This window comes from Thermobia domestica, chromosome 2, assembly GCF_964235325.1.
Source record: "Thermobia domestica chromosome 2, izTheDome1.hap1.1, whole genome shotgun sequence".
Classification (NCBI taxonomy): Eukaryota; Metazoa; Arthropoda; class Insecta; order Zygentoma; family Lepismatidae; genus Thermobia; species Thermobia domestica.
This window is the reverse complement of record NC_137455.1, coordinates 364,665,494-364,953,851: the sequence shown is the minus strand read 5'-3', so window position 1 is coordinate 364,953,851 and position 288,358 is coordinate 364,665,494. Positions and strand designations below refer to the sequence as shown.

General features: G+C 36.3%; 2 protein-coding genes across 3 annotated transcripts; both read right to left on the bottom strand.

The window, feature by feature from the left end:
• Nucleotides 1–21,874: 21,874 nt before the first annotated feature.
• LOC145678829 (salivary peroxidase/catechol oxidase-like) lies at nucleotides 21,875–57,527 on the bottom strand. The gene is made up of 14 exons (XM_081749375.1): nucleotides 57,489–57,527; nucleotides 54,661–54,826; nucleotides 43,790–44,003; nucleotides 41,877–42,088; nucleotides 39,872–40,045; nucleotides 37,564–37,739; nucleotides 36,803–36,998; nucleotides 33,182–33,379; nucleotides 30,148–30,292; nucleotides 29,293–29,443; nucleotides 27,570–27,740; nucleotides 26,504–26,702; nucleotides 24,675–24,780; nucleotides 21,875–22,532 (listed from the first exon to the last, which is right to left on the bottom strand). Exons 2-14 carry the CDS (start codon nucleotides 54,815–54,817, stop codon nucleotides 22,466–22,468), a joined length of 2,166 nt encoding a protein of 721 aa, XP_081605501.1. The 5' UTR covers nucleotides 54,818–54,826; nucleotides 57,489–57,527; the 3' UTR covers nucleotides 21,875–22,465.
• Nucleotides 57,528–124,664: 67,137 nt separating this feature from the next.
• LOC145678827 (peroxidase-like) lies at nucleotides 124,665–280,838 on the bottom strand. 2 transcript variants are annotated; one of them, XM_081749373.1, is made up of 14 exons: nucleotides 280,687–280,838; nucleotides 238,235–238,366; nucleotides 229,186–229,480; nucleotides 224,728–224,936; nucleotides 221,352–221,525; nucleotides 219,297–219,493; nucleotides 216,312–216,507; nucleotides 212,426–212,623; nucleotides 212,121–212,268; nucleotides 205,658–205,817; nucleotides 197,577–197,747; nucleotides 196,159–196,357; nucleotides 138,831–138,936; nucleotides 124,665–129,662 (listed from the first exon to the last, which is right to left on the bottom strand). In XM_081749373.1, exons 1-14 carry the CDS (start codon nucleotides 280,805–280,807, stop codon nucleotides 129,578–129,580), a joined length of 2,391 nt encoding a protein of 796 aa, XP_081605499.1. In that variant the 5' UTR covers nucleotides 280,808–280,838; the 3' UTR covers nucleotides 124,665–129,577. The 2 variants fall into 2 exon arrangements, with proteins under 2 accessions (XP_081605499.1, XP_081605500.1); XM_081749374.1 differs by lacking the exon at nucleotides 280,687–280,838 and adding an exon at nucleotides 266,862–267,402.
• Between the last annotated feature and the right edge of the window lie 7,520 nt (nucleotides 280,839–288,358).

The window sequence follows — 288,358 nt, the reverse complement described above, 5'->3', positions numbered from 1 at the left end:
GGAAAAAAAGTGTAAAATTTTCCATATAATTATGCGTACAATCCAAACTTAAAATTTCCGTGTAATTAAGCTTACAGTACAAATTTTATGCCTATTTTAGTCACAAGTTTTTGGGTTGATTGCCCTGTGCTGTAGCGCTTCATATAATAAACATAAGCTTCAGCAATTATTATAGTAGAAAGCAATGGATATATGAAGCCAAGCACTGTAAATTTTTGTTTCTGATTTTTTTTTTCTTAAATAACAACGATCGTTTTCGATCAGTTTTACAAACCAACTCACTACCAATTTTCCATATATAGAAAGTCCCGCCCGCCATAAAGGAGAATTTTTAAAAAATGCTAGGACAGATTCTGTTTATTTTCAATAAAGAGTTAATACACTGAATTTCAGCTCCGTAAGTTTAACGACGTGCGAGATACTCATTTTTTCTCAAAAATTCGAATTCTCTCAACCTCCTTAGGATATTATGCATTATAATAAAAGCAATATAATATCCCAGTTTGGATTATGGCCTAACTATATACCAAAAGTAATTTCATTTGACTTTGCAATTTGACCATGATGATCAGGCACACATAGTTACATTCAATTTTTCATATAATAATTTATATATTACAGTGATTCAAAAATTATTTTTTCCAGTAGATAGCTCCTCTAAAAACTCACAAATCTCGAAAGCCAAGTAGTAGTATAAGTCCTATTGCTATTGTTACAATTAAAAATTTCAATATCCAAAAGTGCCTGAAGTTCTTTTTCCACTTGGTTAGATATATTCACCTCAGATAAGTAGGCAGAAACAAGTGGAAAAGGAAGGGAAATGAAGGTCTTGAAAGTAAAACGGAGACAAATTTACCAGTCTTCAGAAGATACTATCTACAATGCAGTGAAAAGAGTGGGTCGGTAGACCATACTGAGTCGGTGGGTCGCAGTGGGTCATGGTGGGTGGTGAGTCGCAGTGGGTCACGGTGGTTGGTGGGTCACAGTGGGTCATGGTGGGTGGTGGGTCGCAGTGGGTCACGGTGGATGGTGGGTCACAGTGGGTCACATGCTGTTGACCACGACCCACTGACCCACTCAGAAAACTTGATCCACTGACCCACTGACCCACTCCATCTCTGGAGGCTATACGAGACGTGAACCTACAGCTTAACTTCGGATTCGATCCACATCAGCTCCCACCGGAAATCGAACAGAATTGTTTTGTATTTATGATTATTAGTATTTGACGACTTCCATTAAAAACCTGGAACAAGATTAATTAGAAAAAGAAAAGTTAGCTATCTACTTCCTTGAAGCAACAGTTGAACTATGTTAGTCTTCAGAAGAATTCAAGTCTTGTCGAATTTGTAGTATCTACAAAGTTTTCAAATGAAGTTTGCTCCACTGGTTTCAGGAAATGAGGAAAGAATCTTTAGTATCTACAAAGATCTTTTATAACCAAACTGAAACCCGATACGTATATATTTATTTATATACCCATTATAGAAAAGAATGATAATAAGGAAGTGAAAAGAAGCAGATTGGATAAAGAAGGTAGGAAGAGATAAACTGATGAACTGGACAGGGGGGGGGGGCTTACTTATTAATGAATTATGGCAAAGAAGTTTGGGTAGCATGGACAAGAAGAAAATAAAAAGGGTCCTTATAAAAACCAAAAATGGCGGAACGTGATAGGTTGGAAAGTGAACAAGGAGACTTAAGGGATTGGCTGAAGGCCTCAGCAAATAGAAATTAAACTTTTTTTTATAACAATGACTATATGTATGTCTGTTAAAAGAATTTAAACTTTTTCATAACAAATGACTATATATACGTATATGTCAGTTAAAAGAATTTAAAAAAATTGTTCATAACCAAGGATGTTATAAATAGAGGATCTGCCCATATGTATCTTCATCCTATTAAATTGATGAAGCCAAAAAACAACCGAGCATCGGCATGTCTGATTGGCTACTCTCGTTTCTGCCATCGTCTGATTGGCTACTTTCGTTTCCGCCATGATTGTTGGCTCAAAACATTGCGGTCCTATTGGGCGGAGTGGGCAGAGTAGGGGTGGCGAAACTGAGACGTATGGCTTCAAGATTTTGTAGTAAGGGCAGATCCCCTATTTATAAGATCCTTGTTCATAACAATGACTATATATGTCTGTATTTTCATTTATGTTCTATAGTGTCTGAAGATGGATATATTAGATATCCGAAACCGTTACATATTATAGTTTAAAATATTGTGGGTTTGAAGCTTTGGTCACTGTTTCTTTTGTTAAGGTAATCAATCCAAAGCCATGGATAGTCTTGCTATTTTAGAAAGTAACGTAGTTTATATTATGTTCTTTTCATTTAGATTGAAGGTCAATTGTCAAGATAGCTGTCGAAAATAGCACCTTTCTTGACCTCTTTTTCGCCTTATTTAACACCTGCCATTTTTCCTATGACAACCTTCTCTAAAAATCTTAACCCTATCGGTAACATTACATCAATTTAAAAATAACATATTATAAATCAGTTCAGTGAGGTCTACATACATCTATAACTTTACATTAAGAAAATACAGATATTCTCAAAATGTTGTTCCTGATTTTTTTTACTTACTATATATTTTTATCATGTTTATCTGTAATACTATTTGTAATACTATTTGTTTTCAAAATTATTCGTACTATGAAATTTAACTTATGTAATAATAATAACTAACCTATTAAAACAAATTAGATTAATTTTGCAGAAGTTTGTGGTATGATTATGTTTCAATACACTTCTCTTCAGATTCAAACATTACCGTGTTATGTGTTAGTACAGGAAAATTAGATAACTACAACTACATTATTTGCAGTCCTTTGTAGAATATGATCGTGTACTATAAAAAATTAGGTTAGCAGAGGGCCAAAAGAAGAGCACCATTCCGGAAAACGCCACCAGATACATCATTTCCATCAACAGAATCCATGGCAAACTACAAAGAAATATTTCAAATGGTTCGAGAACTGCAGCTACACAGACTATTTCCGGCCATTCAGAAACGTTACCAAGAACTCAAGTCAGCTCCCGACTTATTTAGCAAGCTTGTCATCATCTGTGAAATCATGGAAGACCTCCAGGCCTAGCCGCACTGTCTGCACTATACAGGACCACACCCTTATGAGGGCCAGCTCAGAACATACTATAGGATGAACAGCCAACCAATCCTCACTCACGAAGACCATCAACCAGCCAATCCCCTTCTCTCACAAATTTCAACCTACATCCTCTCCATCCATCATCTTTTCAAGAGGGATTGCGTCAGTTGCGTCCCTAGCCGCACAAACAATTGCCTCACATTCAACTACTTTTGCAATCAATTAAGAGGTAAGGGCTCTAACTCTGAGCCCTGTACTCAGTAACAAACACCACCAAGACAAGCACTCGCGGACTATGTTTACATAGTCAGCGAGTAGTAGTTTATATTTATAACTTACTCGTGACCTACTGTGGTAGTTTAACTTCAAACCATAACTCTAGCTCCCTATTAATATTACAACAGTACATGCGGTATTGATTAATATTTTGTATTAGAAAGTATGTCTGTTTCATTAACCTCTTGCATACCAGCGGCATCCATGTGGATATTGTAAAATACTTCATTGTAAAATATCACTGGCATCTATGGGGATATCATGAAAACGTATCTTTTATTAAGGGTCCTATTAATCGTGGAGATGATGATTTTTTTAAATAGATTCAAGGCACGATTTACTTCTACTATTTCTCCTTAGGTGACAGCACATTACTGACAGAAAAGAAAAAAAAGTTTTGTCCCTGTAGAGTCAGGCCTATGGAAGCATTCATTTACGACACACATGCATTTGCTTTTACTATAAACAATTAGCAAATTCGAGATCGGGAAAAAGAAGAAAAGGAAAAGACTTTGTCTTTCATCTCCGGCAGTGTTGCCAATCTGAAGCAGCATAAAATCCCTTCAGAACATCAAAATTTCCCTTTTTCAGTCAAAATGTTCCACATGCAAATATTTTAGTTATTATTAATATGAATGCTCTCCTAGCGCGTTCACATAACTATGCCCTATATAACGGTCTAGACGATCTTTTAACAGTAAATGAAAACCTAGTATTACAGCAGGCACCTAGGAAAATGACACCTGGAATTTAAGGGGTTAATCCTGTAGTGATTGATTGATTTTGTACTCTTAAGCAAGATCAATTCTTCAGAGGAAAACCCATGGTGACACACATTTTGATGGGAAAGCCACGACATTCACTAAAAGAAATTACCACAGAGAGGACACAAAAATTATAAAATCTAAAAAAAGTAAAACAGAATAATTTAGATTTGATAGACATTTGTGAAATTTGTTTGGAAGATAATTAGAAATTGCAAAACATAGGATGGATTTTTGATGTTTTACGCAGCTAATAAGAAAGGCAATTGTAATTGTGTATGAGCAATTCTGGATAAGCAAGTGATAGTGAAGATCATCATTATCTTAGGTATTCTGCCATTATTGGCAGGTCACTTGCTGCAACTGAGAAGCGGCTTCCATGCTCCACGGTCTTCTGCTAACCTCTTCGTCTTCACGTACGATTTCTCCGTTTTGATATCGTCCATTAATTGTAGTCTCCTTTTTTTCCTCCCTCTCTTTCCTGCCACCATACTGTGAAGATATGTGTATTTGGACACATGGCAAAGTATCTTATTTTGAACAATGGGACATTTTATTTTAAAAGAACATTACAGTGAAAAGAATAACCATTCATTTCAAGTTAAATCATTTTTCGACTTTTTTTTTTTCTAAGTTCATTTGCCTTTGCTGTCTGTCATTTACTTCTTACGTTTGTAATTTTTCAATTAAGAAAATAACAGATTGCTTCCCCGTCCGCATTCCTATCATCACCTTACCTTGGTTAATCTACAAGCATGCACTTTTTTCATCGAGACGCAAAACAGAGTGAATAACCGAGGATAAGAACCCGGAAGGAACGCCATACAAAATCGATTGAGAGACTTTTGGAAGGGACGGTCGACATGGAGCGAGGGACGAGTTAGAATGTAGACCGCGAGCTTCATTTTGAAATTTACGATTGATAGCCTTGCTCTGTCTTATAGAGCACCTTTGTTTCGGCTAACGCCAGATAGCCATCTACGACGATGTATTGCTTTTTGAGAAGAAGTTTTAAGTTTAACTAAAGTTGCGGTTTTCGTAAAGTTGGTTTCTCAGTCCGGGTTTTGCCGACTCTTAACCTTGGTTACTTGAACGACCAGTCAGCCAAACAGAGGGATGGACGGACGTCGGCCCGATGGAGGAATCGTCAAAAGGGCAACGATCAGACCTGCAAGTAAGTGCGAGTAGATTAACCTATCCTGAAAGTTACTCCCTTCTTACCCCTTTTCATCCCCTTTAACATCACAGTCTGTTTCTTTTGTACGTGTTGGATTTTATTTAAATGCAACCCAGGTTAGATCCCGTACCTCACGTCTTGTTAAGTCCTATGTTTGCAAATCCTGGGCGCAACTTGTCGGTTCTGTCATCCCCAATCACGTCATTTATAAGTACATTATCTGAGCTCTCAGACCGACACGGGGCGACTGCACAATACCCTCTATAACGTCCCTCACGATACAGTTCCTTCTTAGCCAATATCCCAATTAGTTTCTCTTCTTGGAATAATATGTAAAATTCTTCCTTTCTCACCTACTATTTCTAACACCACCCTCTCATTCGTTTTCCACTTGACCCAGCCGATTTTCTCCATTATTCTCCATATCAACATTTCGAAAGCTTCCAGTTATTTTTCATCATTTTTGCGTAATGTCCAAGTTTCTGCCCAATACAGTACAATACTCCACACGGAGCATTTTATGAGTCTTTTTCTTAACTCTTTATTCAAGGTCCCACAAAATAGCATTTTCTTCCTCCTAAATGCTTCTTTCGCCATTCCTATCCTTGCTTCTATTTCAAGGTTCACACTTCATTTCATCGTTAATAATACTAGCCAGGTATCAAAAACTAGTCACCTGTTCTATTTTCTCCCCTCCTACTTCTATATTTGTGGTCTCGTCCTTCCCACCCTTTTCCTTGCTCCCTTTCTTCTTTCCAATTATTGCAAATAAAGGCTGATGAAAAAGGCTAAAGAAAAATAAAATGCGATGATGATAGCCCGTTTCGGTTAATATCTTCAGATGCCGAAACTGAAGAGGCGGATCTGAGCATTAAAAAAAATTAAAAAAGTGATATTAATATTTTAAATCCATTTTTCTAAAAGAAAAATTAATACTCAAATATAAGTATAGGTATATTTAGTACTTAAAATTTTACATATACTATCAATTACATTGTGTTTTTATTATTATTATTTACTAGCTGAATATACCCATTCTTCGCATGGAGGCAGTATTTGAAATTCAACTATTAGTGGAAGTATTACAATTCATTTCGGCTACCGCGAAAACTATGGATTTGACACTAATATCGGTCATTTTGGATTACTTTTACATTTCTCAATATTTAACCCCTCCCCTGCGCTAACTCCCGGCCCTTATATAATTGTAGCTGAATTTACAAATCATCGCTAATGGAAGTGTCAGCATTGATCTCAGCGACCGCGAAAACTATGGATTTGACACTAATATCGATCATTTTGGATTACTTTTACATGTTCGGTATCTCACTCCCCCCCCCCCCCCCGGTGACTCCCGGTCCGGAGCCGAATAGGGTGAATTTGGAAGTTAATGCGATCGGAGTTTCACCATTGATTTTAGTGACCGCGAAAACTATGAATTCGACACTAATATCGGTCATTTTCTACTACTTTTACATGTCCCGGTAAACGCCCCCCTGAAACCCCTTGGTTCGAATTTTGATTTTAAAAAAAGTTTAGCTCTGGTCTGGAGCCTGGACCAAGGTATTCGTGACTAAAATTTGGTAACTCTCGGTCAATATGTCCGGTTCTCAAGCCGGTTCCGATAAACGCTCACCCCTGAGATTCCCTGGTTCGAAATTTGAATAAAGGGCTTCGTCTTGATTTGGGGCTTGGGCCAAGGTACCCCTGACCAAAATTTGGTAACTCTCGTCCACTCGTCTGGTCCCCTGCCCGCACACAGAAAGACAGACAAACACACAAACAAACTCTTTATTTTATTTATATTGGAAGATGTACTGATATGTATAAACAAAAATTATATCGAACAACATTTATTAAGTACTACTAATGGTGACATGATTACTGCTACATTGTAAATTGTTTTGTTATATCAATAACATCAGTGGTCATTCCATCGCATTATATCCGACTGTGTAACAATCTATTCTAATAACGTGAAATACCAAAAAATACATTTCACGTATGTTGGACGTGTTTTACGCACTGCAAAATGTTGTTGCATAGTGATATATGCGATTTCAAACACTGTTGAAATGAATGATTTGGTAAGAACTGTACATGGCAAAACAATAACACCTCGTAGACACTACTTTCAACAAAGGCCAACCCCAACAGTTCGACGCGGCGGTGTCGTTTCTAAGAAATTAAAAGTAAGTGCTGTATATACTGTTTCCCCTCCACTACAACTTTAAAAGAGTAACATATATAAAATCCAATAACATTTATTGCCTGGAAAAAGTTCACAAAGAACATGGCCCGATATAAACAATATAAACTCCCCTGTCTTTCTCCTACATACCATGTCTCCACTTGTCGATGCCCCCTAGTACTATGAAACTTTCTTACATGGTAGAATGAAAAAAAATGACGCTACTTTACAAGAACATAAACCATAAAAAGTTAGTAGAAAACATCATAAAATTTACTTTTTGAAGCTCGTTTCGGCGCCCGCTAACTGTGGTGCCCGGGCAGTTGCCCTAGTTGCCCTGCTCTTGGTCCGCCCCTGGCGTTTACGAGGGGAAAAAAAATAATAAAAGAGGAGAGGATCAACTTTTGCAGACAGAATTTGCTGATGATAAGAATCACGTGTTTTAACCAATACAAGAGAGGAAGATATCTATCTAGACTTCTCAATTGATGAACAAAAATGTCAAATACTTGTAGGTTACGTAATTATACAGTAAATTAGGTTTTGAAATAATTTAAAGTACGTAAAGATTTAACCTTGATTGTTATCATTTTATAATCTAAATTTTATATTGTCTGAAGTGGAAATCCAGCTCAAAGATGTAACTCGGAAAACGTTAGAAAGCATAAAGTAAGATATTTTGAATTTTGAAAATAGAGAAATAAGAAATGAATCAGAAATGTCATAAACAAGAACTAATAAACTAAAATTAAAGTTTAAGAATAAATAATAATTTTGACCTACGTCTCACTAACACTGTGTACTAACTAGGGATGGCCAGAACCGGTTCCTGGTGGAACCGGTTTTCGGGTCTGTACGGATCCGGTTCTAGAAGATCCGGTTCCGGGACCGGTTCTTCGGATCCAAGTCTGGAACCGGTTCTCCGGATCCAGGTCTAGAACCGGTTCTTCGGATCCAGGTCTAGAACCGGTTCTTCGGATCCAGGTCTGGAACCGGTTCTTCGGATCCAGGTCTGGAACCGGTTCTTCGGATCCAGGTCTGGAACCGGTTCTGAAAACAGAACCGGTTCCTCGTGGAACCTGTTCCGCCGGAACCAAAACTTTGTGACCATCCCTGCGCTAAACCCGAGCTGCTGGCAAGCTGTTAACAGTATGCTAGATAAAATGGTGGAAGCGACAGGCAGGCGACCAGGCGGCGGCAGCTTGTCTCATTTGGCTAAAGAAACTGGGTAACTGGCAGACTCATTGGCTAAACAGGCAAACTGGCCAACTCATTTGGCTAAACACCCACTGGTAGACCAAATTTTTTTTTCTGGGGGCACAAGCGGGTCTGGGCGGGGAAGGCACAAGCGCATGGTCCTCTTTGCATTATTTTTGAAGGTGAACTTAGTGCCTCCTTTACGGGTCTTTGGGGGCTTTCGGATCCAGGTCTGGAACCAGTTCCTAAGATCCGGTTCTGGAACCGGGTTTTCAGATCTAGATCTGGAACCGGTTCCTAGGATCCGGTTCTGGAACCGGGTTTTCAGATCCAGATCTGGAACCGGTTCCTAAGATCCGGTTCTGGAACCGGGTTTTCGGATCCGGATCTGGAACCGGTTCCTGAGATCCGGTTCTGGAACCGGGTTTTCGGATCCAGGTCCGGAACCGGTTCCAGAACCGGTTCTGAAAACCGGATCTCCGAGAACTGCCGGAACCGGAACTTTGTGGCAATCCCTAGTACTAACATCCCTGCTAGCGCCATACTGAAAAGCTTGATCAGTTTATGCATCAGTATCAATTTTATTTTAGTAGATAGCTTAGTTGTTGTGCTGCATTAACTTCTAGATTTACTAATAATTTGTTTCTGTCGATTCTTCTCTGAAACCAGGCTCGAACTGGCTAGGGCAGGAGGGCAGGAATTCCTGCCGGGGCCCTCTCTATCTATTTTATATTATAATATAAAATAATGAATATTGAATAACATGGAAAGTAAGATAGAATATGTCTGCTGTGTTGGAATTAGCGAGTTACTCGTCGTGAGTTTGTTCCGTTCCCAGAGTTTGGTGGCTCCCAGCATTGAATGTAGTCTTGTGATCCCATTATTGGAATGAAACTAACAGTGTTATGAAGTCATGTTTGGGGCCCTTTGTTAGTAGCGTAGTAAGAATATATTTCAACAATATGAAGAATGGGGTCCTAGCATCATATTGTCTAAGTGTATATTGGGGCCCCATGAATGTCGAAATGAGACTGACTTTTATAAAGTCCTACTGGGACCCTCTGTTAGTCGTTTGACCTGTTATTGCAATATCATAAAGAAACAGAACAGGTCTTCAGCCTAGGGCCCCATTACCATACTTAAAAGAAGCTGACAGCTTTAAGAAGAAAAGCCCCCCACCACCAACACAAAGGTTTCACAAGACTGTTAAACTTGTACAAATAATAATAAAAATAATAATAATAATAATAATAATAATAATAATAATAATAATAATAATAATAATAATAATAATAATAATAATAATAATAATGTTTCAGTTAGTGTCAGTGTTGCCACAGCACTAGCTCTGAAGTGGGCTGAAAAATAGTACCAAATTGAAACAAAAAGGGCTGAATTCATTATTTTATACCAGTATAATACATGGATCTATAACACGAAGCTAAAAGAGGTAAAGTTCTAGAACACTCTCCCCCTCTTCCAAGAGTCCAAATCAAGAAAGTACTCTTTTTAAAAATTACTTTTTAAAATATCCAAATAGATGGACGCCGAACAACCGTGGAAGTAGATGAAATTTTTCTCGCGCGTAGGAAGTATAACAGAGGCCGCAAATCGAAAGGAAAAAACAGTTATCATCTTCGGTATGTATTGTAAGAAAATCAAACCTTGTATGTATTGTAAGGAAACTTGTCATCAAATGTGACAAGTATTTGTTAAATGGTGCTGAATTGGGTAAAATTGTACCAACTTTTTCACAAAAGGAGCTGAAAATGCCAGCGTGGTACCAACAGGCCGATGAATGACAAAAAGGGCTGAATTTGGTACAATTGTATCAAGTATGGCAACACTGGTTAGTATTTTATCAAACCTCGTTGGAAATAGGGTGTCATTACAATGAGCAGAATAAAAAAAATAAGATTAAACTTAGTATTTTCTGTAAGGCTCCTACATACCTCATGGGAAGGGATGATGGGGCCCTCTAAGTAAGCCTTCTGCCGGGGGCTTATACTCTCCAGTCCGAAACTGTCTGAAATTATACATTAGAACTTTCATTCACCAACAGTATTTTGTTCTCCTCAAAGATCTATCGATCGATAAATGTCCTATATTTGGATATTTTTTTGTGTGAAACGCTAGTAAAAAAGATTTGTAGAATTAATATATTCCACCTAAAAACAGCAAAAGTAGTGATTATTTTAATATTTTTTATGTTTTCCTATAACATGATTCGAGAGACTTAAGAAACAAAAATCAATATTATAATCGGAAAATAAAAATCAGACAGATTTTTGCTTACTATTGTTTTTAATTTCATTGGACTTTATATAGTTTTACTCTTGTAATTCTTGAAAACTTTTAAATATGTTAAAATTTCCTGCTATATGAAAGCTATATGAGCTTTTATATAGCTCATTTTAGGAACTAGTTTGTATCTTAAAGAACTTTCAAATTGTTTTGATTTAATATTCCTCTTACGACTTTCGACTTTATTGTAGAATTTTCTAATTATTTTCTTTTTTGTTCGTTTTGCTTTTCTTAGAGTATGTTTGTTTTAGCTTGGCACACTTCCCGCCAGTACACTAGGTTGGCTTTTAAAGTATTTTCTGCTAGCACTCACACGAACGTTTTAATTCAATAGACGTTTGTCGTATAGGTAACGTTAGTTGTCAGCCAGCCCATCAAAATGAGGTCATTGCTATATGGCGGGAATTCGAAGTGCTTAGTTGCCGCACACGAACAAATGTGTTACAGTGATTTGTGAGTAATGTGGCGTTTTGCTGTGCTTCCTAGCATATTGCAACTCACAACTTACCCGTGGCATGGCAAGAACGCGTTGCAGACAGATCCATCTTTTAGGCGGGAAGCGTGCCAAGATAAAACAAACGTACTCTGAGTAACGACTGGAAGCTTTCGAAATGTGGGTGTAGTGAAGAATTGAGAGAAATAGCTGAATGGAGCGGGAAACAAATGAGAGGGTGTTAAAAATGTGGGGAAGAAAAGAACAATTTTAGATATTATTAAGAAGAGGAAGAGAAACTGCTGGGAACATTGGCTAAGAAGAGACTGTATCATAAGGGACGTGTTGGAGAGCATGGTGGCAGGAAAAAGAGGGAGGGGTCGAATGAGACTACAATTAATGGAAGATATCAAAACAGACAAATCGTACTTGAAGACAAAGATGTTAGCGGAAGACCGTGGAGCATAGAAGCTTCTCAGTTGTGGCAAGTGACCTGCCAATAATCACAGAATACCTATGATGATGATAATTCATAAATATGTTTCTATATCTTAAATATAAACATAAATGTGATGTTCAATTCCCAATCTTCCATAATACAATTAACCTGAGTAATTTCTTGCTCTAGTTTTTCAAATCTGAATATTGCTTCCTTTTACCTAACATTTGTTTTTTCGGAAATGCAACCACAAACTAATATGGAGGACCAGGACCATCTGAGTAGAGTAAGAGAAAAATCGAATTCTCTGAAAACTAGAGCAATAGATGATTTAACTCGTGACGTTAAAGTATTAAGAAGTTATAATATATTATAAAACTAAAGTCCAACTATAAAATTGATAGTAAACAAACTATTAAAGTAAAAAGAGCAAAAAATAAAACTAGCAACAAACAAATAAATAAATAAATAAATAAATAACCTGGAATATTTGGATTTCTTAAGCCTGTATTGGATTAATTGCTGTTAAACCTCATACTAACTTACCGAATAAATATTAACTAAGAACAAACATTTTAGAGAAGGGCTTCAAAATAAATTTAACCTTTTCTTTAAGTTTTATTTGAGTTTATAATTTCTTATCAATTAGGTTTTCTTCGTATATAAACAGCAGACTTTATGAGATCTTATTTTCTGGTAATAAAAATGAATAACTAATTAACTTTATGGCCTATGGAACCCGAAAGTTTAATGCCGCGAAAAGGTCTCCATTGACTTCTATCCTTAGCCAACTAGATCCAGTTTCTACTTTGTATTTCTATTTCTGCGAGATCCATCTTAATATTGTCCTCCTATTTGCGTCTAGAGCTTTCTAATGGTCGCTTTCCGATTGGACTACCACTTAAAACTTTGAATGCGTTGGAAATAAAAATGAATAAAAGTCAAAAGTTACAAAATACATTTAGAAGACAGAAAATCTCCTAAGATATTTTTAGGTGAAACGTGACAGCAATTCAATTTAGATTCTAAAATAACTTTCAAGAAAAAGTCTTTAAATTGAGGGGAACATAGAGTTAGTTTAAGAACCCAATAATTTTATGTGAATTGGAGATAACTCTTAAATTTATAATTTTCTTTGCAGTAGAAAGTTAAATCCACAATTCTACTAAAGCAACGAACCAGAAGAGTTTTAAAATACTCACTTCGCAGGCATAGATATAGACACCAATGATCTTCTTCCGTAAGGTCTTATACATTGATACCCTTCTTTGCATGCTTCACAGAAAATTGAATCACTTTTCCTAGCAGATTCTTGAGAGTAATATTTCAACTGTTGTAGTCTATATGGTACAATTTTACCAATTCATTTTCATCACAAACATAATGGAAATCCACCAGGCTATTATTGGTTAACATAGAACCCATACTGTTTTCTTTTCCTCGTAAGTTCTCTATGTCTTCGAGATTGTCTTCATCTGATGATAACCTTTATTTTGTATGACACTGATGATCATTACCTAGAGAAATAACCTCTACAGTCCCGATTTTTTTTCAAAGAATGAAAAATTATTTTTGCTACTTATTCATGTGTTCTGGGTTCAGGCGTCACTTCTCCCTTGCGTTGCCAACCACTGAAAAAAATAACTTGGGAAACGATACAACAAATATTTCGAAGTAAAGATCAAAAATCATGATGTACCTGTATTTATGAAATAGAACTAATAAAAAATGAAATATGTACTGAGTACTCAATTGAGCACACGGGGATTGAAGAGGATAAGGAATTGCGTAGTTTCTTTATTCTTGGATATACATTTGGCATTCTTCGTATGAATAGAAACAATTTCAGAAAACAGCAAAGTAGACCAAGATGATGTTGATGGTGCAGTTTGTTACCTAAGTTTTTCAGATGCTGAAATTGAAGTAGGTAATGGACTACTCCGTTATAGTTTATTGTACTTGGAGCCCCCCTTATAGATCGAGTTCTTCTCTGGGTTCTTTTTAAAATTTAATCTTTAGCCTTTTCCAACACCGAACCTAGAGGCTACATGAAACGTGGACTTAGTTTAAAGTTTAATTCAAAACATTATAATGCGTCCAAATGTCAAGTCTCTCCGACTGGGAATCAAATCAGGACCCAGTGCATCAAAGGCACACGCGACTCTAGGTCAGACACAAGGGCTAGGTAGCTGCTGTTTCAACCTACCAAGTAACTTGAAACTTACGCATTGCATCTACTTGTAAGGCGCGATAGGAGTATGTTCTTAAATATTAAATATATTTGAATACTTTTGATGTCTCTAGGGTCCTGGAAGTGATTTATTAATCAAGATACACAGCCTCTATCTCAAGTGTCTTTTTAAAGTAAATTTGTTCTATTTGCTTATACAGGGTGTTTGAAAACAACACCGACAACATTTGGGAGGTGATTCCTGCCACCAAGATAAGACAAAAAGTGTAGACCAACCTAGGTGTACAAATGCTTCATTTCGGAGTTATAGGCTGCCGAAAACATGAAAAAAATTAAATTTAAAAGTCCATAGTTCCAAAACTATAGGACCTACCGTAGTCAGGTCAAGATTTCACTTAGGAACTAATATGTGCGTTATCTAAAAATACATGGCTAAGGATTCACGCAACATTGTTTATAGAGGGAGTTTGGCTACGGGTATATAATTTGAAGTACTCACCAATTACCTCTATAAAAATTGTTGCAGAAGTACCGCAGGATTCTGAAAGTTGGATATTTGAATAGGGCACATACTAGTTCCTAAGTGAAGTCTTGATCCGACTACGGTAGGTCCCATAGTTTTGGAGTTATGGATCTCTGAAGTACCGGTACACTTTTCCATGTTTTCGGTAGCCTATAACTCCGAAAAGAAGCATTTGTGCACTCAGGTTTGTCCATACGTTTTATCTTATCTTGGTGTCAGGAATCACCTCTCAAACGTTGTCGATGTTGTTTTGAAACATTCTGTATATAGTAAGTTGAGACTCGTGTGAATAATAGATAAAATTCAGTGTTACTGTTATTATAAATCTTCTATTCAATATTGATCAACAATTTTTTTCTTCTTTCTTTTAATGGAAGTTCAACAAAATCTCTAACTAGCAAATTCAAGAACAACTATTATAGGTTATACATATATTAAACAATCAAAAGTTTCCATTAATTATAAATTAAGGTTTCTAGATGTTAAAAGCATTCACACACAGGGCAATTTAGTAATTTTCTTGGTTGAATAAAGTATAAAATTACACGGTCCGAAACGGGGATTTCGTGGTAAGCAAACTGCAGTAGTTAGGAATATATTTTAAGGATCCCCACATCACGACAAAAGCACATGTCAACACAACACGTGCTATTGATTGTAAAAGCCCAGCAGACAAGAAGCCGACACGGAAGACACCGAGGAACGCCGAAAGAAGACGGACCTCAAGGAAGGACCCGAAGAGGACAGATAAAAGCCCAACCATCGCGGGATCCAGCATCAGTCGACCAACTGATCAAATCACCTACACCTGCCCTGAGGTCGCACTGGACTAGTGGTACACCTATCCTTACCCGAGGTCGCATTGGACTAGGGATCCTTACTACAACCAAGCCTCGCGAAGCTGCCTTGGGCTGAAGGGGCTGTCTTTCAAGACTCACCAGAACCAGCAGGTGCCTTGGAGACTGCCTTGAGAGAAGGGGCACCGTGCAAAACACTTATTTCCTCTCATCTGTTCAATAACAAAATAGACACTATTTTACTCTTTGTAATCAAAGACATTGTATTAACAAATTTTATAATAAATTGGTGTAAGGGGATAAATCTCGGTCCGTTATTTACTCTACCAAAATCATTACAATATTGTTTTGAACATATGATCAACAAGTTGTATTCTTAAATGCTTTTATCTTTTAATACTAATTTAATTTGTAAAATTTGTGAAAATTAAGTATTGAAACATATCATATAGACATTAGAATGAAACTCACCATCAAAATTTATAGTATTATTTGCAATCCAGCAGATGATGGTGGAAGGTGATTTCATTTCGTCAACACAAATACGTGATTATATTTATATAAAAAAAAGTCTTTGACAGTATCGAGCAATATTTTCAAGGATGCAAGGGCTGAAAAGAATGAAAACAAACTCTGTAGAGTGTCTACTTATATGAATAAAAATAATAGTGCTCTAAAGACATCGCTTCTTGTGTCCAGAGTATCAAAGTGAGACGAACATAAAGATAAGTGCATTATATAACACAGTATTACATAACACAACATCACAGCGGAGATTCCGAAAGTTCCTTTCGAGGAATTACAACCCCGAAAATGGAGAACAGGGAAGGCTACCCTTATATGTGAGAGACAAGCATCTGAAAACGATTGTCAACAAAAAAACACGTTTAGCAAACCGGGACATAGTTCCAGGCTAGGTACTTGACCGAACATTTGTTGATAACCGTTTCAAAACTGGGACCACATGAACTTATACAAACACAGAAATAGTTCATCTAGAGGTATTCCTTCTCCTTATGGAACGCTTCAACTCTATTTCTCGAATTCATAGTGTCAGGTAACAAAACGAAACTCGTATGATAATTCGTGGTGGTAAGCACAGAGGGTTGGTACCAAAGTACTTAATAGAAAAATATCTAAATTTCCCCTACTCCCAGACTAGAATGCTATAGCTTTTTGGTAGACTATGAGAGGTGTCGTTCACTATAGCTATAGGTCACCTTAACTCAACATCACAGCAGATTCACACGTCATGAAATTAACATCATGCACGAGAAACTTGCAAAAACAGCAATCATCATTAGTGATCAGAAAGAGACCAATCGTGCTTCACGACAACACTCATCTATATGTGTTTAGAGTGACCGCCAAAAAGCCAAACCAACTAGGATGCAAGATTTCCTCCATTCACTATATACCCAGATCTAAACTAATGGATTATTAATTTTTCCGTGGTATGGCAGTCCATTTATCAGAGAAATTCTTCTCAACCGAAACTACGTAATTACAACAAATAACCTTACACACTTCAGATAATTTACTTCTTAATAGTTACTTTGGTGATAGCTTATGATCATTTATAATGTTAAACAGCCTTAGCCGTTAACGCACCAAGCCTAAATCGTCAACGTTGTTTGCCAAGCTGGGGCCTTCTAGTTACCCCAAATATTATTTTAATTTCTGAACTTTTTTTTGCACTTTTTTTAACGAACGTATCATTGATCTAATTATGTAGCAGATATCCTAAAAAGATGCAGGGCACATATATAAATCGAGAATAAATTGGTTCTTATAGGTGCAGTAGTATCATCAAATATAGAGGACCCTCCCTAGAGGACCCTACTTGGTGTGTTAAGGGTTAGCTGAAGCTCGTCCTTCTTCTTAAAGAGGTTTGAATTTCAATCTGAAATACATATTAAGTAAAATATAGATATTTCCGTAATTCAAGACTGTAATTTAACCTTCAGAACTGTACTTCCTGCTTTTATCCCTGCTGTTGAGTAAAAGAATCACAATTATTCATACTTGCATAAGTTACTAATTTCTATTTAAACATACAAAGATGCGATAACTTGCATAATCTTGAGTTTTGCAGCGTAATGTATTAATTTTAGAAAACTTCCGCTAATCTAGATGGGAAATGTTCGTTACACAAGTTTGTGGGCAAATTTTTGGATCTAATGACTCTATAAAATACAATATTATGTTCCTTGTTTGTTGCGTGAACAACGAACCAATCTAGCTTCATATATGTCATTTTTCAGCGATTCAGCAATATTTTACCCTTATGTGAAAGCCTTGAGTTATAATGAGTCATTATACAGACAGAGCCTGTTTTCACATAACAATCAAACTGCGACGGTCAAATGGAGATCAATCAAGCAACTATACGTATACCCTTAAGATAATATAGGAAGAGAGAAATGAAGCTACAAAAATGCAAAGGAAATCTGTATTGTGAAAGGGGAGGAGGTGTGAATTTTCGGACAACCCAAAATGGTTTTCGTAACTTAGATTAGGCACCATGGGCGCTGAAGAGAAATCTCGGACTGGGAGACAAGTTCTCAGGAACAGTGACGTCCTGGAGCAAACTGTAAGACAGATACACGCACAAGTACACGTCAAAGGACAAAGCACACATAGGATCAACCTGTGTCACCCGGAGTTTGATCACTGTTGTGAATTGTTAATATTTAGATAGTGAAGTGTGTCGTTATCTTCGTCAAATAGTTTTTCCTCTGTAGACGACTTCTCCTATTGGCGTGAAAAGATGACTCACTCTTTGTCAACAATTGCTATAGAACACTCAATGATATAATTTGGCATCGGATCGTCACAGTTGATACAAAATGGGTCGTTGAGCAATATTCTATCGGTGGTCATCAGGGCAAGAAGCACTGAAACTGTCCAAAGCGATAGGTTTGAAATAAAGGTTGTGTCGTGCATATGTAGAATATCTATGGACTTGTGTCCTGGGATCTTGTTCCAGGCGATCGTGCTGTGGATGTTAACATTTGCGTGAACAATGACATTGGATTCTTGATGTTATGCGATAGAAATAGTCTACTTTGATCAACAAGAAGAGGGTTCTGCTGCAGGTCGATAATCCTTGTGCCATCGGTAACAGATAGTATCGAGTATCCAAAAATTTTTAGTATTCTAATTAACACAACACCCTACATACAGCCCAAATGTTGCCTAGTGAGACTATTCTTGTTTTGCTCTCTCATGCATTTCCTACAACAGTTGGCGAAGTGAAAAACAAGAAAAACAGTTTTGAACAATTTTTGGCTTCCAGGCCTGTCAAATAGTATACTTAATTATCCTTTGGTTTATAGCTTCGTAGTGCTGCCAGTCAACACAGTAGAGTTCACTTTGCAGAATAAGGTAAGCTTCCACGCCAATATCAATGCTTCATACCAAAGACCAAGAGAAATTATGACTCTTCCTGGTGCATTGTGCTTCTGCAGTGTACAGCTTCCACATGCAATATTTGGTAAGTCATTTCTTTAACTCTTCGCTTAACGATCCACAATGCTCGGTTTTATTTCCCGTTCACATCCTAGATTTTTGCTAATGATGCTACAGTATCCTAAAACTAGTTAACTGTACTACCTTCTCCCTTCCGATTTCTATACTTAATACAAATCTCTTCGTCATCATTGCTTTTATCTTAGTAGTTGTAAAGTTAATTTTAAAGAGTTTCAGAGTGGAATTGTTGTTCCTATTCTTAGTACATATTACTAAGAATCTTACTATTAGTTGGTAGAGAATAATATAAATATTTGGCAATGACTTACCATTGAATATGTCACAACTTCAAAATCCCAAACGGTTTAGATAGGGCTATTCATTGGCAGCTGATAAAATTTTACTTCACATATCTTGACACCAAAGCACCACTTTATATCACCAATACTGTGCAGATGAAAAATGTAGATTCACACTTAAAATTCCATATTGCAAATTATAAAAAAAATAAGATAATTTTAAACAGTTAAGAAGGATGATTTAACAACATACAATTCTCAGTGTGAAACTATATTCTTCTTATATGCAGTACCAGTGATAGTGCAAAATCGGATTTTGGCGTCAGGAGATATGAAAAAGTTTGCAGTATGAATTTCTAAGTCAATGAGCACTACAAAAAGCCTTGTCAAAACTGTGTGGCATTTTCAAATTGAGAGATATTAGTATTTATTGGTAAATAATTACTAAATATTAAGTACAGTACAGCCCACTTATAACGAATTTCAATAAACCAACACAATGAGCTCTTTATATCCGAACTTCGTTATAAACAAACTCATGTATTTTTCCTTATTATGGAAAAAGCAAAGGATTAGATAACAAGCAGATATGTTTAAAAAAGAATATACAGCAGTATAGCATTACAGATAATTTTATTAATTGGGTTGGAAAGCTCTTCAACCCTATCGTACATATTGCTGTTCTTCCTACCTGTTCAAGCACACTTGAAGAAGTCTGCAATTATTTTCTGAACCATGTCTGCTGCCGCTGTTCGTAGCATCGTCGCTTCCACTTCCTCGAATGCCCGAAATGCATTGTCCGCTACCATGTTACTATACTCGGAAAGATAGCGTTGCAAGTTTTCCAAACTTTGAATCGCTTCTTTGGAACTCACGGGTTATTTCACATTTTCCACTTCTCCCTCATCATAGGAATCTGCTTCATCTTCCTTCGTAGCCTCCCTCACGCTTTGCACAATTGAATTATCACATCGGGATCCTCAGTTACAAGCGCATCATCTGCAGCGACGAACTCGACAAACGTAATTCCCTGTGTCACTGCTTCCTGAGATTCACTCCAACAGGCACGTAGCCAAGGGAGGGGGGGTACGGACCCCTCCTCTTCGAGACCAGAAATGAAAAAATTTAAGGAAGGATGAAACAAAATGAAATGAGAAAAAGAAGTATCAGCGTTAAAAATAAACTACAGGAAGCTTTTGGTTACTCTTTCTTATGAGGAAATTTGTATTACTTGTACTACATGGTTGCGAGGTGAGCTATATATTCTGGAAGAGTCAGGGAATTTGAAATTTCTACAAAAGTTACGGAATTCTCAGAATTTCTGCTACTAGTCAGGGGGATTTCAAGCTTCCAAAAGCATAGTGCCGTTGTGTAACAGCGTGGACATCTTTTATCATAAATTTTCGTCATCGCATCCTTGCAATATCAAACACGTTATTTCAAAAACACTTTTCTACTGCTCCTTTAACCTGTCATTTGAAACAGACAGTAGTTGACGGAATAATAAAAGCAAAAATATATATGGAAAGAAAGTTCTATTAACATTTGATTCAACAGAAAAAGGAACGCAGATATTGTAAAAATATTTTACAAGACATTATTGAGTATGTATTTTTTATAATAGTTGAGGTCATAATGAAAGGAAAATTGTTATATTTGAATAAACAGAGGAAGAATGTAAATATTGTATAATCTTTCTGAATACTTTTTTTTATTATTTTACTCGAGATTTCTTCATAGTTTATTAAAATAATTACCAACATATCCTCACAAACCAATATATGTTGATAGTAAAGTAGTTTAGATTGATCGAGCTCCTGGGCCTTCAGAATTTCATGTCACTCCCCCCCCCTCCCGTTACGAAATCCTGGCTAAACGAAACAATAGTTTTTCCAGTAAAATTGTTTAGAATGATCGAGTCCCTGGTGTGATGACCACAGTATTTCATGTCACGGGACCCCCCACCCCGTCTTCACAAAATCCTGGCTACGTGACTGACTCCAAGTTTAAGGATCAACAGCCTCTTCCGTCGCATTTGTAGCAATGACATCAGCCATGTCTATCTTGCACAGTGACAACAGCTATGAAACCCAGTTTTGCCGTACCTGAGTTATCCACGAGCAGAAGAAAAGAAAACACGATCCCGTTCTAAAAACTTCGCTATAAGCGGTCTTTACGGAAAATATTGTTCGTAATATACGGTCATTTCTTCCATGTTTTAAATAGGCGTTGTAACGGGGATTTCATTTATGTTTGTAATATCCAATAATTTGCTATTTCCGAGTTCGTTACAAGTGGGCTGCACTGTATTAAAACGGGTCAATTTATTTCATTAAGAAATGGTTAGAAGAAACACACCGTGTTTCTTCGAGACTATAAATATACCACATTGACTTGACACCTAGTCTTTCGTTCCAAGCGCTGCTATCGGCTGAAGGAATTCCACTCCATTTCGTCATCCGCTCTCTCGCTTAGCAGACCTGAGCTCTTATTGGCTCAACGTGTGGGTGTGTCGACGTTGTGAGCTTTAGTTCACATTTTTGCCACGGATCAAGACATTTTGGCAGTACTATAGTATGAGACATTTTATAGGAACAAGAGAAACTTATTCAAGAGAGAATTTCAGTATTCAATGAAAGAAAGGCATTAAAGTAGGTTTATTAATGCAGAAAGGAAAATCCCTCTTTGTATTTATTTACAAAACAAATTTATTCTTTCGTACTTAAATAAGAAAATACAAAATATTACAATCAACATTGAACACAAATACTAGGCTTCTATATATACACCTCTATACTCTTCAGTGTTTAAACTGTTACATTTTCCAATGAATTTCGATTATTTATATTCCATTAATTTTACAAAATTTTATTTGTAATAGTAATTAAATAAAAAAAAAAGATTTTTTCAACATTTGACAGAATACCAAACACAGTTTAAGGAACTGAATGATTTAACGTAATGTAAAATTCAAACGGTAAAAATTATCCATTTATAAATAACAAAATCTGTCAGTTTGTTAACCAATTCATTTGCAATAATACGACACATGTTGCATTTAAAAACAAAAATAATAAATTAACATTGTCAAGAAACATATAACACTAAAAACAATATGTTTTCTATCTACACAAGTATCTATGTATTACTATAAGCTTGTTGCAAGCTTTGTTTTAGTCTTTCCCATAGGAATGAACGCGATGAATATTCTACAATGAATTATTATTGTTGATGAATTGATGACTGAATAGTGATAATCTACGTTATGAATACTGAAGTAATACACTATTGTTCTTCTTTCCATGGCGTTAGGTCAATAGATGGTATCTCTTCACAAGGAACAAGTGGGTTTCTGAAAGAATAAAAGTAGGGCAAACAATCAGAAAAAAGTTAACAAAATAGTTTGTAAGAATCTGTTTTTACATACAAACAATTAGTAAAAACGTATATTAGTATAAACGCAATAATTATAGACAAGCAGAAAATCCGTACTTCGCACGGGGAAATACGTTTCATTTTGTATATAAAGCGGTGAATTTGGATTTAAACAGCATCGAAACTATCACTCGTCATCTCAGTGACCCAGTGAACTATGGATTCGACACTAATATCGGCCATTTTCGATTATATATATATATATATCTATATTTCCCCTTCCGTCTCATAAATTGAGGGGTGAATTCGGATTTAAATGGCATCGGAAGTGTCAGAGTCCATCTCAGCGACCCCGTAAACTATGGATTCGACACTAATATCGGTCAATTTCGGTCATTTATATATATATATCTTCAACCTTCCCCTCCCCTAAGTTGCACCGTCAAAGTGATATGATAAAAGCTATCCCAGGTCCAAACCTCATTCATCTACGTTGAAAGTTGATCGAGATCGGTCGGGTGGTTCAAGGGTTATTAAGTCACAAACATAATCATTGCATATATATATATATATATATATATATATATATATATATATATATATATTGCAATCACGTAAGAATCAAAATGATTGATCCAATCGCATTAAAGAAAAGCTACTCTATGCTAAAATTTTACTTTTGACATAATTTAATATATTTTGCAGTTTAAGTAAAAATAAAAATAAAAAAATCGAACCTAAGTAAAGAACTTCTATTAATATGTTGACTTATAGTTTCGGTAATATATCATTTCTTTCATCAAACAGGCAATGATGCGTTACAGGAACTGTAACAGAGGTTAATTAATAAAATGTTTTATAATTGTTAGATTTTAGTTCCAAAGCCAGAAAGAAGAATATACAAATCTTGTGTTATATCCGGTGGCGTATTTAGTGGGGGGGGGGGCTTCTGGGCTTAACCTAACCCTCCGAAATCTTACTTACTATAGTAAAGTATATGAAATATCTTGCAGAATTTTCACATTCTCAGGCAAAGCACCCAACGCAAGTTAGCAAAGCCCCCCGAAACAAAATCGTAAATACGGCACTGGTTATATCTAATACAGTTATCATTTATAGTACACGCATTTTAATAAAATAATAATAAACTAATATGTGATTAGTTTATTATTAAAACATTCAATATTATAACGTTTTTTGTTGCTTCTGAAAAAAATAATCAGGTAGACCTGGGACACTTTCAATTTAGATCTTCAATTGAATATTCAGAGAAACTATAGTGTTGTTACTAGATTCTTTCTTTCCAATTTTACCAATAATCTATATATATAAAAGAGAACGTACAAAATCCTTTGTCCGCTCATCACGCTAATACGGCTGAACCAATTTCTTTCATTTTTGGGGGGTTATTAGGATTTGGACCCTAGATGGTTTTTATCATATCACTTTAATTTTTAATTACCAGTGTCTTGAGATAATTGACCATTCAAGTGTCCATAACGTACAAATCCTTTGTTATTAGTTCATCATAGGTAAAAATAAACGTATTTATATGCAACCCGCATGACCGTGTCACTCGGCGGGTTAACATAAATGACAGGCGATATACAGCGGAAAATAGCTTGAATCTTCTGTTTAAAATTTTTTAATTGATTTGCTTATTTTTACAGACACTTTTACAATATGCCAGCACCGGGATGACCGCAGCGAAGCGGGGCGGGTTAACATAAATGACAGGCGATATAATGTTAAGATTTACTGCAATCTTCTATGGTTTTTATCATATCACTTGAAAGCGAAAAAGTAAAAATTATCTAAGTAACAAAGTTTATTGCGTTCCGGGGTGACCGCAGCGAAGCGGGGTGAACGCTGCTAGTTATACATATATATGGAAATATCCTAAAAACAGTAGCGGCTCTTGAAACAAGCTAAGAGAAGAAAGCTTTACCTAATGTATTAATTAATTTATGCAGCTTTATGAAACTTTCTTTAAAAAGTTTGTAACGATAAAATTTAAAATTTTATTGATGTGACTTGCCTCAAGAGACGCCACTCATCCTTGATTCTAAACAATATAAAATAAAACGAGATTCCATTTTGTTCATAGTAATATACTTACGCTTGGTCATGTTTGAGGAAAGCGTTCCTTGGCATGATCTTGATGTTGGTGCCGTGGTCACAGAAGAGACGGGCCAAGTTTGCTTTGTATATTTGCACTAGTTGATCTACAAATAATCGTAGAATGTTATTATTAGTGTCAAATAAAAGAGTAATAAAATCAGAATAAAGTAGTAGAGAAACATTAGTATACCAACTCAGAGGTTTGAGTTTTTTTTTTAAGTTTTTAAGCATTCTGAAAATGAACATTCCCCCTTCCTTTCATACAAAAAACAAAATGTAATAAATCCTCTGTCATATTATAGTCATTTTTAATTTAAAAAGTTGTTTAATTTAAAAAGTTCCGTTATCTTTCTGATGTATTGCGTAGGTTCTACTTCTTACTAGATCACAATGATTCAATTAACATATTTATTTCTAAAGTAACAATCTATTCGTTGTTCTCGAGAAGCTTTCTTGTGACTTCGTTAACTCAATAATTAAAGCAAGAACAACAATCTACCCATTTCATCTTATACCAATTCTTATAATTTAACTAATTAATTCGGTTATTAAAGAAAATATAATAAGCAATTTTCTTTCCTAAGCTTCCCAGTGGTTTAATTGATGCAGACGTTATTAGCATAACAGTTATTTTTAGGCACAACAGTGGGCGCCCGCAGCAAGGGCAAGATGTTTATTTTTAGTTTATTTTGAGTTTAACGTCCCATTCAGCAACAAGGCTATATGAGACGTGGACCTACTGATTAACGTGGAATCCGAACCACATGAGCTCCCACCGGGAATCGAACCCGGGTCTCTCACGCCAAAGGCGCGTGCGCTAACCGCTTAGCCACGAAGGAGCTCCAAGGGCAAGATGGCATAATTTTTTATTTATTTTTTGCTCCACCCAGGGTTTTCTAATCCTCTTACTGCGAGGCATGGGCGGAGCTATGGGGCCATTCTCCCCCCAACTTTTTGACAACTTCACCATCTTTATTCCTGAAATGAAAGGTCCGAGACCTACCAAAAATCTTCCCCCCAGCAGACAATTCCCAACTCCGCTTATGCTGAGAGGTAATTTTCTTTCAAAATATGTAAACAGATACTTTGCATTCATTTATACGATATATACGCCATTGAGTCTGGCAACGACTGCACTAGTTTAGTTGAGTTAAAGCTTTGGTGCGTGAAGTATTGAGTTCTATCCACGCATTCTTGCGCTCTGCGTATTTTAAGTTACGTTATCGTATCTCAACTTCATTTTTTTTTCTTTTCAAATTCCTGAATTAGTAATTATGAGGATCTAGCATAATCTGACCAAATCTAGCATAATTTCGATCAGGTTTTGGAATAATTCCAAGCTGTGAGTCTGGCAACGCTGTTCTTCAGTGATGTCTTCATCTGACTACGATCGATCCTATAGTAGTGGAGCTATGAACTTTTCAAGTTCACTTGTTTCACGTTTCCCTATAACTCCGAAACTATCCACTTTTGAGCACAGATCCATACGAACTTTTTTTTTTTTTTCTTATTGAATCTGTTCCCAAAATATTGTGATACATTTTTTAATACCCTGTATTTACTGTAGTTAATAAAGTTATGCAACGTGCATCAATAATAATTGTTTTACATGAAATGTTATGTGTATTAAGGTAAATATATTCGCGGGTTCACTTCTATATCATCCTTTCTCCCTCCTCCCCCCCCCCCATCCAGAAAATTAAATTCTGTGGCTGTTCCACGGCACAGCTGAGTTTGCATTATTGTGTAAGTTTGGACATTTAATATGATCTGTTCTGTTTTGCATACATTCACAATTTTATCATTGTTATTCTAACTACAACGTACCTAGAGTAAATGAACTAGGTTGTCCTCCAACATCGTAGAAAAACCTGTCACCAAATTTCGTCCTGGCCATTTGCTCCATAAATATGCAATGAAGAGTCGGTCCCATCAGGGCATTTCTCATACGAATTTCTAGTGTTACACCAATGAAGAAGTCAACATCTTTATAGCTGGCATAAAGGGACTTCAACTTCTCAATGTTCTAAAACAAAGTAATGAAAATTGGTTAATAATGATCGAAACAATGTAAATATTTCATATTCAAAAGATTTTCTAGTGATTTCAAATAACCAACTCATATTTATTAACTTAGCATACTTATAGATATTGATGAAAGAGGAAACAACCGACTTTTTAACATACCATATTCTCGATAGTTGTGAATTCAATAATGTGAGAAAGTGACTGGCTGGACCGAGATTCGAACTGGGATCTCCCGCATACTGTGCCGATGCGTTAACCACTATGCCACCCAGTCCACTTCCCAGAACAGCCAAACACTCTCTCACTCTCATGGTCCGAGTGGTAAGAGAGTAAGGGGCTGTTCTGGGAAGCAGACTGGGTGGTGTAGTGGTTAACGCATCGGCACGGTATGCAGTAAGTTCCTGGTTCGAGTTGTGATCCGAGGTCTGGTTCGAGTTCGAGTTCTGTACGTTATTATTGTGCTGCCAAAATGTCTTGAGCTGTGGCAAAAATGCGAACTAAAGCTCACACACCCACGCGTTGTGCCAATAAGGGTTCAGCTGTTGCTAAGCGAGAGAAAGCGAGTGGAATTCCTTCAGCCGATAGCAGCGCTTGCAACGGAAGACTAGGGATCAAGTCAATGTGGCATATCTTTAGCATGCTTAGTTGATGCTTTTTATTACTCAAATAATTAAAGTAATCTGAGTCAATTTAAGGTGTAAGAATCGGTTTTGAGGTGAATTTTCCCTTTGAGGCCGAAAAAGTTGCATATTATCAGAAATTTCTATAGGAATTGGCCGAAAATAATATCCGGCTAGGGTAGACAAAAGATAACATCAGAACTGGAGAACAAATACAGTGTATATATTATAGTAAACAAATTTACCTCATTGGATATGAGAGGTGCAAAGTCTTCAAAACTGTTTGCTTCTGGCAGTCCACATAAAGATCTGTATTTGTAGTAAGGTTGAAGTCCGTGGTCCCTTCCTCGTTGAATATCAATGGATTCAAGATCATTACCAAATGGCTTCTTACCTTTGAATAGAAGTTGTGTAATCTACGAAATAAATAAATTACATATTAAAAATAATGAAATGAATAGAATTATAGTAATTATTACGGTTTTTGTATAGAAATTAAATGTGGAAATTATACTATTTTAATTCAAGCATAAGTGCAGTTTACAATCTTTCATAGGTGAACGATTTATGTTATCTCTTCGTAAAGGTCGCTGAGTCATATCCCGAGGCTAGGCATTTCTTTTTCTAAATCCAATCACGCGGATGACGGCATAGTATTATCATTTAATTATTTACTTATTTATTTTGTGTTCTATAAACCACAAGATTCTACGTGTTGAATTATATTACAGAAAATTTTAACGTGTGATTCATGTGTGGATAACGTGTATAGAACATATTTTTGAATTGAGAAAAAAGTTTAGCTCTAAGTCACTGGCGGTTATTGAGGCATGTCACATCGGTAAAATTTAAATTTTATGGCTACAAACTAATGAAAGAAAACTTATCTAATGTTCTAATTCTTATATATGTAAGAATTAGTACAGTCAGTAACAAAAGTTCTTTCCATTTGGTAAAATTTATTTTTGGGATAACGGTGGTATAGGTGAAACGCACAGAAAATTACGTTCTTTTTAATTTACTGAGAACTGTACTTAAACTGTCCTTCCATTCTGAAGTTATTTATTAGTTTTGATGAAACTAATTTCGTCAAATTAAAAAAAAAAAAACTTTTGTCACTGACTATACGTTAGGTAAGTTCTGTTCACAAAGAAGAGTGAAAATAAGCACATGAAATTAACAATTAAATGCTAATAGTAAAAGTAACATACATTATATACGTTCTATATGTTAGTATACATACAAGTCCGTACATCATGCTCTCATTTAGGAAGTTCATGCGTGTTGATTAATTTGAATATTTATTATTATAAATTAATCTACGGGCCAGAGTAATTAATATAAAATATTCCAACAGGTACTTCTTTGATTTTTCTATATATATAAAAAAAAACTTTATTCGTACTCTTTTTCTTACTTCATTAGTGGCAAGTTAGAAATTTTTACTTCAGATTGCTATTATAAAAATTGTTAGCATGTTGTCAGTTCCATGTTCTCCTGTTTTTAACTAAAACCAAACCAACTTTTAAAGATGATAAGTTTTGTTTTTAATGCTTATCTTTAAAAATATGTTCTCTCCGCATTCTACTTGCAATCCTTTCTCAAATAATAGTTGGGCCGCAGTGGCTCAGTGGTAGAGCGTTCACCTCTGGTGCTTGGGGTCCCGGGTTTGATCCCAGCCCCCGCTAAGTGAACTTTGTGGTGGACAAACACCGTATGCATGGGTTTTCTCGGGGTTCTCCCGTTTCCCACTTTTTTCATTCCATCATTTCATCCATTACTCACTATCACCGTCTCCTTTAGCCTAACCGGCATAACCGTGGGACGTAAAGCTCACAGATTTCATTTTCAAATAATAGTAACTTGCCTTAAATCAGATTAGTGGAGACATATTGTATTAAAATAAGTAATTAGGCCTAATTTAAGATACAATTAGGACTCCGACGAAAAGATCAGAAATATTCGTACCTCTGTAGTAAAATATGGATCAGCACCTTCTGCTTTTTCAAGGGACAGACCTTCAATCATGTAATCCATCATACCAGGATCTGCTATAATTCCTGGACGATTCAAATAATCACTAAATTTCAGGATTGGGCATCCAGAACCACTTCCTAGTCTGAAAATGATAGTAATAAAAATATATAATTAGCGCAAACAGGTACATATGAGATTATTATTTTTCAACTAGAATTCCTTTTGAACCGACAAATGATACATTCATTTGGTTGTTATGATGTGTGTATCATAACTACACATAATAATAATAATAATAATAATAATAATAATAATAATAATAATAATAATAATAATAATAATAATAATAATAGCTATTTAGATAAAATTGTAAATTGTACCATTATCCTGGTAGAAGTTGGACAAGATAAGCTCACGTGCATCTTGACTTTTTTCATACTTTCTGCGTGATTTCACACTAGTAACAGAGAAGTTCCTTAAACACATTATTTCTATTGTTCGTTATGGTACTCACTAAGGGCGCCCATGTCGTTTCCAAGGGGGCAAGTATAAGCGATATTTCAAATATAGTTTCAAATTTTGCTGTAACTAATCTAAAAATTCTATTGGATTTTCGGTATTCCCAAATACAATTTCCTATTGGGGGGGGGGCAGCGTCCCACCTTTCCCCCTGATGGGCGACCTTGGTACTCACTTTTCATTCGTGTTTATTTTGAATATTAAAATTACTTTGATACCAATTTCCCCCAAGAAAGGAGCCAAACACAGGGATAATAATCTTTTAAAAACTCTTTCTTCATAATTTTTTACCTTCATTCTTTATTTTATTTCATTGATTACACTTACCCTATTGTTCCTCCTATTAACGTGTGAAAGTAACGGAAAACGCTGGTAGTGAAATCATTTAATGTGGATGGGTTTATTGCAGCATTGTATTCACTGTATTTTGCTGTTTCTGACCATAATCCTGAAGATTTAGCAAAGTCGTGACCTGTAATAGATTTAAAAATACAAAAAAAAAAAAAAAAGTTATTCATCAAGTTGATACATACTCGTAAATGTAGAAGAGACAACAAATAGAATTTTCAAGTGATCTGAAAAAATTCTTAAAATAATTAAAATTAATAAATAAAAAGTGTCGGTTATTAAAATAATTAAAATTAATAAATAAAAAATGTGTAAAAGGTATACGGTTTACCCAACATTGTTAGGGTCATCAAGTCTAGGAGGCGTAGGTGGGCAGGTCACGTAGCTAGAATGGAAGAAAGTAGAACTGCTTTCAAAGTCTTGACTGAAAGACCAAACGGAAAACGACCATTAGGAAGACCTAGGCGCAGATGGGAGGACAATATTAAGATGGATCTCGCAGAGATAGAAATACAAAGTAGAAACTGGATCCAATGGGCTAAGGATAGAAGTCAGTGGAGAACTTTTTTGAACGCGGCGTGGAACCTCCGGGTTCCATAGGCCACAGGGTTAGTTAGTTAAATAAAAAGTGTCGAAAGTTCCATTTCATTATTTCCAGAAATTAGCACTGCTAGCTAACTAAAATCTGTATCAAGCTTTGTTATACGACGCCCGTTCAAAACTTCTGTTAGAAGTATTTCAGTTAATATATAATTTAAAGAAGATATTTCTAAGACGAAATCATTATCATCATCATAAGTATTCTGCCATTATTGGCAGGTCACTTGCCGCAACTGAGAAGTTTATATGCTCCACGGTCTTCCGCTGACCTCTTTGTCTACAAGTACGATTTCTCTGTTTCGATATCGTCCATTAATTGTAGTCTTCTTCATCCTCTCTCTCTCTCTCTTTCCTGTCACCATACTCTCTAGCACGTCCTTCATGACACAGTTACTTCTTACCCAATGTCCCAAACAGTTTCTTTTCCTCTTCTTAATAATATGTAAAATTCTTTTCCTCCCCGAACCATTTCTAACACCCTCTCATTCGTTTTCCACTCGACCAGCTGATTCTCTCAATTCATCTCCACACCCACATTTCGAAAGCTTCAAGGCGTTTTTCATCCTTTTTGCGTAATGTTCATGTTTCTGCCCTATACAGTACAATACTCCACACGAAGCATTTTATGAGTCTTTTTCTCAACTCTTTATTCAAGGGGGCCGCGGTGGCTCAGTGGTAGAGCGTTCACCTCTGGTGCTTGGGGTCCCGGGTTCGATCCCAGCCCAGCCAAGTTAACTTTGTGGTGGACAAACACCGTGTGCGTGGATTTTCTCGGGGTTCTCCCGTTTCCTCCCACTTACTTCATTCCACCATTTCATTCATCATCACCGTCTCCTTTAGCCTAACCGGCATAACTGTGGGACGTAAAACTCAAAGATTTCATTTCATTTTTCTTTATTCAAGATCCCACAATATAGTCTTTTCTTCCTCCTAAAGGCATCTTTCGCCATTCCTATTTTTGCTTGTATTTCACGTTCACGTTTCATATCATTACTAATAATACTACCCAGGTATCGAAAATTAGTCACCTGTTATATTTTCTCCCCTCCTACTGCTATATTTGTCAGTCTTAAGACGAAAAGACTTGTATAAACATTAGGACATTGTATATACACATAGTGTATTCTTTCCAAACTGACGGTCAAAGTTTGAAAATTGTCACTATAATCCTATTTGATATTTAGGGTATAAAGGTTGTGTAGAATCCTATGGGGGAAACAATTGAATATAATTTTTCTCTAATTACAATGATACTTTAATATCTTACAATTCTTAAGCTTTATTTCTTACACTTAGCGAAAAAAAAAAAAAAATAAGTAACACAAAAGAATTACTAGTATATTTTATAAAAATAATTCCATGCAGTCAAATTAGCAACAGTATATGTAGATTTGCGTCAATAAGGTAATTATTATAAATATATACGATTTCTCTAAGCACACACACACAATATATCTATCTAGCTATATCTATCTATATCTATATATCTATATATATCTATATATCTATCTCTATATCTATCTATCTATCTATCTACCTACCTATCTATCTATATATATATATATATGTATGTATGTATGTATACGGTGAAGCTGAAAGATGTGCACATACTTCGGCAGGTGATTCGTAACATCAAAAGAAAACAAAAAGTTCTCTTGCATGTTGTCGAATTCTGCGTCGAGTACACTGTGTGCACATCTTTCTATTCCATTCCAATTGACATGATTTGAGTTTCGATTCCAACTTGGCACCCTGTCACTCGTACACGTATTAGTATATTGTAAGGATGCCCTCATCACAACATGAGCACATGTTTATGAACAACACATGCTAACGTTTATACGCAAGCAGACGATACACAAAACAGGAAGACACGAAGGGAACCGAAAGAAGACCACGAGGCTGCTAGAAATGCACTGCTTTCCTAGGAACATAACCTAGAGTCACTACAAGACACTCCAGGGGCTGCCATGAGGGAAGCGGTTCTCGTATGAAACGTCATTCCCTTCATCCTTGGTCATATAGGAGTTTCTGAAGTATTGACTTTGTAAAACACAAAGACTATTTTGTATTTTTATAAATAATAAATAGTTGAAGGGCTAGATTCCTGGTCCATTATTGACTCTACCTATACAAAACATTTCAATATATACACTAATTAAAAAAAGAGGTAGTCAAAATTTGCCTTTTCTTGATTTGGATTCGGTATACCAAATTAATTGTTCAATTGAAGCTAATGTTATTTGTCAAAACATTCTTTTTTGTTTTCCTTCGTTACGAAGTCTTTCGCAATTTATATAATTATAACTGAATCGGAACACAGTGTGTTAGCTCAAAGTTCTTAGAAAATTTACACAGTATCATTTTACGAGTGAAAATATCAAATAATATGTTTTTTTTTTTTTTAACTTACCTATCATTAGAGGAAGCCATTCGTGATATGTAATATGCTCTATCTCAGCAATAACAATACGACGAGCTTCTTGAAAGAGTTTCTCTTCATCCCAAGACGGATTCAACTGAGCGAGTTCATTAGCAAGTCTATTATGTTCTCTGAGCATCACAGTATGCATAGCTGCTAATGGAGGATTCTGATTCACTCTTGTGTCACCTAAAATAGAATATCGAAATTAGAAACAATTTAAAGATTGCATCATAGAATTACATCGTTAATTTTATTTTATATTTTTAATTTTCTATATAATTTTTGTCTCATTTTTCTATGTTTCCAATATTTCCTATAATTTATTGATGTAAAAGTTAAATTGGAATTGACCCAATTAGCTTCACTAGTTTATGAGAGGTACAATAGTTGAATTAATAGTGCATTTCTAATTGTTAGTGCTTATATTTAAAGTTTACATAATATTCTTCTGAAGGAAGATTATTTTTAAAAAGATACTTTTGAAGTAGCTTCAGTTAAACAAGAATTTTTATTTTCTCATTTAACTGAAGAATCTTTTAAAAATATGTTGGGTCAAATTGAAAATATGATCCAACATATTTTTAAATAGTACTTAAATTCGATAACTATACGCTATAAGCATTAAAGCTTATTTCAATAACTAAAAGGAATCATATTTTGAAGATACTAACGCCATTAAAAAACCCAATTAATCTTTCACATAAGATCAGATTAAAAGAATCGTATTAAAAACGTTCCTGATATACTTTCATTTTATTATTTATTGAATGTATATTTTAACTGTTTCAAATCTGATTTTCCTGTAATCGTTTAAAAATATTTCTACATTTGAAGAATTTAAAACGGATGTAAATAACACAAGTCAAGATATCCTATTGACAGCATCATCTGGCTAAATTTCAACTTTAAGTTGATAACTTGTGTAAGAATTTCGGCAGTTCATCATTGTCTTCATTAGGCTATAGTTCAGATGAAGGCAATGATAGATTGTTGAAACTGTATGTAACACAAGTTACCTCACTTCAATTTTCGATTCCTAAAAATTATTTACACTTCCAAACTTTTGGCTCTGTTCTTGAACTTTGATAATGGAAATAAAGGAGTAAAAGATATAATGGAAATAAAGGAGTAAAACAAATAATGGAAATAAAGGAGTAACAGAAACAATGGAAATAAAGGAGTAAAAGAAATAATAGAAACAGGGAAGTAAAAGAAATAATAAAATTAAAGGAATAAAAGAAATAATAGAAATAAAGGAGTAAAAGAAATAGTAGAAATAAAGGGATAAAAGAAATAATAGAAATAAAGGAGTAAAAGAAATAATAGAAATAAAGGAGTAAAAGAAATAGTAGAAATAAAGGAATAAAAGAAATGATAGAAATAAAGGAGTAAAAGAAACAGTAGAAATAAAGGAGTAAAAGAAATAATACAAATAAAGGAGTAAAAGAAATAGTAGAAATAAAGGAGTAAAAGAAATAATAGAAATAAAGGAGTAAAAGAAATAATAGAAATAAAGGAGTAAAAGAAATAGTAGAAATAAAGGAGTAAAAGAAATAATACAAATAAAGGAGTAAAAGAAATAATGGAAATAAAGGAATAAAAGAAAGAACGGAAATAAAAGTAAAAAATAAACATATTAAAGAAATATAAAGGAATTGACTCACCAAGGAGAGTAACAAAAACACATCTTGTCAGTTATTTTCTTGACGTTTTTATTATTTCGTTTACTACTTTTTCTATCTTCTGTGAACAAGATTCCAGAGGTGAGCTGAGATCTTGAATGTGTAAAGAATTTTCAGGAATTAGAATTGGAAGTGAGATGATTGTTAAAGTTCCTGAGCGTGTTAGCAAATGTGCAAATGTAGCACTAAAATTGTTATTAATATATTACACAAGTTACTATTACTATAAGAATATAGTGTGTTCAGATTTTGTTATTCACTCTCAATTCTTTTGTGTTATTAGCTTGCCTTGTACCTGTCATGTCCATGGAAATTTTCTTCACCAATGTATGTTTCAAGTACCTTTTTATTCATGTATCATAATAAATTGTATATGGAATGGAAGTTCTAGTTTAGAGATTTAATGTTGTCTACAATTTGAATGTAACTACACTGAAATATACGTATACTAATGAAAGGAATAAACAACTGTTTTTTTTATTTTACACACCAAATCCTTTATAGATGCGAATTCTAACGCGAAGAGTAAAAAAGTGACTGACTGGACCAGGACTCGAATCCAGGACCTCCGACACACCATGCCGATGTGTGTCGGCACCCAGTCACACACACACTACGTCACCCAGTCCACTTCCCAGACCAGCCACTCACTCTCGAGGTTGGTGTTCTTCTCATCTCGGATCATGTGGATTGTACAACAGCCCCCTACTGTGATTGAACAATCCTGTACTGTGCCCGTTTTCCAGACGGTTGTGATTTCATATATACTAAGACATTCCTCATTTTGAGATTAAAAAAAACTAAAAGTATATAGTAAACAGATCACCTCCAAGTATCAAAGACAATATAGGAGAGTGAAATCATTTTAAAATAGAAGTGACAACATGTTTTGTTTGTGAACGCGGAAGGTTTTAGGAGAGTGAAGTCGAAAATCATGTCATAAACAATGCTAGTTTCAACTTTCAGTTCCGCGAATAGTAAAAATGAAAGTGCAAGGAAACTAATATATAAACCTTAGACAATTTAGTTAAATCATTCAAATATCTATCATCCATACGCCTCTTAGTGACTACTCGCGCTTACTTGAGACGGAGGTCAGGATTTCGGCCAGTGCTGTGCAGATTCTGTTTGCAATGGATACCATAATATTGTAAGTACGCTCACAAGAACTCTGTTGATAACCATAGTGAAATTCACACAGGAGGGTCTTAACATGAAAGCGAGAACGTGAACCTCATCAAAATCATGATACTATTATTCATTTCATAGGCACCTTGGTGATGGTTAAAATTTATATTCATTTTGTTATGCATAACTCCAATAAATTAGTTTTCTTTATATCAAGCCTTTAATGCCTAGTTACTAGCTCTATACTACCTGCCCCTGCTCAATCAATCATATTTTTTTATTATTTCTTAATACTAATGAAAGGGGAAAACAACTTTTTTTTTTTTAATTTTAGACACTAAATCCTCTATAGGTGCGAATTCTAACGTAAAGAGTGAAAAAGTGATTCACTAACCGGAGAAAAATCGGTTTTTTCCTACTTTCATTAGTATATGTATATAAAATCACAACCGTCATAAGGTGCTAAATATATGGACACAGGATTGTCCAATCACGGCAGGAATCTGTGGTACAATCCTTGTGGTCCAAGATGAGAGCACCGACCTCGAGAGTGAGAGTGAATGGCTGCTTTGAGAAGCAGACTGGGTGGCGTAGTGGTTAACGCATCAGCACAGTATTCCGGAGGTCCTGGGTTGGAGTCTCGGTCCAGTCAATCACTTTGCATTACACCGAAATAGTTTTAAGTTACTAAACTTTAGAGAGGTTGAAAAGTTCCAATTTCACCGATTTCAGAATTAACGATAAGTTGTAAGATTTAAACAGTAAGATAAAGGTATAAATAAAGAGATATTACACTTACCCGCTACAAAGCATGGATCTGAGTCAGAATCTACTTCACACGTTTTAGTGGGTTGTTCAGCTTGAGGAGGCAACTCATATCCATTTCTCTCCTGAGATCTTAACTTTCCACCAACGAATGATCTTAATGATTTCGTTTGTTCTTCACTACTGCCATAAACCATTGAACCATCCAGAAAATGAGTCACCACACATTTCTGTAAAATGCAAGTGAGATGCATATTTTACAAACGTTTTTAAAAATATGATATATTTAAATCACTGTATATTGTAAGTTGTCAGTAAGAATTTGCTGAGAAAGCCCTGTAGTCAGTTTCTATCCGCAGAAAAGGCATAACCATCAAGGAACATCTGATCTACATAGAGCAAAACAATATGGGATAATGAGAAGGATTTTTTGGGGGAGGAGGGGAATTGATGTATTGTTGTAAGAATAGGTGCCATCTTCTCTCTTAATCTTCTATTGAAACCAGAAGCAGAATAGAAGAACCACTTCCTTTTCCAAATGTTGATCACTACAGAGTAACAATAGCAATCGACAGCGAGAAGCGGTTTTAAGTAATCAATTAAATTACGAATTCCATCTCCATCTCCACTTGAATGTTAATTACAAAATACATGACATACAAACCAAACTCTTTAACGTGGTACACGTGATACTGTCACTTGCTGTTCTTCCTAAGTGCTTCCCTTGTCATTCCTATCCTGTCCTTTATTTATCATTCACATGAAGAAAAGAGAATAAAAAAAATAAAAAAATACCTGTTCAGCTGGTCCAAGGCTGCAGTCTTCGTGAGGTGCAACAACCGTTCTCACCATATTCATACACGTCACGTTGAATTTTGAGTAGAATGGATCATTCACGGGTACCTCAATTGGCAAACATTCTTCAGGCAATTCTTCCAAAGGTTTTCCATCAGGAGTGCAGCATGCTGGAGCTGGAATATAAAATAAACAAAACCCTCCTTTAAACAAAATAATAATTATGTACAGTGCAATCTGTAAAATTCTTTCTTGTTGTAATAATGCTTGATGCAGAGGGTTATAAGAAATACTTCAAAGGCGAAGAAATACCTCTTTAATTATTATATTTCTGTTTAAAAGCAGTAATTAGTTTTGTCCTCTTTTTCATACTTTCAAACTATAATATGCATAAAAATAAGAAGTTTTATACAAGGATCGGGGCAAAAGTCATTGCAATTAGTTTTTTGCTTGCAGATATGAAAGCGGATCATAAACTGCTATATGTCGCGTGGAAGCCATTAGGCATGCAGGCATAGTGGGTATTCACAACAACAGATAACTCTGTGATTGCTGATAGTAGCACAGAGAGCGCTGTGAAATCAGTTATGTGGCGAACGTCATCTGAGATAGAAGTAACCCGTGTTGAGCAACGTGCGTACATCGAGATAGCCGTTCTCCGAGGGAGAAATGCGACAGAATGTTACAGTGAATTGCTGGAAGCCCTTGGGAATCATGTCCTCCCATACCGTACAGTAGCATGATGGGTAGGAAAGTTTCAGCAAGAACGTACACAGCTATAACTAGTAGTACAACTATGGCCATCCATTCATCTCTGACTGTCTGTTGCTTGATGTTAGAACATAAACAAGAGGTATCGACTTTCTGGTACAGATTTAGTCGTAAGAATAAGTTTCCTCTTTGTTCCTGTTCCGCTATTTCAATTGAAAGTGTTAGAAATCTATAATTTCCAGTTTCATATTTAATTGCATCAAACATGACCTACTTTCTCTACTACTCCCGATAAATTTTTTCTCGATGGTTTCAAAGAAGAATTGTACATCTACATATAGAATTCATAGGACTACTATAAATGATTCATTCGTTTCCAAAATATTATATTTTCAAAAGTATTACACTTACAAACAACGGAGATATATGAAAATAACCGCAAACTCAACAATTTTGTATTGTGTATTCCAGGGGACAGCACAAGTTTAGTACCTGTTTAAAATGGAGGTAAAGCAAGAAAAGAGTTTTTGTGTCTCAGAATATGCGAGATGGGCGCAAGGTGCTTTCAGAAGAGAGTACTAAAAAGAACCGCCATGTAAACAAAGCTGAAAATTTAATGAGTTTGCGGTTATTTTCGTATATCTTTCATGTTTGTACGTGTAATGCTTTTAAAAATATAACCTTTTGAAAGCTAATGAATCTCTTATAGTAGCCCTGTATTATGTTTTGTGTTGCTCTACAAACATTACTATGGAAAACAAAGTGTTGTTCTTTGTTTTTCTCCTTTTCTTTTTCTTTCTTTTTAATTTCTGAAAAGAATACATATATTAAAGTTACAGAAGATAGGAAAATGTTTGGAACCAAAAATGCAGCTTTTGAAGCCTTGCATTATCGTTCAGGAAGTGACTAGAAGTGATACTATCATGTTACAAGTTATTCTATAAAGTTTACGATGAAAAAGAAAGTGTTTTATTTTCTTTAATCTACAAAAGGAAAATACTAATTTAAGATATGGAACTTAAGAAAACGTATTGCGGGTCCTTTTACTTAATAACCATTTTGTTTGGAATTTAAAAAATGCAGTATTTTAGAACCTAACATTTTCATTTTTATATATTCCCTCCTCCCCTAAGTTACACCGTCAAAGTGAAATGATAGGAACCGTCTCAGGCCCGGACCACATCTATGTTGAAAATTTGATCGAGTGATTCAAGAGTTATTAATTCACAAACATAGGCACTTTCATTTTTATAGAGTCTTGACAGCCATCAATTTTACAATATATATATATATATATATATATATATATATATATATATATATATATATATATATATATATATATATATATGTGTGTGTGTGTGTGTGTGTGTGTGTGTGTGTGTGTGTGTATGTATGTATGTATGTATAAATACACTGCTGTATGCCCAAAATATTAAAAAAAATTATAAATATGCTTTCAAATGGAAAAAGAGTAGGGTGGCACCAATAAAAGTGATCTCTACGTGAAAAAAATTTGAGACACACTGCTCTTTGCTTTGTTCTCTAGAACAGGACATATTTATAAATGATTGTAATATAGGTTTTTCGTCCTTACCTGAATCTGGGCTTCCGGACAATGCATTGTCATGAGATATAAACTGACCCCATTGCATCAGGGCTACCAGACTAACATTATCTGGATTGGTGATGTCAGGAAATAGAGTGCTGCTCAGCAATCTGGCGCTTGGCAACGACTTATTATCACTTCCATGTACAGGCTCACTAATGCCTTAAAAAAGAATTAACTTTGTTAAAGATAAAAACGAGGATTAATAAAATGATTGATTACAGTAAACAATTAAAAGTACCAAATGTTGTCCAGAAATAAAAAAATGTCGAAAAAAAATTCTGAAAAGTCTACCGTTTCTTACTTACAATTATGACAAGTCAACGATGAGGATTATATTTCTAATTCTAAATATCCTACAGTACTTCTTTACGGAATTGTAGTTCTAATTATCCTACGATTTCTTCCGTACAGCTACCTAAAAGTATGCCAAACCAACAATATGGATTACAATTCTAATTTTAAATATCCTACAGTACTTCTTTACAGAATTGTAGTTTTAATTATCCTACGATTTCTTCCGTACAGTTACCTAAAAATACGCCAAACCAACAATATGGATTACAATTCTAATTCTAAATATCCTACAGTACTTCTTTACGGAATTGTAGTTTTAATTACCCTACGATTTCTTCTGTACAGTTACCTAAAATTATGGCAAACCAACAATATGGATTACAATTTTAATTCTAAATAGCCTACTGTACGTCCCTCCGGAATTTTAACTCTAATTAGCCAACGGCCTCTTCTTTACAGTTAGCTCTAAGTATGGCAAGCCAACAGTGTGAGTTATTACAGCGACAGACATACATACAAATATGCTTTCAGCGTTATATTTAAGATAAAATTACATGAAATTTTAAATATATTAAAGACGCCTGTACGCCATACACCAAATTAAGTAATTATAGAATTTGTTGAACGACAAAGTGATAGACAACGAGGAACTATTGAAACTGTTATCTTTCCCAACTTTGAATGACATTAAATTTAATCTACCTTGTGATTTTCGTTTCACAGAAACATATTATATAAATCAAACTTAGTTCAACCAGGAGTAGGCCTATCTTTTATCCCGATGAACATGTTTCGTTTGCGAAGCCATCTAATTAATTATTTCCGATTTTTTAAAAAAAGGTATATTCGAGATTTATTAACAAAGGTATATTTTAAAAATATATATATTACTTGAGGAAATTTGTGAACACATTCATAATTTCATGGATATAAATTTTACTCTATCCCTCAACATTGAATGTTCACGGCATGGTTTAGAGAATAGCAGAAGAATCTTATGAGCGTACTATTTGAGACATGCACCTACGTAGTTATTAGCCCGTGTACAAAACGCAAACATTTAGTTTTCGTGTTATATTGCTAGATTTAACTATTGTGTTGTTAAGCTTAGACTAAAAATATTGTGGATACATAATATTTGTAAAATTTCGTATTATGAAGAGTTGAACACAAACAAAAATTATTTAAGTTAATCAATTGTTAGTTTAGATTGTCATTTTGTGTTATCGGCATTGGCAACAATAGAAAGCTTCTATATAGAAATTTAAAATCAGTATATTTGAAGGGGATTGGCTGATGCCAGAAGCCAATCAGAAGCATGATGTCTCAGCGGTTGTTTGTATACAAGATTGTACATTACTCCTGTATATCATAGTGTCTGATGAAGCCAAAAAATTAGTTGACGAAACTGTCACAAGTATTTAGTTATTTTTAAAAGTAAATATATTGTTTTGCTCAACTAATAATAAGTTTGTATTTAATTATATACAAAGCAAAGTTTCTTTTCATGGGAAATATTGCACTGTCACGAGTATCAAGAAACCCAAGCGTTGACAATATTCTAATATCCTGTATATATTTAATTACCAAATACATATAATTTTTTGTAATATAGAATTTTTAAAAAATATTGATCAAGAAAAGAAAACCAAATATCTGTAAAACTGTGAATTGAAGAAAATGGACTTAAACTTACCATCATAGTAATTAGAAGGCAATAATCTCTGAAAAGGTGTATCCTTCATACCCCAAGTAGGATGCTGCAAATTGTTGCAAGATCCATCTGCAGGTCTGTATTTAGCATTCGGATCACATGTAACTTGAGGTACACAAGAATCTTGTATTTCCGGCGAGGTGAAGTTGAGAAATTGCAGAATTGTCGCTGCTGCAGGGAGTCCAATGCTGTATCTATTCAGAAATAATATTTTGAGTCACTTTTATGCTCTATTATGTAAGGAAAGTACAACATGTCATACATGGAAATAGCAATTCGCTGATAATATAATGACAATTTAGTATTTATGCAAGCAAACTGTACGGGTTTGGTTTCAGTCTACAATGTTTGGAAGACCGGATTAAGAGTGAAAATTTTGAAAATAAATTACGAAGTTTCTCGAATTGTTTGTAGATACTTTTTAGGTACAGTGTTACATAGTATATATTTGGTAAGCCTATCTATTTTCTTTTAAAACGATATATCTTCGCAATCACGTATAAGATGATCATGCAGTAATTTAGTTTGGAAAAATGATCGTAAAATAACAAAGAAAATCATATTTACTTACATAATTTCCACTTTTGATCAAGAGAACAGGTTTAAAAGTAAAAAATAGGCAAGGAATACATCAAAATTTACACTTAAAAGACACCCGACCCCAATTTTCTGGTGTGTCTTTAATGCACGTGATCTTGAGTTCGATTCCAAGTGGGAGAGCATAGAAAATTTAATGTCACAATCATTCAGTTTCATTAATCATCCATCTTCTTCAGCCAAGGTTATGATGGACACGCACCTAAAATTGTTATAGTCCAGCGTACAGTAATCTCAGATTTACGCAAGGACGAACGTATATGGGAGTTGATATATGCTATTCTTTTTAAAACGGTCTAGCGTATAAACACCAACATTTCTAGGGGACGTTAAACTCGAGAAAAAAATTTAAAGTTAGAAGTTTCTTTTAAAATTCTGTCTATTACTGGTTCAACTGTATATCACATGATTTGGTCCAAGTTAAAGAAACGATCAAAGATAGTTTATCACATGACTTGGTCCAAGCTAGACAAAATCAAAGATAGTTCATCACATGATTCGGTCCAAGTTAGATAAAAGATCAAAGATAGTTCATCACATGATTTGGTCCAAGCTAGTGAAAGGATCAAAGATAGTTTATCACATGACTCTTGGTCCAAGCTAGACAAAGGATCAAAGATAGTTTATCACATGACTTGGTCCAAGCTGGAGAAAAGATCAAAGGTAGTTCAGGCTAAGTTCAGTTTTTAAATTCATGGACTGAAGAGGAAAGGGCTAGAGTTAAAAGCAACGGATACCAAATTAAGTAAAAATTGCAGACGTGTTAGACATGAATTTGAACTACTTTCAGCATTGAACAAGTTACTCTACCTTGAATTTATGCAGATCGTTTAGTACTCATTCACTTTACTTAACTGAATCTTTCTCAAAACTAAATAAAAATTTATCTTAAAAAATAATGTTTCTCTCAGAATATATAACATTTAGTCAGAGAAAGCACTAGAACAATTGGATATTACAATATTAATAAGCAATTTTTAAATGCCACGTGTCACTATCTTAAGTATGAAAAACAATTAACGGAACTCATTTTTGCGGTATCACTTTACGGCGATAGACGTAGAAACAATATTGTCAGATGTATCTTTACAATGTATTGCGTATGTAGGCAACCCAATATCTGTACTGATAAGATATTGAGTACATTGTATAAAAAAAAGCACGTATAAGTGAGTGTTATTTGAAATGTTGCTTATTTCTGATAGAATTTCGATCTCATATCATCAAAGATGAGAATAAATGGATGTTATAATACTTTGATGTCACGTGTCATAATGTCAAATATAAATGAAACTCACCTTTCTGCTATCAGTTGCGAAATAGCGGTAGCCGTGGAAATAATGTTCCTAGATGTGTCTTTATTTTGTATTACTTGTGAAGATGACTCAACACTTGTGCTAATAAGATTCGCATGTGCATTTACACGCTGGGTTTTACTTAAAATATCGCTTACTTCTGGTAAAATATCGTTTCTGACATCATCAAGGTTGGAAAACAATTCCCTTTCTTGTTCTGTAAACAAAAATAACATTTTTAAAGTTAGTACCTGAAAGTATTTTAATCAATTTTAAAGTTTACTCAAATATATATACATATACAGGGTGTCCCAGGAGGGATATTTGGGAATCAGTGTTGCCATCCAATTTCTTTAAATAACCTTAACTCCCAAATTTCCCTCAATAGCTTTCCTTCCAAAGAAACCTCTGTCACATATTGCATACCGTTGGAAAGACCATTCCATCACCTTTAAAATCCGCTATGTCTCACCTCTGTAGAATAATTACAGGATGAAGAATACGCATCGTAAAGTCAAAAATGGTTCACAACCTGTAGCTCTCAAACCGTCTAGATTAGGACCATGTTCATTTGAATCTTTTTGCTTAGAATGCCTCTTCCTCCTAAGACACCATATATATATTTAGGGGATCAAGAGATAGTACTGAATTCAGACTTAGTTTAAAAGATAATTTTCACCTTCTTTCACTTGATGCTCTTTTTTTTCCCCCCGTTCTGCCTAAGGAAACTTGACACTATACTAACGGAGTTCAATCATTCCTCCATCTTATTTAATTGATGTCAAGAAAGCCGAAATTCAAGGTGATTATTACGTTAAATATAAGAGTAACTCTTTCAATAAACTTTCATTTTGTTAATTGATAGAAAAATTAAATTAAACTTAACATCAAACTCAGTAACTCTACATTGTTGTAAGATTGTAAGAAAGATGACACAAGATTATACGGAAGATGTGTTTTACGAGAAGTGAAGGAACAATTGATAGCTTTAATCAGAATGAGAGTTAATGTGATTAAAGTCTTAATTAACAATAGATGAGTGCATACTTTGCTGTTCAACAGAACGAAATATTCACATTAAGACAAATTTAAGATATGGAGATTGAAGTTTTGTCGAGAAAGATGTATCGAATCAATTATCAGAGAATTGTCTGTATATTTCTTTGATATCCTATTCAGTCAAACGCAACAGATCAATAATAAAACTTTGTCCAAAGACGCACTTAACTAATTATCATAGAAGAGTCCGTGCAGTTTTTAATAGTTGCGTTTCATTCGTTGTTAAGACAACCTTATCAACGTTTTTGCTTCCAATAATTAAGTCTCTATGAAAAATAAACGAAAGTTATATCGAAAGATCTACGGATGTCATTACTAATTCATGCTGGAAATGCACATTCAGGGATCCTTATAAAATTTCCTGCTATAGTAAAACCTGTCTGTATTGGCCACCATCGGTTCCATTGAAAAGTGGCCAACTTAGACAGGTACTAGGATTTATAATAGGATTGTAATATTACTTGTTTGTAAAATTTTACTAAGCAATGGCAAGACATGTAAAGTATTAATAAGCTACTTTACATAATGTTGGTTTATTTTAGACGTATTTCTTTTATTCTTTTTGGTGCATATGCACATTTTAATTTTGTAGTTAACTACCTCTTGTTAATGAGCTATAAGTATTTCCCTCAGAGGAAAAGATGTTTTGAGAAAATCTTAATGGAATTCATATCTTAATACGTCCGCTACCTTTCGACAAGCCGTCAAGTGCCAATAGTTGATAATTGAGATGGTTAACTTTAACCTTGAGAATTTTCTAGAATTACTAAAGCTCCCACTGATGAAAGGAGCCGATATAGCTAATGGTTTTGCCAAAACAGACAGCGTAAACAAATACGTACAACCATTTCGTGAATTCCTGTACATGCTTTTTTTTATTCACATCTTGGTTTACCACTCCTTTATCAGAGTAGTGTTCTAGCCATTCACCTTCAAGAACAAATTATGGGAATCCATGCTTCTTTGTCTCCAGTCACAAATACAGAACAACTGCTTCTCATATGGGAATACCAAAGGTTAAGAAAAATAACAAAATGGAATTTTGCGTGGCCAAGATACACAGGTAAATTTATCATTATCATCATAGGGTAAATATTGCTTCAATGCGTCCAACTTTCAAGATAGACAGGTTGCCAACTTAAGAGTAATAAGTAACGAATGTCTTATGGGAAAATGATCAGGTGGCCAAGATGATCAGTTGACCAACTTAGAGAGGTGGCCAAGCGAAAGCGCAATCTTTTAAAGCCTGCCCATGTTTGAAGCGATAGTATTTTTTAGAAATATCTTTTAAGCCGATGAGTGGAATATTTAAAAAAAAAAAAAAAATACATAGATTATCGTAGATATAATTTTGTGAGAAACTAAGTTTAGTGAATTTTAGTTAACTCTTAGTTTAAGTTGACAATTATTTCTAGAAATATCGAACAATATATATATATATATATAAGTACCAAAAGGAAGAATTATCATCACCACTTACGGTTTTTGTTATTACAGAGATAAGATTCTGTATTATAGACAGAGATATTTCTTTCGTTTTCCAATTTTTTACCGTTGCTAAATTGCAAAATTGAAAGTGCAGAATCATTGTATTTAAGATAGTGCAAAAATTGTTCAAATTAAATAATGTTATCACAGAAAGGTTTACAAATTTGAAAGACAATACCAGTCAATAATTGACAAGTTAAAATTCTTTTATAGGGAAACTATAATTTAATATTTACATTTTGTTTTTTCAATACAATATTTTTTGTTTTTGTTCTAGTAAGATAAGCACGCATGTGGAACGTGGAAGTTTGTTTCTTAAGTGGTTTTTGTTCTCATCATTACATTAAATAAACACTTAAGTATTGAGTATATAAACACTTCAGTATTTTTTCTTATTTTATTTAATTTAAGTATTCTTTGTTGTTTCTATAAAGATATTACGATTTATAAAGATATTAAAAACAGTTCTATTCAATATTTCAAATAAAGACGCAAAGGTGTAAGGAGAGCGCATATTATTTTTAGAAAAGGTATTCTTTTAAATTTCATAGAAAAAAACGTTATTCCAATGCAAAAGACGATCTTTTTTATTTATTTTTTTTTTCATCTTAAACTGCTTGGGATTGTCTCCCTTTAATATTTTAAACGTGTCTGAAGAAATAAAAATTTTGAAGTTAAGATAAAATTCCAGAGATTTCTTTAAATGTCTTTCCGGAACCATTAGTAAGCTTTCAAACTACATTGGCCTTACTGTAGCGTTAAAAATAACACTCCCATACACACACATATATACACACAAAATTAAAGTTCTATGTACCGGATACCAGAGTATGGATTCGATGAATTTTGTTGCACAAAATCCAAATTTCGAAGCCCCAGGACGAGTGATTGTGTCCATTTTTTATGGGCGAAAAATTTGAGCGATTTTGGATAGGGAGGACACACGTTTTTGGACCATAAAACAAAATTGACCAAATCCATGGTCCTAGGGTTTCGAAATTTGGAGTTTTTGTAACAAAATATATCGAATTCATACCCTGTAATCACTACACAGGATTTTTTTTTTTTTTTTGTATGGCTGTGTTACATGTATTCTCTCTATCCAAAATAGCTCCAAGTTTTTGGCCCATGAAAAGAAATTGACATGATCAATCGTCCTGGGGTTTTCAAATTTGGATTTTGTGTAACAAAATACATAGAATCCATCCCATGGTGTCCGCTGCACATGATTTATATATATATATAGCTGTGTTACATGTATCCTCCTTAACCAAAATCGGTATCGCCCATAACAAAAAATTGACACGATCGATCTTACTGGGGTTTCGAAATTTGGATTTTGTACAACAAAATACATGTAATCCATACCCTGAAGTCCGGCGCACGAAACTTTTTGTTGCTGTTGTGTATTTAAATCGCAATTTTACTTTCCTGAGATCATAAATATAAAATTCTTAATTTCGCTTATCATTTATCGGTGTTGCAATATTAACTTCAAGCTTTTAATCATATTGATCTCACTACAATCTTTAAGATAAGTTATAAGTTATAATTGACTTTTCAGAAGAAAGGAACAAGAATTGTAGGAATGATTAAAAAAAACAAACAAACAAAAAAAAAAAAATCATAAGATTGTGATCTTGGCGAATAATTAGTTTTTGGATCATTGGCCACAAAATTTTTGAATGCTCCCTAAATCAAGTTTTCGTATCTTTTACGGAATAAGCACATCACACTAAGTTAAGGAATAGTTAGTATGAACCACTATATGTAGTTCTCCAGGTATAAGAGGTACAAGAAAAGTTTTGATTGAAATATGTTGAATCTTAGATCAGGGGTCGCAAAATTTTTGAACGGGCCCTAAATCAAATTTTCGTTTTCTTTTATATATATATATATATATACGGAATAAGCACATCATACTGAGTTAAGGAATACTTTGGGTTTGGCTACACTATTGCAGTTCTCCAGATGTATAACGTGTACAAGAAAATTTTTGTTTGAGATATATCGGATCTTTTGATCCAAAAATATAAGATATTTAAAATCATAGATTTCTCTAAAATCTTTATTGTAAACCTTTAAACCGCATTATTAACTTATAACTTAATTATTTTAATTACTTTATTATAAGATTTTAATCCCACTCACACCGCTACAATCATTATCAGAAAGTATCAATTATCTGATTTTATTATAAGCTTTTCAATCACAATGTATGTATTTGAAATCTTTGATGTAAGACTTTTTATCTCACTTTTATCTACAGGCTACAATATTTTGAAAGATTAGTGAGCCACAGATGTAATAATATTAAAACTGTGATTATAATTCAAAATTATTATCAAACTAATCCGAGAAAGGACGTCAATTTATTTTTATTTATCCAAAAGCGAAAGTTACAAGACAATTAGCATATTCATAAGATAAATTTATAGATTTTTTACGATGTACTATTAAGCAGTGAATATTAAATACTATTAAAAACAGGAAAAATGATCGTTTAACAATTTAACTAACTAACTAACTCTGTGGCCTATGGAACCCGGAGGTTCAGTGCCGCGTTCACAAAAGCTCTCCACTGACTTCTATCCTTAGCTAATTGGATCCAGTTTCTACTTTGTATTCCTATCTCTGCGAGATCCATCTTAATATTATCCTCCCATCTGCGCCTAGGTCTTCCTAATGGTCGTTTTCCTATGGGTCTACCAGTCAAGACTTTGAAAGCGTTTCTACTTTCTTCCATTCTAGCTACATGACCTGCCCACCTAAGCCTCCTAGACTTGACGACCCTAACAATGTTGGGTAAACCGTATAAGCTATGTAGTTCCTCGTTATGAAGCTTCCGCCATTCCCCATTCTCGTTCCTCTTGGGTCCGAATATTCTTCTCAGGATCCTGTTCTCAAATACTTTCAGTCTATGTTCTTCCCTCAGAGTAAGCGACCATGTTTCGCAACCATACCGAACAACAGGCATGATTATCGTTTTATATATTTTAAGCTTCAAATTCCTCGACAGAATTCGCGACGACAAGAGATTTTGAACCGAATAGTAACACGAATACCCTGCTTTTAGTCGACATTTAATTTCTTCGTGAATATGATTTTCGTCTGTTAATATTGATCCTAAATATTTGAAAGTATCCACTTTATCAAAAGTATTATTTAATATTTTAACGCATCCACAATTTGCCGTATTACGGTCCCGACGCACTTCCATGTATTTAGTTTTCTCTGCATTTACTTGTAAACCCATGTCCCTGCAAGCGTTTAATAATATCTCTGCATTTATTTCTACTGTTCTCCTATCATCCCCTATTAAATTTACATCATCAGCATATGCCATAACCTGGTGAATGCCGTTCAACTCTAGGCCCTGGTTGCTATCTTTCGTTTAACAATTTATAACATTTAAAATAAAATGTATACAGGGTGTTTGAAAAATGTGTCACAGTATTTTGGGAACATTTTCCTCATATCAAAATAAGAAAAAAGTTCATATGGACTTGTGCTCAAAAGTGGATAGTTTCGGAGTTATAGGGTGCCGAAAACGTGAAATGAGTGAATTTTAAAAGTTCATACCTCCACTACTATGGGATCTATCATAGTCTGGTCAAGACATCACTGACGAACTGGTATGTAAACTATCCAAATAGCCATATTTAAGAATACTCCAGTATTTGCTCATCAATTTTAGAGAAGCAGGTGGAGACTGATCAAGTACTCCAAACAGCCTCTCTACAAATGATTGTGCAAGTACCTGAGATTCTGAAAGATGAATATTTGGATAGTTCACATGCTAGTTCCTCAGTGATATTTTGACCCGACTACGATTGGTCCTATATTAGTAGATCTTTACAGTTCATTTTTTCACGTTTTCGGCACCCTATAAGTACCGGTACGAAACTGTGCACTTCCGACCACAGGTCGATATGAGCCTTTTTTCTTATTGTGATGTGAGAAATCTATTCGCAAAATATTGTGACAAATTTTTTGTAACACACTGTATAATTTAAAATGTTCTTTATATTTGAAATTTATCTTATGAAAAAAATAAATAAGGAAATAACTGATATTTGAAATTTATCTTATGAAAAAAATAAATAAGGAAATAACTGAAACTAAATTATATTGACTGCAAACTATTTATTGAACACAGGACCCACGTAGAAATGTTTCTAGGAGTGAAATTCCCAGAATTCTCACGTAGTAGGAGTTAATATCATTAAAGTGTAGTAGAAATATTTTAAGAAGTCAAATACTCACTTATATAATAGGAGTTAACACCATTAAAACATAATAGAAATATTTTAATATTTTAAGCAGTGAAATGCCCAGAATCCTCATGTAGTAAGAGTTAATATCATTAAAAAGATAGTATAAATGTTGCTAGCACTAAAATTCCCAGAATCCTTACGTAGTATAAGTTAATATCATTAAGAAATCGTAGAAATGTTTCTAGCAGTGAAATTCCCAGATTCCTTACATAGTAGGATTTACTATTATTTAAAAAAAAAAATAGAAATGTTTCTAGCAGTAAAATTCCCAGAATCCTTGCGTAGTAGGAGTTAATATCATTAAAAAATAGTAGGAACGTTGCTAGCAGTGAAATTTCCAGAATCCCTACGTAGTAAGTGCTATCATCATTAAAATACAGTAGAAATGTTTCTAGTTGTGAAACACCTAGAAACCTCACGCAATAAGAGTAAACGTCATTAAAATATGATAGTTTTTCTTTTAACAAGTGAAATATCCAGTGTCCTCACGCAGTAGGAGATAACTTTATTAAAATATATTAAGTATATACCCGCAGTAGAAAATTTCGGATGTAGTTCCAACTATAACGTTCTTCTTAATTAACAAAAAATTGGCTACTTGTCAATGAATCCTCCCTTGGAAAGCCTAAATATTTTTTAAATGTTTCGGAACTCAAAGATAGCTTCGTCTTCAGTGGCAAGGTGAAAAGAGTTAAAACGGATATGAGATAAAAGGTGTAAAACAAAGAATAAGATATACCACTAAATGAATAAATGTAACGTAAAAAGTAGATCCTGAAATGTGACGAGCAGAGCGAAGTGTAAAAGGAATGAACTGAATCGAAGATAGCGCGGTGTCTAGCTTACGTCAGTATTGCCAGACTCAAAATAAGCATCATAGGTAGGTAACCAAATTCTACCTACCTTTTATCTACTACCCGTTTTAATTCTTTTCACCTTGCCACTGAGGACGGAAGTAGCTTTGAGTTTCGAAACGTTTGAAAAATATGTAGGCTTTCCAAGGAAGGATTCGTTGGTAAGTAGCCACTTTTTTGTTAATTTGAATCATCGTCTCATGCACCCATATAATTATAACTTCTTCATTCATTAACATAGTCTCGACTAAACAATTTTTTTTCCACACGATATATTTTTATTCTGTTAGATTTTCTGACATTTTCTCGAGATTTTATGAGTTGGCTATTAACGTACATTCAACTATTAACAGTATTGTGACGGAGACATATGGTTCCTATGTTGACGTCCCCATTAAATCAACCAATCGACTATTGTTTCTTAACTTTAAAAATAATTGAGAATGTCATAAAAATATAAAGATGGTTTTCTTAACTTAAATGATCATGTCAATATTCAAAAGGGATGATTTCTTTAGTTTTGAATACAGTTACTCTTGAGAAAGATATTCCATAAGATATTATATGGTTACTTAGAATATCTAAACAATAGAAATATAGGATGTTTGGAAACTCGCTAGTAAATTGAAAGAATAAGTTAGATGCATTTATCTATTTATATTCCTAACTATATTTGAAACTACATGAACTAACATAAAATAAAGGGACGTGGAAAGTTAAAAAATTTGGCATGATTGTAGCTTTCCGGTACTACAGAAAAATTACCAAAATGAATATTTTTCATTTTTAGGGGGTTTAAAGGGCGATGAAATTTTCCATGTTATTTAAATGGGTTTTTCTTTATATCTGTAATTTCATATTTTAGGTACTTGGAATTGGAATAAAATTTTGAAATTCGGTATGCTTGTACATTTTCGTTAGCATTACCTAAGTTAATCACCAAAAATTAAAATTTTAAACTTTAGAGTGGCTTTATAGGAAACTGAAAAATCTTCCCCATGTTATTTATATGGGACATCTTCTACACTCCAAAATGTTTGGTCACTTCCGACAGGATCAGATCGACGAAATTTGGCATGATTGTAGCCTTCTGGTACTAACCCATAAGAAAATTGCCAAAAATGAATATTTTTAGTTTTTAAGGGGATAAAGAAATTCCATGTTATTTAAATGGTCGTTTTCTTGGGATACAAAAATCTTATCTTTTAGATGGTTGATGGGAAAATAAACTTAAAATTCTGTAGAAATGTGGGTTTAAGAGCTACGAAGCCGTAAGTCGAGCAAGCGTTGGGGTCTGGAGGCGGAGATCCCCAGCTTGCAGAAGGCTAGTTTTATTGATATCCAGCTACATTGAATTAAACTAAATCATTGATACATACAGAATTTGATTTAATGTGTTTAAAAAAGCCGTATAAGAGGAAGACCTCCATGCACATGAACTTCTGGTATGTTATCTTTTTACATAACTGATAATCTAAGGTTTCTACTTATAGAATAAAAGAGAAATTAGGTATAATGCTGGCCATGATGATGACTTGATAAATTAGCCAGTCTACAAATTTGACGATACAGACAATAATGTCACTACTAATCAATCTGTCGCTTCTGACCATTTGTTTATTTTGTGGTCAGTTTGTATATCTTTCAGTTTTGGTCTTTCACCAAGACTATATTTCGATTCTACCATTTTCACTTCTCTGATTTCACTTCCTTGAAAGTCAATTTGCTTGTTTTGTGGAAATTAAGTCTTTTGCTTTATTTACAATAACAAAAAATAAATAAATAAATAAATAAAATAAAAATAAAAAAATAAAATTAAAAAAAATGGTGTATGGTGTATTATTTTTTGAAGTACTATATTACACTATTAGCGATCTTGAATTCGTACGTCGTCTTTATTTTTTAATTTTTTTAGTTCATTGATTTCTATGGGGAATTATCTTTTCTGCTTTCTTTGAAACCTAGTTAAATGTCATTTGCGTTTTCAACATCCATTTGCATTTTATAGAAATATGATATCCTGAAATTAAATTTGTATGTTAAAAATATTAAAATTATATGTAACGAATTGAACGGCGGAACACTTGGATCTCTTTTTTTCGGGGGGGGGGGGCGAGGAAGGTTTCGGAGTGATATAATAGGGTAACGTAACCAGAAAAAAGATTTCGGATAGCATCACGTCTACTTGAGGATGATTCCAGCAAGCATCGAAATATTGTTAGAATAATGACAGTTGGTAGAGTACAAGGTGAGATTTTGAGTTATATGTAACAAAATTGAATTTTCATAAAGTAAGGGAAATTGAGATATATATATTGAAAGGAGAAGTCAATAAAATCAAAATATTAAAATCCCAATTGCTTTGAAAGAAAATGGAAAAGTAATTTCCTATATATAAGTGTTAGATTTTTAAAAGACTTCTTGCAGTTTATTGCAGTTAGGCATAAAATTGTTATTACTGTTATTAGGCTTAATTCTAAAGGCAACCAACAAATGTATCTTCTGAAAACATTTTAATTAATTATTTTGTTATAGCCATCTCAACTAAAAAATCACTTTTTAAGTATACGAAATGTAAATAGTACCAAAATTCAAGTCCCTGCAATATAATATCTAAACAATAAATAGTGATTAAGTACGTATTCGAGTCTATTGAACAACGTACGTTACCTATAATAATTGTTAGTAGTATTTATTTAACAACTTCTTCCAATCTTATCATTATTTATTGGCACGATCAATTCACAATTTTCCTGCTAATAAATTAAATTATCATTTTATATTCCCACCAATAAACCAATGAGCTAAGAAAATAAAGATGGGACGCATAACGTCACTATTGCAGAAATGAAATGTTTAATTCGCGACTGGTAAAAATCGCGAATTTTTACGATTAATTACCTAATATTATAACTTCTTTAGTGATTTAGTTCAGATTACCTAAGACTGTTGACTCCGATTTTTTTTTAGTTGAGTTGATTTTGAGTTTAACGTCCCTTTCAGCAGCGAGGCTATATGAGACGTGGACTTACTGATTAACATGGAATCCGAACCATATGAACTCCCGCCGGGAATCGAACCCGGGTCTACCACGTCAAAGGCGCGTACGCTAACTACTTAGCCATGAAGGAGCTCGCCGTTTCGTACATATATAACGCCGTAAAGCCGTAAAGCCGTAAAGCAAGTGCAATGTTACCTGTAAATTCTGAAAGATCCAAGCACTTTTGTCCAGTTGCGTACTGATGTGTTACGAAGGTAGACGCATACGGCTGAAGACATGGAACGTTGTTGGCTTGAGGAACGATATGGCAGTTTACTGCTACTAAACAACAAGTAACCAACAGCCACTTCATCTTTTACACCTAGAGTATGAAACATAAAACATACATGATTAAGTAATTGCAACATTTGAGCATATTAATATTTTAAATACAAACTTTTTTTCCTTACAAATATTATCAATCTAGTAGAAAGTGCAAGTGTCTTTCTGGAAAGGAAAATTTTGACACATCTGTCAGTACATTAAAAATAAGTATTTTAAGTGCCACAATAGTAAACTAAAGAAAATGCTGCGTACTCAACGGAATGATTGTTGAAACCAAGGTATGTTTTTGAGGATCACGGTTAGTTTCTTTATAAAGAATTAGCTCGTTCGATCTAAAATTACATACTGCATTAACATATATGTTGATTCTTATTATTTTCATCTTAATGCTCTGTGACAATTCTTTGAGGATCGAAAATTTCAGTACATTCGTTAACATGTTTATGTACGTGAAATTACGCTTTTTCACTTATTCAAAATAATTGAAAATTGGTGAAAAAAGTAACTGAGATCATTTGTTCAATAAAATGGACGCCTTATAATACTTCCTATACTAAAATGATGTCGAATTTTAACAATGTCAAATTTTGCAATTTTCGTAGGTTTCAAGTTCGATTTCGTGTGTATATATATAGGAATATTAACCAAACTTTTTTTTTTTTTTTTTTTTTTTTTTAATTTTAGACTTCCACAAACGTTATTACTCGTTATTTCACAGCACGTTCAAGTATATTCATTTGCTAATAATGCTGAAAATTATAACAATCCCAACACTATTCAATTGTTTTTTTAAAAATAAGTATTTCTCTATAGATAACTATGGTATATTGTAACTCGTTCTTTTCATGGTGTAAATGTATTGGGTACTTACCTTTAATTAGTAATTGGTATAACTTTGAGCTCTCTTTTTGCTACGATTGGATGGAACAAGCTTGACATATTTCCGTCAGTATCTTCGGCATGATTTATCTCCGGTGGGTTCTAAAGAAATGTGATATATATACAGCAGGGATACAAATAACCACTCGCCCACTCGCCCGGAGCGAGTGGTTCATCGGTGCGGGCGAGTATTTAATATAATACCGAAGATAACTAAATGATTTCTATTGTGGGATGTGTGCTAGTAGCTTTTTTTCTTGGGCTAGTAAAATTTTGTTGCTTATTTGCATCCCTGATATAGAGGTTACAATGGATGGGTCAAGCATTAGATACTTCTGTTAGTACTTCCAGCATATATATTTTTTTTTCCGTGGGTTCCAAAGAAATGTACTACATATGGAACTTATAATGGTCTTGATTTGAGTCGACTAATAACTATTACAATGAAAGAGGGAATTGTAATTTTGTTTAAATTTCCGAAAGAAGGAATTTTAAGAAGCAAATGAATCAAAGATATGAAAGTTAGCGAAACGTTCTTGTTCATGAAAATAAAATGAAGTATGCACCGGCGTATGCCTTCTTTACTTAGCAGACGTGTTGTTTGGAACCAAAAATGTTATTAACGAAATTACTTTACTCATCCATTAAGTACAAGGAAAACTCAATTCAACCTGCGTGTTTAACGCTTAGTGCACATTAACCTTCTAAGCTGTAGATTAAAATACTTATCACAATACTTACTAGATGGTAGCACAAGCACTTTTCCTTAGACTAATACACATTTGTTTTTCCTTAGTAAACCTATGGTACTTTTATGATTATTTTCTGACTGAGTCTTGTCTTAACAAACCTTATATAAGAAAACATAAAAGCGCCAAAATTTGCTCTTTTACTGGTATACAGGTACTGGTATACTGGTACACTGGTTATTTTGTAGTAAACTAGAGCACATATCTGGTTATTTTCTGATTAAGTCTTGTCTTGCACCAAAATTTGCTCTTTTACTGGTATACTGGTACTGGTATACTGGTATTACTGGTTATTTTGTAGTAAATCTAGAGCACATATCTGGTTATTTTCTGATTAAGTCATGTCTTGCACCAAAATTTGCTCTTTTACTGATATACTGGTACTGCTATACTGGTATACTGGTTATTTTGTAGTAAATTTAGAGCACATATCTGGTTATTTTCTGATTAAGTCTTGTCTTACGAAAATCGATATAAGAAAACGTAAACGCGTTAAATTTTTGCTCTTTGTAAACTTGCATCCGTTAGATAAAGTATGTATCCGAAAGATCTAAATTTTTTACTGGAAACTAAGATAGCTTAGCGTTTAAAAAGAAAAGTGATCCACGATTTAATCTCTTAATTAAGATTTACTTGTTATAACAGGAAGATCAAAATGAATGTACGATATCATTTCGAATTTCATATAATTTAAGCACTCCTTTTCGATTATGTAGAATCGACGACGTAACTACGCTAGTTCTCGCCCGGTACAAGAACTCGTCACAACGCCCCCCTGACTAAGCAAACCAAAACGCACCCCCAAATATTGAACCAATTTTGCGCCCTCCCAATCCGGCGCCTGGGGCCCAAGCCCCGTTTGATCCCCCTAGTTACGTCACTGTGTAGAATTTCACTTGCACTCCTCTGTATATTATTAAAATAAGTGTACGAATCTATTAAACAATATGCAGAAACTTGAAATATTCAGAAATACATTCAATTCACAAAAAAAGAAAAAAAAAAACTTTATAAACTATAATATGCACTTCGAAAACTTATATGTTAAATATGTACGAGCGATTTGTATACCTTATATGATAAACGAACTACACTGAATCTCAACTGAATGTAAACTAACAAATTTAGGGGGGTCGTCGCTTAATAAATATCAGATGAGTTAGAGATAAGAATCGATTACGTTATGTAAAATTCTTTTTTACGTGTTATATTTTGACGTTTCGGTTGATAATTATCCTGTTTTCTTTTCATTGTTTTCAATCTCAGCCGCGAAATAAAAAATCAGAAAATAAAAATCAGACTGATTGATAAATAGCAATTAACAATCTTATCTTATCTTCAAGTGATTGATTTCCACATTTGAATTGTGGGAATAGGCGGTTAATTATTTTCTTATCTTCGATTGATATATATCTTGACAGAAATTTTGGGCAGATTATGTAAAGACGTCACTTTTCATTGCAAAAAGGAAACGGGTTAAATAAAACAAACAGATTGAGGGTGAAAAACAAAGATAATTGATGAGTTAGTAACAGTAATAAATATTGTTGATGTCTGTCTTTCTTTTTAACAATTCATTAAGACCAAAGGTTTGTGCAACAATTGAGGACTATTTTACATTATTATTATTACGATATTTCTCTGAAATGTTTATGAGAACAAATACATGAAAGCATCAGTCACGTGTAGTATTGGTTTGACGTATGCTTTTAACTTTTGTACCTGTTTGTGAAACGTAACGTCAGACATGTTCGTTGCTGATAACCGGAAGCAAAAGACCTAGGACAACGGTATACACACGGAAAATTACTATTCTTTCAATATTCGGTTGCTATACACTGTGGATTATGATGCTACTATTTAACACCATTTTTTAAAACAAACAAAAACATATATATAAACGGTTATGCTTTGTACAGTATAGTGGTTTCAAGTTCTAATTTCTAGATTTTTAGATTTTTAATAGTGAATACTCTGTGAAGAATGTTAGAGTATGGTGAATAGTCTGTGAAAAGTGGAATAGTAAAATCTGTGGCGTTTGGCTGGTGAATAGTCTGTGAAGAATGTTATACTTTAGTGAATAGTCTGTGAAGAGTGTAATAGGACAATAGTCTGTAGTGTATGGTATGAGTCGACAGTTTGTGAACAGAAGTTGGCGGAATACAAGTGTGCATGTTAAAAGAATTGCGGAAAGGCAGGGACGATAATATTTCTCAGCATGAAGATAACAACTAGTATAAATGAAGTAATTTGCAGTGTTGTGTGCATGTATTTGTACCAGTAAATAAACAGTAGTCTAGTTTGGGGAAAGTAGTTATTTAATTAGTAAATGTTATAGCAGTGACGACGAGGATGGGATTACTGCTTTCCTCAGACGCCACAGACTATTGTTCTCTTACACTCTTGACAGAACATTCACCAGCCAAACGCCACAGATTAGTGTCCTCTTACACTCTTCATAGACTATTCACAAGCCAAACGCCACAGATTATTGTCCTCTTACACTCTCCATAGACTATTCACAAGCCAAACGCCACAGATTATTGTCCTCTTACACTCTCTATAGACTATTCACCAGCCAAACGCCACAGATTATTGTCCTCTTACACTCTTCATAGACTATTCACAAGCCAAACGCCACAGATTATTGTCCTCTTACACTCTCCATAGACTATTCACCAGCCAAACGCCACAGATTATTGTCCTCTTATACTCTCCATAGAGTATTCACCAGCCAAACGCCACAGATTATTGTCCTCTTACACTCTTCATAGACTATTCACCAGCCAAACGCCACAGATTATTGTCCTCTTTCACTCTTCATAGACTATTCCCAGCCAAACGCCACATACTATTTACTATTCCACTTGTTACAGGCTATTCACCATACTATAACATTCTTCACAGACTATTCACTATTACAAGATTAAAAACTAAAACTAATGATTCTCGTTGAAAGCAATATACCTAATAGTTTTAATAACACGCTAATGAGTCTTGTAAGATTGTAGTCTTTGTTCATGTGTCTGCCCGTTACTCAACACAATAATTCTTGAACAGAGGCGAAATCTTTAATTTCATTTTCTCCAACAGATGACCAGAGCGATTATCTCGTTCAAGTTTGCTGATAATGGTGGCTATCCGTATCCCATACATGGAAATATGAGCTGAACTTAGATATTTTTTAAGAGTAAACATAGTGCTTTTTATTCAGTCTCGACAATTTCGGCGGGGAAGGAATCTAAACCTCAAGTATTAGATCATATTCATCACCATTTTCAGCTATGCTACAGGAGTTATAAAATAAATTCAGCGGATCTAAATCTCTAGTAGGAGATCATATTCATCACCGTTTTCAGCTATGCTTCAGGAGCTATAAAATAAATTCAGCGGATCTAAATCTCTAGTACGAGATCATATTCATCACCGTTTTCAGCTATGCTACAGGAGTTATAAAATAAATTCAGCGGATCTAAATCTCTAATAGGAGATCATATTCATCACCGTTTCCAGCTATGCTACAGGAGTTATAAAATAAATTCAGCGGATTTAAATCTCTAGTAGGAGATCATATTCATCACCGTTTTCAGCTATGCTTCAGGAGCTATAAAATAAATTCAGCGGATCTAAATCTCTAGTAGGAGATCATATCCATCACCGTTTTCAGCTATGCTACAGGAGTTATAAAATAAATTCAGCGGATCTAAATCTCTAGTAGGAGATCATATTCATAACCGTTTTCAGCTATGCTACAGGAGTTATAAAATAAATTCAGCGGATCTAAATCTCTAATAGGAGATCATATTCATCACCGTTTTCAGCTATGCTACAGGAGTTATAAAATAAATTCAGCGGATCTAAATCTCTAGTAGGAGATCATATTCATCACCGTTTTCAGCTATGCTACAGAAGTTATAAAATAAATTCAGCGGATCTAAATCTTTAGTAGGAGATCATATTCATCACCGTTTTCAGCTATGCTACAGGAGTTATAAAATAAATTTAGCGGATCTAAATCTTTAGTAGGAGATCATATTCATCACCGTTTTCAGCTATGCTACAGCAGTTATAAAATAAATTCAGCGGATCTAAATCTCTAATAGGAGATAATATTCATCACCGTTTCCAGTTATGCTACAGGAGTTATAAAATAAATTCAGCGGATCTAAATCTCTAGTAGGATATCATATTCATCACCGTTTTCAGCTATGCTACAGGAGTTATAAAATAAATTCAGCAGATCTAAATCTCTAGTAGGAGATCATATTCATCACCGTTTTCAGCTATGCTACAGGAGTTATAAAATAAATTAAGCGGATCTAAATCTCTAGTAGATCATATTCATCACCGTTTTCAGCTATGCTACAGGAGTTATAAAATAAATTCAGCGGATCTAAATTTCTAATAGGAGATCATATTCATCACCGTTTTCAGCTATGCTACAGGAGTTATAAAATAAATTCAGCGGATCTAAATCTCTAGTAGGAGATCATATTCATAACCGTTTTCAGCTATGCTACAGGAGTTATAAAATAAATTTAGCGGATCTAAATCTTTAGTAGGAGATCATATTCATCACAGTTTTCAGCTATGCTACAGGAGTTATAAAATAAATTCAGCGGATCTAAATCTCTAGTAGGAGATCATATTCATAACCGTTTTCAGCTATGCTACAGGAGTTATAAAATAAATTCAGCGGATCTAAATCTCTAGTAGGAGATCATATTCATCACCATTTTCAGCTATGCTACAGGAGTTATAAAATAAATTCAGCAGATCTAAATCTCTAGTAGGAGATCATATTCATCACCGTTTTCAGCTATGCTACAGCAGTTATAAAATAAATTCAGTACCTTTGAAGGGAATTCTACAACTTTGGATAAAAAAAAAAAAAACATGCCTAAAATGCCCTAACATGCCTAGATGAAACCCTATTGAAAGGTAAAATGTTGTTTGAGGTTAAAAGGTTATTTGGAAATGAAATGAAATCTTTGAGTTTTACATTCCACGTTTCTGTCGGCTAGGCTAAAGAAGACGGTGATGATGAGAAATGAATGAAATTGTGGAATGAATAAAGTGGGAGAAAACGGGAGGACTCCGAGGAAATCCACGCACACGGTGTTTGTCCACCACAAAGTTCACTTGGCGTGAGCTGGGATCGAACTACGGACCCCATGCACCAGAGGTGAACGCTCTACCACTGAGCCACCGCAGCTCCTCAAAAGCTTGTTTGGCTAAATATCAAGGAAATATTGGTGAGGTTAAACCCCATATATTTGGGGTTTGAAAAGATATATAAAGCCTTGACTATTGTTTTTGTGTAAAATGATGTCAAACATAGGTTATTTTTTTTTTTTATTAAAGCTCAAAAATATTGGTGAGATTAACATCTCATATACTTGAGAATGAGAGGGTATATACTTAACATACCTGGGGTATGAGAGAGTATGGATGTTCTTGTTGTTTAGTTAGTTTAACCTGACTTGCGCATGATCTTCTTTACTGCCAGAGTTTATTAAAATTGTGCTTACTCCAAAGCACCCACATTATATAAGTAATTCAACTGCAAACATTTCGGCAAAACTTACTGTCATTCTCAGCGACGATCGTATCAGGAGATTAATGTATAATATTACATCCTCTTGATTACCTTCTTCTGTATATGATAACTCATGTAGTATTTCAACGAAATTTCCCTTTGCGTATTCATATATACGGTGTTTCAAAACAACACCGACAACGTTTGGGAGGTGATTCCTGACACCAAGATAAGACAAAAGGTATGGACCGACCTGGGTACACAAATGCTTCCTTTCGGAGTTATAGGCTGCCTAAAACATGAAAAAATGAAATTTAAAGATCCATAGCTCCAATACTATGGGACCTACCGGAGTCGGGTCAAGACTTAACTTAGGAACTAGTATATGCCCTATTCAAATATCCATGTTTCAGAATCCTGCGGTACTTTCGCAACAATTTTTATGGAGGGAGTTTAGCTACGGGCATATATGTTGAAGAACTCACTAACTACCTCTATAAAAATATATATAATGAATATTGAATAACACGGAAAGTAAGATAAAACATAACTGTGGTGTTGGGGCATAGTTACTCGTTGTAGTTTGTCCCGTTCCCAGAGTTCGGTGGCCCCAGCATTGAATGTAGTATTGGGGTCCCATTATTGAAATGAAACAGTATTATAAAGTCCTGTTTAGGGCCCTTTCTTTGTAGCCTAGTAAGAATAAATTTCAACAACATGAAGAATGAGGCCCCAGCACCATATTGTCTAAATGTGTATTGGGGCCCCAGAAATGCCGAAATGAGACTGACTTTTATAAAGTCCTGCTGGGGCCCTTTGTTTGTCGTTTGACAAGTTATTGAAACACCATAAAGTGGGTTATTCGCTATGTAATGAATGGAAAAATATTTGAACGTCTTCTGAGTCTTGTTTTGGTTCATGATACGACCGGATTCGGTATATATTAGCTGGTGAAAGACGTGCTCCATAAGTATGACGTGTCTATAGCAAATGTAGTGGGCTGTTCGTTTGATGGGGTGTCAAATATGAAGGGTTGCTATGAAGGTGTCCAGAGTTATTTGAAACAGGACAATCCTGAAAATGTGTACACACATTGTATGGCTCATGTCCTTAATGCGGTAATGAGGATTCCATAGAGCAAGATGAAGCAGCAGTAAATTATTTGTTCTCATTCAGACGAGCGCAGTGTTTCTGTCTGAATCACACATAAGCATGGATGTGTGGACGGAACAAGTAAAATAAAATTATACTGGAAGTGACAAGCTTCGAAGATTTAAAAAAAATTGGAGCTATTCGTTGGTGGAGTAAACACAGAGTTTTAAGCCCACATTTATCAAGGGAAAGAAGATGCAACAGACTTTCAAAGCAAAATATTTCTGACTTTTCTACCGTTTCTGAACGACGTTACAACCAGCAGACAGTTCGATGAAAATGAAGTTTTAAGCCAGGAACTTGTTGTATACATGGTGTAAATTTCAAACCATTGTGATGTGTACTGGGTACGAAGATTCATTCGTGTTAACAACCCCAATCTCAAAATATTTACAGTGGCAAGCTCTGAATTACACTACTGCTTGGAATTTAGTCGCAAAATTACGTGAACAGCTACGCGAGAAACTTCAACACCAAGATGAAGAATTTGCAAAAGTATATCACAAAGCTAGAGACTACAAAGCAACAAATCTGCAATTAAAGGAATATTTTACTGGCGTTGAGATTGAAGAAGAAAAGAATGGTTGATGAAAAGTCATCTGATGAGAGAGGCGAAAACTTAAGCCCATTAGAATTAAAGTGGAACATTATTATGAGATTTTGAATTTAGCAGTAAACAGTGTGGAAGAAAGGTTTGAACCTCCTTCTGAACTACTTAAGGATTTGTGGTCGCTAGATCCTAAATGTTTCAACGAAATAAAAGAACAGCTGCCAGAAAAACTTATTTGCAGCAGTTGCAACAAAGTTAAAGCTCGATAAGGCTCAATTATCGAAAAAAAACTTGTACATTCGCTTTATCTATTGTTGTAATCTTCAAAAAAATTGAATAAACTACGACCAAACAGAGATGCATCGAAAGAGTGTCAATGATGAAGGCTTCGAAGAAAAAGAAGGGCAGAAGTGTGAAAACTGATAGAGCTTCTGGCACATGCTTGTCTTATGCACCAGCTATTCTTTTTGACTTTATACAACAGACGAGTTCATTAAATACACTCTATGTCGCCTTATAAATATGCCTTAACTTTACCATGTAGGCCTACACAAGTGTTCTGCGGACGAGTATTCTCAAAACTGAAATTAATTAAGGTGGCAGACTACTAAATATTTTTCAAAAACTAACAATTTTTCTTTTGCCAGCTTTACGTAAATGAAAATAGATAATGAAATGTAACTTACCTCAATAATAGATAATGTTATTTTACATCAGCAAATACGAATCGGAAGAATTTTCAGTGTTGCCATCCATAGAAATGACAGTGTGACCAGAACATGAATTATCCAAAAATCTAGGTTATGGCAGCGACTAGAAAAAATGAACTTAACGGCAATTGATGACTTATCATGCTGCCTGTGTTCCTTGTTAACTACTTTTTAAATGATGTTTGTATTTTAATTCTACTGTTTATTAAAAATTATTTATTTTGTACTCTTTATTACAAAATAAATACAAAGATTATTTTAAAAGAGTTAACGAGGGACACAGACAGCATGGTAAGTCATCAATTGCCGTTGAGTTCATTTTTCTAGTCGCTGCCATAACCTAGATTTTTGGGTAAATCAAATTCTGGTCACACTGTAATTTCTGTGGATGGCTACATTGAAAATTCTTCCGATTCGTATTTTCGCATGTAGAATAACATTATCTATTATTGAGGTAAGTTACATTTCATTATCTCTTTCCATTTATGAAAAACTGGCAAAAGGAACATTATTAGCTTTTGAAAAATATTTAGTAGTCTGCCCCCTTAAAACAAAATTACACTCTCTCCTATCTCAGGACATATTGGAAACCTTTATGTTAATCAGGATGGAATACAACGTCTCTAGTATTATCGATGTTGAAAAGGTGTTAGAAGAGCTCTGTGAATCTTCCGTAGACCTAGAGAGGTTGTTGCGCTGTTAGTTTAGAGAGTGGTTAGCTTCTTATGTTTCCCTTGGGTCAGCAGTGTCATAATATGATTCAGTAATATGCCATATACTTTAATATTTATAATATACTATATGTTTGTGTGTTTAATAATAGCTGTTGGTTTCCTAGAGACATACTGTATATACACTATAAATATAATTTGGTACACATATGCATATTGTGCGTCTACTGAAACAACACTCGTAAAGCAATCACTTCCTCTTTGTGTTATAACTAGGCTTCGGATTTTTGCATATTTGCATGTTTTTTTTCCTTATGTGATATTGATATGCTCTTTAAACAGAAATTCGTTTCAGGTGTTTTGGGGTAAAATAACAGAGTTTTATAGTGCATATATTTGCATATTTCGGAGGTTAGTGCATGTTTATGTCGTTACTGCATATAAATGCATATCTAAAGGAACAACCAAATTGATAATTTTTAACGTCCAACCACTTTCCTCATAAATGGAATTTCAAGTTTCTAATATAAATTAGACTCAAGAACTTAAAATGGTTGATTGTTGTCGGTTTAGAATATCTTCCAAGGTCATGTGAAAGAATAACAAAAGGGTGAGTGATTTATCCTCCCGGCAATGATGCGTGACTGTCACCTTTTTGAAAGAAGATATAAATAACGGTGTCAAATCACCCACAATAAAATTTCCAAGTCATCCATCTCGAAGTTAAAGTTGTTACTGTTGTGTGTGTGTGTGTGTGGATTTGAAATTGTGTGGTCTTGTGGCAGTATAAGAATGCCAAAAGAAAAATCTGGGTCCATTTAGTTGTAGTGCGACATCTTCAAATTTGAATTTTAACTAGCTCAGAATTTTGTCCAATTTTTGTCCACCCAAGAAAGAAATTTGTACCATTCAAATAAACGAGGGAGGACCATTTAAAAATTTCGGCCACTTCAATCACCTGTAGTGCGACATCTTAAAATTCGAATTTTAATTAGCTCAGAATTGTGTCGAATTTTTAAACATTTTAGTACCACCAAGAATAAATTCTGTACCATTGGAATAAACCATGGACGGTCATTTAAAATTTGGCCACTGAAATTATCTGTAGTGAGACATTTTCAAATCTGTAGTTAGAATTCGAATTTAAAGATGTCACATTACTGGTGATTGAAATGGCCCTCTTTTGTTAATTTGAATGGTACAATTTTTTATGGTACAAAAATGTAAGGAAATTGGGCAAAATTCTGACCTAATTAAAATTCAAATTTGAAAATGTCGCATTACAAGTGATCGAAGTGGCCGAAAATTTAAATGGTCCTCCCTCGTTTATTTGAATGGTACATTTTTTTCTTGGGTGAACATAAATGGACAAAATTCTGAGCCAGTTAAAATTCGAATTTGAAAATGTCGGACTACATGTGATCGAAGTAATAAAAGTATACAAGTATAACAATATACACTTCTCCCTCATACCTATTCTGTCTATCAATACAAAACTTGGTACACACATTTCTTATCCCCTATAGTATTTTTCGAGATACATTTAGATTGTCTACTTTCACCCGAGGCCACTCCAGATGGGTCCAAAGTTGATGGGAAGGATTTTTGGAGGGAATTTTCCCAACATTTTCTCACCTGTTCAAATGCATTATGGGTCCCAATACATAGCACCTCTGGAAAGCTTGTTTCATGCTGAAGAGAATGAACTATAAACCATGATTTTCCAATGAACAGTGTTGATGCAATAGCTATTTCACTGCGATTTTCTTTATATCAACGGAGTTAATGGACCACAGGGACTTATTCCGTTGTCCATGGTACCTAATTTTTTGTGAATGAACATATCTTTACCGAAAAGACTAGGTTTGATTCGGATGTGCGGGTGGCACGTTCATGTCCGTTCCTTGTTAGCTAGTTAAAATTCAATTATGAAGATGTCTCACTACAGGTGATCGAAGTGGTCGAAACTTTTAAATGACCTTTTTTTGTTAATTTAAATGGTACAATTGTTTTCTTCGTTGGACAAAATTCCTGAGCTAGTTAAATTCAAATTTGATGATGTCGCACTACAAGTGATCGAAGTAGTCGAAATTTGTAAAAGGCCCTCTTTAATAATTTGAATGGTATAATTTTTTTTTCTGGGGTGGACAAAAATTAGACAAAGGTATCGCACTACAACTAAATGGGCTCGAAAAATCTTCTAGAAGTTATCTTCTGAAGCAATAGATTGAGGCTGAGAAACGTTAACAATTCAACATGAAAATATATTTTGCAAAGTGTATGCTAAACAAGTAATACTTTCAAAGTAAGTAAGCTTGTTTTCAGAAAAGGACATTTCTATTTTGTTCGACAGCAAAAGCTCAAACTTCAGCAACTTTTTTTTTCTTTCTTTCTTCTTATATTTTCATAGCAGTTTCAAGTCTGGTAAAAAGTATACGCAACTATGAAACAGCCTAGATGTAGCTTTCTTTTTGCATACTTGACAGAGTTCATCCCAAAGAAACCGTTGAAAAATGTATTTCGGGAAGAAATGAACAACCTTTTCAAAAATGAGCTCTAAATATGAGAGTATTTAAATATAAGCTTGTGTGGCTTTCATACACACCTCTGTCTCCAAACGTAAATTCCCTACTAAGTCTTCAGCTATGTTTTCGATAACTTTCCCTTCTTCCCATTTATTCCTTGCTCAAATCACTTTATTCCATCTAAAGTATCAATATTATAGTCTAAATTGTAAATTATTGCCGTTTGAGAGGACAATGTTACGGCAGCAGAAAATTGGATATAAAAAGTAATTTCAAGTGGATTTATTTTCTTTTAAACAAGAACATAAGGGTTTTTAATATAGACTTTTATTACAGTAAAAATTGCCTTCAACAGACCCTTTATTAAACGAAAATTTATTTTAAACGGAAATATTTCACGATCCCATGCATTTAAAGGTAAAACAAAATGTGTTAAATTCTCTTGATTAGGCGGAACCTGTGTTGCGAACAACGGATATTAAAATACACTTTTTAACAGAAATTTTCAAGTTCCGTAATACAGTGTTTAAATTTTTTTTAGACATTCTGTGAGAGGTTAGGTATATGAACTGCGTTGTCTGTAAATGTGTTATTTTACTTGTTACCCTACACATTTACTCTTTAGTCCACCACGATGTAAGGCCCTAGATACTGTGCGAATTTTTGAACGAAGTGCAATTTACATAGTTATCTGCAAATACCAATAACGCGTTCTCTAGCTGCTCTAGAGACAGGAACAAGGAGCATAGTATACACAATAGATCAAAAGAGAGCCAAAAGTAGAGGGAGGAGCGCTGAAAAGGGCATACAGGGTGTCTACTAAAATTCCAAAATGAAATTTCGTGACTTTTTTGTGACCTTTCCTTTATCAAACCATAAAATTTCGTAACATTCTCAAGAGCGAAGTTGGATGCGAATTGGGCCGAATTTTCATGCGTGCGATTTGGTAACGATTTTGTAGCGTCTAAAGCCGACCATAGACATCTTTGGTTGTGAATTTTGATGTTTTGTAGAACAAAATTTTCCAGTCTGTACGTATATTTGTACAGATTAAAAAAATCGTGACCCAAAAGCTAAATTTCTTGACTTTCGTGACCGTTTTCTTATTTCGGGACTTTCGTGGCTTTCGTGATCGATAGACACCCTGGCATAGAATCTACTTCTTGTCTTGGCCTTTGAAACCATATGTAGGCTTTTTTTTTTTTGTTTACTGTAAGTTTTATGTGTATTAATTCGTAGCATAAATAAATACTATAATTGAATACGTTAGGCCTATATACAACATTTTATTTTATCTCACTATGTCCATTATATGTATGTACCTTATTTATTTTTCTAAGCATAGAGCTATCTTGGTTAACTTTGAAACCTTTAACGGAAATATTGGCGAGTCCTGTTCAATTTCGCTAGGCAGGTTTTATTAGTGCTTATGCCAAAATGTTTATTTACTTCTCTTAGTATTCTTTATTCACAGATACTTGGCGCATTATTTGTAAAACAATGACGGAGCCTGGATATGATCAAGTGAGGGGCTTGAAATACATTTTATCCAGTTTATACCTAAGCGTCAAGGGGGACCCGTCTATATATATATATATATATATATATATATATATATATATATATATATATATATATATATATATATATATATATATATATATATATATATATAAAAGTAGATGTATTTTAATTTCACATACTGACTGTGAACTGTTTGAACCCAAAGAAACCAAATTTATTTAAGAAGCCTTGGACGCTTGCGGAGCTGAAAACATTAAAAGCGACCTTCCGTTTATCAATACTCATTTCAGTTCATAACGAGATTAGAAGAGCGATGATTAGGACTTTGCAGTGCATTTGAGCTGTTTGATTCAATAACGAAGCAGACGCCCCCAAGACCAATCGGAGAAGCGCACATTCAATAAACGCGAAAAATTCTGGCATAAAATTCTTGTCTAATGTGAATAAAGTGTTCCTGGGAACAACGACGCACGGATTTCAGATTTATCGGGAAGTAACATTGTTTCTTTGAAATACTGTCCTTTACCGACCCGTGACACGGAAGGAACATTTTCCATGTACAGTAATGTTTTAACAAATAAATGAAAGTTTTAGCAAGAAAACACCGAAAACTACATAGTTGTATATTGTAGCATGAATGCATCATTGTTATACACAAATATATACAGCTTTTTTATATACAGCCTTTACAGTTTAAGTAATACAGCCTTTTTCTCTAAAGACTAAAAAAAAAATCCTCATTTAACTTTAGCTTTTGATTGGTGCATATTTACAATTTTTAGTGCATATTTGCATATTTTAGTGCATATTTTCGTGATTTTTAGCGCATATTTGCATGCATATTTTGCCGTTTTTTAGTGCATATCGATCCGAAGTCTAGTTATAACTATTTATAATACTCGATTTGTGACTATTAACACTAATTTCAGGTTGTATTGATAATCGTTCAGTTAGCATTTATATCAAACCTCATTGGAAATGGAGTGTCATTACAATAAGCAGAATAAAAAAATTAAGAAGATGGAAATTAGTATACAGACGTGTTCAAATTATTAGACTCACGCTCGAAAAATGCGAAGTTGATGTTGCAGTCCTAATTTCGGAGTTCTAGAACATGTAATTTAATGGTTAAACCACCAACATAGGGTCCTTCATTTGTTTAGTGTACAGTTGAAGTGGTGGTATCACCGTTAAACAGTAGATAGCATTAGTAGAGGGAAGGGAGTTTTGAAAGTGGTATTTCAGTTGCAGACAGCTATTGTGGCTTCTGTCAACAAGTAATAATCTGAAGTATTATGGTTGTGTCGTAATCAATTACGACATTCATAGCGTTCAACAGTTCGAATGGGCCAGTTTAAAGTGATAGTGACGTGTCTTGTGTATTAATATTCTATTTTGTGAAGTCCTGTAATCGCGGTATAATGGGAAAAGCCAAAGACCTTTCTCTGCGTAAAGAGGAAGTTGTCAAAACACTTTTGGCGGAAGGAAGATATACACAACGACAAATTGCTAGTAGAGTTGGGGTAGGGCAAAAATCTGTGAGTAAAATCTCCGTTGCGATGAGCAAAAAGCAAATGTATCAGCAAAATATGGTTGTGAAGTGTGGGCGAAAACCAAAGCTATTGCTAAGAGGTATCAGAAAACTAAAAAGATTGGCTCTGGGAAACAGAAACGCAACTTCTAGACACTTAAGCATAAAAATGGCTTTTGCAGTATGGTGCAGACATTTCGCCTGAAAATGTTCGAAGGCTTCTTTGTGGTGAGGGAATAAAAGCACTCAGGCCAAGAAAGAAAGCAAAAATTACTCCAATCATGCAAAGAAGAACCTTGAATGGACACGAGACCTAGAACATTGGACTGCTGATGATTGGAGAATAGGTGTCTCAGTGATGAATCATATGTCTTCGTGTCTGATGAATGTTCACATCGAATGTGCGGCATCGACCTGGGTAGGAATTAAAGTTGGAATGCCTCCAACAAACGGTGAAGCATCCTACTTCAGTCATAGTCTCGTGTGTGATGTCTGTCTTCGGTCCTGGGAAACTGTATATAAAAGAGGAAACATTGAAACACGACCAATAAGTACAAGTTCTTCAAGAAGAACTGGTTCCCCAGACTGCAGTTTGTTTGACGACGCAACTTCATCTTTATACAGGATGCAGCACCATGCCACCGGGACAAAACTGTGACAAAATTCTTAGGGAACAACGAAATTAGTGTTCTTTCGTGACCGGGCAATAGACCTGATATGAACCCGTTTGAAAACCGTTGGAGCTTCATGAAGGAAAAGCTAAAGAAGAAGCATATTACAACCAAACATCAATTGATCGAGGAGCTCAAATATTTGTCATGTCACGATGCTGAATTGAAGACAAAATGTGTTAAACTCGTATATAGCATGCCACAAACGATAAAAAACTTAATAAAGAATAACAAATTTCATACGAAATATTAATCTTTGTATAAGAGATCATTTTCTTGTAAGTATTCCATTTCATTTTTTGTTTCCAATTTAGATATATACACTGTATAGTATTTATATTTGAATGTCACGCACGCATTCGTTTTATTGATATTGAAAAGTATGTACCATGATCACAAGAAATTAGAACAGAGTTACAGAACAGTAATTTGGACTAAGTTTAAACGCGTTTTCTGATGTAATATTGTAAGAACAGTAAAATATTCAGAAACTGAATGTTGAGTCTAATAATTTGATCACGTCTGTAATTTGTGAGGCTCTCAGTGCTACATGGGAAGGGAAGATGGGGTCTTCCAAGTGAGGCTCCTGCCGGGATCCTATTCTCCCCAGTCCGAATCTGTGTGCAGCAGCCGTGATGCACATTATGTACCTAAACACATTGCACTCATATTAATCCACATGTACTGTGCATATGGACCCGGTTTTTGTACATAATATGGACACATTCTCTATACGTACGTATGTGTTAACATAAGGCGCATAATACTCGCTTACAATGTAATTAAGTTTCTGCACCCACATGTTAATATCAGTGGAATAGAAGCATCTTATTCCGACTACATGTTGATTGAATTATTTTAAAAGAGTTAAACTTCCGTATAGATCAGATGTATTTTTCAAAATAGAGACTTAGCTATATTGCGTGGACAGACGGACAAAGATTTATGCAGACAGTTTGGTGACCTTGACTATCAGTAGTCACGTAGAAATGGTCAATGCTCGTGCATGCAGTGTATGTTTCCCAGGTCACATAAATTCTCGTTTTTGTTAACATTCACTGACCGGTGTCATCTCCCGACCTAAATGCCCTAGACCTCTTCCTTTGGGGATACTTGAAGGATAAAGTATTTGCAAGCAGAGTGGGGAATGTATAAGAGCTGAAGGAACGAATTAAGAAGATAACATAACTTCTTATCTTCTTGACCTGTCGTGCAAAGTGTCCCTAATTATCTTATGCAATACATTGAAAACTGAGGTGGATATTTGCCAGACATAATGTTTCACAAACAACTATGCCAAATGCACAGAAAGCATATAAATGGATAAGTATAGAGTAAAATATAAAATATTAGGAACCGCATTACATGTAAAGCCTAGTATATTATTTTCAAAATGGGAATCGAAAATGGTTCACCCTGTACTATAAATTTTCATACGGTGTCTGGGTTTCTTAGTCTAGAGCAGCGTTTCTCAAACTTTTTCATTCATGGAACCCTTTAAACAAACCCTGTCCCTGTCCACAAAATAAAATGACAGAGCCCACGAAAACAGTATTAAATTATTCTACAACTCATAATAGTAATGCCAATCTTTCGACGATAATACTAAGCGACTTATCTAATTCTAACCCACTTCTAGATGAGATAGAGACTTCTGTTTTTTATATTCGCTTTCTTGATATTGGTTTGTACATAGCAAAGAGAACAAAAAGTTGAAATTTCCCACTCGAAAAAGAGGCAAAGTCCTCTCAGAAAATTTTTAGTTTTTTCGAATTTCGAATTTTTTTGTTACGGTTCGAAAGAAGTCTCGGAAAGGAGCTTTCCTCATTTTCGATTTTTTTCAAAATTCATACATTTTTTAAAATTATTCCGGTTCAAACTTCCAGAAACAAATTCCGAAGAACCCAAAATTCAAACAAACTTTTAGATAAGATAGAGACTTCCGAACTTTAATTGCTTCCTCGAGGTCGGTTTATCTGAAACCCCCTGGGAACTCTTTGCGGAACCCCTGGGTTCCGCGGAAGACACTTTGAGAAACGCTGGTCTAGAGATATGGAAGCCTTACATACGATATTGTCTCTTTCATTGATTTCTAAATTTTTCATTCATTTTTTTAAAAAAGAAATGTCAAAGGAAGGACGCGATTACTAGAGACCATTGAAGTTCCAGATTCCGGCAAGTGACTTGTCAGTGATGATAAAATACTTACAATAATAATGATGATAGGCTTTCAGAATATCCCGTCCCTGGGAAATTCGCAAATAAAACACTACTTATGTTATCGTATAGCGGAAACCGCCAAAAACAGCTTTAGTTATGATATAATCAATATATACAAAGTCCATTGTGAATGGTTTGTTTACGTCGCGCTGTTTAAAAGGCCTTATTTTGTAAAGCTTATCATGTGTAACTAGACAATAATGAATTACGAAATATTTGTGTCTAAAATGATTCGCTATTTATTGAAAGTGATACACAACACCTGAAAATACATGTGACACAGACTGAATAAATATTGTTTCGAGTTTGTATTTCGCAACTTACTTCAAGTACTCACATTGTTATTAAGCGATGTGAAGTGGCATAGGAATTCCAGTTCACGTATCTAAGTTGATTTGATCTGATTTTTTGAGTTTAGCGTCCTTTTTAGCAGCGAGATTATATGAGACGTGGACAGGGGCGTACGCAGGGTGTGGGTCCTGGGAGTCCGGACCCCCCACCGAAATCCCGACTTTTTTTTGTCTATGTAGTCTACTTTTAGGGGCAATTTTAGAAATTTTCATATAATTTAGCCTCAAATTGTATTTGGACCCCCCCCAAAAAAACGCTTTAGACCCCTCCCGCCTGGAATCAAGGACAGGTCTCCCGCTCCAAAAGCGCGTACACTAACGGCTTATCAACGAGGGAGATTACACGTAAATACACATACATTTGAATTAGTTCTACCCGTTAAACCTAGGCTCTAAAAAGACGTAAGTCCACAAAAAAAAAAAAAAAGTCATCACACAAAGTACCGGTACGTCATTGAAGGCACGGTAGCTCAGTGGCAGAGCGTTTACCTTTTGTTCTTGGGGTCTTAGGTTCGATCCCGGCCAACTAAATTGGTGGTGGACAGCATCGTGTCCGTGAATTTTCTATGGGTATTCTCGTTTCCTCCTACATCCTCATTCCACCAAATCTTCCATCATCATTCACTTGCCTTATCCATCCGTCTCCCTTAGCCTAAAGGACATAATCGTGGGACGTTAAACTGAAAGACTTCATTTCATTTTTCCATTTCTTTGAAACATTACGGGGGAGAGAAATGGGTCATTTGCAGTGGCGTATGCAGAAGTTCGTCAAGGAGAGTTCAAACTCCCCAGTTCAAATTTCAGGTGTTTCTATATAGCTATATCGTAATTTTTTTGTACTTATCATTTTGTTCAAAGGGGAGGGGGTTAAAGCCCAGAATTCACCTGCTTCCGTACACCACTGGGCATTTAAATTGAATTTATGTTTACGCGTTCTCCCTCAATAATAAGGTCATAACAATCGGGACTTAAATATGATGAATTTGGCAGGTGCATAGGCAAACATACAAGATCAGTCCTTACAGTATAGGCCGTTCCTCAGTAAACTATCTCGCCTCCTAGATGGATTACGCGGTCCTGGTAAATAGGAAACTTTTTAAATATTGTTATTATTTAATTTTAATAACTGTATGTTAAAACTATTTTGTTTATTACAAACTAAATCCAACTCTTATTTAAAAAGTAGTTCACAGCAAACCAAAACAACATGATATGTAACCCAATGCAATTGAGCTCGTTCCTCTATTCGCTGTCTTAACTTAAATTTTTAGGGGAATTGCTATTCTGGCAACACTGTAATTTCTATGGATGGCAACACTGAAAATTCTTCAGGGTCATATTTTCTGTTGTAGAATAACATTATCTACGATTGTGGTAAGTCGCATTTTATTATCTCCTTTCACTTATGAATAAACAGAAAGAAGAAAAATGGTAAATTTTGTTTTATTTTTAGTAAGGCAAGCTCTTAAGACTTTCAATATGTGCCACTTGTGGTTTTAGTTAGATCGGAGTGTAGCGTCCCTGTCAGCATCGAGGCTGTATGAGACGTGGACCTACAGTTTTACGTGATATCCGAACCACATGAGCTTCCATCAGGAATCGAACCCAGGCCTCCCTTGCCCAGGACGCGAGCGCTTACTGTAGTCTTATAAGAACGAGCAAGGCATCTATTCTTTATCTGTTGAAGCCATACAAAAAAAAAAAAAAAAAAAAAGAGACGTTTCTGACAATTTGGTACCATTTCTGCTTTATGTGGATCAAGATTCAAATCGGAAGTAGTTATGTCTCCAGTTTCTAGTTTCAGTAGAAACACATGGGCGAAGATGAAATTTATATTTAAAAAGAATGCACCTGTAGTAATCTATAACCGTATTTACTTTATGGGGATCCCATATTGAAAAATTCGTTATGGTAAGAGATAAAGCAAAAAGAAACCCAGCACGGAATTTCTGAGGAAATTTCAGATGAGAACAAGGTATGCAAACATGTGATTTCCATTTAAGAAAATGAAAGAGAATTAAAAAAAAAGAAATTTTCAAGATGGCTGCCATCAAATCACGCGTCTTACAAATTTTCCCTCCACTTGTACTACTAATCTGAAGTGTTACTCTTGCCACTCTTTTAAAATTCAGCAGTATTACAACGGTAATAAATAGCGATTTTATACAATCATTTACGCATCCCAAGAATACATTACATCTCCACTCTAATCTCACTATTTAAAGCGGAATTGGTAAAAAAATCTCTCACTTCCGGTTTCAATATCAATTGAGAAAATATTACGCCATAAAGTACAAACCAAAATCCTTCACGTGGTGTACATGTCACATTACTACTTGTTTAACCTATAGAAGTTGGAGGGAAATAAAAAATGAAGTGAGATGAAATCTGTAAGCTTTACGTCCCTCGATTATGCCGGCTAGGCTAAAGGAGAAGGTGATGATGCGAAATGAAGGATATGGTGGAATGAAAAAGCAGGAGGAAATGGGAAAACCCCGAGAAAATCCACGCACACGGTGTTTGTTCACAAAGTTCACTTGGGGTAAGCTGGGATCGAACCAAGGACGTCATGCATCAGAAGTGAACGCACTACCACTGAGCCTGTGGGAAAATAACTGGCTATCTCATATTACACTATATCTTATCAGACTCTTAAGGTGGATCACTAGGTGTTTCCAGTGCTATGCTACACGCTGCTTGAATAGTGTGGCATTGCCACATAGAGCCGAGTATTTACTGATGCCAGATAATAAAGATAGTAATCATTGAATTCTGCTTGGATACTTACTAGAGAAATTAGTTTTCGACCCTTACCGCAATTCCGCTTCTCGAACTGGAACGCTAGAATCCAGGAATTTTCTTATTTGTGACTATTACAGTAAACGTACAAATTTGGCAACAACGCATTATGGCGTTCTGCGCAAGTTTCGTCTCAAAGTCAGTTTCCTTAAACGTAAATTAATATTTAAATAAAATGTGAAATATAACACGAAAAACGGTCAAACAATATATATATTTCGTAATAAGATCGTTACTTGAAAATACTTTACACATACAAATAAACATTTCATAAAACGGAGCACTTTTAGTAAGATCTAACAGCAAGTGCCATCTTGTGTGCTCATTGTAAAACGAATCAAATATTTTCTTTTATTTGTTACATTTTTCGATATCAGGAGACAAAACTAAATGAATCAGTGTCTTGTGCTGTAGCTGAAACATTACTCTATCTTATAGCACAATATTTATAATATGTAACGTTTCATTGCGCAGTAGTTAAAACAATGAGCTAAAATATGTGACGTCCAGGTGGTGAATCACCTTAAGCAAAATGTATACTGCAGTTTTGAGTGATAGCGAAGATATTTCTTAAGCTACATAATTCAGAAATTAATCGTACTATAATAACGTGTATATTGCAGTAACTTCTCGTGAGAACGTTCCGCTGTTTAGTACAGTAGTTGCTTTACATAGTAATACAATTACTACTAATATCCGTGCGAATAGATTCGGATAAATTTACATACACCACGGAGTAAATACTATCGATTATAATAAATTGTAGATATAAGTAACGATAATTTATTATAGTCTACTCAAGAGCCATCTTTTGAAGTTCGAGGGTGCAATTCAAAATTGTTTACATACTAATAAATACATAAAAGATGAAATAGTAATACTTAGACTATTAGAATAATTCCAGATTATCTAATTTGAACCCGGACTGAAATTGAAAGATTTATTCTATTAGGGCATAGGGTGGTTGTGCCAGTCTTCGACCACCCCCTAGTTGCCGACCACTTTTCACTTTAAAACCATATATTAGGCTTATTTTCCGATAAAAAAGCATGCTTTTCCGTTATAATTGAATTGCAGCTTATTCTGAACCAATCACAAAGATACTGTCAAAATATGTTGCACATGCATTCGGTAGTAGCCAATCAAATGTATGCCTACGGAAGACGCGCTGAGTTTTCGACAACTTTAATCTGTTGCAAATGGGAACGACAGCGCCCTGTTTTTCGTGCTTTTCCATAGTTTTATCTCACCAGGTAAGAAATGCACATATTATTCTGTTACATGGAACTGTAGAGCACATTTTAGTAATTAAATTTTAGTGATAACTGTAAGGTAAGAAGAATAAATCAATAAAATGTAGTGGTCGGACAATGACTTATGAAATATTCTTTGTTAACTAGTGTTCGACCACAGGGTGGTCGTGCACTGAAAAATTGTAGAAATATCAATAACGACTAACTTTCGATTCATCTGCATGAAATTAGTACCTAGTTACCAATTCTGAAGTTATAATGGAATACGAAAACATTTACTAGTGTTCGACCACTACTTTTCGTAATACATTTGTACTGGTCGAAGATTAGCTGTTTCTTTCTCAGTGTCCGACCATGCTTTGCGTTTATGCTTTCTCGCAGAATTTCTTGATTAAAACACTAATTCAGTGATCAATTTACATTTGTATAATCATCTGCTGAGTCTTACCGTTAATACATGAATATTCACCGAATGGCCGTGGCTCAGTGATAATGGTGAAGAGGCAATCCACTGAGGATTCGAATTCCTCTCAAGAGGAAGGGTATTTGTAATTGTCCTCGATATTTCTGTGTTCGTGTCCCTGTCAGGATTGGATTACCTCCAATTGGCTCGAGGAGCATTCAGGCTTAATGTCTCGGCTGAGACGAACTTTGAAAGAAATAGTAAAGCGTTGGCGTAGCATTCGGAAGGTCCTCGGTTCGATCCCAGCGGTCGACCATCCTGATTTGAGTTCTTTCGAGTTTTTTCTCAGTCACACCAAGCAAATGCTGGGATGGTATCATCAAAATAGGCCCTGGCCGTCTAACTTCCAACATCCTCTCCCCCAACCTAACCGTAGATGCCTAAAGGCCATAAAATAAATTCAAATTCAAGTAACTGAATATTCATGTAGTTTCCCAACATTTTCATGGAAAATTAACGGCACTGTTAGGGTATGACATTTAATTTGAATAATAAATTTATTATATTTGGTCTAATTCGTTTAATACTGAACCCTAAATTATTCTCGCTTCGTCGTGGAACGCATTCAAATATTGTTAGCGGAATAGCTACTATGAGCTTACACCTGGAATACATTTGTTTTCCTTGCATGTCCTTAAGAAGTTTTGTTTCTTTCAGAGATAATGAGTGAGTAGGCCTAAGCTTAAACTGCCACCTTATTCAAACGAGGATCTACAAAAAGCTCTGGAGGCTTGTCGAAAAAAAAAAAAAAATCCTCGGGTAACGCTGATTGATAAATTTCATGGTCATAGTCCCAAAAAGCGAAAAATAGATTCAGAACCATACCTAACACAGAAAGAAGAAGAGGAATTAGCAAACTGGCTCCTTAATGTGAGCATAAGAGCTTTCTGCAGAAGAAATACGATCTTCTGAACAGTGTTAAAAAATTGTCGATTCAGAAAAACGCAAAACGCCGTTCAAAGACAATCGAGCTGGTGAAACCTGGTACTACACTTACTTGAGGAGACACCCACAAATCGTGTCCCTAAACTTTGAACAAGGCGCGATACGCTGTAACCGAGGGAAACATTCGCTTGTGGTTTGAGGACCTTGAGAAATACTTGAAACAAACGGGACAATCTGATATTCTAAATGATTCTGAGCGAATATTTAATGCTGATGAATCCAGCTTTCAACTGTGTCACAAATCAGGAAAGGCGTTGGGGTCCAAAGCGTGGAAAAATATGTACGAGGTGAAGGGCAACGAGAAAGAAACATTAACACTGCTTTGCACTTTTTCCGCAACAGGAGAAATTGTATCCCCGATGGTCGTACATCTGTATGTAAGACATCTTCCAAAGGACGTCATCAGTGCAGTTTCTTCAGAGATTTTCATAGGCAGGTCAGGTCAGATAGCGGCTGGATGCGAAGTGAAACACTATGAATGGATAGCAAACGGCTTCCTAAAATGAGTGAATGATCCCTCTATTAGGAAACCGGTCCTTCTGCTAATCGACGGCCACAAGACTCACTTGGCAATGGAAGTCAGCGAATTTTGTTCCAGCCATGCTATAGTACTCTACTGCCTTCCATCAAACAGCACGCATATTCTTCAACCCTGCGACGTATCAGTGTTCAAATCGTTTTCGAGAGTTCTGCGTGGAAACTGAGTAAAATGTTACACGCAGTGACGTATTTACGATTTTGTTTCGGGAGGGGCTTTGTTAACTTTCGAGAGGGGCTTTGCCTGAAAATGTGAAAATTCTGCAAGATATTTAATATACTTTACTATAGTAAAGAAGATTTCGGGGGGGGGCTTAAGCCCGGAAGCCCCTCAAATACGCCACTGGTTACACGTGTTATTTCTGCACCACTAATTAAAAGAGTGATATCCAAGGTAGCAACACAATTAGTAATTAAAAACGAATTTACAAAATGGGGTATATACCCCTTCAACCCAGAGAAGACGAAGCATGTTTGGTGCTGCATTCCACAGAACCTTAAATGAATTTGGTGGTCTCTTTCTTGACAAAACTATCACAAAATTACTTAATCTCAGCGACTATTGTGCGAAACTGCGAAGTGATACTGAAAAACTAATTATGTAACATCTACAGATGCTATTAGTTTGGTAAAGATGCTTTAGCCTTCATACTGTAATTAAAAGCACATTAACCGAGTAGTGGTCGATGACTAAACAATAGGCGGTCGAACATTAACGAAAAATGGTCGAACACTAAAAGAAATCAGTTACTGGTGTTTCTCCGACTAATATTACATAAATGGTATAAGTTATCTCAGTTTTGGATAAAGTATAGATAAAATATAGTTTTAGGAACACACGTGAGCTACTTGCATTCTCCTAAGTTGTTCCATTGAGTGAAAAACGATTAAGAACGATAAGAAAATGAGTTAGGTGGTCGAGGACTGGCACATTTACCCTATCTGACTTAGTAACAATTGATTTTTCAGTTTTCTTGTCTTGCTTATAAAGAAAATTCTGGAAATTTGTTGCATTCGTATCCAGGTAAAAAGTACCATCTATATAAACGATTTTTTTTTTTTATTTTCAGATTGAGCTTTTACTGCCTAGCAAAAATACTGGCAACCAAGAGAGCCGATCCTGGGGAAGCTGGGGGACGGGGCTCCCCAAAGCTCATGTGGGCCCCCATTGTATTTATGAATATACAATATTTGGCATAATTTGAATTGAATTTTTCTGAATGCCCCTCCCCCCAAATTTACAGAGAAATCGGCGCCCTTGCTGGTAACACCCTATTGATATTTGCTTCGTTACTATCGCAACAATTAAGATGAACAAATATATTCCATCTTCGTGGCCCGTTAGAAACCACAAGTGTTTTCTGTGAGCCTGGTCTCAGGTTCGATTCCCATAAAGTAAAAAATGGCTGTGTTAATTCAACACAATGGTCTGGTTAAATTTCGATACAAGCTTTGTGCTACATCACACTTTGAAGTAAAATGTTAAAATTGTGGTCGTTTAATCAACCACCTGACATGATGAGTCATTTTAGGTGAGACAACAATTTTTGCTGTTTCAATTCGAGAGCTCATCCGTGGATAAGCGGTTAGCGTACGCGCCTTTGACGTGGGAGACCCGGGTTCAATTGTCGGGAGGAGGTCATGTGGTTCACATTCCACGATAATCAGTAGGTCCACGTCTCATATAACCTCGATACTGAAAGGGACGTTAAACTCAAAATCACCTCATATACAATTCTTTCGAATCGACTATATTTTTCAAAAACTTCTTTTTTCTTGTTAAACGGGCGTGGCTGTTATGAGAGGTAATAAAGTGTGGCATAAATTGATAAATGATTACGGAAACGAAAATTTGTGACAAAGAGGGGATTTAGATTTCTGTACTTTCGGCATCTAAGGCCATTTAGCTGGTCACGTTTGAGGGATGACGTCCATGGCGAGTACCCTATCTGGGAAAAGGGAAGGAAGAAAGGATTGGGTAAGGAAGGAAGCGGCCTGTGACTTATAAGTTAGATACCACCCTGGCATTTGCCTGGTGTGAATGGGGAAAACCCAGGAAAACCTCATTCAAGGTGGCTGGCTTGAAAAAGCGTGTTACACTTTTTCGACCGAGTGACCCCACCGGAAATCGAACCCGGGACCGCTCGCATCGAAGGCGAGAGCGTTAGCGACTACGCTATGCGGGGGCACTTGCGACAAAGAGGAACATACGATGTGAACAACAAAATGCATGCATGCTTACAAGACTATTATCGTCAAAGATTAAAAGAAACAAAATACGTTGTTTGTTACTTGGTACGAACGTCAAATATATTGCGTAAAAGTTTGCTCGTAGCACAAAATAAAAACTCATACTGCGAGAAGCGTCCGGAAAGTAAGTATCGTTTCGAAAAAAACATACTAAAATAAGTTTGTTCAAGCCAAATTTATTTTACATGAAAGAGCACATCTTAAACTATTTTTCAACATAATTTCCACCAATGTTCAAACGCTTGTCAGAGCGGGGGACAAATTTGTCTAAATCTTCCTCATTGAAACATCCCGTCAGTGAAGACTACCATAACTCCACAGCGTTTGTTGCGTCGTCGTAACTTTCAAAGCGCTTACCGCTGAGCTCACACTTCAGGAGCAGTAACAAGTGATATTCAGATGGTGCTAAGTTGGGGATGTACGGCGGGTGGTCAAACTGCATTCCAATCGAACTGTCGGATTAACGTTTGAGTGGCACCAGCAAATGGGGACGAGCATTGTCATGGAACAACAAAACTCTTTTACTGAGCATTCCTCTCCTTTTTTGTTTTGGATTGCACGCTGAAGTTTTCGAGCGGTGGCGTTCAAACGAAAGCGGTGCGTACTTGCCGGACACTAGCGGTATGTTTCGTTGAGGAAGGTTTGAACAAATTGGACGTGCTCTGACAAGTGTTTGAATATTGGTGGAAACTATGTCGAAAAATATTTTAAGGTGTGCTCTTTCATGAAAAAAAAAAAAAAAAATTGGCTTGTACAAAACTGTTTTAGTATATTTTTCAAAACGGTACTTACTTCTCGGATGCGCCTCGTAATTCTCAATGTCTGTTACTAGATATGTATAATATTCTTGGAAGGCAATGTAACAGTTACAGTATAGATATATATATTTGTTAGACAGGATTTTGAGGTGACCTGATGCTTTTCATAAGTCATTATTTTAAGATTATTCACTGACTGTTGACAATTATTAATAATAGTGTCTGAATGACCACCGGATACACCATGCTAGCTAGAGTGTCAGTAACAATACATGGTATATACAGAAATACGACAGGGACACTGTTTGTATTCCCGTGTTTCTTTCTGCACTCACCTAGTTCTGTAACACAGCCGAAATGTTATTTTCACATCGTCCATGGCAAATCGGTAATACTAGCCCTGTGTTAACCGCAACATCAGTGAAATAAAATGCTAAAGTGGTGGTCATTTGCGATGTTGTTGAAATTGGCTTGTTTTAAAACCATTATTTATTGCTGTGCAGTGGATTACTTGCCTCGGATAAAAATACGAGCAGTGGGTGTAATTACCTCGGATACAAATCCGACCAGTGCTTCAGATCCCACTATTAAACAATAGATCCTGTTACATATAGCCACAAAGTTCAAAAGGGAAGTAAAACCTTTCATCAACCATATAAAAAAACATTTTATATGGTTTTTCCATTCATCTCTTTGTTAGTGCAATAAATATATCACATTTTGTTACTGTCGTCGATGAGTAATATTAACTACCATTCTCTGTTTTTCTCTTTCGTCAAGTCTCTCTTTACATCCATTCCCAACATAATCTTTCTTTTTCCCTCTTTTTTAAAAATTATCTCAAAATATTTTTATATCCTTGATGTTTTCTAATATATCCTATTTATATAAATGCTTCAGTCACCTAATTTTTCACACTAATTTTTCCCATTCTCACATTCCACATTTTTCTAACATTTCTTTTCTCAAATATTTGTTCAGTACAATCCAGGAAAGTCTATTTTTTCGTCCTAAATGTTATTTCTGTCATTTCTTCTCTGTTTCAGCGGTTACGCCTCATATATTCACTGTTATTATTGCGTGAGAAACTACGTATTCTATTTCCACACTAATCTCTCTAGTGAAACCGGAAGTGACAGAAAATCAATATCTTCCGAGAGAGAGAGAGAGAGAGAGAGAGAGAGAGAGAGAGAGAGAGAGAGAGAGAAGTTGTTAACTGCTATGAATTAAACATCCCAAGGATGTATATCGAGAGTATACAATGGCGCCCCCATATATATGATATGAGTGAGGCCGACAGACCAGCCACGAAGTGCCACCATGCTTGGCGCGAATCGTAAGATATTTTTCAAAAATTAACCCTGCTTTTCCCTGATTTTGAGCCTTTTTTTATTACTTTTCTTCTTTTGTTCTTTTTCTTTTCTTTTTTCCTCCCGAATTTTGCACCCCTTACTTCGGCACCCGGGGCCGTCGTCCCGCTCTTCCTCCCCAAGGCACGGTACTGCAGTTTAACGCTGTTGGGCTTTTCTTTAGGTTTTTGAAGTCTAGATTTTTTTTTAATCCTCCACTACCCCTGCCTTTGCCAAATATTTTGATCTTATCGGCAGACGCAACTGCCCGTTCTGAATAATCTCTCTCCTATTTTCCAGATCTCTCTCTCTTACTATATTATCCTTCCCTATTTAGGTATGGGGTGTTTTTTTTTTTTTTTTTTTTTTTTGGACCTGAGTTCTGGCTAACTACCTCGGGTCTATTTTCTTCTTTTTTTCTATTATCGACCATTACTGAAAGAAATAAAATTAATTATTACATGATTCACAATCACACAAACATAATACATAACATACATGCATAAAGACAACATTCACAAAATCACATGTCAACTACTAAAAAAAAGTATTATAAGAAAGAGTTTTTTGTTTGCATTTAAGACCAAATTTTTCAGTTTCACCTGTGTTTTGGTTTATTTATTTAAATATGTTTGGTTTTCCTCCTGTGTTGAAGCATTGACGATTAATATTTATTTTTATACTTTTTTTTTTTTTACTTATAAAACTTATTTAGTTTCTCTCCCGTTTTAGATTAATCGACAAACTTTTTGTTACTTATGGGACCTATTTGGTTTCCCCTGTATTATGTAGTTTGTAAGTCAATGACTTAATAATTACTTTCTTGTCGGTTCTCCGTACCGTTTCTGTTTAATATAGTTTGATGTGTTAAATTTGGACTTCCGATCCTGTTGCTAGGGTTTATGTCAACAAGCCTACTACTATAGTGCTGCCAAAATGTCTTGATCCGTGGCAAAAATGCGAACTAAAACTCAATCCTCGACACACCCACGCGTTGAGCCAATAAGGGTTCAGCTGTTGCTAAGCGAGAGAAAGGGAGTGGAATTCTTTCAGCCGATAACAGCGCTTGGAGCGGAAGACAAGGTGTCAAGTCAATGTGATATATCTTTACCCACGTCTTGAAGGAGGAAATTGAGAGCTCTAGAAACGAAATTTATCCACATTTTTGCAAAACGGTCATGAAAAATTTCAATAAAAGATTGCGTATTTGCCAGCAAAACCGTGGAGTTCATTTACCCGATATGCTATTCCATACATAACCTTATATTGCATATTTTTATGAATCAATAAAAAATTTACAATTTGTATCAAAGTTACTTCTTGGTGAATTTTGGAACACCCATTATATCGGAAATAAATAGCGAGAAACGGTTTTCTGTAATCATTTAAGCGTTCCAAGAATGAATCTCACTGTTTAAACCGGAAGTGATATACATTTGCACTATCACTTCCGGTTTCAATATAAATTGTGACAATATCACACCATACAAAACAAACCAAAATCCTTCAAGTGGTGTAGACTTGACAAGCTATTTGTGTAGTGTAAGTGTACTGGCACATCGTTTGAAAGCTATTGTAAAATGAAAGAAAATGGAGCAAGTCTCAACTCTCTACGATAACCCTGTGCAAAATGTCGGCGGGTCAAAATCTAAACAAAAACTTATTTGAAAAGTCCATGGCCACCCCTATAAATCGGAAACGGCGAAACAAATGTGAAAACAGGGAAGGAAGTGTGGCATTATTTTCAAAGTACAACGATTTAAGTCAAAACGTCTTGTCCCAGGGCCCCCACAGGGTCCCTGGGGTAAAACTAAAATGTTTCAAGTGGCAAGAGGGATTAAGTAGCACATCGTTTGAAAGCTCTTGTTAAATGAAAGAAGATGGAGCATGTCTCGACTTTCTACGACAACCCTGTGCAAAATTGCGGTGTGTCAAAATGTAAACGAAAGCTTAATTGAAAATCTATGGCCACCTTGAATTCAAGATGGTCGCTTAAAACCTATGTCGAAAGGATAGGCATACCAAATTGCTGAAGCTAGTAAAGCCAAATTTTTGTATTAATGTTGATTAGAAGTTGACGAAAATATGCGAAACGTTCAAAAACGTTCAAAATGCCTCACTGTGTATCGAACGCATGTCCAGCTCAAACCACTGTTGTTGGAGAAGCGAAATGTGGTATTTACGTTTATGGTTAATAGTAGATATAAACAAAATTTCATCTGTAATCCAATATGACTGCCAGCGTGAAAAATGAGTTTGTATATAATATGCTATTTGTCGTAATATTGTGACCAAAAACCAAAGTTTGACGCAGCTCGATGTACTGAAACGACATACACGTAGTTTGGTACAGTTCATCAATCTTGTAAATGAACTTTTTCTTATGCATATTTGGTATTGCTTGAAATATTGCGATCAAACCAACGAATAGCATACAAATGTAACCATCACGAATACGTTACAGTAGAGCCCCTAACCTGATTGGGCAGCAAGTCCTTTATGTATGAACTACGTTTGACAAAATTAGAAAAATATCCGAAGATATTAATTTTTGTTTATGAATAGAAGTCACAGTTGTGTGTTCGTCGCATATTCGTTATATTCACGTAAAAGATATCGAGAGAACCGTGACGAACGTGCATTAGGAACAAAACATATATATTTATTGTTACGGAATGAAATAATAGTTGAAGTGATTCGAAATTCAATTGTTCTTTAGTCTTCCTATTGTTTGTAAATACATAATAGAGAAAAGTAGAGAATTAGATTTGTAGTGTTATCAATGACATAGGCTTTAAGCGGCCATCTTGGATTCAAGGTGGCCATAGATTTTCAATTAAACCTTTGTTTACACTTTGACCCGCCGCAATTTTGCACAGGGTTGTCATAGAGAATCGAGATTTGCTCCATTTTCTTTCATTTTACAACAGCTTTCGAATGATGTGCTACTTAACCCCCCTTGCCATTTGAAAATTTTGAGTTGGGCCCCATCTGAGACCCTTCGGGAGACTCTGGGGCAAACGTTTTTACCCCAAAAAATTTTTCCTTGAAGATGATGGTATACGTGTTGGCCGAGCTTTCCATTTACCCAACCGTTTCCGAACAAATGACTCGGTTCAAATTATTGTGCCAGTTTTTGTAGCTTTTACATTACAAAATATGTTGTAACTCACGATATTCCCCCCGGTGGCACGTATAACTTTGGGATTCGTCTAGTTATAACATACCAAATGCAAACACAATTGTTTCGTTCGGATCTCAGCGAAACCACTGCGTGACCCTTCGTTGTAAGTAAACTGACAAGAGCAACGCAAGTAGGTACTATAGTGCGTCCAGTAAGAGGACGTCTCTGACAGCTCGCAGTAACATTGCCACTACTCGCGTGTCAAGGTTTTTTTCGGTGCAACTGTAGTGGCAATTTAATTAATAGTATAAGGCAGAGTGATCGTGGTTGGTAACACGGGTATCAAAGTAGGAGCTGCAATGTCCCACCGCATGTGGTAAGAAACTTCAGAGACCATCTCTTGTTGGCCGTGCTATAGCCCTTTGTATTCTTAAACAACAAAGAAGTAGGAAGAGATTTCATTCCTTGCTCATGAATATCTTAAAATTCTGTCTGGAAAATTATGTAATCAGATTATTTAATAACAAATTTGCAAAACAGATAAATAGAAATTATAATATTAATCATAGTAATGAATAATGAGGCTTGTTTTGCAAAAGTTATATTAAAACTGGGAATTAATGAACAACTTATATTTTTAATTCCACATATGCTACTAAATGTTTCTTATTACTCTCAGAAAATGAATGACAGTAAATACTATAAGCATATGCTACCACACTTAAAGAAATACGCAATTCCTGTAGCTTTCTTAACTCCCCGGGAAGACAAATAACCAATACGTACTCACGTAACGACAAATATTATATGGCACCATTTTTTTTTCTCAATGAACTAGTAGTACATACAAAAACTTTACTTTCCAAATGAAACTATATACATCAAGGGGCCACATCAAAAAAGTGGGGAGCAACTGTTCCCTCTTGCCCACTAATCGCTGCCCGTAATTGGAAGTTAATATTATTCATTGGTGACAGTAACAAAATGAGATATCTTTCTTGTACTAATGAAGAAATCAATGGAAAATCCTTATAAAATGCAGTTTAATTGTTGATTGGTTGATAAAGGGTTCTACTTCCCTTCTAAGCTTCGTGGCTGTATGTGATGATGAGCAAATGCAAGACCAAGACCAAGACCCGTGTGGTCTTGGTCTTGCACTGGAACCTTTGGTCTTGGTCTTGGACACCCAGTCTTGGCCTTGGTCTTGGTCTTGCTACAAGAGTCTTGCAAGTTTTGCATTTAAGAAATCTTATGATTTACATAGGTAAATTTTACTCTGGATATAAGAGATAATAAATTTTACAATGAGCCAATAGTAACAGAAATACAGTGTATGTTTCTAAATGTAATATAGTTTACCTTCGTGTAAGTATGATGTAGAACATAGGCGATAACCTTTATTTTTTTCAATGAGTCCCCACGCTTCACTACTTATAAGACAAATTACAACGTTTCGTAATCTTTTTATATATTTTTTAACAGATTCAATACTCCACTGGTTCCCAAGTTGGAGAGGCTACTCCTGAGACGCATGAAAGAAAATCAAGACGGCACAGATTACTAAAATCCATGATTGCTAAATTAACACTCTAAAGGCGTCAGATATATATATATATTTTTTTCAACCAAGATGAGCTAATCTTTGTATTGAACAAACTCCCAATTAAATATTGAGATTTTGTTTTACTGATTCCAACATGTACTCTATGGAACAGAAACATGGACATTACGCAAAAGCGATGGAAAAAAATATATTGGAGGCTTTCTAAAAAGGGAGAGAATTAGCTGGGTTGAACTGAAAACGAATGAGAAGGTGTAGCAGTAGGGGAGAAACGAAGAATTTTACATGTAGTTAAGGGGAGGAAAAGGAACTGGTTGGGACATTGGCTGAGGAGGAACTTTATTATGAGGGACGTGCTAGAGAATATGGTGGAAGGAAATAGAGGGAAGGGACAAAGGAGACTGTAGTTGAAGGAAGGTATTAAAAGAGAAAATTCCTACGTCAAGACGAAGAGACTAACTGAGGACCACCGTACTTCGAAGCTTCTGAGTTGCAACAAATGACCAGACAATAATGGCAGAATAGCTATTATGATGATGATATGCTAGCAATAGTAACCAAAAAAAGAGAGAAAAATCAAAATAATAACGATTATAATTAAATCTCTTAATATTTTAGAATAATTTGAGTGAAAACTGAAAACGACTTAACTATCCATGTCTCTTGTGTAAATTCAATTTATACAAGCACTTTTGACCTATATTAGAAATACAAAACACAACATCAAACTCCAAGTTATTTGAAATAATTGTACAAAATCACTCTCACTTGTGAATATGGATTATTTATTGTTGTATAATGTTATGTTGTAGCCGCCCCTTCACATCGCCAAGTCACTCCTACGAACATCATCAAGGCAACACAAGACGGTTCCAAATAGATTAAAATTTTATGTTGGCCTGGATATCGAAAGGTACGCTGCCAAGTCCCCCGGTCGTGGTGCGCAGCAATGTGGAAGTGATTGGTACTCTTCGGATGGTCTTCTGAAATACTGATGACTATTAGATGTAGCTGGAATGGCAGTTAACAGTTGATCAATATCGCAGAAAAGAACATTAGGATGATGGACGGGAATGAAGTGTGTATGACTATAGCGCCTCATAATACATGTCTCAATCAGGTTTTACAATTAATTATTTGCCACAGACGTGAAGTCTTCAGAGAGCAATACGCTACAGACCCAATAGACAGGGCTCCATAGGCACCATGTGGCTAAATATTGCAGCGTTGCCTCAAATATTTAGTTTCACCGTGACTATTATAGTATCCTGATTAAAATGCCTTTGCGACTAGCGTTAGACTATGCTATACGGCCGCATCCACCATCAGTACCCTTCACCACTATAGACTAGATATGCTATCATCTGCCAAGAACAGCTACGGTACCTATTTTCACCTACGACAGAGAAGTACGACGTATTCAGGTGATAAGATATTGTTAGGGATCCTAACTGTTTACTCGTACATGCTTCTCATATTTATAGGACTTCAGGAAAGAAAAAAACAAATTGAATATTAGATAATAGAAATCCACAATAAATAAATAATTGATTGCTTAATTATTATTCTATGCACCAAATTAACTAACACTATCCTTGTAAACAATATGGTGTATTTGGTGAAGAAATAATTCAAACTTTTCAATCACAAAGCATAAGTAATATTTTGTGACAGGAACTTCACACATCAATCTTCTTTTTTTTTAGTACATTCTGTATCTACTACTTTTCTTCTTCTTCTTACAGAACATTTTATAAAGGCTTTATTTTTCATCAAAATTACACGTTTTGTATATTAAATTGACTATAGATAAAATATTAAAATGTATAATTATTTTATATAATTTCAATCAATATTTAAATAGACAATTCAAATTTTATTACATAGTTCATTGTTCCGAATCTAAAAGCTTACTAACATATTACACATCTAGACATAAATAATCTTTGACAGAATGATAAAATGATAAAATCAATTAAATAAACAAACTATTCAAGCTTTCTTTGGCTTTCATATAAACAGATAACACGGGAGTTGACAAATTTAATTTTTTATTACAGCATAAAATATACTGTTAGGACCATGTGTCAAAATGGTCCGTTACAATGTCACTCAATCCTCGTGTGCCATATACGTTGAATGATTGTTTAAGAATATAACTTTTAGCTGAGTGTGAGGAGGCTAAAAGTTATATTGATAAACAATTATTCAACGTATAAGTACCCGCCCATGAAATCAAACCTGCGGTCACATATACTAAGTTTTTGTTAATGCCATGAAAATGTTATTTCGATATTATTTTTTTGAACACACATTAAAAATTTCTAACGGATCCTTGATCTTGGAGCAAAGGCCATACTCATATAGTCGGCATCTATGGTGTAGGGGATTACCGATGTTCAATACGACATTTCTCTTTAGTTTTAGAAGAAGAACATCACTAATATGTTTTGAAGTGATGTAATATCTAGTTTTACGTGCCACGTTTATGCACCGAGGCTAAGGGAGATGGTGATGATGAGAAATGAATTAAATGGTGAAATGGAGAAAGTAGAAGTAAACGGGGAAAATCCCGAGGAAAGCTACGCACACAGTCTATATCCATCAAAAAAGCTCACATGGCGCAAGCTGGGATCGCACCAGAGACCCCAGCACCAGAAGTGAATGCTCTATCACTGAACCGGTACTTGTGCAAGACTTGCGCAAGAGTCTTGGTCTTGGTCTTGCAGGTATGGTCTTGGTCTTGCATGGGGATTCCTGCTCTTGGTCTTGCATCGGGATTCCTAGTTTTGGTCTTGCATGCAAGATTCTTGCAAAAACTGCAAGACCAAAACTCTTGCGCTCATCACTAGCTGTATGAAACAGGCCCACTGCTTAATAGAGAAAAAATGAAATCTTTAAGTTTTACGTCCCATGCTTATGCCGGTTAGGCTAAAGGAGACGGTGATGATGAGAAATGAATGAAACGGTGGAATGAAGAAAGTGGGAGGAAACGCGAGAACCCCGAGAAAACCCACGAGTGCTTAATAGTGAAATCCGAACTACTGCTCGAAGGGCCACGGTGGCTCAGTGATAGAGTGTTTACCTCTGGTTTGATCCTAGCTCCCTCCAAGTGAGCTTTGTGGTGGACAAATGCCGTGTGGTGGTTTTTCTCGGGGTTCTCCAGTTGCCTCCAACTTTCTTCATCCCACCATTTCATTCACTTCTCATTATCACCGTCTCATTTAGCCTAGCCGATATAACTGAGACGTAACACTTAAAGATTTCATTTTCATTTCATTTTCGAACCGCTGCTCGGATTTATATCCGAGGCAAGTACGCGCAGTATGACCACCACCTTAGCACATACTTCAAAACAAATGGACTGATGTTGCGCTTAACACAGGCCTAGTATTACCGATTTGAAACGAAGATAGGTGTTGAGCGATATGAAAACAACATTGTGGTGGTGTTACAGGACTAGGTGAATGAACGAAGGAATACGAAAATACGAACGGTGTCACAATGAAATTTCTGTATATACCGTGTGTTGTTAGTAACATGGTGAACGTTGGTCACAGATCAACTAATATTAATAGTTGTACTCTTCGTCACTAGTTAGCGAATAAGCTAAGAACAATGACTTGGCAAATGCATCAGAGCCACCTCAAAATCCTGTCTAACAGATGGATACACTTATACTGTAACTATAACAATGCTTTCCAATAATATCATAAATCCAGTTAGTGACCTTCAGAATTTGTAGTAGCTTTTATTTTGTGCTACGAGCAAACCTGCGGCATGTTTGACTTTTATACCGAGTAACAAACAACATATTTTGTTTTCTCCACGAAAATAGTTTTGTAAGCGTATATCAATTTTGTTATTCGCATGAGTAAAAGTGCTGCCATCTGTTGTTCCTATGTTCTTCTTTGTTGGCAAATATACTTCGTTTTGGTAAACGTTTATAAATAATTTATGTCACATTTTATTATCTCTCATAAACGCCATGTTTGTTTAACGAGAAAGAAAATGTTCGTGAAATAATGTAGTTGGTTGGAAAAAAAACTGTATACGAAACAGCAAAGAAATGGTGTATTCCTAAAATGCCTCATTATGTCAGGTAGTTGATTTATCGAACACCATTTAAACACTTTATTTCAAGCGGTAGAAGTAACACAAAGATTGTGTCAAAAATTTAACTCAGACCATTATGTTGAATTGACACAGTCATTTATTTAGCCTGTGGGAATCGAAATCAAGACCATGTTCACTGAAAGCACTTGCGTTAGTTACCCGGCCACAAAGGGGCAGTATAATTGCTAATCTTAATTGTTACTATAGCAACAAAAGCGAACATCAATATTCTTCGCTAGGCAATAACAAGATCAATCTTAAAAGATGTACTTATATAGATAGGACCTTTTACCTGCGTATAAAATCAACAAATTTCCAGGATTTTCTTCATAAGCAAGATAAGAAAGAACATTGAAAAATCAATTGTTACTAAGCCAGATAATAGAATAAATCATTTCAATTTCAGTTCAAGTTCAAATTAGATAATCTGAAATTATTATGATTTATATATTTATTACCATGTAAACAATTCTGAACTGTACCGTCCTAGAAGATAAGAGATGAGGATTTATGTCCAATAAACTTCAAGAGATGACTCTCGACTAGACTACAATAATTTATCGTTACTTTGACCATAACTTATTATAATTAATGGTATTTCCTGGTAGATATAGGACAATTTATCTGATACTATTTGCATGATTACTTTCAGTAATTGTATTGTGATGGAAAGCAACTACTCTACCAAACAGCAGAACTTTTCCACGGAAGGTTCTAACAATAAACGGATTGTTATAGTATGATTAACTTCTAAGTTCGTATAACGTAAAGAAATTTTATTTGTTTGATGCATTAAATATTTTGCTTTCCAAACTTGAGAACATATGCGCTAATACAGTAAAGGATACAATTGTTTAAGGAGTTAGGTTTATCCTAGTTTCTTTATATATTTACCTTGTCTGTCTGTTTGTCCGTCCGGAATACAAAAATATCTTTCCGTGTGCCAGTCCGTCGGGGAGACAAAAATATCTTTCCTTGTGCCACTTTGTCCGGGGGACAAATCTATCTTCCCATGTGCCTGTCTGACCTTGAGACAAAAATACCTTTCCGTGTGCCAGTCCGTCCGGGAGACAAAAATAACTTTCCGCGTGGCAATCCGTCCGGAAGACAAAAGTGTCATTCCACGTACCTGTCCGTCCGGAAGACAAAAATATATTTCAGTGTACACTCATGTCCAAAATTATTGTCACGTGTCTATAAATATGTTGTTGTAGGAATATAACTTGATAACGAATTTGCCCGGTATTTCTTATAATGTTAATATGTGTTGTGTATAATCGGGAAAGGTGTGTATGTGGAAAATTTCATGTCAAAAGAGCAGTAAATAAGAACAATAAAATGAAAATAAAACTTTCTTGTTCATTTAGCAACATTTCGTTTTACTCATTCTAATTTTCGAATTTATAATTATTTTCCTATGAAATTTACCTCAAATATACATTTCCCGATTATATACATAGTGTCAGTATTAAAATTACTCTGCAAAATCATTATCAAATTATATTCTTACAAGAAGACAGTTATAAGTATGCGACAATCATTTTGGACATGAGTGTACCAATTCATCCGGGAAGACAAAAATATTATTTCCTTGTATCTGTCCGTCCGGGAGATAAAAATATCTTATCGTGTGCCTGTTCATCCGGGAGACAAAAATATCTTTCCGTGTGCCTGTCCCGCCGGAAGACAAGAATATCTTTCTATGTGTCTGTCCGACCGGGATACAAAATATCCATCAGTATGCCTGTCCGAACGGGAAACAAAAATATCTTTCCGTGTGACAGTCAGTCCGGGAGACAAAAATATCTTTCCGTGTACCTATTCGTCAGGGAGACAAAAATATTCTTTCCGTGTGCCTGTCCGTCTGGCGGGAGATAAAAATATCGTGTGCCATTTCGTTCGGGAGACAAAAAATATTTTTCCGTGTGACCGTCAGTCCTAGAGACAAAACTATAATTCCGTGTGCCTGTCCGACCGGGAGACAAAACTTCTTTCTATGTGCCTATCCGTCCGGGAGACAAAATACCTATCCGTATGCCTGTTCGAACGGGAAACAAAAATATCTTTCCGTATGCCAGTCAGTCCGGGAGACAAAAATAACTTTCTGCGTGGCAAGCTGTCCGGAAGATAAAAGTGTCTTTCCATGTACCTCTCCCTCCGGAAGACAAAAATATATTTCCGTGTACCTATTCGTCCGGGAGACAAAAGTATTCTTTCTGTGTGCCTGTCCCACTGAAAGACAACAATATCTTTTCACGTGCCTGTCCGTCCGGGAGAGAAAATATCTATCCGCATGCCTGTCCCACCGGGAAACAAAAATATTTTTCCTTATGCCCGTCAGTCCGGGAGACAAAACTATTATTCCGTTTGCCTATTCGACCGGGAGACAAAACTTCTTTCTATGTGCCTGTCCATCCGGGAGAGAAAATATCTATCCGTAAGCCTGTCCGACTGGGAAACGAAAATATTTTTCCGTGTACCAGTCAGTCCGGGAGACAAAACCATCTTTCCGTGTGCCTGTCCATCCGGGAGACACAAAATCTTAAGAGCCACTTAATGGATGGCCATCAATTTTGAATGTAAAGGGTCAAAGTTAAGAATACCTAGGTAGAATTCGTTCAAGGAGGTGGTATTCAAACCGGACATTGTAGAAATCAACCATTTCCGGTTTTGAAGTTCAACCCTATAGAGAAAAATATGATAATGAAAAGAAGTTTAATACAGACGATAAAGCGTCCCAAGAATGTATTTCAACTTCATTCGTAACTCCCTACTAGAACCAGTGTTATACAGGGTGTCCAATATACAATGCAACTCGGAGTTTGGGATAGTAGAACTTTTGAACCTGAAGTGATACGTGAATAATGGTTATACCAAAATGAAGCCTTATTCATGCATATATTTTTAAACTAAGAACCAACGATTGAAGTACACTAGAAACCACACAGTGTTGCCGGATGTAACCGGAGGTGTAAATCATTTTTTTAAAGCAAAACATATAAATTGACTCATAACTCATAAGTATGAATGTTCTGTAGTTAATTTTCAGTTTGTTTAGTTGGAGTAGCTTGGAAACTATGAAGCAGAAAAAATATTTTTTCATTTCCACCGATAACTAATCGGATGAGTCCTCTGTAAGAGGGAACTAGGGAAATCATAGTTTTCATAAATTAACACTCTGAATTGACAACTTTGCTGATGTTTCAGTGCATCAAAAGGTGTGTTAAAGGTCTGTCTACTTTATGCAATTTCTGAAAACAATGAAAAACAAACTTTGAAATTATCATGATAAAACGTTTACTTACATGCACCCGGCAAGCCTGCTACTCTCAGAAATGAGTTACCAGCTCTATAACGGATGCTGGGAGTGTCACTGTTTTGATTCAAACACTGCTTCACACGTTTCGCCAGATTGGAAGCAACTTTACGAAGATTAGAAGTGTTAATGTTCTCAGTGGCACTGCGAATGTTCGTTTCCAGGTCTTGAATAGTCCGAGAATTGTTCTTGTATACCTCTTGCTTTAAATAGCCCCATAGAAATGAATAGCAGTGTTCTAGGCTTCACAAAAGGAACCTTCTGGCATCTAGATCGACATTTGCCCAGTACACACAGAGAAAGACAATTTTGACCCTATTGCTTAATAAGTTACGTTTTCCGCTACTTTCCAGTAGCTAGAGACTGTTTATTGATTCTAACAAAACAAGTTTAAAATGTGTCCTTTTACACAATGAAAATAAGTACCCATCTTTTACCTATTGGATTTCAATGAAAGAAACAATGGAATTAATTCTAAAGAAAAATTAAATATCAAGAACATGGATGGAAGCGTGTGATGATTTCAAAATTTTGGATATGTTACTAGGACAGCAATCTGGATATACGAAGATGCCATGTTGCATTTGCGAGTGGAATAGTAGAGCAAGAAGTGAACATTGGGTAAGAAGGGGATGGCCATTATGGGTACTTTGGAATCCTGAATCTATAAATATTGCACATAAACGTTTAGTTCGTTAGGACAAAATATTACTTCCACATCTTGACATTAAGTTGGGACTCATTAAACTATTCGTGAAAGCAATGACAAACATGGACAATGTTTCAAGTTTATATATAATACATTTCCATCCTCGTCCTATGGTGAAGTGAAAGAAGGCATATTTATTGACCCCGATATACGAAACCTTATGAAAAACAGAGATTTTAAAACAACAATGAATCCAGGTGAGAGAGATGCCTGGGTGGCATTCAAAAGTGTAACAAAATTTTCTCGGTAACTACAAAAGTCCAAATTATAAGAACATTGTAGAAACTATGTTGTTGAAATTTCATGAACTTTCATGAGTATTAAGACACATGTCTTGCATTAACACCTGGATTACATTCCAGAAAATCTTGTTCAAATAAGTGAGAAGCAAGATGGGAGATTTTACTAGAGATATGAGAGATATCTCCACATGAGAGATATGGAGCATAGATACCAGGGTATGGGGAGTGTTAGCATGATGGCTGACTATTGCTGGAGCATAAACAGACAAACGGCGGAAAAAAGCATCAGAAACTCACCAAAGCTTACAAAAAAAAGCGTTTGAAAAACAACTGAAAAGTATTTGTTTGTCTTGGGTTGTATATATATATATATATATATATATATATATATATATATATATATATATATATATATATATATATATGTGTGTGTGTGTGTGTGTGTGTGTGTGTGTATGTGTGTGTATACAGAGAGAGATATATATTTAAGAATGAAAATATTTTTGTAGGTGAATGTATTTATATTCATTCAGATTTACATTTCAGTACAGACATCTGTATAGTTCCTTCGTATTTCTGTTCCCATATGTAATTATGCATGTACAACTTTTGTAGTATTGGGTTGGATTTTCAAAGTCAATTTGCGAGAAAACCTAGGGTGATGAGAAAAAACGGACTTTATTTTTGGAATCAGCGAGTCAAGAACTATTAACTTCACCTATCAAAACAAAAACAACTTTCAGATGGTTTTCATTTGCAGCCCTGTGTAATGGAAGAACTAATGGAATGAGAATGTGGAAGCAAAGGGAGTTTCCGAGAAAACTCACGGACACGACGTTGCCTTCCATAAACTTACTTTGCCGGGGATCGAACTTGGGACTCCACGTATCAGAGGTAAGCGCTCTACTAGTGAGCTATCGTGTACTCCGGAATGAAGAAAGTAGGAAACAGGAAAGCATATGAAAAAAACACACACGTGGTGTCTGTCCACCACAAAGCTTACTTTGCCCACCGCAGACTTCTTGTCTAGTTCTTGTTATATATGTTTTTTTTTAAAAATGAACATACGTAAATTATGGTTTCTACTACAAAGGAATTGTTTAAGATTTATTTACTGTGAGAATATTATTCTTCACATGCTCAATCTAGAACATTGGTTTCACTTTGCGAAAAAGTGAAATGAAATCTTTGAGTTTTACGTCCCACGATTATGTCGCTTAAGCTAAAGGCACAGTGATCATGAGAAATGAATGAAATGGTGGAATGAAGAAAGTGGGAGAACCTCGAGAAAACCTACGCACACGGTGTTTGTCCACCACAAGGTTCACTTGGCGGGGGTGGGATCGAACCCGGGACCCCAAGCACCAGAGGTGAACGCTCTACCACTGAGCCACCGCGGCCCCTCAACTTTGCGACACTCGCGGACCGACAAGAAATGAAGATATTGGGAACTGATAAAGTAGCGAAATACTGTACTCCCAGTGACGCTAAGCAAAAATGATTTCGCGGACTGGCGGTTGAAAAATAACTGATGTAGAACGTGTTCACGTTCCTGCAAGAGAAAATATCTAATCGTTTTAAAATCCAGTTCACATTGTTTACAACATTTAATTTTGAAAACTCAAAAAGTTCTGTACAATTATCATGTTGAGAACAAGAACAACGAAAAGTTAAATTTTGGAAGTAATAAAAAAAAAGTAGGCTATCACAATTAGAGATGGCAGCTTAAATTTCCAAAAAGAAATTATATTAAATTCTTCATTTTTTGTTCCTTGTGACAGAGAAAAAAGAAGAAAATTATATTCATTCACATATTGTTGACATAATTGACCCTACAAATGAGCATTTGTTCTTAAATAAAAGAAAATATCATTATAAAATTCATCTGAACCAGTGAAACTACAGCAAAATGGTCTGTGATATAACTTATAATATGTCTATGCGTAGAAGTGTAGAATAGTAGTTAATGGTATTAAGTCAATTGGAATATCCAACCCATTGCTAAGTTATTCGTATAGTATGAAAGTGTCTTGAAGAGTAAAAGTGACTCAGTCATTTATGCTCAGGCCATGCTACTGTAGCTAGTAATGTAAAATTTGGAAAGAAACTCCTTTGATCATGGAAAGAATGGATAAGAAAGTACTTTTGAAATACGCATCCTGAGCCTCGGTTCACACGGACTGGCAGAATGGTTAAACAGTACGGAACGTTTTAAGCACTTTTCCGCAATGCAATGAGGAGATAAACTGACACTCAACTGAAAAAGTTTAAAGGTAGCTTTCAAGTCAATATTCATCATCGTCACCGAACTAAAGAAACACAGGGAAAACGTAAAATATTGAATATAGACAATTTAATTATTCAAAAAATAAGAATAAAATACTGCATTTTAAGGATAAATTTTGAATCCTTCTATTCCTTAGGATACTCCCTTTAATGATATGTTCCAAAATTCGTTGTAAACGGTTTCTCCATTTCCTTATCATACGATCACTAAAACAGACAATGTGTATTTCAAGTTGAAGAAAATATATAGAGAATTTATCATTGCCTCTTAAAATGAAAACTTTCAAAAAAGTTGGGCCATGTGTCCTCTTATTTTTGATTAGGATTTTATATACCAAGTTCCCCTTTTCTAACTTGGTGAGCTCGTGAGTCACTGTATTTTTGGGCCATAAATTTTGAATCCCTTCCACCCTCTATGAATATGTTCTTTAAATAAAAATTTAACACAATAAAAAGATGTAGATCAAAGTAGTTGCTATGTTCCAGGCGAGATCCTTCATGACTATACACTCAGTGTACGTGTTTTCGGCGTGGAAGACCCTGGTTCGATTCCCAGAGGGCATCCCGCGTTAAATTGTAGGCCCACGTCTCGTGTAGCCTCAGTGCTAATATGGATGCTAAACACCATCCCAACCACCAATCGACAAACAACAGGTAACTTTGCTTTCAATTTGAAGAAAGAAATTATAGATAGTGGCTGTTCCAAATAAGAATTTTCAAAAATGCTCTCACATGAGCAAGGGCGCCCATGTTATGGTTTCCAAGGGGGGGCAAGTATAAGCGACGTTTCAAATATAGTTTCAAATCTTGCTGTAACTAATGTAAAAATTCTATTGGGTTTTCGATGTTCCTAAGTACAATTTCCTCTTAGGGAGGGCAAGCGCCCCACCTTGCCCCCTTGATGGGCGCCTTTGCACATGAGTCCGTTTACTTTTAATGACAAGCTCAAAAACCAAGTTTCATCTACCTAACTTGACAAGAGCGTGAGATACAATTTGTCACATAAATCCACCAGTGCTCCTCCCCTTAGGATACATATTTTAATCAAAGTAACATGACGAAAAATCTGTTCGAAGTAGGTAACAACTACTTTCAAAAATTATTTTCAGATGGTTCAATAGTTTTCCTGTGATTCAATCACACACAAAATCAGTTTCATTTTTATATATTAAATTTGCATTTTGCGCGAAAAAGAAATATGATGCTTCTCATACGTACACTCATGTCCAAACGGATTATCGCATATCTATAACTGTCTTCTTGTAAGGAAATAATTTGATAATGATTTTGCAGGGTACTTTTAATACTGATATTATGTGTATAATCAGGAAATGTATACTTGTGGTAAATTTCATAGGAAAAGAATTATAAATACGAAAATTAGAATGAGTAAAACAAAATGTTGCTAAATGGACAAGAAAGTTTTATTTTCGTTTTATTGTTCTTATTTACTGCTCTTTTGACATGAAATTTGCCACATACATGTCTTTGACGATTATACACATAATAACATTATAAGAAGTACCCGGAGAATTCGTTATCAAATTATATTCCTACAACAACGTATTTATAGACATGCGACAATAATTTTGGACAAGAGTGTACATACAAACTATTTGAATTTGGGAGTTGAAACTTCCTTTAACGAACTTCTGCGTGCGCCAGTGCTTCTGTATCAATTTTGTTCAGATCTAACGCTAATAGTATTCCAGACTTTTAATATTTTTACTCAACCCTTCAAGGCTAAGTCTATAGGCTTGCACAATCTTGCATTTACACCCCCTGTAGACCCAACTAAAGCTATAGCAAGCTTGCTAGTTCTTCAATTGCAAACTTGCTTCAGGCTTGTAAATGATTCATAATATAAGGCTAGGTTAGAGAATTCCTTTAAATTGAGACACCAATGAAGCATTACGTAAAATTTACACTTGGCAAAGCCATACACAGAGAGAATCTTTAATGTTAAGTCTATCAAGCGATATTAAAAACAAACTTAGAAATACGTAGACGCAATTGTTTAGGCCTGCTATACACTACGAGATAAATCCTAGGAAATATCTTAGGCTTTTTATCTATGGAAAAATGTTACCACATATCTCGTAGGAAATCCTACTCTTTTGTGCCATACACATGAAAATTTTTCCTGTTTTACCTGATTACGTGCTTGAGAAGTTCAACATGAATTTCTCATGAAATATTAAACTCACATGAGCAGCGCCGACATATTTGGATTTCTTGTAAAGTGTTGTTTCAAAATTATATTTCACTTGACACATTTGCGAGATCTAAAGTAGCATAGCACAAGGATAACTACGCCCATGTTTGTCAATTATTAAATTGCACACCTCTAAAAGAAGCATATTTTCTCTCACCTCATGTCGCTTAAATCGAAATCTTACGAATTTTCTTTCCGAAATAGAGCATGTTTTAAAGAAGAGAAATATGATTGGATTGTTCAGAACATAAGAAATTACATGCGATCTGATATTATACAAGTTGAGATTTTGATTCTAGAAAAAATCGTAAGAGATTTCCTACGATCTATTCTCTAGTGTATAGCTGACCTTACTGGGAGAATGTATCTTCACATGTGCAAACAATTTTTACAACAAACGTAGCGTTAGAACTTGGGAAAACGTGTTGCGAAACAAAGCTCAAAGGCGACAGTTGATCATTCAATCTAGCAGACGAGGACTAACTTAGGAGAGTAATGCTCCCGGAAGTAGGAACGAAAAAAAAAATGTTCTGATTGGTTGGCGTTATCCATTTCTTGCAACGTTGCATTCAAATAGCAGAAATGAAACGATTGTTGAAGACGGTCTTCGTGGCCGAGTGGGCTAGCGTTATATACTAGTAATGTAAATCTCATTTGGCGTGAGTTCAAACCCGGTCCGACGAAAGTTGAATGCGATTTTCAAGTCCGCAGGGCTCGTTTTGTTCCCCTTGTACTCAAAGATATAGGATCGTTTTGTTTCCCTTGTACTCCATGATATAGAGTTCGTTTTGTTCCCCTTGTACTCCATGATATAAATTTTGTGACCAACTTAAAACAACTGACTAGGATAGCGCGTAAAACAGCTGGCTAGAGTAGCGCGCGAAAAAACGTACTTGTGGGAGCATTACTCTCCCGAGTGGGTCGTAGCAGACGTTCCGCTTGCGTGAACGATGCAATTCGATGCAATAGCAATAGCAGTCAGATATCCACTGTAGCTTGGTGGTGTTGGCTATGGTCGATGTTTACGGAATGCTTACGACTTCATCCGCACGCTAGTCAGTCCGTCGGGGCGAACCCATGTCTTACTTCAGCCATAGTAATCAATGCAGAAAGAGAACTGAAACATTCTGCACTCTATAAATATTCTGTCAGTTTGTGTAAACCAGGGCTAAGGGTATATACGGAAGTTTAATTTATTATTATTATTATTATTATTATTATTATTATTATTATTATTATTATTATTATTATTATTATTATTATTATTATCAGTGGCGTATTTACGATTTTGTTTCGGGGGGCTTTGCCTGAAAATGTGAAAATTCTGCAAGATATTTCATATACTTTACTATAGTAAGTAAGATTTTGGGTTGATTAAGCCCGGAAGCCCCCGCTAAATACACCACTTATTATTATTATTATTATTATTATTATTATTATTATTATTATTATTATTATTATTATTATTATTATTATTATTATTATTATTATTATTTGCTAAGAATACGGTATCTCACGAAGCCCTGAAGCTAGAGAAAGATGAAACTGGAAATTACAAACTTCTCACTAAAAATAATTGGAAACTTTTTTTTTTTTTTTTTGCATTTTCAAAAATTCCTTTCTTGAAGGGGGATATGGTCATTTAGTATCCTACTTTATTTATTTTTTTAAAAGAAAACAGAAAATGTTGAGTGCCATACTTCACTTTCGGTGGAGGTGTGAAATTGAATATATTCAATCTTAATTAAAAATAAAGGAACGCGTGTATGAGTGTATTAAAAAAAAAATCCTAACGAGAGAATAGAAGAGTGGAGATAACTTTTAGAATGTCCATTTTTTTTTTCGATTCTTTATTCAGAACATGCCTGCTGTAATGATTCGTACTACTGTGTGCGCAAGGAAAGGTGGCTTCTGACAGTTGGATAGAGCACGTGGAGTACTGGAGGCGCCGTTACCAGAGGCTCCGCAACAGAGACAGCAGCTCTGGCGACAAACTTAAGATATTTAACAAGTCTTCTCAACCACCGGCAACAGCGCGTTCACCGACCTTCGTTGTCGAGCAAAAGCGTGAAAGAATACTGCTGTGATTGGCGAACAATCCTCCCTCTCGTTTTGTTTACAACAGGGAGGGCGTCTCTCAGAGTCCACTTTTCAGTAACTCGATAATAAACGTATTTCCAAGGTTTTCAAAAATTTCACTCCTATAGAGGGAAAAAGAAACAACTTCTATAGTACTCTATTTTTTGATTTTATATTCATAAAATACCAAAAATTCAGAATTCGAAATCTTCATTAAAAATGAGCGATATCGTATTTTAGCGTTATCGAAAAATCTTCATTCTAAAGGGAGAAGGGACACAATTTCTATAATACAACGTTGTATGCTAATTTCTGATTTTATATTAAGAAAACATCCATTGTGAGGATTTTCTTAAGTATGAAACTTAGTATATAATATCTTTAGTAGGTAAACTGTTCATTTAAAAGATAAATAAATAAGCGAAAACGTGTTTTTATCGTTTTTCAAAATTTCGTTCCTAGAGGTGATAAAAAGGAGGAATTTCTATCATGTTCTGATTTCGGATTTAATATTAATAAAGTGTCAAATGTGAGAATTCGCTGAAGTCGGTGATGGGACATTAAGAATACAAACTTAGTATTAAAATTATTGAACGTGAGTTTCACCATTTTCGAAGATCCCACTAATAAAGTGGAGATCGAGGGCTCGAAAACAGGTGCCAAAGTTACTGTGTCAAAACTTCTGGTGGCAAAAGAGCGTATTCGGTTGCAATGATGTGAACAGACTTTGGGGAAGATGGCCCAAAATTCAGATCAAATGTAAATGAGACTATGTAGATTTTATATTCCAAAAGCAAATTGTGTTAAAATGGGTTGAACATAGTCAGAAAACCACGAAATATTAACCTTAAAAACAATAGAAAATCAATGAAAAATAAATAATGTGTCCACGTATCTTAAAAAACAAAAGGGTCTGAAATTCAGCTTAAATATATAACAGACTATGTAGATTCCACATTCAAAAAAGAAATTGTCCTAAAACGGATGGAATATAGTTAAAAAGTACGAAACATGTCAATGGAAAATCAATGAGAAACAATTAATTCCTCCACTTATCTCAAAAACCAACAGAGAAAGATGTCTGAAATTCAGCTTAAATATAGAACAGACTATGTAGATTCCACATTCAAAAAAGAAATTGTTCTAAAACGGATGGAACATAGGTATAAAGCACGAAACATGTCAATAGAAAATCAATGAAAAACAATTAATTCCTCCACTTATCTCAAAAACCAACAGAGAAAGATGTCTGAAATTCAGCTTAAATATATAACAGACTATGTAGATTCCACATTCAAAAAAGAAATTGTCCTAAAACGGATGGAATATAGTTAAAAAGTACGAAACATGTCAATGGAAAATCAATGAGAAACAATTAATTCCTCCACTTATCTCAAAAACCAACAGAGAAATATGTCTGAAATTCAACTTAAATATAGAACAGACTATGTAGATTCCACATTCAAAAAAGAAATTGTCCTAAAACGGATGGAACATAGTTAAAAAGCACGAAACATGTCAATGAAAAATCAATGTGAAACAATTAATTTCTCCACTTATCTCAAAAACCAACATAGAAAGATGTCTGAAATTCAACTTAAATATAGAACAGGCTATGTAGATTCCACATTCGAAAAAGAAATTGTCCTAAAACTGATGGAACATAGTTAAAAAGCACGAAACATGTCAATGAAAAATCAATGAAAAACAATTAATTCCTCCACTTATCTCAAAAACCAACAGAGAAAGATGTCTGAAATTCAACTTAAATATAGAACAGGCTATGTAGATTCCACATTCAAAAAAAAAATTGTTCTAAAACGGATGGAATATAGTTAAAAAGCACGAAACATGATTCCACATTCAAAAAAGAAATTATCCTAAAACGGATGGAACATAGTTAAAAAGCACGAAACATGTCAATGGAAAATTAATGAGAAACAATTAATTCCTTCACTTATCTCAAAAACCAACAGAGAAAGAGGTCTGAAATTCAGCTGAAATATAGAACAGACTATGTAGATTCCACATTAAAAAGAAGAAAGAAAGAAAGAAAGAAAAAAGAAATTGTCCTAAAATGGATAAAACATTGTAAAATATCACAAAACATGAACATTAAACTCAATGGCAAATCAGTGAAAAAAGGGAAGTCGTCAACATATCTGAAAACCTATAATAAGGAGATGACTAATTGTAAGCTTATTGCAAACACACAATGAAGAGCTTAAAAACGATATATAGCACGTAAGGCAAATATGGATAGAACATTGTCAAAGGTCACGTTGTTTGAGTAAACCCAATAATAATGATACCCGGGTTCGATTCCCGGCGGGAGCTCATGTGGTTCGGATTCCACGTTAATCAGTAGATCCACGTCTCATATAGCCTCGCTGCTGAACAGGACGTTAAACTCAAAATGAACTCAACTCAACCAATAATAATGATAATGTGAATGCATTTTCTTAGAATTACCCAGGGCGCCCCACGTAGAGGTTACGTGCTTGAAATATCTTTCACCTGGATTTGGAATCTCCAGACTCGATTTAGCACACAACGTGACTTTTGACCTGATCACGTGACCCAGTCTGGTCCTTATGGCAGACCGGATAGGCCGTTTCCGCTTTCATTAACTTCAAAAGCACCACTAGGTGCGTGAAATTGTTGGTACAGGAGGTGTGTGTGTGTGTGTGTTCGTATCTCGAAATATTATTTGAAAACCGGAGGAGAAATTGTTGACAAAAGTTATCTGTAAACTGGCAGTCCCACTGTATACGGGAGTTGGTTTTCGGAAGTATTGTAGATCACTTTGAGGACAAAATTTTCAGAAAGATATTCATAACAAAACAACAAGCAATGGTAAAATTTCACTACTATCTCACGTGAAAAATCAAATGCTTTTTTTATATTTTTTTTCTATGATGTATCGATTCTCTTCTCATAAAGACAAAGAACTTACATAAAAAAATGTTTAAACGCCTACAGCCTGACACAGATAGAAGTGAAAAGTCAACACAAATCTTGAAGCCTCTGTTCTTTCGATACAATGTCTCAAGTAGCTAATACTTGAGTGAACAAATAAAGATAAAACGTAAGTAAATATTTGAAAGAATATTCCGGAAAGAAATATTATAATACGAGATAAGTCAATATTTGCTTTATCAACTGTATACTATATAAAGATAAAGCACAGTTCATATATTTTAACTTTTAGTACAACAATACATAACATCTTGACCTTTTACGGTTGCTCACATATTTACGAATATTACATTATTCGGTACTATGAAAATACTATCATTTCAAAGATAATACAATTTAGTTGAAATAATGAATATATACGTATGTTACTATGAAGGTAACCAAAAAAGTTCTGTCGCTTTCTCACCCACCACCTTCGTACATTGATATGTCCCCTAAGACGTACCTGGAAGATTAAAGATAGTCCCCATCAGCACCGACGACCTTCTCCCAACATTCTGGAAAGCAATGAATTCCATCGCGGTAGAACTTGGTGGGCTTTGAAGTGAAGGAGCTATCAAGTGCATGTTGCACCTCTACAGGGGTTGGCATCCTCTAAGGAGATTGTTTAAGGAATGAGAACAGATGATAATCGGACAATGTAATGTCTGGGGAGTATGGCGAATGCAATAGTATTTCTTATCCAAGGCGTAGAATAGCGTTCCGGGTAATCATAGCCACGTGCGGCTTAGTGTTGTCCTGTAACAGGAAGACCCCTTTGCGATTCAGTGTGCTGGACCCAGAGGTTTGATTTTTTCTTGAACACGGCTTAACTGCTGACAGTACACAGCTGCATTGATGCTCTGACCAGCTGGTAGCAGTTCCCGATGCAGGATGCCGCGAGGAGTCCACCAAACACACAGGAAGACTTTCTTCTGGTGCAGTGCTAGTTTCTGCTGTTTTGGAACCGGTTCATGGGTTACTAACCAATGATGACGGCGCCGTGGAACTTCGTACACGACCCACCTCTCATCACAAGTCAACATCCTGTCCAGAAATGTCTCCACCCTCAGACGAGACAGTAAAGAAACACAGGTGTCTCTTCGCGTTACCTTCTTGCCCGGAGTCAAATCATGTGGGACTCATTGACCCAACCTGCAGTGGTTCCCAAGTTAATTGCAGGTACTTCCGCTTGATTTCTCCACTCACACTGAACTGTAGTCCCAGTTCCTTACATATCTGGCCATTGTTTGCCTCAATTGCTGACTGAAGATCTTTATTTTGTACATGTATTGATCTTCCGGCACGTGGTACGTCTTCGAGTATTTCATCTCCGTTCTTAAACTTGTTAAATCACCGCTAAACTCTCCGCATAGTCACGACATTCTCACGAAAGGCCTGGCATATATTTCGCTCCGCTGCAATGGTGTTTGACCCCAGTTTGAACTCATAGAGAATACACGCCGTTATGATGCTTTGTGGAGTTCAGAGATGGAGTGGGTAAGTGAGTCAAGTTTTCTTGGTGCGTCAGTGAGTCGTGTGTCAACAGCATGTGACCCACCGTGACCCACTGCGACCCACTGATTCAGTCTGACCTACCGACTCATTCTGCTCACTGTATTGTAGACAGTATCTTCTGAAGACTGGTAAATTTGTCTGCGTTTTGCTTTCAAGACCTTCATTTCCCTTCCTTTTCCATTTGTTTCTGTCTACTTACTTGAAGTGAGTATATCTATCCAAGCGAAAAAAAAAAAAAAACTTCAGGCACTTTTTGATATTGACATTTGTAATTGTAATAATAGCAATAGGACTTATACTACTATACTTGGCTTTCGAGACCTGTGAGTTTTTAGAGGAGATAATTACTGGAAAAATACATTTTTGAATTACTGTAATATATAAATTATTATATAAAAAATTGAATGTAATTATGTGCCTGATCATCACGGCCAAATTGCAAAGTCAATTGAAATTATTTTTGGCCTTAATCTAAACTGGGATGTTATATTGCTTTCATTATAATACATATCCTAAGGAGGTAGCGAGGATCCAAATTTTTGCGAAAAAAAAAAATGAGTATCTCGCAAGCCGTTAGACTTATGGAGCTGAAATTCAGTGTAATAACTCTTTATTGAAAATAAACAGAATATGTAATAGCATTTTCAAAATTCTCCTTTATGGGGGGGGGGGGGGAAGAATTCTATATATGAAAAATTGGTAGTGGGTTGGTTTATAAAAATGATCAAAAAAGATCGATATTATGGTAGTTAAGAGAAAAAATTCAGAAACAAAATATACAGTGCTTGGCTTCATATATCCATTGCTTTCTACTATAATAATTGCTGAAGCTTATGTTTATTACATGGAGCGCTTACAGCACAGGGCAATCAACTCATAAAGTTGTGAGAAAAATAGACATAAAATTTGTACTGTAAGCTTAATTACACGGAAATTTTAAGTTTTGAATGTATACATAATTATATGGAAAAGTTTACTTTTTTCCTTTACGTTGGTCTACTTACCTTCATTTAGGACTTTTTCAAATCCCTTTTCCCACTAAAAAGTATCGATAATTCAACAAGGAAATAATTATAGTATGATAATTTAATTGAAATTCATCGTAATTTGGCCCTTGGCAAACAGCAGTGTGGTAATTGAATGGGAAGAAAGGGAGAAATTCCCATTCACCTCTGAACACTTCCCTGGAACCTCGTTCACTTTTGCCTTCTAGGGGGGAGGGAACTTGGTAATGACATCAAACCTTCATGTGTAATTACAAAAATTAAATTATAAACAAAGAAGAAATCATCAGTTTATCAGGCTTTAATTGATAAGTTATGCACAAGATTTCCTATCGAAGGTGTGGTAGATGAAGTTTTTGTTCTCCATGAGTCGACATTGCCAACTGACATGGTCGATATGGAAAAGATGTATGGTGGTAGAGAGATGATACTTCTTGCTGAGTATTTCAAAACTGACTGAAAAAAAATCGTTATCAGATGTAAGTCTATCAAGCAGATTTTCGATGAGGAAATGCAGAAATTTCTACGTCGGGTAAAAGTATTATCAATTTCCACGACAGAGTGCGAACGGAGATTTCTCTTTATGAATTCACAGATGACTGATATTAGAAATAAACTAAGTGCTCAAACATTGTCTAACTTGTTGTTCATCAATGTTAATGGCCCACCGCTAGACAAGCTCAAAGTAGACGAACTAGTTATTTCTTGGCTGAAGGATGGACATCATTCCGCTGCGGATGATTTACCACGAAAAAGTCCTGAAGGCCAACAGGAAATAAATCCGATTTCAGATATGTTTTAAGGTGGCAAATTACGAGTTATGGAAAATGTATACTTGTATTACTAATGGCTTATTTGTATTTTTCAACTTTGTACTGAATTTTTAATAAGTCTCTTCCTTCCTTTTTATAAACTAAAAGGTAAACTACTTTGAATAAATATTCATAATAATTGCAATTATGCATATTTGTAACTTAAATTTAATTAGTGATTACACAAATTACAATTACTGTATGTGCATACTTTATGGAGATGCTCTCACAGAGGTTACCCGAGCACCTTTATACACTATGAAAAACTCATTTTTGAAGTCTTTTGTGAGAAAAATACTGTGAACTGAGAAATCATAACCTTTTCCATATTGTACAGGGGTATTTTCCTACGAGTAGAACTATCTTTTGGAATGCGTTGAGAAATTAACACTTGCAAGAATACTCTCTTAGTACAAGTATATTTTAGGCATGCACTAATTTCCCTCCACGTCGAAGTGCTTCAATTTCATCATTGACACTTTCCCATTTTATATTGTAAAGGTCACTGACCCACCACCCACCGTGACCCACTCTGACCCACCACCCACCGTGACCCACCATGACTCACCACCCACCGTAACCCACCATGACTCACCACTCACCGTGACCCACTCTGACCCACCACCCACCATGAACCACTCTCATCCACTGTGACCTACTCTGACTCACCAGAATCCATCGTCATCAACTCTGAACACGATCCACGGCCTCTTCTGAACTGACTAAAGAGTTTACACTTGTAATAAAACAAGACTGTGAAATTGTCACTAATCGGAGTTTGAATTTCTAGTCAATCGCTTAAGCAACACTCTGTTACAAAAACAGTGGATCTAACCTTTACGATATGAAATGGTAAAGTGTTTTTCAGTGAGGAAATTGAAACAGTTGGAAGTGGGGGGAAATTAGTGTGGGCCTAAAATATACTTGTACTAAGAGAGTATTCTTGCAAGTGTTAATTTCTGAACGCATTCCACAAGAAACTTCTATTCGCAGGAAAATACCCCTGTACAATATGGAAAAGGTTATGGTTTCTCATTTCACAGTATTTTTCTCACAAAAGACTTCAAAAATGAGTTTTTCATAGTGTATAAAGGTGCTCGGGTACCCTGTGTGAGAGCATCTCCATAAAGTATGCACATACAGTAATTGTAATTTGTGTAATCACTAAAATACCACGTTAAATTTAAGTTACAAATATGCATAATTGCAATTATTATGAATATTTATTCAAAGTAGTTTACCTAAAGCAAAGAAGAGACTTACTAAAAATTAGATACAAAGTTGAATAACACAAATATGCCATTAGTAATACAAGTATACATTTTCAATAACTCGTAATTTTCCATCTTAAAACAAACCTGAAATCGGATTTATTTCCTGTTGGTAACTTTTTCGCGGTAAATCATCCGCAGCGAAATGATGTCCATCCTTCAGCCAAGAAATAACTAGTTCGTCTATTTTGTGCTTGTCTAGCGGTGTGCCATTAACATTGATGAACAACAAGTTAGACAATGTTTGAGCACTTAGTTTATTTCTAATATCAGTCATCTGTGGTTTCATAAGGAGAAATCCTCGTTCGCACTCTGTCGTGGAAATTGATAATACTTTTACCCGACGTAGAAATTTCTGCATTTCCTCATCGAAAATCTGCTTGATAGACTTACATCTGATAACGATTTTTTTTTTAGTCAGTTTTGAAATACTCAGCAAGAAGTATCATCTCTCTACCACCATACAACATCTTTTCCATATCGACCATGTCAGTTGGCAATGTCGACTCATGGAGAACAAAAACTTCATCTACCACACCTTCGATAGGAAATCTTGTGCATAACTTATCAATTAAAGCCTGATAAACTGATGATTTCTTCTTTGTTTATAATTTAATTTTTGTAATTACACATGAAGGTTTGATGTCATTACCAAGTTCCCTCCCCCCTAGAAGGCAAAAGAGAACGAGGTTCCTGAAAAGTATTCAGAGGTGCCTGGAAATTTCCCCCTTTCTTCCCATTCAATTACCACACTGCTGTTTGCCAAGGGCCAAATTACGATGAATTTCAATTAAATTATCATAGTATAATTATTTCCTTGTAGAATTATCAATACTTTTCAGTGTAAAAAAGGATGAAATTTGAAAGTTCCAAATCAAGGTAAGTAGATCAACGTAAAGGGAAAAAAGTGTAAAATTTTCCATATAATTATGCATACAATCCAAACTTAAAATTTCCATGTAATTAAGCTTACAGTACAAATTTTGTCTATTTTTCTCACTACTTTATGGATTGATTGCCCTATGCTGTAAGCGCTCCACATAATAAACATAAGCTTCAGCAATTATTATAGTAGAAAGCAACGGATATATGAAGCCAAGCACTGTATTTTTTGTTTCTGATTTTTTTTTCTTAAATAACATCGATCATTTTTACAAACCAACTCACTACCAATTTTCCATATATAGAAAGTCCCCCCCCCACATAAAGGAGAATTTTTAAAAAAATGCTAGAACACATTATGTTTATTTTCAATAGAGTTAATACACTGAATTTCAGCTCCGTAAGTTTAACGGCTTGCGAGATACTATTTTTTTCGCAAAAATTCGGATCCTCGCTACCTCCTTATGATATTATGCATTATAATAAAAGCAATATAACATCCCAGTTTAGATTAAGGCCTAACTATATACCAAAAATAATTTCATTTGACTTTGCAATTTGACCGTGATGATCAGGCACACATAGTTACTTTCAATTTTATTATATAATAATTTATATATTACATTGATTCAGAAATGTATTTTTTTCAGTAGTTAGCTCCTCTAAAAACTCACAGGTCTCGAAAGCCAAGTAGTAGTGTAAGTCCTATTGCTATTATTACAATAAAATTATCAATATCCAACAGTGCCTGAAGTTCTTTTTTCACTTGGTTAGATATACTCACCTCAGGTAAGTAGACAGAAACAAGTGGAAAAGTAAGGGAAATGAAGGTCTTGAAAGTAAAACGAAAACAAATTTACCAGTCTTCAGAAGATACTGTCTACAATGCAATGAGCAGAGAGGGTCGGTAGATCATACTGAGTCGGTGGGTGGTGGGTTACGGTGAGTGGTGGGTCACAGTGGGTCATGGTGAGTGGTGGGTCGGAGTGGGTCACAGTGGGTCATGGTGAGTTGTGGGTCGGAGTGGGTCACAGTGGGTGGTGGGTCATGGTGGATGGTGTATCATGATGGGTCGTGGGTCAAGTTTTTACTGACCCACGCCAACTCTGGGAGTTTCCGTGTTCATTTTGTCCTTATGTAAGTTCACGGTGTAACTGAACCGCCACAACTAGGTATTATGTTGGATATACCCACACCAGCAACTGACCTTCGCCTTATCCCCATTCGCATTCAAATCACGGTGTGTGGGCCAATTGAACACAGACCTCCACAAATGAGACAGAACTTTCTTGGTTACCTTTATAGAAATACTAAATAACGGTGAATACTTTGGTCAAATGATTAATAATCTTGTCGTTACTGCAGAAAACCAAGATTCGATATAGCTTAAAAAGTCTGAACGCCAGGTCAGCATGGCGACTGGAAATAAAGTTTGTTGCCTACATAACTTAAGTGCAAAACGAGTAGACATACAGTGTGTTTTAAACTAACTCCCTAATTTTAATGTGTTCTAGAATCTGTAGAAAGTGGCATACACTTAGGGGCGAATCCAGGACCGACTTCTGGGGGGGGGTTGTCATATTGCTACTTTCAAGGGTTTTAAACTTTGGGATGGTTTTTTTTATATATATAAAATAAGAAAATTTCCTCTTCTGGGGGGGGGGGGGCGATCACCCCGATCGCCCCCCTGGATCCGCCCCTGCATACACTATTCTAGTTTGTGGTGTATGAATCATCAACTCTCCAAGTTTGGCTCCCCTGCAGTTGGCAGGTCTGCTTGAACTTGAGATGGCACCAGTGCTGTTTTTTTCCTCTGTTTCCTCAGTTCAGTCCAGACAGGCGTGCAGTGCAGAGTAACTCAGCAACAATGTGTACTCCGCAACAGTAAGCGCAGCGTGTTATTTGGCTTTTGAAAACTGAGTCAGTTATAACAGTGCAACATAATTTTTGACGTCAGTATGGTGGTGAACCACCTATAGCAAAAACTATCCGTCATTGGCTAAAGTCTTTCAAAGAGACCGTAAGGCTTTTAAAAGCAAAATCACAAAGTAGACCGAGAACTTCTGAAGATGTTGTTGCACAGATCCGTGTTTCATGTGTGCGGAAAAAGGGCTTGTGTTTTTCCAACAAGATGACGCCCCACCTCATTGCAGTAACTATGTGCGTGCGGCTCTTGACACTCGCTTTTCAGGAAGGTGGATAGGAAAGGCTTGTCCAATACCTTGGCCACCACGAAGCCCAGACTTAACCCCACTGGATTTTTTCTTTTGGAGCCACATAAAAAATGTTGTGTACAGTGAAAAGATCAGAGACATCAATCATTTACGGGAAAGAATCGTCGCGGCGGTTGGGACAGTTACACCTTAAATGTTGGTGAATACGTGGCGGGAAGTGGAATATCGTCTCAACGTGTGCAGGGCCACAAATGGATCCCACGTTAAAGTCTACCATATTAAACAAAACTTGAAGGAACTCTCTTTCATGATTTGTACTCATTGATATAAGTTTTCATTCATTTCCCAATTAAATTTATACTTAAAACTAGGGAGTACTTTTTCAAACACCCTGTATATTAAATTCGATTATGACCTTGCCAAAAGGTGTTGTATTGCCCTATGTTCCCAGTTTAGGGGGGATGTTTACCCCTTCATTTATCACGTTGGCTGATATACAAAAACTTTAGGATTTCTACTTTAGGATTTCTTTATTCACTGCAGGAGTTTCAAGCAAATCGTAGTGTGACACTTGGAAAACATTGCTTGTAAGTCTCGTACAACTACGAAAAACTACGGTGATAATGGGGTACCCGGACATTTTCGCATATGAAACTGCTACTTAGTAATAAGACGCAAAATTGTTCCAAAATGATATCTCTAATATATATATATTGGAATGTGAACTTTATATAAAAAGCAAAGACGTCAAAATAAATGAATTTTCATTCCATCTGAGTTTAGCAAATCTTTGGGCAGCAAAGCTATATGAGTCGTGCACCTACAGCTTAACTTGAGGTCCGAACCACATAAGCTTCTACCGGGAATCGAACCCAGGTCCCTTATAAAATAAGTGCAAAGGTAAAGAAAGAAATAAGCGAGAGAATACAGGGTTCTTTTTTACGTATTACAGTTATAGGCGGATACTACCGAATACTTAATATATTTGAGATATCCTCATCTTCTACGCTAACAAGCCTGGGCCTACACCTACCCGAGAAACACAAAAGTAATCTGTGTAATTGTTATCTCTTGGTTCGATATGGGTGCAGTTTTCATGGGCCCAGCCTTGGTAGGAATAACACTGCATCCAAACCTTGCTAAACGTTTCCCTACAAAACATGCATACACTGGTGCTTTCGTGTTTGTCTGGGCATATTTAATCTTTTTCTTTGTCACAAGTATGCAGTTGATGAATTATTAATCTCGTGCATCTTTTCTGTGCTGGTTTTTATATTGAAGTTACTATCTTTCAAGTCTTTCCTTATATGGTGAAGACGTTAGTTTTCTTCACTCATTTCTGTTCGCCTTCTTTTTAACGCGAAATGCCTCTTACGATTTTCTGGAAAGGTGATAATTTTTCAATAATGGAGACCTCTTTACTAGTTGATAGTTGAGACTTTTCTGATTCCTTTGTGTCATGTATAAATAGTGGATTTCCCGCAGACGAGGAACATGAAGCAGTCTTCGTTTTCTGAATTGCTGCTGTAGTTAAAGATAGTGTCTTCGAACGTGGTGTAATATTTATAATATCGAGTCAAGTTTGCTTAGAGAAAGTCAATATCTGTTGAAATATATTATCTGCATATATTCCAGTACAAGAAAATCTTTCTAGAGCAATGTCCATTTGACACAACTTACTATATTGTAATGTATGGTAGAGAAGCGGTACATGGTTCTTTCTTCACTTTTTTATTATAAAAATTCTCTATACAAGTCTATGCACGCTGAGTTACAAATGAGTAATGTTTTTAATGATATATATATTTTTTAAGGAGTCGGACTTCCTGTACAGAGCAACGCAGAGGTCTTGTGGTTGATGGCTAGGAATCTAATGTCCGCAATAGCGCTTTTTGTCTGTAGCGGGGCAGAGGTGGGTTGGTGTTTCCTGCCCAGTGCAGCGCGGAGACAGAAAGGAACCTGTTGCCCGTAGCAACTCAGAGGTAAGGTTAGGGAGTCTCTGCCGCCTAGAGCAGCTTGGAGAGAAAGATAGGAAGTGATCAGCTGGAACTGATCTCTTCTGCCTCTTCACATGCTCTTTCTGCCTCTTCACATGCTCTTTTATAGCCAGTTTTGGAAGCGGAACCTGTGTAGGGGCTTTTAGAGGTCCTTTTCATGACTCGTTGTGTCCTCCTCGTATTTCTTCGGAGATGGCATCCATCGACTGCTTGATGATCCTTGCGGAGAAGCACGTGGGGTTGTTTGTAAGTATAAGGGGATATAGCAATATGCTTCGTAAAAAAGTCGAACTACATCATAATCAGTTATTTTCATGTCAGGATTCCTGTGTATCCACTTTGTACATGTCTCCTTGTACGTATGTTTCTTCAAAGAGTTTCATGAAAGAGTTATCAAGAGACTGAGCCTTATGAGTCGTATGTGGATTAGGAGTACTGATCGTGTGAATACTGTTTCCTTGCAGATTGAATCTCTTTCAATTCCTTATGGTCGCTGTGTCTGTCAACAATTAGAAGAACTGGGATCTGAGAAGAAAGATTACAGTATTTCACGAAGTGTTACAACCAGATTGGAGGATCTATTATCTAACCATTACCTTGCACAACAGCAATCTCCCGTGTGGAACACTAATCATAGCCTATCATTCTCTTTCTGGTGAGGAAATATGAAAAGGAGCGGTACAAAATTTCCAGTAGCATTCATGCAGAACATCAATGTTATATTCCGATCTTTTTCACCTAATGATATCTTTCCTACAATTTGTTCTCCCTTTCTCGACATTACTTTGATATTTATATGAACACACGATACACCAGCCTTATTCACATCAAATATTCGTGATGGAAAGGAATATTTCTTCACAAGCAGGCCCGCAACTAGAGGGGGGCTAGGGGGGGCTGGCTCCCCTAAACTTTCCTTGGCCCCCCAGGCCTCAATACAAATTTCTATTATTAATTCAAAAAACACAATTTACATATTTGTAAGATAACTTTTGGCGACTAGACAATTGTAATAATCATTCAGGTACCTGCTTCACATGGGATATCGATTCTTCCTTATACCTACAAGAAATACAGGTCCCTAACCATTTCTGGGAAAACGTTAATTTTTGTCTCTTTTGCAAGTAATCTGCAAGATGTTGACCCTACAACAACGAGTAAACGTAGTAAGGTGAGGACTCAATGGACTGCCCATTGCTGAGGACCAAGAAGGTTTCGCCGACGTTACCATAGATAAGCTCCAACGCGAACACCTATTGGCGGTTTGGTCAACATGTTTCAGCGAACTCGGAGTGCTCGTGACTAGCAACGTTCTGGGCAGTAAAGACCATACGACAGGTGATCGAGCAGAAATTAAAAGCGCCTACGCTTCGTCTCAGTCGGGAACATGGTATTCCAAAGCCCATGTGTTGCGTTTCATTCTGAAGCAAAAGGCTTATCTCCATTCAGGTTCTCCATCATCTTAAATCTGAGGACTATGCGGAACGCATGGCCATATGCTACAACTTAATTGGTTTAGTCAACAATGAAAATTTGTTGGGACACATCCCTTTCAGTGATGAAGCTATCTTTCACACCTGTGGTTTCGTCAGTCTCCACAACACCAGGATATGGGGTGGAGAACGACCAAACAGCGTTAAGGAATTGGAATATAACACTCCCAAGGTGAACCTGTGGTTAGTCATCACCCAACAGCACATTTACAGTTGCTTTTTTTTTCTGAAGCAACAATCACTAACTGGACATGCTTAAGCAATCCCTGAAGCCCCAATTGTTTACCGACAACATTCTGGATTCGGTGATATTTCAACAAGACGGGACTCCACCGCACTTTGGACACATTGTGCATGATTACGTCAACGAGACGTTCCCAGGACTGGATTGAACTATGCTCACCACAATTCTGCCTTTAGACTTCTTTGTATGGGGTCACATTAAGAGTCAAGTGTACAAGGTAAATATCAGGGATTTAGTGCACCTGTGTGAACGCGTCAGTAGGCACAATTACCCCAGTAATATTGGAGCGTGTATTCAAATGCATCGCGGAGAGGTGGGAACTCTGTTTCGATAGAGGGGGGCGTTCATATCGAATTGGTGTGATTTCTTTGACTTACAGTATCTTCTTTGATATTACAAACACTTCATTTGAATTCAAGTGCTCCTTCCCAGAAATGGTTAGGAACTTCTCAGACACCCTATATATCTTTTTGAATCTACGAAATTTCACCCCTTGTTTTAGTTTCTAAATTTTGCCTTCCAAAGAACTTTTAAGGACACCAAATCTGTTTGCAGCTGTTCTCACATTTTCTCATTAAAAAATTCACAATTGCTGCTTCCATGTATTTTTTTTTATCCAAGATCCGCAAACTACTTACGTTTTTTTCTCAATTACGGCATAATATCAGAGTGAGCACTGTCACCTGCAACCAAGAAAGGAACTTTACTTAGAATACTCTGCCACACTATATTAAAGAACTGAAATGTTTTGTTTGGGGTTACCCGACACGCAGCACCCAGAAATAACATTCTTCACACACAAATCCAGTCAAATAGGTAACAGTAAGGGTGAAAGTGAAGGGGAACGCTGGGGGACGTCGTTACCCCAATTCCAAAAAAATATCCATGACGTCCCCCTACTTCCAAAAAAATACAATAGGCAAAGATAGACACGGGGGACCCGCGTGACGTCACGCGTTCCCCTACCTTAACAAATCCACTTTTACCCCTGGGTAACAAACATCTTATAGAAGTTTTGTTCAAACCCTAATCAGTACCCTGATATTTTTTGTGTTTCTTTTACTTAAGTTAATAAAAGAAATAAATGTCCTTCAGAAAAGTACCTCTGCAGGAACATAGCATCCATACACACAAAGGCTAGCAGAACGTCGACATTTCTTCACAAACTCCTATTTCCTGCACCTGCGCTCAAGAACAATGTCCGTTTTTCTGCTGATACAATAGCTGCAACGCATACAGCTATTTCGGAAGTAACGTTGTCCGCTACTACTTGATGCCCGAGGTTACCTGACTTTCCCCTACACTCTGACGCCAGGCTTATTATTGACGACAATTAGCATTCTTAGTTTCTTTTCTTGTTGCTTCATACTCAAAAGCGAAAACAAATGTGCGTGTGAAAAGATAACTTATCAAATTGTAAATTATTCCGGGTTTCCCTACAAGTTGTGTCGACATTATCAAATACTACTCAAAGGTAACCTGTACCGTCCGAAATTAGTATGTATACTGGTAGGCCTATTATCTCTTACTATAAAAAAATGTAAATGATATAAAAATCGATACGAAAGTCATTATCCAAAAGAAACTACGAACTCTCTCCGATATTCTAGTTGCGAGAAATGTACACGTGCAGATAATGTTATTTCTAATCTGAAAAAAAAATGATGTACCGTACAGTCTTGAAGATAAAAGCAAGCAAGCAACCAAACCTACCGGTTTCTTTGGAAACTTCTACAGACTAATTCATCTAGGTGAATAATACAGAAATTATAATTTTCTTGCAATTTAAATATGGTTTGCTCCAAAAATTATCACGTAAGCGCGTGTTTTAACAATAGTGGTTGCCAACTCCGAAAAATAAAATTACCGAAACAAGCTCATAATCCTCTAAACAGATGATGAGGAAAAAGAATTGTATTTTAAATCTTGAAATACGAGGTGTATTCAAAAGGTATCAAACCTTTGCTTGGCAAAAAATACATGTATTGATTTGGAAATCGGACACACTAATCTGTTTCAAAGTAGTCTCCTTGGTAACACACATACTTCTTACAGCGCTCCCATTATTGTTAGAAACATCTCTGGATCGCAGTGTTCGGTCACATTCCGCATGATATCTTCTCTTGATTCAAATCGGCTCCGTTTTAGTGGCATTTTCAGCTTGGAAAATAACCAAAAGTAACACGGAGCCATGTCGGATGAGTAGGGATCAGGGGCGTAAATAAGGGCCCCGCAGACCCCGTATTACGGGGGGCTCCAAGCCATCACAGGGCCCCCAAATCGTGATGTAGGACATAGAGAAGGGGCCCCATTCCACGTTGTCTGCGGGGTGGCCCCCAAGCCCTTAGTTACGCCACTGGTAGGGATCCTGACGACACACAGGACTGCTGTGTTTAGCGATGAAAGCCTGCATCTATTTTCGCGAACACACTTCTCATGCCCAAATTCTCGTTCAAAACTGAATGTACCGATCTCATTGAATGGTTTCCGCTTCGGTATCGCCAAGCTTATGGTAAAATTTGATGCGGTATCGCTGCTCAAGTGTTTGTTATTATATTATTTATATATATATATATATATCCGACGACTGCACACTACCTGTCTTCATTCGTTCACCAACTGCTAGCGATTGATGCTTTGTGCGAGTGGAAAAAAATTCACGACTGCGCATAAGTGTCCCCTCTGCATCTACATTGAAGCAAGTAAGTATCCTCTTTACATCTACATTGAACAAAGTTTCCCGCGCTTCATTGGTTTACGCGGGAAAAAATAGGTTCGATAGTTTTTGAACACATACCTCGTATATAGTTGCGTGTGAAAAACATACTGGTCAGCCAGTAAAATATTAGCCAGTTGACAACCATATTTAACGATCTGAGAAAAGTATAGAGAAACATTGAGAAAAAGAGGGTAGAAACGACGTAAGAAGGTAAGTGTTGTCAGCGTAAAAAGGTAAGTGCAATTATGGATCCATAAGTAGTATGCCTGCAAAATCATCGAGTATTCAATCGATATTCTTGTTTGTTTGGCAACACTGATTTTTTTTCTTTTCTTAATCAATGTCAGATTTCTGCCTCTTCCTTTCCTACTCGGCGTGATTTACCAAAAAACGAAACCAGAAAACTATATCACAAAATTGTTAGTCAGAAAATGATTGGTTTTAAAGTATAGAAGTGTTTATTAACATCAGAAAAATTTAATCGCATATATTTGTATATGGTCTAGAATAACTCTTAAAATATATATATGATTTTCATAAAACATGTCGTGAGATTCTTTCCCTCCGAGACTTTTTAAGAATGTAATAATCTTACAAGATTTAATTAACCTGATACAACATAATATTAATAATAATAATAATAATAATAATAATAATAATAATAATAATAATAATAATAATAATAATAATAATAATAATAATATTATTATTATTATTATTATTATTATTATTATTATTATTATTATTATTATTATTATTATTATTAATATTATTATAATTGCATAAATTACCTGCTTCGCTGGGTTAGAATTTTTTAAAAAAATTAGTAATATGTTACGTTAGTCAGTCACTTTTTACCATTACTGAAGTGCTCTTTGATATAGGTCATTTTCGAACATTTTGAAATATTTCCCCCTTCCCAAGTTGCGCGTGTGAATTTGGATTTAAAAGACATCGGAAGTGTCATTGTTCAACTCAGCGACTCCGAAAACAATGGATTTGGCACTAATATCGTTCATTTTCGATCATATATACACACATATGATGTATAAAATGATAAAACCACCCCAGGTCCCAACCCCATCTATGGTCCAAATTTGATCGAGATCGGTCGGGTGGTTCAAGAGTTATTAAGTCACAAACATGGTCACTTCCATTTTTATAATTATTGGAATGGCTCTGATCTGCAAGGGCGCCGATCCTGGGAGGCCGAGGGAGCCCGGGTTCCCCTATTGTATTTATGAATATACAATATTTGGCATAATTTCAGTGAAATTTGTCTTAAAATCTTCATATATATATATACACACCTTCTGCATCTGAATGCCCCCCCCCCCCAAATTTACAGAGAAATCGGCGCCCTTGCTGATCCGATGTGGTTACTTAACCTCTTGCGTTCCAGGTGTCCTTTTCATATGTGCGTGTTGTAATATCGGTTTCATTTAGTGTTGCAAGACTGTCTAGACCGTTATATACGGATAGCCTCTTAAATAGGTGGAAAGATTTCTTTGACGATTTGCTGAACACACAGCCAAAAACTAATGCGCGTGGAGAAAAGGAGATACACACCGCAGAACCGTATGTTCCAGAACCCAATCGAATAGAAGTAGAAGCCGCTATAAAGAAATCAAAGAAACACAAATCTCCGGGTGTGGATGAAATTCCGGCTGAGTTAATTTAGCTGGAGGCGAAAAATTGTGGAACAAAATACACAAACTCATTCTCCTTATCTGGAACAAGGAAGAATTGCCACAAGAGTGGAAAGAATCAATCATTGTTCCAATTCACAAGAAAGGCGACAAAACTGAATGTAATAATTATCGAGGCATTTCTCTTGTCAACATCCTATAAAATCCTTTCAAATATTCTATTAGCAAGATTGATCCCATACGCAGATGAAATTATTGATTATCAGTGCGGATTTAGACGAAATCGATCAACTATCGACCAAATATTTACCATTCGCCAAATACTCGAAAAGAAGTGGGAATACAATAGCCCGGTACATCAACTATTTATTGATTTTAGAAAGGCTTACGACTCGGTTAGGAGAGAAACATTGTACAACGTTCTTACAGAACTTGGAATGCCGAGAAAACTAATTCGATTAATTAAGGTATGCTTAAGTGAATCCCAAAGTAAAGTCCGGGTAGGAAAATTTTTGTCCACGAGCTTTCACGTCCAAAATAGCCTGAAAGAAGGAGATGCGTTGTCGCCATTATTATTTAACTTTGTGCTGGAATACGCTATAAGGAAAATCAAATATAGCAACCAGGGCCTACAGTTGAACGGTATTCACCAGGTGATGGCATATGCTGATGATGTAAATTTAATAGGGGATGATAGAAGAACAGTAGAAATAAATGCAGAGATCTTATTAAATGCTTGCAGGGACATGGGTTTAGAAGTAAATGCAGAGAAAACTAAGTACATGGAAGTGCGTCGGGACCGTAATATTGCAAATTGTGGAGGCGTTAAAATATTAAATAATACTTTTGATAAAGTGGATAGTTTCAAATATCTAGGATCAATATTAACAGACGAAAATCATATTCACGAAGAAATTAAATGTCGACTAAAAGCAGGGAATTCGTGTTACTATTCGGTTCAAAATCTCTTGTCGTCGCGAATTCTGTCGAAGAATTTGAAGCTTAAAATATATAAAACGATAATCATGCCTGTTGTTCTGTATGGTTGCGAAACATGGTCACTTACTCTGAGGGAAGAACATAGACTGAAAGTATTTGAGAACAGGATCCTGAGAAGAATATTCGGACCCAAGAGGAACGAGAATGGGGAATGGCGGAAACTTCATAACGAGGAACTACATAGTTTATACGGTTTACCCAACATTGTTAGGGTCGTCAAGTCTAGGAGGCTTAGGTGGGCAATTATGTAGCTAGAATGGAAGAAAGTAGAAACGCTTTCAAAATCTTGACTGGAAGACCCATAGGAAAACGACCATTAGGAAGACCTAGGCGCAGATGGGAGGATAATATTAAGATGGATCTCGCAGAGATAGGAATACAAAGTAGAAACTGGATGCAATTAGCTAAGGATAGAAGTCAGTGGAGAGCTTTTGTGAACGCGGCACTGAACCTGCGGGTTCCATAGGCCATAGATTTAGTTAATTAGTTAGACCGTTATATAGGTCATTGTCATTGTGCGTATGAGGTAAGCATTCACATTAGTGATAAAAACAATTATTTGCAATGTGGAACATTTTGACTGAGAAAAAGAAATTCTATTCTGAAGGAATTTTATGCTGCTTCAGGTTAGCAACACTGACCGGAAAGTTTTGTTTTTCCTTTTCCGATCTCGAAATAGATCTCGAAGTTGCTAATCGTTTATCGTCAAAAACAAACACATGCGTGTTGTGATTCAATGCTCTCTTAGGCCTGTCATCTACTGAGACAACGCTTTTTTTTTTATTTTCTGTCAGTAAGGTGCTGCCACCTAAGGAGAAATAATAGAACTGTCTTGCGTTGCATCCACTAACAAATTTCATTATCTCCAGGATTAATACAACCTTTAACAAGGGATACATTTTCGAGAAATCTACATAGATGTCACTTGTACGCAAGGGGTTACAAGAGTTTTAAATATTGTAATTAGTTACATTCCTTCCTTGATAACTCTGAAAAAAATAGTTACAATTTTTGAACAAATAGGGCTATAATGTAAAGATATCAAATTAATGTTAATTTTAATAGCAATAATACAACATATATAGTTTCTCAAGTACAAAACTTTATTGATATAAGTAAAAAGGATATTATTATATGTATTTACAGAATGCAAAATATATATTAACAATATACTTCACGCTTAACGATGATTACGTGATGAATTATCTTGTAAATGGCATATGATAATTATGAGATAAATAATGCATACACACCTACACACACACACACACATTATATTTTCTAGTTTTTACTTCAAATCACGCAAACAATTTTCTCTGGAACGGTATTTGTATACACATAAATGAAAAGTCTGTATAAAACGCAATAATAACATTTTATGTAAGTCTATGAAAGCACATCAACTTACAGAGCCATTTCTTGAAATGTACAATGTCTAAAGTACCCAGTTTTCAAGAAAATTCCACCGTGTACAGTAATAGGACTGTAAGTTACTGATTAATTAGTTCTGCACCAAGGCTATATGAGACGGGGCCAAGGTTGTTGGAAGTGGTATCCGGACCTTTATTCGAATTTATATCTAAGGCAAGCACCGAAATCTGCCTAATGAAGATGGTTCCTGATTCAATTCTCGTTGGGAATACTTGAAATTAAATGAAATATTTCAGTTTAACAACCTATGATTATGTGCTTTAGGCTAAAGGAGACAATCATTAAGGCAAGTGCAGGGGCGGATCCAGGACCGATTTCTGGAGGGCCGGTGGGTTGTCATGGTGCTACTTTTAAGGGCTCCAAACTTTCGTATGGGTTTTATTTATATATATAAAATAAGAAAGCCTCGATCGCCCCCCTGGATCCGCCCCTGGGCAAGTAAAAGATGATTGAAGAAGTGGTGGAAAAAAATTAGGAGGAAACGGGAGTAATTACCCTGAAAAAACCCACGAACAGGATGTTATATATCAGAAACTTACTTGACCGGGCATCGAAACAATAACCCCACGCAACAGAGGTACCCGCTCTACCACTGAACCACTGTGCCCTCCCTTCGTGAATACTTGCCTCGGATACAAGTCCGAATGCATAGTCGTTTAGAACCCACTGGCGGATCCATAGGGAGAGCGGTGGGGCTGTCCGTCTCACAAAGCTACGTTACTGCACTATTTTATTCTGATTTAATGTGAAACTGTGTATTTCAGATTGCGATCCGCCCCTTTCGAACGAATCTTCTGGATTCCCTTGTGTCTGGACACCATTTTAAACCATAGACCCCGTCTCACATAGCCACGATTCTGCAAATGGACGACAAATTCAAATTACTGAATTGTATACTTTCATGACGAACTGTGTATAAGAAAAATAACTTGTAAACAGTTCATATCTGAATTATAGCATTAATTAAGAACTACAATATTTTCACATCTAATAGCATGTTTATATGCTTTAATTAACTTTAATTATTTTTGTATATAAATCAACATTTTAAAATTATTTGCAACTTATATTATATACTTAAGATGCAATCTATATTGTCTGCACGTATGGAATTCAACACGAATTTTTCGTTTCTTAGAACAATATAGGTAATATAAGACAATTTCTGCAATAATTTGCGTTTTCTTTAGCTACGCAAATAATAGAAGACAATTAATAGAAGACAATTTCTTTCACCAATCTCAATAGTAGAACAGTAGAATAAGAACAATAATTTTTCTAATCAACAAAGAGAAGGTGTGAATACGTTGAGATACGTTAGTTAATGGCATGTAAGCCGAATAACTAAATGTATTTCCTACCTAATACTTTTTATATTTACTGTCCAATTAGTACTAAACTTATGTATCAAGTAAAATCTATTTACTTCTGGTTTTGTCTTCTAAATGGCAGACAGTTCTATTCTTGAATATTTCATTTAAAAAAAATGCTACTTTCTGTTTGTGATTTTATGTTTACACCATAAATCATTTACTGATTTTATCTCCATACTAAATATTATTTACTAGCTTCCATTTTTTTTTTTTTTTTTTTTTTTTTTTTACAAAAAAAGTAACAAATGTTTTGCTTTTATTTAACTTTAGTTTGAAAATTTTCTGTTATCATATTTAAGAGAAAGTATTATTCTATAAAACAAAGTAACTTATCTTCTACTTGAAGTAATTTTATTATTAAATATATAACTACATGTTATCTAGCTGGCATACATACAATTTGTACTGATTAACTACAATGTCGGATTATAAGCATGATTTTCTACGCAGTTGAAGGGATTCGGGATGTATAATGTTATATTATTTTTCTTGTGCAAATGAGTTAACGAATAAACACGGATAAAAAAAATTAATTAACATTAAACATATCAGGAGTGACTTATCTCTTAGATATATTCAAGCCTTACTACATTCGGATTACAAGTAATTAACAATTATCTTAGTGTTATGCATTAATTGACCAAGCGCCAAAACATAATTCTGAGATATTGAATTAAACACAAACATATTACCACTACGATTCAGTGCTTGGCGCTTGACCGAATAGCTTTTCCTGAAGTTCTAAGCAAAAAGTAGGATTTTAAACATTTTCTTTTTACATTATTTACATTGTCTCCTACACACTGATGTAAAAACCTCGAAAATCGGAAAATGGCGCTAGGTCAATTGATGCATAACACTGTCCATTTGTAGAGGCCTTAAATATAGCACGTTTAAATAAACTTTTTCTTCTCCAAGTAACATGAATATTACATTGCGTATGCCTTCTCTGTTCAAAGAAAACTGATCGTCCGACCAATTTTAAGAAATCTACCGAGTAAATTCGAGAATTTATTTTGGTTTGTGAGGAAAGTAAGTGAACGTCAGGTGAGGGGAATATTTGAAGGAAAGAAGATGGTTGTTATTGTTTTTGATGTAGAGTGTAAAAAAGATGAGAAACATTGTTTCAGTATGGAAAAAGGGTAGCCTACGTGGCACTCAATATAAGTGGTAAAAAGCTGCTACGAAAGGCACATTTTTTTCCGAAGGAAGTAGATTGACTTTGCTTCAAGTTTTACTGTTTCCTGCTTATTGGCGTTTATGAAACCATGATAAGTGCTATTGAAACTCATATCATTACCAAAACTCGTTTGTTTTCACTATCCTTGCTTACGCACGTACCCACAATCGCTGACGCGCCTGCTGCCTTCGGACTCACCCCCGCGATAAGGCGTGTTGTCAACAGTTTCACTCTGCTCTGACTCTGTTAGATAGCATTCGTGCACTTTAGTGGCCACCCAGCAAGGTTGGTTGGTTTTTTTGCAGTGTAGTATTTATGTTGTACATTCGGAAATCTTATTTATACGCCAAAAGTAATTATCTATTTCAAATTGTAAAAGTTTATATGCCTCTGTTTTGAAGGTAACTAACTTGTAATTCAACTTAACCTAATATAAGTGATGTAACGTAACGTAATCTAATCTAATCAAATGTACATGTTGGTACTAGTTTCGATTTTCGTGTGGTCGAGCAGGCGATATAGCACAAATGCCCAAATGTTGGAGCTCTGCAGAGTGGTGGCGCTCACTAACAGAAATGGCGTCTTCGCAGGAGAAAGATATGAGTGTCTTGTGGCTTGCAGAGGTAAAGTGAGTGCAGTGAAAGTTTGAGACAACGTGATTACTTGCTTTGGGTATATAATATTCACAAGACAATGATGAGATCTACCGGTGGTCTCCGAGAAGGCATTAATGGGGCCTTCCACTGTGAAACATCTGATATATATATATATATATATATATATATATATATATATATATATATATATATATATATATATATATATATATATCGTTTGTACTTTTATGAGCAACCAATGTTATGCGTGGGGAGACATATCTAGTACATATTTTACCGGTACAAAAGTTTTGTTTCTGGTAAGGTTGAAGGAATATAGCTAATTTCTCTGCTATATAGCGGACATCATAGTTTCATTTTGTAAGCAACCTGGAACTGTATACTTCATTTGTAGACATCCTGTATATAATGTTTTTTAACTAGAAACTTTTTATACTGTCCCACGCCCTTCGATTGGAAATACACAGATAAAGATATTTGTTACCAAACGTGTTACAGGATAGAAATATACAAAAGAATATTTGTGCGTAATAAAGCATTTTTAATTTAATTGTTTCGAAGTAAACTGAGAAAAGAAAATTATATGCCCTTTATATATATGTACTTTATATATAATTGGAATATTTTCTGCAAGGCTTGAAGATTATTGAAGATTATCACAAACACACTGCATTCAGGAAATATAAGCGCTAACCTTATACAATAAAACTAGATATATTATATAACAAGGCAGGTTTACATATATACACTTAATACCAAAACAATTGCAGAAATAATAAATGAACAAACGTTAACACACTCACACACATACAGAACAAATAACATAAAAACTCACTTTCACATATTTATCAATCTTCAGTAAATTCTAACACACACACACACACAACATGTTTATATATGCTTGTACACAAATATTGCATTGTCATTTCTTAAGGGAATACAGGATGCTTTTGTAGCAGGACTAAATTGATAATCTCAAGTGCTCATGTGTGCTACACATGATCTTATACAATTAAGTAAGTTATAAACATTTTGCTATTATTTAACTTACAGCGCGAAATAACAAATATACATACTGCGTTCTCTTAAAATTTTCAATCTTGTATAAGTCTTATTATTTTGTTGTAGGTTATAGAAACACTACAGATTAATAACTATAAAAATTACGAAAATGGACACAAACAGTTCTAAGGATGGCAATACTGAAACTGGAGTGCATTTACTTCATTTCACACCAAGCCAGTCGCAGGTCACGTTTCTATTGTCACTCATTCATTAATGAAATTTGTAACCAACTTGAACTGAATCTATCTTTACCAAAGAATATACATAACACGTTATCGTGTTCTGTCCAAACTTCAAGAGAGAAACTGTAGGCCTTCGCCCTTTCATCTTCATCTTGTTCGGACATTAGTGTCTTTCCAGTATGAAATATTCAAGCGAGGAATACTTGAGTCATCACAGGAAACTACTAGGTTCCTAAAATGTAACATCAAAAAATATTATCATTTCTTAGGAATTAGAAATCCGATGTTAAAAAAAGAAAAAAAAAAGATTTGTTCAAACCAACATTTTACACTAAACTTTAAAATAATGTTTAAAGCAAAACTTTGTTCGGCCTATGTTTAGCAGAAGGGATCCAGCTCTTTTCTCTAAAAAAATGTTACAATTTTGGTAATTTCTGTTCACATTAGGTTAGTTTAGGGTAGGTTATGTTAATTTAAGTAAGTTTAGGTTAGGTTCAGTTCGTTTATGTTATATTAGTGTATGGGTCCAGCATACTTTTCCAAAGAATGATAGAATTTCGCTTATTTCTACTAATAGGTTGGTTTAGGTTAGTTCAGGTTAGTTTAGGTTACTTTAGGTTAGGTTAGGTTAGATTTGGTTACGTTCTGTTACGTCTAAGTACTTGCATCATTCATTTCTCCTGTAAATTTTCTGTTTTTTACGTGCTTCTGGATCCCTTGTACTAAACATACTCCCTTTGTTCAGAACAACGTTTACGGAAAACTATTCTAAACAATATTTATGCAAGTGTCTGTGCAAAGCTGCCTAAACAAATCTATTTGGAAAACAATTCTTATACACATCTTTCTTTAACGCTTTCAGAGTCTATGCTCATTCCAATAGACATGTACAGTATAGCTTATTTTTCATTCTTATAACGAAATATTTCAGTTGAGAACGTCTGGTATCGTAGACGGACACCAGATGATACTGTGAACATGATAACTTTACTTGTGTTATTTATATTCCTTCTGATTCCCTGAAATGTAGAAATATTTTTCCAATATTGAAAGAAAATAGTGTTTGATTGGGTGAAATGCATGCTTACACAATACCTTGTTCGAAACTACGTTTACACAATACTCCGTTAAAGATAATATGGATGAAATAGCTAGTACTTGGCTTAAAGTAATATTTTCAGTAACAATCAAAAAGAAAATTGTTTCATATCATGTATAAACTGGTATCCACCTAAATTACCAAAACATGATATTGTTAATTAGGACGGACGTTGGGTCTCAAAAGATTAAGATGGAAAATGAAAACTGGAAGGTATCAACTGGAAAAACATTGTTCACCACAAATTTGCACAGACTGGAATGGAAGGAGAAAACCTGTTCATCAAAGGTGAGTACTTTAAGACTGAACAATTAGAGCCTGTCTATTCCACCTGTGACCTCGGAAACTATGCGAACTATACTTCGGCCCCACCCCCGCCTTCCTCTAACGGAGGAAATCCTCTCTTTGCTTAAGGAAAAGAAGTGAATGACCTCAGCTGTGTTGCTAATTTGTCATTCAATCGATTGGTCTTGACGAGTGAAGATCGTAGGCTACTTAGAATAATGGCTAACAAGACAGAGCACAGTGAAGTCCGTGAAATAATTCAGTTTGGCAGTGCTTTCGCATCCAACGATTGAAAGATCTCGGCCGCAGCAACTTTCTCCTCCTTTTTGAAGGAAGGTACGGGAAAACACACATCGACAGCAACGTCAGAAGGAGCACAGTTCAAATAGAAAAGCTCTTTTTCCGTCGTAGTGACCTTAAGCCACACCCTACTTTAATAAGGACGTTCATAATAAGGAATTATTATTATTTCATACCAGAAACTGTAATACTTTATAATACACCGAAACTAATATTCAAGTACAGACTCCATAACCATTTAAAGATAACGATAATATTAATAAAAAGTCAGCAGTTAATTAGAGGAGGAGAACGCGTTTGTTGTATGAATTTACTACAATTTCATCGAAAATTCAAGAATTTTCACAGTTTGATAATTTGAGAGTGAAAAGCCTGGTTGGTAGCACTGGATAGGATGCTAATTTGTTACAGAAGCTGAGAAAGGTGTGAGGGGTAAGAGAAAGCATAACTCCGAATTTCATAAAACAGCAAAATAAATAGAATATTCTCGAAAGTGGCTTAATTTATACGCAGCTATACAATTTTCTTTCTATTTTGAGTAGGAGAGAGAGAGAGAGAGACGGAGAAAGGTAACCACACTGTCCAGAAGCATCACTTAATTAGAAAATCTAGACCTTACCATCCAAACTTGATAAATGCCACTTAATTACCAGAATAAAATAAATTATGATTCGATTTTTCAGATGTAATTAGGTTTCTAACAAACAACATTCTTCTCCTCAAAAAAAAAAAAAAAAATAAAATAAAATAAAATAAAAATAAAAATAAATACTTATATCACTACACAATAGCTATAAACTGTGTTACAACTTAGATTTCCATTGATGCATATCAAGTGATGGTTCATATACTAGAGTCTAGACTGGCTTTAGTCAGCCTTTGAGGTATCAATTTACATTGAATAAGGTGGAACTTATAGCATTTGAACATACTTTACAAGAAAAAAATTACACGGAATATCATACTTTACAATGGACAATATGACCCATAGAAGATCATACTTTACAACTGACAAAAAGACAGACGGAAGATCACACTTTACCATGAACAAAATGGCACATGGAAGATCATACTTTACAATGGACAAAATGACACATGGAAGATCATACTTTACAATGGACAAAATAGCACATGGAAGATCATACTTCACAATGGACAAAATGACACATGGAAGATCATACTTCACAATGGACAAAATGACACATGGAAGATCATACTTTACAATGGACAAAATGACACATGGAAGATCATACTTTACAATGGACAAAATGGCACATGGAAGATCATACTTTACAACTGACAAAAAGACAGACGGAAGATCACACTTTACCATGAACAAAATGACACATGGAAGATCATACTTTACAACGGACAAAATAGCACATGGAAGATCATACTTCACAATGGACAAAATGACACATGGAAGATCATACTTCACAATGGACAAAATGGCACATGGAATATCATACTTTACAATGGACAATATGACCCATAGAAGATCATACTTTACAACTGACAAAAAGACAGACGGAAGATCACACTTTACCATGAACAAAATGACACATGGAAGATCATACTTTACAACGGACAAAATAGCACATGGAAGATCATACTTCACAATGGACAAAATGACACATGGAAGATCATACTTCACAATGGACAAAATGGCACATGGAATATCATACTTTACAATGGACAATATGACCCATAGAAGATCATACTTTACAACTGACAAAAACACAGACGGAAGATCACACTTTACCATGAACAAAATGACACATGGAAGATCATACTTTACAACGGACAAAATAGCACATGGAAGATCATACTTCACAATGGACAAAATGACACATGGAAGATCATACTTCACAATGGACAAAATGACACATGGAATATCATACTTTACAATGGACAATATGACCCATAGAAGATCATACTTTACAACTGACAAAAAGACAGACGGAAGATCACACTTTACCATGAACAAAATGACACATGGAAGATCATACTTTACAACGGACAAAATAGCACATGGAAGATCATACTTCACAATGGACAAAATGACACATGGAAGATCATACTTCACAATGGACAAAATGGCACATGGAATATCATACTTTACAATGGACAATATGACCCATAGAAGATCATACTTTACAACTGACAAAAAGACAGACGGAAGATCACACTTTACCATGAACAAAATGACACATGGAAGATCATACTTTACAACGGACAAAATAGCACATGGAAGATCATACTTCACAATGGACAAAATGACACATGGAAGATCATACTTTACAATGGACAATATGACCCATAGAAGATCATACTTTACAACTGACAAAAAGACAGACGGAAGATCACACTTTACCATGAACAAAATGGCACATGGATGATCATACTTTACAACGGACAAAATAACACATGGAAGATCATACTTCACAATGGACAAAATGACACATGGAAGATCATACTTCACAATGGACAAAATGACACATGGAAGATCATACTTTACAATGGACAAAATGGCACATGGAAGATCATACTTCACAATGGACAAAATGGCACATGGAAGATCATACTTCACAATTGACAAAATGGCACATGGAAGATCATACTTCACAATGGACAAAATGGCACATGGAATATTAACTTTACAACTGACAAACTGACAGAGGGAAGATCAAACTTTACGATGAACACAATGACGCATGGGGGTATTTTGTCACCTGTTCATCAAATGAGAGCATGCCGCGCCTGTTTTTTTTTAATTTGATTTCTTAGTCAATGGAATAATTAGTGACCCTAATAATAACAGGACTCATTTCTATTCCTTACCAGTGAAGATATTATATATGAATGTAGAAAAAAGGTGATTCACCTTCCTTATAGGAAAACATTCTATTTACAAGTAAAATCATAAACTGTGTATTTAGTCAAGCTTTTTTATTTCTCTTTTTCATTTCAATGAAAAATAATATAACAAATTACTTGAAAATTGAAATTAAGAGCCAATACGACTACAAATATTTAAAAAGTTCAGCGACATAAACCATTATAATCATTCGAAATGGAAGGTTAAAGAAGAATGGAAAGAACTATGGGTGAAACAAAAAAGCACTGATATATTAGAGAAAAGTAACCGATAGAAAACAATAGTTCAATAGAAAAAAGGGAAAAGAAATTGATTACTCCATTATGTGATGAGAAATTGTCTTATTAAGGGTATGATTGAAGCTGTGATAGATAAAAGAGAGAGGGACAGAAGAAAATTGCTAAACATGTGCTAAAAGCTGTGATGGAAGGAAGAAGAGAGTGAAGAATAAAATCGCAATTGATTCTTCTGTTAAAAGAAAATTTTTAGAGCAGAGTCTAGTTGATGGAAGCTTCTTAATGCATAACAGATTTATCTCACATTATGCTAAAATATTTTTGGTGTGGTTGATGAGCAGGGTAAGGATTTTTGAGGCCAATGAAAAACAAAAAGGAAACGGTGCTAAAACAAAGCGAAAAAGGGCAGAAAAGACATTCATTCCTTAAACTGTTTTACTCTCTTGTTTTTCCATACCGATCGAAAAATAGTATAGTATATCTTCCTTATACCGATCGAAAAATAGGATACATTTTTGTGACAGCAGATTACACAATTTACTGCGATTTATATTTGACAGTTTGAAGACAAACGTTTTAACAAGGTACTACAAATACAGCCATAAAACAAAGGTACTAAACTGATTTCTAAGTATAGTATATGCTTTGACAAGTGTTTTAAAAGACATAGAGGATGGAAAATTTGGTGAGAAACAATGTTTTTATTCAATTTGGATTTCATTCACTCTCCTTTATTTTTACTCAGTGTAATAAAATAATTACCGTATGTTTTGTTTTAGTCACGAATAATAAATAAATATTTTTGTGAGGAAAACAAAGAAATTAAGTGAAATTTCAAAGAAAATCAATCTTATGTAGATAGGTTCTGTATACAAGGTCTTAAATTAAAATATAAAGGTAACCAAGAAAAGTTTTGTTGCTTTTTCACCCACCACCTTCGAACATCGACATGTCACCTAACCTGGAAGATCAAAAATAGTCCCCATCAGCATCGACGACCTTCTGAAAACGTTCTGGAAGGCCATGCAATCCATCGTGGTAGAACTTGGTGGGCCGTGAAACGAAGAAAGTATGAGGTGCATTTTGGACTTTTACTAGGGATTTGAACTGGCGTCCTCTAAGGTGATTGTCCAAAGAATGGAACAGGTGATAATCGGACGGTGCAATACCCTGGGAATATAGTGGTTCCAATATTGTTTCCCATCCAAGGCGGAAAATGGTGTCCTGAGTCATCCTACCACGTGGGACTTAGCGTTGTCCCGTAAACGAGGACCCATTTGCAATTCAGAAGGGATGGCTCCGGAGTTTTGAGTTTTTGTTGAGCACAGCTCAACTGCTGACAGTACACAGTTGCATTGATACTCTGACCAGCTGGTAGCAGTTCCCGATGCACGATGCACCAAACACACAGGACCTTCTTCTGGTAAAGTGCTGGTTTCTGCTGTTTTGAAATCGGTTCATGGGATGCTAACCAATGATGACAGCGCCGTGGAGCTTCGTATAGGACACACTTTTTATCACATGTCAACGCCCTGTCCAGAAATGGCTCCGAAACAGTAAATAAACATAGGCGACTGCCGCGTTGCCTTCTGGCCCGGAGTCAAAATATGAGAGACCATCGACCCAACTTGTAGTGCTTCACAAGTTGATGGACGTGCTGCCGAATGGTTTCACCACATACTGAATTGTAGTCCCAGTTTCTCTTTGTACATGTGTTAGTCTTCTGGCACGTAGTGTTTTCGGGTGTTCGTCATCGTTCTTAAACTTGTTAAACCATCGCTGCAATGTCCGCGTCTTCATGACACCCTCACCAAAGGCCTGGCATATCTTCTGTCCCGCTACAGCGGCGTTTGACCTCCATTTGAACTCGTTCAGCATACATGCTCTTATGACGCTCTGTAGATGTCCCATGTTCCATCTGTCTTTACGCAAGTTCACGGTGTATCTGAATTGCCACAACCAGGTAGTATGTTGGATATACCCACACCAACAACTGACGTTCGCCTTATCTCCACTAGCATTCAATTCACAGTGTGAGTTCCAATTGAACACAGACCTCCACGAAAAGGGACAGAACTTTCTTGGTTACCTTTATAGTTATGCACAAAGTATAGCATTTGGCCCCGGGCAGTTGTTCTTGATTACGCATAATAAAAACTATCTTGAATATAAATTATGGATAATAATAATAATAATAATAATAATAATAATAATAATAATAATAATAATAATAATAAGCTAAAATAGTGTTTTTAGTCTTCCAGAAGGAAACCAAAATTTTCCTTTCTTTCAGGCCTCAAAAACACTAGCAGCAACACTTTTTTTCGGCTTTGTACATTGTAGCTGGCCCCCCCTCAAAAACGACGGGCCCCCCCTACACAAACCTGCTGGCTACACCCCTGTCTCTTATACAAATGGGAACAATATGTACAAACTGTATACATCTCTATAATATGCACCTTATAATTACGTTACACTAATTAATGTATGTGTATGATTCTATTAATATCTGTACAAGACGATATAATTTTATTCGAAAATAGAGAAAATGTTATTCTTCAGAGGAGTCAACTTTTTTTCTACAATTATATTTAATTGTTCACTGGTAAGAAATAGAAATGGGCCCACTTATAATTAAAAATCACTAATTATTCACTCTTTTTATACATTAGTTTTTGGCTGCGTGTTAAGCATATCGTCAAAGAAATATTTCCACTTATTTAAGACGCTATCTGCATAACTAAAAACTGTTCCGTCAGCTTTCTTTAATATATAAGTGCGGAGTTGATAGCCTTTCTTAAATTCGTTGATGCCCTTATACATATTCCGAATGTTTTTATTTTTACTATTATTTTCAAGTTCCTTAATTTTAGCTTTCAAAAAAATCACGTTTCTTTGCTCTAAAAGTTTTTTATGTTTCCCGCCTGATGTATACAAAATTCTGTCTAGTTAGAGGATAATTTATACGGTTTACCGAACATTGTTAGGGGTCATCAAATCTATCAGGCTTAGTAGGCAGGCCATATAGCCAGAATGGGAAAAAAAAGTAGGAACGCTTTCAAAGTTATAACTGGAATTCCAATCGGAAAACGACCATTAAGAAGACTTAGGCGCAGATAGGAGGACAATATTAAGATGGATTTGCAGAAATAGGAATATAAAGTAGAAACTGGATCCAATTGGCTAAGAATAGAAGTCAATGGAGAGTTTTTGTTGAACACGGCATTGAACCTCCGAGTTCCAAAGTCTATAGGGTTAGTTAGTTATTCCCTCTATTATTAAGTATCTTTAAGTTGTTAAATACTGTGTAAAAGCGTTTCTATTTGGAGCTCAAATGTCACTCACATCCACAGAGACTAGTGGAGTAAACTTTGTATTTACTTGGAATGACAACATTCTAGACAGTGGCGGATCCAGGGGGGCGATGCCCCCCAGAAAAGGAAACTTTTCTTTTATATATAAATAAAACCCATTCTAGAGTTCGGAGCTCTTAAAAGTAGCTCTAAGTATCAGTATTGCAACCTACCGCCCCCTCTCAGAAGTCCGTCTTGAATCCACCCCTGATTCTAGATGCTGCAAAGTCAACAACATTCGGATTCTTCTGAAGCGTAACCTCAAGCGTTTCTTTGACAAAACTATTTCATTAGAAGTGGATATCGCAACGTTCTTTTCTAAACTTTGTTGTTCCAAGTCTATAATGGCAGCTGTCATATATTTGTAACCGTGAATACAAAACAGTTCTGTCTGCAAGACATTAATCTTTCTTTGCCTGCAGAAATTGGTGTGTCCTGGAATCTGCAACGGCGTCGTCTAGATCCAGAGATACGAATAAACTGATTGATTTTGTCAGAATTTTCGAACAAGAACCAACATTCAGTTCACAATCACTGAGACATTTTGAGTAAAATTTTCGACAAGCAGTAAACGAAGAGGAAAGGGAAAAATGGGATTGGGAGAAGATTAAGAGAACAGATAAAGGTCCCAAAATGGGGAGAAAGAAGTGTTAGAAAATAATCTCTACACCCACCTAGAAGCAACATTTGACGATCTGGTATTTAAGAAAAGCTAATTTTTGCTCGAAAAAAAAATGTACATACGTAAAAATCCTGGCCTTACTGACAACTGTAAAACAGAAGATTACATCAGTTCCAAACTCAGAATGAGAACCCTGATAACTTAGAATAAGTGCCAGTGATTCTTCTTATTATCAGGAACTCATTGTAAGTTTAGGAAGTTCAACAATATTACTTTGACGAAAATGCTTTTATGTCACGGTAATATTAGTACAATTAAACTTTCTCCGTCTCTAACGTAAAATCACTTACAATTTACAAAGAAGAACGGAATATTACGTAAAAATTCAATAACGTACGCAACTCAAGATTTTATCAACCATTTTTTTTTAACCTAACAATTTCCTAGAGAAAGATTACAGAAAAGTCACGTTGATAAAGGAGTTCATCCACGTGCTCTTCAAAGTTTATAAAATTGTTTCTTTTTTAAAAAAATAGAATAAAACAATGCAAAGCATTCAACTGACGTGGAAATGAATTACGAAGTTCTCAGAAGCAAACGATATCATTTATAGTGAATTCTACTTACTTTGAACTGGAGTGCTCGAATGCTTTTGGTTGCATATTCGATATCATATCTCCGTTGTCACATATCACTCGAGCCAAAGTTGTTTTTCGTATCTCCGTTAATTGGTCTGTAAAGATAACATGGACATGTGTCTATTAGAAAAAGAATAATTAAACTCATATTGAATCTAGAAAAAAAATGAAAAAGTATGTAATGAAAAAGTGTCCAAATATAATACAGGGTGTCTCAATAAAACATCTCACATTTAAAAGGATAATAAAAGAAGAATTTTAGGAATGATTTAAAAAAAAATGCACCAAAAGGTTGCGATCTTGCCCAATAATTAGTTAATGGATCAGGGGTCACGAATATATTTGAACGGACCCTAAATCGAGCTTTCGTATTTTCGGGTTAGATGCACAGGACCGACACTGCATAGGGGCGACACGGCGTAGGATCGACACGGCGTAGAATCGACACGGCATATGACCGAAACGGCATAGGATCGACAGCAGAACTTTCATACGATCGAAATAATAAAAAATGCATTATTTTATAATTACGTAATATTAAGTAACAATTATTTTCCTAAGGATATATAGGAGAGAACCGTCATACGATCGAAACGGCATAGGAACGAAACGGCGTAGGATCGACACGGCATAGGACCGAAACGGCACAGGGCCGACACGGCATAGGACCGAAACGGCGTAGGATCGACACGGCACAGGACCGAAACGGCGTAGGATCGACACGGCATAGGACCGAAACAGGTTTTTGAGCTGAATTGTCGGTCGTATGCCGTGTCGATCCTGTGAAGTGTCGGTCCTGTGCCGCATCCCCGTATTTTCTACGGAATAATCACAGAGTTATGTGATAGTTTGGATTTGGCTACATTGTATATAGTTCTCCAGATACAAGGCCTACAAGAAAATTTTTGATTGAAGTACGAGTATATTGGATCTTATGATCTAGTGAAAAGTGTAAAAATATAATACAGGGTGTCTCAATAAAACATCTCGCATTTAAAAGGCTAACAAAATTTTAAGAGAAGTATTGAAGATAGAGAGTTGTATATATATATATATATATATATATATATATATATATATATATATATATATATATATATATATATATTAAATATTTAAAACAGTTTGTAATTATTAAAATTCTTGTTACACTCTTCCTAAGAATCTTAACAATTGAAGCATGTTTCTTTGCAGAACGTTTTGGTTACTGTAAACCAGACTGTCTCACAACCTTCTCACGCGTATGAGCACTTCTAGGTCGGACAGATTTTTTTTTTTTTCAACGCTGAACCCGTTGTTCAGAAATTCTAACCCACTGCCAGATAATCTTCCGATTAGAATATTTTTATTACATGAAATAATAAACTTTAAGTGAAAAACTCTTTGCACTATAATCATAGAACTGGTGATTTTGAAAAGCATTTCGATTGCGTATGAGTCATGATCCCCTGACCAAGGGCGCCGATCCTGGGGGACCGGGCCCCCCCAAAGCTCATGTTAGCCCCCGCATTGTATTTATGAATATACAACATTTGGCATGATTTGAATGCAATTTGTTTTAAAATCCTCATATATGTGCCTTCTGCATCTGAATGTCCCCCCCCCCAAATGTACAGAGAAATCGGCGCCCTTGCCCCTAACCAAACCATAATGACGACTGAAAACAGTAGGAGAGTGATGAGCGAAAGCGAGGACCCACCCACTCTTCCTCTCACCCTTCCTCTGACAGTGCTAGAACCAATCAAAAATTGAAACGAAATCTTTCAGTTTAACGTCCCACGATTATGTTCATTAGGCTCAGAGAGACGGATAATTAAGGCAAGTGAATGATGATGCAATAATTGGTGGAATGAGAATGTGGAAGGAGCTGAATTAATTGTGAGTTTAACGTCCCTTTTCAGCAGTGAGACTATATGAGACGGGACCTACTGATTAACGTGGAATCCGGACCACATGAGCTCCCGCCGGGAATCGAACCCGGAGGTCTTCCACGCCAAAGGCGCGTACACTAACCGCTTAGCCACGAAGGAGCTCGAGAATGTGGAAGAAAACGATAGTACCTTGAGGAAACCCACGGACACAATGTTGTCCCCTATAAACTTACTTGGCTGAGGTTCGAAGCAGAGACCCCACGCACTAGAGGTAAGTGCTCCATCATTCAGCCACTGTGCTCCGTTACAAACGATCAAAAAGTGGAAGAGTTTATTGGGTATTATTGACAATAATTGTAGTAATTTAAATACACATCAGAGCAGAGTAATCCAGGACAGAACAAAGCCATTATAACATTTTATATTTTTGAATAAACAAATTTCTATCTGGAATACTATTTGTTTTATTAACCTTTAAAAATGTGGAAGGTTTTATTGGGTCACCCTGTACATATACCAATCGGTATAACCTTATTGAGATGAACAACAATATACGAGTAAATGTACTTACTCATCCGTAATTTTCCAGAAACTATTTTTTTAACCTAAAAATTGATACTATACCACGTCAACTATCAAGATGAAATTGATACTAAAGTATACATTCGTCTCGGTTGTCATTGTAAGACTAGGAAGACAACAGTATTATAATGAAATGCATAATTAATGAAATACGTACACTCTATAGACCAGTGGGGGCCGCGGTGCTCAGTGGTAGAGCGTTCACCTCTGGTGCTTGGGGTCCCGGGTTCGATCCCAGCCCCCGCCAAGTGAACTTTGTGGTGGACAAACACTGTGTGCGTGGGTTTTCTTGGGGGTTCTCTCGTTTCTTCCCACTTTCTTCATTCTACCATTTCATTCATTACTCATCATCACCGTCTCCTTTAGCCTAACCGGCATAACCGTGGGACGTAAAACAAAGATTTCATTTCATTTCTATAGACCAGTGTTTCTCAAAGTGTGGGGTCCCGCCCCGCTTTTTGATGGGTCGCGAGAAGTTTCTCCTTTTAATTATCAAAATTTTATTTTGATGCAGAAACATATGCTGTGAAGTACCGGTATTATTCAGAAAGTGAAAATTGGAAGAAGTGTCTGTTAATGAAGTGAAGAGTAAGTGGTAACTCAGAGTCGTGTTTTGTTATACAGTCAGTAGAGATGCTGGATTAGGATGGAAAGAGAAGGGTGAGTGATGGGGTAGGGCATTGTGTCAGAACTAGTGTTAGTTCTGTGTTACCTTTCTATGGAAACACTTTAACCCTCTTTGCGCATGCGTACAATTTCATACAACAAATACAGTTATTGAGAAAGAAATTTACATTACCGCACTTGCTCAATCGTCACCGACTGACGTTCTTGTACCGACAGGACCATTATATTCATAAATTTGTATTACAATTTAACTTGAAAGTGAGATATTTGCGATAGATATGAAAGCAACCAACTAAATTTTGCTTTATTAAGATGTAAGCATCGAGCTTCACTTTGTAACATTCGTGGTCGCTGAGGGTGTTTACAACACTCACCAAATTAAATTTCATTTTAATCATTCATACGAACTGTTATTGAACGAACTGGAATTAGAGATATGATTCATAAAGTTTAACTGTTTTGAAATTCACCACCATTACGTAGAATGTCAGTGTGTATTTGAATAAAAATAGGTGGGCCACAAAATACTTTATTATTATTTAATGTGGGTCGCAGTAACAAGAAGTTTGAGAACCACTGTTATACTCTATACGATCTAATATGGCCAAAGAGAGCGACGGATAACAAAAAACGCCGGATAAGCCGAAGGTCTGTAATTCTCGTTTCCGCCTCATACCATGTCATTAAGCATACTTTTTTTTTAAATAACAAAATCCATTCTTATTCATATTTTCTGATCTCTTAGTACAGATCAGTACTTTGTAAACATTGGTGGGTGGGACAGTGGCTCAGTGGTACAGCGTTTACCTCTTGTGCGTGGGGTATCTAGTTCGATCTCCGGCCAACTAAGTTTGTGGTGGAGAACATTGTGTGCGTGAAGTTCTCTCAGGGAAAACTAAGTTTGTGGTGGAGAACATTGTGTGCGTGGAGTTCTCTCAGGGAAAACTAAGTTTGTGGTGGAGAACATTGTGTGCGTGGAGTTCTCTCAGGGAAAACTAAGTTTGTGGTGGAGAACATTGTGTGCGTGGAGTTCTCTCAGGGAAAACTAAGTTTGTGGTGGAGAAAAAAACATCGTGTGCGTGGAGTTCCCTCAGGGAAAACTAAGTTTGTGGTGGAGAACATTGTGTGCGTGGAGTTCTCTCAGGGAAAACTAAGTTTGTGGTGGAGAACATTGTGTGCGTGAAGTTCTCTCAGGGAAAACTAAGTTTGTGGTGAAGAACATTGTGTGCGTGGAGTTCTCTCAGGGAAAACTAAGTTTGTGGTGGAGAACTTGTGTGCGTGGAGTTCTCTCAGGGAAAACTAAGTTTGTGGTGAAGAACATTGTGTGCGTGGAGTTCTCTCAGGGAAAACTAAGTTTGTGGTGGAGAAAAAAAACATCGTGTGCGTGGAGTTCCCTCAGGGAAAACTAAGTTTGTGGTGGAGAACATTGTGTGCGTGGAGTTCTCTCAGGGAAAATTACGTTTGTGGTGGAGAAAAAAACATCGTGTGCGTGGAGTTCTCTCAGGGAAAACTAAGTTTGTGGTGGAGAAAAAACATCGTGTGCGTGGAGTTCTCTCAGGGAAAACTAAGTTTTATAACGAAATACTTTAGTTTGTATAATATTTACCTGTACCGTGGGCAAAAAGTGCTCATAAATATGTAATATACTTAGTAGAATGTTCATTTTAAATTAACAGAAAAGAAGAATGTTTTTAATATATGTAAGAGATTATTATGGGATAGTTGTGGCTATGTACATGTTATGTGTTGACCTAGTCAAGTGAATTTATGTATTTCACGGTTTTAAAAAGGAATATTTAAGACATATCAAGCAATAAAGGTGAGACTAATGATCTTTGAATATCTGAGTTGATTCTTGCATAAAGAAAAGTAATTATCGCTTCGTAACTTATATATTACCAGACGGACCAGGTTGACGACGCTTTTCTATAGAGTCGTTATAAAAATTTGGTTTACCAAACCCGGGACTTTTGAAAATTCAGTTCCCGAAGAAGGAAAGTAGGGCTGAATTTACTTGGATATTACCATTTATGAATACGAACTTAACCGTATTACGAAGCGGTAAGGTCATCAAAAGAATAATGGATAGTGAAATTGTGCAACAGGAATCAAATACCAGTAATCCAGGTGAAATTAGTGCAACACCAATTTTGTCATCTGAGGATCGACTTTTGTTAGCTGTGCAGCGACAAATTATGCAAATGACGACTGAGATAAAACAAACCATGGAACAGAAGCTCAATGAATCTAACACAAACATGGAACAGAAGTTCTATGAAGCTAACCAGACCATGGAACAGAAGATAGAATCGAAATTCAACGAAGCTAGCAAGCAGTATGAAGAATTAAGTAAACGAATAGAACGGATAGAACTGAAATCAGACGATACGAAACAAACAATCGTCCAGGTGATGAACGACATATCCTCGCAGTTTGAAGAGAAGTTAAAAAGGTTAGCCGATGAGTGTCAAGAAAAGCACGATCATCAAAATCATGAAATCTGTGCTGTAAAAAAGGATTTAACGTTAATAGAATCTTCCGTTAAACATCAAAAGATCCAGTTGGCTACTATGCAGGAAGAAATTAAAACGTTACAGGCTAGAGATAACATTTATCGCAATAATCTGGGCAGTGATCGCTTCGAGTTTCCCCAATCACCGGATATAAATACGCCTTCGCCGGAATCTGAGGAGGATATTATATTAGAGGAAAATTGTCCGAAGATCACTGATGAACGAAATATAAATGGTATCATGACACAGCACGCTACGGACCGGAACAATCACACCACAAGAACAAGGAGTGAGAAAAGAAAGGTAAAGTTAAGTGTCAAGATGAGCGAAATCAAAGCCATGAGTAAATTTAGTGGTAAGTGCAATGAAAATGCTAGTTCTTTCTTAGAGAAATTCCAAGACGAATGCAATATAATGTCTATCGACCGATCACAATACATGAAATTAATACCCCATGTATTACTCCCACCTTGTTCCTTATGGTTTAAGGCAATACGTGATCACATTAGTACATATGAGGAATTTAAAGCGGCATTGATCGCGAATTACGAAAATGACTTTTTGCTGGCAAACAGAGATGCCACTCTTAGAAATCAACATTTCAATCCTCGATTGCACAAATCTATTGTAGAGTTTGTTGTAAATGTCTATAATGAATTAAAGGTTGTTAATCCCTTGCAATCGGAATCAAGAATAATTGCATCGATTCGCAATTTGCTTCCATTTAAATTACAGCAGATCTTATTTTCCACACAGTGTATGAGTTTCAGTCATTTATTAATGCTTGTACAATGCTACGAAACTCAATACCATGCTATGAATCTAACACAATCAGGAATGGGTAAAAATAAGAATAATTCAGATCATTTGGTCCCTGTTCGGAATTTGAATATCCGAAGTGTGAATAATAATGAACCGAACCTAAGACGAGTATACTCTAGCAATCAAAATGAACAAAATAGACAAGGCTATGTAGGGAATCCGCCTAACCTAATCAACCGAAGTAGACACAAAAATAATAGAAATACATGTCGAAATCCTAGAGATGCTACCAATCCTATGTATAGACATAATCATTGTTCACGAGATGGTACTTCGTATCCAAATTCAAATCACGATGAAAGACATGTACAACCTAATGTAGAACCTAACCACGATTGTGCGGTACAATGCACTTTATTAGATTCATATGCCAGTGCGAATGTAACATGATTACCGTTAACGAAATTAGGTTAAACCCATGTTGGTTCTAGATTCTTGTGAATTTTCGTTTTAAAGTTTGTGTTAATATTAATAATGAAAACGATGGTTATAAATATTTGAAATGCATCTAGTTAAAGAGTTAGTAGCACCCAACATTCTTGATCAAATAAATAAGAATGAAAAATAACAATAATAATGAAAAATGTGTTTATTTAATAACAAAAAGGTGTCTTTTGTTTCTGTAAAATAAATTTATTTACTTCCATTTGATTATTCAAACGTAGGTTATGTTTAATTTTTATTCTTTCTTATTAATGTGAAGAATCATAATTCAATTTATAATTAGTTAAAGGCAAAAATTATTTTATATTAGATTGATTTGTGTTTAATTATCAAAGATTAGGTTAAGAATAAGATCCATTCTATAAAATCAATTATTCAATGACTACCTTGAGTGAAATTCTTCTTTATTTTGGACATCTTAGTGCTACTATGTATACATTACAATTGCAACATCTAACTTATTTGTTATACAATGCGCCCGAAAAGAACAAATATTATTTGTCACATCATCGTTTGTAATAATGATCGAAACTAGTAATCTTGATAATTTGTGTTTCACCCTCGTTAATTATATTTCTAAGCGACGATGTTTTTAATGATAAAGAATAAATAATAATGTAATAAAAGAGAAATATTAATGAAATCAAAGATTTATTGTAAATGTATTTATGTGAATGATAATAACTAATATTTTATATATATATGAGGGTTAACCAAAAAGTAATGAAGATATATACGAGGTGTGATCAAAATATAAAGAACATATGTAATGTACGAACATTAATCTAATCAGACCAGTGGTTCTTGAATATAAAAGCCAGGCCTACTCATGACTTTTATATTCAGTCCCTTTGTCGGGCGACATTTTCTATAACGAAATACTTTAGTTTGTATAATATTTACCTGTACCGTGGGCAAAAAGTGCTCATAAATATGTAATATACTTAGTAGAATGTTCATTTTAAATTAACAGAAAAGAAGAATGTTTTTAATATATGTAAGAGATTATTATGGGATAGTTGTGGCTATGTACATGTTATGTGTTGACCTAGTCAAGTGAATTTATGTATTTCACGGTTTTAAAAAGGAATATTTAAGACATATCAAGCAATAAAGGTGAGACTAATGATCTTTGAATATCTGAGTTGATTCTTGCATAAAGAAAAGTAATTATCGCTTCGTAACTTATATATTACCAGACGGACCAGGTTGACGACGCTTTTCTATAGAGTCGTTATAGTTTGTGGTGGAGAAAAAACATCATGTGCGTGGAGTTTTCTCAGGGTATTCCCGCATCCTCCCGCATTCTCATTGCACCATTTCTGCCATCATCATTAACTTAATCAATATAATGACTAAAGGATATAATCGTGGGACGTTAAACCTAAAAATTTCATTTCTTTTAAAATAAACACTGCTTATGTACTTTGCGTTTTAAAAATTTGTTACAGAAAAAATGAAGTCCAAGATTAACCATACCTACTCCATACATTTAAGATAAATTTTTATAATGTCCAACTTAATTATAAGAAACATGTATGCAGTACATTATACATAAATACGTTTTCAACATAAATAAAACATTAACGCAAAACGTAGGCCTAATATTTTAGAAAGAAAAAGAAAAATGTCAAAATTTTCAGATTTTTAGTTTTTAAAAAGTCCTTAATAGATGATTACTTTTTCTTGGCAAAGTTGCGTTTTTATGAAGGCGTTAAAAATCTTGTAGATGGTTATATATATATATATATATATATATATATATATATATATATATATATATATATATATATATATATAAGGGCGCCCATGTTGTGGTTTCGAAGGGAGGGCAAGTATAAGCAACGTTTCAAAAATAGTTTCAAATTTAACTGTAACTAATGTAAAAATTCTATTGGATTTTCGATATTCTGAAGTATTCTACAATTTTCTCTAGGGGGGCAAGCGCCCCACCTTGTTCCCCCTGATGGGCGCCTATATTATATATATATTCTTTGTACTACGAAGATTTTTTTAACTCGGTTGGATAGTCGCGAGTCTACTGTATAGCTTAAAATTATAATTATCTCAAACTTTATCTAATATTTTGCAAAGATGAAACAGGTATAATTGGTAGATAACACCGAGCTGAATAAGATCACTTGCTTCAGGTTAAGATATAAGACTTAATGTGTAGTTTTCGACAAAAAACCGAATTTTTATGGCGCTATTACGTAAGTTGTTCATTGTATTTACTCCTTTTCCAGCAGCTAGGCTGTATAAGAAGAGACCTATAGTGTAAAGTTCGGTATAAACCTCCTTTTGAAGCATTTGCAGCGGGAATCGAACTCTGGACGTAGTGTAACAAAAGCATACATGCTAGCCGTTAAACCAACAATGAGGGCTCTCTGTTATACGTAGGTACAGTATAGGCATTCAGGCTTTCTTCCAAATACGGTAGCACCTGCTAAGGTGGCCAGTAGTTAATTTAAAATAATATGGTTCCATCATGACTGTACGAGTGTACATACAATGACTACAGGGGCGTCATTTGGGAAGGATAGGGGAAATTTGTATTCATGAGTTTGACAAACACATGCTTTTCAATAAAAAAAAGTTGTATAACTACAGTTTGATGCATTCCATTACGATATCATTAAACCGGGGGATGGTGGCTCAGTGGTAGAGCGTTCACCTCCGGTGTGTGGGGTCCCTGGTTCGATACCAGCTCGCGCCGTGTGGACTTTGTGGTTGACAAACACCGTGTTCGTGGGTTTTCTCGGGGTTCTCCCGTTTTCTCCCACTTTCTTCATTCCATCATTTCACTCCTCTCTCATCATCACCGTCTCCTTTGGCATAACCGTGGGACGTAAAACTTAAAGATTTATTAATTAAACCGGCCACCTAGTATGTTTACGTTCGACCGGCTAACGTCAGTTCTTAGCACACATTCATAACTTTCCTCTATGCTTTTTTTAAGAAAGAAAAAAAACTACATTCTGACTTAGTTTCTTTAAACAATGAAGGATTCACGATTTTTTTCTACCTGACAGGAACTGTAAACATATTATAGTGATCATATACGAATAATAAGTACTCTATTCGTTTATCGAATAGTTCTTTGAACTATATTCTTGTCTGCTGGGTTTGGACATGCTATGATATTATTTGATAAAAGACTTTGTACTCTGTACATTAGAAATGAATATACATAATACCTATGTGCAAAAGGTCAAATAGATCCCATTTCACTGTTGATAATTGATATTCTAAAGTCTATATTGCAAGTATATACGTAATATCAAGGGCGGATCGAGGGGGGGGGCGATCGGGGCGATCGCCCCCCCAGAAGAGTAAAACTTTATTATTTTATATTATATATATATATATATATATATATGAAACCCATTCCAAAGTTTGGAGCGCTTAAAAGAAACAATATGACAACCTACCGCCGCCCCCCAGAAGTCGGTCCTGGATCCGCCCCTGCGTAATATATGGTTTCCAGAGGAATACTGCACAATACTTAAGGTAGAACTCAATTCTATCAGTAAGAATGGAAAAGGCTATTATCCTCCGAAATCTGAGCTCGATAACTGACCGCAGGTGTTCAATAATGTTGAGATCTGGAGATTGGGTGGGCCAAAGAAGATTTTGCAGCTCATCCGTTGATAAAACTACGCCTGTACAGCTCCAGCAGTGTGAATGGGAAAACTGCATCACTGCCCGAAAACAATATTTGGATCATAGTAGTACCGTGGCGCCTAAAATGTTCATATATTCATTGGCAGTAATGCGTTCCGTGATTATATCACCCACGGAGTACCAGGGAATTGGGAACCACAGAGCTGCCGCGAAGTGTCACGGTAGAGAAGAAACAGTTTGAAGCACCTATCAACTCCGTCTTCCGTTTAGACACACGCCTCCATCATATCCCGCCTGACGTATTACAAACTTATCACCTAACTAACCAACAACAACGGACAGATGCTATACATGCATTTTCAGTATTAAGATCTCTCATATGTTACGTGTTGCAAACTGCAGGTGCTTTCCATTATTTTGATATAACCATCTGTATGCCAGCAAAAATATTATGACCACCCGGTACTTATTGAACGAAGTCGCTGGGCTGACGTAAGAAGCATGTAGCACAGTAGATGCACTCGCAAGATAGTGGCAAAGATATCATTCAATAAGTCAATTAGATGCTTGATTGTAGAACGGGAAAGGCGAGCAAGATACCAGATTTGGTTAAAGTCCAGACTATGATGTCCAGACGACTGGGAACTACCATCTCAGAAGCAGCATGACTTGTCGGGTGGTCGCAAACTGATGTGATAAGTGTCCTCCAACAGTGAAAACAGAACGGTTAAATCACTACCAAATTACAACACATGGAGCGGTCATACCTAATTAAAATGTCAGACATGGTATTTTTTTATTTTTTTATTTTGGTACAACAGAATAGGCGGAAACTGTGGTACAATTCACTGTAGATTTTAACAGTAGATAAAACACGAATGTGACTGAACACACAGTTTATCGTACATTGTTAGATAATGGGCTTCCACAGTCGATGTCCCACAACCGCGCAGTATCGTCGATGTATCAATCTTAACCGCGCAGTATCATCGATAACGAGTAGAATGGGCATACGTGCCCAGTCATTAAGCCACAGAGTTGTGGCACAACGTTGATGGTCCGACGAATCACGATACTGCATTAATCATATCGATGGCCGGGTCAAAAACCGTTGTCTTCCAGGGGAAACAGCTGTTCGAGATGTGGACCGTAGGATGACGATAGGTCTCTGGTCAATCCATTATGAATTGGGAAACTTTCATATGCTCATCTATGGATCTAGTAGTGTGTATGTGAAGGGCATCTTCATGGCTTCTAGCTATCAGGCCGTCACTGGTGAACACGTAACCCGTTCATGTTTGACATATTTCCATCTTTTAGTAGGAAACGTTCATCGTCACAAGAGCAATGTTGTGCTGCAATGGTTCGAAGAGTACAGTGGTGAACTTGAATTGCTCCAATCTCCTTCAAAATCATCAGATTAAGCAAACTGAACATCGTTCAGATATCATTGAACGTCAGATCCGAGGTCATTGACATTCTGCGCGGAATTTACAGGAATTAGGGGGGCAGGCTACTAAATATTTTTCGAAAGCTAACAATTTTTCTTTTGCCAGTTTTTCGTGAGTGAAAAGAGATAATGAAATGTAACTCACCATAATAACAGATAATGTTATTCTAAACCCGAAAATATGAATCAGAAGAATTTTCAGTGTTGCCACCCATAGAAATTACAGTGGGACCAGAATTTGAATTATCCAAAAGTCTAGGTTATGGCAGTGACTAGAAAAATGAACATAACTGTAATTGATGACTTATCATGCTGTCTGTGTTCCTTGTTAATTACTTTTAAAATAATATTTGTATTTTAATTCCACTGTTTATTAAAAATATTTATTTTGTACTCTTTATTACAAAATAAATACAAATATTATTTAAAAAGTAGTTAACAAGGAATACAGACAGCATGATAAGTCATCAATTGCCGTTGAGTTCATTTTCCTAGTCGCTGGCATAACCTAGATTTTTGGGTAATTCAAATTCTGATCACACTGTAATTTCTATGGGTGGCAACACTGAAAATTCTTCTGATTCATATTTTCGGGTTTAGAATAACATTATCTATTACTGAGGTAAGTTATATTTCATTATCTCTTTTCACTTGCGAAAAATTGGCAAAAGGAAAATTGTTAGCTTTTGAAAAATATTTAGTAGTCTGCCCCCTTACGTTACTTATGTGTGTAGATGTGGTGCGTCATGGCTCTAGTCACCTACCAAGAAACTTATTATTTACACCAGTGGCGTATTTAGGGGGGATTCCGGGCTTAAGCTCCCCCCCCGAAATCTTTCTTACTATAGTAAAGTATATGAAATATCTTGCAGAATTTTCACATTTTCAGGCAAAGCCCCCCGAAAGTTAGCAAAGCCCTCCGAAACAAAATCGTAAATACGCCACTGATTTACACGGAAAACAGAATTCCTGCTGTCTTATGACCCAAAGTTGGACTTACCAGATAATATATAGGTGGTCACAATGTCTACGTGGTCAGTGTATTTCAACCAGCTATGGACCACGTAGAACTACAGGCTTGTTTAACTAATCTCTAGTTATCTTAAAATAACTTCTTCAGTCTTTTGCTTCTTATTTTCTCTGCTCCTCGGATATTCTCTCTTTTTTCTTTCAAAGTATTTTCTACTCGATTTTGGAAGTTCTTTAGTTGATTCCCGAACTCCCTTCTGTTGTGGATCGTCTCTGTTCTAATTCTAATCTCTTCTGTGTCCCCATTGACCTTTACCCACTTTGGAGTTTCTTAAATCTATGATGCATCTGAAAATCTTCTGGATCAATTGGTTTTAGTTCATTCTCTCTAGTTGTCAACAGAATTTCAACCTCCAGTTTCTCATTTGTCTTTCCTATTCGTGATCTTAGTAGAAAACCAAATTGTTCCTTTTCTTTCACCTCTTGTCTGTAGTTTTCTGTGGTCCTAAATTCTACTGAAGAATTTTCTTGTTTCTTTCTTCCATTTTCGAGATCTACCACCACCTTTTTCCTCTTCAGCATAAGACAATCTGACAAGTAAAGGGTCCAAATGGATTAATCGAGTTGCGGGATGAGACATAGTACGTCTGATAGAGGATGTGACAATATGTGTATGTGCAAAGTTATAGTGGCTGAGCGTCATAAGAAACGGAGTGGGAGGAGGTCAAAGTTGGTGGGTGAAAGGCTATGCTATGTTATTGAAATACATCAAATAAACTGTCGAATCGTAAAAATAGTGAAAGATAGACAATGCAAACGGTGGTAGTTTCACATATTGACAAAAGAATAACGGGCAGAGTAGATCACCAACCTCTGCCCCATCTTGAAATCCGCCATTTTGAATTTTTTTTTTTTTTTTTTTGAAATGGAAAGGTAGTCATGTTATATATCAATTAGGGCCAGAATATTTTCAAAAAATCAATTATGAACTTTAGTGATAGTTATCTGAACTTATTTGGAAGATTTAGGATCATCTTTATGGTTATTTACGAAACTGATACTCGTGTTGAAAGTTTGGATTATCACGAAAGCACATGTAGACCTAAGTTAAACATAGCTACAATCCAAAAATCTAACAGTGAAGTTTGATATCCAAGTGGTATATTATTACATTATTATTATTGATGACATTACTTCCAATTTGCTTATATAGTGCCGGAAAGAACTGTTCCGGTCTGGAAGAACAGTTTCCGACCTCCCTTTATGTATTTATTTATTATTTATTTATTTTTTGGTGCAAGGGTGGTCATTTCGAGCATGTGTTGCGATGGTATCCAAAAGGATAAAACAGGCTATGATTCATAAGCGGTTACTGATATGACAAAACGGACAGCAGCATTGCATTCCTGATCAAAACACAGTCTTAAGACATGTGCCGCATGACTACCTTTCTCTTTCAAAAATTATCAGAGATTTCAAAATGGCGGCGGAGGTTGGTGATCTACTCTGTCCATTCTTCTTTTGCCCATATGTGAAACTCTCACCGTTTGCATTGTCTGTCTTACACTATTTTTACGATTCAACAGTTTATTTGATGTATTTCCATAACATAGCATAGCCCCTCTCCCACCTACTTTGACCCTCTCCCTTTCCGTTTCTTATGGCGCTCAGTCGCTAAAACTTTGCACGTACACATATTTTCACATCCTCTATCAGGCGTACTATGTCTCATCCCGCAACTCGATTCATCTATTTGAACCCTTTACTTGTGAGACGTAAAACCTGACTGTCTCATTTTGTGATTTGAGAAAAATCTGTATACATAACAATGATATATAAACAATAAATAATGTACTATGCTTTGTTTGGAAGCGAATACAAAATGTGGTAGAATGACCGGTTTCTCTCCATTGTCATTCTGAAAATTATGCAAAAAAAAAAACTGAAACTTAGAAATGAAATTAAATATTTCAGTTTCACGTCCCACGTAGGGATGCGCACGAGACAATATTTGTGGCCGTCTCGTCTCGAAAATGTGCTGTAAAATTGATATCTCGACTCGAAAAATGTATATTTTTCTATTGGAAGAGCTGTGTCTCGACTAGAATTTTGGCAGGAAAATCCTGTCTCGACTCGTCTCGTGCGCATCCCTAGTCCCACGATTATGCCCGTTAGGCTAAAGGAGACGGATGATTATGGCAAGTGAATGATGATGGAAGAATTGGTGGAATGAATATGTGTGAGGAGACAGGAGTAGCCGAAAAAACTCACGGACACGGTGTTGACTACCACAAACTTACTTAGACGGGAATAGAACCAGATACTTCACGCACCAGAAGTAATCCTTCTACCACTGAGCCACCGTGCTCCCTAAGCCAAGAGTTAGACTTAGGCTATTTGAGAAAGCGTTACCCCCTGTAGCGAACGCTGCCAAGGTGGCTATTCAGTAATTTTACTTTCACTAGAGTTGTAAATCATATTGTGAGCCAGTCAGGGTTTCCGGGTCTTTTTGTCAGGTCCAGGTCTATACTAGAAGAGTTCCAATACTCTGCATAAACCATCATCTTCCAAGCAGCTGTTTCTTGCTACAATCCCTTTGCCTGGCAACACGTCTTTCCTTTTCTTTCCCTTCCTTTTGACATATTTTAAACAGCAGGCGGTCTATTGTTGCGAAATGCATCAAATACGCTCGAGCTAACGTTTTCTCCGCGTTTTTATTGCTTTTGCGTTTGTGATTAGCCATCTACATTTAAATACATGGTCAGCGTATTCCAAGCGTACGCATGAGCAATAAATACGCTTTGCGATCGCCTCAAATAGCCGGGTACTAAACGTTTAGCCTTTGCAATTATACAATTTGTGTTTTATACATAGAACGCTCGAAACAACACAACAGATGCCGCTGATCGTAGAGGAGGCGTTACCATCTGCGATCATTCCATCTTCAAATATGAATAAAATTACATTTTTTAAGTACATAGGTCTCATACGACTTTACTTTGAGTGTGTGCATGTTACTACTTGCTCTTGAAAATGCAAAACCAAGGACTAAAGATCAAAGAGATTACTCAGCACTAGACTAAAAAAAAAAAAGAAAAGAAAAGAAATAAATATAAGTGAAAGAAATAATTGGGGTCAGTTAGACCCCACCAGAGTGTAAGTAAAACTTACTTTCCCTAGAGAGGTTAAGGGTTAAATGTTAATTTGGTCGGAAAGTAAATATGATGAGATTTATCAGTGGTGGATCTAGAAAGGTAAAAACTGCGGGTGCAGGCAGAACCCAGATTATAGTAGGAATTTCTGGACTTTACTATAAACTTTCAAAAATATATAAATAATAACTTGAATTATTATTTGTCACTCAAAAACAGGGGAGCCCCGACTATATCCGCCACTGGAGATAGATTATTTGCTATGTTGTAGATGCAGTGATTACTTATAAATAAAAATCAAGAAAGATGATTATTTTCAGCAAATAGTGTAATTACATTTGACAATAATACAAGATAGTAATACGAAATATTATTTATATGGATGCTTTTGATAATTTTAGCAGTTGACTGTGCCCATTATTAAACTAATGAAGCATTAATTGAATACATAATACAAATATTGACCACTTTTTAAAATACAAATACTAGTTTTGCAAATAAACTACTCACTTGATTTGACTTAGCCTTCTGAGTATAGAGAAAATCTAATATTGACATGACGTTCGAGATTTTACTGGTTAGCAGAGATTATACTGGTTCATTTTGGAACAAATATTTTCATTTGAGAAACGTCTAGACAGCGCTTTTCTCAGAAAAGCAGATAGTTAAGATAATTGACTGATACAAGACAGAAACAAACACAAAAACTGTAAATATTGGAAAAAGATATGTCAACAGCAGATCAGCCGTCGTTCACGTATTCGGGAGTGGATTTATTCCGTGTCTACTGACCTATGCTCACTTCTCATGTAGATTCTAGTGGCATTTCAAATATTATTCAATTAAGAATCAAACTAAAACCGACAACCACAACATATAACGTTTGTCTCATCTTGAATTTATATGTTTTTCGATTGCAACACAGCGGTAACAACATGCAGGAGACACATGAATGATGTTCGGTGTGTCGACATGGTAAGTTAACCTTCTACTATGTATAAAACATAAATAAACATAACCCTGACCCGGAGAAATAAAGGTCGTTGGACTTTCACTGACTTTACTGATGATTTGGTCACAAATTTTTAACCTTGGCTCAGTGCCTTGATTAGTATCTAAAACATCAAATTGTATTAAGCTGCTCATAGAATGTGCTGTGTAATTCTATAGTGTACTTGCACGCACAAGGTGACAATGGCAAAGTTGAAGAAAATAAAATATGTCATGTTCCAAAATTAGGCATGGTTTTGAACAGAAATATTACATTACAGAGTTCGTCTCAGCATGGGTGTTTTGTTGCCAAGAGTCTTTTAAGTTCATGTCTAGTGATAAGTATATTTCTCTTGAAATATGTAAATGTATTTCTCTTACACGTAACCCTTGGTCTCGAAGATACACTTGACTTAATGGCGAACTGCAATACTTTCTTCTTGGCCAGTGAGGGGATCGAACCCACGACCTTCGCGTCGGTCCTAAATGAAACCTCATCCCTGGTGGAAAATCGAATCCTTGCAAACGAAATGGACATCGGTTGCTATTTATATATATATATATATATATATATATATATATATAAAGCACATCGTCCTTGGGGTGTTACCCAGTGTCCTTTCGTGAAGCATGTAATGTCCAAAATTATTGTCGCATATCTATAAATATGTTGTTGTAGGAATATAATTTGATAACGAATTTGCCCGGTATTTCTTATAATGTTAATATGTGTATGATCGGCAAAGACATGTATGTGGCAAATTTCATGTCAAAAGAGCAAGAAATAAGAACAATAAAATGAAAATAAAACTTTCTTGTCCGTTTAGTAACGTTTTGTTTTACTCATTCTAATTTTCGTATTTATAATTCTTTTCCTATGAAATTTACCAAAAATATACATTTCCCGATTATTAGTATCAGTATTAAAAGTACCCTGCAAAATCATTATCAAATTATATTCTTACAAGAAGACAGTTATAGATATGTGACAATCATTTTGGACATGAATGTACTTTCTATACAGGTGGTACCATCCCTTCGTGAAGTGTGTGTTTTCCATACAACTCGTACTATCCCTTCCTTTCTGTACAAGTAGTACTGTCCTTCGTGAAGCGTGTGCTTCTTGTACAGGTAATGCTGTCCCTTTGTGAAGCGTATGTTTTCCGTACATATGGCGATTCCTTCGTGAAGCATCTGCTTTTCTGTACAGGTGGTATTGGATCCGATTGTGTGGTGGTACTTGCTTCGAATACAAATCCGACTAGTATAGTGTGAATTAATAGCATCATTTCAGTTTTGCTTTGAGGAGGAGTGGTACAAGACACTCGGGTATAATAGCTTTACATTAGATCCCACATTATAAACGGTACTCCTGTCTCATATAGCCTCGGTGCTGAACAGAGATGCAATTTCCAACCAACGGAAACAATCGGATGTTAACTTCAGAGCTAAATTTCTTCAGAACTGAAGGATAAGGACGTAATATCAGAATTAAACTCCCGTAGAACTAAAACATACGAATGCAATCTTAGAACTAAAGGACAACGAGCTTTCAATCGGATGATGTATGGTCAAACACATCGACTTCCATTAGATACTGTTATTTCTAGCTTTCTAGACCAAAGTTAACCACCTCTTAATGCACATTGGTCTTCAATTGACTAACAATGCAGCGTAATAACCACCGACATGTCTATGTTTGTCTTTTGTGCCTGCCACGTGCACTTCAGTGAAAGAAAAAAGAGAGGACGATGTACGTAGAATACAACACGCCTGTGTTGTTTGGAATCGTGAGCTGAGATGTCCAAGCTCGCGAATCCAGGCGAAAAATTGAGACCGAGTCCGTATGAGCACTAGGCCTATAGCGAATCAGAACCTGAGTTCCGGCAACCACCAGCCTCAACAAGGCTACTGAGCGCAAGCATGAGAATTTATTCTCAAGGACGTAATTATATTCAGCTTAATGAGATCTGTCGATTCATCACCATTGCACAATATTATATCATCAGCAGTGGCGTATTTAGGGGGGGAAGCTTCCGGGCTTAAGCCCCCCGAAATCTTACTATAGTAAAGTATATGAAATATCTTGCAGAATTTTCATTTTCAGGCAAAGCCCCCCCCCCCGAAAGTTAGTGAATCCCCCTCAAAACAATATCGTAAATACGCCACTGATTATAGGTATTCTGTCTTTATTGGCAAGTCACTTCCCGCAACTGAAAGCTTCCGTGCTCCACGTGCATTTCAGTTAATCTCTTCGTTTTCACGTACGTTTTTTCCGTTTCTAATTTTGATACCATCCATTAATTGTAGCCTCGTTCGTCCCCTTTCCTTTCCTTCCTGCCAATATACCCTCTAGAACGTCCGTCATGATACATTTCTTTTTTAGCCAATGACCCCACCAGTTTCTCTTTCTATTCTTAATAATATCTATCTTCTCTCTCTCTCTCATCATTTCTAACATCCTTTCATTCGTTTTCCGCCCGACCCAACTAATTCTTTCAATTCTCCCCCACACCCACATTTCGAAATCTTCAAATAGTTTTTCATTATTTTTGCGTAATGTTCATGTTTCTGCCTCATACAATACAATGCTGCATACGAAACATGACTCTTTTTCTCAACTCTTTACTCAAGGTCCCATAAAATAGTATTTTCTTCCTCCTAAAGGTTCCTTTCGCCATTCCTATCCTTGCTTTTATTTCACGTTCACACTTCATGTCATCACTAATAATACTACCCAGGCATCGAAAACTACTCTCCTGTTCTACTTTCTGGCAAGCAAATATTAAAATTTTAGTTACCGGTATCTTCCACGTGTCGTAATGTCCTTATTATTTTCACTTAAGGTTGGTGTAAAGGGACAAGTTTTGCCGATAGATGTCACTACAATCTTCGTATCTCATGTATTTTTTTACCTTTCACAAAAATTCACGATTTCTCTTATAAATTTCAACTTACAGACTTCAAACTTTGAGCGAAGGAACTTCATAACCTATCGAAGGCAACAGTCCGTGCCGATTTTTTATTTGTAATTTTCTTCGTTGTTGAAATAGCTTGATTCTTGAAATGGATATTCTAACCTTTAACAATGGAACTCTTTCAACAATGAAGAAAATTATAAATAAAAAATCGGCACGGATTGTTGCCTTAGATATGTTATGAAGTTTCTCCTCTAAAAATTTGGTCTCTAGGTTGAAATTTGTAAGAGAAATTGTAAATTTTCGTAAAAGGTAAAAAATACACGAGAGAGATACGAAGACCGTAGTGACATCTATTGGCAAAACTTGTCCCTTTACACCAACCTTAAGTAGTATACTTTTCGTAGAATCAGTTTTATATATATTCTCTAGAAATGCGCATGAGGATTCATACACACCCATGTCATTATTATAAACTCAGTAAGATCTTGTGATTGGTATATGTTCCATTTCTGGACATTTCTTTTCTTTAAACTCCAGCTGCGAGAATATACTCTGACAAAGCAGAATTCTAAACCATATTGACAATTCCGAATCTATGTAAAAATCATCCTACTACACAGTGAATACATTATTTTGTACTTACTTCTCAATTTCCAATTTATTTAACCTGCCCACGCAACACGCGTAATTCACCTTGACCTGAAGCACTATCTTGTCAACTAGTCTCTCTGATTATCTCTACACCTACTGCAATCTAATCAATCTAACACTGATATTTTCAAAGAGAGCAGCGTACTATATCTAGAAGACGCAACAAGGGCGCTTCCTTGAACTTCCATCAAGAAAAAGGTTGCCATTCTAATGCCCTATATTGCACTAGATCGAAGGCTAAAAATTAAGTATTTTCAAACCTTTTCCAGCAAAATTGTTTAAGCTAATATATTTCATATTTTAGTTTCTTTACGCTTAGATTTTTCACTGTTTTGAATTGTCAAGAAGTAAACATTTCCACAAATTGGAAAATACCGGTACGCTACTTACAGGCTGTCAGACACTAGGAAAACTAGTATGTAATCATGAACATTACAAGAGTTGTCTACTATCTGCTACAAAACGTTGAATATATCACCGTACTTATTAATGATCTTGTCTTTCATCCGACAAAAATAAAAGTGATTTATATAATTTGAATTAACTCGTTTTCTTACTTTATCCAAATCTTTACATCCACGTCTAAAATATGCATAAGCAGAACATCTTTTATGAAATGAAATCATATATCTCAATGGCGTATTTAGGATTTTGTTTTGGGGGGCTATGCACATTTTTCTCAGTGGGCACATATACTGGGTCTATTTATTTGGAGGGCTTGAGCCCGATAGCCACCTCCTCAATACGCCACTAATACACACACACACACACGTATACGCGTATTTGCGTACTTGTTAGCTCCGAGTTGGAAGACCGACTTGTTGGAACCAAATGTGCATAAAAAACTAAAAGAGATACAAGAACGAGAGTGAGATCAAAATCCATGACTTTTATTGATATTTGCGGTGGGAAAACTCTTATGTCTCTATTTCTGACAGTTTCTTGGGAAATACGTGTGGTGCCATACTATATTTATTGGATCCTGGTGCCAACATCATCTGCAAGATGTAAATGGCACCGGTACCAATAACATATCTGGATCATCTAATGTTACACACTCACACACTATTAACATTCTTCTACAGAATTGCAGGCATTATGAGGACCTCTACAGTGTTGCAATATTTCAGTCACCTATAGTGTAAAATAATAGCACAAAGTAGAAAAGTACACGCAATTTTGGAGGAATAAGTCTACAAGAATTTAAAAGTATGTGGAAAGAAACTACATAGTTGTTTATATTTAAGTTACCAGATATTCGTCAAGTAAACTTCACACTACTCCTTAAATCTGGCAGCCACGTTAAACCGGGAGACACTCTGTATGTTTGGTCTCCACTTCGCTTTATCGGAGTGGAAGTGGGTATTTAAAACAAGTTCTATCGGGAAAGAAACAACTCGTTCGTAAACGGGCGAGAGGTCATTCGAAGTTTGCTATGTCCACAACTGCTCGCTGCATTTGTTAATAAACGCTCAGAAGGATGTATCCACCTTTTCTATTTACTCTCCCGCCATTCAAACAGTTCCTCTACCTTCTGCGTGACGATGACGTAGAAACATTCTCACGACAGCGAGACTCCTTTTATATCACATTCGTCGATAGAAAGGAAAAGCATAAGATCTCAATTGTTTTGAAGGAAAAATATTAACACAAAAACATAAATAGGATGTGCTGAGAGTTTTAGCGCGTAGCTATTTTATGTATTTTCTGACTAAGTATTTAGACGTTCAATTTGGAACATTTAAAATTGCTTTTCGGATAGATGAACCGGACTTTTGATCAGGCTTTTGTACTGACCAGATCCAATATATGAATTTAAATGTATGGCACATTTGACACTTTAAGGAACAACTTAATTACATTGAAACATGAGCACACAGTACAAAAATTGCACATTAGAAAATGACTCTTACAACTTTGTTACAGTTTGTACGTAAATTCTAGAATTCGAAAATATTCTTGTAATAATCCTGGTCACTGTGTTAGTTAATTCTTGTGGGCATCATTCTTATATTACTGAATGCGTCTCTAACAAGGGAACTTACGGAAGTGTAACTCATCGATTTGAATATACTTTGTAGACTTGTAGAACATCGAGAAATAATCGACACGTATTTTTTTCGGTAATGCTGCGGGTTTAAGGTCCCTCGGTAACCCTTTGAACGTTAGGGAAAATTTTGAAGCATAGACAGAAAACAATCATTTAATGTAGGAGAAAACATACTCCCAGGGAGGTTTTAGGACAGCTGATTCAGAATCTGACGTCAAAATTAGAAAACTCAAAATGGTGGATCCAATATGGTGGTTACAATTACAAAAGTCTTCTGGTTTGAAATGGTTTGCAGTGAGCCAAGAACAATCGTAGTTGACAGGGGTTACTGCGAGAAGATTGCAGACCAATTTGAAACCCCTTTCTGCACTTATTTTAACGGTATGTTTGATTAAAGTGAGTTCCCTCACCTCTCACTATTCGGGGTGCTTGTTTAAAGTGAGTCCCCCCACCTCTCACTATTTTGGGTGCTTATTGAAAGGGAGCCCCCTCGCCTTTCACTATTCGGAGTACATATTGAAAGTGAGTACCCTCGCCTCTCACTAGTCGGGATGCTTGTTCAAGTGATTTATAGTATATTTGAGTATGAGTTAAACCTCAAAACAGTATCTCAAAATAGAAACCATTCCTGCAGGGTTAACAGGATTTAGCATCTTGATGTATTCTTCTTTAGGCCATGGAAAAAGTTCTTGTACATTTTTCTGACATTGTCCTTCTCTATAACATAAATTTACATCTCCGTAATAATATAATTAAGATCCAATCACTGATTCATAATCAGCTTTCTTTTCCCACATTTGCAAACATTATTAGGAATCTGAGGTACGAAAGTGGTTATTTTGATTAAAAACCACATGGGTTTGGCAATCCCGTAACATTTAATTTCAAAGATTATGCAGCATTTTGCATTTTGTGTGCAATGATTACTGTAATAAAGTGTGCGTTGTGTTGACTATGTTTATGCATCACACATCTTTTTACGGAATATCATTACTGTAAAACGTTTTCTCATTAAATTCATAATTATAACAATTGAGGATATACACTGAGAAAAAAATGTAGGTGGCGTACTTTAAAAGATAAGTTACATGTGTAATTCCTGTAGTTTTTGGCAGGGATGGTACCGAGACGGTCTTTTATATATAGAGACAAGACCGAGACCGAGACTGACTTTTACATGCCGAGACGAGACCGAGACCGAAACGGACCTCTATAAATCGAGACGAGACCGAGACGAGACCATGGTCAGTCTCGGTCTCGTCTCGAATATAGATAGTTATTTTGCCTTTACTCAAAATGTGTTTCGTTGCTGTATGAGATAATATGGGAACGGTTGACTGATGTACAGTGTCGTATTTAGGGGGTAAGTATAGGGCTCAAGCACAACACAAAAAAATCTTTGTTACCCGTTCCTCAAACCTTTCCCGAAACAAAATCCCATAATATAATAGATTATATATAGGGTGACCCATTTTAATCTTTCCACGGAAATATCTCGAAAACAGTTGAACATAAATTAACTGAACAAAAAGTAAAATAAGAAATACCATGGGATAGATCGAATGGCGATGTCATGGTGCCCCCAGGGCCGCTCTTCAAAGGGGCCCGGGTCCCAACTTTAAAATTTTAAATGGAAACATGGGTCGAGTGATACCTCGTTCGATAGGTCTTTAAAAACTAAAAAGCGACGTGGCAAAATATTTTTCATATCGGTCACCTATTCAAAATAGCCCCCAAGACATGTCACCTGCATCAGATGAAGGTCCAGTAGCACTAATATGAAAACGGTTGAACATTAATGAACCAAACAAAAATTCAAATATTAAATCTACGGGGAGAATCGGATGATGTCGCGGTGTCCCCCAGGGTCGGATTTCATGGGGGTCCAGGCCCAACTTAGAAATTTTAAACGAAAAAATGGGTCAAGTGATACCTCGTTTGATAGATCTTTAGACACTAAACAGCGTTGTGACAAAAGATTGTTAATATGGGTCACCGTTTTCAAAATGGCCGCCAAGACATGGTGCCTGTATCAGATAAAACGTCCAGTACCACTAATATGAAAACGGTTGAAGATAATAACGGATGAACAGAATAAAACTCCTATAGGAAATCACAGGGGATGTTTATCATTCCAGGAATCGAAAATGTTGCAACAAAGGAGAAGATGCCTAGAGTAAAAGTGCCATAATGTAAAGGATGAAATCTAATTCCTAGAAAATCATCGGTCCAACGTTAAGTAGGTGAAGCGGGATAGGAAGGAACGGTGAAATTGCAAATGAGAACCTTAGTTTTTGCAAATTGTATCTACACAACCAAATTATCTTAAATGTGATTTTATAACAGATAGGTGTCTTTTTTTAAAAAAAGTAGATAAAATTCTTGTTAAATATTACTTTCCATTTTGATTGCAGGCAATGATTTGTGCAAAAATGAAACAACTGAAATGCTAAACCAATGTGTCGAACAATGCAATTTTAGAACAACGAGTACAAATGTTGGTTTTGCTCAAAAGTCGTCTGCACAATATTGGTTCATTACTGCATTACAGTACCAGTCACTTGTACACTCAAGTGTTTCAGACCTATCGCAAGTAAAAGTTTTCATTTGAGATTTTACCATTCATTTTTGCTTCATCTACATTCATCTACTTACGAAGGGAGATCGGAAAGATAATCTTTTAAGAATTAGATTTCCTCTTTAGCATTATCTCACTTATACTTTAATAATCTTTTTTTCCGTTGGATTATTATCGAGGTGTGGAATAATAAATACCTTCTGCGATTTCCTATACGAGTTTTTTCCTGTTCATTTATCTCCAACCGTTTTCATATTAGTGCTACCGGACGTTTTATCTAATACAGGCACCATGTCTTGGTGCCCATTTTGAATACGGTAACCTATATGAAAAATCTTTTACCACGACACTTTTTAGTTTTTAAATATCTATCGAACGAGATATCACTTGACCTATGTTTTTCCATTAACAATTTTGAAGTTGGGTCCTGGGCCCTCATGAAAGGCGGCCTTGGGGGTCACCGCGACATCATCCGACGTGCTTTATGTCATTTTCCTGTTTCACTTTCTGTTCTGTTCATTGTCACAACTCTGTTTAGTGTTAGAAGATCTATCGAACGAGGTATCACTTACCCCATGTTTCCATTTAAAATTCCAAAGTTGGGCCCTGGGCCCCCATAAAAAGTGGCCATCGGGGACACCACGACGACACCATTCGATTCGCCCCATAGTGTTTCCTATTTGAGTTTTTGTTCAGTTCAATTATGTTCAACCGTTTTCGAGATATTTCCGTGGAAAGATGAAAATGGGCCCCCTATATATGTATATATAAATCAGGCCTATATTATATATACATGCGCGGATCTAGAATATGATCAAGGGAGGGGCTAAACCATACTTTGCCTCTTTATCCAGTGTAAAGCAGGATTGAAGCTCGTTTTATTCAGTGTATACCTGAGCGTTAAGGGGAGATTTAGCCCTTATAGCCCTTCCCTTGGATCCACGCCTATATATAAACAAGCAGTCTTACCAACGGAAAATAAAGTTGAATTTTCTTAAATTGCACTATGTAAGGTATTACCTATTTCTAATTTAGATATTAAATAAAACCATAATACCAAATACATTATTCAGTGTAATAAAGGACAATACAGAATCACTAACATCAACATTTTGGAGATCTCTCATAACTTAAATAGCATAGACGGTGCAATGCTCATCATTTGTAACGTGTGGTCAAAAAGACAGAGACAAAGTTTAATGGGTGGCAACACTGGTATATAGAACAGGGTGGTGGGCGTAGCCACCCCTACGTGTACAGTGATATCTTGACAGGTAAACAGGGAAGACTTAGAAGGAAATAGACACGTGCAGAGCCATGGCTGCGTCGGAACAAGAGGAAAGGCGAAAAAAGTTGAATTGTTCCTTGAACTGCACCCTGATGCTCCAGTTGCGGAAGTGGTGAAGAAGTTCGTAGGGCTTGGATATGCCAGGTCGTGGGTTTATAAAACAATAGGAAGGGTCAAGAGTGGACAAGGGTCAAAAAGGAATGCGGGAAGTGGACGCCCAAGGATTACTTTGGATAAAAACCAAAAGCGGTCCCTTGCACGCATAGTGTCATCAAGGCTTGGTGTATCGTACAGGTGGATGGGACGGAAGTATGGTCATCACCATGCAACGATGAAAAAAGTAGTGCAAAGCATGGGGTACATACAAAGGAAGCAGCGAAATGCCCCCAAAGTCAACGAGGGCCAAGCAAAGAGACAACGACAAAGGCTCGCCAGTCTTTTTAAAGGAACCAGAGAACGTCCATTTGCACTTGATGTCATCGTCTGTGATGAGAGTTACTATCCGTTCAAATGCAACAGGCCGTTGAAGTACTTCACGAAGAAGAGAAAGGATACAAATCCGGACATCAAATATAACAGGAAAGCAAAATTTGGCCCAAAACTGATAGCATGGCTCGCTGCTGGACCCAAAGGGGCTTCGGAGCCATTTTTCATGATCTCTGGGGGTGCCATCAACGCGAATACATACATAACGGAGTGTATTGAGGCCCGACTGTTACCATACATACAGGAACATTATCCAAATAATGAGGGATACGTGATTTGGCCTGATTTGGCATCAGCTCATTATGCGAGGGCAACTGTCGCAAAACTTGACTAGTTGGGAATTCGGTACGTTCGCAAAGAAGACAACCCCCCAAATGTCCCGCAACTGAGCCCTATTGAGGATTTCTGGGCAACTCACAAGGCTTTGGTCTACGCGAATGGATGGGAAGCAAACTCCAAGGAAACCCTGATCAAGAGGTGGAAGAAAACCTTCTCCGAATTTTCTTCCCAGTATTGGCAAAACTCTTTCTCAGGCATACATAGGAAGGTGTGCTCAGCTGCTAAACATAGACCGGATAGTGCAATCCATTGATGTCTATGTCTGCAGTACATGTGCAGCATTTACATGCTTTCACTGACATTATTGTAAGTGTATAATAAAGAGTTACTTGCTGAAACCTTTGTCTCTGTTTTTTTTTTTTTTTTATGTATTTCGAATGAAGGAAGGAACAAAGTTAAAAGATATGAAAAATTTAGCTTTTTCTAAAGACTTTACTTCGAAAACGTACTGATATATCACGTCTCATAATGTAGATGCTATGAAAAGACTTAAGTGATCATAATGCCATTTACAAGAATTGTTATTTCAAACCGTTTCAGAGAAACGAAACACATGGATAGTGATTGTTTTATTGCTTAAAATAACGTATTTGCGTTAAATTTTTATAGTGATTGTTGTTTTAGTTTGCTTCTATAACATTACAACAATAGTTTTTGGTTGTTTTAATTACAAGTTGCAGTTCCATTATTTTAAGCAGTGCTGCCAACTTAAATAAATTGCTAAATATTATTCTAAATATAATGTAAACAACGTAACTAAGCTGCAAAATGTTTTAATAACTCGTAATTTGCTTTATGGTGCAAGAATGGTTTCTAAAGACGACATTTTTCATAGTCTTTGGGCTATTCATAATGTTAATGTCAAAGTTTTCGTTCCAGCAATACATGTAAATGCAAATTGTAACTGAAATTAAATGTAACTTATAACTTTTCAGTAACATTAGTTGTTCCCCTAAGCCTTAGGCCTGATGTACACAAAACCATGATTAATTAAAGTTCTAAATCCACCCTAGTTACATTTCACTTGTTTCAGTTTGACCACCGACCACCTCAAACTCGATCCATACCATATAGCTATATGAAATTATTCAAGGACTTACAGTTAGTAATATACATTGTGTTGATTTTTGGTTTGGTTTGTTTTAGTTTAACGTCCCATGATTATGCTACGGCGTCTAAAGGAGACGTGGATCTAATGATTATAATGGAATCCGAACCACTTCGATCGTTCAACTGTACCCCCCACCGGAAATCGAATTCGGGACCACGCGAACAGAAATCAAGCGTGCTAGCCACTAGACCAAATGGAGGTCCTCACATTGTGTTCATTTAAATCATTGAATCAGTGTTTCCAGATTCGAAGATCAAAAAGTAGCGTGTCTCTGCTCCAAAAGTAGCGGATTTGGACTATTTGTAGGCCAAATATATACAGTAGAAATGAATTATTTTACAACTAATGGCTGGTACTAGTTGAATAATTTTTAACATGGGCTGGAAAATGTGCTGGACATATTGCAAGAAATTATGATCGATGAACAAAAACAATTCTAGAGACAGGATACCACGAGATAAAAACAGCCTAAGAAACGTCCTTATACAAGAAGGTTTGACGAAATCAAGAACAACTGGGGAGTAGCCTGAAAAAGAGTTACCCAAGATAGATAGTTGTGGAGAAGACTTAAAAAACCTTCTTCCAGCAGTGGGTTGACAATGGTTGATTATGATATGGCTATGATTTTATTATATCTGGACCTAAGACCGAAAAACCAGTTCCTTAAGTAAGACCTATAGTACTGTTTTCAAACTATACTAAGTAGTTACAAAGTAATAGGATGCTTTTAGACTTACATTGTTATACCACTAGAAAGAACATAGTTTATTAAAAATGTATTAACTCAATTTCAACCAAAAAATGACTTAGTATAGTCTACCTCTAAAGTTCATGTATATATATAACTTTTACTTTATGTAAGGTAGGGTGAAAACAGATTCAAAATTTAACGAAATTCATACAGCGAAAAACAAATTTGATCCTTCATATTCCAGCAAAACTACAAAAATTAATGCAAAAGAAAACTAGAAAGTTAAGAATCACTTGTTTTGCCGGGACAGAGAAAATAGACACATATAGCTCGAATTACCTATATACTTACATAATACGTATGTTCATGTTTCGCAAGTAATTTTCAAGCAATATAAAATTTCAGCGTAATGAACGCATGATTAGTTTTCTCGAATAAAGGTCACATGCACCGGTGAGAAAAATGGAATGAAATCTTTGAGTTTTACGTCCCATGGTTATGTCGGTTAGGCTAAAGGAGACGGTGATGATGAGTAATGAATGAAATGGTGGAATGAAGAAAGTGGGAGGAAACGGGAGAACCCCGAGGAAACCCACGCACACGGTGTTTGTCCACCACAAAGTTCACTTGGCGGGGATTGGAATCGAACCAGGGACCCCAAGCACCAGAGGTGAACGCTCTACCACTGAGCCACCGCGGCTCCATGCACCGCTGAAAACTCAGGAATAAGCTTAATCTATGTTACGGCACTGGATATATGCTTATATAATACATTACGACCTTATAAACTTATATAAGAAACAGAATGTACTTAAAGTGAGACACGAACTATGCGAAACATAAGACTTTGAATCTAACTTGTTTGGTGATCCAGCCCGAGACCACAGATAGCGAAGATAAGTGCAGTAGCTCCCACCATAAGTTTAAGGAAGTGCCTGTTTTAAAGTGTCAATTAAACACTGACTAGGGATGATTCCATACCGGGAACAAGTACCTAGATAAATCCAATATATCGTCTGAAAGCTCTTGCCATGAGAAGTACGAAATCATTTTCAAATCACGGGCAAACCCACAACCTGACCCTATAAGGAACCAGTTTGTTGGTGTTTGCGACCCTATGTATGGCATATTCGACAAAAGTAAACATGAATGTTACGATGCATCATGAAGTGCCTGAGTCCATCATGAGCCTTTTTAACTCCGTGCTAGAACAGACTCTGGCAAGAGTTTGGTAATATCGCTCTGCACCCAGACGTATCCATTTGGTCAGTGTTGCCAACGAATTGTAAATATAATGTGGTTTCTCTACTACTGGACGTATATCCATGTAACGTGGCATAAACATCATTCGTCAGTAGAGAAAATTTACTGTGGATGTATTCCTCTCTCAACGATCCCAGTTTGTCAGTGTTGCCAACCAATTGTAAAAATTAGAAGGTGTAAAACAGGTTCTGTACGATAAGACGTTTACACTAAAAGCTTGGCGAAATATCACATGATACTATAGCACAAAGACGTTGAGTGTGACCATCTCCCAAACGTTCTAGGTTGTCAGTGTTGCCAAACAAGTGTAAACATCACAATGTTGCAAATGGCGTGCGTGAAGTGGAACGAATATAAAACAAATGTGACAGAAGCAACATTGGATAATGGAAAACATAATGTGAGTGTCCCTGCCTCCCAAGCACACCAGTTTAGCAGTGTTGCCAACTAATGTGAACATTCAAAATTATTACATGAAATCTACAGCATTGGCAAACAATCAGACTGTGACCCATGCTAGGTTTCCCATTGTCCAATGTTGCTTATGTCACATTTGTTATATATTGGTTCAATTGCAAGCACGTCACTTGCAACATCGTGATGTAAACATTTGGTTGGCAACACTGACAACCTAGAATGATTCGGAAATGGTCACAATCAACGTCTTTTTGCTATATGATGTGATGTTTCTTGTGATCGTGTGATGTTTGATACCAACGTTGGAGTATAGGGGAAGGTAGTCGAATTCTGCGCACACGTGTTTCTTGAACTTGGAGATCCTTTACGATGGATTGGTTGCTGCTGCCACAAAGGAACCATTACTAGTAACTAACATTAAAGGAGAGAAGCCATTATGTCAAAAGTTTAGACTATAAGTGGCCATTGAATTATTTCTTTCTTGTTGATATTAAATTTTCTTGAAACAAATTAAGATGTACATACTATACTTTATATATTTCTAGGTAGTTACTTTTATGTTCCATTTATATTATACAATGGACATTACAATCATGGCAATTCGTAGTGCTAATCAATATTTAATATGTCGTATTTTCGTGTTTTTTTAAATGGTGGAGTGGGGTTATTCTGCGCAAAATCGATTTGATATTCTGCGCAGTGCGCAGAATTACACCTCAAGAGTGTTTATGTTAATGACAAGCGTACGTAATAGATCCGCAAAATATCGTCACTCATTAAAGATGCCGAAAAGAAGAGAAAGAACAACTACGAGAGGTAGTTATGCAGATGAACAACTAAGAGAAGTTGTCAGTGCTGTTAAAAGTAGATGTGCGATTCGAGAAGTTGGAAGATTGTACGGAACAGTAGGGCTATTCGTCTACGCATGAAAACTGGAAATACGGTGCTAGTCTAGGAAGGAAATCACTGTTCTCGCGAGAACAAGAACGCGAATTGGTGGACTATGTGATTATCGTTGCAAATTTATTTTTTGGTATCACACCTACAGACCATTGGCGTTTGGCATACGAATTTCTGAAGCAAATCGAATTGCCCATAATTTTGATTTAAATACCGAAATTGCTAGTATGGACTAGTTAAAACTGTTTCTTTAAAGAAATCCACTAATAAGCCTAATGAAACGTGAGGGAGTAAGTTTGAATAGCATAAAGGCATTCAATGGAGAAGCCGTGACACTATTCATCAATAACTTGGAAACAGTAATGAAAAATCACCATTTTCCCCTAAGTAGAATTTTCAATGTGGACGAAACTGGTATTTCGAACGTATAAAAACATGTGAGAGTTTTAGCACCTAAAGGTCAGAAACAGATGGGAACTGCTATTTCGTACAAGCGTGGAAAGACAGTCACTGACTGTTGTGTGTGCCTGTAGTGAATGTGGAATCTTCGTCCCGCCCATGTTTATATTGCCACGGCGTCGCGTGTCACAACAATTAAAAAATAGGTCCAATAAATGCAATCTATTTCTGCAGTAACAATGGATGGATTAACACGTTCGCTGCTGAGGACGCCCATCGGCGTCCAGTACTGAATTTGACATATGCGCCGGACGCCACTCGGCGCTTGTCCCTGCAGCTGATTCACTTTCCTGCCAATACCTGCGTGTGCACACTACCGGTGGCGGGAAAGTGAATCAGCTGCAGGGACGAGCGGCGTCCGGCGCATATGAAAAATTCAGTACTGGACGCCGATGGGCGTCCTCAGCAGCGAACGTGTTAATGAAGATTGTTGATGCAATGGATTTATAACTTCAGAAATATTTTGCGCCCATCTACGACTGGTCCAGTACTTCTAATACTTGCCAACCATGCTAGCCATATTTCACTCCTAATTCACATCTATTGTTCAGAAAATAATGCCATAATATTATCAAAACCTTCCCATACATCTCATAGGATTCAGCCGTTCGACATTCCTTTCTACGTACCACTGAAAACAATGCTCTCTGTTTTTGAAATCCCTTATCGTCATACGCTTATTGTTTCAATGCTCTCAAAAATATATATTTTTTTCAGTTATAAAACAAGTAGACGATAAAGTACATAGTAAAATTTGTAGCCCCCCTTGTCGTTGTTTTTCTGAATTCACTCCTTCCAGTGTTTCTATCAGAAACGACGTTCCCGGGGGGACACTTAGTATTCTGAGGGTCACTGCTTGCACTATTCTATTTATTATTACATTACAGACGTGTTATATTGGTCTCCTCCGGTGGGCACTCTCAGAGCCCCGAGAGGGCAATGCTCCCCAAAAACATGCCTGGAGGAAACACTGACTGAATCTAGATGTATATCTAAGTATGTTATTTGTTATGAAAATGTTTTCTTGCTTTAAACATATATATTCGCTTCGCATATTATTAAGAATTATCCCATATTACGAGCAGTATTACCCACCTGGTTGGGTAATTCTGCGCAAATGTATAGTTCAGGTTTTTAGCCTATTGTCGAGTACTGGTGTGAGCTTTTATTCAAACTTTGTCTTTATCTTGTCTATTACATAGCAAACAATGGCTGTGGAAATTTATGTCGTTATGCTTACAAAAACAACGGAGAAATAACGATTTTCCCTTAAGTGCGCAGAATTCGACCACTTTCCCCTAAATTTCTCATCATACGAACCTGTTTTACACCTTCTCATTTTTACAATTGGTTGGCAACACAGACAAACTGAAGTCCTTGAGAAATCCTTGAATCATCCCTAGTGAGATGTGAAACGGTACTAAAGGAATTGATGAATTTGAAACAAAATATATGGTTGTACTCTATTTGTTAAGATAATGAAAGTTATATTCTGTTTTTAAAATGACAATCAAAGCAGAGTGTTTTGGATAATAACTGAGAAATTGTAAAATTTCAATTTCGGTACGATTAAATACATTCGTACTGCTATGTGTTGCGTTATCCGTTAGGAGATATTGAACAATTCTGATTCAAAGGAAGTAAATAAACTACTGTATAGTACTGGAGTTAATTTAATAGAGTTTAATTGTATAGGCAGTACTGAGGTTATTTGAGACAAAGTCTATTGCTGAAAATGAAATATGGGTTACCATTAGGGTTTTATCCCAAGTATGTTATACTCACTGACGATTGAACCCGGAACACACATGGAAAGCATTAGCGCTAGCAAATTAGCTATGAAGAAGTACATCATACCATAATTCTGTCAAGAATGAAGGCAAAAAGTAAGAACCGGAAACGACAGACTGTACGATAATAATACTTTCACAAATTCAATTTCATACTATTTATTTCGAGACTTTCGAGACGAGACCGAGACTTGGCCTTCGAGATCGAGACCGAGATCGAGACAAACATCTGTTGACCGAGACGAGACCGAGACCGAAGCGGCGATTTTTGACTCGAGACGAGATCGAGACCGAGACCGCTACTTATCAACCGAGACGAGACCGAGACTGTACAAAGTCTCGTCTCATCTCGTCTCGATACCATCCCTAGTTGGACTTAACGTACAGCAGACATATAACTGAAAACGCATGTTTTATAATACTTTCTATATAAGTGTTCCATCTATACGTACTTTCCGTATGAAACAATGTAGGCGGTCAGGATCTCACATACAACTGGACGTATATAACATATAGCTGACGAAGGTAACATAAATATATGTATGTGATATACGGAAAACTGTTATATGTCAGACATCCTGCAACGGCATGATGTAACTTCTAAGGGCAGTGCCTATGTAGCATACAGATAACGTATGCTCCGTACTGATTTCTATAGTAAAGAAGAGAATACCGTATATTTTACAATATACCGCTCTCCGGAGAACGGATTTTTCTCTGTGTATGAAACTCTGACATACTGAAAAGCGAGGGGACTCACTATAAACAAGCACCCCAAATAGTGAGAGGTGTAGATATGCACTTTAATCAAGCATCTCGTTAAAATAAGTACAGAAAGGTATTTCAAATCGTTCTGCAACCTTCTCGCAGTAACCCCTGTCAACTATAATTGTTCTTGGCTAATTGCAGACCATTTCAAACCAGAAGACTTTTGTAATTGTAATTACCATACTGGATCTGCCATTTTGAATTTTCTAATTTTGATGTCAGATTCTAAATCAGCTGTCCTAACTCTTCCCCCTGACAGTATGTTTTCTTCTACATTAAATAACTGTTTTCTGTCTATGCTTAAAGATCACCCCTAACATTCAAAGGGTTGTTTCTACTTTTAAACCCACACCATTACCGAAATAAAAAAAATAAGTGTCGATTATTTTTCGATGTTCTACAAGTCTACAAACTTTCATTAAAAACGGTAAGTTTCACTTCCGTAAGTCTCCTTGTGAGATAAACATCTTAACCATAAATGTTTAATCTGTCTCTGAAATTAACTTTTTAGATTAACATTTATCTAAAACATGCATTTTATATAATGTTTGATGATATAACGCTTTTCTCAATATTCACTATGCCATGCTCTAGAAAAAATAAGTTGTTTAACGTAATCTCTTGTTGTGCGGAACGTACACGGACATCTGATGTGCCTCTGCAGCTTGATTGTTTGGTTGGTTCGGTTCGGAATATAACATGCCTTTTGAGCACTGAATCATTTGAGACAAACTTCTGGCTTACCATCATGTCCGAACCCCTTCAATTACCACTGGGAATGTTGTTGATTTCAGTTGAGTGTCCCTATATGAGACGTGGACCTACTGATTAACGTGGCAATCGAATCATATAAGCTTCCGCCGGGAATCAAACCCGCGTCTTACGCCGAACGTGCATATGCCTACTATATAACAATAAGGGAAGTGTGTGTATATGCAGCATTTTTCTTGGAAAATTGCCAACCTGTGAGGTGAAAGTGGTCGAATCAGAATCACATTCTAAATCGGTTTTTGAATTTGTATCCAAGATCTGGAATTAAATCTAAATTGAAGATATAGTTCTTTTGATTCAGCGTGTTGGTAGAGAATTAGTTTCCCTCTCTTCCCAGCATTTGAATCATATCAATATTGGTAAATGAAAAGTATAGGTAACATAGCGAAATAGAACATTTATATTTCGTCACAGGTAATTTCAGTGAAATTATGGTTGCCATCCTTTCGGCGTTTGCCGAGCATGTCCGACATTTTATGATTTTTCAATGTCCAGACGTCATTTCAATTATTTTTGAACAGTCTAACATTTAATCATATTTCTATTTGTTCAATATTTTGCTTTAAAAATTAGTGTTCCTCAATTGCGTTAGGAAACTGTCCTTCATTGGTTTTTAATCAAATCTTTATTAAAATTGATACTCGAAAATGTGTCGGAGTCCAAACTTCAAATTTGATCTCTTCTAACTCGGGAACTAAAAGCCTGCACATCATAGTATTTCATATGCGTACAACGTTGTCAAGATTTACAATCATGCCAAGTTTGATTCAGATCAATGAGTTGGGTTGAAATCGTACTGTATAACTCCCCTTGATCTTTCAGAAAATAATCAATTAAAGATGAAACTATAAATGATAGAAGTTTTTAAACGGTTTGCGTTATGTAAGTAGTTAAGCATATAGCCTAGGCCTAATAACTCATTATGTGTCCCTTATTTTATATGAGTACTTAGTCTAGAATGAAAATTTAACTCTTGCTGAAGAGTGCTGATGGACATTTTTTTAAAGAAGTAGCAATAACATTGAAATTTCCAGTGAACTTTATCAACTTTATTTTGCGATTTTAGCAGTACTGTAATGCTGCGAGTAAAGAGTGTTTTCTCTAATCAATGCTTAGTGAAAAAAGGCTCATTAATACAGTCACTTACGGGATCGGTCATTGTACTAAAATGTACGTAGTTTCATACACATGAATTATGAAGCATTTTAGAAATACTTGTTGCAACAACATAATGCATTACTTCGGTCAAAAAATGCTGGCTGGGGCAACTACAATTCTGATCCAAGAACCAATGCAGATTCAACATCATCCACACAATTATAAGGTAAAATGTTTTCAAATTTACATTTAAAAATGTTCAGCTTTTTAATAAAAAGTCAGCTATTTTCTGAAAGAATGTCCACTGTTCGACGACTTCGATGTAATAATCTTACAAAATCAAAGAAGAAACTATGAAATGAGAACAAATATTGACCAGTTGGAAAGAGTATTTATATCCTATAGTCCAATCAAAACATCAAATGCAGACTTCCCACTATCACATCAGTACAACAAATATCATAATAATAAATCACAGTATGAGAGTAAATAATAAGTAACAAAAATTGAAAACTTTGGGGCAAAACCGCGTCAAGTCCAAAACGTGAAAGTGTAAAGGAGATGATAGCTTTACAAGGGTTTCCCATGATCAGATTTTCTTCAAACGTGGCATCTATATACTAGACCGAAAATAAACCCGACACGTAATCTTTTTCTTTTTGTCGGAAAATAGGTTAAGGGGAGCAAAGGTCCCCGTGATTAAAATGGGCACAATAAAGAAACGAAACTCTGCCGATGGAACGATAACTTCAAAGTAGGAAATACGGGTTTTGTCGTTTCTGCGAGAAAAGGGCTACTGGAGGCAACGGGCCCCTTCGAAATCACAAAGGACTCCGCAGGACATTCCTTATGGAAATTGGATGTCGGTGGAATTGCTTGAAACCGTGATATGTTGTAGATATGGTGTTCCTGAGAAAAAGTCTCAGTAAGCACAACCACAAATCACTGACCATTTGGCTATTACAGGGCCATTTTTTTGAAAATAGCCGAAGAGAACGACGTTTTGGATTCCGGTAAAAATGACTAAAACCGTGATATGTTGTACCTATCGTGATTCTGAGAAAAAGTCTTAATGGGCACAACCACCAATCACTGATAGTTTGGCCATACGAGGCCATTTTTTCGAAAGCAGCCGAAGATAGTGATATTTTGGATATCGATGAAAATGACTGAAACTGTGATATGTTGTAGATATTGTGATTAGGGATGTGCACGAGTCGAGTCGAGTCGAGATTTAAGGCTGTCTCGACTCGTCTCGAGAAAATATTGTCTCCACTCGAAAATTTTGTCTCGACAGTTTCTGTCTCGACTCGACCCCGAATTCGAGACGAGACGTCTCGAATTCAACTCGAGACAAAATATACGAGTTAAAATATACACACACATAAGCCAGAACATTATGACTACCTACCTAATTGTCAATATGTCTACCTTTGGCACGGATAACAACGGCGACGCGCCTTGGCATGGACGCAATGATCCTTGTAGGTCGCTGGAGAGAGTTGGTACCATATGTGCACACACAGGTCATCTAATTCCCGGAAATTCTGGGGAGGGAGCGATGCGCTCTGACGTCACGTTAAATTATATCCCAGATATATTCGATTGGGTTCAGATCCGGCTAGTTGGGAGGCCATGCATACAGGCCCGTATCCACGACGGGCTAGGGAGTCCGGGCCCCCTCTAAACTTTAGCTAGCCCTTAAAATTTTCACGGTAGGCTTGCAAATGAACTATAATATGGTGATAAAGTATAACATTATTGGTTCAGTCCCCGTAGCTTCTATCCCCCCCCCCTAAATTTTGAGGCTGGCTACGAGCCTGCAAGCACATCACTTGGAACTCGCCCTTGTGTTCTCGAACGAATGTTTATACATTTTTTAAAACAATTAAGTCGGAGGAATATGGGTGTCTATTAGAACAGCAATAAAATCACAATTTATTCCAATGCACACAATTGTGAATGAGCACAACGATGAAATGCCATTCCTTGCCGGCGTTCCTTGTACTGAGTAGAAGCGACACCACCAGTCAGTTCGCAGGAATTGAAAAAAAAAACTTGGAATGTATATTGTAAAAAAAATCATACTTGCTAATAGGATCTGGTAATGTGGATGAGGCGATAGCACGTGCAGAAGAATTTGTGATGAAACTCTACACAGACTCACAAAAAATCTCGATCAATGCTGTCTGTGACGATTTGGTCGGTTACAAAAACTCAGACCAACTTCCACCAACGAAGGATGTTCTAATGCCCAACATCAAGTGAACACACCTTCAAACATACAATTAGCGGCATGTCAGCGACTCGAATATTGATTTCCTTTAAGTCGTACTTTTTGGTTGACAAACTACGAATGGAAAATTGGTGCCCAAATGGACCACTCAGAAGTCTAAGGCTAAAAGTTGCCCAGAATTAGTCTTGTACACGTAAACATGCGTGGGACACAAATAACTACAAGTGTGTGCAGGCTTCAGTGGAGTGCATGGAAACCTGTAGCTGTAATGGTAACAAGTGTTATAACTTACTTATAAACACTTATGTACCAGAAAATGATTCATCTTATGAGGATTTAAAAAAAAACTAAAGAAACATGTAATTTTGCGCAGATTTGATACGATAATGTAGAATATTATAATAGTTTTGCTTGTTTCCAGTAATTAGTAAGTATTTAATGTTCGATGTAATATTCTCATAAATTACATACAAATAGAGTTATTGAGGTTTCTGCAAAAACATTTTTTTAGTGACCATTGAGAAAATACAGATCATTCTTGATTTTAGAAATACCCTTTAGGTGTACAACGACGTTATCAATCACCCTATATATCACCTGTAAATGGTGTTTGCCCTCACTTAAGACATCTTTACATATGTTCTTACCTTATATTTTCTGCTTTTTTCATTATGGTAAGATAAACAATTTTGTTAAAGGAATTATTTTCAAAGACCGGTGGAAATACTGCACACAAATAAAGTTGAAAAATCTGAATCAACCTGAATATGAGCTGTAAATGGATTTTAACACTATAAAAGATATCTCTACTTACCTCAAAATTTTGTGATCCTTAACACACGTTAGTATCAAGTGACCAGAAACCTAGAAATGATCATGACAGTGCAGGAGAGCTCAAGGAAGAAGGGTTTGAACTGTTCTTCAAATATTGGGGAAAAAATCAGCTTTTATCTCGGAAACGAAACCTTTATTGACTGACGTGAGCTGAAATTCAGAGGTGCCATTCGGAGCATCAGCATTCCAATCAACGTGCATTTTCCTTCAAAATTACCTCGTTGTACGGCTGTTTTTGGAAGTAAACCTAACAATATTGGTACCGTTGGGAAGATTATTTAATGCTCTACACAATTAATTAGGGATGTTTGTTTTCATATCACAACTCATTGGGGAGATACTGAGCAAGAAAGAAAATATTAATTACAAAATATGTCAGTTTTTAATGTTTAAGTTACATTTTCCGAAAACCCGTTGAGTCTATCCAAAGCATGAATAGACAAAAGCGTAAAGCACACCTTAGAGATGAAACCGGAAAAAGAAATTCATTAATATTTTTATTAGTTTCGGAGATATGTTTTTTTTTATTTGAAATGCTCATTTTTTAGCTTCAGTAGAGGATGGAGGGGGTGTACGGGGGACCTTCCGCTCACATCAAGCGACCGGTGGTCTAGAAATGATAAGGATAGGGGACTTGATAATTTAGGACCACCGGTTGCTTTTACTATCTCGGATTACACTCTATGACCTCCCAAAATGTCCTTGCTGGTGGTGAGGATTTTTGCCTTCTAAATCCACGATTTTTTTGGACGAAGCTTAAATTTTAATGAAGTAACTTAAAATTTTGGCATTCCTAATAGATACCGTTTATTATTATTTTCGTTTCATGTTATTAATGATTAGAGTAGCCTTCTAGCCTTCTAGAGTGTGTCTATACACTGTCATCAGCCCCAAAATGACGTCGCTTCACTGCTATTGAAGGAGCAGGAAACCTTCTCAAAGCTATCTAACTTGTCATTTGAAAAGAGCTATTATTCCGGTTTCAATATCGATCTCAATACAGGGAGAAAACCGTAAGGGATATCAAGAAGCAGTTTTCTGGAATTGATTCGCCCTCTCAAGAATAGGTCCCATTTTCTCTGTTAACGCTTTTCTGAAACCGGAAGTAGTAGAAATCAACCGTTTACGGTTTCAACAATGATTACCATAGTAACAGATAGCGACAGGCGGTTTTCTAGAATTAATTGAGCATCTGAAGAAAGTATACCCTCTTCACTCACCCTCTCTCTATTAAACGTTAAATGATAAAGAAATTACTACTGCTTTTATTGTCAGTATTGATCCCCACTGAGATAAAACTGAACGATATTTATGAGAATTGGTTTGCTGTGATCGATTCAAGGCCCCAAGGATCCATCTCATCTTTGACCAATTTAAATAGGAAGTGGTCAAAGTAGACAGTTTCTGATTTTAACGATAATCTACAAAGAGCAAAAATGGATATAGATATATTTTTGACTCTTATCTCGGCACTAAAAGCGAAACTAGTGAAACCGAATACTACTTCCGGTTCCATTGTTGATTTCCATAGAGTAAAAACGATAATATATAGTGAACTTTTTGTTGTGGATTCAACGTCCGAACAACATGTTATATCTAGCTTTATTCCTCCATTGTAATCGAAAGCAATATATCTCCTGCAGCCGGTTTTAATATTGAATGTGCATAGGTTCGAAGTCTACTGTATTCACATTGTGAACGAAGTACAGTTGTTCTCTCTACTACAGTATTATAAAATTCATTGTAGCTCATTGCCATCGCAAGTAGACCACATGAAACGAATTTTGATCCTTGCGATTCTCAGCAATTTTATCGTCCTGATATGCGAATTGTCAGCTTTAATAACACCATAAATTGTAGTATTTGTCCCTTTTCCTCTCCCATGTATTACCGCTTCTCCTACAATACAAGGTTTTCAGCAGTGATGGCCTATTTTTGTCTCCAGTTATGTTCTTTTCTTTTATATTATTCTCTATGGGTTCTGGTGAGTGAGGTCCCTGGTTCTATTACGCCAAATGAACTTTCTGGTTGACAAACACCGTGTGCATGGATTTCCTCGGGGTTCTTCAGTTTCCTCCCATTTTCTTCATTACTCACATTATTGTCTCCTTTAGCCTAGCCGGTCTAACCATGGTACGTAAAAGTGAAAGTTTTCGTTTCATTCGCTATGGGCTCTCTGATTTTACGTTTTGCACAGCTACGGTCGCATTTTTTCAACACAAATATTTTCAATAATTTTAGTTTTCTTTTTAGTTCCCTTGTAGCTAAATCACTGTCGTTACTGTCTTCGATACCAAAAACCTGGATTCTAAAAACATGACTCATACAACTCAATAAACTAAATTAAGGCTACTATTACGTATAAGCGCTACCTACAAACAGCTTTATAGCACCATCATACGAAGACAATCAGACGGCAAGGCCGTTCGAGAAGAAATACTGTCACTCATGGCGCAAACATAAGTCGAATGCCTGCATGTCCCAGGTATGCTTATCGCTTGCATGACCTTGTATAAGACTACCGAGTAGTCTCTTCTTAAATTGTTATAAATGAAGAGTCCATGGGAAAAGAGGGGATGTCCATTTTTACTATATTTTTCAGGAAACAATTTTTAAAGTTCAAACATTTTATTTCCTAAACTAATCGTGAAAAATGCTTCCAATTTGATTTACAAGTTCTTTATTATATGGGAACAATCTTACAAAATCTTATGTTCGATGTATATTATTGTGAGTAAAAGAATACCAGAAAACTGACATGCATTCGGTATATACTGGGAAAAAACGGGTCTATTTCAGGCAAAACAATGGATAAAAGAGGGGATTATTTTTTTAAACTATAAACAATATTATTAAAAATAGATTGCCTTCTACGTTTGTCATTTTTATTCTCCTTTACTCCGCTAATTACTTCTTTAGGAGTTAAATATACAAGGCTTGAGCATATGGGCTGCATAAGACATTCAAAGCTTGCAGATCCTGCAATTTTTCTTCGAGATAGGCAACTTCCCTTTAAGAAAGGGGAAAAATCTAAATCAAGTGTTTTTCATAGCATTATATTTAAACTCTTCTCAACCGATTTATCTCAGTTCTTTAATGTACAACGAAAATTTTGGAAATGTACTTTTGTCCTCTAATCAGTATCAATTATGGGAGAGTAAGGCAAGGAGAACAAGTGTGGTACAAACGTTCATTGACTTTTTAAACCTGATAATCAAGGTCGCAAAAACGACTAGTTGACATTGTTTAGGCGAAAAGTGCAGTTGCTTAAGCAAGTTTGTCGACATTAAAATTTGAAATATCAGGTTCTGAGGCAAGAGTTATATATTTTTAAATCATTTAATATACAGGATGGTCCAAAAGTATTAGTACAGTATATTATTTTGGAAACAAACATGATTAAAACAAATCTGAGTAGCGGAGGGCGGACTTGAGTAAAGGAGCTACCGATTGATGCATGCGTTGTGAATGGCCGCCAAATTAGATCCAGATTATTTTTTTTTCAAATGGGAAAGTAGCCATGTGACACATCAGTTAACACTGTTTTTGCAGGAAAATGCAGTCCCGCAAGAAGAAATGCGTCATCGTGTCTCTTCGAAAGTTATGACGCCCCAAAGTCCCACCTACAGGATGCTCCACATGTTGCCCATCAATTGTAAAACAAACGGAGTCTCTTAATCCAGTTCTCCTGAACCCTAACAACACAGCGGGGTGATGCTATCACAGGCATTCTGAATACGTCCCTGTAGGTGTGAAAACATCCCGAATCTTGTGATACACCAGGTGTTTTAAGTGCCCCAATAAAAACTTTAAGGGAGTGAGGTCCGGCGACCGTGCTGGCCACTCCAAAGTGCCTAGGCGGCGACCAATCCAACGTCCTGGATAATGAAGATCCAAGCATTCCCGCACAGGCAGCGCATAGTGCGGTGGGGCACCATCTTGCTGAAAATATCGCGTCAAGGTAGCATCAGGGCGGAGAAGCAACGCAAACACCAACTCCTGTAACATGTCCAGATATCTGACACCATTTAGAGTTTCAGGAATGAATAAGGGTCCTATGATCGACGTGTTCCATATCCCACACCACTCCATGATATGAGCAGAGGCAACCCTTTTGCAGGGATAGATCGCATGTCTGTTTGTATCCGACCAATATCGCGTGTTCTGGTGATTCACTGCCCCATCCAAGTAAGTTTGCCTCGTCTGTAAAGAGAACGCTGGCTGGGAAATGCGGATCTCGGTCGTATTGTGACAAAGCCCAATTGGCGAATTCCATGCGCCGGTCTGGATTATCCTCTGAAAGGTTGTGGACAAGCTGCAGCTTGAAAGGATGCCACTTGTTCGGATGCATGTATCACGGAAGCACGTGGTACGCCTGTTACCGCTGATAGTTGTCTTATGCTGCGCTTCTTAGTTTTCACACTCGCAGCAAGCACCATTGTGGATGTTTCCTCATCTGTCGCGGTTCGTGGGGGACCTGACCGTGGTCTGTCGGCAACATAACCAGTTACACTGAATTTCCTAATGAGACAGCTTACGATGTTGTGGCTTATTGCAGATCTTTCGGAGTGGCGCGCGTTGAAGTCCTGAGCAATTACACTACGGCTTCTTTCCGCAGACATTAGGATGATCTCAATTCTTTCCTGCTCCGTTAGTGCCATTTCGCTCTACCTGCAACGAGAAGAAAACCTGTCAAATTTGAGGTGTCACAACTTTCTTGCAGCGTTCGTGCCATGTCGCTCTCCCTGCAAGTAAACAGAAAACCGTCAATTTTGGGGCATCATAACTTTGGAACAGAATATAACGTATTTCTGCTTCCAGGACTGCATTCCTCTACAAAATCAGTGTTAATTGATGTGTCACATGCCTACTTTCTTATTTAAAAAATAACCTGGATTCAAGATGGCCGTCAATCACCAGGCATGCATCAATCGGTAGCTCCTTTACCCAAGTCCGCCCTCCACTAGTCAGATTAGCTTTAGTCATGTTCGTTTTCAAAATAAAAAAATGAAATCTTTGAGTTTTACGTTCCACGGTTATGCCGGTTAGGCTAAAGGAGACGGTGATTATGAGAAATGAATGAAATGGTGGAATGAAGAAAGTGGGAGGAAACGGAAGAACCCCAAGAAAACCCACGCACACGGTGTTTGTCCACCACAAAGTTCACTTGGTGGGGGCTGGGATCGAACCCGGGACCCCAAGCATCAGAGGGGAACGCTCTACCACTGAGCCACCGCGGCCCCTTTTCAAAATAAAAATCTTTGAGTTTTACGTCCCACGGTTATGCCGGTTAGGCTAAAGGAGACTTTTCAAAATAATTTACTGTACTGAGACTTATGGACCGCCCTGTATAATAATTCATGAATATACCTGTATTGCACGCATGCCCGTGACAGAACAATATCACGGATATATAATATGATTTTTACAATTTGGGCCTACTTTACATTTGATTTTTCGTCCAATTTGATTGTAATGTATATGCAGGCCTTTACGCTTTATTGTAAAGGGTTATTGTAGTAAATTACAACATTCATGCAATTTGTAGTATAAGCATCCAGCTTTCCGACGCGAGTCATTTATGGATGTAAGAATTATTCCTCCAATAAATCTGGTTGTGGTGGGCCTTTTCTTAATAGTAGGTGAATCACAGAAAACCAAAGTCCATTATAAGTGTCCCTACGTATCATAATTCTTGGGTCACTTTTCTCTATTCGAAGCTCCACGATTGGTCTAGAGTGAAATGAACATTTTCTCAGGTACAGTGGTTGTAAGAATGATATCCAATCTCGAATCATAAAACTGTCAAATTCACTTACTTGATATGGTGTAGTTTTCACTCTGCTGCCTTTCACCACATTATTCCAATACTCTACTATTTCTGCTCTTGATTTTATGTTCGCCAGTCCCATGTTCTTATCACGTTGAAGGTAGGAATAACACGAACTGGAAATATTATTTGAATGGAAATGAACCTCTGCCTTTCATGTGCAATGTAATGAAGGCATCGGAATAAAGTATAATCCTTATTTTGACCACTGCAAGAGTCACACAAGAGCTCAAGATGATGGATGTTGGGAGATATTTTGTTTTACTAATTTTTAAAGAAATAGATTGTCCAAGCTATATTTAGATGTATCACCAATCAACACTGGAACATAAACAGTTGAATGTTATTGACAAAAGAGGCAAAAAAATAAGAGTAAAATGAATGCCCCTTTCCTTCACTGTAAGTAATGACGATACTTCTTCCATTTTAGAATTTTTTAAACTGCTATAGCAAGCTAACCGTAAACCTCTTCCCCATTATTGATATATTTTATCTATATTTTATAAATTTCGCCCAAAAGTGGACATCCCCCCCATTTTTCCTGAACTCTTCAAATGTTAATTAGACGGTTGCTATCTTTTATTTAATAGAGTTTTTTCTATAAAATAACATTTTTCTTCGTTTCTAAATTTCTCAGCTGTGAAGAAATCGTTTTGAAAAATCATGACCTTCGTTGATAGTCGAGAATCGGAATACTTGGGTTTTAATTTTGGTACAAGTTTTCAAAGAAATTATTCATTTTTTCTTAGTTTTCATGTGAAGATTTGTAATAGCGGGTTAATGTCACTTTGCTCTGTCTGCAGGATGCTAGGTGGGGTGAGCTTTTGCATTGCCCACTCATATTACAGGTGCGGGGAAACTTTTGTATTCCATTAATTTTCTGAGTGTTCTTCTGTTTCCTAACGGAGACAACTGGACCAGAAAGTAGAAGATTCTCAAAATTTACGACACAATAGCGGGCACTCGTATGCATCAGCCGGTATGCATAAGCACAGAACCTACTGAAAACAGGAAATTTGAGCCTACAACGGCACAGAGCCGTCGACATGTTTCATTGTTGACATTGTGCTAAAGCGTCATGGTCCATTATGAAGGCCATCTATGTCAGGTCATATTCATGTCATGTAACTTGGCAGACTGTGATTGTCGACGCCGGTTGAGGAAGGTGCTACTTATGTTTCTCCATTATTTGCGCCGCAGTCACACGAGGACTCTGAGTGACAAACGCAGCAATGCCTGGCGGTTTATTCCACCGTTTCACTTCGCTTATGAGGATTTGCCGTCAGTTTTGTAGGTTGTAATCACTTTGGACACTGTCCTTTGCGGCACACCTAACAAACCTGCAAGTTTTATCGCACATGCAGAACTTGACGGAACAACAATTTTCCTTCCTTAAAAAGTAGATAGAGCGCTCATTTTACACTATCACTGTCTGCTCAGCTCATTGTCCATTCACGTTCTACTACTCCTCACGCAGTGCGGAGTTGGCCATAACACGCCACTGCCATCGGCGCAGATCTGCGGTGGCCGCGTGGTCCTTGGTAATCCAGATATCTCACGTGTTTCCAGCTCCATGTGTTAAATAGGTAAGTATTTGTATATCTGGAAGAACAAATATTTGTACGTTGGGTATATGGGCATTGAGTGGAAGTGTATTTAGTGAATTCGTTGATAGCCCATAGAAAATACAATTTTAATTTCGGATACTCTTAGAAAGACATACTGGATTTCCGTTTTCATATTCCCTAGTGGCTACAAGGTTAGCATGCGCGCCTTAAGTGCGTGAAACCCGGGTTCGATTTCTGTTGGGAGCTCATGTTGTTAGGATTCCGCCTCGGTGCTGTATGAGATGCTAAGCCCTGAACCAACCAACAACTCTTACGTAAGGATCTGAAAAAAAACTGATGAATGTGATGCAGATATGTAAAGAAAGAAATGAAAAGCTGAAGACAAAAGCTACCGAAGATGGAGTAAGATTGAGTGTTCGCAATGAAAAGGTTTCAAGTGCGCTAATTGAAAGGTTTTTGTGTATTCAGAAAAATAGAAACTGTCCTGATGATTTGCATGCAAAGTAAACAGACAGGAAATACAGAAAGAGAAAGAAGGGGCATAACAATAATAAATATTACCATGTAAACACCAGATTCGGCTCGAGAGAGAAGTCATGTCCTTAAAAATTAAGTTTTGTTGCATCAAACTGAAAGAAGAAATGTTGCTTACTGTTCTTATTTTTGTTCTCAACAGTAAGAACCCGAGAAAAGTTTACGTCTGTTTGTTTGAAGCATTACCACTTTAGTTTTTACTGTCATAATTTACTTTAGGAGCCGCCTTTGGTAGACACCTTTGACATAATGTGCTCGTATTTTGATAGTTGAAAAACTCTAATATACATAGTGCACTAGATAATGAATATGCTGAAATTCACAGATTTTCTTTATTTTTTTTCTATTATCCAGCTTCGGGTTATAAACATAAATATACATCGGTACTCTCTTCTTACAAAACGTCTTTTGTATGTTTTATAGCACTCCAATTTAAAAATATACAAATTTGCTTTTGCTACTACAGTGAAACCTCTCTAAAGCGGACAGCCGTGGGGAATCAAAAATTGTCCGCTATAGAGAGGTGTCCGCCTTACAGAGGTTTCAATATAATCTTACGTAAATTAATAAACAAGGTAATATGCAATTAGAAAAAAATATTTTTGCATAAATCACGTATTTATGAATATTACCAAAATGTTACCTACATTATCTTGCGCCATCCAACTCGAGGCACAACATGGGAATAAGATGTTATAGTTCTCTGCACTTTACACTTATCGCTACTTACTACGTTTTCGGTGTGTTGCTTTAATTTGTGAGTTAATTGCAGTCCAACAATGACTCTTTTAAAAAGACAATATGCGTACCCGTGGTCAAAAATACCCAACTTCTCTTTTGTTTGGTTAGGGATTCCAGCGGGACAGTAGAATGATGTATCATTCCAAACAGTGGGCGACTGTCGATCATTTTTGTTTCTGAAGCAGATTGGGTGGGAGTGGAATGCAAGCAAAGGATATAAGGGTGTTGTGAAACAGAGACCCTTCCTCTGGGTTGCTGAACAGACAGTTGAAGAGGCAAAATGTTGTCACACCCTCATGTTCTTTCTTGGTGACATACTGTACGTATGAATTACTAAAAGTGTATTTTTACTGCACTTTCCAACTTGTTTCTAGAGAAAGTGTCCGTAATACAGAGGCAAATAATACCTATAAAATACAAGAAAGACTGTCCGTGTCCGTACTAGAGAGTGTCCGCTTTACGGAGGTTTGCCAATATGTTTTTTCCTATTACAGTGTTTGGGGATTACAAAATATGTCCGTTATGGGAGGTGTCCGCTTTATAGAGGTGTCCGTTAGTAGAGGTTTCACTGTATTACACAAAAATACCTGGGATTGAAGAGGTTAAATAGAAAATATCGAAATACTGCGAAACATGAGCATATTGAAGTATCAAAAGAATCGAAGAATCGTAATATGGTAATAATGAAAAATAAAGAAATATTGAAAAATATTAAAATATTGAAATATTAAAAAACATCGATCTTATAATGTTTTGATATTTGAAAATATCTATCGATCGATATATCGAAATATCGAACAGCTGTAGGTGAGACCGGTCACCGAGGATTTTCTTTTAACCATTGTTCCTCTTCGAGAATGTGGTTTCCCCGTAATTTTGTAGAATTTCATAACTTTGGCCGTCACCTAAATGTTCATCGCGCCTCACTGAGCCCAATTACCACTTTCACTAGGCTTACATCACATACCCGAACATTAATAATTTGGCCTCTTTGGAAATTAGAGTTAATTTATTTTACTTTATGACCACTTACTCGATACAAGCCCACTACCATTCTACTGAGCATCACAGAATAACGAGTTAGCCCTATCACTCCCACCAACAATCACGGGCTGCGATCGCTGCCTGTCCTTTGCCAATCCAGATATCTTACGTGTTTCCCACTCCATATGTTTGAATTAATTTAATGAATATGTATACTACATATTGGTAAACTAGGATTGTGAGTTTTTTATATGTTAAAGGTTAAAATAAATATTTAGTATATTATTATGTTTAAACTAACGTGTTTTATTTGACAAAAGAAGGAAATAAAATAGTGTGAAAGTTGGAACATATTTTATGCAGATATGTATGAATCTGTGATTTGCAAATGTGCTTGTGAATCTTCAATCTTAGACTATTCTAGTGTACCTCTAAGCATACATTTGTTTCGCTCTTGTTCAAATGGATTAATCGGTCCCAGACCTTGTTATCTGGAGCAACAGAAAGTCGAACTACGTACGCAGATAGAAACAATAATTGTGTCCCGATAAGATCATGCACTGTGTGTGTTTTACGCTAGCCACTCCAGTTCATTTATCACAATCTTTGCTTCTGTTCCCATCGTTTCTGGAAGCACGAGTTGTGAATATATGCATATACGTTTTTCCAATTGTGAGCAACACCTCCCCTGATTTCAACCCATTTTCTGCTCTTTAATTATGTCATGTGACAGGCAGGCTACTGGGAGTTGACGCGACTGCGCAAACGAAAATTTCAAGGTTGTATCGGTACCAACAAGTACTGTGCAAATTTACTTGTGTGTTTATTCCCCCGCACGACTCACCTCCTCTTTCCACTCCCCTTACGTTTCTCCATCCCGTAAGCAGGGCAGTGCCAATAGATGCGGTGTACGTCATATTTACACACCGTTTCTTAGTTAAAGTGTGAGACCACCAGGAGGCAGCTAATTCGGCAGAGCATACACACGATTTACACAGATTCTCACATTTTTCTATAATTATTGGGACCTTCCCGAAATTCGGCCAGGAGGCCCAGGGGGTCGCCACGAAGCCCCTGTAGGCTTAAAAATTGTTGGCACCGGAAAATGTCCCAACAATTTTTCCGGTCCCAACTGGTAAGGTGTTAAACCATATGCAGGTACCAACAAGGATAGGAATGCGGGAACACACACACACACACACACATATATATATATATATATATATATATATATATATATATATATATATATATATATATATATATATATATATATATATATATATATATATATATATATATATATATATATATGTGTGTGTGTGTGTGTGTGTGTATGAGAGAGAGAGAGAGAGGGGGGGCTCAGAAGGTAATACAAACATTATTATTTCAAGTTCTAAAATGTTTATGGCCCCTTATGCAGAATATCTTAGTTACGCTAATAATTACCAGGCACGTACGCAGGAATGTATTTCTGGGTGTCTAAATTCAATATAAGGATAAATTATAGGGATGTGCACGAAGGAAGATTTGAGGATGTCTCGTCTCAAAAGCGTGCTGTAAAAGACGACTCAAAAAATATAAGCCTATATTTCTCTATTGGAAGAGCTGTCTCTCGACTCGAATTTTGTCAGGAAAATTCTGTCTCGTCTCGTGCCCATCCGTAATAAACTATATTAAAATGTGTAAAATTATTTCTAAAATTAGACTAAATTTACAGAAAAGGAGGGATTTCGGTGAGTTCAGGACTCCAAGACCTATCCCTTGTGTATGTCCTTCACGATTAACGCAAATATGGGCTGACTGCTTTTTTTTTTTTTTTTTTTTTTTTTTTTTTTTTTTTTTGTAAAATCTTGAACAAAGAAAACAAGGAACTAAGTAGTCCTTGGTATTTCCTGTACAAATAAACGAGTGTGAAAATAGCAGGACCACTTTTGAAAATTATAAATAGTTGCACTGCGTTTGTACCGGTTTGTACCGTAAAAATTTTCGTTTGTACCGGTTTCAAATTGGAGAAAATCGGAAAATAAAGTGGTCCTGCTAAGTTTACTTGAGAATAGCAGGACTACTGTCTAATTTCTTCAAATTTTAAAAATATAATTATTCCAATAATAATTTAACAAAAAGTCAATGGATACAGAACACAAAACAACCTTTATTTATATTGTAAAAGTAAGACCTGTTTTTACATCGAATATGCTTAATAGGGTGTTTCATAAAAGTGCAAACAATATCCATAAACTAAAGGATTTATACACAATAAATAAATAAATTCACATCTAACACTCGATATAAGTAGCAAGATAATAAACACTTAGATAGGTACCTTAGGGAACTGTATGGAATGTCGTCCTATATGCACCAAAAATACATATGCTACTGATTCTCTATTGCATGCATTTACTGCTCTCTATTGTGACAGTGAGAAGTTCAGGGAACAAGTTGACAATGTAACTCCAGATACAAATTAGCTTTCTGTTATAAAACTATGTGGAAATTTTACAAGGCGGCATTTGCCTTATCAACTGTGAAAGTACTGTTTTGAATATATTAAAACAAAGCTTTTATTACTTTCCATCCTGAACAGAAACATTAACTTGCAGTTCTCTCATTTGTACGGCACCGATAATTTTCAGATCGCACGTTTTAACGCCAATATAATGCCAATAATTGTTGAGTATTGCAACAATTATAAGTATGGTTATCGAAATTTTAGGATATATCTTATCTCTAATCTCTCTTATCTCTAACTTAGTAGAACCACTTTATTTTTCGATTTTTTCGAATTTGAGACTGGTACAAACGAAAACTTTTACGGTACAATCCGGTACAAATACAGAACAAACTATTCTTGCAGAAAAATCTTCAGATTTGTAGAAATTTGTATTCTGGTCCTGCTATGTTCACGTGAACTCAGCAGGACCACTTTATTTTTCGATTTTTTCGAATTTGAGACTGGTACGAACGAAAATTTTTACGATACAATCCGGTACAAACGCAGTACAAACGATTCGTGCAGAAAAATATTCAAGTATGTAGAAATTTATCAGTGGTCCTGCTATGTTCACGTGAACTCAGCAGGACCACTTTATTTTTCGCTTTTTTCGAATTTGAGACCGGTACAAACGAAAATTTTACGATACAAACCGGTACAAACGCAGTACAAATGTACGGTATGCAAATATTTATAACTTTCAAAAGTGGTCCTGCTAATTTCACACTCGTTAGGAATAAGACATGTTGAACGGTGGAAACTTCACTTATTGAAGTATTTTACCGTGTAACAAATACGACTTTATTACTTCTCTAAGCATATACAATTAACTGTAACATCTTTGCATAGTGCATAATCCTTTACAATTGTAATAAACGTGTAAAAGTATTTCGTTATTGTTGTATCGGAAAATTTAAATGGTAATTATAAAATAAATAAATTTCACACTTTATAGTTTCTGTAAGTTCGTACTTGGTCAAACAAGAGGAATAATTATTATTGAGAACCCTCTAATGACAATAAGTTCATTTAAAAAATATACTTTATCTCACCTATTGTCACAAATGATTCAGTGTGACCACCGCTAATACTTTCGTATTAGATCTAGTACCTTTTATAATATTTTAGTGTTCTAGTACGTTCACCAACAAATCAAGTACTTTTCTCCTGTTCTTCTTTTCTCATAAATACATTTGGGAGAGAAAAAAGAATCTTATGAACATTTGACAATGTACGAAAATTTCATTGTTAAGGGTGTTGGGAGAAAACAGATCCATTTCTATCGATTTTTTGCTGTAACTTATAGTTCATTGTATTGGGGAAAATAGGAAGTACAAAAGTGCCAAAGAACGAAGGGTTAAGACTAATAAATGACCACAGTAAACAATAGTACATATTTAGTGATCCGTTTAAATAGTAGACTATTAACGAATTAAAACTCGACTTTCTCAATAACTCCACTTTATGACATTTCTTGTTTTCTCCCGACATCCTCTATAATCCTTTGTAATACTTGTGTTACATTAGTGGTTTTATAGCAGGGGCGTCATTTCAGAATTTGCTTGGGGGGGCAAGAGCACCATTAACTTAAGACTTTCACGTTTTGTATTAGTATATTAGTAGATAATCGACTAAAGTATATGTATTCCTCAAACTCTTTGGGGGGGGGGATGGATTGCCCCTACTGCCCTCCCTAAATGACTCCCCTGTTTTATAGTGAGTTTTAATACGACAATTAAGCACTTATTCCGCCAGGATTTTTAGTTAGGGAATGTAAAGTGAAAATTGGGAAGGTGTAAGTGGATGCACGGTTTGTATCGAATTTTGACTGTAAAAAAATAAAGTTGGGGGCTCTTTCAAGAATGTGGGGGTCACTCCGCCATCCCAAAGGGAAGGGGGAGCTGCCGGAAACCTAATAATTAGATATTAATATCGTAAAATGTCATAAATAGGGTGAAACGGGAGCAGATAAAATTTTAGTACTTTTCCCCCAGATCTAGTACTTTTTTTTCTGCCTAGGTTAGTAAGAAATATTTTGCCTGGTTGGTCACATTGAAATGATTACTGAAGTTAACACAAAATTTGACGTATGCTATTTGTCTTTCAAAGTCAGCAGACATCTACTGACGACGAAGCTTGTAACATCTCCATAACAAAGTAGAGAGAGATATTGTTTTATACTCTAAAAGCGCTTTAGGTATTTTCTTGATGCTCCTCCTTAGATAAATCATTCCATTAATAATGTAGATGGGTGTAGGTATGTAGTAATGGTAGCACAAAAAACGAGGTTTCTTTGAAAAACGGTTCGATTTTTGTAACAAAACCGGTTTCGGATTTTAAAACCAGTTCAGTCTTCTATCAAAACTGGTTTTGCTGAAAATCCGAATCAAGGTTTGAAGAACATCGAAATGACGGTTTCCGGTTTTTATATTAAAAATTCGATTTTTCTCTTTCCTAGCAAGCAGAAGCAACCGAGTCAACCCATTGCGAGAAAGAACAGAGAAAATGGCGCCCGAAAGTATTAAGAAAATTTGTAGTGAGGAATCGAGTGGAAATAAGAATATCTTTTGTAATGATATTCACTGCTCAAAAGAACTCGAACTTGTTCAGAGACAAAGTTGATAAATAGCATGATCAGTATACTTGAATAGTGGATAAGAATAGAATAGAAAATAAAGTAAAATAGTCACTTTATCACTGGATTATGATCCGATTAAATAAATAAATCTAACCGAAGCAATTATTATGCCTTGAACCACAAAGTATTGCAATATCCCACATGGTTGTGTTTGCAAACAACTGACATGGGCTTTACAATGTATAGTATATACGACAAAATTTTACAGTATACTCTAATGACTTAGATTAAGCAGAATCAGTGGCGTATTTAGGGGGTTATCAGGCTCAAGTTCCCCCCTTCGAAATAAATTTGTTAGTTTTTCGCATTCACGTACAACAATAATCCTTGTTACCGTTTCTAAGAATTTCATTCACTTTCCATTTTCTTATGGTCTTTGTTCAGAAATAGTACTATATTTGTCAAATTTCATTCCATGTAAGAACTATGGTCTTTTTTTCTTTTTTTCTTTCTTCCATTCTACTCTTCTGTTTCTTTCCTTAGTTTTTGCTTTCTTTCGTTTCTCCTATCACACTTTCGACTGTTGTTAGTTGTGATTCATGTCGGTCGTCGTCCGTAGCACCAAAACTAAGAGGAGCTGGTAAGTGAAACTGGTGTTCCACACCAACTTGCACGGATATCAACATAACGGGACTTTAGTTATTATAGCAAAGGAATATTTACATCGGTTAGTTACAAAGAAAGGTAAATGTTTGAACTAAAGAAAGTCAAGAGGGCGGAATGAGTAGCACAGGATTTGTCATTGTACAAATATTAAATAAAAGAAATATATTAAGTTCATTAAAATTTGTCGGCGCCCAAAAGGAAAAATATAAGGGCTTATTCACGTGTTGTGCATAGCCCCACCAAAACAAAATCCTAAATTCGCCACTCAGCAGAATGTATACAATACTCGACTACAGTCCTACCCAGGGGTCCGCGGACCACAGTTTAAGAATCGCTAACATCTTCTTTCAATAAGACTCGATATTTATGCATAGTATACTTTAGAAATCTAAAGAAAGAAAGTGTTAAATAAGCTAAATTGTAAACTATTTCGTCGCTGTTATTGAGTATCTTCGAAATAAGCTACACTTAGCTTGAAATAAGCTAAATTGGCAATCCTGTGCAAAAGCTGTTTTTTTATTTTTTATTATTATTATTTTTTTTTTTTTATCGCAGACTTGACAGTTGTAGGAAGAAATATCACCTAATTCATGGTATAGAGTAATGATAAGATAGAAATCTTAGTACCGCAAACAATGACCAAACAATATATGATGTAAAAAGAAATGTGGCTACATATTATAATTTGACCAATATTATTCTGATTTAAGATTCTTGTCCCTATGGTCCAACTGGTTTGTGAGAGTAAGCAAAAACCGATAGTTTATCGCAGCTGAAACATAAGTTCGCTGTTGCATCCTTTAATATTGCAAGTGAATGCCGTGAGAACTGCTTCTTAAGCATTTCACTCAGGTCGTTCTTTTTAAAAATATCTTAATCATATATCTTTGTAATGACCTACCTAAAGATCTTTTCCTCATATGTCTCCTTACTACACTGAGAAAGAAAACAAATGTGGCGTACGTAAAAACGTAGGTTTACGGGCGGAAATCCTGTAGTTTTTGGACTTAACGTACAACCCAATGTAACATATTACAGCAAATGTATAACTGGAAACGTACGTTTTATAATATTTTCCTCATAAGTGCTCCATCTATACTTATTTTCCGTATGAAAGAAAGAACTAATATATATATACATAATATATATAGAACTAATATATATATATATATGCGGTAAGGATCTCACCTACAGATGGACGTATGTAACATACGTATATGTATATAATATACGGAAGACTGTTAGATATCAGACATGTTGTAGCGGCATGATGTAACCTTGTCTCAATTCACGGCTCGGATATGAGACAAGAAATACTTTTTTAAAATTCGACACGAAAGGAAAGCATGACAATTCTAGCCTGGTTTTCGAGACGGGGCGAAAATACTAGTTAGCAACACTAGTTCATCCATGTCTGACGGCACACTGTTTTCGTGTTACATAAATCACAGTAAATAAAACCTACATGTGAAACGTGATTGTACATATAAATTATTATCGTTTAAAGGCACGCATGTTATTACACAATACACTTCATTACTAAGTACGTATGATTTAAATGTTGTTATAGCACACCTTTCAAGGTACTTTCGTCACGGAAAAGGATTCAGATAACTTCTAGATCAAATTAAGAAAAATATCAAGCCATAACTTTTGTACATAAATTTATACAACGAGACACGACAAGATTTCCCGTAATCGAGGAAATATGAGAAAGAATTCTTCGAGCACCGAGAAAAATTCTTCGAGACGAGACGAGAAAGAATTATTTGAGAGTCGAGACGAGAAAGAATTATTTGAGAATCGAGACGAGACAAGAAAGAATTATTTGAGAACTGAGACGAGACTACAAAGAATTCTTTGAGAATCGAGAGGGACGAGAAAGGATTTTTTGAGAATCGAGGCGAGACGAAAAATAATTCTTCAAAAATTGAGACGAGAAAGAATTCTTCAAGAATCGAGACAAGATGAGAAACAATTCTTCTAGAATCGAGACAAGAAGAAAAAAATCTTCTAGAATCAGACGAGACGAGAAAGAATTCTTCGAAAGACGAGACGAGTAAACCTTATATCTCGTCTTATCTCGTGGGTAACATTACTCATGGTACAGAGAATAGCAACATGTGTAAGTCAAAAGCAATGTTTTATGTATTTTTTAAAAATGCTGCTTAACGATAGTTCTAACACAAGAAATCACTATTGCGTTAAAAGTAAAATGTTAGCATACCTTCAGAGAAAGAATGTGGCTGATTTCCAAGATCGTAGAAGTATCTGTCGCCCAGTCTAAGCCTGACGAATTGTTCACCAACGATGCACCGGAACGTTGGACCAAGAAGGCTTCCTTTTACAGGTTTTTCAGAAATACCACCAATCAGAAGATCCACATCGTTCACATTCCGGTACAGACTTTTCAATTTCTTCACAACCTAAACACAAATTAAAAGAAATAGGTAAGTAATGTTTTAAATAGCACAGGGAGACGGGAATCCTAGAGTAGTCCCACGTAATGTTGTCAGTTGGTGAGATTTGATAATGGTTAAAACAAACTAATTCTTTAAATTAAAACAGTAAAAGACCGGATATCGAACCTAAGTCTGTGAAAATGTCAACAACAGAACATTAAATTTTCCTACTGCGTTACCGGTTAAAGATCAATAAGATAAAAATTAAAACAATTTCATTCGACAAAGATCAGAAACTCACTATAATCCCAGTGGGCAAAGATTAAAACACTAAATATTTCCAACTAGATCAAGATTAAAGCCCAAATAATCATAATAAATAAACATTGAAGCCACTATATACATAAATGTATATATAATTAAACATATTAGATTAATTTGTCATTACTGTAGACTTATTACTGTATGAACAAGACAGCTTTTTAATTAGATTAGAATGCATCACTTCTCCTCAAGATTTATTTTGGCTTTCAAGATTGGAGTTTGTGAACTCTTTGTTTTAGTATATCTTCAATTATTTGATGATTTGAATCAATGCCTATATGTATATATAATACTCTTCATAAACCTTTGCCACTGATCTCTCTTCAAGAAACTCCACTCTTACCCATAAGCAGAATCTCACTGATCTCTCTCCAAGAAACTCCACTCTTACCCATAAGCGCAATCAAAAACTTTTTTCACTAATCTCTCTCCAAGAAACTTCACTCTTATCCATAAGCACAATCAAAAACCTTTTTCAGTAATCTCTCTCCAAGAAACTCCACTTTTACCCATAAGCACAATCAAAAACCTTTCACTGATCTCTCTCCAAGAAACTCCACTCTTACCCATAAGCAGAATCAAAAACCTTTATCACTGATCTCTCTTCAAGAAACTCCACTCTTACCCATAAGCAGAATCTCACTGATCTCTCTCCAAGAAACTCCACTCTTACCCATAAGCAGAATCTCACTGATCTTTCTCCAAGAAACTCCGCTTTTACCTATAAGCACAATTAACTGAAATATGTGATTTTCTTTTGTCTGTTTGTGGTCTTGACATCAAGTCGAAATACCTAATTGTTTTGCGTACAGTTCTAGAAAAATGTCTGTGAATGTTCAGATTATTCTAAAAAGCATTGAGCACTACTTTAAGAAGTACTGACTTTTTGTTTCAAATTATAAATTCTCTGTTAACTTACTGATCTTGGTAACGTATCCATTAGATCCTCAAATTTTCTTGCCAGGGGTAAGCCACAATGTTGTCTGAATTTGTTGTATCCTGGTAAGCCATGATCTCGGCCCTTCTGGATGTCAAGGCTTACAAGATCAAAACCATACGATCCAGAACCTCCGAAGAGCATCTTTGTAAGCTACAACCAAACAAAATATAAATTAACTAAAACGTGTAATTTATTTAGCATCAAAAACAATCAAATCTATCAACACAATTGTGGTTGAAATCATCGGGAGATCTGAAGGAGGAAAAGGGTAAAAAGTAAATGACAAAATAAGGCTAAATGCTTGTAATGAAAGAGTAAGTGGTTTGGGATAGCCTAGACACTTACTGACATTTTTAAAATCTAAGATTAATATTTATGCATAAACAAATCCATGTCTCGGATTCAGTGTTTGTAGTTTGATGGAAATTTTCCTAATCCAGGGAAATTTCGAAGGTAACTATGTGGGAAAGAGAATTTCTCGATAAAAGGTGAAAATCCAGGGAAATTCTCGTGCTGATGAAGGAGAGTGAGAGAGAAAGAGAGCGAAAGAGCGAGAGAGAGAGAATGTGTTTCTCTCTCTCTTCAAAGTATCATAATTTGCACGTCCATTGTTGGTATCGTGTGTTTGTGTATTTGTTTTTATTTTTTTGTAAAAAGTGAAATAAAAAGTTTTAAAAAAATAGAAGCAAAAAGTAAATAAATACAACAAATATGGTTGGCTCTTCCTTTAATATACCTAAATTAGTCTTATCACATAACTCCTGTCATAGAAACTGGACACTCAAGTCAGTCGAGGGTAATTTTCCTAAGGGAATCAACGAACACTGCTTTGATTACGGTATGCTGGAAGTCTAACTGATGTAATGCTGTTGATTATAAAGAGCATTTACCTTAATTTTGTGTGTAATGTTTAGTAGCTTGTTAATAAAATGCTACTGCAAGAAATATTAGGATCACACAAGTCGAGCTTTTAATATTGTAATGCTAATACATCCATCAGTCCTTTCGTTACTCTACACAATAACTTTTGAATGGAAGCGAACTTTATTTTTTTTTGTTTTTGCAATAGATAACTATAGTCGAACAAGTTAATGGAGTCAAGCGTTAACATCTTAACGGGTAACGGTAATATTGTATTGGTAATGCAACTGTTACTCTATACAACTCTTAAACGGAAGCACTTTTTTTAAATTTCGTTTATCATAATATACAGGTAGAACGATTATCTCGACAAAGCTCGTTAATGTAGTCAATCAAACGGGGTAACGGTGACTTTTAACGGTTAACGCCTTAACGGGTAACGGAATATTGTATTGCTAATACATCCGTTAGTCCATCCGTTACTCCACATATAATTATTGAACGGAAAATATTTTTTAAATTCTGTCTTTTTGCAATAGATAACTAGGGTGACTATCTCGGACGAACTCGTTAATGGGACCAATCCGTTAATATCTTAACGGGTAACGGCGACTTTAACGGTTAACATCTTAACAAGTAACGGTAATGACATAGCTACCCATATCTCATTGTTTACTATTGAAACAAACAAATTCCAGCAATTGGCATCTAGAACGAAATTGAAACTCACAGTACGTGATCATTTTTACCGTCTATGAGAGTTTATTGATGTTATAACGACCACTAAATGTGTATTACTACGGAAAACACGTTTGTAATGAGCTTAATACTTGTTCTGCATATTTTATATGTCGTTATAGCCCACAGTCCGTATATTTATATATTCTAGGTTACTGTTTTATGAAAATCCATCTAAATACTTCATTTCGATATTACCTTTTTTTTAAAAATTGTAGTACGTAATAAGTTAAACATTTACACACTTCTAAATATTGTACATGTAAGTTTCACAAGATGGATTCTCTATACATTATATTATATTATATTATTTTCCGTTGCTATGACGACTTACAAAACATGTCATATCACTATCACAACAGAACATCAATCATAATAACAGAAAAAAATACATCTATTACTCATGTTTTTTTCTTCTTCCTTTTTGAATAGCTTGTGCATATTTTAAAAGCACATTTTGCCCGTAAATACAAGTTATGATATAAAAATTACACAATACCGTTACATAATGTCGCCCGGAAAATGGGATCTTTTTTGTTTAAAAATAAAAAAAAGAAATCCTGGACCGTTGGATATCACATGTTGATTATTTGAGTTTTCGAATGACCCACGTATATGCGATAATTATAATTCATACAATCATATATCACATTTTACTTTTATATCAATATTATTTTCATATTTATCTTAATTCTCATAATTAATTTCATTTTATGCAATTCAACATCGATAATAGAAGGTACATTCAAATAACATTATAAAAGTTGTTTAATTTAAAGTCCTTTCGAGGCCATCGATACGTGTTACAAGTTGGAAGTTAACAAAATCTATGTCATTTTCTTGGGCAAAACTAAGAAGATTGCGAAATGGATATTATTATGATATTTGTATGATTGTTCTCTTAAATGAGAAAGGCTCAAATATATTATATATTCAAACAAAATGCAATTTATAAATGAAATATCGACAATATCTAGAACAAAACACGATAACCAACATCATAACATGAAGTAACATAAATAAAGAAATTATCATATCAAGAGTTAATCCAAAGATTAAATGTCATTCATGTTAACTTTGGTTACAGCTTCCGAAGGAACTAATGTCTTAACTAATTACATCCATTTGCTTTTATAAATAGTATATTTCGAAGGACGCCATAAGTCTTCACGTCCATTAATTCGAAAACTTTAGGATTAACTGGTCTTATACATAAATATGTTCCAACATTTGTTAAAACTTTAGTTTTACCTTAATAGAATTCAAATAAGGTACAAATAATAAATAAAATCATAACGATATTTACAGTGAAAATAAACAAAAATCAATTGAATATAGTCTTCTCGAACGCCGTAACTTTAGCTTAAGTTACATGACCAACGAATTCGTTTAGGTTGCATTGAAAATCATAAATCGGAATACAATCTTGCGTGTTATTTACATCTATAGTTCTTTGTTTTCTATTTCGAGAATTTTTGCCATCTAGGAAATTTCTACGAATTCCAATTCGAGGCAAATTAGATCTAATGATTACATACTTCCTAAGTGCATTACGATTACTATTACTGTTGTTACTAAGATTAGATTCGGTTACATTACCGGTACACGTGAATTTAACATTACTTTTTACATGGGAATCACACTTTAATCTCACATGAATACTTCGAACTTGGTTTCGATTAAGGTTAATTTGGTTCAGGTAGGTATTGTATTGCAGCATTGATGGATTCTCAAAATTTTGCAATGTCATACCTAGATGATTTAAGTCAACGCATTGCATCACATTCTGTAAAAGCACCATCGGATTGTTCACTATTACCATTTTGGTCTTTTCTTTGAGTGAACATTTAAGATTAGTTCCATTTTCAGGAAAAGATTCGGGCGCATCTAACGTTGACGTGGTTTCTACTCACTCCACGTCAGCCGGATCTAGTTTAAATTACGACTATCTGACAATTCCGTTATATTACATTGTACTCCACAGTTCTGTGTATTTTCTTGACTATTGTAAACTGCAACAGTATTTCGATTTCTATACTGTGAATCCCTGCCACCTGTGAACCTATTAGGAAACCTGTTCCGTGGAAACGTGTTACTATTATTATTTCTGTGTATACAAACGCCAGTGGCGTACGGAAAGGGGCTTCCCAGTTTAATCCTCTCCTCTCTCTCTCTGAGCATGATAATATGCAAAAATAACCACTCACCATATTAAGATATGTATGTGTCGCGCCGTGGAAAATCAGTGCCCGGGGCGAAAGTCTACAACGCCGGCCTCGTACATTAGAGTGAGGTCGACAGACCAGCCGCGAAGCGCCACCATGGTTGGCGCAAAGCGTGTTAAAATTTTCAAAAATAAACATTGCTTTTCCGTGATTTTGAGCACTTTTATAACTTTTCCCCTTCCATTTTAAATATGTGCACATGCATTTTCCTAACATGAGTAACAATATAGGACCACTTTCTAAGCAGGGAGAGGATTTAAGTACATACTAGTAATATTTAAAATAATGTTTTCTCTCCCTTTCTTCTTTTCTCCCGAATTTGCGCCCTCCTTACTTCGGCACCCGGGACCGTCGCCTGCTCGTTCCCCATCCCCCACGGCACGGCACTAGTATGTACACAAAAACCTGAAATGGTATGAACTTGGGAGCTTCTAATCTCTCCTTAATTAAAATCTGCGAATGCATTGTGTAATACAAATACATTATGGGAAAGTAAGAAACATTTTTAAAAAAATTGGAAGTAAAATAATTTGAGGTAGTAAAATCAAACCAATAAAATTTCCTCTCATTTCGAAAGGGAAAAAAAAATCTCCTTACAAATCAATAGGCTAGAAAACAAGAGGGCATAATAAGCAGACACATACAAAGACATTTATATCGGGAGGCTATCGGCTTAGTCCAAAATTCTATAGGAGAATAAATATATTCAAATTTGTATAATCATCCCTAAAATTTAACTAAATTTACAGAACAGTCGGGATTTCGGGGCGAGGGGATCTAGATCTTCAGAATCCACCCCTTCCGTACGCCCTTGAACAAAAATATCCAATATATTTATATTTCTAATAATTACAGCTATCGGTTTTCATAAACGAGCGTAAAGAAACTCTGAACACCTATATTTCAGCATGCCTTGCAGGTTTACTGGCAAGGGCGTACACACAGTGGGGGTACACCGGGACTAGATTCCCCCCCCCAAAAAAATCCTAACACAACATAAATTTGTATATTTTCTCAATAAAACCACACTTGTTTAACAGGGAAATGACTGATGTAGCATGAAAATTTCATTTTACACTTTATGTACTCTGTACTCTTCTCTTTCTCTTATAAAATTTATCTAGTTCTTTTTTTCCCTGAAAATATAGGTGGAAGTATTTTACAATCACTTATCTTTTCGGGTGCAGAATAATACCCGTTCAATACTACATAGACGTAGTGGCTTGTAGTATTGGAATGGCCCCCACCTCCGAAACTTGGACCCTTCCGAACAAAAATTTCCGGGTGCGCGCCTGCTTACCGCTACGTATCTGTAAGCTATGTCGGATCTAGAAAGTAAAAACTGAGGGGGGGGGGGGACGCCAGAGCCCAGACTATGGTAGGTATATCATGAGTTTACTATTAAGTTTAGAAAATGCGTATATAAATAATAGCTTAAATTACTTTTTATTACTTAAAAATTGGAGGGGGGCCTTAGGCCCCTCCGGCCCCGGGCTAGATCCGCCACTGTATGTATGCCCCACAAACAGTCAACCCCAAATCCGTTTACTGTCATGCTTTATAGCTATTGAAAGCTAATTAGGAATTGGAAGTCTACAATTTCATTGAAGTACAGAAGCAAATAGGTGAATATATATATATATATATATATATATATATATATATATATATATATATATATATATATATATATATATATATGTATATATATGTATATATATATATATATATATATGTATATATATGTATATATATGTATGACAGTGGTGCCCCCCCTTATGTCCATGACGCACCCCCCGCAATTGTCTATCCATAGGTGTTCTTCCATGAAAAAAATCTTTTCGATTAATTTTTACACCCTCTCAAACACATTTATATAGATTTTTACCCCCCCCCCCCAATATTTCAATGACGCAGTTTGCGTCATAGCCCCCCCCCCCTTGTGGGCACCCCTGTGTATGAAGGAAAATTATCTGATGATAAGTCCTAACCTACTAACCTAACGTAATTATATAATCACTAAGCAATCACAGCAGGAATAAACTAATAACTTTTTTTCTCTATAATATACTAAAAGAGTATTTAGGAAACTGGAAATGAAGAGAGGAACCCATTGAAGATTAGGGATACCACTCACACAACTTGATGTCAGATTATAAACTCATTTCACAGATGGTGATATGTATACAAGATAACATTCTTCACATAAAGTGTGCGTTAAGAACCTACATTCTTGTCAGAGAGAACGCAAAAGATAAATGTAAATAAATGTTATACCCTGTATACAGAATTCTGTTCTGTTATTTTTTAAAAAATGGAGATCTTTATTGAATCATCAGTCTCCTACGATAGGTTAAAATCGTCAGGTAATTTAAATGAGATCACAAAAACTTCCGTTCGTGAACTAAAATTATCGTTAAACTTGAATACCAGTATATTTACGGCGAGTTACAATTCAGATATTTCAAAGAAACAAATTCCTCCTACGGTGAATTAACATAGTTAAAACAATTCATATAGAACCACAGAACACTTCTGGTCCAATTCAAACAGGACCATGAGAGATTCCTATGATGAATTAAAACAAACTATTCAAATAGTAAACTAAAACTGGATATTTCAAATGAAGCAATGAAAGATTCCTAGAGGATTCAAATTGTTAGGTAATTCAAATGAAACATTATACTTTTTAGGTACTGAATCATATGTAATTCAAATGAAGCAATGAAAGATTCCTAGAGGATTCAAATTTTTAGGCAGGGTTCGATTCCCGGCGGGAGCTCATGTGGGTTAATCAGTAGGTTCACGTCTCATATAGTCTCGCTGCTGAATGGGACGTTAAACTCAAAATCAACTCAAACTGTTAGGTAATTCAAATTGTTAGGTAATTATAATTCAAACGGAACATAACATATTTTTTGTACTGAATCATAGGGAATTCAAATGAAGTAATGAGTGATTCCTAGTGGATTCAATTTGTTAAGTGAAACCATGAAATATTCTTTATAGTGAATTAGGTAATGCAAATGAAGTTATGGAAGATTCCTGTGGTCAGGCAATACTTTTGCTTTGTCTATCCATTCCTGTACAGAATACCAATTTAGCTATTTATTTGTGTAATTCGTAAATCTATCTTACCCTTTTAGAGTAGATTTCGGAAAGAATGAAGTTTATGATGTACTGTAGGTTGTTATTCTTTTATTATAAGCGTTTATATGTCTCATTTTTCAGGATGTGATTTCTGTATTAAAGATCTCACATAACTTTACATACTTTTATTATACAATCTCAATTTTGTCTCTGTTTTTTAACTTATCCCATCTTTCACCTGACTGTAACTTTAACTTACAGTGGACTTTTTCTTAACTGCCCATCGTCGAAGAAGTAAGTCATTTTCGTTATCAGCCACGCATGGTGCTCTACAACAGTCATTTACGTTATCAGCCACGAGTGGTGCTCTACAACAGTCATTTTCGTTATCAGCCACGTATCGTGCTCTACAACAGTCATTTACGTTATCAGCCACGAGTGGTGCTCTACAACAGTCATTTTCGTTATCAGCCACGTATCGTGCTCTACAAAAGTCATTTTCGTAATCAGCCACGTGTGGTGCTCTATAACTGCCATTTTCGTTATCAGTAACGTGTGGTGCAATACAAGTCCTTTCCGTTACCAACCACGTGTGGTGCTCTATAACAGTAATTTTCGTTATCAGCCACGTATCGTGCTCTACGAAAGTCATTTTCGTTATCAGTCACCTGTGGTGCTCTACAACAGTCATTTCCTTATCAATCACGCGTGGTGCTCTACATAGCCACTTTTGTTATCAGTCATGCGTGGTGCTCTACAACAATAATAAAAACATATGACAATAATAGAGCACAATACTGTACTTCAGTATTATAGGATCAATTGTACTTTTAGTTTCGGGGTTTTTCTTCAATCAATTTATATGCACCGTAAATAAATGCGAAGTTTGTGTTACAGTCTAGTATGTCAAATTCAATTGGGTGTTACTGGAGCAGTTTGTGGTCGAAACTTTTAATTTTAGATACCTAAAGTTATTTTAATGCCGTAAGTCTTTTTAATACCATTACAGAGATGCTATACAATTTAGGGGCCGTGAAATGGTGATTTCTGTTTTAATCAACTCTTGTTAAGCGACCAGGAAACGATATCATGGCGATCAGTTAAGAGAGAGTCTACTGCACCATTAATTACTTAACTTTATCTTACCTGATCTGAGAAATATCTGTCTACTGATTGGCTATTCTCTGTCACCATTGTTTGCAGCAATGAGTCAAGATTTTCCTCTACCTCAACAACAACATGGCCGTGAGTATTGTTGTTAGAAGGAGTTGTGGTGTTGTACACAGTGCCATTTAGATCTCCAACCCTAATAAGATATACATCAATAAATTAACATATAAGAGATTTACAGTGTTTGAAGTGAGTTTAAAAAGTAAGAGAATACAACTACAGCAGTTTTTGTCTTCGTGCAAGGCTGTTTTGCGACAGTTGCTATTTTTTGTATGTGCTTAACTGAAGGGGACACAATTTAAACGACAGAAAAAAATGTCTTCTCATGCGTATATCATAGACTAATATTTTTTGTTTTGCAATTAGGGGGAACTGGGTTTAAATCTCGATCAGTGACGACGAAAAGAGATCTGAAAAAAACTTTGGTGCATTGGGTAGCGAATACGAGAGCCCTAGAAAGGCCTACTATATAGAAGTGTGTGAATCAACTCTAAAGCGGTAATTTCAGAATATTCCGTAGGGAGATTTCAATACATAAGGTTGAAAAGTTGCATTGTAAAAATACTAGTAATGTATATTGAGTACGATCAGAGACATGGTGTCCGCAGCGGAGGGCAATCGCGCCTCCCTGGATTATTGAAAGAGGCTCCGTTCTTCGGTATACATGCCGTATATTACATATGCAATGTGAGTCAATATTATTTCACATCAGGTACACACCCAGAATTTTTTCCCATCTCGATCTTCTATGTAGTGGGAGTTGCACTTTCCGAGATTTGAAATGATAAAAAAAAAGAAATCTTTGTTTTACGTCCCACGCATATGCCGGTTAGGCTAAAAGAGACGGTGATGATGAGAGATGAGTGAATTGGTGGAATGAAGAAACTGGTAGGAAACGGGAAAACCCCGAGAAAACCCAGGAGCACGGTGTTTGTCCACCACCAAGTCCACACGGCGCAAGCTGGTGGATCGAACCAGGGACCACAAGCTTTCCGAGATTTGAGTGTGGGACAAAGACAAGAAGTGAGCCAATAAGTTTCAATGAAAGCTATTCGCATCTACGGACTTGTGCAAAGGCTCTGGCACATACGCGATTGTATTACGTTGGAGAAGCATGAAGGTTCGTTCACCTGCAAGGTTTTCTGGAGTCAGTTTTGCCAGGTGTCTGAGTATTAGAGTGCGTTTGCATTTGACACTCACGTCATGATTATTTTTAATTAGTTTTGTGACAACAATTTCTGTTTTGTGTTTACTGGAAAGCTGAGTGGGAATTTTTAGGTAGTTTTCTTGTTGCTATTGAAGTTCGTAGCAAAATGTGATATAAATCGTGTTCAATATCTTGAAAAAGAAAAATCCCTTGTTCAACTCTAGAAGAATAAGTATAAATCAAAAATAATGATTGGCTAAAGCTAATCTTAGACTTCATCAAGTCAATAAATGTAAAGGCAGAGAAGTTACAAGGAAGCTTAATATTTCTGTCAATGGTAATTATGATTGGGTTTGTAAATGTGATGCAACGAATCTTTTGTTCTGTTTTCTGTGTTGGTTGTTCTATTATGAGAGAGATAGGACTTAGATCCATACGAGCTTTAATGACTTGTCATTTTAAGAAAGAAAGAAAAAAAAAAAAGAGTGAATACGAAAATTCAAAACTCCACCTTAATGTGGTATTAGAGCTGTGTGCGTTTTGGTAAAACATATCATCATACAATAACTTATTTTTACTATTTTTTCGTTCTGCCATCTATTGTTCCATTTTATTTTCTTAATACTTGCTTAAAAATCATACCATTTACCAAATAATGTTACTAAAATTATATGAATAACATATATAGAACTCGAACTTAGAAATAACCCTTTGAATATAAAATATGAACCAATACCTTATAAAAAACAAAATATTATTAACATGTACTAAAATTTAACTTAACTTACAAATCATACCATTATCATATATTTTTTTTATATTGTTATAAGCAAATTTACTTTATTCAAAAGGATGATTATGAGCTAGGATCGTTACAAAGACGTAACCCAAATGCGTGTTTTGCACAATGTGACTATGCTATTTGTTAAAAATAATAATAAAAAAACCCGCTTTGGGTTCTTTTGCGAGAGGCTTTACTACTTGTAACAACCAATTATTTTATTATACTCTAGATAGTAAACATTTAAAATTAGAGCATTTCTAGGCAGAAATGAAAAGGCGCAAGTTTTAATTAGTGACTGATTATTATGGCTTTAAATTTTGACTATGAAATATACACTACCACTCAAAAGTTTTGTAAACACCCCGGATTTTTTGTAAGCATCTACTGTGATCCTATTATTTTGGCAGGAGAACTTTACCGTCCTGCATCACATGTACTCCTGCCTATAGCACCAAATTTCATGGCAGCTTAACCGTGGTTTGAGAGGTACTGCAGAGATGATATGCCAAATTATAATTCTTAAAGTTGAAACCAAAAAAGACAATTTGATATAGGGCTAGATATTACATAGTATAAACAAGAGTGTGGAAGGCGTGGCAAGATATTAATTTTGTTTGGAAAATGTAGACATAGAGCGTCAATGCAGTGGAAAAAAATTTGAGAGAGAAAGTTGTTTTCCAAGTTTTCCAGTTCTTTATAACTTGTTGATATGCAAACGTTTAAACAGGAGCGTCATTTTAGATTTTGCTTGGGGAGGGCAAGACCCCTTGATATTAGTAAACTTTCGCGTTTCTCACTGATTTACTACTATTCTATTGATAAAATCTATATACATCTCAAACTCGGGGAGGCAAATGCCCCTCCCTGCCCCCCCCTAAATGACACCCCTGCGTTTAAAACGCCAAAAATACCATACTTTGAAAAGTGCTTACGATGGTTTCGTATATGCTCTATTGTTGCTCGTTGAAATAGTAACGACGAGCATTACATACACACTTCAATATACGAGGTTGTATATTGATCGTCGGAAACATTTTTCAAAGAATGGCGTTTTAAGATTTTTTTTTTTTTTTAAAAAGACAGCATATCTGTAAGGTATAGAGAACTGCAAAATTTGGAAAACTGATTTGTCTTTCAAATTTATGTCACTGAATTTCCCCACTGTATTCATATCGTTCAACAAAACTAATTTGTTTCCTCGCCTTGAACAGTTTTGTTTATTTTATGCGATATCTATATGAAATGTCTTTTTTTGGCCTCAGAATTAAGAATTATAATTTGATATACTATCTGCACTACCTCTGAGACCTCGATTCAACTCTCGTCAAATTCTGTGGGGCGCGGTGGCTCAGTGGTAGAGCGTTCACCTCCGGTGCTTGGGGTCACTGGTTCGATCCCAGCTTGCGTCGTGTGGACCTTGTGGTGAACGAACACCGTGCTCGTGTATTTTCTCGGGGTTCTCCCGTTTCCTCCCACTTTCTTCATTCCACCATTTCATTCATTTCTCATAATCAGCGTCTCCTTTAGCCTAACAGGCATAAAGCGTGGGACGTAAAACTGAAAGATTTCATTTCATTTTCTCGTCAAATTCTATGCTTTAGGTATTGGTATATCTGGTGAAGGGCGGTAAAGTTCTCGTGCCAAAATAATAGGATCACGATAGATTCTTACAAAAATCTGGTGTTCGAAAACTTTTCAGTGGTAGTGTATATGTAATGTAAAACATATGGAATAAGATTACTATTACACTCATACCTGATATTTCGCAATCGTTGCAAACGTCTCAAAGACTTGGTTACTGAGAAGCACAAATTTAACTCGAGTTTCAACAGCTGGTGAGTTAGTTTACTTCCACAAAAATATATTTCAACAAAGTTTGAACTTTATATAAAAACAATCGCCAATCTATTTTGTATCAATGACAGTAAACACTGGTTTTAAGTGAAGATGTAATTTTAATCCTAGAGTGATATATGGAGACGATGACCAACACAAAATCTAGTCAACTTATTGTCGTTTCGGAATTGTCATGATTTTTGTTTAGGTTGTTATCCCAAGTGTCCGTGCTACTATGACGTATGTCCACGTGCTCTTAAAAGCTCGATTCAGAAATCTGGGTTCATGTTTAGGTCGGAATTTGGTCAAAAGATAAAAATCTGTTTATGTAAGATTTACATAATAAGAAATCTAATTATGTAAGTTGTCTTAAGCTCACAGAACAAATTTGCAGATAAGATTATACGTGAATATTTTTTTTTAAAATCATTTTAAAATGATTTTTTTAAACTTAAAATTATGTATCTTCTTCCTGTTTGTACTCTTTCTTATTGACAAACAATATTAAAATTGAAAATTAAAGTACAAGACAAATAAATAAATAGGTAGTTACAGTGCTTTTAGACATAATAGAGAGAAACATAATAAACAAGGTACGGAAAATAGTCATGTACTTTCTCAAATACTTAATTAACTATGTCAAACTTTGTGAAATCTTGAAGCTATCGCTTGCAATATGTATGTACGAGATGTGTTTTAAAAAAAAGTATTCAACTTTATTTTTTTTTTTCCCGCGTAAACCAATGAAGCACGGGAAACTTTCTTGAGTGTAGATTTAGAGTTGACATTCATGCGCAGTCGTGAATTTTTTTCCCCTCCTGCAGAAAGCGTAAATCATTGGCAGCACTGTAACCACCGCTAGTACTTTCGTACTAAATCTAGTACCTTTTATAATATTTAAGTGTTCTAGTACGTTCACCAACAAATCAAGTACTTTTCTCCTCTTCTTTTCTCATAAATACATTGGGAGAGAAAAAGGATCTCATGGAACTTTGGCAATGTACGAAAATTTCACTGTTCCTGAAAATTTCACTGTTTCTCTCCCTGTTTCTTTTCTCTCCCTGTTTTAAGAGCGGTATTTACAAGAGCGGAAGTAGGACATACATTAGGTGCCGTCCAGTCGCCTCCACCAACTAATAAATGACCACAGTAAACAATATTACATATTATGTGATCCACAGTGGCGTATTTACGATTTTCTTTCGGGGGGGCTTTGCTAACTTTCGGGGAGGGCTTTGCCTGAAAATGTGAAAATTCTGCAAGATATTTCATATACTTTACTATAGTAAGTAAGATTTCGGGGGGGCTTAAGCCCGGAAGCCCCCCCTAAATACGCCACTGGTGATCCATTTAAACAGTAGGCTATTAAGGAATTAAAAGTTGATTTTCTCAATAAGCCCATTTTATATTTCTTATTTTCTCCCGACATCCTCTATATTTGCCATTCTTGTGATACTTTAGTAATTTTACAGTGACTTCTAATACGACAATTAAACACGGATTCCGCAAGGATTTTTAGTTTTGGGGTGTAAAGTCAAAATTGGGAAGGTGTAAGTGGTTAGCACGGTTTGTATCGAATTCTGAGTGTAAAAGATTTAAAGTTGAGGGTTCTTCAAGAATGTGGGTGGTCACGTCCTCACCCACAGGGCAGGGAGAGCTGCCGAAAACCTTATAAGATATTAATATCGTTAAATGTCATAAATAGAGTGAAACGGGAACAGATGAAATTTTGGTACTTTTATCCCCAGATCTAGTACCTTTTCTCGGCATAAGTTAGTACGAAATATTTTTGCTGGGTGGTCACACTGGCTGGCAGTCGGCCGACGAGTGAAGACGTGTAGTGAACGGTTGTCAGATTAGGTTTTTCATAAAATGACAAAAAAAACGGGAGCAGGAATATTGCATCAAATTTTGCCAAAAGCTTCGCGATACCCAAGTGTCATTCATTCGGATCAGTACTCCCAATTTTGAACGAGAATTTGGTGTCCGCAAAATTTGATTCAGACTTTCATCGCCAAACACAACATTTCTGTGTGTCGTCAGACTCCCTTCTCGCCCGACATGGTTTCATGTGACTTTTGATTACTTTCGAAGCTGAAAATGCCATTAAAAGGAACTCGATTTGAATCAAGAGAAGAGATTATGCGCAATACAACAGCATGGTTGCTCACCTTTCCAAAAACTGCGTTCTAAGAAGTGTTTTCAACAATGGCGAAAGCGCTGGAATAAGTGGGTACATTACCAAGTAGACTACATTGAAGGGGATTAGGGTTTTGGATTACTAAATCAATAAATGCATTTTTCCCAACCAAAGGATCGACACTTTTTAACACACACCTCGTATATATACAAGATATGTGTGCGTGTGTGTGTGTGTGTGTGCAGAGAGAGAGGGGAGTGGATTTAAATTAATGAGTGGTGTACCCCCGTCTGGTTAGGTTACGAGCCGCCGATAGCAGGCTCAAAGAAAACTTGCAATACCAACTTTTCAACAATTTAAAGTAATAAGAGTGGCAGAAAATCTTCATTAACGAACTCTATAAAACAAACAAACAACATAAACATAACTAACTAAATTATTATCGACAAAAAACTGGAGTTAAGTGAAACAAAAGAAACACACTAAACAGAACAAACGCATATAAACACATCAAACACGAAAAAAACCTTACCTGATATTTCCTTGCATCATAGAGGATATGAATCCAAATGCTGCCGTAGCAAAACTATTGCTTACAGAGGGTTCCACATGATCATAATAGGAATTACTGAAACCTCTGCTTTTTACATCCAGAGCATGATTTTTAATATATTCGTCACCTGAAATAATATATTTCAATGAATAATTTTTGACAATAAAACTCTGTGGTTTATTATAAAAAAGCCATTAATCTGCCAATACTAACTTTTAATCAATCTTAATTTGACTAAGCTAATCTGAAACTTAAACTAACATAACTTGTAACGGTTTGCTTACCTAAAATAATAGGAAGCCACTCCTTGTAAGTTATATGTTGTATTTCTGCTATGACAATTCGACGAGCCTCGTGATATAACGTTTCATCATTCCAGTCAGGATTTAATCTGGCGAGCTCTCTGGCCAATCGATTATGTTCCCTCAGCCAAACAACATGCATCATTGTCAACAGTGGATGGTTATTCACTCGGGAATCTCCTATTAAATAGAAAACAATACAAAATTGTGCAAAATATTTTGGTATTACATCCGCATTAATCTGTATTAAAAGGTAATGGACTCTACAGTCCGCGGTAATTGAAGATAATATACTGTTTACATATCACAAAAATCAAAGGTTGCACATTTATTCATTCTGTTTCATTATTATTTATTTATTTATTTATTTATTTATTTACTTTATCTGAAGAACCATTGCAACGATTCAAAATGTAACCGCTCACTTCAGTTTTCATTAAGGAATTTGATTTTCCAAAACTCCTTTATATACAGTATTTACTCTGTCTATCTGTCCGGGAAAACAAAATGTGTGTGTTCGTCTGTTCGGGAGACAAAATATCGTCGACAGCGTCACAAAGTGTCGTATCTCAAAAAAATCGAAAATTGAGATATTTTACTATGTAGTTGCATACACTGACTTCTACAATTTCCCAAAGCGACACATCTGTAATGTGCGTTGTTTTGACGGTGGTGATGACGTCACTGTGTCGTATCTTGAGATGAAGGATATAAATCATTTTCACAAACAGTCGTATCTTGAGTTACGACAGTTTGTGAGCAACAGATCTTTCGCAACTGGACAGATACGCCTATATTCAAAGCAGTTTGTTTATATATATAAAGTGGCCCAAAAGTAGGTATACAGTCCCGTACTGATAAACTCATTAGTTTTTATACCATTTCTTATTGTTATCCATCAGGTAGACTTAGTTTCTTTATCATTTGTTCCTAATGTACTTTTACTTATATCTTAAGCTCGGAAGAGCCGAAGCAAATACACTTATAAGCTAGAATGTTGTACTTGATCAATGCGGAGCTGTATACATATATATTTACATGACATGGGGCGTCCTCAAGTTGCGGATCGACATGACATGACATTTTTGAGTTTTATGTCCCACGGTTATGTCGGTTAGGCTAAAGGAGACGGTGATTATGAGAAATAAATGAAATGATGGAATGAAGAAAGTGGGAGGAAACGGAAGAACCCCGAGGAAATCCACGCACACGCTATTTGTCCACCACAAAGTTCAGTTGGCGGGAGCAGATTTGGAACCCGCGACACCATGAACCAGAGGTGAACGCTCTACCACTGAGCCACCGCGGCCCCAGGTTGCAGATCGAGGAGAAGGCCTTTAGATATAGAGGTTAGCTGTGAAGATACTGAATAAGCAGTCGTGGGCAGACAAGGAGTGGCCCTCCAGCTTGGGGGTTTGGGTGAGCCTAACAAACTCATCCTGTAATAGAAAAAAAAATACACTTTTTCAGAAACAATCACAGAAGCCTCGGACCAAGACTGATAACTTGGCACGACATCAGCAAAAGAAAATGGATATGAGATTTGGAACATGGAATATTAGAATTCTTTATAGGGAGGCGCGTTAAAATCCGTAATGAATGAGTTGGAGAAATACAGGATGGACCTAGTAGGAGTTCAGGTTGGTTGCTATGATGGGGTATGCGGTGCAAACACGTAAGAACATCAGTGAAATTTCTCTCCGATTCTTTGAATCTAGGCATGGACAAAATGAGGGAGATTCAGTCCACAATGCTATAAGCACATTTATTAAGCACTGTGGCAGTAATCTTGTACCCTCGCAACTTGAACCGATTGTTAAACTGGCAAGGAAAAAGAACCCATATACCGTTCATTGTATTGACAGAAGCGATGTATGAGATTAGATCTCTGTCCCAATATCTTTGTATTCTGTCAGTTAGACGTGACGAAAATGGAGATCCAATCAATCTGATGGAAATGCGCGAAGTGAAAGTGAACAAAGACTATCCAAACTGCATTCAGTTTAAGACAAGTCATTTTGAGGACACTTACATAACTATTTCCCTGAAAAGAACGCAAATTGAATCCACCAGATAGAAGTTCCTACTTTGCATACTTGTCAAAAATTATCGCTCCAGAGAAGTACGAGGACTCGTTTTGATTGATTGATTTTTAACGTCCCTTTCAGCAGCGAGGCTATATGAGACGTGGACCTACTGATTAATGTGGGATCCGAACCACATAAGCTTCCGCCGGGAATCGAACCCGGGTCTCCCACGCCTACGAGGACTCGTTATCATTGTGTCCGGGCCCAACTCCAATCATTCGAAACCCTGAACATGTTCAATTTTACAGAAACTTACCACATTAGCCATCCTTCTCAAGTGCAATATCAAAGCATGCAATTTACAAATTACTTTGCAAGATTTTATATTCTGGCAACGACAACTTGATAGCATTATTTTATGTTATGGTTAGTATGCTCTTAATATTGTGTTTAGTGTGTGTTCTCAGGAATTTCGTTTTACCCTCAAGAATCTCAGAAACCATTTGTTAAATTATTTTGTGTAATAAACACGAAGTTTTTCAATAAAAGTGCAATATATTCCGATTGTTCATCTATTAATATAGTTCTCAGTATAAAAAATATGCGTCGTATCTTTCATACAAGAGAGGATTACCATCGTCACAAACTGTCGTATCTTTTTCCCGCCAAATTTTCCACAAGCTTTTACAGGCAAATTCCATAAAACTTTCTCCACTGATTTCCTATGCTTTAAGTTATAACTTGGTAAATTTTCTCTCCTTTCGGTAAAATAGATTTTGAATTATGGCTGTTCAAAGTTGTGTGAAAACCTAAAAATCGCTCTCCTGAAAAGTTTAGAAAACTGAGATACGACAGTTTGTGACGCTGTCGACGATATGTGTCCGTCCCTCCGGGAAAACAAACTGTGTGTCCATCCGTCCGGGACAAAAAATTTGTGTGTCCGTGTGTCCAAGAAGATCGAAATTTACTGATAATTCATCCAGAATTTTTTTTAAAGTTACACACGAGATAGTGTACTTAAGTAGACCCTATCATTTATTATTAGTAGTAGTTGTAGTAATACAACATTAGAAATTTAGATGCAAAATGGAATTTTTTACCTCTCGAGATGGGATATTATATCGTTTCAGATTGGTATCAATGGGCTATATAAGACGAGAGATCCAAACCACATAAAAAAAATGAAATGAAATTAAGTTTTACGTCTCGCGGTTACGCCGGTTAGGCGAAAGGAGACGGTGATGATGAGAGATGAATGAAATGATGGAATGAAGAAAGTGGGAGGAAACGGGAGAACCCCGAGAAAACCCGCGAGAACGGTGTATGTCCAGTACAAAGTACACACGGCGCGAGCCAAACCACATGAATTCTCACTATGAATATCAAAGGCACGTACGCTAACTGTATAGACAAGAGGAGAGATGTTCTGGGTTTGCGCTTCTATGTTATTCCTCGCGAATTGAACTTTAGTGTAATTAAGTATAAAGTCTGAGTCAGAACTGACAAAATATTGTATTATTATATAGCATAAACCTACAAAATTTAATAGAAAAACAAGTTGATGGAAGTGGGTGAAAAGATTGCTATACTTTACCCAAAATGATAAATTAAAACAGTAGAAAATATCTATTTTCACCATTAGTTTGATTTAATTCTTTTATATTTTTCCCTCCAAATTCTTAACCAATTCAATAGAAATATTGGCAATTCACTCAATTTTCAACTTAGAATAAAATAATCTAACATTATTACATATATGTTCTTCCTTTCTTCTGATACATTCGCATGAATTTAATTTCCCAACACATCGCGTTAGCTGTTTCCAATAAATTATCATTTACCTGACATATAACAAGGTCCTTCTGAAGGCTCCGTGTGGCAGTAGTTCGAACGATCGTTACTAGATGGCAGAAGCTCCGCGGACTCTGTCTCGCTAGCAGTGAGAAGGCCTCCTTTGAATGAACGTAAAGAATCGGCCACAGATGACGTAGGACCGTAAATCATCGATCCGTCTAGAAAGTGAGATGCTTGATTCATCTGAAAGTTACAATGAAACCAAAAGAAATAAAATTTAATAAAATTATTTTTCTAAATGAAAAGAGATTAACAATTAAGAAACTCTGTCAATTAATAAAGCATGAAGTTTCGATAATCTCAAAAATATTACTAAAATTTTCGTTTAAATTCTCTCTTTTAATGTGTAATACAATACCACTATTCTGTCTGTCAGATATACGTCTTCAGATTGCATACTTGAATGGGCAGTAAATTTAGCCTTTGTAAAGATCACAATATGGCATATTTATTGTAATAAACTTCACATAATATAAAGGTAACCAAGAAAGTTCTGTCGCCTTTTCACCCATCTTCGAACATCGATATGTCACCTAAGACGTACCTGAAAGATCAAAAATAGACCCCATCAGCATCGGCGACCTTCTGACAACATTCTTTAAGGCAATGGATTCCATTGCGGTAGAACTTGGTGGGCCGTGAAGCGAGGAAGGTAACAAGTGCATTTTGAACCTCTACTAGGGACTTGAAGTGACGTTTTCTAAGGTGATTGTCCAAAGAATGCAACAGGTGATAATCGGAGGGTGCAATGTAAGGAGAGTATGGCGGATATAATAGTGTTTCCCATCCAAGGTGGCTTCACAGCTTTGAGTTTTACTTGAAGACGGCTCAATTGTTGACAGTACACAGTTGCATTGATGCTCAAACCAGTTGGTAGCAGTTCCCGATGCACGATACCGCGAGCAATCAATCAGATACACAGGAGGACCTTCTTCTGGTGCAGTGTTGGTTTCGGCTATTTTGGAACCGGTTCATGGGATGCTAACCAATGATGGCGGCGCCGTAGAGCTTCGTATATGACCCACTTCTCATCACATTTCAATATCCTGTCCAGAAATGGCTTCTTCCTCAGACGAGACAACAAAGAAAGACAGGCGTCTGCTCGAGTTGCATTCTGGCCCGAAGTTAAATCAAGTGGGACACATCAACTCAACTTGTAGTGCTTCCCAAGTTGATGGAGGTGATGCCGAATGGTTTCTTCACTCACACTGAGTTGTAGTCCCAGTTTCTCACATATTTCGCGACTGTTCGCCTCAATTGCTGCCTGAAAATCTACATTTTGTACATATGTTGGTCTTCCGGCACATAGTGCGTACTTGAGTGTTTCGTCACAGTCTTTAAACTTGTTAAAACACCGCTACACTGTCCGCATAGTCACGACACCCTCACCAAAGGCCTGGCATATCTTGCGCCCCGCTGCAGCGGCATTTGACTCCAGTTTGAACTCGTACAGCATATACGCCCTTATGACGCTCTGTGGATGTCTCATGTTCACTCTGTCCTTACACAAGTTCACGGTGTAACTGAACTGCCACAACCAGGTAATATGTTTGATATATCCACACCAACAACTGACCTTCGCCTTATATCCATTCACATTCAACTCACGGTGTGTGGGTCAATTGAACACAGAGCTTCACAAAAAGCGACAGAACTTTCTTGGCTACCTTATATTTTGTCAGTTTCTTACATAGATAGTCTAGAAAGAAAAAGAAAGACAAAAAGGAAATGAAAGAAGAAGAAAAAGCAAGGAGGAGGAGGGAAAGAGGGAAGGTGAAAGAGAATACTTCGATTATGATTCAACTTCCTTTGAAACTGACAGCATTAACATGCATATTATAACTGCATAAAATAATAAGAGTAATAAACAATAAAAAATTGCGAAAAATGCAACCAGCAATTAGTAATTTACGTATCACTTGTATTCACCTTAAGATGCATTAATTCGGGATGGGCACGAGGGAGTTTTCTTTGAAACTCGACTCGACTCCAAACGGACATCTTTGAGCTTGACTCGAGAACTCGGCTCGAAAAAATTCCCTACAACTCGACTCGAATTCGGATCGAATTTCAAGTCGAGTTGAGCCAAATCCAGTTTGTAGTTTCAAGTACTCTCTTCAAGTATCCTACATAGATAATTATTAGCAATGATACTACAATTTTTTATTATTATTATTATTATTATTATTATTATTATTATTATTATTATTATTATTATTACAACGCCCCCTGTATAAACATGAAAGATAGGCGGTTTGTAACTGAATAGTAAAAACTAGTTGACTGCCGACTTCGTCTAGGGGCAAGGACATCGTTCACGAAGTTCTGGGTTTTGCTTTCCGGAGGAGCAACTATTCGGGCTGGAGCAAAAAATTGTTATAAGTTATGTCAACGACCAAGCATGTTCAAAACTGCTCAGCCCGGGTTTAGGGTTGTAGACCCAGATAGGCCAAACTAAGCCGATGGCTCACCCCAAACGAGCTGATGGTTCATCGCAACCGAGTCGGTTCGGGCTGTTCGCTCAGTTGAACCGAGCAGAGCAGGTTGACATCATTACCCAAGTGAGTTTTTCCTTGGGCTTAAAAATTTGACCGTGCAGGTCTCAGGTTTGACGGTAAGAACTACAGTATATACATATATTGGTGCTCACGACATTTGAGGCAATCTTGTTATAAAAATTGAGACGAGACGAGATGCGAACAGTGCCCCTCTCATGAGCAACACCAAATTTATTCCACATTACTGCTTAGATTTCTCATGGATTTCGCTTTCCAATCTAATCAGGTCATGATTTCAAAACGAGTTAAATCGAGGGAGCTATTTATCAAACTTGAACGACTCGAAACTCCGACTTCAAAAACAGTGACTCGACTCGAAACTCGTCTCGAATTGGAGTCAAGTCGAGTTTTAGCTCGACTCGTGTCCATCCCTATCAGTAATCAATTACGTGTCATGATCTACAAGACACTTACCTGCTCCGCTGGTCCAAAATCACAGTCTGCTCTCAACGTAGTCATAGATCGTACGTACGTCATACATGTCTGACGATGCTTCGAGTAAAATGGATCGTCCTGGGGGATCGAGATCTGGGAGCACAGAGGATGGACAAAACGGGGGCTCAGTTCATAGCCCTCTTCTGTACAACAGACGATCGGATTGCCAGAGGTTGCTGGAAAAACAAGAAAAACATGTTATACAGAAATGTAGTTAGCAAGTTTTCCAGAATGGTTCATTATTATTTTTTTTTTTCAATGAGACCGGGGTTTAACATGCTAAAAGGAAAGAAGAGACAGTCTTCTTTCAGAATATGAAAGAATTAATAACTGACAATTTGGATCAATTGCGTATCAGAGATACAGCGCTCACCCCTGGTGAGTGAAGTCTCCGGTTCGATCCCAGCCCGCGCTGACTTTGGGTTGAACAAACATCGTGTGCTTGGATTTTCAGTTTTCTCCCGTTTCCTTTATTCTACTATTATAATTCATCTCGTTATCAGTCTCTCCCTTAACTTTGGTGCATAAAGATGAAACTAAAAGAAAACATATGTATGTAAAATGTTTGTATATATTGTGCCTTTTCGTTTAACTAAAAGTGGGAGGAAACGGTACTATCTAGAAAATCCATGCATACGGTGTTTGTTCATCACAAAGTCCACTTCGTGAGAAATGAGTTCGAACCAGAGATCTCATATTACACACATAAATATACATAACATTATTACTAATACATTTCTAGTATGTTGCCTCACCTTATTGAAATACGGGTCTTGAAAGATTGTGATATTAGAACTAGGGATAGGCAAACCGGATTTTAGGAAAACCGAAACCCGAAAAACCAACATTTCGGTTTTCTCCAAAACCGGTTTCACTTTCCTCCATAAACTGGTTCGGTTTTTCACCAAAACAGTTTTCGGTTTTCTGCAAAATCCGTTCGGTTCTTTCACCGAAACCGGTTTCAGTTTTCTCCAAAAACTGGTTCGTTCTCACCAAAAACCGGTTTCAGTTTTCTCCAAAACCGGTTTCGGTTTCTTGAAAACCGGTTCGGCTTTCACTGAAACTGGTTTCGGTGAAAACTTTTGGAAAACACATAAAAGTATTTCTGTGGAAACGGAATCAGTTTCTGGAGAACGAAAGACTATCTATTCTGGTCAGAAATCGAACAGATTTGAAAAAAAAACGGAACCGCTCAGAAAACCGGATCCGGTGAAAACCGAACCGGTTTTGAAGGAAACCGAAACTGGTTTCGGTAAAAAGAAACGAAATCGTTTTTTTGAAAATTTTCAAAAAACGGTTTCGTTTTTTTAAAAAAAAACGAAAAACCGGTTTTTGTGCCCACCACTAATTAGAACTACAGTTTGTAGAAAATGCACCTTTTTTTTTAATGCATTTACTCTGCTTAATTCAGGAGTTTTCCAGATGTTCCACGCAGAAAACAAGTTCTAAGTTTTGAAAAAGTTCCTTTTAAGTAGTCACTCTGATAATGTATGATAGAGTAAGTACATATGTTTGGAAGTATGAAAATCATTGGGCATTCGAATTGAAATGGAAAAATAAAGAGCCCGTTCATTTTAGTTTACTTTAATCATCGGAAAATAAGTGAAGGTTCATTTTCCTTGTATATAATAATGTAGCCAAACAAAGCTTTTTTTTTTTTAAAAAAAAAAGCACATTATAGTGGGTAATTAAAGACAGCATGCATCATCTGCGCTTTTTTTTTTTTTTTTTTTTGTCTAACATTAAGTGCACGCTCTTTTGTCACTTAACTTCTTCCTTGCGCCCTTTTGTCACGTCGTTCTTTGTTCACAAACACACGTAGTGCGTGCAGAATTTTTTTTTTAAAAAAGAAGTGTTTGTTTATCACATAAAAAAAGTAAAAACTTTACGATTTTTGGCTGACTGACTCTTTCATATCAGAAGTATGTATGTATATATAAAGGATTTAGTATCCGCAGGGTGTGAACACTAAGAAAAGAAAAAAAGATTTTTTTTAAAAATAATAATAATAATAAAAGAGAAATAGCTACTTACCCATTTTGGAAGTGGGTGTATGAGAGAGATCGTGACCTATAAACTCCCCCCACTCCATAAGTGCGAGGGTGTGACGTGGATCGGGTCGATCGAGGTCACTGACAAGGGTGGCGCTCACTTGACGAGGGCTCGGAAGGCGAGATCCTTGTACTGATACACGCAACCCTTGAATCCCTAGTCGGAAAAAAAGAAAAAAAAAAGAACATTGACGAGATTCCAAAAATAAGGTCACAAGATGGCTGTAGTGGTAGAACAAAACAAAAAATAGAATTTTGAAATTAACTACAAATAAAATGATGTTATGATTACAAAACCGGAAGTTAAACTTCTAAATTAGAAAAAAAAATAATTTCGACATGTTAATTGCGTTTAGCATGAGAAAGAATGTCCAAGATCTCATTGGACTCAACACAATGAAATGACCGAACGTAAATCTTCATACATAGATTTCCAGAAAAACGACAAGTACTATATCTTGCTTAAAACTCCAAGTCATAATCGTAGACAACTATTAGATAAAAAATATCAAATAAGTATGTCGACAGTCAAAAAAGGTTGACCTCTGGTCTTCCCAACTCTTCTTCACAACTATCTCATCTTGAGCAATATTTTTTTTTTTTTTTTTTTTTTTTAAGATTACTTCGCAGAACTTTTTGATTTCGTCACATGACCTTGTATAAGGATGTTTCATAGATTGTTTCTGGTTTCTTGTTATTCTATCAAGAATTGATTTTGTCCATGGATCATCATTTCTTCTTGCAAGTTGTCCAACCCATTGCCACTTCAGTATCTATTTTCTCATAATGATATCCTTCGGTTCTGTTATCTTTCTCATCCATGTTGGTCTTTTGGTATTTTTACAAATGATTCCTTAGTTCGTTGTGTAGTTCGCTGACAGAACCAAGCCGTACAAGCACGAGAAAGAACGTCTCCAATCCTTATGTCAAAACTAGCAAAATGTATCCATTGAAGAAACTTTTACGCTTTAAAACATATTAGCATTTGCCTTTTCAAGATTTTTTTTTCTTTTTTTCAGAATGCATTGCAAGTGGCTCCAGCTGAATGCTCTGACATATCCAGCTTGTCCTCAATGCTGCAACTGATGAAGTTTTTCAATTACATTTACAGGGTTTGTATGATAAGTAATGAGACCAGGTCTGGAAACATTGTTTTATTGATCTGATCTGTACAGGGACTTAAAAGCTTTCGAAGTACTCTCCTCTTGCGTCGATGCACTTCTGCAATCGATGTTTCCACGCTGCAAACGCCCCCTGGAAGTCAGCAGCCGGCATGTCCTTTAGAAATGTGGTCACGGCTGCTTGGATGGCTGTGACGTCTGCAAAACGGGTTCCTTTCAAGCGTGGCTTCAGCTTCGGGAAGAGGAAGAAGTCGGCCGGGCTCACATCTGGGCTGTAGGGTGGTTGTGGAAGGACTTCCACCCCAATCCGGGTCAAAAAGGAGGTCACTAAGAAGGCGGTGTGGGCAGGGGCATTGTCGTGATGCAACTTCCACCGGCTAGCGATCGCCGGTCTTTTCCGCTTGACGCTCCTGTGCAGTCTCTCAAGGACTTGTTTGTAGAAGGCGGCGTTGACGGCTTGTCCTTGGGGTACAAACTCCTTGTGGACCACCCCCACATTGTCAAAAAAAACAATCAACATTGTTTTCACCTTTGACTTCGACATTCTGGCCTTCTTGGGGCGCGGGGATGCAGGAGTGTGCCACTCCGCGCTTTGACGTTTCGTTTCAGGGTCGTACTGGAACACCCACGACTCGTCACCTGTTATGACGTCATCTTCAAAGTTAGGGTCACTGTTCATGAGGTTCAACAGTTCCTGACAACAATCAACACGTCGTTGCTTTTGTTCGTCAGTCAACACTCGCGGCACCAGTTTCGCACAGATTTTTCTCATTCCCAATTGTTCCGTCACAATCTTGTGCACTGTTGTGTGGTTCATATCGAGTTCATCAGCAATCAATCTCAACGATAATCGACGGTCTGAGTTCAGGAGATCCCTCACTTTTGCCACAGTTTCGTCCGTAGTCACTGTTGTCGGGCGTCCAGCCCTCTCCAGATCCTCAACGCTTTCCCGGCCGTTCCGGAACGCACTGTGCCAACGAAACACCTGGGCTTTGGATAGGGCTTCCTCTTTGTAGGCCTCCGTGATGAGAGAAAGCGTCTGAGTAGCCGTTTTCCCCAGGCGAACGCAAAATTTGATCGCATAACGCTGTTCGATGGAACCCTCCATGTTTGTTGATTTTCCGCCGTGACAAGAATGTTCACAAGAGCTTTGTCCAAGGCTTGTCCGCGCTCCACTAAGGCTCGGAGCCAACTGACGCGCGGTGCGTTGCTTTGCTCGGACCCCCCCCCCTACATCCTCCATCACCGACAAACCCGCTCCAGCGACACGCGCGCCGCGGCGCGGCGAGTCTCATTACTTATCATACAGACCTTGTAGGGAGCCTTCACACTTGCATCCTGTGAGCCGCTCACGTGAGCTGTAGCCGGTCCTAGCTTTACACTGTTTTAAACGTACACCTTCACACATGCGCTTCGGTGCAAGTGAGCCGCGGCTCTGAGTTGCTATGAAGATCACCCCGCCAGTAGGTGGCTCAAACGGGCTACCTGCGGGTAAGAAAATAACACGCAGTCTTAGTTTTATGAGAGTCCTTCACACGTGAGTGTGAACTCAGTTGGAATGGAGAAAAGTGTACATGTATTTGATGTTGAAAATTATCTCATTTTGGTATTACTCTGATGAAATGCACACTTTATACTATTATACAGTTCGTCAAACGAAAATATAGACAATGTCTATTAGACATCCTTAAGTAACTGAAAAATTTTCTTTCATCTTCTCTCAGTTTAGGAAACAGACTATAAAATGAACATTCTTCCATTTTTGAGCGATTTATAGGATGAATTCATATTGTTCTATATCTTCTTTTCCTTTTTTCTTGCAATTTATCGCCAAGGTTCAAAATTGCAGCTTTTTCTAGCTCTAGCATGGTTGCCATTTTGGTATCGCGATCTTTTGAGCAGCTCAGAAGTATTTAATGCCTTCACACTACAAGTTCAGATGAGCGGCTAACAAGATCCTAGTGCGAAGGCAGCCTTAGAATCAAAATTAACTTCTAATCACTATAAAAAACAGTTTAGGTGTAATGGATCTACGAAAATGTTTTTTTCCAAATTATTTTACTTAAAATCAATTGTTTGAACTTAGTCCATTTATAATGAAAATGAATAATATAGTTTTAAAAGTAGTTCTAGTGTTTTGTAAACCTATGATAAAATAGGAAAATTATTTAAACAATGACTAAATTTCACTATCTTTTATTTTTACGTTATTTATTTGGTGCTAAAATATTAACTTACCATCAGAATACTGTGGTGCAAGCAGTCTTTTGTATGCGGTGAAAGTCCTGCCCCAGTTCGAATGCTTCAAATTGTTGCAGGAGCCATCTTGTGAGCGGTATTTCTTAGGACGACATCGCGATTCAGCGAAACATTTCTCTCCTAGTGATGTTTTCTTTAAACTTAATGATGTAATCAACTCGGAACATTGTTCTTTACCGAGTCCATATCTATATTAAAAAAAAAAAGGCAAGATCATTATATTCATGTTCACATGTTGAAGTTTCCGTACAGATTGTGAATACGAGATTAAATTTATATAACAATTAAACCCACATTTTTGTTGGTTTAGTAGGAATACTACCTTAATGCCTTCCACATTTTATTTTGTCGCCGCACGCACACATATCCCATATGCTACAAGTTAAGCTGAAGAGCGCTACCAGTAATTTATTGTTAAAAAATGCTTTCATTGCTGGTCTCCTAATGTCTCCTAGACCAGAGGTGCATCCACTGGCTCAATTCCCCCCCTCCCCCCAAAAAAACTTCCTAACTCAACATACATTTGTACACTTTCTCAATATTATATATATATATATATATATATATATATATATATATATATATATATATATTCAACAGGGAAATGATTGATGTAGTATGAACATTTGATTTTACACTTTATCTGTACTCTTTCTTTTACAAAACAGTCTAGTTCTATCATTTTTTTCTCTAAAAATATAGGTGGAAATATTTTACAACTACTTATGGTCTTTTCGGTTACAGAATAATACCTGTTCAATACTATATAAGTTGACTGTAGTGGCTTGTAGTATGGATTCCCTCCAAAGTTTGGACACTTTTCAACAAAAATATCTAGGTCCCCGCCTATCCTAGACCTTTAGTTGCTTAGCACTTGTCTACGATTCCGTACAATTTATAATATGCCTATCCCTTATATGCAATGCTTAGAAACATATAAAAACAAGCACGAGAATCATACACCAACCTGTGTTGCATTAGGTAATCACTACACGCTTATGCATCCACTTTGGCTGACGGCAGGGCAATTTGTGAGTTCCCCGGAAACCAGGGAAGAGGATCGAGCGTAAGTCTACGCAATGTCAGCCCAGGACCGTTTGAAAGCAAGCTAACATTGCCCTTTTAGTGCCGTAAGACGTCGCGGCAACTTCAAGATACCGAGCTCCACACTATGACCACAACCGGACAAACACTCCAATCCGATACTGACTGGGAGTTCTTGGAGACAAGGGGTAGAGAAAAATCCCAGGCATGTCTACCTGAGATTACGGCTGAGGTATCAAATACACTACTAGACCCAAGTCACGTGCAGACTGCCCATTTGGGAGCAGGGACATCACTTGGGAAGGGTATGAGCAAGAGCAATTGCCCCTTCGTCTGTGAAACAAAGTTTTAACTTACACCAAAATACAAAAGCTGAGCAAAGCAAGGTTTATTAAAAATAATAAAATAATAAATGTGACACTTTCGGATATCTAATCGAAAATAAATGAAAATACATATATATATATATATATATATATATATACTAGCAGCGTTCACCCCGCTTCGCTGCGGTCACCCCGGAACGCAATAAACTTTGTTACTTAGATAATTTTTACTTTTTCGCTTTCAAGTGATATGATAAAAACCATAGAAGATTGCAGTAAATGTTAACATTATATCGCCTGTCATTTATGTTAACCCGCCCCGCTTCGCTGCGGTCACCCCCGAACGCAATAAACTTTGTTACTTAGATAATTTTTACTTTTTCGCTTTCAAGTCATATGATAAAAACCATTATAACGCCTGTCATGTATGTTAACCCGCCGAGTGACACGGTCATGCGGGTTGCATATAAATACGTTTATTTTTATACCTATGATGAACTAACAAAGGATTTGTACGTAATGGACACCTGAATGGTCAATTATCTCAAGACACTGGTAATTGAAAATTAAAGTGATATGATAAAAACCATCTAGGGTCCAAATCCTAATAACCCCCCAAAAATAAAAGAAATTGGTTCAGCCGTATTAGCGTGATGAGCGGACAAAGGATTTGTACGTTCTCTTTTATATATATAGATAGTCATTGTTAAGAAAAAAATTAAATTCGTTTACAGACGTATATAGCGGAAATACGGAAAATTCTGAACGCTGATTGGCTGATCAATAAAAAATCAGCCAATCATAATAGAAGTTGATCAGAATTGAAACTAAACACCAAGATTCTTCCTAGTCCAGTGGAAAACTAAGCTACAAATTAAGACTTTCCAATAACCTGCCCCACTGTTTTGTCAATTCTAAGTCCTGTATTCCAAATCGTAATAAATCTTTCCTCGTTTTCTATAAATCTGGACTCCTTCCACTTTCTTAACTTCCTTTGTTCCCTTGCTAACATTTCAATCTCGCACCAATTAATATCATGCCCCGTGTACTTTACATGTTTAAAAATGGCATTTCTTTCTCTTTCCAATCTATCTTCATCTTGACGTTGCTTTAATCGTTCTTTTAGTTTTTACCCCCTGTTTCACCTATATAACAGCTATTACAATCACCACACTTTATCTTATAAACCACTCGTCTTCTTCCCATCAGCTCCTCTCGGCTTTTCTCTTTCTTTCTTATTTTTCTTCATTCTTAACACATCCAATAGTCTTCTACTCCCTTTACTGTATGTTGAAACGTTTCCATTTTTTTAGAACTCTTGATTATCTTAGTATATTCCCTTATACTTTCTATTCCCCACCATGGCTTCTTTTCTTCCTCTCCATCTTCTTTCTTATATGCCTCCTCCTTCTTCTTACTTTTCTGATTCTTTCTTCTTATCCTTTCCATTTTTAGCTTTCTTTTATCATATCCATTGGTCTCAAATTGATTGTAAAATTACTCTATGTCTTCCTCTGCCTTCCTTTTGTCACTACTTATCCACATGATCTTCTACTCCATATTTTCTATGAAAGTTTTCTTCGTAGATCGATCAACATCACTCCTTTTATGACAGAAGTTCTTAGATGCACTCTTCTTCTGGAACCATTCTGTGACCAACTTTTCATTCTGCTTGCTTATTTTCATATCTAGAAACACAATGGTTTTATCTTCTTCTATTTCCAATTCCAGTTCTATGCCCTTCTCTTGATCATCTATTTCCTTCACAAATTTATTAAGTTGCCTCCGAGTACCTTTCCATATCCCAAAGCAATCATCGACATACCTGCTGAAGAATATAAGTTTGTCCCCTTCTTTCCTTTTGGCTTCCTTTTCCCACCTGTTCATCACTATCTCCGCAATACCGGACTCTTCTCGATCCTATGCTCAGGCCCTCCTTGATCCTTGCTAACCTCTCTCCTATAACGCAGAAACTGTTCCTCCACGTGGTTTTCAAGGCTTCTTTGAGCTTTTCTGCACTAAAACCATGTATTTTCTTTCCTCCCATTTCCTCTGTCACTGCTTTCAATATATACTTCCTTTTCAAGCTCGGAAACATTGCTTTCACATAGCGTTCTACCTTCCATACGTCCCATGTTATCCAGTCTGTCCTTCAGCTCCTTCGAATTTTTAACACTATCACTCTCCTGCTCTCTCCTTAAAACTTCAGCTATCCTCTTGACCTTCTCCTCCAGCGGCTCACACAGATTCCTTCTGCAGTCAAGTACCGGTCTCAGCTTTATCACTTCCTTATGAATATTCGGAAATCCTTTCAATACTGGAACTCTTCCTTCTTCATTTAAACTTGCTTGGTAACCTTCTTTCTTCAAAGAACAAATAGCCTTTTCTTATATTTCTTCTCCTTAACTCTTTCCCTCCTATTACTTCGTATATCCCATCACACAAGTCCTCTAATTTTGTCTCATATCATTGCTTTTCCAATCACTACCACCGCATCTCCTTTGTCCGCTTGCTGCACTATTATATCCTTTCTCTTAACTAATTTTCTAAGTGTCACCTTCTCGTCTTCTGTATCTCTAACATATCCTTCTTCAGACATTATCGAAAATAAATGAAAATGCATACATAGTTATTATTATTTTTTAATTTTATAATAAACGTTGTTTTGCTCAGCATTTGTATTTTAGTGTAAGTTATTGAATATAGCAAAGCTAGTATGAGTCAGTTAGACAAAGTTTTAATCGAGCGATGCCCACGCTCCCCACGCGCCCCTCATTTTTCTGATATGCTCCCCAAATCAAGTAGTAGCTATTCTTAAATTTAATGAATGTTTTAATATCTCTAAAGAATTGAACCCGGGACCGCTCGCACCAAAGGCAAGAGCATTAGCGACTACGCTACCCAGGGGCCACTACATTTAATTTGTAACAATACAAAATTACTACCAACACTCAATCACAGTTTTTCCATTGCCAAGTGAATCTGGCAGATACAATATGGGCTAGTATATACTAAAAGTGTTTGGTTGTTTGAAATATGAAAAACAAAATTAGAAAAAAAAACTAACCTTTGACAAACTTGATGAGACAAATGTAACGAAGCTTTCGTAGCAATTAATGAAGCCTGACTCAACTCAAGTGCTTCCGGCGCAGGAAGAGAATCGATCAGCAAACCCTGAGCTGGAGTTCCTGGCTTGACTTTGACTCCAGAATCTTGTAGATTGCGTTCTAATCGCGCCAGGCGATTAACTATATCTCGTCCAAAGTTTACGGCGGAAATCAGAGTATCTTCACCCACGTGTGGAACTTTGGCCACTTGCCGCTTCCGTAAGTTTGCGCTACTGTGAAGCGGTCCGGGGTTATCTATAAGGACAAAAGTAATTATAAATAAACATTTAGCAATCTGTAAATGAAACTTTAATCACGCACTCATAATTGTTAAGTATATTAATTTTTAATATTATATCTATCTAATAGTTTTAATCAATTATGTGATTAATAATATAGTTTGTCCTTTAAAACATTAAGCTCTTAACAAGGTGCTCTAGAAATACGGGGGTTGTTCAATAAGTAATTAGAAAAAGATAAGAAAAACAAACCATTTTGGGTAGATTTTTTATTTTTTCAACATAATCTCCTTTTAGCTCGACACATCTTTTTTCCCAGTGCTTCTCCAACTTTTTTAAGCCGTCCAAAAAGTAGCACTTCGGAAGGTTCTCAAAATAGGCATCTGCTTGGACGATGACCTCCTCGTTCGAAATAAATTGTTTTCCGCCTAATCATTGTTTTCAAGTTTAGAAAAAAAAATAGTCACTGGGAGCCAAATCTGATGAATACGGAAGATGTTGCAATAATTCTAATTTTAATCCAATAATTTTCGCTATCGAAACGTGTCTTGATGGAGGAGAATTTTTTTCTTTGTCAAATGAGGACTGTTTTCATGATTTCTTCTCTCAACCGGTGCAATAACGACGCATAATACTTTCCTTTTATCTTTTGTCCTTTTTCCAAGTAATCGATGAAGCTGATTCCGCGTGCATTCTAAAAACTATGACCATCACCTTGTTGGCCGAGTTCACAATCTTCGCTTTCTTCGGGAGCTGGATCGCTTTTAAAAACCCATTTCAACTGTTCCTCCGTTTTTGAAGTGTAGTAGTGTATTCATGTCTCGTCCACTGTTACGTATCAACCAGTTGATGAGTTATTTGAAACGTTTACGTACAGATAAAATGTTTTCTGAAATGTTTACGTAGAGATATAGAGCTCTTTGACATATTTACGTAGAAGTGTAAGGGCCCCTTGAAATATTTACGTAAACGTCTTTGACGCAAAAGGAGACATTGAAGACTTTGCACTGAGGTATAGTGTTTTTTCAACCGTTTACGTAAAGGCAGATAGTTTATTGAAACGTTTGTGTAAAGGTATAGAGTTCTGTGAACCGTTTACGTAAAGACAGAGAGTTTATCGAAATGTTTGAAGTTACGGTTTGAAATGTATGAATTGATATAGAAGTTACGGTTTCAATTTTTGTGGTGTTCATTGTGAGATTCCAGTTATAGCGCTATGTCATGTTGATTGATTATGGAGATTAAAAAAAAAGGCTTTTTCTGGGGGGACAGCGGACTTTTTTTTTCGATAAACCCAGCTTGTTTTGCAAAAAGAAACGGAAATTTTCACATCTTTAAAATTACTTTCTTGTTCAAATATCACTTCCATTTCTTTGTAGTGGATTCTACAATTAAGAAAGTGTATTTACACATTCAGTACGGTACTTCTGAGCCTTGTACACACCGTTCTTGCCTGCCTTGATTGTTTTCAAACTGGCATTGCAGTTTTTTCCACCAAATGTACATTATGTGACCACCATATCCAAAATGTCATTTTGGTTTCCTAACTATCTTATCAAGTTCCTGTTAGTTATACATTTTGATATAGATATGTTTTACTGGTTGTCTGAATGCAATCTGGCAGAAAAGAAAACTGTACCACAAACGAATAAAATGAAATGAAATATTTCAATTCAACGTTCCATGACTATGCCATTTAGGCTGAGGGAGACAAATAATTAAAGGAAGTGAATAAAGATGGAAGAATTAGTGGAATAAGAATGTCGGAGAAAACGGGAATACCCCGAGAAAATCCACGGACACCATGTTGTCCACCACAAACTTATTTGGCCTGTAATCGAACCAGGGACTATACTATCAGGGCTCAGCTCTACCACTGAGCCACCGTGCCCCCATCATAAACAAAGAAACAGATCCAAAACTTACTTTATTTTGTAATACAGGGCCGTGCCATGGGGGGCGACGGCCTAGGGCGCCGGAGTAAGGGGCGAAAAATTCGGGAGAAAAAAGAAAAGAGAGGAAAAATTGCTTAGAATATATGTATGGGGGACACCGTCGTATACTCTCGCCCCGGGGACTGATTTTCCACGGCACGACCCTGTATATATATATATATATATATATATATATATATATATATATATATATATATATATATATATATATATATATATACAGGGTGTTTCAGATAAAGGGTCCAGTGCTTATAAATCAGGAACGGCTGAGATTAACAAGATGAAACAAAAACTGAGATAGGAAAATGCCATAGGGCACATCACATGGTGTTGTTGTGGTTACCCCCAGGGCCCTCCTTCAAGGGGGCCTAGGGGCCAACTTCAAATTTTCAAATAGGAACATGTATTGAATCATACCTCATTCAATAATACTTGGAAAACGAAACATCTTTTGTAGGAAACAATTTTCGATTTGGGCCACCGTTTTCAAAATGGCCGCAAAAAGTGGATCCTGTATCAGATACAACGTCCAGTGCTTATAAATCCGAAACGGCTGAGAATAAGAAGATGAAACAAAAACTGAGATAGGAAAATGTCATAGGGCACATCACATGGTGTTGTTGTGGTGACCCCCAGGGCTCTTCTCAAGGGGGCCCAGGGACCAACTTCAAATTTTCAAGTAGAAACATGTATTGAATCATACCTCATTCAATAGTACTTGGATAACGAAACAACTTTTGTAGGAAACAATTTTCGATTTGGGCCACCGTTTTCAAGATGGCCGCAAAAAGTCCGTATCAGTTTGAGGTTTGCACCTGGGCCCCCTTCACGGAGTTCCTGAGGGTCACCACAACAACACCACTTGATATGCTTTATCATCGTTCCCTATCTCAGTTTTTCTTTCATTTATCTATTCTCAGCCGTTTCTGATTTAGGCCTACAAGCACTAGACGTTTTATCTGATACAGGACCAACTTTTTGCGGCCATTTTGAAAATAGTGGGCCAAATCGAAAATTATTTCCTACAAAAGTTGTTTCATTTTTCAAGGACTATTGAATGAGGTATGATTCAATACAGGTTCCCATTTGAAAATTTGAAGTTGGCCCCTGGGCCCCCTTGAAGGAGGGCCCGGGGGTCACCACAGCAACACCGTGTGATGTGCCCTATGACATTTTCCTATCTCAGTTTTTGTTTCATCTTGTTAATCTCAGCCGTTCCTGATTTATAAGCACTGGACCTTTTATCTGATACAGGACCCACTTTTTGTGGCCATTTTGAAAACGGTGGCCCAAATCGAAAATTGTTTCCTACAAAAGTTGTTTCGTTTTTCAAGTACTATTGAATGAGTTATGACTCAATACATGTTCCCATTTGAAAATTTGAAGTTGGCCCCTGGACCCCCTTCAAGGAGGGCCCTGGGGGTAACCGCAACAACACCATGTGATGTGCCCTATGACATTTCCCTATCTCAGTTTTTGTTTCATCTTTTTATTCTCAGCCGTTTCGGATTTATAAGCACTGGACGTTTTATCTGAAACACCCTATATATATATATCTTATTTTGCTTGCATGTCGTTCTCTGTTCATTTTATCCTAAGCTCCAGAGAGTTCACTGCACAAAATTAAAGTTTTAAGCGACCACTTTTGGGTATTATGTTGGTTTAACATCATTATTCTTAGAATTCCTTCTTTCTTTTACTGTCATATCGTGTTGAAAATTTTGAAATGGCAAATTTATGGATAGTGTTTCAAACGTTCTTCCTCTCGAATTTAAGCGGCCCCAATAAATACTATGTATAATTATAATAAAGTTTTAGCTAATTCCTTTTTCAAAGATAATTTTTTGCATAGAAATCTATAAACTTTTTTCTTGTTAAATGCTAACACATTAGATCTTAAAACGATAAGTTTTTATTCTCGTTTTAGCCCTATAACTTCAGATCAGAGATCGATAAGCTTTGATATTAAATGTACTAACTAATAATTACTTACCATAATTATTCCTTTTTGTCCCTTTTATTATAAGGATCGTGCCGAGATACACTTGTTTATTCTTCTATACATACACAAATTATATTATCAACAACCATTTCTTCCACGACAACCTATTAATTGCTTCTTTTCTCTTTTTAAATGTATATATGTTCAGTTATTGCGCCTCTGATCACGTCAACAAAAGCAGGTACAGATTGATAATACCGTTATAATACCATTATAGTAATAATATATCGTTGTAATCTACAGGGAGTAGACAAAAAAATCTAAAAACACTTCATACAGGACATGTTAGTTTGGCCCTCTACTGTACAACACGTGTTGCGGTTGCCGATCTTTTTTTTTTTTTTCTTTTTAATGTGTCATGTGGACCTTCCTCTTCTGTCAGCAATAACCAGTTCACCTCTGAGTGTCGTGGTGTGAAAGTGGTGCGGTAAAATGGGCGACCTGACAGACTTCCAAAGAGGCATGATCGTTGATGTCCGTCTGGTTGAAGCTTCAGTGGCGAACTTTTTGGGGGTATCGAAAGGCACTGTGTCCAATGTCACGAGGGCATACGCAATTCATGGACAAACAATGTCTGCAAAGCACAACAGTGATCGAAAAATAATCCTGTCAGATAGGGACCGGAGAGCACTAAAACGGATTGTAGCAGCTAAAAAGAAGACCAGTGCAATGAAAATTACGTCTGAACTCAATTCCGGCCTACAGAACCCGGTTTCATCGAAAACAGTGCGACGGGAAATTCATAAAATGAAATTTCATGGCAGGGCCACTATCGCCAAACCCCTGGTCACAGCAGTAAATGCGAAGAGGCGTATCCAGTGGTGAAAGGACCACAAGGCGTGGACTCATGAGCAGTGGAAACATGTAATGTGGTCCGATGAATCGACCTTCACCTTGTTTCCAAGAACCGGTCGTGTTTACGCATGAAGAACACCGTCGCAGGCCTATGATACAGACTATCTGCTCCCAACTGTAAAACATGCGTGTGGTTCTGTTACAGTATGGACAGTGATATCGTTGTTTTCCGCAGGTTCCATCATAGCCCTGCATGGAATGATGAATGCTAAGGCGTATAAGTCCATTTTCGGGGACCAGATTCTACCCATGGCCCAAATATTGTTCCCTAATGGTGATGGCATCTACCAAGATGATTTGGCACCCTGTCATGCTGTAAAAACGGTGAGATCATGGTTTGAGGAGCATGACCAGGAGCTATCACACACACCCTGGGTTCCACAATCACCAGATCTGAACATCATTGAGCCATTGTGGTCTGAGTTAGAAATGAGTGTTCGGTCTCATTACCCTCCACCAGTATCCCTTAAGGAACTGGAGCATGTTTTGGAGGAACAATGGTACAAAATTCCACACACCACGATCTAGGAGCTGTATACGTCCATTCCACGTCGGATCCAAGCCGTTTTGGACGCAAAAGGAGGCCCCACACCATACTAGGTATGATTTTCACACTTTTGCAAACGTTTTAGATTGTTTGTCCAACTCCTGTATAAGCAATTCATTGGAAAAATGAATGAAATCTTTGAGTTTTACGTCCCACGGTTATGCCGGTTAGGCTAAAGGAGACGGTGGTGATGAGTAATGAATGAAATGGTAGAATGAAGAAAGTGGGAAGAAACGGGAGAACCCCGAGAAAACCCAAGCACACGGTGCTTGTTTACCACAAAGTTCACCGGGACCCCAAGCACCAGAGGTGAACGCTCTACCACGGCCCCCAACAGCAATTCATTGGAATTAAAGAGCATCCACAAATTTGTACTCTTTCTGGTCTGTCGAGTAATTCTCTTTTATTCTTGATTTTTAAAAAAAATCTCTTCAGAATACAGTTAATTACATGTCTTTTTAGTGTTACCAAGGTGCAATGTACTCTTATCTATCCACTGAACTTGAATTTTTTTTTTTTTTTTTAAAAAGGGCAACATTTCTCAGGCAAGAAGCTGCGGAAACATAATTTTTCCGAGCCGTTGCATCTGTATTTATTGTTTCTTGCAATGAGAGGCTATGGATTTGGTAAGAATGACAAAATCCGTGTTGTCAGATGAATATTAGTAGATAACTGGATATATATAAAGCAACAAAATGAACCCTTTCGCTGCATAATTATTTTTGCCGCCAATTTCCAAATTTCGGCATTTATTCATAAGAAAATTGAAGTCTTAGAGCTGAAACCAAACGTTGTACAAACACTCCCTGTCACCACAGTATGCAAATTGTCTAGTTTGTTACGCTCCTGACACCCGATTGTCTGTGTTGCCAAAGCCAACCTATTTGCAACAGCATGTATAACATTATTTGCTAGATAAAAGTAGTATTTTCTTAAGGTAGATGTAGGTAACTTGATATAAATATCACTACAAGAACTGAGAAAAGTATATTTCTTGTCACCGATCTCTCCGCACATCCCGATTGTCAATGTTGCCATCCTATTATAATATTTTCTTCTTGTTTTGATATTTTCTAGATGAATTTTATTATTGGCCACATTATTGTTAGTATGATTCTCTGCACCCTCACATTATTCGCATCCAATCTGATACCAGTATCTTTCCCAATATCTAAAGACGTCTGTTTTCTGTTTCATCCACTCCACGCATCTCATTTGTCAGTGTTGCTAGCCTATTTCGAAATGAACTTTCTGAAAATTCTTTTGTAACATTTGAGTTTTCTCATGACGTTCGGCAAGAGTATTTCTGCTACTGTCAAGAAAGAACTCTATGACAACCAATCCAGTAGGCCCTAAGATTTCGGTGTTGCCACCTATCAGCAAGATTTTTTTAAAAGATTGAATTGTATTCAAAAATCATCACTGCGATGCGGAATTAACCACCTTCATCTTCGGACACAGACTCTAACAAGAACGCAACTATCTGATTGTCACTGATTGTTCTTTCTTTGAATGCTATAACTTACTGCTCCAATTAGCACTGAAGCAAACCTTACCAAATGAAGCAAGACTCTCGTAATAATTCGTATAACACTGCCTTAGTTCAAAGAATCACCACCAGTCGGCAGCACAATGAAATGTATTATCGCTATGAAATATTGTGTATCATCAGTTCGACTAAAGCCGAATATCGCAGCGAAGTAAAAACAAAAATAGACGTTGTGGACTAAAGTCGAATTTCGCAGTCAAAAGTAAAAGCCATCAGTTGGACTAAAGTCGAATTTCGCAGCGAAAGGGTTAAAGTAATGGCGATAAGGCTGATCCTTACGGGACACCAAACATAAAATAGCTAGAAATGATTACTGATAATTCATGCCAATATAAGCGAGACAGTTGATAAGGAGATAATAAGCAATAAGATGGAAACATACGCAATTTAAAGGTTAAATGGGTAAATGTATACTTTCCTTACATTTACTATTTCTTTTAAAATGGGAAGTTCATTCTTTTGAAAACTAGACGGGCTTAAGGTCGTCTCACTCTTTGTAATGTATGGTTTCCTTACATTTATGATTTATTTTTGAAAAGATATCATTTCTCACCTTACAAAAAATGAGTGAAGTTTAGAAGATGCACTTTTTTCTTTCAGTGCATGATTTTCTTACATTTATCATGATTTGTCATTGTAAACGAGATTTCATCCCCCCCCCCCCCAAATGGACAGGCTTCAGACGATTATGCTTTCTTTCCGTGTATGATTTCCCTTCATTTAAGAGGGGCGTGATAGTAGGGCGCTTACATCTCATGCGCGAGGTCACTGGTTCGATCCCCGACGAAGTAAGTTTGTGGTAGACAGCATCGTGTTCGTGGGTTTTTTTCTCGGAGTACTCCTGCTTCCTTCCACATTCTCATTCTACTGATTATTTCATCATAATTCACTTGCCTTAATCGTCCGTCTCCATTAGTCTAACAGACATAATCGTGGGACGTTAAACTGAAAGATTTCATTTCTTACATTTAAGATTTTTCTTAAGAGTCTTCATCCCGGCGAAATTATGATACCGCTAATTTTACAATAATTATGTGATATCTTCAAATAGATAAAAGATAATCGAAATGTGGAACAAGAGCGCCCTAGACAATATTATTTGACATGAGAAACCGTTATCACGACTCGATTATCTGCTTTCGATTTCGAGCCATTTTGAAAATCGGCATTTATTTTCGCGTTTCTGAGCAGCTGAAAACGGAAAGCCACTAGGTGACTTGTGATAACGGTACCTCACGCAAAATAATATTGTCTAGGGAGCTCTTGTTCCATATTTCAATTATCTTTTATCTATTTGAAGATATCACATAATTACTGTAAAATTAGCGTTATTTTAATATCGCCGGGATGAAGACTCTAAAGGCAAATTTCATTTTCCCTCTTTAAAAAGTGGGTGGGCTTCGGTAGGTTTCACTTTTTTTTTCCCACTTAGTAAATGCCAAGTTGATCGTGGTAGAACTACATGTTTCTGAATAATTAAATGTTCAATGGTATTCATAGTTTCAAATTTACTCATTCGTTACGAGCAATATTGGTAAAAATCTATGTAATTCATTTCCATGTATAACGAAATAATATTTATTATTAAGCATATTAGACACACACTTCATCGTGAGTAAAGGCAAAGTTACATTCAAATTACAAAGATCCAGTGTAACGAAAGTTTAGTATTCAGTCAACGGAATACAACATGAAAACTCATATATCTGCTTGAGGTTTTCAACCTTTCAAAGTTGAGTAAATTCCAAGTAGCATTCATGCATTCAATCAGTGTGAAGCGGTCTCTCGTGAGTTGCTGATATTTTTATTTAAGTATACTGAAAACTAATTTTGTAATAAACTCATTAATTTTTTTTTTTTACCTCTGTTCCAACTAAATGATTCCGTCAAATACTCTTCTGCGCTGACGGATCTCCTCCATGACGATGAAGCCTCTAAACAGATCCACACGATCAAAAGAAGGACTATTATGGCCCCTGTACCATGAACCACATCTGAAAGAGAGAAACAGAAATATATATTTTTTAATGCTAGGAGGAATTTTCCTGCAAATTCTACAAGAAAATGTTGTAGAACATGGCTCTTATGTTGAAACCAGAAACCCAATCTCAAAACTGAACTGCAGTTATCATAAGAGAAATACTGACTTTGAAATGAGAATTGCTTGCTCCCAGGGGGCAAGCAACTAAATATTTTTCAAAAGCTAACAATTTTTCTTTTGCCTGTTTTTCGTAAGTGAAAAGAGATATCTATTATTGTGGTAATTTACATTTCATACATAATGAAATGTAAATTACCACAATAATAGATAATGTTATTCTACACCTGAAAATACGAATCGGAAGAATAATCCGTGTTGCCATCCATAGAAATGACAGTGTGGCCAAAATTTGAATTACCCAAAAATCTTGGTTAAGTCAAAGACTAGGAAAATAAACTCAACAGTAATTGATGACTTATTATGACATCTGTGTTCCTTGTTAACTACTTTTTAAATATTATTTGTATTTATTTTGTAATAACTTATTTACTTTGTAAAAACTTATGTAAGTTATTACAAAATAAATACAAATAATATTTAAAAAGTAGTTAACAAGGAACACAGATGTCATAATAAGTCATCAATTACCGTTGAATTTATTTTCCTAGTCTTTGACTTAACCAAGATTTTTGGGTAATTCAGATTTTGGCCACACTGTTATTTCTATGGATGGCAACACGGATTATTCTTCCGATTCGTATTTTCAGGTGTAGAATAACATTATCTATTATTGTGGTAATTTACATTTCATTATCTCTTTTCACTTACGAAAAACAGACAAAAGAAAAATTGTTAGCTTTTGAAAAATATTTAGTAGTCTGCCTCCTTAAGAGGAAGTAGTGCAAGAATTGGACTTCATGCCAAGATTCTTGCGTATTATTATTTTCTTCTTAAGGAGTGTCGTTTATCAGAACTCTTTTTCATATTTACTCAGTGTTACAGGGTTCATCTCTGGTGCAAGGGATCCCTAGTTCGAGACCAGCTCGCGCCAAGCGAGCTTTCTGGTGGACAAACACCGTGTGCGTGGGTTTTATCGATGTTTTCTCGTTTCCTCCCACTTTCTTCATTCCATCATTTCATTCATTTCTCATCATCACCGTCTCCTTTAGCCTAGCCGGCATAACTATGGGACGTAAAACTTGAAGATTTCATTTTTCTTTCATATATTTATCCTTTAAGTCCGTGTGTCCGACGATCCGTCTGAGAGCCCCCCCCCCAAAAAAAAAAAATCAAGAACTGCGTGACGGATCATCATTAATTTGGGTGAAGATGTACAAGGTAAAAAGTTAGGGATTGAGCACGTCGACCGAGATATGTCTACCGGAAGTCGAAGAAATAATCCATTTCTCGTTTTCGTTGACCAGTATAGAACAAACTAGGAAATAAATAGCTAGAACCGGCTTTCTACATCGATCAAACGTCTCAAGGACACATTTACTCACTATCCTTAGCTCTCTATTAAAACCGGAAGTGATAGAAATCCACTAACTTCCGGTTTCAATGTTGATCTAAATAGAGCAAAAATGATAAGAAAGAGAAGCACTGATTTTTTAAATTCCATTTTGCGTTTTAAGAATAGGTCATTTTCTTCTCTTAGCGCTGTATTCAAACCGAAAATGGCAGAAATCAACCACTTCCGGTTTTAACGTTGATCATCATAGAGGAGAAACGGTAATAGATAGCGAGAAGCAGTTTTGTGCAATAAATTAGGCGTCCCAAGAATATATATTACATCTTCATTTTAACCTCTAGTGAAACGAAGTGGTAGAAATGTACTATTACTTCCGGTTTCAAGATTGAGGAACTATAATGCTATAGAAATAACCAAACTCCAATGAAACTGCCTACTGGTTGCTCACCTGTAAAAAGCACAGAACTGATTCTTGGTCTATACTAGCAAAACATGCGTGCTTTTGGCGCCCGAAAACTCAGATTTGATTCTCGGTGGTTGAACATCGGACGTACTAAACTAACAAAACTAATAAAAGTTTAATCTTGTCCTATATAGACCCCACTTCTAAATCAATGAACTTGTGACTGGCAATTAAATTAGTACAGATAATCAGCCCACACAGTGCAAACAATGGCGCAATTTGGAGAGGGCAGGACGCAAATGCCCCTCACCCCCTGAGTTTCAGAAGTCCATACTTTTTAACAGACTGTATACTGATATAGTAATAAAAACCTGAAACTCATATGTCGGTGGAGCACTTTGCCCCTGGCAAAATCTAAAATGACGTCACTGAGCACATGTCCACGGAACGTTTCTGGACATCCTTTAAGTTTCATATCTGCTCCGGGATATTTCCACGTACAGCAGAAACTTCAAGGATAATGGAAATATTCACTGGATTTCCCTTGGATTTCAATGGGATATGCCTGTAACGGTAGAAACTTTAGGGATAATGGAAATATCCACAGGATTTCGCTTGAATTTCAATGGGATTTGCCTGTCACGGTAGAAACTTTAGGGATAATGGAAATATCCACAAGAATATCCTTGGATTTCAATGAAATGTGCCTGTCACGGTAGGAACTTTAAGGATAATGGAAATAGTCACTGGATTTCCCTTAAGTTTCAATGAGATGTGCCTGTCACAGTAGAAACTTCAACGACAATGGAAATATCCACAGGATTTTCCTTATATTTCAATGGGATATGCCTGTAACGGTAGAAACTTTAGGGATAATGGAAATATCCACAGGATTACCCTTGGATTTCAATGGGATATGCCTGTCACGGTAGAAACTTTAAGGATGATGGAAATATTCAACTGGATTTCCCCTGGATATCCATGGGATGTGCCTGTCACTTTAGAAACTTCAAAGATAATTGCAATATTCACTGCATTCCCTTGGATATCAATAGGATGTGCTTGTCATTGTAGAAATTTTAAGGATAATGATAATCTATTCAATGGATTTCCCTTGGATTTCAATGGGAGGTGCTTGCCACAGGACAATACATTTGGATAACCAAATATCATCCTGTGATTATATTTCAGAGACTAGAAATAGTTTTGCTCACGAGAGAAGAATTTTTATTGTCCTGAGAACGAGATGAAAAGAATGTTTTTAACTTCAAGAGGAAACGAGAAATTAGTGACTTGTCATCTCGTCTCGTTTCCCAGACAAGACGAACAGTACATCTTTAAATTCGAGAAGAGACGAGACAAATTTTACAGTACTCGTGCGCAACACTATTTCACCCAAGTCAAAGATCTCAAACACTGTTTTATGGCACACTATTACTTTAGAATTGAGACGATTCTGCAACATTTATGAAACGAGACGAGAAAGTTTTCCGAAAATAGAGACGAGAAAAGAATTTTTTGAGAACTGAGATAAGACTTTACAGCATTTGTCAGACGAGACAGCTTTTCGAGAATCGAGACAAAAATTCTTTGAAAACTCAGACGAGACTTTACAACATTTATGCGACAAGAAAACTTCCTGAAAATTGAGACGATAAATATTTTTTTTTTTTGAGAATTGACACGAGACTTTAGAACATTCATGAGACGAAACAGCTTTCCGAGGATCGAGACGAGAAAGAAGTCTCTGAGAATTGAGACGAGGCTCTTACATTTATGGGACGGGACGAGAAAGCTTTTGGCGATACCAGATGAGAAAGAATTCTTTTAGAACTTACAAATAAGACGAAACTTTTACAATATTTATATTAGAAAGCTTTATTTCTCGACTCGTCTCGTTTCGTGTGCAGCACTAACAGAGACGGAGATATTGACAAACACTCAATCCCATTACTTGCTCTACATGACATTCTACGTAATGCAGGACCTTTGATCGCCCACTCTCAATTGAAATATCAGCTACCAAAGTTTGTTTTGGGTGTTAGAAAAAGTGTTTGATCTACTTATGTAAAGAATTCTCTCAAGAAATATCTTAATTTTCAGTTTATTTACTAGTGGTCATGTGCGGTTTAGTTCCTGCTAAACCACCCGGAAGATCATGTTCTGGGTTCTCGGCGCGTTTGTGTTATCGCAACTGTGTGTTGTTGCAGACCATTCGGGATCCTATCTGATAACAATGTATGGTCAGAGGCTTTGTTGTTTACGATAAGGAGACAGACGGTTTCCTTGAAACAACACAACCATAGACGAATGGAATTAGTGCAATCCTTAATGTAGATACGAGAGAGAGAGAGAGAGAATGGGGGATAGAAGCAACAGTAAATTGTATTTGTACACATTGCATTCAACTATACCGCTGCCTAGAAAGTAGTCGGTGTCTTTAGTGGATATTATTCCTTGCTTAGAGTTCCTTTAGTAGCACACGATTTTTTGTGTTAATCTGGTACAGTATTATGCGATGATAATGTACCCAGAAAAATATTTCGCGGAGAATCTTTTCACAAAGAAATAAATTAACAAATACTTGCTAAGAAGTTTTCGGTTACAATAAACGTCCTTGGGCACTACCTCCTATGTAAGGTAACAAGTAAAATATTTAAATAAACGGATAGTGACTCGTGAACACCAATCGAAATGTGCTATTTTTGAACAAGTATATCTCTCATGTATGTTCTCTCTGAGAGTAGCTATATCCTGGGTCTGAGAAAGGTCCGATTTTTGAATAGGTTCTCAGTCGCAGTAAAAAATGTCCTGGTCATACCCTTTTGTAGAGGAAACTAGGGATATTAGTTAAATAAACGAATAGCGACCTCCAGTCAACTATGACCACGTGGTTAAGTGGCTATACATACGTTCTTTATGAGAGCACGGTCTTTGGTTCGATGTCGGCAGAGTGTTACTCTGAGAAACAAACCCCAGTAGTAGTTCAAATCCCGTTTTAAGAAGACCCTGTTTGATGTAGCCTCGATGTTGAAAAGGGACGTTTAAGCTTCAAAGGGTTAAGCTCGTAATAAACAAGTAACAATGACGTTCAGAGCCAATGAACGGACCACGAATCGCAGAGTTGAGAGCGGAGCATGAGCGGATTAAACACTTCGATTCGCAACGGACCATAAACACTTTTCACCACATGTATCGAGTTATGGAATTAATATTTTAAAATATGTATAAACTCTAAAAACGATATAGTTGCAACAACCAGGAATATGATTCAATGCAACAATATGGCTCCAGCAATACTTATAGCTGGGAGGACAATGTTATATAGTTACAAATATAGTTGGTTCAACAAAATGTATTGCTGTTTAGGGATGCGCACGAGTCGAGATGTCTCGAATCGAATTCAAGTCGAGAATCACTTTGTAAAATTCGAGACGAGTCGAGACAAACATATTTCTCAACTCGAATTTTCGAGTCGAGTCGAGACTGCTTGTAAAAGTCTGACTCGACTCGAATGTCTCGAAAATCTTTCTATAATTTTTAATATTATTTTGAAAAAAGTATTCAGTCAGAAACAGCCTTGAAACCAATTCCAGCATTTATTATTTTAGAAAGGTACAGAACGCATAAGCTTAATAGCTAATCTCTTGAGACCAATATTTAATTTTCAGCTCAATTCAGTTAATTAAAACTAATAATTAATGTCGTGATATTTGATTGTACTTCAAATATAATAATAATAATAATAATAATATTTGATTATCTAGTTTGTATAAAACTATTATCCGTATCCTATATCAAGTTTGTGTAAAACTATTGCGATAAAGTGAACTTCATAAAATTCTCTGAATGAGCAATTGGCAGTCTATAGTAACAGCATAGTTATAATTATTGTGTTTTCGTTCCCCAACTATGCGCTTCCCCAACTATTTTGAGGTTTTAATGTGTTGCAGCATATCACGAATTACGGATAATATATAATGTAACATTTGTTGTACACTCACGTTCAAAATGATTATCGCATATCTATAACTGTCAACTTGTAAGAATATAATTTCATAATGATTTTGCAGGGCACTTTTAATACTGATACTGTGTGTATAATCGGGAAATTAATATTTGTGGTAATTTTCATAGGAAAAGAATTATAAATACGAAAATTAGAATAAGTAAAACAAAATGTTGCTAAATGGACAAGAAAGTTTCATTTTCCTTTCACTGTTCTTATTTACTGCTCTTTTGACATTAAATTTGCCACATACATGTCTTTGCCGATTATACACATACTAACGTTATAAGAAATACCGGGCGAATTCGTTATCAAATTATATTCCTACAACAACATATTTATAGAAATGCGACAATAATTATGGACATGAGTGCACATCACAAATCATGATACGAGAAGCAGTCATAACGTTCTGGCTCATGTGTACGTATATTTTAACTCGTATATATTGTCTTGTCTCGAATTCGAGTCGAGTCGAGACAACATTTTCTCGAGACAAATCGAGACAGGCTTAAATTTCGACTCGACTCGACTCGTGCACATCCCTATTGCCGTTCCAGTCATTTTTATGATAGTAACACTTACGTCAATTATTTATGGTACTTGTAGTTGTCAAACTACCACATAATTGGAAATACCAATACCATCACAAGGATTTATAATTACAAGTAGGCCTACCATAATTGACATAGTTGTTACCATCATAAAACTGACTGCAACAGCAATACATTTTGTTGATCCAGCCATATTTCTAACCATATAATATTGTCCTCCCAACTAGAAGTATTGCTGAAGCTATATAGTTGCATTCAATCATATATCTTACTTCTGGTTGTTCCAACTATACTGTTTTTAGAGTGTAATATTATAATAGGGCCATATAAGCTTTTAATGCTGGTGGGACCACGATGGCTCTGGTAGATCGCTTACCTCTGATATATGTGGTCCTTGGTTCGATCGTCGGTCAAATAAGTTTCTCGGATACTCCCATTTTCCTCCCGCATTCTCATTCCACCAATTATTTCATTATCATTCACTTCCCTTAATCATACGTCTCCCTTAGCCTAAAGGACATAATCGTGTAACGTTTAACTCAAAGATTTCATTTCACTTTCAGTTTGTAAAGTTGGGGTCCGTTATTCCACATGTTCTCTTGAACGAAAGCGAGTTATCGATTTTTCTGCAATTATCGATAGATAACTAGAACGATTATCTTGGTCGAGTTCCTTAATCGACTCAAAATCAAATAACATATTCAGTGTAACGATGACTTTAACGATGGATATCCATATCCCATTTTCTACTGTTGAAACACAGATAGCAGAAGTTGTACTTATCACCGTTAGATAGCAGCATACTTTCCCTTAAAGGGCTGACATCTATAAGAGGAAATCAAAAACTCTTAGAAACCGAAATAAATGTAAGTTTCACAAGTCCCTGTTTATTGTCTCTTAGTGCAACACTTTAATGTTAACAGCAGAATCGTTAACGCAGCTTCACCGATGTAAATAATTTATTATTTTAATCAGAAACTCCACGGGGAAATCAATTATTAATATTAATAATTGATTTCCTTTTTCGACAGAAGCTGTAATTTATATTATCACAAAACAATCGAACTCCTTCAAAAAATCGATTATTAATATTGATATGTGATCTCTATTCATGGAGTTTTCGATTATTAATGTAATAAATTACAGTTTTAATATGTCTTATGCAGCTTCTATCGAAAAAGAATCGAAGTTTCACAAGGAAGTCGATTATTAATTTATTCCCTCGTGGAGATTTTGATTAATATTATAATAAATTACAACTTCAATATACTCCATGCTGCTTCTATTGAAACTCCACAAGAAAATAATAATGTGGAGTGTGATTAATATTATAATGTGGAGTGTTCGATTATTAATATAATAAATTGCAAATTTAATATGCCCCATGCAGATTCTGTCGAGAAATAATCGAAACCCCACAAGAATATCGATTGTTATTAATATTGATAATTGATTTCCTCATGGAGTGTTCAGACAACTTCAATATGCCCCAGAGCAGCTTCTGTCGACAAATAATCGAAACTCCACTAGAAAATCGATTATTAATACTATAATTGATTTCCTCATGGAGTTTTCGATTATTAATATAATAAATTACAACTTCAATATGTCCCGTACAGCGTCCATCAACAAATAATCGAAACTCCACAAGAAAATCGATCATTATTATAATTACTGCCTCGTGATGTGTTCGATTAATAACATAAATTACAACTTTAATATGCACCATGCAGCTTCTATCGAAAAATAATCGAAACTCCACCAGAAAACCGATTGTTAATATTACAATTGAGTTCCTCACGGAATGTTCGGTTATTAATATTCGGTGTATAATAAAATCACAACTTTAACAGCCAATGAAGTTTCTATCAATATAACTGTAATAATGTGTCTGTTATTTACATTAAACTATTGTGCTACTTTTCCCAAAAGCTTCATGAATCAGAAATACATAATGAAAAGTATTATGACTTATATTAAATCGAAGGGTCATTCATTAATAATAGCTTCTTGGTTAACATATCTATCTGTTTGGGTATGGTCTTCGAAGGATGTAGAGGCAGGAGAATTGAGATTGGTTTATTCACCACAAAAGCATACAAATACATGCATTTTTCAAAACTTGCTCGTCAATGGTAAACTTATTAACAATACAATACTAACCATAGAGCGGAACAGTAAAATAGCAGACTCATTTATCGTGATGCAGCTAAAAATCGAAAACTACCGTTTGAATTTGCATTCAACGACCCTAGCTTGTTTGGTAAGCTTGAGAAGTAAACATAACAAGCACGAAATAAGCTAATTTAGCGTAATTTCGTTTCTCTTCTTCCATTTCTACTTCCGGTGTTGGCCACCAGGTGATGTTCACGTGCACAGATTGTGATAGTTTGAAGAAAATTAAAATCTCAAGTTGTCTTTTCATGCGTAAGTCACACAACCTTGAAATTAAATCTTCAAAAAGACTTTCAGATTCTGTTCACCTTCAAATTACTATAACCACGAATGGAATAACAAAATTCTTACGCTCTTACGTATTATATTATAAATTTCCCACTAAAATAGGCTTCCTGAGTGGTTTCGTAAGTTAAAAAATATTTCACAAGATTCTGATTCAGTTCTATCATAGACCCAAGGGGAACAAGTTGGGGCGCTCGCCCCCCTAGAGGAAATTGTAATTCAGAATATCGAAAACTCAATAGAATTTTTACATTACTTACAGCAAAATTTGAAACTATATTTCAAACGTCGCTTATACTTGCCCCCCCCTTGGAAACCACAACATGAGTGCCCTTGCAAACAGGGACGTACGCAGGGGGGACCTGGGGGTCCGGACCCCCCCCCCGAAATTTCGACTTTTTAAAAATTTAGCCTAATTTTAGGGGCAATTTTAGGAATTTTAATATAAAATACCTTCATATTTAGTTTGGACCCCCCCGAAATAAATTCCTGGGTACGCTACTGCTTGCAAAGGCCTGATTCAAAAAGACATATTGTATGTACCAGGAAAACTCTTACCATGCTTTCTTTGAACCGGTTTGCTCTAGGTTTAACCTTCAATCTTTCCCAAATTCGGGATCCATCATGATCATCTATGTTAAGGGTCAGCGTTTATAGCGTTTAAAGGCGCTGTTTCAAGTTTTCTTTTAACGCTGTTAGCAAATGAGCGAGTTACGCTGTTGCAACGTCTTGTCTCTCTTGTTAAAATAGACAGCACTCTGCTGACCTGCTCGGGCTATAATGCGTCTACTTAGTCATACATATCATTGATTGTGTATCACGCTTTGAAATCTAAAGCCTACAAATTACTGGCTGTAGAAAAGGTCCGCCCACTTTACGGGCGTCCTTTAAAAGACATTTCCTAAGATTATGTCTTGTTTAGCATATCAGGATCCAAAACACTAACCTACGTATGGTGCTGAACCGATTTGGAGTTTAATGTTCCCTTCAGCACCGAGGCTATTATCATATTAGATACTTTATTAATTGGTGGGTTGGTTAAATGTAACTTGACGCGTCTTTTTTTTTTTTAGCACCGAAGCTAAGTGAGATGAGCTATAAAATAGACTTCATCAGCCAACCAATTCTACAATCCTCAACTTTTATTAAACGGTGGATGAACCCTTCGCAATCATTCCCTTGGCAGTTGGTGTTTAAGACACCTCGCATTAGACAGATTCTAGCAGATTATGTAATATGGGCTACTCCCATCACTACGATGTCCTATCCTATTGCAAATGTTATTTTAGAACAACAGTTCTTTCCATATGTGTTCTCTGTTTTATATAATGTTCGATCGAAACCGGTTCCCATTTCTCTATACAACGTTTCTCTTATTCTACACCCACTTAGTTGACTGTTGTGGACGCACAGGCATTGGGCCTTTTTGTAATCGAGATTTTAGTTGCAGCCACTGACACTTTGTTGTATTGCCCAACGCTTGTGCATATCCATGTCGATAACCAAACTGTTACGTACTGCTTAAACAAACGAGTTTGTAAAGTGTATTACTTAATTTCTATTGCACATGTCTCGTATAACTCATGTAATTTCAAAGCCTCATATGTACCTGCTATGTGTAATAAAGCAGATGAGGCCTCACGAGTGCCAGGCTCGATTCTCAGACTTTCGATTCAGGAAGATCTCTCTCTCGAATGTAACTTATTACCACATGCAAGCTGTCTCTAATTACTACAATTTCTTAGAATACATTCAGCGGTTCTAACTTTTAAGACACCATATATATCTAATATAAATAAAATAAAGAGTTCCTTTTCGTGTTTGTCTTTCTATGTGCGGCCTGGGGACCAGACGAGTGGACCAAGAGTTACCAAATTTTGGTCACGGGTGCCTTGGTCCAGGCCGCAGATCAAGACGAAGCGTTTTTTTTCAAACTTCGAACCAGGGGGGTCTCAGGGGGGCGTTTAGTAGAAAATGACAAACATTAGTGTCCATTTCATAGTTTTCGCGGTCGCTGAGATCAATAGTGACACTTCCATCAGCGATGACTTGAAAATGCAGCTACCATTGCATGCGGGCAGGGGGTTAGCGAGGGAGGACACCGAGACATGTAAAAATAGCACGAAATGACTGATATTAGTGTCAAATCCATAGTTTTTGCGGTCGCTGAAATGAATGGTGATACTCCCACAAGCGTATACTTCCAAATACAGCCCCCATGCGAAGGATGGGTATATTCAGCTACAGCTAGTATATACATACACACCTACACATTATATGCAGGGTGTTAATGAACTATACCGACAAACACAAAGAGGCGATTCCTCACATCAAAATAAGAGAAAAAGTTCACATGCACTTACGGCGAAAAGTGCATAGTTTCAGAGCTAGGACTGTCCAAAATCGCCAAAAAGCTAAATTTCAACAGGCCCTATTTCGAATTCCACAAACTGTGGATGGTGATCCTTATTAGCGTAAAGGAAGCCACATATACATAATCCAAAAATTCATATTTCATCAACTGTCAATAGGTGTAGAGGGTGTAATTCTCAGATATGCTCTCAATAGAGTTTTCAGATATACACTGATTTCAAGGAGGGTCCAAAGTAGGCAGAAGGTGAGCCTTGACAACATGAACATCCAATGCTTCGGAGGGAAGTTGGAAGTGTTAGGAACCGGCAGCCCCATGTTTTTCTGTATTTAAAATAACGTGAGATGCGATGTATTTAGTCGCGGTATATTTCACATTTTCTTCACTTATAAGCGTGAATGAAAACATCGCAGCATGCGTTTTCCCGAGTACGAGAGACCATGCTGCTAACGATCCTTAATACTTCCGACATCGCGTCAAAGAATTCCGTGTTCACAGCTATAAAGACTTTTATCATTTGCCTATTTTGGGCCAATCTTAAAGTCTAAGCATATCTCAAAATTCGGTTGATGGCATGTCTGGGAATTTTACCCTGCAGGGAATACTCTGTACACAAATTGAACATTAATGAAATGTGCAGTTTTGGACTGCGAATGCATGACTTCTTTTACGTTCATAAGGACCACCATCTACAGTTTCTCAAATTCGAAATAGGGTTCTGTTGAAAGTTGGCCTTTTCGCAATTTTGGACAGCCCTAGCTCTGAAACTATGAACTTTTCCCACAGGTCCATGTGAACTTTTTCTCTTGTTTTGATGTGAGGAATCACCTCTTACAATTTGCCGGTTTAGTTCATTAGCACCCTATATATATATAGGGTGTCTCAAAAATCCCCTGACATAGGGTAACTGTTATTATCCGAGTTGCAATAAAATGTAAGAGGGGAAACAGTCTCCAATTATGATGTTTTCAATCGGACAAGCCGTTTGTGCTGTACACTCTCTATGGGCCCATTGTTAAATGAAAATGCAACGTTGCCAAGGAAGAACGGTACGGGATGTGGACAAATTTTGTAAGAGTATGGTGAATGGAGACATGTTTGAAATCGGATCTGGACATCGTCATATTAGCATAACAGACAGTAACTTCATTCATTTATGTTGTAGTTCCAGGTAAATGGTAACGTTTCGTTTTCATTTAACATTGGGCGCATAAAGATTGTACAGCCTAAACGGCTCGTCCGATTTAAAAAAATCCTTCACTTTAGACTGAAAACATATTTGGTTGTAGCTCTGATAATAACAGTTACCCTGTCAGGGGACTTTTGAGACACCCTGTATATCCAGAATTAATATGATTGTTGTGCTTTCTTCTTTTTTTCTTGTATAACGTGAGTATTTTGTGCTCAATGATGATTGAGTTTGTGTCGTCCATAGGATGAGAAGCAAAATTTTCTCGTCTAATCTGGTCTGGATTCTAGAAAAAATCGTCTCGTCTCGTCTTGTAGTTACTACAAAATTAATGCCCTGATTTATTTCTTAGTTTCATCTACAAGTTATCAGAATCATTTCGTGTCACGAGCGGTCAACGAAAGGAGATATAACAACAATTAAACTTTATTTATTATTGGAGTAAATTTTGTAATGGCTTGTGTTATCTTTAAACGCTGATAAATGCTCTTCATTGCGTTCGCACAAATATTTTATCGATTTATAATTTTTATATTATGAATCGTTTAACACTAGAGCAGTGTTTACTTGAGTAAACTAGTGTTGTCCACGAAACTTGTCAAGTTTCTAGTCTCGGAAACTTCTAGTGTAAAATTTCGTCTCATCCGCGAAAGTAGGCGGAAAATTGATTGTTCTTTAAGTTTCTTTCTGTACTCAGCCTTGTCTTAAACAAAGGAACATAATCTTATTATATAACACATACGAAATTAAGAATAGGTGTATTGTGAGTTACATTATACATCGTTTTGTAGCACCCCGAGAAAACCCACGGGCACGATGTTGTCCACCACTAACTTACTTGGCCGGGAATCAAACCAGGGACCCGACACACAAGAGTACGAGCTCAACCACTGAGCCACCTCGCCCCCACTCTCAATTGTATTTGTTTGGCACATAGCATAATTTAGCAATTGCAGTAACAGCATATTTGTAATCATTACCTGTAATTTAATTTTTTCTTTAAAAAAAACTTACAATTAGGGACGCGTACGAGACGAGTCGAAACTTAATTTTCCTGAGAAAATTCGAGTCGAGACACCGCTCTTCCAATAGAAAAATATACACTTTTCTATTAGACATTACTTTTACAGCACATTTTCGAGACGAGACAGCCTCAAATCTTGTCTCGTGCGCATCCCTACTTACAATATTGTTTGCAAAATGGAAAAAAAGTATGAATGCCTGTAAAAGGAATTTTTACTTTTTTTTTAAAAAAGGAAGAAAAGCAATAGTCAATATTATACATAAGTGTTCTTTGTATAGAGCTATACACGTACTCTAATTCTCACATTCAAAAATAACGCGTTATCTCTTATGAGCCCTTTTATGTGTGTCCGTGTATGATCATTGAAGCACATTGAGTCAAAGTACACTGAGAAACTTCCCATAATGTAAATTCTGTGGTCATTGAGATGAGCAGCACCAGAGCGAAAGCCTTTGGAGCTGGACAGGTTCCAACTCAATGAAGCAGATAAGATCAACAGATGCTATAATAGAATTTATGGAGTTTCCATCTAAATTGCTTGTTTGCCACGATATCCCATAGCAATATGGAAAACGGGAGATAAAGCCTAATGCTTCAACGAAGAGAGAGACGGGAATTATAGATCTAACTATTCAGAAGTCGAAATAATTCTGTTTCCGCCAAATCTAATAACCTATTTCTCTATCACCGTGGAAACCAGAATTCAACTATTTGCAACTCCTGATTACTTTCGTCTTGTTTTGCATAACTAAATTATATATATAAATCAACAATTATCAATTCAATGCTGGATGAAGGTTTCACCTACTCTTCTCCGCATTGCGTCCGAAGCATTGCCGCTTTAAAACGTTCATTTTAATAATAGTATCCGCCGCTCTTGTTATCTTTCTGATCCATCTGATTCTTTTTCTATTTTCGCGGACGATTCTTGGCATTGATCTTTCCATGCCTCGCTGCTTGGATCGCAAATTAGCAGCTATTATTTTGTTAGCAACTATTTTCGCCAACCCATGCCAAAACAGACAGAATGGATTTAGTGAAATTGCACGAAATGAAATCTTTTAGTTTAACGTCCCACGATTATGGCCGTTACGCTAAAGGAGAAGATGATTAAGACAAGTGAAGGACTATGGAAGAATTGGTGGAATGAGAAAATGGGAGAAAACGGGAATATCGAAGAAAATAAACGAACACGATGTTGTATGCCACAAATTTACTTGGCCGGGGATCGAACCAAGGACTTCGCGGACCAGAGGTAAGCGCTCTACCACTGAGCCACTTTGAAAACGAATTATCCTAGATAGATGGTTCTCAAAAAGTATTGGAAAGACCTTCATCCAGCAATGGATCGACAATTGTTGATGATAGTATGTGGGCGTTTCAAATATAAATAACCTTTTATCACTACATCACCCAGTTCTCATTCTTGATATCTGAGCATTTGAGATTAAGAAACAAACACTTATACCTTGTTCTGAGAGATCATATGTTTAACCCTATAGTTGTAAGAGATTCTAGAAACAAAGATAATTAAACTAAAATTTACTGTTCCCGCGCATAACTGGATAAAATTTGCTGTTATGTCTGAGTATAAAAACGGTTCTGCGAACACGAAATATTTTATCAACCGGTTCTATCGAACTGGTGCAAACCGGCTGAATAGCACCACTGCGTACTACTTCTGTATGTGTATGTGTGTGTGTGTGTGTGGGGGGGGTCATTCTGGAGCATCTGTATATCTAGATGGGGTCACCACCATCGGTTACCTGTTTGCTTTCACGTTTTCAGCAGATCAAGGACTCCTTACGTAATTTTTAGCCATATGTCATAAAAGTTGTAAGGAAAGGCGTTATGACTCTCCAGCATTTTCAACTAGCCAATCAAAGCCATGTCAATCGGGCTCTGGTTGGTTAGTTGACCGAATATTATCCTCCCTTTTCAGCGCCAAAACAAACAAATTATATGGGACAGTGAACCAAATGATACGGAACAGCTAACCAAATTATATAGGACAATGAAACAAATGATATGAGACAGTGAAACAAAGGATATGGAACAGCGAAACAAATTATATGGGACAATGAAACAAATGATATGAGACAGTGAAACAAAGGATATGGAACAGCGAACCAAATTATATAGGACAATGAATCAAATGATATGAGACAGTGAAACAAAGGATATGGAACAGCGAAACAAATTATATGGGATAGTGAAACACATTATAGGGGACAGTGAAACAAAGGATATGGAACAGCGAACCAAATTATATAGGACAATGAAACAAATGATATGAGACAGTGAAACAAAGGATATGGAACAGCGAAACAAATTATATGGGATAGTGAAACAAATTATAGGGGACAGTGAAACAAAGGATATGGAACAGCGAACCAAATTATATAGGACAATGAAACAAATGATATGAGACAGTGAAACAAAGGATATGGAACAGCGAAACAAATTATATGGGATAGTGAAACAAATTATAGGGGACAGTGAAACAAAGGATATGGAACAGCGAACCAAATTATATAGGACAATGAAACAAATGATATGAGACAGTGAAACAAAGGATATGGAACAGCGAAACAAATTATATGGGATAGTGAAACAAATTATAGGGGACAGTGAAACAAAGGATATGGAACAGCGAACCAAATTATATAGGACAATGAAACAAATGATATGAGACAGTGAAACAAAGGATATGGAACAGCGAAACAAATTATATGGGATAGTGAAACCAATTATAGGGGACAGTGAAACAAAGGATATGGAACAGCGAAACAAATGATATGGGAAAGGCTCTACTATTTAAAATGGGATCCGAAAAACTACTAACGTATATATGAGGCAATTATTTGTACTGAAAATCCAACTCGGGATCATTAGCCTTAGCCATTCGGTCAACTAAAACAACAATAGTTGCTCTCAGTAACATTTTGTAGAGAAGGGTTAACACATGTACCAGTCTGTATACCTACATAATACGAATTATTGAACGCTCCTTGTAGTCAAATTCAGCCCATTAATTCTACCGTATTAACAGACTACAATAGGTTCTCAGTAACATTATAAACGTCTCCATAAAATGGATGAAAGCGTGTAAAGATTGTAATTTTTTAATGACTTCTGAACTGGTGTTATATAATGCGAAGAAGAGAATTGGCACAGAATATATGCTGCATTAAATTATCATTTGTGAGTGCTGCAAACGTTCTATGCGTTTACATACTAACAGATAACTCCTATTGGGCTTAGAGTATCAGTTATCTAGAAAGTATAGGGTGATTCAAAAAGCGGGAAATTTAAAATTAAAATAATTTCACGAAAACATTTTTTTTTAAAATATATACAGTACAATTTTAGTAACCGGTTACCAGTGACTAACTGGCCACTGGTTACTATTTGGTACAGTCCGCAACAAAAAAACCTGCAACATGAGCATGTAAGTTTATTGTGAAATTACGGCTAACAGCGCAGGGAATCAACATAACGTTGAAGTGGCACGAATCACGCCAGGAAAAACTTCGGCGTCCTACTTTGCACACTTATTTTCGAGCAAAAGGCTTCGTCTTTTCTCAATAAACTTACATTCTCATGTTGCAGGATTTTTTTGCTGCGGACCGTACCAAAGTGATCACCATCCTTTTAGGTATTGATCAACACCAATATCATCTTTCTATGACTTACCGCTCCCGAGATATTGGCAAAAAAAGTTCCGATTCCAGGAGATTTAAGAAGCCATATCTCCGGGCACTTTTATGCAATTAATTCAGCATCTCAAGAAAAAAATATCACCATAGCGAAACACTACCGAAACCAGAAGTGGTTAAAATTTACTAGTAAATTCGGTTTCAATATTGATTTCCACAGGGCAAAAACGGTAATACGGTATATACCGAAAAGCGTTTTTACACAATCGATTCAGCATCCCAAGAATAGGTTCTAGGGTTCTAGGCACGAGCGAGTTTTCTTTGAGACTCGATTCGAGAACTCGGATCCAAAAATTTCCTCCAACTCGAATCGAATTCAGGTCGAGTTTCGAGTCGAATCAAACCAAAAAGAGCCAATTCGAGCTAAACCCTGTGTGTAGTTCCAAGTACTCTCTTCAAGTATCCTACATAGACACAATTATCAATGATACTAATACTACTACAAAAATTATTATTATTATTATTATTATTATTATTATTATTATTATTATTATTATTATAACACCGTGTATAACCATGAAAGGTAGGTGGTTTGTATCTGAATACTGAAAACTACTTGACTGTTGATCTCAGTAGTCGAGAAGTCTTGAAGAGGCAAGGACATCGGTCACGAGGTTCTGGGTTTAAGTTCCGGAGGAGCAAGTATTCGGGCTAGAGCCAAAAACTGTTAAAATTTATAGGGTGCTGGCCAAACATGTTCAAAACTGTTCGGCCCGGGTTTAGGTTTTCAACGGATCGAGTGGCTCGGCTCATAACTCATTTACTATCGAGCCGAGCTGAGAAGTAACCCGAGCCAAGAGCTCAGCGAACCGAGCTGACTCGAACCGATGGCTCATCCCAACCAAGCCGGCTCGAGCCATCGGCTCAATCGAACTGAGTCGATTGCTTGTCCCAACATAGCCAATGGCTCAATCCCAATCGACCCGGCTCGAGCGTTCGCTCAGTTAAACCGAGCCGAGCCGGTTGACATCACTACCCGGGTGGGATTTCTGCTTGGCCTAAAAAATTCGACGTTGATGGAAAGAACTACATACTTATATTGGTATATACTTATATTAGTGCTAACAACATTTGAGGCTGTCTTGTAAAAATGTATTGGTGTCAGGTTATAGAGACGAAACGAGACACATTAAAAGTACCCTACAAGATACACTAAAAGTACGAGACGAGATCCACCCCTTTCGTCAGCAACATTAAAAGTATTCCTCATTACTGCTTACATTTCTCATGCCTTTTGCTTTCCAGTCTAATCAGACCATGATTTCAAAACGAGTTAAAACGAGCTGAAGGAGCGAGTCATTTATCAAACTCGACTCGACTCGACTCGAAACTCGACCTCAAAACAGTGACTCGACTCGTGCCCATCCCTAATAGGTTCGATTTCCTCCCTTAACCCTCTATTCATACAGGAACTAGTAAAAATCAACAATTTTCAGTTTCAACCTTGACAGACATAGGATAAAAATGGTAATAGATAGCAGCAATCGATTTCTTGCAATCGATTCAACAATCGATTTCTTGCAATCGATTCATGGTCTCAATCAATAATTTCTGGTTTCAGCGCAGTAGCAAAAAGTAACAGACACTAGAAACAAAGTAACAGACACCGACAAGTGGTTTTATGCAATCAATTCAGCATCTCAAGAGAAAATATCACAACAATACAGTACGGAATACCATCACCATCCGCAACACTTTACCAAAACCAATAGTGGTTGGAATTTACTAGTATTTCAGGTTTCAGTAGTTATTTCTATACAGCAAAACAGTTGAAAAAAGTATTTTTTTTACAGAGATGCGGAATACCAAGAATGAGCTTTATATCGTCTTTTATCCATCTATTAAAACCGGAAGTGGTGAAAATATACGACTTCCGGTTGCAAGACAGATCGCATAATGGATAAAACTGAAATAGATAGTAACAACAAGTTTATGATATGGATTCAATTTTTTTTAGAATATTTTTCACCTACGATTTTATTCCTCTGTTGCATCCGGAAGTGATATCAATAAGCACTTCCGGTTTCAGTATTAATCTCCATAGAGCAAAACAGTAAGACATAACGGATTAATGGATCTTTTACTTCAGCGACCGCGAAAACTATGGATTTGAGACTAATATCGGTCATTTTGGGCTACTTCTACATGTCTCGGTATCCCCCTCCCCACTGACCCCCGACCCACATGCAAATGGTAGCTGAATTTGAAAAGTCATCGCTAATTGAAGTGTCACCATTGATATCAGCGACCGCAAAAACTATGGATTTGACACTAATATCACTAATATCGCTTATTTTGGATTACTTCTACATGTCTCGGTATCCCCCCCTGGTGACTTCCGGCCCGCAGCCGAATAGGGTGAATTTAGACGTTAATGCGATCGTAGTTTCATCATTGATCTCACCGACCGCGAAAACTATGAATTCGACACTAACATCGGTCATTTTCTACTACTTTTTACATGTCCTGATAAACGTTCCCTGAGACCCCCCCCTGGTTCAAATTTTCACGAAAACGCTTCGCCTTGGTCTGGGGCCTGGACCAAGTTATCGGTGACCAAAGTTTGGTAATTCTCGGTCAACTTGTCTCGTCCCACGCCGGTCGCAGTAAACGCCCTCCTGAGACTCTCCTGGTTCGAAATTAAAAAAAAAAAAAAAAAAAAACGCTTCGTCTTAATCTGCAGCCTGGACCAAGTTACCCGTGAACAAATTTTGGTAACTCTCGGTCCACTAGTCTGGTCCCCAGGCCGCACACAGACAGACAGACACAAACAAACTCTACTTTATTTATATTAGATTACAACCAGTAGCTCTGTGTTTGAGTGTTGAATTCGCATAATTTCGAAGTTTATTGGAGTTTCACACTTTGAAACGAAACTCAGTTGTTATTACTAAAAATAAATAAATAAAATGTATCACGGTGTCCTAGGCTATGTCGCCAGTAAAAGGTTGGGAACCACTGCTCTAACCCATAGTTGGAATTAAATCAAATTCTTGTTTTGGCCAATTGTGATTTTTATAGAGAGCCGGGGGCCCCCCATAAAAACTTCCTAACTCAACATACATTTTTACACTTTCCTAATAAAACTATAATGGTTTAGCTGAGAAATTATTGATGTAATATGAAGATTTGATTTTACACTTCATCTGCACTCTTTTTGTAAAAGCATTCTAGTTCTATTACTTTCTTCCCCCTGAAAATATAGGTAGAAGTATTTTACAAATACTTATCTATCGCCTTTTCAGATCCAGAATAATACCTATTCAACACTACATAGACGCAGTGGCATGCAGTATTAGTCCCTCTCCTAAACTTTGAACCCCTCCTTAAAAAAAAGGGTGCGCGCCTGTAGGAAATTACAATACACTTTGGCTCTTTACGAATGGCTGCCACAACATGACCTTTTAAAGCAAGGTGAGTGGCCAAGTTTTCCTGAACAAGACTGCATTGTCCTAAATAATTCAAAACAAACATTCTTCTCGATTGTTTCGATTCGAATCCTGATTATCTGCAAGACATTTGTATGTTTTCTGGTTCATATTATAAAATAGTTAGTGTATGACCAAACGGCGCCCCTCAGGGGAAGGCTAGGTGGGGCGCTTGCCCCCCTTACAGGAATTGTACTTGGGAATATCGAAAACACAATAGAATTTTTACATTAGTTACAGCAAAATTTGAAACTATATTTGAAACGCCCCCCCCCCCCCCTTGGAAACCACAACATGGGCGTCCTTGTGTATGAAATCTCAGACTGAGAGAAGAAAATGGAATGTTTGATTTTAATATGCCACGAATATACCGGTTAGGCTAAGGAAGACGATAAGTAAAATGAGTGAAGAATTAGTGAAATGACGAAATTAAGGTGGGACGAAACGAGAATATTCCAAGAAAACCTACGGCACGATATTAGAAAGAAGAAGCACTGAAAGTAACAGGAAATCCTGTACAAACCATTAAAGACTAAGCTAAAGATGTTAAGTCCTATTAGTGATGTCAACCGGCTCGGTTCGGTTCACCTGAGTCATCGGCTCGAGCCGGCTCGGTTGCGATGAGCCACCAGCTCGGTTCTGATCGGCACAGGTGAGCCATCGGCTCGTTTCGGCTCGGCTCGGGTGAGCCATCGATTCGGTTCCGCCCAGCTCAGGTGAGCCATCATCTCGAGCCAGTTCGGTTGCGATGAGCCACCGGCTCGGCTCGAGCCGGCTCGGTTGCGATGAGCCATCGGCTCTGTTCGACTCGTCTCGGGTGAGTCATCGGCTTTGCTCGGTTCGGCTCAGCTCAGGTGAACCATCGGCTCGAGCCGGCTCAGTTTGATGAGCTGCTGGCTCGGCTCACTTCTCGGTTCGGCTCGGTGGTGACTGAGCCGTGAGCAGAGCCGTTGGCAACACTAAGTCCTATTATGGCCTCCTCTAAGATAGCTCGGAGCTGGAGAATATGATTGTGTCACTTACAAGTTCGTGCCTAACAACCGAACATTTCATCTGTGAATGTTCTACTTTATTACCAACAAATTAAAAGTTAGTTCCTCATGTGATTCTTTGAAGTTGTTCTTTGTTAAGAGTTCCTTTTAGATACCGAGACTATACGAGACATGGACCCAGGGCCGGTTCTACCACAAGTCCAACACGTGCATTTGCACGGGACGCAAAATTTGTCATAACTATATTATTTCAAATAAATATTTCCTTTGGGTAGCAAAATCCATTACGATGATAGTTAAATTCACTAAGAGGACCTTCTTTTTGAATACTACATTCATAAATCATGTTCAGGTTAAATTAGTTTAAGATCACATGGACAGTGCTAAAGCAAATGGTCAAACAAATCCCAGCATCAATTGTTAGATTGTTGTCATACAAGATCTCAATTCTAGAACAGTAGCGAGCACCTGTTCCGTTTAGTTAGCTATCACAGTTTTCATATGAAAACTAGTTTTGTCTTTGTCAGAAACAAGTTCCTTATCACTGAAGGCAAGGGCGCCAATTTCCCTGTAAATTGGAGGGGGTGCATTCAGATGGTGAAGGCATATGTATGAAGATTTTAAAACAAATTGCATTCAAATTATGTCAAATATTGTATATTTATAAATACAATAGGGAGGCCACATAAGCTTTGGGGGGGCCGGGCAACTCGTCCCCCAGGATCGGCGCCCTTGACTGAAGATGGAAAGTTTTTTTTTCTTTTTAATTGTAACACATGTAGAAGGAAAAATCAAGAAATACAGATAAAAGAGTTAGTTGCACTGGAATAATTAACTGATATGATATTGAAGCTCAGACACAACGAGATTGTATTTGAAGTGTTTAGGCCTTTCTGAGTGCGAGTTGCTCTTTCCCTCCCCTTCGTTGTTCATGATGGGGCATCATACTTAAAATTGTGGCTTTTAAGGTTTGTTCTTTCTGGAGAAAAAAAGGAGGGGGCAAATAATGCCATTGCACGGGGCGGCAAATTGCCTAGGGCCGGTCCTACAGTTTAAGATGGAATCGGAAACATTGTAACGAGGTCAAATTTCAGGATTAGACCTATCATCATCAGAAATATTACAAAGCTTCTTGCATCCAAGACGCTCGCGCTAGCAACTAGATCAACCGGGAGGATTCTAGTCAGATTTGTGACGCAACTTTCATATCATGAAGATACGTGTGTCGTCATGTTTGAAATTTGTCAACTTACAAATAATAACATGACTGTGTAAGGTTGAGTCATTGAATACAATTCTTCCTTGTTCGGGCTAGTTTGATTTAAGGAAATCACCGTTGTGTAGAGAAAGGAAAACCAGACCAGTTCGAGGGACCAGGAAGAACAGTGTTGCTAAGATGTGACACAATCTAACAGGAAAATTGGTCTTAATGTCACAGAAAGCATTTGGAAATTATAGGTCATCCACATGAACTAACAAAACTCCCTCATGACTAAATGAAGTGAAAGGAAGTTTTAGTTACATGTTTCATGATTATCCCCTTTAGGTTAATGGATTGGATTTAATTTAATTTTAGCGTCTCGTTCAGCAGCAAGGCTGTATGAGATTTGGACCTACAGCTTAACGTGAGATCCGAACATCATGAGCTCCTGGCGAGCATTGAACCGGGGTCTCCCATACCGAAAAGGAGTACGTTATCCAAAAAGTTACAAAGAAGCCTTTTAGACTAATGGATACGGACGATTAATAAAAAAGAATGAGTGATAAATATTATTATTATATTATCTTCCGCTGCCAGTCAGAGAGTTTGTTTATATAGTAACGCTGAGTTATTTTACTTAGTTTCAAGCTTTTTTAACCTTTGTACTTATTTTAAAGCTACTTTATTGCAAACTTCAAGACATAAGCGGACCCAGGGGGGGGGGGCGAGAGGAAACTTGCACTGGAATAACAAACTGATATGTTGATATTGAAGCTCAATAAGAGACATAACGAGATTGTATTTGAAGCGTTTAGGCCTTTCTGAGTGCGAGTGCTTTTCCCCTTCCCTTCGTTATTCATGACAGGGGCGGATCCAGGGGGGCGATCGGGGCGATCCCCCCCAGAAGAGGAAACTTTCTTATTTTATATATATAAATAAAACTAATCCCAAAGTTTGGAGCCCTTAAAAGAAACAGTAATGACAACTCACCGCCCCCCCCCCACAAGTCGGTCTTGGATCCGCCCCTGCTTCAAGATCGTAAATAAGCTTGAATATGAAAGGTTTCGTTTACAAAAAGCAGTTTCTCAACCACTAACGAGTTTTATAAAAACGAAATGTTATTTTAACGGCCAATGGTTATACCCTTTAGGCTAATGGAGACGGATTATTAAAGGCAATAAGTGAATGTCAAATTAAGGTTTTGTGTTCCCCCGATCGGGAATCGAACCCGGGACCACATGCACGCCACTAGACGAGCAAGGATGACCTTAATGATTTATAAAATGAAAGTTGCAGCCATAAGGCTAAGATAAAGGCGCACTCACGGAGAGGGCCCACCGGGTCCGGACTCCCCCTCCCTCCCCCCCAAAAAAACCTTCCTAACTCATAGCTACATTAACATATTTTCTTCATAAAACTATACTTGTTTAACAGGAAAATGATTGATATGGCATAAACATTTGGTTTTACATTTCATCTGTACTCTTTGTCTTATAAAAACAATCTTTTTTTTCTGACAATATAGATGGTAGTTTTTTCTAGTTACTTATCAGGTACAGAATAGTATTTTTTTCTACCCGTTCAATACTACACAGACGTAGTGGTTGTAGTGTTGAACCACCCTCGGAGCAAAAATTTCTGGGTACAAGCCTAGGCCAGGCGAACTACGTAACTTTCTTCAAAAAGTATAAATACGTATTAAATAATAAATCGTATTGAATGCTAAATAGTATTCGTGTGTTACAGTACAAGCTGCTTCAAGGTCAACAGCATATTTCAAAAGATAACGATCATGCTGGTCAATAAGAAGTTGAGTTTTTTCTTGTTGGCAAATATCTCACTTTTAGGCATAAAATTCCGTGATTGAAAGAAAAATACTGAGAATTTTCCTACCTGGCGCGCAGTAATACAATGTTTCTCACACTGCGCATGAATCTTCGTAAAGTCACCCATGAGAAACAAACCACCCAACCATGAACGATTTAAAATGCTTTTAACTCATTATTATTATTATTATTATTATTATTATTATTATTATTATTATTATTATTATTATTATTATTATTTAAAAAAGGAAGAAAAGAAATTTGAAGCAAACTTTATTATTATTAAAATCAACACACCATCTGAGATTATACGCAAGGGCACCAATTTCTCTATAAATTTAAAGGGGGGCCATTCAGATGCAGAAGATATATATGAGGAGACAAATTGCATTCAAATTATGCCAAATATTTTATATTCATAAATGCAATAGGGGCCCATATGAATTTTGGAGGGCCCGGGCCCCCCTAGGATCGGCACCCTTGATTATACGGGCATCGAAATCAATAATTTGAAGCTTAGTAAGACAGAAAATTATAAAATGTAAACTTTTAAAATTTAAACTCATTCGTTCATTTAATTGATTAATCTATACTATACATTCCGATTAAATGGGATTGTCCCGTTTGTAGAGCACAAAGCAATGTCCCGCCTTTTTAATGTTGATCTTTTTTCACTACCAGGGCCGGCTCTACCACACGTGTAATATGTGCATTTGCATGGGAAGGCAAAATCTATCATAACTATATTATTTAAAATAAATATTTCTTGTTGTAAACAGACTTCATGGTGATGGTACTTAAATTTATTAAGCTCACCTATTTGAATACTATATTCATAAATCATGTTTAAGTGGCATTAGTTTAAGGGCACATGGATAGTGCTAGAGCAAATGGTCAATCAAATCCCAGCATGAACTGGTTGATTGTTGTCAAATACAAGAACTCAATTCTAGAACAGTAGCAAACACCTGTTCCATTTAGTTAGTTATCAGAGTTTTGATGTGAAACTAGACTTGTATTACTCACAAGCAAGTTCCATATCATTGAAAGAGAAAACAAGTTTTTTTTTTTCTATTTTTTTAAAGTAGAAGACAAATCAAGAAATAAAGATAAAAGAGCTAGTTGCACTGGAATTGCAAACTGATATGTTAAGATTGAAACTCAATATTGAATTAAAAAAAAAAAAAAAAAAGGATTACCATATTTCCTCTCCTCGCGTCCTGTGGACTTCGTGATGGACAAACACCGTGCTCGTGGGTTTTCTTGGGGTTCTCCCGTTTCCCCCCACTATCTACATTCCACCATTTCATTCATTTCTCATTATCATCTGCTTTAGCCTAACCGGCATAACCGTGGGACGTAAAACTTAAAAGATTTCATTTCATTTCATACTTCCTCTGCAGGGTGCTTCCTTATCTTTCACTAACATAATAGATTAGTATTTTTTTTAAAGGAAAAATGGAAATGGACACGAGATTGTATCTGTGGCCTTTAGGTATTTCTTAGTACGAGTGCCCTTTTCCTCCCCTTCGTGGTTTATGGTGGAGTAGCATACTTAAAATCGCGAATTTTAAGATTTGTTCTTTCTAGAGAATTTAGGGACGGGAAATGATGTCATTGCACGGGCGCAAAATTGCTTAGGGCCGGCTCTGATCACTAGTAATTATATTTCAAATCTATTGTAATATACTTATAATGTTCATTATGTAACACTGCTTTATTATGTTCTAAACTACATAATAAATACTGTTTAGTTTGATATTTTATTTCGTAATACTGTTTTACAGAGAAATCATTAATTCAAAATAAGCTTTTGCTGCATTTTTGTTTGTTCCACTTTTAGCTGTTGGACTTATGCTTATCTTAAGCGTACACTCTTTCAGCTCAGAAGACTCACGATCGATTCCCAGTAAGAGCTCATGTGGTTCTGATCCAATGTTAAACTGTAGGTTCAAAATCTCATACTTTTCGGTGGTGGAAGGCAGGTGAAAATTCAAAACATACGAACCAACGAAGATTAATAATAATAGCAATAATTGGTGCTGGTCAAGTTCTAGTACACCACATTTTGAGAAATTTACAGGTAAAATACAATACTACGCATGAGAAGACATACAGTAGAGGAACGAAAAGTAGGCCTAATGTAGACTGAAGTGTTGCCGAGTTTCTGAAAATGCCGGCTTATCGCGAATCGGATTAAAAAATGAATAAGTACGAGTGATTCGTCAGAAAAAAAAAAAGATACTGTAGTGAATACTTGTCTGCTGTCTTGGTTGCTTGAGAATACAGCAGAGAATAACCGTTCAAATGCCCTTAAACAAAGGAAAAGTACGTTCTTTATGAAGGAATGGAGCTTTTACTATACGTGAAAATTAAAATTAATGAATACACATGTACAATGATTTACCTGATAAGACAGAACTAGAAAAGTAACTGCAATGACCTTGAACGGATCTGCGCACGTTTTTTGTTTTTCTTTTGCTGTACCAAGGTGTGGTCGAGTTATCCGGCCTTCCGGCCGGGTTCTTGTGTGCCGAAATTTATGAACTCTACTGTATTTTAAAAGGAACAAATTTCTGCAGGCGACAGAACTAAATTCAAAGTAATACAACTGTATTTTAAATTTACAAGTGTAGGTTTACTAGTGTAAAATCACTACAAATGCTTTATGACGGATACAATAAGTGAGTGCATATGAAAGATGACTGTATTAGATACTATTATCCACCAGCAGTGTGTTTCTGCACAGTGTACAGTAGTTGTTTACAGGTAGAGTGGTACCAGGCCCACAACCAGCCACACAGGTTTGAGGGGGGGGGGCATGAATATGTTAGGGGGACAAGTCATTATACAGTCTCTTACCAATAGCTAAATTGTGTTTTTTTTGTATCAATAATAGCATTTTGTGTTAAGGTCTGGAGGGGCCACGAAAAGTTTAGAGGGGCAACCCCTAGCCCCCCTCTGGTTGCGGTCCTGAGTGGTACTATTAAGAAACTATGACAAGTGCTATTGAAACTCGTACCATCACCAAACCCCACTTGTTTTCATCACCCTCGCTCACGCGTATACCACTGTCGTTGATGAACCTGTTCCTCTCGGACGCACCCTCGCGCGTGCACACCAGCTTTGCCATGCTCTGATGCGGACATCGTATTTATACGTAAATCGTAAAAGAATTGTAATTTTATCAACAATTACTTCTGGTGTCCCCCTTGAATTTCATCTATACTGGGTAATGTCATGTCGCCCAGTGCAAATATTTTGAAGAATAATAATAAGGAAATTAGTAAACGAATCATAATTTTTCAACAATTATTTCGAGTCAACATTCAAAACATGACCCGCACGCAAGAATTGGATGGCATTTAGTATTTCCACCAACTCTTTAATTTGCCTATTTTATGTCGAGAACAGAATCCAACCAACCCGTGCACGGGTTCTAACCCGTTCTTACTACTATTACTACTACGACTTATACTACTCCTACTTCTACTATTACTACTACTACTGCTGCTACTACTAGGCTACTTAGATTGGGGAAAATACTAATTATCAACCCAAGAATTTATGGTTAATTATAAAGAGAACATTGCACATGAATGAATTAATAAATTTCTGAAAGTGGATGTCTTTTGCTCTTATATTTACGAAGGTCAAAGGCATTAGTAACAAAAATAGGGAAAAAGTAGAAAATATTTCTCTAGAAAGTACCTAACGTTACAAGATAACAGTGGTAACCTACTTACTGTAGATTAAATCAAAGACTCGCTACATGGTGATGAAACCATTATGACAAATCAATTGAAAGTATAGAAGTAGGCCTATCAGAGGAAAATTCCTTTTTAAAAAATAAATTCTTACCTTGAACACAATTACGTTTCTTCTTTTCTTCCTCCGAATCCGATAACCTAGCCCAACTATGCCGAACAATGTCCCACATTTTTTTTGTGGCACCTTGTTTTCGTTCAACACGATTTTGCTTGATTTAACGTGACACTAAAGCTACGAACACAGTTTGGGGAAATGAACACAATCACATTCAAATTTTCCAGTGTGAACAATGTTTGTTTCTCTTTGTAACACTTCACAACTTCAGAACAAGCACTTGAAGTTCATTCCAAGAGCGAGAACTCCTCTCGTATATTACAAAACAACTCCTATCAGCTGTGAGGTTTCTAGCGGACGAGCGAGCTAGTAGTCAGAGCGGGCGGGGTGTTGTGGACATGGTATACTCAATCCATGTATACCGTCTTCAAACCACGTGCTTTCTTGGTTACAAACATGTACGTACACACATACACATACAAAGGAAAGGACAAAAGACAATCACAGCGCGTAATGTAATAGGATTTACTGGCAATATCTTTCGTAGTCTCTTAAGCATTGATGCGTACTGGATTATAACACAAGAAGCAGACAACTGACCTTGAATTGAAAAGCTGTTGGGTTAGGCTGGAAATACGTACGAACGTGCTTGGAAAAATACGCACTGCTAGGTGTAAACACGATACAAACAATTTGCGTACTTGGACGTATTATGTATTTAAGTAAGAAAAAATCTTATTGATATTCAAGGACAACCAATGCGACTTTTTTTTTCTCTATTTCCAGAGAACATTTTTCTTTTTTCAAATGTCTTATGCTTGGTAACACGTAAAAGTTATTGATGATTTAAAACTGCGAAATAACAGGGTAAATCCGAGATAAGCCACAAGTATTCCCACTACAAATTGACATCATGAGATCGAACAAGGAACATCAGTTTAACATCCTACGAATATGCCTTTTTGACTAATGGGAGACGGATGATTAAGCATGTGAATGATAATGGACAAATTGGTGGAATGAGAATGTGGTAGGAAACGCGAATGCCCCGAGAAAACCCATGGACTTGATGTTGCCCACCACAAACTCGTTTGACCGGGGATCAAACCACGGACTCCAAGTACTAGAGATAATAACTTTACCACTGAGCCACGTGCCCTCATTTTTTTGAGACGAGCCAACTTTAGGTTGTGCACACATTTATGTCCGTACCCTTGAATGACCGAGTGTGTAAAGCGCCTTTCTTCTTTGCGTGTGGTTCCGGTTTCGATTTCTGGTAGGAATCTCTGGATACAAACTCGAATAGTAGTTTTTTTTTCTTTTGTTTTTTTTTACTTTGAACAGGTTCCCAGCGTAACATAGTCGTTATCACTCTGACTTTTGGTGCAAGCGGTCTCGGTCTCGATTCCCGATGGAGACGTTTGGTCGAAGATGTGTCACAGCTTTTTAGTAAGGTTTTTCTGAGTCTTCCTCATTCAGGTTTGGCGAATACCAGAATAGTACTAAATATACAGGCCCTAGGCAGCTTCTCTACTTTCCCGAATAGTGTTCTCGCCGAGGAACATCCTCTCTCATACATAACGGCTATAAGGCCACAGATGCTAGTACTACCCAGTAACATGTATAAATAAATAGACCCTGAATCTACTTTGAACAACAGATCCTGTCGTACATAGCTTCGGTGCTGAAAAGAATGTTAAACTGCAATCAATAAGTAAGACGGTGATCAGATGTACAGTAGGTCTGCGATAGATCCTAACCACTATAATGCGAAGAGTCCTTCGTTCATTCCTACATTCTGTGATTTGCTGATGGAAAACATCAGATCAATCAATTTTCTCTCAGTTTATCCAATTCGTCCCATTTTCTACTTTCTATCAATTCTTCCAAACTAGTTCGTTTGAATTTTTCAATTGCCTTCGACGCCTGGAATAAGAAAGCAAGATGAGAGGAAGTCAAGCAAGGTCTAATACTCGCTAATACATATTGTTGCCTACGGGAGAGATGTACATTTTCAAATTCGAGACGAGACCGTTACATAATACACATCAACAGTAAATGTTTTTATAATTACACCCTTCGTGGACTTTTCGTGACACGGAAGAATTCTGATAAAATGACATTAAGAAAAAATGAGGACATATACATATATTTCTCGCTATATAATATGGCTCCGCGTAGTGTAGTAGCTAACGCTCTCGCCTTTGGTGCGAGCGGTCCCGGGTTAGATTCCCGGTGGGGCCACTCCCTTAAAACGTTTTTCCAGGTCAACCACCCTGGATGAGGTTTTCCTGGGTTTTCCTCATTCACACCAGGCAAACGTCGGGGTGGTATCTAACTTATAGGTCCCAGGCCGCTTCCTTCCTTCAACAATCCTTTCCACGGATTGTGTGCTCGCCGGGGCACAAGGGCTCGTGAAGGGCTAAATGGCCTTAGATGCCGAAAGTCCAACCATCTAAATCCTAAACCCTAAAAATCTCGCTATATAAAATAACGCTCTGGTTGATCAACAGCCAGGCCAAACCGATTTAGCTAGAAACTTGAAATTTGGACAGAGCAGTGACGGATCCAATACGGGCTGGGGAGGTCTAGCCTTTACAGTTTCTGGTGACTAAAATAAGCTATTATTTGTATTTTTGAAAGTATAATATACCTACCATCATTTGGGTTCTGGCTGTCCTCCCCCCCCCCCCGTTTTCACCTTCTAGATCCACCACTGGAACAGAGCATAGGATTTGTGATTTGAGGTCCCACTAAAGAAGGATTTTAAGAAATTCGACGGGGAAGAGGGGTAGCAATTAACATATTAAAATGGCCATATCTCGGAATCTCTGAAGGTTATAGAGACACGAAATTCGATATTTGGACTTTTCATTTAAAATAATTTAAGTAGTCTCGCTGCTGAACGTGACGCTACACTCAAAATCAACTCACTCAACTCAATTGATATTTCCCCTACAAGATAAACGAAGGCGGGAAGAAAAATTGAGTCGGAGTTGCAATTCTTTAAGTGAGATGGCCATATCTCAAAATCCGTTAAGCTTAGGAACATGAAATTTGGTATTTTAACTTTACATTTAAAATAATTAAACTACAATTTTAGCCTTTCTGATATTTCCCCCACAAGGAAAGTAGAAAAGGGTGGGGAAGGGAGTTGGGTCTGCAATTGTTAAAATAAGATGGTCATATTTCGAAATCCCTTAAGATTAGACACATGTTTATTATGAAATGAAATCTTTAAGTTTAACGTCCCACGATTATGCCTGTTCAGCCAAGATATACGATAATTAAAGCAAGTAAATGATTATGGAAGATTTGGTGGAATGAGAAAGTGAGAGGAAACGGTAGTACATCGAGAAAACCCACGAGCACGATGTTGTCCACCACAAACTGTATGTTGATTAAAGACGTCTTTTAGCGTTTTTTTTTATGTTTCCTTTAGAATCGAATTTAAAAAGTTGGGGGTTTTAATTGTTGCAGTAAGATGGCGATATCTCGAAATCCCTTAAGATTAGTAATGAAAGATCGGGTATGAAAGATGCGAGGCCGAAAGTTGAGCAAGTGTGGGGATCTGTGGCCGAAGTCCTCAGCTACATTAGACGAGACGAGACTTCTGCAAAAATTTATGAGACAAGACGGGAAAAAATATTTCTCTCCTCGTCTCGTGGACAATGCTAGGTACCATTCCGTTCATTGCTCTGTGAAATTGATGAAACACTCTGGAAAAACTTGTCCGGATACCCGTTAATCTAATTCGAATTCTGGTACAATCACCGACCATTAAAGTAAACATCTTATTTTACAATACCCTGCCTCTGGGAAGGGCTTATAGGTGAGGCTTCATTCAGTGATTAAATTTAATGTCACTTTTCAGTATCTAGAGGATGTGACAACAGACTACTGTTTAAAATAGGGATGGACAATTCCGGAAGTTTTACTTTCCGGAATGCCTGAAAGTAAAATCGGAAAAACTCCGAAATTCGGAAAAAATCCGGAATTTAGAAAAATTCCGAGATTTCACCGAAATCCGGAATATTTTTGAATTCCGGAAATTTTCCAAGATCAGGAATTTTGATGAATTTCGGATTTTTTCTGAATTGTGGATATTTCCGAATTCGGGTATTCTTCCTAAATCCAGAAAGTGGAATTTCCTATTCCGGAAAATAAATTTTTCGGATTCCGAAAAATTTTCGAGATCTCTAGTTTAAAAGGGCACGGTTGCTTAGGGCACAGTACTCACCTCTGGTGAGAAAAGTCGTCCCTTGTTCGATTCCATGCCACGTGTACTTGTATTGGACAACATCATGACCATGGGTTTTCTCAAGGCTCTTCCGTTTCCTCCCACATCCTCTTTCCACCAATAATTTCGTACTCATTTAGATTCACTATTCACTCGTCTCCTTTTAACTTAAATGGCATACAATGCGTCGTTAAATACTGAACATAGCATCCAAATATATCAATTCACTTGAACCTTTGATAGAAGCATATTTATCGTGTATGTAACATTTATTTGCTAAGGAGTGTATCTGCATCACCTAGACAAGAAACGCAAAATAAGAAGTCATTAAAAGCTTGAATGTATATCTTAACGTTATTGCTTGATTTAAGTAAGATTTCTCTATATTTTCATTGACACTGCTCTTTCGCATTATCGTGTAAACGCAATTGTGCCTAGAAACAACACGCCGCACTAAGGGCATTGGAATTTGCGTCTTATCAGCGTAATTTGCTTATCTTTAAGTTCATTTTTTTCTTCGATTTGCTCATCCATTTTATTAATTACTCAACAAGCTAAACGTAATGAAATTTGCTTTATGTTACTGACCTAGTGTGATCAACGAATTAACGGCTCGATTTAACAGTTAAAATGTCTTTTGTGAGTATGGTCTTGATTTTGGTTCCTGGTGTTCCCTCGTTCTCCTAAGTAGTGTTGCACATGAGACTAGACGAGAAGTAAGGTTTCCTAGTCTAAAAGTAATGTCTACTACGAGACGATACAACAAACGACGATTCTCGTCTCGTCTTTGAGTCTGGAAATATACAGGATGTTTCAAAACAACACCGACAACGTTTGGGAGGTGATTCCTGACACCAAGATAAGACAAAAAGTATAGACCATTCTGAGTGCACAAATGCTTCCTTTAGAAGTTATAGGCTGCCGAAAACATAAAAAATTGAATTTTAAAGGTCCTAGCTCCAAAACTGGGATCTACCTTAGTCGGGTCAAAAATTCACTTAGGAGCTATTATGTGCCCTATCCAAAAATGCGTGTATCAGAATCCTGAGGTGCTTTCACAACAATTTTTATAAAGGGAGTTTGACTACGGGCCTATGATATAAAGTACTCTCCAACTACCTCCATAAAAATTGTTGCGTGAGAACCTTAGGATTCTAAAACATGTATTTAGGTAGAACACATAATAGTTCCTCAGTGAAGTCTTGACCCGACTACGGTAGGTTCCATAGTTTTGGAGCTATGGACCTTTAAAATTCATTTTTTTTTTCATGTTTTCGGCAGCCTATAACTCCGAAAGGAAGCATTTGTGCACCCAGGATGTTCTATACTTTTTGTCTTATCTTGGTGTCAGGAATCACCTCCCAAACGTTGTCGGTGTTTTTTTTGAAACACCCTGTATAATTAAAAATCTCGTCTCGATTCTCAAAAATTTCATGTGCATTTTTCAAATCGCAAATTGCCCTGTAGACTAGATGCAACACGAAAATGCTACTTATCGAACGAAAAGGAAAAAAAAAATGATAGCTTTGGTTGTTGTGTTCCCATACTGAGTTTCTTTCTCTTTCCTCGATGGATTGATTGAATATACTACCTTGATACTTAATATGCAACTTACTGCCTGATATAAATAGTCGTGCCAAACTAAAAGTATCCGAATCCCTACATTAGTTTTGGGCAACCCAACCAAACAGAATATTTGGATAATCCTATAGTCCATTAGAACAGCGTTTCCCAACCGGTGTGCCGCGGCACACTGGTGTGCCGCGAATGGACCGCTGGTGTGCCGCGAGGAAATTTAAAAAAATTATTAATTATATAGGAACCTAATTGCAAGACAGGAAATATGTGTATTTAAATTTCACATTACTATGAACCTCTACAATGAAAAAATACTGTAATTGTAATATATTATTGTACATACATTACTACTACATAGATTGCATTTCGAAAACAGAATTTTATTAATATTTAAAATTGTGACGTATATTAACCATGTTAATAAATTATAAGTTTCACACTGTGTTACTTATCTGTTCATTTTTAATGTTGAAAAAAGTATTAATTATCATTGTTATGACCATTATTGTTTCTTTATTCTTACAGATTATTTCGTAACTTGAAATTTTAAAATCTCATTCTAGCCTTTCGACAAAGCAAACACTCATACAAATTACCGCAATTCTGTTTTTAAAGTACAAGAGATTTGTTTGTTCGTTCGTAATTTAGTGAACGCTTGGATACATTCTTCGAAAAAGAAAGTGTATTTTTTAAAAGTCTGAGTTCTATATTTCATTGGAATTGTTTCCTGTTTTTTAATTTGAATGAAAACTAATTATAATGATTCACGATGGAGGAAAAACAGTGATCGAGCTTTATTCTTTGTGAGAAGGTCAGTAATGAAAGAAAACAAATACGACGGTATTTTCTATTTACAAATAATAATAATAATAATAATAATAATAATAATAATAATAATAATAATAATAATAATAATAATAATAATACCTATGAGTGTGCCGCGAGAATTCAAGTTAGACCCGTAGTGTGCCGCATGTTAAAAAAGGTTGGGAAACGCTGCATTAGAATATTATATAGTTGGAAACTTCTAGGAAAATGGTAACTTCATTTTACGCCACATGAGTCATGCTGGAGCCTAGTCACGAGCCGCCACTGGTCCTACTACTAAATTAATCTACCAATGCTACTGTTTGCACTACGATATTTCCAAAAGCCAAGTAGACAGTTATAGAGCAAGACAAGAAATTTTCGCAACGAGACGAAACTTTACAAAAATTTATGAGACGACATGAAAACGCTTTATTTAAGCACGTTCATGTTCTGAATCATCATTCTTCATTTCAAATAAGTAAATTGAAACAATGCAGTTTGAGTAGAAAAAACATCATCACTATATATTACTGGATAAGTACGTAAATACGAGTATAAACGCCTGAATAGTTGTGGCTCTTCGCAAATTTTCTGCACACTAGCACCATCTATTGGCATAAGATAGGCCAGTGATGCCAACCCGTGGGAAGAATCCAATTTTGTGGAATTTTTTTGACATTAATTTCTCGAATACGGATAAAGAGAATTTTAGCTGAAATTGGCAGGATATAGCCTATGGGACTTTTCATGTATTGTATCTGCTTCACCAACGTTAACAAAAATATTAATGGGCTGGAATTTGACTAATCAGTCTTTAGTAGGCGTGAAATCAATACTAATTCTCAAATTTTATTGAAGGAAGGACGTAGAGTGAAAGAATTCATTTGAGAACAAGATCCTAAGACAAATATTCGGACCCAAAAGGAAAGGGAATGCGGAATAGCGGAAACTTCATAACGAGCAACTACATAATTTATACCGTTTACCAAACATTGTTAGGGGTCATCAGATCTAGGAGGCGCAGGTGGGCAGGTCATGTAGTCAGAATGGAAGAAAGGAGGAACACTTTTGATATCTTAAGGGGATCTTCTACCTCTTCGCTTATGTTTCTAACTTCCCATTTGAAAACATGTAAATTTTAATATGGTAATTTCTAACAAAGTATTGCAGGTAATGACTTGAAATTTTTAATACAAATACACAACACCCATATAAATCCAACCACGGTCTCCAATTTACGTTACATGCGTTAGATTAATTGCAATATATTCTTCAGTAAGTTTGGCAACAGAGAATAAAAAGTATGCTGCAGAGGGGAGAGGGCTGACCATCTGTTCTAGCTGCTTTTAATGTGATTCTCACTTCTCAGTGGTTAGAATGGTCTGGACTGGAAGAGCTAAGCGCAGATGGGAGGGCAATGTTAAGATGGATCTCGCAGAAATAGGAATACAAAGTACAAACTAGATCCACTTGGCTAAGGATAGAAGTCAGTGGCGAGCTTTTGTGAACGCGGCGTGTTAAACCTCCGAGTCCCATAAGGAATAGAGTTAGTTAGATACTTGTTGCCGTAAAATACATGCAGGTATGGAAGTGATTTATGTGGTGGGTTGAGAATCTGAAGAAACAAGTTCCAAGGAACGTAATTTCTAATCTGACATTGAAAAAGAGATAGATAGAGAGAAAGAAAGAAGAAAAGAACAAGAACGTAAAGAAAGTAAAGTACAAAACAAGAAACAACCAACTTCCGAAACGCGCGACACGTAATGACTTGAGAATGAAGCTCATCTACTTCGTTACATTTCGTAGAAAACTACAGTACAAAAGCATGCTTAAAACATGGAGTCCAGACAACAAAATATATTTGTTTACGTCAATCTTTTCATTTTTTTTTTAAGTTAAGGTGGATCACCACCCGAGAGTCAGTACATATTTTAGCTCATTCCCTTAACTACTGCACACTAAAACAGGGGGCGAGGTGGCTCAGTGATAGAGCGTTCACTTCCGGTGCTTGGGGTCCCTGGTTCGATCCCAGCTCGCGCCGTGTGGACTTTGAGGTGGACAAACACCATGCTCGTGGGTTTTCTCCGGGTTATCCACTTTCTTCACTCCATTTCATTAATTTCTCATCATCACCGTCTCCTTTAGCCTAACCGGCATAAGCGTGGGACGTAAAACTAAAGATTTCATTTCATTTTTTCTGCACAATGAAACGTTATATATTATAAATATTGTACTATAAAACAGAGTTATGTTTCAGCCAGGGGTAAAAGTGGATCTGAAAAGGTGGGGGGACGGTAAGTAGCGGCATGATACCACCCCGTTTCCCCTGCCTATCTTTGTCCATTGTAATTTTTTTAGGAACTAGGGAAACGCCATACATATTTTTTCGAGGTGGGGGGACGACGTCCCCCGCGTTCCCCCGCACTTTTACCCCTGGTTTCAGCTACAACACAAGACACTGATTTATTTGGTTGTGTCTTCCGATATCGGAAAAGGTAACAAATAAAGGAAACATCTTTGATTTGTTTTACAACAAGCACACAAGTTGGCACTTGCTGTTAAATCTTACTAGAAGTGTTCAGTTTTATGAAATGTTTATTTGTATGAGTAAAGTATTTTAAAGTAATGATCTTATTACGAAATAGATGTACTGTTTGACCATTTTTCATGTTATGTTTCACATTTTATTTAAATATTAATTTACATTTAAGTAAATAGATTTTGAGAAGAAACCTGCGCAGAACGCCATAATGCGTTGTTGCCAAATTTGTACGTTTAATTCCTGGATTTTGCGTTGCAGTTCGAGAAGCGAAACTTAGCTGTGAATTGCGGTAAGGGTCGAATACTAATTTCTCCAGTAAGTATCCAAGCAGATTTCCATGATTATTTCCTTTATTATCTGGCATCAGTAAAGGTTCGACACTCTCTGGTAACGTCGCACTATTCAAGCAGCGTTTAGCATAGCACCGAGAACACACAGTGATCCACCTTAAGAAATATACTTATTCAAAAACCATTTGACAAATATGGAAGACTGGAATTTACGGATAATTCACTCATATATTCAAAACAGTCAGTGACATAGATTAGTTTTATTTTTCATATTTTATAAGTTTTGAATTTGTGTAATTAAGTTAGTATAGCGTGGGAAATTCAAAGGCATAATAGGAATTTCTCACTCTCGAAATGGGATTTTGTAATGTTTCAGATTGACATCATTGACGCAGGCAGTAAATGCACGTAGTGGAGTAACGAGCGTTAACTATAGGAATTAGCGTTACTCACAGACTGAGATATTTTCTTTTTATAATAAAGATGGTAGAATTGTGGGACGTAAAGCCGAAAAATATAGTGGGCTAGAATACAAAATGAGTTGAGTTGATTTTGAGTTTAACGCCCCTTTCAGCAGCGAGGCTATATGAGAAGTGAAAATACTTCTTAACGTGGAATACGAATCCAATGAGCCCCCGCCGGAAATCGAACCCGGGTCTTCCAGGTCAAACAGGCGTACGCTAACCGCTTAGCCATGAAAGAGCTCTAGAATAAAAAACAAATGAGCTGCTAACGTTTGTCTTAGCATACGACAAATTGGCAATTCAATGTAATGCAACGTGTTACGCTTAGAAACAAACAACAGAGCATATTCCTTAATGGTTTGCGTCAACGCAGCTCGAAGTTTGAGATTTAGTATGCGATAATGGGCATAGCAGTTATAATAGCTTTTTAATGCTTTTGTTTCTTTCTTTTTGCGTTGAGTTGCTGTAAACAAAACAGTGGCACGGAATGACGACCAACGTTACTAGATATCTTCCTAAATAAAAAAAGTAAGTGAAAACAGAGATTTTAAAAAAAAATAAATGATAAACTGGAGGACAAAAGCGACATTTCTGCAAGTAAGAAGGATAAATACAGTATATTATTATTTATATAAAAAAATACCTATGCACAGTTCTCTATGACACATTACATAATAATTACAAGACCAGTTGTGGTGAGTGGATTCCTTAAAAATATTAAAAAGATGCACCTACTGACTTCGAGCTATAGTATTTAACCCTATATTTAGTACAAAACTCTTGCATAACTATGACCAGACCAAAATATCCTATTTTTGCTATGAGTAATTAATTTATTGTCACAGCAGTTGTTCCTTATTGATTTTTCTTGTTGCGATGTCTTCTATAAAGAAATAGTAAAGAAGTTTTTTTTTTTTTTTTTTCAAATTTCTTGACTTGAGCTTTGCTATACTTATTTACTGCAAAATTACGTGTACCATTTGCTTTGAAAAGGTTAAAATGGAAGAACATACATTTCCTAATGATCCTAGCAATTCATAATAGGTTCCTAAGAGTTTATTACGCAGTTATATTTTTTTAATATTTTTTTTACTGTTGTTTCATTGTACTGTTGTACTGTGTACTGTTGTTTCATTACTTAAAAACTGAACTACGTTTCAATATGGTTGTAACTTTGTGAGTTTTAATACAAATCATCATCATAGGTATTCTGCCCTTATTGGCAGGTCACTTGCCACAGGTGAGAAGCTTCCATGCTCCACGGTCTTCCGCTAGCGTTTTCGTTTTCACGTACGATTTTTCAGTTTTGATATTGTCCATTAATTACAACCTCCTTCGCCCCTCATTGTCTTTCCTGTCACCATACTCTCTAGCACATCACTCATGATACAATTCCTTCTTAGCCAATATCCCAAGGATGTAATAAATAGAGGATCTGCCCATATGTATCTTCATCCTATTAAATCGATGAAGCCAAAAAACAATCGAGTATCGGAACGTCTTATTGGCTACTCTCATTTCTGCCATCGTCTGATTGGCTACTTTCGTTTCCGCCATGATTGTTGGCTCAAAACATTGCGATCCTATTAGGCGGAGTAGGCAGAGTAGGGGTGGCGAAACTGTGACGTATGGCTTCAGGATTTTGTTGTAAGGGCAGATCCTCTATTTTATTCTATAAGATCCTTGCAATATCCCAACCCGTTTCCTTTCCTCCTCTTAATAATATCTAAAATTGTTTTTTTAACACTATTTCTAGCACCTTCTCATTCGTTTTCCGCTCGACACAATTAATTCTCTCCATTCTTCTCCACACCCACATTTCGAAAACTTCAGTCGTTTTTCAGCATTTTTGCGTAGTGTCCATGTTTCTGATTCACACAGCACAATACTTCACACGAAGCACTTTATGAGTCTTTTTCTCATTTCTTTATTCAAGGACTCACAAAATAGTATTTTCTTCCTCCTAAAGGCTTCTTTCGCCATTCCTATCCTTGCTTTTATTTCACCTTCATACTTCCTATTTTCTTATTTTCTTCCCTCCTACATTTGACACCGATCCAGTGGTCGAAGTGAGACGGTGTGCGGTGGTATGCCATACCGCCTCTGGTTTTTCAGTAATGAGGACATACTGTCTCTGGTTTTTCAATGATCAAGACCAGGGACGTGCCGTGGAAAATCAGCGCCCGGGGCGAGAGTATACGACGGCGCCCCCATACATATATTCCAAGTAATTTTTCCTTTCTTTTGCCTCTTTTTCTCCCGATTTTTTCGTCCCTTACTTTGGCGCCCGGGGCCGTCGTCCCGCTCGCCCCCCACGGCACGGCCCTGGACAAGACAATATCTAAATAGCCGGTATGTTGAGTCAAAATCATAATAAATCATACCACATCTGCTTCTTTTCCACTTCGAACACTGCACCGATCGCTTCGTTCCACATGTACATTATATTTTGTATGTTGACCATGATTGAAATGTTCTCATAAAACAATAGAAAGCTTTTGTACAAACTTGTTCAAAAAAAGGTTTTGCTCAGCCACCTGGCTTTAGAAGGTTATATTCTTTCAATTGTACTTAATAAATTCTAAAATTTTGATTCTAAATAAATATTTCAATTGGCTAAAAGGGAAATATACATTAGTTTGATATAAATCCAACTCTAGGTGAGAGTGCAGGGGTGACCAAGTTTTTTCTCACTATACTGTACATTGTTAATGTTGATTGATGCTATTTTATTTTAACGCCTCAGGAACATGCTCCGAGGCTAAGGGAGACGGTGATGTTGATAATGAACGAAATAGCTGAGTGAAGAAAATGAGGGACATTGAGAGAATCACGAGAAAACACATGCACATCATATTTGTCCACCACAAAGCTTCTGTGATTATGATTTAATACGAAAAATAAAGAAATCACTTCGTGACATTCGCTAAGAGTTTACTCCCGTAATTTTGCATACAATAAACCGCTTCGAGAGAACCATCAACCAAATGGGCGCTATTACAGGAACTATTGGTAATGCTTTGTTGAGAACACTAGCGACAAATTGAGGACTGCAGAACTTTCACCCAACTATTTTTTGTATTAGTAGTAATTAAATAGTTGCCACTATTAAATTTCCAACAAACGCATTTCTTATATGTATAATTTCGGTATTAACTGAAAATGAATGCGGCGAAAGTCCGTTAGTTTTAGTTTGGTTTATTTCTGAGTTTGACGTATGTGTGTTTTCAGCATTCCTTCCAGCAGACTGTATGATACGTGGACCTACTGCTTAAATCTCTTCGTTACGTTTACCCATTAACTTTTATAATTATCCTTTTTTAAAAAAAATCTGTTAATTATAGTCTACTAATAACTGTTTCCACACGTTTTTCATATGGAGTCTCATCCCGTAGCTGTTTGCGTCAAGGCGACAAAAATTTGCGTTTTAGTTTGCAATAGTCACCAAAGCAATTATTATTATTGCTTCTTGCAGTATTTGCGTTATGTTGCGATCCGTAAATTTTGAGAAGACCGTTATGGAGTGTAGGCCAAAAGTTTGAGTGGACAGTTTCTAATGTCATAATCTTAGGATACTCAAAGTACTGGGCTATACGAAAGGTCTTCAAATCAACTTTAATTGAATCTAACTCACTTTGTAATGTTTTAAAGATGTTCATCGTCTTTAAGTAAGCTAATATCATTAACGTTGGATCTGAACTTCGTGAGCTTTCACTGCAAATCGAACCCGAGTCTTCCGAGCCAAGGGAGCAAACGCTAACCATTTGGTAACGAAGAAGATAGACACTGTCACTGTATATGAATATACTATATCAATATAATATAAATAACTCTATTACTTGTAGACCTATATTATCCATACGAGATGTTTACCCTCTACTTTGTAACTCTTAAGGAAAGAAAATATTTTTAAAAAATATGGACTTTACACACTTACGTTTCCCTTGTTTGGAGCCGAAAGAGAAGTCCAAACGTTGTAACTTCTTGTGTTTGGTGTCCATAGTGTCTGTATCGAAAGTGATGAAAATTCCCGAAGTTTGGACGAAGTTATCTACCATCCACTTTAGTCTTGCATTGCGTAGCGCTTGGAACTGGGGGTCAATCTGTTTACGTCATTGTGTGACGCTGCACTTGGCTTTGATTGATGGCTCACAATTAGTATATAATAATACTAATAATAAAAAGAAACGCTAAGAAATAAGGCAGTTTCTCACAGCAGATAATTCTTGTCCTCTCTCTTTAGAATCGAGTGATTTACCACAACAGGACAACAAAACGAGACATTGTCCGCGCTTGTTTCGTGAGTTGCATTCTTTATTTCGAAAGACCAAAGTCACAGCGATTAGACCCAGACACCAAAACATAACAACTTGGAGGTCAGTTACACTGAAAAAGCATGTTTGGGATTTTTATTAAAACGTAAACTTGTTCAGATTACGTTACGGGATTCAATATCTCCTTTCTTTCTTTTCAGTTTTAGAAGAAGAAGAAGAAGAAGTTTTAATATTACGCACACTTCTGAGAAGAAGAAAACGAAAAAATGAAACGTTTATGCTCTGCTTCGTTGTAACATAAAAAAAAAACGAGAAACGCTGAGCGCATTCATTAGAAGTATCATGCAATCTAGTAGAGAACAAATTGCTCACACAAGAAATTTTCTGCAGTGAACAAGATTTGCCAATGATTGTAAGCTAATGTTTCACTTAGTGGATCTGATGCAATTCGAACAGCCTTTTGACCTAATAAATTATGTTGGTCTTTTTACTGGCATGTCTGTGTTTCAGCCATAAGAAGAAATCTACTTAGTGACAAAACACTGATGATCTTTTCTCGCTATGATCTTTTCTCGCACGTACTCCAACTGACATGTTCTCCAATAACTTTGCTTCGTCCAGAATTTATTAGGAAAAGAAATTAGCAAACTAATAATATATTAGACCCTAAAGTTACGAACCTGTCGTTTTACGAACAAGTTTTCTTACGGAGAGGCATATATTCTCATTATCAAAGACCGTTGACCTTTTGCTAACCATCTCCTTCAAGAAGTTGTAGGATTTGTCTTACTATCTTCAATCATATTGTTAACATGATTCAAGATGAGAAATGAGGAAAATAAATAAAAACTGCTAAGCCAAATTAATGAATAGATCGATTGTTGAAGTAATATGGTTCTATTAATCACTGCATTAACTATTAAAAATCTATAAAAATAGAAATGAAATTGACTATGTTTGTGTCTTAATAACTAAATTTTCTATACTAAATTTTCAATATAGATGAGGTTAGGTTTGGACCTCATCTAAATTTTCAATATAGATGAGGTTTGGATCTGGAATGGTTTTTACCATTTCACTTCGACGGTGTAACATAGCAGAGGGGGAAGAGGAAGACAGGCCCGTAGCCAGCTCGAAAATTTAGGGGGGGTGCCCGGTGGAAGTTAGGGGGGGCCCGATCCAAAAATATTAGTTCATTCCATATTATAGTTCATTTGCAAACCTACCGTGAAAATTTTAAAGGGGGCCAGTAAAAATTTAGGGGGGAGGCCCCCTAGACCCCCCTGGATACGGGCCTGGAGGGAGATATACACTCTGTAAAGAAAAAATAGCGACACCTCAATTCTCAAGGTAACTTACACAGAAAACCATAGTTGCAGCCGGCTAGAAGAGGAATAGAAGAAAATTATGAGTGTGATAGTTCATTTGCATTATCTGTGACACCTATGGTGTACAACGGCGTTTACTAATTATTTATGTATCAGTAATATTCTCACCAGATGGCACCTGAGAACGTCTCCTAAGTTATTGGAGTGAGGATTCTGTATTACATTTGTGATGTGTAGGCCCAGGTAATTAACATTTTGTGATTGTTCTCTGCTTTGTCATAATTTGAACAGTGTCAAGTGACAATATTGTTGTTGTGCAGCGTTGTTTTTGTATGAAATTGTTGCTACATGTGGACTGTAAACAAGTATGATAGGTAAGAAATGTAACTTGTCGCCACGTGAACAAGACATCTAAGCTAAGTTACATCTCTAAGAGACATGGCTGGAATACTCAAAATCCACCATTCGACCGCAGAAAGAGTAATTTAGAAGCAAAAATAGTATAAGAAATCATCCCTTTCTCAACATTGTGAGAGAAAAAAGAAACCATACCCAGAGCAGATCGACAAATAAAATCAATAGTAGTGCAGAATTAAGGAATGACTTCCCCAAAAATCGTTCCTATAATTTGAGATGATCTTGAAACTGCAGTAACTCGTACGACTGTATTATCTTAACTGTATAACGAGGATATTACGAAGAAAAAACCGCTTGGAAAGTCGAAACTGACAAAAACACAGAAGTTGTCAACACGTAGGTTTGTGAAGCGATATGCTACTTGGACTTATGACAACTGGAAGCATGTTGTTTTCTCCGTTGAAGTCTTTAGAATAGTGGAAAACGATAGTGGTGTGAAGTTGTGGATACGAATGAACGAGGAACTTCATACGGATTTTGTTTAAGAGATGCAAATATTCAGTTACTGAGTGATGGTATGGGCTTGCTTACCGCCAAAGACGTCAGAACAATGGATATATGTAAAGAGTCATTTGATACACAAAAACGTCTTCAAATTCTGGTACGTAAAATTCTTACAACAGCTAAAGATAACTTTCCTGAAGAAAATATGGACTACTTCGTTTACCAGGACGTTAATGCTTCATGTCACCGAGCGAAAATCGTTAATACGTGGTGCAAGAATATGACTATTCTAAGACTCATGTGGCCTCCAAACTCACTTGACATGAATCCAATTGTAAAATTTGGGTCAATATGAGTAGAAGACTCAATAGACAACCAACTCGGATAGAATGGAACTCACGGAACAGATAATCCGGGTGTGATTTCATGAAATCAAGGTTGCATTTTGCAATAGCCTTGTCAACAAAAGACCTCGACTATTCCTAAAGCCGATGGTCCATATACGAAACCTAGTTTGATGTATTGTACCTCTCAATGATCGTACACAATATACCTTACTCTTAAGAAATTACTTTTTTTGGTTTGCGCTATTATTGTTGATCTTTCATACTTTTATGTATAGTTCTTCCCACAGCTGTTTTTGCTGAAAACACACATTGCTACTAATATATGCATATAAATTCATTATATGTATATAAAAAACCTGAAACTGCGGCACAAGTATTAAGAATGAACTGCTCAAAAAATATGCATTGTAATATTATCAGCAATTCATGTAAAAACTCATATTGGTTAATGTATGTTGTAAAAACCATATCCGAGCAAGTGTCGCTATTTTTTCTTTACAAAGTGTATAAAGATGACCGAAAGTGACCAATATTAGTGTCGAGTCCATAGTTTTCGGGGTCACTGAAATGAACAGTGACACTTCCGATTACAATGATAACGTTGTATGTTTGTATATTTCAATTATGTTGTATATTTCGACAGTAATCAGAGCAATAGTGCTCAAGCACTACCCACAAAATAGAAGAAGAGGAAAAAATAATGTAAGTTATATTTTGTAGTTTGATATAGCTATACATTTTTGTTTGTACGTTTGCTATGGTAATGGACTTTGTTGTCAAGGAAATGTGTATGAGATATAACCTAATACACATAATGATAATTGTGTGAGTCGCCATAATAGTTAGACGTATAATTTTGAATTGTGAAGTAAAACGCATTATCATCATCAAATATAGTGTTCTATGACTTCTAGACTGGTGTATGTTCATTCAAGCTATCTTTAATATGCGTAACAGCTAAAATATATGGAAATATATGGACGAACTGAGATGTTATATGTAAGATCATGTTATACGATGTCGTTTTAAATTCAAATTCAGCCTACAACTTCGGTGAGGAGGGACATATATAAAAATGATCGAAAATGACCGATATCAGGGAGCGCTTCAATAATAGTAAAAACTGACTACCCTAACAGCACAATTACATAGCAGACATATGCCTATCATATTCCCTCAGCTACATGGGAATGTGCCCAGAATGTGCCTTATATACTTCTAAGAAAGAAATCACATGGATGGCAAGTGATAGTCACAGTCTATGTTCGCCCCTAGGGACATGCCCGACATGTAGCTGGGGAACGTGCCTAGTATGTTCCCCATGCCGTAAGCGTCAATGAACCACAAAATTACTTCTCCAAAACATGCTAAATCGCCTAATGCGTAATGTGTTTACATTAAGGTGAGTCTAAACAACACTTTAAACAAGTAAAAAAAAGTAGGGTCACCCTAGGGTGAGTGCGAACCACCAACCTTTGGATTACTAGCTCTTCCGACTTGGCCACAGAGGCGATGAAGAGAGTGTCACTTGTAGAGGGATAAATTATTGAGGTATTTTGCATTCAGCTAATCAGAGTGCTCCTTTAACCGCATATAGTCGACTATAACCGTTTGGGATCAGATCAAATCTGCTCACCATGTAATTTTATAACAAATTGACGAGTGTCTACTTTATTCCATTGTTCTTCCACGTTCACTTTCAAATGATCGGCGACAGTTGCCATCTATTAAAAGTTCATGCGTTTGTTGCTTCTAGTACACAATCGCTTAGAAAAAGAAGCAACAAATGAAAAAAAAATGTGGGACATGAATTTAGAACACCTAAATGTAGCATGCCTAGCACATCTTGTGCTGTTAGAGTACCTGAAACAATATGTACCTAAAGGACGTACCTAGGGCATGACAGATATATGTCCCAAATGACGACATAAAAACAAATGACTGTTAGAGTGCGAAACTGAGCCAGTATATAAATGCTATATTTGTGGTACATAGTTGCAAATATCAATTATGTGTAACAAGTACCTAAAACAGTAGGTAGCTGAAGTACATACTTAGCACATGAGTATCACATGTGCCAAGTGTCGGGTACCTAAAAAGTAGCCGGGACACCTAAATGGCATATGCCTAGCACATCTTGTGCTGTTAGGGTAACGGAACATACTACTATTTTTTCTTATTTTAACGCAGCAAAGCCGGTAATTGACACTAGTATTACATAATTATGTAATTTAACCCTGTTTAGAGCATGTCCCATTATTTTACGGTTCAGTTAGTCATAATACATTTTTATAGTATCTTCATCATACAGACATAGAACAGCAATTTTGTATCTGGAAGCCGACTGCATCTTTTAATACTAGTCTTCCCCTGACGGTGACACACACATACTTCTAAGTGATGCACATACTCCTTTAACAGTGGCGTAGGATACATACTACTTGTAATAAGAGGTTGGCCAGAAAGTTCGTTTGGCTTTCCGTAAGATGGCTCTAGTATCGCCTATTTGTTTTTAAGTTTATTTGAAACAATTGTTATATTGTTTTGTGACAAATCTCTTTATCAGCTGGCATGTTAAACAGACTGGTCCAAATTCCGTCTAATTTGACGATGGAAGAAAATAACTATTATTTTTTCGATAGTTATACTTGATTACTCCAAGAAAGTTAAAAAATAGCTTAAAAACACGAAAAACGTTATGCATTAACGAAGGTTTAGTAAGTGATCGAACGCAGAACAAAAAAGAGAAATTTTCATGCTGGAATTTTATTCCCTGAAAATGATAAGGATGGATCAGAATGTTTGTGGCCTGACCTACAAAATTAGAAAATATTTGGATACATTATATTTATTTTTGCACGTAATCTTCCTCGACCGAGATACATTTACGCCATCTCTCTGGTAACGCTTCTATATCACTTTATAAAAATTATTTTACGAGCCTTGCAAAATATCCCAGTACATCACTTTTCACCTCTGCATCTGAAGAAAATCGTTGAAATCCCAAAAAAACCTTTAAAGATTTCTAAAGAAGTGAAAGCCCGAGGGGCCAGACTAGACGAATAGGGTGTGTGCGACAACAGTTCGAACCCACAGGAATGAATTTCTGCCATGGATGCAAGGGACGTGTGAACGCGCGCATTGTTCCGGTGAAACAACACCTTTTTTCGCAGCATTCTTGGCCTTTTAATTCTGATTTCCTCATACAAACATCGCAGAAGGGTGCAGTAATATTCAGAATTGACTGTCCCTTTTCCAAGAAATCAATCAGGATAATGTCCCTAGCATAAAAAAAATTACCATAAGTTTGCCGACCAAACTTGTTTGGCTTCCTTTGGGAAAGGAGATCCAGGTCGTTTCCATTGCTTCGATTGTTGTTTCGATTCCGGTGTATCTATGATAGTGTACCCGTGTCTCTCCATAGTCACAAATCTGCCAAATAAACTCCTCCGGATCACTTTCAAACAATTCCAAAGAACCACGGGAAAGGGTGAGTCAATTGCGTTTGTCTTCAACTGAAAGCAACTTGAGTACCCATCTCGCGGACCTTAGTAAACCCCAATTCATTTACGATAATGTTTGTCCTCGTGTTTTTTTTTTTTTTAATACAGTCTTAGTTATCTCTCGGATTTTGATTCTGCGGTCATTCAAAATCAGGTCAGAAATGTTGTTATAATTTTCTGAAGTGGTCGACGTTGAATGCTTGTCATTGCGGAAGTCATCTTCAATGCTATTATTGCCAAGCTTAAGGTTGGTTTAAAGGTATAAGTTTTGCCGATAGATGTCAGTACAGTCTTCGTATCTCTCCCATGTATTTTTTACCTTTCACGAAAATTTACAATTTCTCTTACAAATTTCAACCTAGAGGCTTCAAATTTTTAGAAAAGGAACTTCATAACCTATTAAAGGGAACAATTTGTGCCGTTTTTTTTATTTAGAATTTTCTTTATTGTTGCAACAGTTCCATTGTTAAAGGTTTGGGTATCCATTTCAACAATCAAGCTATTTCAACAATAAAGAAAATCCTAAATAGAAAATCGGCACAGATTGTTCTCTTTAATAGATTATGAAGTTCTTTTTATAAAAATTTGAAGTCTCTAGGTTGAAATTTGTAAGAGAAATTGTAAGTTTTAATGAAAGGTAAAAAATGCATGGAAGAGATACGAAGACTGTAGTGCTATTTATCGGCAAAACGTGTACCTTTAAACCAACCTTAAATTCGGCTACCCACCTTTTCACCATGGAATACGAGGGCGCGTAGTCTCCTAGTGTGTCTACCATGTTCATATGAACTTCCTGTGGTGTTAAGCCCTTTTTTATGCAGGTACTTAATAACAGCTCGATGTTCTAATTTCTCCATGTCACAAATTTTCTTCGTCACTTCCAAGCCTTATAAACTCCTCACCTGAAACAATAGAAGAATGTAATTTTACACAGTGAGTACCAATGGATATAGCTACGCAGCTATATATACAAACACAAAATAATAGCTTCTTTTCTAGTCAGGCTACGAACTTTCCAATCCTCCCTAGTATTACAAATTGTTAGGTAGGCCAGTTTAAGCTGATATCGATCAAATCCAGATATTAATTAAGAAGAATTAATATTATTCAAATATTCCATACGGAATCTACGTTATTTCTTAGTCAATAAACTCATATATCGAAATCGGTTCGATCCCAGCTCGCGCCGTGTGGACTTTGTGGTGGACAAACACCGTGCTCATCACCGTGAGGGTTCTCCCGTTTCCTCCCACTTTCTTCATTCCACCATTTCATTCATTTCTCATAATCACCGTC

What these genes read in the sequence shown, in the direction of transcription:
- LOC145678829 (XM_081749375.1), bottom strand. Translation starts at nt 54,817, where the DNA reads ATGAAGTGGCTGTTGGTTACTTGTTGTTTAGTAGCAGTAAACTGCCAT. An exon ending in TCGCAACTGATAGCAGAAAG is followed by an intron (nt 42,089 to 43,789) that starts GTGAGTTTCATT and finishes ATTTCTGAATAG; the next exon opens with ATACAGCATTGGACTCCCTG. An exon ending in ACCTAGTTCATTTACTCTAG is followed by an intron (nt 24,781 to 26,503) that starts GTACGTTGTAGT and finishes GATTATTTGTAG; the next exon opens with ATCAACTAGTGCAAATATAC.
- LOC145678827 (XM_081749373.1), bottom strand. Translation starts at nt 280,807, where the DNA reads ATGGTAGATAACTTCGTCCAAACTTCGGGAATTTTCATCACTTTCGAT. An exon ending in ATCATTTAGTTGGAACAGAG is followed by an intron (nt 229,481 to 238,234) that starts GTAAAAAAAAAA and finishes TTGTCCTTATAG; the next exon opens with ATAACCCCGGACCGCTTCAC. An exon ending in TGCACCACAGTATTCTGATG is followed by an intron (nt 221,526 to 224,727) that starts GTAAGTTAATAT and finishes TTTTCCGACTAG; the next exon opens with GGATTCAAGGGTTGCGTGTA.